The sequence below is a fragment of the Triturus cristatus genome, chromosome 2_1, assembly GCF_964204655.1.
Source record: "Triturus cristatus chromosome 2_1, aTriCri1.1, whole genome shotgun sequence".
Lineage (NCBI taxonomy): Eukaryota > Metazoa > Chordata > Amphibia > Caudata > Salamandridae > Triturus > Triturus cristatus.
In genome coordinates this window covers 998,431,161-998,710,154 of record NC_140581.1, presented here as the reverse complement: position 1 = coordinate 998,710,154, position 278,994 = coordinate 998,431,161, and the positions used below count along the sequence as shown (strand labels likewise).

The window sequence follows — 278,994 nt, the reverse complement described above, 5'->3', positions numbered from 1 at the left end:
CCCCACCCGTGGATACCCCAGTAACAGGATACCTGCACCATGGAAGCTGGGTGCATAGGTGTGAAGTGATGTGGAAACCGCCGTAGACCACAATGGAGGACTGCAGAATGGTTACCACTGGCAAAGAAGGTGAAAGTGTCTGGTGGAACCCAAAGGTGGATTCAAGGTGAAAGGTACCTGCAAGCAGAGGGGACAGATTCTATGCCACTCAGGAGTGACCAGGAGACACGGAAGACGAACGCCCACCGATGACAGGTATGCAGGAGAGTTGATGGTGCCCTTGAAGTTGCAGCTGTACAGACCAGGCGACGCAGAGGAGGACCAGGTGCAATGCACGAGCTGTCCCAGATCAAGATGTCAAGTGCCATGGAGTCAGTGTCCAGCAGGGGCACCAATAAGCCTTGGCAATAGCAATCAATGTAGGTGAAGAGAAAGGTGCATTGTCGGGAGTAGCAAGGTCCAGGGGACTCACCACAAGCAGGTAAGTCAGGGCAGGCCCGAGTAAGTAGGGGAGCCCACTGGAGCCAAAGTAGACCCTTAAGATGACCCACAGGCTGAAGGCACAGGAGTCACAAGAGGACCTCCAGCAGCTTACCAAAGGATGCAGGCCCACGGAGCAAAGGATGCGATGCAGGCGAAGATCTTCGCTGCAGAAGATGCTGGAGGTTGGAGCTTCTTGGAGCACGAAGATCTCTGGAGGATAGAGTCAACAAGCCTAGGCAACGGTATATCGACGCAGTGCTCAGGGGTTCTGTTCCAGCGGTTCCAACAAGAGATACTGGCCTCAAACTCAGTGAGAAGGCAGTGTGGGCCTCGAGGGAGTTGCAGAACAACCACCTGTGTTGCTGAGCCTTTCAGAGTCTGTGGCAGCCCAGGATCAGCAGACCAGTCAGCTGCATTGCAGTGCCTGCAGATGCAGGGGTGTGACTCTCCCACTCCAAGGAAGATTCCTTCGGGTGTCTTGGATGTTCACAGGCCTTGGGAAGAACCTGTATGGAGCACAAGCACAGACGTTGCAGCAGACTTGCAGGATGATAAAACCAGGAGCAGCAGGAGTCTTCCCAGTTGCAGTCTCGGTTCCCAATGCGAAGTCCAGCGAGGCCCAGAGTCCCCAGACAGTTGAAGTGGTAGATGATCTGAATTTAGTCCCACGACAAATCTAGGAACCCACCTATAGGTAAGCCCTTAAGTACCCCAAGGAAAAAGTTGGAACGATTCAGGGGTCCCTCCTAGAGGAGGGGCTGGACAGTGGGGAGGATACTCCCATGTCCTTTGTCCAGTTTCACGCCAGAGCGGGAGCCAACGGCTCCCTGAACTGGTTTGTACTGGAGTATGCAAGGAGGGTACCAAATGTGCCCTCCAAGCAGTCTGAGTGGCTCTGGCAAGTGCCCCCGCCCGTCCCAAAACACTAAGTCCTGTTTTGGAGGTGGTCACACCTCCCTGTGACAGGATTCCTAATGTCCTGCCTTCCTCTGCTCGAGCTTGGCTCAGCAGCAGGAAGGAAGAATCCTGTCTCTGGTCGGCAGCAGAGGGCTGCCCGGAGGAGCTTTACAGTGCATGGAATCATACCTCCCACAGCGTTTCTGGTGTGGGGGAATAATTTCCAACATACTTGATACCAAACACGACAGGGTTTGTTACAGCCAGTTTAGAGATGGTCATCGCGTAATGATGCATGGCCACCCTATGTATCTAAAGGGCTGATGCACTTAAAACCCGGTAGAATAGACTGCAAAGGTTGTAAGGGTGTCCTGCTCATGCAGGGGCACCCTCACACTTAGAACCAAGCACTCTGCTTTCACGATTGAAAGGCCTGCCTTAGAGGTGACTTATAGGTTTTAAGTGCAGCGACCTCAGATATAAGGAAACATATCTGTTGTAAGTGGTGCTAGTACCAGCTTACACAGGCTGCAATGGCAGGCCTGTAGTCACAATTTGAGTGGTCTCCCATGGGTGGCATAATGCATGCCTCAGACCATGAGAGACCTCTGGTGTACCTATGGCCTGGATACCTTAGTAACTTATATAATAGGGACTTATCAGGGTACACCAGTAGCCAATCGGGAGCATACCGAAGTACTCACCAGGTCTGATTTAGGGAAGAAGCACAGAGACTGGGGTCCCGATTAGCAAGATCCAAGTCAGACTAGTCAGTAAAACACAATGACACCAGCAAAAAGTAGGGGGGGGAACCATGAAAGCAGATCCTTCACACTACTTAAAAAAAAAAAAAATCAGAAACCTCTGACAAACGCTGGGTGGCTGTCAATTTGTGGATCGCAACAGATTCCAGAAATTACCAACTCAAAATGTAAATAAACGAGTGATCCTAACCATTTAGGCACCTTCAAGTTTTGCAATGGAAGTCACACCACCCTGAACACTTCTGGTGTTACGTTCTCAAAAAAATGAGGGGTTGGTACTGAACGTTTGAAGTAAAACTACTACTTACACAAGTTGGTTTTGGCACTTCGAGAAGTGCTAACTTCAAAGTGCAAATACTAATCACAGTATCAGAATAATGAAACCAAGACTACTGAAGGTGAGCCATAAAGCCCCAACCACTTAATGGGCCATTCGTACAAGTTACTTACCTTCGGTAACAATGTATCTGGTAGAGACGATCCTAGCCGCAGATTCCTTAACATAGAATTATCCCCAGGCGTGAGACTGGACCCGGAAAACTTCCTTGCCCAGCATCTCTGTGCGCCGGGGGGCGGTACCTCTTGACTCCGCCCCAATGTACTCAGCGGGCATGATGTCAGCAAGGTCACATAAGCCCCACCCCAGCACGCTGATGTCAGTTTGCTTCGGAGAACTTTTCCGCGCCCCAACGTGGAGCCATCGCAACAAAACAGAGGAGAGCGTGGGAACAGTGTGCAAAAAAACCAGAGAAACAAAGAGAGAGAGAGAGACACAAAAGGTGAGGAACAGCACCAGGCGGCACCGAGGCACCAGGAGGCTACAACAGGAAAGCCAAAGCAGGAAGAGAGCAGACCACCTCTGAGGAGCAACTGTGTAAGTCAAGTGGTAGCACCAGGCAGCACAAAAGTACCAGAAGACCACATCAGTAAAGTCACAGTAGGGAGAGCGGAAAGCACCCCTCCGCGGAACCACCGTGCCAACCAGGGCGAGAGCCGGGCTGGAGGCACAAGCAGTGGAAAGCGCTATAAGAGAGAGAGACTGCAACCATAGACCACACAGCAAAGGGCCAGAAGCCCGGAACAGAGGGGCAACAGCAATCCACCCCCAGACTACACAGTCAAGGAGGGCCAGAGCCTCTGAAAAGAGCAGGAGGCCAAGGACAAGCAAAAGAACCCCCAGCATAGAAGACTGCAAGGGGATCAGAAATTGTAACAACAAAGGGAAAAGAGCAAAAGCAGGCCCCTACACTAGAGAAAACCCAGCTGGAGAGAAGTCCGACAGGCAGAAACAAAAAAGGACCCCCACAGAAGACAAGCCACCCAGAGGGAGACTAATGCAGAAAACCAAGCTGAGGGTCCTCGCAGAACGGGGAGGAAGGGTGGGTTGTGAAGGAATCTGCGGCTAGAATTGTATCTACCAGATACATCGTTACCGAAGGTAAGTAACTTGTACATCTGATAGAGACTACTAGCCGCAGATTCCTTAACGTAGAATAGGTACCCTAGCCGTATCCAGACCGGAGGAGGGCCTGCGAGAGAGCCTCCCCACCAAGTGAGACTAGGGCCCCAGCAGGGGACATGGCACAAGAACAAGAAGGAAAGGGCCAGGATATCCAAGCCCAACCAAGTGAAAGAGAGCGCCCAACACCCCGCAGGGGCAGACAGCACCCCAAAGGCCTCAAGGATCTCAAGGGCCACCTCGAACCCAGTGAGAAGAGGTAGAACCAAAGGCAGGGCCCACCATTAGAAACACAGGCATAGAGATAGAAAAGAGCTGAATACACCTTGGCCACAAGCAGCAGGCAAGGCCGGAACGCCGCCACTGCCAACAGCACAGGCGGAAGAAAAGCACCGTTGCGCGAAGCCCTAGCGGAACCAGAGGCAGGGGCCCAAGGAAACACACCAAGAGAACAAGCAGGCCTGCATGGGCATGTGCCACCAATAACGGGCAACACCTCAGAACAGCGCACCCCGGACAAGGCAGACGCCAGCCGAAGGCAGAAACCAGGGAGGGCCAGGACACACACTTACCCACGAAGTAGTGGAGGAACCAGCAGAAAAGAAAAAGTCGAAGGACGGCCTAAGCCTGCCACCAGAACACAGAGGCCAAGGAAAGCCAAACTCTCTGGAGCATCCGACCAAGGACCAAGCCAAAACAAAAGACAAAAATCCAGAACCGCTACAACCCGATGCCGCAGACAGCAGGCCAGACCGGCCAAGCGACAAGGGGAAGGACGGATCTAGCACAAGCTGTACCAATACAATTTGCAAGAAGATCGCACCGGCGACATACCGTGACGCCAGGGAGAGCAAGGAACCCAGAAAGGGCGACCACCCCTTCCCAGCACAGAACAGAGCTATGTAATAGCTACAAGTACCCCACATAGGGTAGGTAACGTCCCAAGAACCATGGGAACATCTCTTAGGAAAACATTTCCGCATCAGAGGACAAAACAGAAAGACCTGCAGAAAAAACCTGCAGACGGCTTACCAAGCAGCCAATTAAGAAGACACAGAAGGCCTAATCTCAGGGCCTACCAGGCTTACCAACAGCCAAAACCACAAGTCAACAAAGGGCCGGACCAGCAGCCAACAGCACCAAGGGCCCAACTAAAGGACCCCCAAGGGCACAGGAACCAGACAGAACACACAACCCTGGCTACCCGTTACAAAGCCCCAGGAAAAACAACGGAGAACACCTCCCAAAACACAGACTAACAGTTTGGTCACGGAGGGGGGGGGGGGGGGGTGGGGGGGGGGAGTGGGGGGAGGAGGAAGAGGAAAAAGCCCCGCAAGAAACCTCTGAATGGCAGAATCCGCAGGGGCGTGGAACAGAGTGCCATCAAAGGGAAGGTCAACCAGCCGTTCCCTAACGTTCTCAGGGAAAACGCTATCCCGTAGCCAGGCATGGCAACGAAGGGCTACCGAAGTAGCCATGGTACAACCAAGTACCTCCGAAACATCCAGAGCAGAGCGAAGAATTAACGCCGCCAGCTCCCGGCCATCCAACACATGGTGCCGCAGATCAACGCAGGCACCCTCCTGAGAAGCAGAAGACATAAGGGACTCCACCGAATCCCACAAGCAAGAAGTGGCCTAGCCAACACAGAGTGTTAAGGGCCCGCAAAGTAGCACTGGTGGAGGCGAAGATGTTGCGCCCCCAGAAATCTAAACACCAGCCCTCCCGAGACGGGGGAAGACAACACCGATGGCAAGAAGGGAAAGGCAGTCTGTAAAAGAGGGCCCCTGGTAGAAGGGTGGAGGGAAAGCCCCTGGTAGAAGGGTGGAGGGAAAGACAGACAGGATCATGCGGAGCAGGACGGTGGCGGTGCAGAAGAGGCTGGGGCACCGGGTCCCCCGTGGCAGGACGCTCCCAGGCCCCCAAAAGAGAATTGTGGAGCGCAGCCTCGAAGGGAAGAAGCAGGTCTCGTCCACCAGAGCCCTGATGGAGAACCTCCAGCAGATGATCCGTTTGGAAATGGGCAGCTGGATCGCCCATGCGCAAGATTCCTGCAGCCGTGAAAAGAGACGGAGCGAAGGCAGCACTCGCTTCCGTAGGGCCCCTCTGTGGAGAAAGCAGTTCCTCTGTGAGCGACGGCTGCAAGCTAAGGCGGCCGTCCCCCAGCCCAACCGGAGGAAGGAAAGGCCAAGCTGGAAAAGGAGGAGGGCGGACCAGCGAAGACTGCGGGCACGGTGACGGCGAAGAGCCGTCCTTAGAGGAAGCCGGGGAAAAGGCCACGACGCGGCGACCTGTCTCTGGAGAAAATGAAACCAACAACCACTGACCCTCTGGAGAAGAGGGGGCATCCGAAGACGAATCAACAACCTGGCGCCGTAGAGTCCGCCACCGGCGTCAGGTCAACGGTGACCGGCACCGAAGGGGACGCTGGAATGACCTCCACCACAACGCGCGGCGCAGGAGACCGAGGCGGGGTCGGAGCCGGAGCGGCTAAGGAACGGCACCGAAAAGGCGTCGACTCGACCTCTGACGAGGCAGCCGTCTTCGTGGAGGGACGAGAGGGGCCCGGGACACGCCCCAACCCCTAGCCGGCCCCTGTGGTGCCACCAGGGCCAGCAGCTGCTGGCACCTGAGCGGCGTCACCTCGGCCAAGGCCGCCGCCTGTCCAGAAGACCGAGGGGGACTAGAGGACACGTCCCGAGCCCCGGCAACCTCCCGCGACACCACAGGGTCCCCCGCGGGGGTTTGCAGCGAGGCAGAGGTGCCGCGGTCCGAAGGAGGGAACCCCGAAGGGCCGCTGTAGGAGAGTAGGGTCTGCTTTCTATGTTCACCCCCACTTTTTGCTTTTGCTTCACTGGTTTTCGACTTAGATGTGGCTGTGGGCCTGCCAATCAGACCCACAGCCCAGCTGTTCTCTCTCTAAATTCATACTATGTACTTTAGGTGCATAACCCAATTGGTAAGGATCACCTTATTGGCCCCTGTATAGTGTACCTTAGATACCCAGGGCATAGGTGTACCCTAGGCCTACCAGGGGCTGCAGCATGTATTATGCCACCCCTGGCTGGCCTTCCATTATGACACAACTGGCTGATCACTCAGCTGGGGCAAGGTCGTGTAATCACCCCTTGCTTAGGTGTAGTATTCCTATGCCTACCTTATATATAGACACATGTGTACCTATCAGCCACTCCTATGGCAGGCCTTAACAATCCTGGAGGCAGAGTGCTTGGTAACATGTGAGATGGTGCTCTAGCATGAGCTGAGCCTGTCTGCAGCTTTCGGAACCATGTCCTTATAGCTGTTCTATGATATAGCCTACCATATACTCTTAAAGTACCTTATAATCTTAAACGGTTATGGTAACTATGGTTTGGCTTTATCAAAACATGTCGTGTAAGGTGTCTAACACTTTGGAATAATACCCCCATACCATTTCTGGCGAGGAGGATATTATTCCTCCCTTCTAGAGGGAGAAGACATGTTGAAACCTACTTACCCGGTTAAAGTTAACCAGAGCCCCAGCATCACAAAATGGATGCTGCTGCCACAGACACAAGTCTGACCTCCTGCTGCTGGGAGTCCTTCCAGCGAGGGAGGCTTGGACAATAGGTTTCCTGCCTTGGGAGGTGCGAGCACCACCCCAGACAGGACTTAGTGTATTGGGGCAGGGAGGGATGAAAGAAACTAGACACTGCCTGGGGCACACAAGGTGTCCCATGCATAGTCCAGTTCAAACCGGCGCTGGGGCACTCCAGCCCCAGCTCTGGCGCGAAACTGGACAAAGGAAAGGGGGTGTAACCACTCCCCTTCCTGGTCCCACCCATAGGAGGGACCTTGCAGGTAGCCCAGCCCACTAGCCCAGTATATCAGTAGGTAGCTGAGCCCTGCAAATTAGATTATCCTGAATCTGCAACTTGAACAGAAACTCTGGACCTTCGACATTCGACCTCAGGAAGAAGACTGAAGAATCTCCCTTGTGGCCAAGGAGTGACCACCCTGGGCAACCAGGCACCATCCAGCAACCGCTGCTTGCTTTGCGACTGATCCTACGAGGGACGACTGCAGAGACTGACCAGCGCCGAGACTTCCAGACACCTCTGAACCAGATCCACATCTACAGCAAAGCTGAGACCCGTGGAGGCGAGGAGGGACGTGGGACCGGCGACTTGGGAAAGGTGGCTAGTAACTGACTAGCGCGACTTCTGAGGCTTCCTCGAGGCTGTGCTTGGGGAATTGAGAAGCCCCCATCCCGAGCACCATCTGCAAAGAAGATCAGCTCCCCACACTTCACGTGTTCTGCGTGGGGCCCTTCTGCACCTGAGTTGCTCGACGTGTTGTCCGGTTGCTGGCCCGTTGGCTAGTGACCTCTGTGACGACAAACCTTTGATTTCATCTTGCTGGTCCGGCTCCTCCAGACTGGCACTCGCTCCTCTGTGAAAGAGAAGCACCCCAGACCTTCCTGGTCTGCACCAGAAGCAAGTCCTCCATTCTGCGTGGGTTCCGCTTGCCAAGGCTTGTTGGGTCCTAACTCGACATCGACGCCGCCGACAGCAAGAGCCCTCGTGGGACAGCTGGTCCTGGTCGTCCTCGACGCCTCCTGGTACCCGTGGCTGCTGCGACAAGCTTCACCTCTTCACCTGCATCTGCACGACATCGCCTGGTTCCTTCCCGGCTCCTGGCTGGTGACCTAGACTCTGTTCCTTCTGCTTGCAGGTATCCTTCCTTCTTGATTCCATCCTTGGGATCCACCGGACACTCTTCACTGACTGCCTGTCAGCAACTTTCCTTCAGGCATCCATAGGAATCAATGACGAAACCCGACGCAAGTTCACACCTATGCACCCGCAGCCCGTGGGCTAGGTAACTTGAGTACTCCGGTGCTCACAAGGGTATTGACTATCCTAGGGTCTAGTTTCCAAGTCTCGAATTCCTAGCCATTCCAGAAGTGTCCTAAAACTGTTAATTTCTAATAACTACTATTTCTATTGACTTTTACGCATTACGCGCGAGTGTTTCCACTCTGCACCTGAATCCCGTGGGCCTCCCACTTCCTAACCTTTGGTAGTATAGTGTAGCCCCAGCGATTCCCTAGGCCTATCCTGTGTTCGTGACAGTGGTTCTTATACCACTTACTTAGTATATGGTTTGCGTGGCCCCAGGGCCTAACTGTATTACTTACCTGTGTGACTTAATGTATGCTTAAATAAGACTGTTGTACTTACCTCGAATCTCATAAAGAGTGCTGAGGGTATTTTGACTAGAATAAATACATTCTATTTTTATTATATATCTGTTGTGGTGTCCTTTCATTTGGTATTCAAGGGATTACAAATGGTATAACAGCTGGCTTCACATGCCATACAGAGTTTAGCCTAAGACTGCTCTTGTCCATGCTACCACTAGGATAGCTGGTCTATAAGGTTGACTTTACAACCAATCACCATAAGGGTTGTTTGGACTGATACAAGGTGTACACTAGAATTAGGGACATCATATATCAGGCCAACTTCTCACAGCCGCACCACATCCTCCGAACCTGGATCAGAACCTGTCGGCGCCGGAGCCGCTGGCGACGTCGCAGGAGTCCCCACACGCGGCAAGGGATCCGTAGACGTCCCAGGAAGAGAAGGAAAAGGAGGAAGAGCCAACAAGGCCTGCAAGGCTGCTGCATAGGCCTCCATCTGGGCTCTGGTCACCCCCGTGCCGGGGAACGGCGGATAGGGTGGCGACGCGCGGGGTCGCACCACCCGCGGAGAATCCACGCCCCAACAGGCTGGGGACCAGGCCTCGGGGACAAACTGCGACACTTACCAACAGGTGAGCGACGCCCTTGCGGCCTGGGAGAAGGATGATGTCGGAGACGGAAGCAGCGGTTCTTGAAGCCGTCCGCGGGGGACAGGCGCGGCGCCGACCTGGACATGCGTGCCGAAAGGAGTTTCATCCGACGCTCCCGCTGGGACTTCGGCTTCATTTGCTGACACGCCTCACAATCTGTGGAGTCGTGGTGTTCCCCCAAACACCACATGCAGATGGGGTGAGGATCCGTCGCCGACATCTGGCGCACGCAAGACGAGCACGTCTTGAAGCCCAAAGGCATTCGCACACTGTTCAAGAAAACGCTCAAAGCGGAAAAAGAAGGCCTGAAACAGGCGAGGAGCAGAATCCGGATCCACGTTGCTCACGGAAAAGAAGAAAACTGACATCAGCGTGCCGGGGTGAGGCTTATGTGACTTTGCCGACGTCACGCCCACGGAGGACGTCAGGGCAGAGTCACGAGGTACCACCCCCCGGCCCGTAGAGATGCTGGGCAAGAAAGTTTTCCGGGTCCAATCTCACGCCTGGGGATAATTCTACGTTAAGGAATCTGTGGCTAGTAGTCTCTATCAGATATGTACAACACACACAACGTTTATACTGCCAGCCATGGGCCCACTCTAACACAGAAGGGCACTCGCATCAAGAGGTCATCACATTCGTATGCCACAGGACAGAATCCCTAATCAAACTACCCCTCTCCCAGTCATCAACCAACTTGCATACAAACACACCACAAGCAAACATCTACACACACATATGGCAAGACATGGTGACAGTGGTGCCTCAACAAGTATTACAAATGGAAAAAAAATGTACCTGTCAAGGATCTGTCTCCATCAACATTCCCAGGGTTACCGAAGTGTGCTCAGTGTACTAACGACTCCAATGAAAGCCACATGAGGCTCAGGAAGATGGGTCTTTCACGCACCATTAGCGTACTCGCTGTGCTTAATCTAACTCCTTCCAATTTATGAATGAGCGCTGGGGTGTCAGAGGGTGCCTAGAGGTTGAATTCCTCAAACTGAGTGAGTATATTTGAAACAAAGATAAACATGCTGGAGAAGACCAACCTAAGTTCCCGAAACAGTAGCTCTAAAAGTACTAAGGACATTAGTTTTTGGCACACAATTAAAATCTGTGACAATGTGGCATATGTCTCATCCACCATTGTATGCAGTGCTAGGACTGTAATGCACTTGTCATAGAGCAAACTGAACATCTACTGTGACTCACAGGAAAGAAACTGTTTAGGGGAAGCATCACTGGAAAGGCTCTCCTTTCCAACAAAGCTTCCTGAAATGTGGGGAGGCCGTTTTTGGCAAAAGCAAATCCCCAAAGGAGATGGTGGAGAATACTCACTTGCTTCTGTCATCTTTAGCCGGTGGGGATTTGTAATGTAAGCACGGCACGCTGTCATATATGCTGGGATCTGGTGGCTCAGTGGACTAATGCCTCCACTGGGGCCTATGTTCGACCTCATGGTCACAGGTTCAAATCCCAGAGGGTCCACTCAGCCTTTCATCCATCTGAGGTCAATAAAAGGAGTGCCATTGAGTTGGGTAACAAGAAACATCTGTTATTCAGCGCCAAGATACCTGAATGGCTCAGATGAAGGAGAGCGTCTGAGGAGGAGTCAGGTGTGACATCCACATGTTGATAAAGAACCAAAGAATGACAGGAGGTTCCCTGTAGTCTAGAGGTAGTTGACTGCCAGGAGCGAGCCTGCCTTCAGCAACCACTCATCAAGGTAGGATAATGCTGGCACCCTTGACCTCTGAAGGTGTTCTATCACCACCGCCATCACTTTCATGAACACTCCAAGGGCGCTGGTGAGACCAAAGAATTACAAATGCTTTTTGTGCACCACGAAACGCAGTTAATGCCGATGGGCCAGCAGGATGGCTACGTAGAAAGACGCGTCCTGCAGGTCCAACACCACCATCCAGTCTCCAGCATCGAGGACAGATCAGACCTGGGACGGGTGAGCATTTTGAATTTCTCCTTCCAGAGGAAGGCATTAGAAGGGCACAGATCTAAAATAAGACGAAGACCTGCGTCCTTTTTGGGCAGCAGAAAGTAGTGGCAATAACAACTATATCCTACTTCTGGCACTCGCTTGACAGCCCCTTGCACTAAAAGGTGTTGCACTTCCTGTCGTAAAATGGAGATGTCCTACTTCAGTAGTTGGTTGGAGAGTGAAAGGTGTGGCTGGAAAGAAAGGGAGGGTCAGGTGTAAACTATGCAGACAATCTTCAGGAACAAACTGTGGATTATGCCTCTCACCGGGTGGCTCTGGCTCTACAAAGGCACACTAAAGAGGTCTGGCAGGTGGGGCTTCAAGGGAAGGGGTGGTGGGGGATGGAGCACACTACTAACCTTTAGCATCGTGGTGGTGGGCACTTCGGTCTCTCCCACAAAACTGCTGGGTTTCCTTGCTGGGCTGGGAAAGGCAGGCCGTAGAGGATGTCTCAATCAAAGCTACAAAAGGAATGGTGGAACTGTTGTGGTTGCTGGTGCTGGGCAGAGAGGTCCAGAGAACTAGCTGTAGCCCTACTCTTCTTGAAGCTTTAAAGAGCAGTCAGCCCTGTCCCCGAACAGGCGAGTCCTATCGAATGGTATGTCCATCAGGGAGGACTGGAAATCACCTGAGAACCCAGTAAATCGCAGCCACGCATTGCGACAAATGACAATGCTGGTGCCTATAGCTCATCTACAGTTTGTGCAACGGAGTCGGTGGTGTCCAAGCCACAATGATTTGTGAACTTGGCTGCATCTTGACCATCTTGAATTGTCTACATAATGACAGGGCAAAGGTCTTCTGGTACACCAGAGACCACTTCTGCCACAGAGTCCCAATGGGCATGCGAGCAACCACCCAACAAACAGAAGGCGTTGATGGATCATATGGCCAAACTGAGTGATGAGAAAAGGCTTTTCTGAAGGTCTCCACTCGAATGGATTCCCAGTCAGTAATAACAAACTTGTTGGGGTTGGTTCAGCTGGTAGAGGCCTGGACCACGAGGCTCTCTGGAGAAAGGTCCTGTAACAAAACGACCAGGTCACCTGGAGCAGAGTGATGGCATTTGGTGATTTGCCTCTTAGAGGGCCAATACGAGGCTACCCCCTAGGAGGGTATCTGTCGGGGCCTTACTGACAGGGAGGAGGGACTCAGAAGTAGTCTGGCACGGGTGTAGGACCTCAGTCACCACATTTGTTTTCACTGGTTTGTTTTCCAGGACTTCAGCTCTCCTATGCATAACCATAGCGTAAGAGGCTGATTCGTCTGTGGCTGGGCGTAGAGGAGAGAAAAGAGCGGTCTCTGGGAGGTATTGAACCCACTAGTCTCCTGCAAGTCCTCATACCAATGTCCTTGGCATAGGCATGAGTGAACTCATCGCCTTGGTCATAGCGGTTGTCAGAGTTAGTGCCAATGGATGCACTGAATGTTGCCTGCTTGTGGAAGTTAGTCTCATCTGGGGGGCTGGGCCTCACTCTGATTCAGGCGTGGTGTCTGTCAAAGTCAGACCGGCGTCGATTTGCCATCAGAGAGGACATTCGAAACCACCAAATTGTCATCGATGTACCCAGATATGACGTAGGATTGGACACTCAGGTGGCGTCGGAACTGGAGCAGAGGACAGAAATGGCTCAGAGGGTCCAGCTGGTGCCGAGTGTGAACCCACCGGCAGTAGTCTAGGTGGAAAGTCTCTCTGCTCCATGTGGTCCAAGGGCACACCAGAAGGATTCACTAGAGATCCGAAGAGTCAGTGCATAGCTGCGTGGAACTCTTCAATCTGGCACAGCATGGCTGAAGGCACAGGAAACGGAGGATGCGCCAGAACCAGCTATGAAATCGCCTACGAACTCTGCCAACCTTGAGAGCGGAAGTGGGACAGTTAGCGCCACCCAGGCACTTCGTCAGGGGAATGGTGCAAAGGAGCGGAACTTCACTTCGACTTCCTGTGTTTTCTGTGCTTACTGGAGGACTTTGAGTGCTACTGGTTTAGAGAGGCTCTGGGATCAAGCCGTGGAGCGGTTCCGGCACTGCATCTTCTTGTGCTCGGCGACAAAGTTTCACCTTGCATTCCTTGATGGCCTTGGGGTTCATCGCTGTGCAGTCTCCAAAAGTCTTGGAGTTGTGGCCTGAACCCAGATACCACAAGCATACATGGTGCAGCTCTGTCACAGTCATCTGCTTAGACCTGCCGTTTTAGGGGGTGACATCCCTTGCCCACTGAAAAAAAAGTATTGTGAGAAGAAAATAAATCTATGTATGGGTCTCTGAGAAGTGAAGAAAAGCAGATGATCAGTGTCTGGAGGCACAAAAAGGAAGGAACCGGTGTCAGCTCACAGGATTAATGCCCAAGTAGACCCCTCACATCACTCCCAGATTAGTTTGACATCAGTGCAGACCCATATGGCGTCTCCTTGCAGTGCACAGAGGTACTATGGAAAGGTGTCCGCATCCAGTCTGACACCTTGGGAATATTCAAATTGTGAGGAATCTGCATCTAGAAATCTTTCAGAATGTATCTTTGTTCTGTTTTATAGGTAAAATGTGATCTAAACGAGAGCAATGCCCTTTATTCCAGCTTTCTCAAATCTTTGGATTAGTGTGTCATGAGCCACTGAGTCAAAGGTCACTGAAAGATCCAACCGCATTCTGGCGTACTGTGTTTTTAAGATCATCCCAGATAGAGATTATGGCTAATTCACTGGTTCTTCCTGGATGGAATCCAGCTTGAAAGCTAGAAGGTATGGAATTGTCTTCTATGATCTGTGACAACTGACCAAAAGCTGCTCTTTCTATAAGTCTGCCTAAGAATGGTCGGTTTGCTATGGTTCTGTAGTCAGGGTCTTGATTGCACAGGTTTTTTTTTAAATTTAAATAACTGGCATATGTATGCTTTATGTTAAATCTTCTTGGACAACTCCTTTTGTTAAGGAGTTGTTGATGAGTACGCTGACTGGGATGGCTGCTGAAGTCGATAGTAGAAGGTCTGTGAAGGTTTGTGGTGGACAAGAGACAGGGGGGCAGCTGGCTGTCTTTTTTTGTTTGTCCACATCACCTTGAGTTTGGTAGCCACTACAGCCCACCACCATACAATGGTAAAGCCATAGCTCATATGGCTGGGCTTCTGGGCTATCATACTGTGCACACCTTAACCATCAACAGCAGAGCGGGGTGTTGTAATCACTGGAACAGTTCAGGCTCGGAACGAAGCCATTCAATCATTGGGAGTCATTACTTTTCTTACTTGTTAAGAGCAAGATATTCTGATTCACAAAAATAAATCTTCTTTACCAGTGCTATTCATTCACTTTGGTCCGGGGGGAGACGATTCGGCCCATTTTTTAAAAATAAATAACATGGTTAATAGGACTAAGTAGAATCTAAGCCTCAGTTTCCCTAAATTATCCCCCTTCAACATCTCTTCTGGTTGTGTGCCACAGATAACAAGAACAGGTGAAACTAAAACAACTTGCCTTACAATTTGAATAAGAGTCACTAACAATTCCAAAAACTCTGCAATCTCGGGCATTCCTCAAACATATAAAATTATCTGCCATTACACTGTTCAACTTCTTACATCCAGTCTTGCTCTCCCCGAAAGGTTAGACAGTATATGTGGAGTCGGATAAACATTGAAAAATGAGCACAAATGATTCCTTTTAAATATAGCTGGTTTCACGATATTATAAAGTATACTAAAGGATGCCTGCTAAGTTTCCTCCAGGTCTACATCAGGCAACCTTCCTTCCCAGACTGCGTAAGGTGGTGTTCTCATATCCTCTGCTTGACAAATAAGATCATACCATTTAGCAATCTCTCTAGCTATCTTATGAGGTAATAAAATAAGCTTGATATGCCGGGTCTCTTCCAGGACGTGTATGTGTGTCTGTGTGTGCTGATAACCCAGGAACTTAATTGGTGGTACTTAAATTCAATTAACTTGTCATCTGGGGTTCTATTTAACTCCTGCCAGGGGTTCAGTGCTTTACCATATAGTAAATCACCCCATCTTTGAATCTCTGCAACCTGAAGCGATGGAACAAAGTCATCCTTTAAACAATTTGGGGCGCTCGGGGAATACCATATTGGAGAAAAAGTGGCATAATATATGTAAACTGCACCACAAATTTTAACATCTTTAGCTGTACTTTCTTGAAGTACCTGGGGTCTCCAAATTTATAAAGAAATAGTTATCAACCCCCTGGGGATCTAACATAACTCTGAAGATCTGTACTTTATCCAATTCTGCTTCACTCCCACCCCCTTTCTGGGAAGTATAACAACAATCTCAGTAACTTGAAATGAAAAGCCATATAGTACAGTTGGACATTAGAGAGTTGCAGACAACCTTTCCTTAATTGACCTCTTAATTTCTTCCAGGATATACTGGCCCCCTTGGAGGCCCATATAAAATTATTACTGTCAACCTGAATTTTATGAATAATATTTTTGTCAAAGTGCAGGGGAATACAATTAAACAAGGAGACACTTTGTAAAATATTTATTCTTACCAAATTGGCGCTGCCATAAATAGTCAGTGCTAGATTCTGCCACCTTTTGAAACAGGTCTTAATCGTACTATACACTTCTTAAAGTTATCATCTGGAATTACCTCCAAATCAGGGTGAATCCTAGCCTCCAAATACCGGATTCATTTTTCTTTACCAAATTACTTAGCAAGACCTGATTCTAAGACATAATTTTTGTGTTGTCCTAATTAATACTATACCCTAAAAAGGCCCCAAAATCTCTCTAATTTATCAAAGCCACAAAGGGATTCATGTGCGTTATTGGTAGACACAATCAAACCATAGGCGTATATCGCCAGTTTTTTCAAAAACCCCTGCACACTAAAAGGTTTAATGTCTGGTTCTTCTCTTATCTCTATTGTCGCTTTGGTATCCCCAGGGACGTTGCTGGGTATGTGTATGCAGAGATTAATAGAGGTGCGACTAACAAATAATATAATGGGTGCATACACGTTATGGATATTTGATTGAGAAGCATTTCTAGACTGCACAGGTTGAAGTTTTTTGTGTAAGTGTTTTAATACGTCAATTGTTTGGCTGTAATATTAGGTTCCACTGGTGATGGGATCGTATAAGGTCTGATGATCACCCTCATGGTGTGAGGGCATGCGGTAGGTGTTGATATCACATTCAGGAAGAATTTAATCAAGAGTGAATATTCATATATAACTAAATGTAGGGTTTCTGCTTAGGCTTGCAGGTAAGTTTCAAATTATTGGGGTCTTGATGTGGCATTCCTGAAGACGTTTCACTCTGAAATGTGGGTTGAGAAGATATAAAATAAACGAATAATAAAGATCGGTTGCTGTCAGAATTATGCGAAGATATACAACATTGGCCATAGCTCCTGGGAAAAATGAGAAAGAATTACTAGTAGATGTCCTTAGAATCATTTTCAAATTATGATCGAAATATCGAAGATAGTTGCAACATGAAAAAAATGATGAGAAATATAACAATATACAAGACCCAGTAGGAGATTAATGTCGGTGAGCTGGAAGCAGTGGAGATTTTAACTACTTCTTCAAATAAGACATATTAACTGACGGGTTATTTCTATACATCTTTATAGAACCTTTCAAAGGCACTCGTTATTTCATCCGGGAGCCTTAGTTTTTCCTCAGCATTATCCCTTGTGCTGCCAAGGATATCATTAAGAATAGCTGGAGGTCTGGCTCTCCATGATAATATTCTACCAGACATCGTTCTGGATTGAAAATGGTCCTATCTGCTTGTTTCCCATATCTCTTGCTGCTTTCCTACTGGTATAGATCTATATTCTTGTCTAATGGCTTGTATTTGTGCATCTATCTGCTCATGCAGGTCAGCCTGTTCAGGGTTGCACAGCATCTTATACAAGTAAGTTATTTTTTTAAGTGAATCCTCCAGTCTTTTTTCTCCTCCCTTCTACAATTCCTTACCCACTTGGAGACTGCCGCTCTTAAATATGCTTTGATGGTTTCCCAAACTATTCTATCTCCAGAACAACCTCGCTTAAAATAAAGGAGCTCCTCTGTAATATTCTTAAGATGCTGTATAAAGTCCAGATGTGGAAAAAAATCTTCTCTCCATCTAAACTGTTGTGAGCTTGTTTCTACTTTGAACATGATTTCTAAGAACACTGGTTTATGGTTTGAAATGGTGGTTCAAATATATTCTACTTGCCTTACCTTGGGGACAAGTTTGTTATCAAAAAACAATCTAATCTACAACTATGCCTGTGATTTCTACAAAATGAAAATACCTTTTGGTCTTCCATCTTTCCTTCCTGACATCTCTTAAACTAAGATACTTCAATATAAACTTGAGGCTACTTGTCATCTAGGGTGAGCTTATTCCTGACCCGGGGATTATTATTCATCAAGATTTTGAAATCCCCACCTCAAATGATTGGATGTTTATATTCCAGTAACTTGTCAAATAACTCCCCAAGCGGGTCCGGATCATCCAGGTTAGAACCATAGTATCACACACGTACCACTTTACTCAAACTCACTCAATTCTGCTATCGCCCATCTTCCTGTTTTTTCTACAAGACTTCAAACCTGCTCTTCATCCACCTTACAATCTCCTGCAGTAATTCCTTCAGATCATCCCTTACAGCCTCCTGCTGTACTAGTAGGACCACTGCAGAGCTCCTCTGGGGGAGGCTATTCAGCACTATCCCCCTCATTTAGACCTGAAACCACAGTTGCCTCAACAGAAACATGCGGTGAAGTATGCCAGTCAATCTTGCTATCATCTGCTGCCGGTTCTTGCAGAGGGGCAAAGCTATTGCATACCCCTATCATTTCAGATTTAGAACCTTGAGATGGTTGTTTACCATTAGTCATTAGGCCCCCTGCCTTGGGAAACAAACAACAAATATAAAAAAATACCCTAATTAGGTTGCAGGCTTTGCGCTCTAATTAGTCTAAGTGACTTTCTGACCTTCAGTGTCTTGTTGGCAGAAACCCTCCCTATACTTTGCTCTAGACACTTATCTGCTGAGAGGTATTGTTAACACTGGTGGCATCCTTGGTGAATTCCCCTCTAACTAGCGCCCCCTGGGGAATACAATCACCTACCTCACCAAATAAAGAGGAGCTTAAGTCTGCAGTACATTTTTGGAGCTTAAACAGCACCTTTTTTGAACACCTTGCGTTTGTCTTAATCCTTGCCACAGCCTTTGCTGTTGCTCGACCATACGTGGCTTGTTTGTATTCATATGACCATCTGAGGTCTCCCCACCACCTTCCTCCACCAATAAGCCCAACTAATGCAGGTTACCTGAATCCAGTAAAAGTAACCCCGTAGTTTCTGACTTAACTGTTGTACGTGGATTCCTTCTCTGTCCAGCTTCAACTTCCCCTTTGACTGAACTCTCGCCTCTCAAAATGTCACCCTCTTCTATGCTGTCAAAATTACTGCACCAGCCTACTCGTACTCCACAAGAGCCTCCTCTCTGACCTAGGAAAGGTATAAGGATAATAGCCAGCCGATGTTACAGGACTGCTGCGGTAGCCAACACCACGTGGAAATAGCCACCCGAGGCATCAGGCATCAGCTATCTACGCTCCCGCGTTTCCCTCAGACCGTGAATTACTTCCTTCAGAGAGGGAGAAGGTACACCTGTGGCTAAGCTTCAGTCCGCTGCCATTTTCTGCTCCCTCTGATCCTCCAGCCAGCTGGTTTGCTCGCTGTGCCAGGATCCAGAAATATGTTTTGTTGCAAACAGGTTGAAATGGTTAGTTTTTGTTGTTGTTTAAACAAGAATCCAACAGGTGTGCTTTAGTCATGTAATGATTTGCCAGTTTGTCACAAAATTCTAGAGAACTTGGATTGGTGCATTCTGGCCAAAAGAATTCTCAGGAAATTTTCTAAAAACGTTTATTAGCGCACTTTCCAAAGTAGATTAGTATGGAGTAGTAGTTTTTTTTTATTGTTGACTTGTACATTCTGTTGAGTCTGTGTAGGCATATCTTGCATTGAGAGTTGTTTTGAGCCGGTCGCGTTGAAACAGGAATTTGTTTTCAATCTTTTTTAATTCTGTATTCATCCAAGGGGTGTTTACTTTTGTTATGCATAGATGTTGTAGAGAAATCAAGAGATCAAAAGCTTTCTGGAGACATCTCTAGAGTTTGTACAGAACTGATTGTGACCAGATCTGTTTGAGGTTTTATAGTTCCTCCAAATTTATCCTGTTTCAAGGTTGATATGTATATGAAGGCAAGATGATTTTAGTGATCGGAAGCAGACTTAGCTAATGTACAGTGTGCACATTGGCAGACTGCAGAGCAAGGGTTATTGGGAGATATTAAAGCAAAGTTAGAGGAATATAATGAGCTGGCTCAGAATGAGGTTACACACCTAGGCAAATATGCCACGGCTAGAGTATATGGTGAGGGGCAGCGCCCTAGCGCCACTCTTGGGCCTATACGGCCTGGTCGTGAAGACAGTGAGGTGCTATACATTTTTGATGATCAGGAGGAATATATGCAAGTGGTTACACAAGTGGCAGAGCGGTTTCACAGCTATTACACTGAACTGTATACCTCATGTGTTACATATGTCGACCGCAATACCGCTGACTATTTCGCACACATCTCCATGAAGTGGCTGTCAGACACACATTGGGAGTGGCTAATGGCGCCGCTGCATTCCACAGAGATTGTAGCAGCATTAAAAGATATGTCCGTGAGCAAGGTGCCAGGCTACGACAGGCTGACAGCCTTTTTTCAAGGCCTACCAGGAAAAACGTATTCCACATCTAGTTAATCTCCATGGAAATGGTAAGGGATGGTACGGTACCATGCCCCCAACAATGCGTGAAGCATTAATGGTCTCCCTGCTCTAACCAGGCAAATCAGCCAATCACTGCTCGTCTTCTCAACCGTTTTCACTCTTATGTACAGATGGGAAACTCTTCGCAAAGGTTTTAGCTAATTGGCTGGCACCTCTGCTTCCTGAATGATAGGGTGGGAACAGTCCGGCTTTATATCCAGTCGCTCCCTTATCTACAACGTTCGAGTCCTCTTCGGAACTATCTTGAGCATTGTTCATGCTGTGGCAATTTTTTTTTTTTTTTTTTTTAGACGCTGAGAAAGCTTTTGATTCCTTAGAATGGGGATTTATGTTATCCGTGCTGCATCGCAAAGGACTGGGGGATATATTTTTAAAGCTAGTCTGTGCTCTTTACACGGAACCGACTGCACGAGTTAGTAATAACTGTTTGGTGTCTGACATACCTATCATAAGGGGCACGTGTCAGGGTTGTCAATAATCGCCACGTTGGCATGCCCTTGTTGCAGAGCCCTTGGTCCATGCACCTCGGGAAGATCATGCCCATGGAGGTATTCAGTTTCCACATTATGACCTCAAATTATCTGCATGCGCTGATGAGACACTCCTGTATGTTAGAGACCCAGAACAGAACCTCTCCCTTGTACTCCGGGAATACTACTTTTTGGTGGCCATTCTGGACTGCGTATTCATTGGGAAAAGTCCCTCATGTTTCCCCTTACCGCTGCTACAACTCCAACACAGGCAGTTCACTCTTACGTGGACTACTGAAACAGTTTATCCACGTGGTTGCATAGCAGTCATGGAGATGGTCCTACTTCCACACTTTTTATTCACAAACAACCAAATATTGTTACCAGGTGCAATGTTTCGGACGCTACGCTCCTTGATGGTACACTTGGTGTGGACTGGCAAGCAGCCTTGTGTGCAATGGAAAAGCTCACTCTTCCTTATAATGCAGGAGGCCTTAATGCACCAAACCTTGAGGCTTACTTGGCCAGCAGATTAAGGCCCATTACCTACTCCTGTCCCAAAAGTGAAAAATCTTGGTGTGGTCTTTGATGACCAGCTTACTTTTAGAGAGCAGATTAACCATACCACCTCCACTTGCTATTCTATCATTAGATTACCAAGAAAAAAAAAAAAAGTGTTCCCTTCCATTCCTCTTGACCTCCAAAAATCCGTTGTGCTTGTGCTTATTCTCCCCAGGATCAACTATTGTAAGGCCTTGTATTTAGGCACTACGAAACGAGCACAGACTGAATTACAATCTCTGCAAACTGCAGCAGCTCGGCTGCTCCTGAAAACACCAAAATGTGCTCAAAGATTAACGAGCCCTTCACAGGTTACCCGTAGTGGACATGATTATATTTAAAGCACTATGTATTCTCCCCAACACCTTGCATGGAAAGGGCGCACACTATCACCGGACCAATTTTCATTGGTATTGTCCACAACGGGCTCTATGGCCCGCATCTGCCCACTTGTTAAAAACTCCAAAGATAAATTAAACTAAATTGGGAGGGGGCGGTTTAGGAGCTTACGCTATCTAGGCGGAAAACTCTGGAATTCTCTTCTTCTGGCTTTATCAGACCAACCTTCCATATTTTAGGAAACAGCTCAAAACACGACTTATTAATCCCTCACGGAGTGCATTTCCTGACCACTGACCAGCTCCCTTGAGGCTCCCACTATCAGCATGAAGATACCCTGGTAATTGCACACCTAATAAAATTGTACTTATTATCAGGTGGCACAAAGCATGTTTGCCATTTACTGGCTGCACGGACCACTATATTTACTGCATCTTTGGCTATAGAGCGATGGTGAAACTTTCCAATCGCTGCCCCTCAAATAGACCACACGTTACCTATTGAAGAAAAGAAAAAAGAAAAAACAAGCATTTGCAATGCAATAGGTCTCGCATTTGCTTGAGTTTGAGCTATTGGCATTATAAATGACAATGCCTTTTACTAATGTATTTTGAAAACCTGCAAGCGTAGCTTAAGCACACACTTTGTACTTCTAGCCATTGCTTATGAGAAGCAAGGCTGGCAGTAACTGCGCCTCTTTTACTGCCAGCCTTGCTTCTCGTAAGCAAGGACTATAAGCCCAAAGAGCGCGTTAACGCACCGCTTGCAGGTTTTCAAAACAAATAAAAGGCATTGTCATTTACAATGCTAATAGCTCAAACTCTTGTAAATGCGAAACCTATTGCATTGCAAATGCTTGTTAATATTGGAGAGGAGCCAGCAACTCCCCCAAACAATGAAGTGTCACAAAAACCATGACAAAAAGAACATTGGCAAGCCAAAAAGGCTGTAAGTCAATGTCAGACGTATGAACTTTGCCATTTATTGTTTCAATTGCTTGGGCACATTAACTCTGACTACCATCATCTAATAGAGTCACGACTCTAAGTTTGCCTGAAGTTTGGTAATGGCTTCACTGTACTGTAAGTAGCTGAAGTCCTTCACTCTATTTTATCGTTTCTCTGGTTTCCCACCCAAATAACTCCAGTGAACTTGGGTTTCATGACCGTATCCTGTTCATGCCAAGCTGCTATGAGCTGTTTTGCCTAAGCCTTGTAAGGTACTGAACTCCAGATTTTTCTTCCTTGGTTATTTTGATTTTCTTTACCCTAGTATCATAACTACGCTGCCAACCTTCTCACTCATACACTTCTGTGAAGCAGATGTGCATCTGCCTATGTATAGCCCTCCAGAACCTTTCTGTTCTTTAGTGAACATTTGAACAGAATGGCAAGTGGTGCTTTCACCATCTTTGAAGTTCCTTCCCATTGTGGATATATGCCACCCAATCTTGGTATATTCAGCGTTAAATGTGTATACTTTCTAGTTCTCACTTATTTTTGGAGTCTACAGTTTTCCTATACAATCATGTTAAGAAATATTGGTTCAATACTTTATTTTTCCTCTGCCAATCTCCTACGTGCACATTTTTTAGGTCGAGCATTCGAGACCTCTTGTATATACTTTAGTATATACTTATATGTGTATGTACTTTGTGGGCTCTGGAGATCAGCCCTAGGACTTGTCTGCTTCCGCTTCTGACCCTAGTGCTTCGATTCCAAGAAAAAGGAATGGTTTACATAGAGTGGAGATACCGAGTAAGAGCAGACCAGTTACAAATGTATATATATTTTTAAATGCTGCACCTTTAATAAGGTCCATATCACAGGGATGCATAGACTCCGCATTTCATCCAGAAGTGAATATCGTTTACTGCTAAGGCAATGGAGAGCCTAGAGCGTGCTGTAGATAATTATTAATACTTTGAAATGCCCTAATCTCCTGAGCTCTTAACGGCGCACGTCTTCTTGTGACCCTATCTGCTTCCTTCGCACTAATGGAGACGCTTACTTAAGTCAGGCACCTTTGCAGGTACGCAGACCGTGGAAGAGGCCTAGTCAGCTTTCCATCCTTCCGAGTTCGGTAAAATGACTACCATTAAATAGGTTAACATTCACCCCTGCAATTTACAGCGATTATAAAATGTGTAAATGCAGCAAGAGGGACAAAATAAAAAAAACTAAATCCAACAGCTTCTTTCTGTATGCCCAGCGTGCCAGAGGTTCACTGAAAAACAAACTCGGCTGTTCCCACCTCTTATCTCTAAGGCCGGGGGAGGGGTCGTCAATAGCACACCGACCACTGAAGGAGCATTGTTATGGCAACGCTCCAGCTCAACATACCCAGCACTGTGTAAACTCAACACAAGACAAAAGTTATGACTGTCGCAACCACCATCACAAAAGCAGAGAACAAGTTTACAGTGTGAAAAAAAAACCGGCTGAAACAAAAAAAAAACAGCTTGTTGAAGAAACGCACATAAAACTAGTAATTATGCTCCTGAAATGATGCAAAGCCCGAGTGCATTAATCATTAAAGGGAAGGGGCCGTATTGACAGAACACATTGTCTGCCCGGAGAACGCTCGTCTTGTGCACAGCAGCTGCCAGGTTGTATTAGCTGGATAAAAAGGCCAACGTAAAAGGCAAACATTTTTTACCCCTTATCACGGCCGCTATTATTTATTGTGTACAAAAAAAAGGTTTTGACGAGCTGCGCAGCCCGTCCCACTATTGGTGGGTGTGAAAGTAAAAGTGCTGATGTCCGCCTTGGAGTTTACACATTATAGGAGCTTGATGTCAGCGCATGGCCATGTGCCAAGAGGTCTCTTGGTGTGGCGCTGTGCACGTCTGTCTGCACTCACTTTCCTGAAGAGTTGTTGCATGTACAGTCTCAGGTATGCTGCGAGTCCGCCCTGCACACCCCACTTCTGAGAAAAATACATATCTTCCAGAATGTCAGTTAGAGATAAGACGAGACAGAAGGAAAGCCGGCAAGTGCACTGCACACTATAGTTTCAATCAACGTACTCAAACCTTGCAGTGCCAGCCACCGGGCGATTCAGAGTTTGTTTACCACTGCCGCCTGACTCCTACAGAGTCCGGGACGCTGCAACTGCACATTCCGCCTCGGGGGCAATTGAATTTGTGTTGGGGGGGGAAGGGGTCACATTGATTGGAACACTGATTTTTAACAGCTGACCCGAACACGGCTGGCGGACGTTGCAAGCACTCAGGCAGCGCTGCGAGCGTCGTGATTGCCACACCACAAACTAGTCAGCTGCCCTCTCACAACAAGCTTCGGCAATGTAGCAGGAAAAAAGTGGTGATCAAAGAGAGAAAGATACTGCATGCGATATAAAGAGAGAAAGTTAGAGAGATCTCGCGCTCAGAGGTGCAACTAGAGGCAAATTTCGGGGTGGGGGGGGGGCTAAGAATCTTTTAAGCCATAGGCAGAGTGGAGCTGCAGGGGCTCTTAGAAGGGGATGAAAAAACAGCGAGGCCTCATTAACATGCAAATGGTCTTTTAAAGACCTGTGAAGTGCTCGGGTGCGGCTGTGTGCGCGCTGGGAATCTGTCTCATCCCGAGCTGCCACAAACGACGGGGGGTGGGGGGGGCTGAAGCCCTGTGAGTCCAATGGGTGTTGCGCGCCTGCTCACGCTATATACAAAACTGCAAAAATAAAACCAGAACGAAAAAGAAAAATGATGGCGCTTGAAAGTAAAATGGTTGGTGCTCATCAAATCAAATCAAATCAAATCATGACTGACAACATGCTTTATATGTCAAAAATGATTTCGGACGGTCAAAAGTTAAATCAACACTCAATGCGATGGTGTAATCCTTGCCTACGTTATAAAACAAAGTCATGCTTCTGGGCTCAAAAACGGAGTGAATAATCAATAGCCACAAGAGCGCTGCAACTTCGATACGTGATTACCGTAGCGTGAACTCGCGTTTATATACATGGTATATAATGTGGTGACAAGGTTACCGGGTATAAGGTAACGAGGTAGCCATGTACTAAGTGATTAATCAAAAGGCACATAAATGCTGCAGCTCCAAGACGTGATTGCAGTAGCAAGAATCCTTACGTCTCTATGTTGTATACAATATGGTGAGAAGGTCACCAAATGTTAGTGAACGCGTGATTAAAAACTCCAGAAAGCTCGACTTACTGGAGTAATTTCTATAACCGTCCGGGCAGCTCGCAAGGAGAACGGTACAGAATCGACGTGTAGCACGAAAATAAAAAGACGTGGCGTTTGTGCGTCTTAAAGTGAAAGCGCTTACTTAGCGGACAATTGAATAAAGTTAATTGCAAAAAATAGCTGGTAGCATTATGCTGCGTAAAAACGATGCGGGCTTCAAGAATAAAAGTTTCATAAATTATGAAAAACGAAAACATAATCAAAGACTCCAAGCACAATTAAATCCGACGTAACATAAACAAGCCCGGCGGAGCGTGGGCGCGAGCGCTTGGGGGCGGGGGAGCGGACCCTTTGAAGTGCTTCAAAGGAGCCAAAGCTATAGAGAAGGGAGGGGGGAGTGGGAGCGGGAGCAGCTGTGCACGTGCATGTGATCGTGCACTCAAGGTTTAGGCCAGCCAAAACAGTGGGTAGCACTTTGAAAATCCCACATATAAAATGTCTCTTCGAGCCTTTGGCTCGCGAGACCTAAAAATCAGTGGAAAAACAGCAGATAACCTTGCTTTACTCCCTGTGGCTTCCTCTCGAGTGGTGCATTTGGTTTGTTGGGATAGGAAGGAGCAGCGGCAGCAGCTTTACCTAAGCTTGCTGTACAGACTATGGGTGACTCGATAAAAACGCCCTGCGACTGTGCCCAGGTTAGTGTATAGAAAGACACACATTATATACTAGTGCAATTGCATTTCTATCGGACGCGTCAAGCAATGAGGAGCTTGCTGGATGACAATCTGGCAGAGCTCAAGGAAGTGCTTGTCCTTACCCATCTCATACAAATGACACCAGCATGTGCAGTAGCAACATTAAACACTTTTTTTTTTGCAGGAGGCCAGGCGACCTGGAGTCCCCCAAGGCTTACTGCGACTGGCAAGACGATCTGGGCTTGGATATCACTGAAAAACAATGGAGTTGCTGCTGTTCTGTATTACGCACTATTTCTTGGCCTGGCCCCCACTGTCTTCTGCATTTTAAATCTTAATCGGATATATTATACTCCCGTCCGATTACTCACATTATGGTCTGAAAGAAGACTCAGGATGACCACGTTGAGGTGCAAATGATGCAGGCTTAGCACATATAGCATGGTACTGCTGTGGTGTACAGCACTTTTGACTGACCTTTAACATTTTGGGAGAAATAACGGGAGGTAATAGCCTGCACGCCGCCGATGGCTCTTCTAGAGATGTTCCGTGGACTAGTCAACGGTTGGTGGCACTGGGCCTCCTGTTGGAGCGGTATAGGATCGCCATTCGTTGGATGAAGGGACCTCTTCTGACAATGGCAGAATGGCATAGTGATAAGACCTATTGCAGTGCACAATCTGATGCCTGTCATGATCTAATGCCCTCCCGCAGTCCGAGATATAGGGAGCATCTGAACCGCCGGCGATATGAAAGCGATGGAGGGACCTGGGAGGAGATGAGTGAGGGCTCCGGGGTGAAGGAAATACCCTGTCACCTATTGGATGTGGGTGGCCCAAGTAGCAGGATACAGGGGGCAATGTCGAGTTTGATTACAGCTCTGTTTCCAGTGTCGAGTGCCCCAGTGTATGCGAATGTTGCCAGAAAACATATTCAGGAGTTAATGTCCAATGTATGCTCATTGAGTGTTAGCTGAGACAACAAAGCCTGTGTTATCTTTTAACATTTCCACTACCACTACGTTAACCTAATGTATCTGGTCTGAACCAGAAGTGTACTTTTTCTGATGCATAATTGCTAAACTATATAAAATGAAAATGTTTTAAATAATAAATTGTGTCCCTTCCTCAAGGCTTACAACCCTTTCCTTAAATGTGGATTTGACCCATACCCGTTTTTAGGTCTCGCCTAGCGAAAGCAGCGCATGCGTTGCTCTCGCTATTGCGAGAACCTTTTGGAATTGATTTTGCCGAGGGCTAGTTGCATGCATGCGTCTGCATGGACAAACATGGCTGCTCTTGCCATTTGTCCATAGCAAACAGTATGCACGTGTCCGTAGTCGGTAGGGACTGTGGACAGCCCCACGCCATTTTGCTGTCCTAGCAACGAAAATGCTGTTTCTGCAGGGCGTGGAAGGGGTCCTAGCAACGAAAATGGTTATTTATTCTTAACCGGCACGTTTCTTAAAAATGGCGCTTATTTTGTTGAAACGCGCGCCGTATAACTTGGTGCACATTTTTGTATGTTTGTTGTTTAAAAGGCTGCTTTCAGTACGCAGCTTGACTGGGTTTGAAGAGTTTGAAAGTACGCAGCTTGCCGCATTTTGGTGTTATAGCAATGGGAATGCCGTTTCCAGTACGGAGCTTGTCGCCGTGTAACTTGGCATTGGCATACTACTCTCTCTACTACTCACTCTCTACCCCACCCCTTTACTACTCTACCCCAACCCTCTACTACCCCCACCCCTCTACCCTACTATCCTACTCCCCAACTACCCCACGACGCCTCAACTACCCCACTGGCCTATACCCCCCTCTACTACCCCACTGGCCTACTCCCCCCCCCCCCTACTACCCCACTGGCCTATACCCCCCTCTACTACCCCACTGGCCTACTCCCCCCCCCCTACTACCCCACTGGCCTACTCCCCCCCCCTACTACCCCACTGGCCTACTCCCCCCCCCCCCCCTACTACCCCACTGGCCTATTCCCCCCTCTACTACCCCACTGGCCTATTCCCCCCTCTACTACCCCACTGGCCTACTCCCCCCCCCCTACTACCCCACTGGCCTACTCCCCCCCCCCCCCCTACTACCCCACTGGCCTACTCCCCCCCCCCTACTACCCCACTGGCCTACTCCCCCCCCTACTACCCCACTGGCCTACTCCCCCCCCCTACTACCCCACTGGCCTACTCCCCCCCCCCCTACTACCCCACTGGCCTACTCCCCCCCCCTACTACCCCACTGGCCTACGCCCCCCTCCTACTACCCCACTGGCCTACTCCCCCCTCCTACTACCCCACTGGCCTACTCCCCCCTCCTACTACCCCACTGGCTTACTCCCCCCTCCTACTACCCCACTGGCCTACTCCCCCCCTCTACTACCCCCCACCCCTCTACCCTACTATCCCACTAACCCTCTGCCCTACTACCCCACTACCTCACTGCCCCACTACCCCTCTACTACCCCACTACCTCACTACCCCTTTACTACCCCACTACCTCACCCCTCTACTACCCCACTACCTCACCCCTCTACTACCCCACTACCTCACCCCTCTACTACCCCACTACCTCACCCCTCTACTACCCCACTACCTCACCCCTCTACTACCTCACCCCTCTACTACCTCACCCCTCTACTACCTCGCCCCTCTACTACCTCGCCCCTCTACCTCACTGCCCCTCTACCTCACTGCCCCTCTACCTCACTGCCCCTCTACCTCACTGCCCCTCTACCTCACTGCCCCTCTACCTCACTGCCCCTCTACCTCACTGCCCCTCTACCTCACTGCCCCACTACTACCCCACAACTACCCCACAACTACCCCACAACTACCCCACTACCCCCACTCTATCCTACTACCCCTCAACTACCCCACTACCCCCACTCTATCCTACTACCCCTCAACTACCCCACTACCCCCACTCTATTCTACTACCCCTCAACTACCCCACTACCACCCCACCCCTCTACCACCCTACTACCCCACCCCTCTACCCTACTACCCCACTACTACCCCACTACTACCCTACTACCCCACTACCCAACCCCTTTACCCAACCCCTCTACCCCACCCCCCCCTCAACTACCCCACCCCCCCTCAACTACCCCACCCCCCCTCAACTACCCCACCCCCCTCAACTACCCCACCCCCTCAACTACCCCACCCCCCCTCAACTACCCCACCCCCCTCAACTACCCCACCCCCCTCAACTACCACTCTACTACCCCTCTACTCCCCCACAACTACCTCTTTACTACCCCTCTACCCTACCCCACCCCACTACCCTACCCCCTACGACCCCACCCCTCTACCCTACTACCCCTCAACTACCCCACCCCCCCTCAACTACCCCACCCCCCCTCAACTACCCCACCCCCCTCAACTACCCCACCCCCTCTCAACTACCCCACCCCCTCTCAACTACCCCACCCCCTCTCAACTACCCCACCCCCTCTCAACTACCCCACCCCCTCTCAACTACCACTCTACTACCCCTCTACTCCCCCACAACTACCTCTTTACTACCCCTCTTTACTACCCCTCTACCCTACCCCACTACCCCCACTCTACCCTGCTACCCCTCTACCCCACTACCTCTCAACTACTGCTCTACCCTACTGCCCCTCTACTACCCCTCTACTACCCCTCTACTACCCCACTACTACCCCACTACTACCCTTCTACCCCACTGCCCCACTGCTACCCCCACCCTATCCTACTACCCCTCTACTACCCCACTACTACCCTTCTACCCCACTGCCCCACTGCTACCCCCACCCTATCCTACTACCCCTCAACTACCCCCACCCTATCCAACTACCCCACTACCCCCACCCTATCCTACTACCCCTCAACTACCCCCACCCTATCCTACTACCCCTCAACTACCTCCACCCTATCCTACTACCCCTCAACTACCCCCACCCTATCCTACTACCCCTCAACTACCCCCACCCTATCCTACTACCCCTCAACTACCCCCACCCTATCCTACTACCCCTCAACTACCCCCACCCTATTCTACTACCCCTCAACTACCTCCACCCTATCCTACTACCCCTCAACTACCTCCACCCTATCCTACTACCCCTCAACTACCTCCACCCTATCCTACTACCCCCACCCTATCCTACTACCCCACCACTACCCCACTACCCCCCCCAACTACCCCACCCCATACCCTACCCTACTACCTCTCAACTACCCCTCTACTAACTCACTACCCCTCTACTACCCCACTACCCAACCCATTTACCCTACTACCCCCCACCCATCAACTACCCCACTACCCAACCCATTTACCCTACTACCCCCCCACCCATCAACTACCCCACTACCCAACCCATTTACCCTACTACCCCCCACCCATCAACTACCCCACTACCCAACCCATTTACCCTACTACCCCCCCACCCAACTACCCCACTACCCAACCCATTTACCCTACTACCCCCCCACCCCTCTACTACCCTACCCCTCTATCCTACTACCCCTCTACTACCCCACTCTCCCTCCTCAACTACCCCACTCTCCCTCCTCAACTACCCCACTCTCCCTCCTCAACTACCCCACTCTCCCTCCTCAACTACCCCACTCTCCCTCCTCAACTACCCCACTCTCCCTCCTCAACTACCCCACTCTCCCTCCTCAACTACCCCACTCTCCCTCCTCAACTACCCCACTCTCCCTCCTCAACTACCCCACCCCCTCTCAACTACCCCACCCCCTCTCAACTACCCCACCCCCTCTCAACTACCACTCTACTACCCCTCTACTCCCCCACAACTACCTCTTTACTACCCCTCTACCCTACCCCTCTACCCTACCCCACTACCCCCACTCTACCCTGCTACCCCTCTACCCCACTACCTCTCAACTACTGCTCTACCCTACTGCCCCTATACTACCCCTCTACTACCCCTCTACTACCCCTCTACTACCCTTCTACCCCACTGCCCCACTGCTACCCCCACCCTATCCTACTACCCCTCTACTACCCCACTACTACCCTTCTACCCCACTGCCCCACTGCTACCCCCACCCTATCCTACTACCCCTCAACTACCCCCACCCTATCCAACTACCCCACTACCCCCACCCTATCCTACTACCCCTCAACTACCCCCACCCTATCCTACTACCCCTCAACTACCCCCACCCTATCCTACTACCCCTCAACTACCCCCACCCTATCCTACTACCCCTCAACTACCCCCACCCTATCCTACTACCCCTCAACTACCTCCACCCTATCCTACTACCCCTCAACTACCTCCACCCTATCCTACTACCCCCACCCTATCCTACTACCCCACCACTACCCCACTCCCCCTCTACTACCCCACTGCCCTACTACCCCACTGCCCTACTACCCCTCTGCCGTACTACCCCACTACTACCCTTCTACCCCACCCTATCCTACTACCCCTCAACTACCCCACTACCACCCCACCCCTCTACCACCCCATTACCCCCCCCCCCAACTACCCCACTCCTATACCCTACTACCTCTCAACTACCCTACTACTCCTCTACTAACTCACTACCCCTCTACTACCCTACTACCCCTCTACTACCCTACTACCCCTCTACTACCCTACTACCCCTCTACTACCCTACTACCCCTCTACTACCCTACTACCACCCTACTACCCCTCTACTACCCTACTACCCCACTACCCAACCCCTTTACCCTACCTCTCTACCCTACAACCCATCAACTACCCCACCCCCCTCAACTACCCCACCCCCCTCAACTACCCCAACCCCTCAACTACCCCACCCCCCTCAACTACCCCACTACCCCCCTACCCAGCTACTACCCCACCCATCTACCCTACTACCCCACCCCTCTACCCTACTACCTCTCAAATACCCCTCTAACTCACTACCCCTCTACAACCCCCACCCCTCTACCCTACTATCCTACTACCCCACACCTCTACCCTACTACCCCACACCTCTACCCTACTACCCCACCCCTCTGCCCTACTATCCTACTACCCCTCAACTACCCTGCTACCCCACTATCCCTCAACTACCCTACTACCCCCCTACTACCCCACCCCTCTACCCTACTATCCTACTACCCCACCCCTCTACCCTACTATCCTACTACCCCACCCCTCTACCCTACTATCCTACTACCCCACCCCTCTACCCTACTATCCTACTACCCCTCCCCTCTACCCTACTATCCTACTACCCCTCCCCTCTACCCTACTATCCTACTACCCCTCCCCTCTACCCTACTATCCTACTACCCCTCCCCTCTACCCTACTATCCTACTACCCCTCCCCTCTACCCTACTATCCTACTACCCCTCCCCTCTACCCTACGATCCTACTACCCCTCAACTACCCTACTACCCCTCAACTACCCTACTACCCCTCAACTAACTCACTACCCCCCTACTAACTCACTACCCCTCTACTACCCCTACTACCCCACCCCTCTACCCTACTATCCTACTACCCCTCAACTACCCCACAACTATCCCTCAACTACCCCACTACCCCCCACCCTACTACCCCTCAACTACCCCACTACCCCTCAACTACCCCACTACCCCTCTACCCTATTATCCTACTACCCCCACCTACCGCACTACCCCCTACTACCCCACCCCTCTACCCCTCTAACTCACTACCCCTCTACTACCCCACTACCTCTCTACCCTACTACCCCTCAACTACCCCCACCCTACTACCCCTCAACTACCCTACTACACCCACTACCCCATCCCTCTACCCTACTACCCCTCAACTACCCCCCACCCTACTACCCCTCAACTACCCTACTACACCCACTACCCCCTACTACTCCATCCCTCTACCCTACTACCCCACTGCCCTACTACCCCTCTACTAACTCACTACCGCTCTACTACCCCCACCCCTCTACCCTATTATCCTACTCCCCCCTCTACTACCCCCACCCCTCTACCCTATTATCCTACTCCCCCCTCTACTACCCCCACCCCTCTACCCTATTATCCTACTCCCCCTCTACTACCCCCACCCTACTATCCTACTACCCCTCAACTACCCTACTACCCCCATACAACCCCCCACCTACCCCACTATCTTACTACCCCTCTACTACCCCACTACCTCACTACCCCTCTACCCAACTACCCCTCTACCCAACTACCCCTCTACCCAACTACCCCTCTACCCAACTACCCCTCTACCCAACTACCCCTCTACCCAACTACCCCTCTACCCAACTACCCCTCTACCCAACTACCCCTCTACCCTACTATCCCTCAACTACCCCCTACCATCCCCCACTACCCCATTACTACCCCACTACCCCTCTACTACCCCACTACCCCTCTACCCTACTAGCCCTCTACTACGCCACTACCCAATTATCCCTCTACTACCCCACTACCCTACTACCCCTCTACTACCCCACTGCCCAACTACCCCTCTACTAGCCCACTACCCCTCTACTACCCCACTACCCTTCTACTACCCCTCTACTACCCCAATACCCCTCTACCCCCTCCTCTAACCGCCCCCATCTACCTCTCTACGTGCACACATTTGCATATATATGCATATGCATTTATATATGTACTAAACAAATATACATCTACATCTACAAATATAAATGCATGCGTACACATACATATATGCACACATATATACATGTTATGTACATGAAAGTTTGAAAAACTAATAAAAGCAAAGCTAACAAGCATTTGCAATGCAATAGGTCTCGCATTAAGTTTGAGCTATTGGCATTGCTAAATATTGCAACACCAATTGCAACAAAAGTCTATAAATTGTAGGCCAAAAAAATGTGTATTTATTTGTTGTAGCGATGATGGCATGCTGCGCTTTAGATGAATATGTTTAAAAGTAAAGTGCGCCATACTGCGATTGCTACAATAGTTAATTGTGGACGCGTTAACAATTGATGTGTGCACTGATGGCTGGTGGTGTGTGTGTGCCTGGTGAAAGCGTGCACGGACGGCTAGTGGTGTGTGCCTGGTGAAAGCATGCACTGACGTCTGGTGTGTGCCCAGTGAAAGCGTGCACTGACGACTAATGGTGCCTGGTGAAAGTGTGCACTGATGGTGTGGTTGTATGTGTGTGGTTGTATGTGTGCGTGGTTGTGTGTGTGTGTGCGTGGTTGTGTGTGTGTGTGCATGGTTGTGTGTGCGCGCGCGGTTGTGTGTGTGTGTGTGCGGTTGTGTGTGTGAGGCAGCCAGCCACCATGCACCAGCTGCTGAAGGCAGCTAGTCACTGCTTCTCTGCACTGGCACGATGCCAGCTGGTGAAGGCAGCCAGTCACCTTGCTTCTCTGCACTGGAATGATGTAGGTTAACAAATGTTATCACTTTATTCCTCCCTGGTGTCCCCTCAAGTCTTTCTTCCATCCCCATCCTCACCATGAGAGACAAAGACTGAGATGAAATGAGTGACTGGTTGAGAAAAGGACAGCCTCTGCTGAAAGGAGGGACAGAATGACGAGGGGAGAGATAGCCCGTGTAGTACAGGATGGCAGTGCCACTAGAAGACAGTGGCAGGAGGAGTCCACTAAGAAGCCGAGAGCTTCTGGTGAAAGGAGGAAAGGAGTGGCTCAGAGAGGGAGAGACAGCCCATGGGGAGGGCAATTAGGAGAGACTAAAGGGGTGAAGTGAATGGAGGAGACCGGTAAGAAGCAGAGACTCTAGGGAAGGAAGGGACAGGGTGACCAGGAGAGCGCAGAGACAGCCTGGAGCGGTGGTGGGGAGTGCCACAAGAATAGACAAAGGCTGAGATGAAATAAGTGACCGGGTTAGAAATAGAGAGCCTCTGGTGAAAGGAGGGGCAGGGTTACAAGGAGACAGGAGAGACAGCCGCAATTAACCGGTGGGCAGCATCCCCAAAGGCCACGCCCCAGCTTCCCAGCCACAGATCATAGATCTATTGCATTGACATTGTGAACCCCCCACTTTAGCAGCTAGAGCGGGGTGGGGCTCTATATGTACCTCTTCTGTCTGCAACTCGGCAGATAAACGGGCAACATTAACGTAATCAAGAAGAAAAAAGATGGGCTAGTAGTAAAAAACGGGGGAAAAGGATGGATGGATGAGCTGGTGAAAGAATGGGTTGATAAAAGGAATCTGGATGAGTGGGGGCATGAAATCATGGATACATTTGTGAGAGGATGGGTGTATGAGTGGGTGAAAAGATGGATGGATGAAAGGATGAACACCGAGTGGCTTAAAGATGAATGGGTGGCTAGAAGGATGCATTTGTGGGTGGGTGAAAGAAGGATGGTTGGGTGGATAGAATAATGAGTGAGAGGATGGTTGAATAAGTGGGTGAAAGGATGGATAAATGGATGAGAGGATGGTGATATGAGTGGGTGAGAGGATGGATAAATGTGTGGGTGAGAGGTGGGTGGGTGGGTGAGAATAGATGAATGGGTGTGTGAGAATAGATGAATGGGTGGGTGAAAGAATGGCAGAGTAAAAGGAAATGAGAGGATGAATTGATGTGTGAAAGGATGACAGTGCATGGAAATCTGGGAGAATAGATAGATAAAATGGACAAAAACACAATCTAACCTTAAAGCTCAGCATGCTACAGTTGCCTGTTTCGAGACAAACAGCAGAGCAAAAGCTGAAACAAAGTTCTCAACCTTGAAGAGTTGTGCGATACGCAACATTTTAACACGAATATGTTGGTTTAGCTGAAACTTTGCCCTGGATGGCCTGAGCGCGCTGTTGGCTCGTCACAGGAAAGTGGTATTCTGTAATCTGACATTCCAGCGATAAGGAAGCCCGACTCTCCTATGACAACTCGCTGAGAGATGCGTTTCACACATTTTCTTTAAAAACAGTAAAAACGCAGAGGAACAGAAATGGTGACAGGAATCATTTGCTTTCAGTTTGACTGACTTGGTATGAAGGCAGGAGGCAATGAATGCTCCGTTTCCGCATCAGTGCTAAAACTCTGGTCCGGCTTCTGGAGGGGGAAGGCAGGAAAGTGGCACGCGCAGCGTGTGCACTGCTTGGGGGTGGGCGGGGGGTGGAGGGGCAGATCAGAAAATCCCATTTTAAAGCCGCTGCTTCAGATAGTACAGCGCAGCGCGGGGTTGTCAGCTGTAACAACGCAGGGCGCAAGCCCTAAAAAGGGAATGCAAAAAGAAACAAGAAGATATACAATGTGAACGGAGGCTCTGGGTTAAAAAAACAAGCAGGAAGTGGGATAAGGGAGGGGGGTAGGGCACGTCGCACGCACTAAGGCGGAGAGAGGCACGCAGGATGGCAAATGGTGTGCACTTTCGGGGCTGCCTTGATGTTCTCTGTGGCCGCACGGCTCACTGAACATCAAAGCGGCCGTGAAAGTGATCACGCAGGCTGACAAATGGTGCGCGCGCCCGGCGCACATGCACTGTACCTGATCCGCCTGCAGCCTTTGGGAGCACTTTCAAAAGCCCCTTACTAAATGTCTCGCAGAGCATCGCTTACGCGATAGCTCAGGCGAGACCAAAAAATCAACCTAATTACAAACAGAATTGCTTTAACTTAAACGAGGGCGAGACCTATTGCATTTTCAATGCTTGTTATTGTAATGGAAAGATGGGTAAACCTTGTCTACTAACAACTTTTTTTAACCTATTTTGGGAATATTGGTTTCCTCAGTTATTTTCTAAATAGAGAGCCAAATACCCAACATACCTGCTCGTCAAATATAAAAAGAAGACTGTCACACAAACAACCTCAAGAAATGTTGACACTACTTGGATCATGATCACATCTTTGACTAATGAAACATACACAATGAAATTGTTTTCTCCATTTGAATGCTCACCTACAGCTTATCTACTAAAAACAGATCACTGCGCTATTTGGAGGAACCTCCGGATAGGATTGGAGGAGCACAATTTTACCTTTGCATAATTAAGCACATTTATTAGGAAAATGTGATTTACATTGTTAATAAGATGTGCATATTAATCATATAATTTGTAGGTGACCGGTTTTAGCCATTATAAGCAGCACCCAAGCTGACATGCTATGAAACTGGTTAGTCACATTCAGATTGCCATTTTGAACGTCTTATTATACAATTTTACGGCTAAGAGGCCTGCACGTTTCCTTTTGGTTTTTCATGTTATAGGTTTTCCCAATGCAGATGCAGTGTAACCTCCCCGCCCGATACCTTTTTAGCTTGTGGATAGTTTACTGTTATGTATTAGACTGGTAGGGAGGTTCTCATCGGAAGATGCCAGATGGGAGTGTGACTAGAGCTGACTGTACTCAACACTCTGTCCAGTATAACAATTCAAGGACAGAGCCATACATGGACCACTGACTTGTTCTGAGAAAGAGGGGAGTTTACCTGCTCCCAGAGTCTAAAGTAATATGATTGGCTATCGAAAATGAGAACAAGCTGTAATGTTGCAAACTAGAGCCTTGTTGAATAATAACTGTGTATTCCTTATACTAGAGAGAAATGCTTGCTGACTTCAAACAGATATTTTCTCACCTCAGCTGCTCTCCACTGCCTTAGTGCAAAGGCTAATATCCTAAACATTCAAATTCTCTCATCAGAAACCTTTAGTTGGTTTTTCTGAAGCAGACACCTTACCTTATTTGCCGTACCAGAGACCCTTTCCGACCAATACTTGCGTAATGTAGATTAGGGGTTTCTTTAATAAAACCCACTTGTTGCACATTATGTATTTTTGTGTAGTTATTGTTAATGTTCAATTTTCTTTATCTTAAAATATTGGCTCACGGATCATTTAAACTTGTAATGATGCTTAAAACTGAACACTTGATGAATTGATTAATTACCTTAATTTATCAAATATTTTTAATAAATCTTTTTAACTCACTAAATTTTCTTGGTGGTTTTCTGTGGAGCCACACTGGTCTCCACTGTTTATGGAAATGTATGTAAATGATTGCTCGTCGGTCTCTCAACATTGACAAAAAAAGTTGATACGAATAGTGGCGGGGTTTGCATAACGATTACCATTTGCCATTTAAGAATCCCCGCTCAATCAGTATGTGTCAGATACCCAGCAAATAAAATTTACAATGATCTGCAAGACTTAAATGTAGTCACATTAAGGCGCAACTCAAATAAGAACATCAAAATGCTAATAAAATATTTTTAATTACAATTTAGTCTGTTAACGTACTGTACAAAACACGTAATTAGCTAAAATCGTTATTGAAATATTTCAATCAAGTGTCCATCTGCTTCATCTGTACAAACAGCTAGGTTTTCATAAAAAGTCATCAGGCTCGTCGTCTGAAACAAACAAGAAAAAAGGTTATGAGGAAAAGTACAAACTGTCATTATACCACTGCTTTAAAAAGCACCCTGATCGCAGAAAAATGTTTGTTCTGTTATCATGCAACTTCATAGTACAAGTACTATTGTTCCTAGAGGTCAGGAAAGGCGATTACAGGATGTGAAGATCAGAGGATATGACACACAAAATGATGTAATTTTCAAGTATTCATTATCTATGGTAGAACCGTGGTAAGCAACATTTAATAAATTGACACCTCAATTTTCGCTGCACCTCATCCCTTTCATTGGGCGTACCAGTCATTTCTGTAGGTTGATGAGAAGTTTGAAGGTTCATCTTGACATTTGGGCAAGATGGATACTGCTTTCTGTTTAGACTGTTTTGGAATGGTACAGTACAGAGCAAGCAGTCCGGCATTTAATGTGGTTCACTAAGACTTCCTGGTTAGGGGACATATGCTCTCTTTATCCAAATCCTTTTATTAGCAGACAATCAGCTTTTAGGTTTTCAACAGCTGGCCTAAAGACTATATGGCCCACGCTGCACTCTGTATTGCCATCAGGTGTCCTGTCCATCCCTCCACATATACACTGCACCATTACATAATGCTAAATTAATCCATAAAGAAGGTTCAAGGCTTCTACAATGAGATTATATCATTACGTACTTAACTAAGTCTCCAATAAAAAAAAAAAACAAATTAAACAATATTACAACTATTTTTTAACTACAAAGTTTGGTTTTTTACTTTGGAATACAGGAAAGTTAAGGTGTGGGATAAGCATCACATTTAGGGTTTTGTAATGCTTATTTTTTAGGTTTTCAGTTCATCAGTAGTATAAAGGAGGATAAAATAGTAGTCGTAGGAGATTACTGAAAACGATTAGGGGAAACTACAGGTTTAAGTTTAGGGAAAGGGGTAGAGGCAAGGAAAACAGTTACAATTGTGGTTAGTGGTGGAGAACAAAAGTGGTGAGAAGGCCATAATCTTAGATGGCAGACAGGTATCCAAGGTAAAATCAGGAAGGAGAAAGAGGAGCAGCCATATCTGTTCAGACATTCCATATGTTTGAATACCTTTAGCAATGGCCTTTTGCTTAAAAATGCACTGGCAAATTCCAGTTTGAAAAAGAGCGTATAAGTTAAGTGCATGGCATCCACATGATAGATCTATTGGCTTTTCCAATGCTTGTAGTGTATTAGGGAGCAAACACACAAAAGCACAACAAAAATTATTTCTTTCCTATAGCATCTATTTTCCAGATGCATTTCTCAGCACTCACTTCCCAATGTTGCTAAGCTGCTCGAAACAGACAAGTAGAAGCAATCCTGTAATAGTAAAACAATACAAGAGTATGCATGTAGAATATCGTTAAAAAAAATTGACAATATGCTTATTAACAGTCATTGAGGGGTATCACAGCACTGGGGGAACGAGCTTGTACAAATAAGTTAGAAAAATGGTCCTACAGAAAAATATATCACTTTTTCCTGTAGCATTCATTTGTAGAACACACAACCCAGTGCTACCAGGCTGCTCAACCACTGATTTGTAACCAGTGTTGTAGCATGGGCAGGGCAACAGGAGTGGTTGCCCCGGGTGCAAAATTCTCAGGGGTGCAATATGTAATTTCCAGAGGTATGGATCGCTGGTGGAATCAACAACTTACTCCAAAGGAGAGATAACTGTAAAAAAGCCACTCATGCTCATCACAAACTTGGTGGTCTAACTTGTCACTGAGGTACAGTGGGTGTGTGAAAGTGCCTCTTTGCATGGCTAGCCCCCCACTTTTTGCCTGGTTTTCATATGGTTTAAAATGTAGTGCACCGGGTCCCTGCCAACCAGGTGTCCTGTGCCAGTGCTTTTTACAATAAACAAACTCCCAATTGGTACTTCTGCCCCCTGTAAGTCCCAAGTAACTGATATCCTGGGTACCTGGGGCCTGAGAGCTGAAGCGGGTCACTTGGAAACCCCTCACGGAGACCATGCCACTGCCCTTGCAGCCTGCATGCCCGTGAGGGAGAAAACGACAAAGTCGACATGGTACCATGTCTGGTTGCCATTCCAGCCAACACTGCCTGACAGCATAGGTAAGTCACCCCTCTAGCAGGCTTCACAGCCCTAAGGCAAGGTGCACTAGTCTACAGGTGAGGGCACCATTTCCCAATATTGTAAGTGCCAGTAAAGCTATAGAGTACATGGGCTGGGAACTAGACAACTCTAGTTTCACAGCACCATGATGGCTTTACTGAATATAGGTGTGTTTGGTACCAAACTACTCCTTTCAATAAGTCTTCACCGACGTCCGGGAGAGATTTATTGTACCATGTACCCAGAGGGCACTTCACAGGTGCCCCCTGATTCCAAACCAACCCTAGTGTGGTCTGACCAGCTGTAGACAGCCAGCCACCACCGGACATGTTTTTGGACCCCTGGGTGGAGAGCCCCTGTTCTCTGGGACCAGGAATAATGAAGATCCTGGGCAGAGGTTTCATGCCTCCTCCCCCAGGATGGGCAAGTGCTTGAAGAGGGAAGCTTCAAAGTTCAGCAGCATTTGTAACGCGACCCCCAGACTCTGCTGCTAACAGCGGACGGCAGGCCTTGGTTTACACCCACACTTTGGGCAGGAAAACCGACAGGAACATTTGAAAAGATAGGCGTGTCCACCTCTGCAAACCCCACCACTAAGGTGGGGGGGAAGCGAGGTGAAGCACTTTTCAGTCCCCACTATCTTGAGGATGAGGGGGACCACTCCAATCAGGGCTAAATCTATGCTCCCTCCCACAGGAGGGTGGCATAATAGAGGGCGTAGTCCTGTCAGGTGCCCATTGGCCCTACCTGCTACTCCCCTAAAACGCCTTCAAAATGTAGTATTTACATGGCTCCCCAGACCTGGACCCCAGATCTGCGATGACCCAAGAAGAAAGAAGACAGAAGACACCCTGCAGCAGAAGCCAGAAGACAATTGCCTTAGCCCCAGCCCTACCGGCCTGTCTCCAGCTTCGATGAAATCTGTGACCGGTCTTGCAGCACAACCTTCGAAACCCCTGGTAGGTCTGTTCCCTTCAATAAAGTCTCCAATCTCCAGAGGACAGCCAGAAGAAACCTCCTCCAAGAACTACGGATCAGAGTCTCCAGCCCACTCTGCACCAGACGCCCACAGCCCGAGTAAGGGTGCTTCACCTGTGCAGTGAAGTCTCCCCAGCAATCCTAACCTCATGTACAGCGTTGGCTGACCTCTCCTGCCCTCCTGACAGCACCTGCAGAGTGAATCCAGGAGCTCCCCCTGAACCAGACCGGCTCCGGAAAGAAGACTGGTAAGAAGACTGACGTCCAAAGGCACCCCTGCACCCAATGCCCCTGGGCCTTGGTGAGCTGAACCAGTGGTGCTCCAAGTACCCGCTTTACCCCAAATGAACTCTATTGTCTCAAATACTCACTGAAAAGAACAGGGTGCCTGACGTTGAAACAGCACCCTACCACCCCTGGAGGTTGTTTGGTGCTGCTTTGTGGCCACCCCGGGCTTGTGCCAACCCCCAAAGCTTGGCCTCTTCAGGCAGAGTGGCTCCAGGCACCCTTTATCTCCTTTGGAAAGCAATGGGTCAAAATCCAACATTGACCTCTGCACCCAGACGCCCCTGTGCTGCTGGTGTTGCTTTTGGTTCCTACCCGACCCTTGCTGACTTGGCTCCGAAGACTGAAATTGTAAGTTCTATACTCACCTGTTTACCCACAATATTGTTTTCCCCGTAGAATAACATTGGACAGTGTGAAAAAGTTTCCAAGGTTCGATTTTTGAAAGTGAAATATATTTGTAATTAAAAACGTACTTAACCTATTATGAAGAGTTGGGTCTTAAAGTTTATTCAATTGATCTGGATCTTCTTGAGTCGTGTCTTTTGCTGATCATGTGTGTGCACTAAATGACTTGCACTCCTCCGTGTTAGGCCTAAGGCTGCTCGCCCACACTACCACTAATTGAGCACTTTGGGTTTGCATCGAGCCCTTTAAACTTTTTTGAAATCCCTGGACTGTGCATGGTATTACCACCTAGTGATCATGTATACAGTCAGCTTCCTACAGTGGGCAATGAGGAGGAGGGGGGCTGAACAGTAGAAAGATTCGACCGTGACACGAGAGCTGACTGAGTGGCTCTAGGCAGAGGATTGTGCCTCAAAACTGATGGGCGGAGTTGAAATCAGTCAGCCTAAGGCCGGTTTACTCGGCAGAGACTCACTGAGAGAAGCAGGCCAAACTCATTGTGTAGAGCGGGGACAACCGCCTTTTGACAGACGGGCAACTTCTTTATTCGGATCGCACATTGCTTGTGCTGATATTGGCCACGCCCCCTGCGTTACTAGCTCAACCAGATGGCTCCTCCCTGTCTGGTAGCAGCATGTTCTGGGACGCTGGCGCACGACAATGCAGTTTGTCTCAGTGACAGGCCGGCCTGCGAGTCCTGCTACCTGCTGGTTGGGGAGGCCCGGTAAGCATGAAGCACCAGCGACCCCACCTCACCCCACACCAGCCGGAACACAATCAACAAGATTTCCTAGGTGAGACAATGGTTGGGTGGCATAGAGAAAGGCAGGTATGGCAAAAGGCATTTCTTGATAAAGAAGTCTTCTTAATAGCAGATATAAACTCAGATAAATTGGCAAATTGGGAGGCGTGGAGTGGGAGGGGACGAGAGAGCAGGGGTTCAGAGTGCCGGTGAAACACATAAGTCATTGGTTACTTTACACTGCTGGCACCTCCCGACTGGCAGCAACCTTATTTAAAATCGCAATCTTTGATGGGCTACTAGATGCAGCTAAATTGCCTTGTATTAATTTTCCGCTCTGTTACGATGTAGTGCAACCCGCCTTTTTATCATATTAGGTGCATCTTCTGCTGTAACATTTGCTACCTCTGTAGACTTTGACAATGTCTTAATGTTTGTTATGGATCAAATAAAATGGCATAAACAATATGTTGTTTCCTTTAGTGCTGTTATGGTGGCACTCAATAGAGGAGCCTAATTCTAAATTTGCATGGGGGAGGGGTTGAGCGATAAAGGCATGACCTGTCAAACATAAGACTGATGATCCTACCTATACCTGCCTTACCCCGGGCGCTGGCAACCCAAGCTACGCCGCTGTTCGTAACATAAAACAGTCCCTCATGTATTCACATGAAGAGGAAGGACAGCCAACAAATGTTAAACTAAAACACCCTGTGAGCTGTTTAAAGGTATGATTAGCTCTGTCTCAGAAATGGTAGTAAACGTATTAAACGGCTGACGGAGCGCAAGCCAATGTCCCTTAAATAAGTGTAGAATACAACAGGTTTGTGATTAGTCGCGCAAGCACCATACGCATCAAACCTAACAAGCACTGGCAATGGCAATAGGTCACACATTTGCATGAAAGTTAGAGCTATTTGTGTTGTAAAAGACAATGTCTTCTAGCCAAGTGTTATGGAGTGGATGTTTGTGGTATGGAGTGGAATTATGTGGGTTGGAGTGAGATTGTTAGTTGTGGAACTGTGTGGATTGGAACTGTGTGGTGTGAAGAGGATGTGTGAAGTGGAATTATGTGGATAGTAATTATGTGGAATGGGATGGTGTTCCTATTTGTTTACGAAAACAGCAAACTAGGCACAGCGTCCCTTGCATTAAAGTTGTAGGGTATAAACATCTGAAAGTTAAAAAGATTATATATGTGCAATGCATTAGGCATATGTATCAACTTACGGTATAGTTAAAAAAAAAAAAAACCTTATAGCGCCTAGGAAGTGCGACACGGAACAATTACCAAGATTACAACCGCGCGGTGTGAAGTGTGCTGATGGGTTCTAGAGCAAATTAAAGGAGAGTCCTAACGCAAACAGGAATCTGCTGCAGCAATATATTTATGCTCGAATTCCTACAAATACCTTACATGGCCCTCTATTCCAGGTCACAACATAAAACGACCCAAATGAACTTTGCACATTGTAAACTTTACAATAGAGAGATGCTTAAAACTTATGAGACGCTGGCTTATAGAACTGGAGGGTGCACCTGTGGATGCAGATTTGCAAATTTTCATACTAACGGGGGCAAAGCTTCTTCCTGCAGAGTATATTCTATACAGAGCCATTTTATTATTATCAAATAAGGGTGTGTGAGAGATTCCTACAAACGTCGCAATTATCACCCGTGTCAAAGTGAAAAAAGTTGCAACCTCCATAAAGTTTTCTTTTGGAAAGCCTGCAAGAAAATAATTGGAACTTTGCACACTTCTGTGAAAGATGGATCGGTGTACCGTAAGCCAAGGTAGTGGAATGTGTTAAAACAATGAGGCAAGAGGTAAGGCTCTAATAGGACAGGTGATTTAAGGGGCAGGAGTGATATTGCTTCATCACATTGTGGAAGTTTGGCAGAGATCACTGTTAGCATAAGCTGAAGCCATTTCGTTTTTGGCAGCCATTTCAGTTGACCATGTGCTCGCCATGAGCTTTCTCCCTCTTCACTGTTGACTGCTCTTGTATTTCACTTGTCAGGAACTATAATTAACTGCTTCAGTATTGAGCCAGAGCACTGCACATGCTCAGAAAGGTCCAGATTCTAGAATGCACCTGTCTTAGTTTGTAAATGTCAGGCTGTTTCAACCAATGTCCGCAACTCATTTCTCCTCCTACTTTGTTGACTGAGCATTTTCTGTATGTCCATGTAAGTGAATAGTTATTCTTGTGTACTTGTACAGCCTCATTTTGAGCGCCTGTGTGGGTATAAAAGACCCACAGTTCTTCTACTCCTTGTACTACCTCATACACTGCCTGAGGGTTTTGTATAGATGTAGTTCCACTCATGAGGTTTAATAAACAGTTTTCTTGATATTCCAGCTTCTGTGCCAATCTCTACTTATTGGTCTGAGGACTAGTGTGCAAAGAAGGGCGAACCCCTAGCACCGGTAAGCCTTGGTGAGGTCTACTTCTACAAATTGGCGCCCGACCTGTGGGGCTCATCGGCGACTCGGATGCCCGACGGAGTGGTCTTGACAGAGGATTGGAATCTTGCTACGGATGATCACTGCTTGAAGAGACCCGTGTCTTGGCAGTCAAGGTGCCCTTTCGATCTTCCTGACATGACCCTCCAGTTGGTGCCGGTCCTCGACCGATTCCTTCTGGTGTTCGCCGTGCAGAGACCATTTGGTCGATTCAGAACTTAGCAGTAGGAGGCTGGAGATTTGTGCTTGGTAAGGTGGTCGACATTTGTTTGTTTGGCCAAAAACGTGATTTATCTGGGTATATATAAATTGCAATTTATATAGGTAGGTAATGAGAAAACTTTGAAAACTTGAACGGCACACTGAGTTAAGTGCTATTTTACGTATAATATTGTATATGCTACAATATTCTTGGCATGCCTGTTACAAGCGCACTTCGTAGAATGTGCTGCTTTCTTGGAGGTACAATGTGAATCTTGAACGAACTCAGCCAGCTCCCCCAGAGGGGACACCAAATAGGGATATGTACATTAAACATGGTATTTCTTCAATAATGTATAGTGCACTATGGAATAAATATACTAGCAAGGATCCAGAGTTGCGCTGGTCTATAAATGGGTCATTCGATCTTAGAAAAATTCAGTATGTGGAACAATGAATGTTTAAGCGCAAAAGTAGACCAGATATGTTTGACTGTGTACGAATGTGGGAGAAAAGTGCGTGAACGAGTGAGAAGAGAACAAGCTTTAGTAGAAAAAGAACAGCGCAAAAATATCTATGCGAAAGCGCTGGAAATGAAACTTAAAGATGCGAAGGAAACAAAAGAGAGGGAAGATAAGGAGCATCGTTAACCGGTTAATGGCCAATACCCTGTTCGGAGTCACCTTTACCCTCTGCTTAATAAACCACAGGACAATTCACTTTTATTAGATCGTTCTACACCTCCTTATACTTTTCCCTCTGCCCCCAAGCTTGATTCCGATGATTATCTCTCTTTCACAGATCAGAATGAATCAGGATTGGCTACTAAACGACAAACTCGCTCTTTTATGATGACTGACCATGCGGTCACTGTTAGATCTTTGGCATAAAAAGTGACCCGTGGTGATATTTCTGCTCTAGACCTTATAGCAAAAGTTCAGCAATGGCCCGAGGTAGAACAGTTATATTTTACAGTAATATTTGCTAGAGAAGTAATTGAAAGGTTTAGAAAACATTCCAAAGAATTGGAGCTTGTTGATATAAAAAATGATCATAAACAGTTAAGTGGCGGTCTTTTTCTCCCTTCCCAGATGGCGGACTTAATTAGACGCTTGGTTAAACAACGAGCTGAGGCATTCCGTTTGCAAAAGGAGAAAAAGGCAGCGGATGCAGCTGAACAAACACTTCAGCCCTCCGCGTTGCAGGATGACAATCCAGGTACAGATAAGGCTATTGTAGTTCATGGGAAACCAATGCGTGAAGCTGTGCCTTTGTAGGTTTCTCCTAAGGGTGCGGGAGCAGATGACGATAAAGATTCAGCTGATGCGAAGGGATATTTTATTTATAATTGGGTCTATACTCCTTGGAGTAGAGCAGATGTCATGGCTCTTAAAACTGCTTTGCCAGACCCACAGAAAAATCCGGCAGCATTTTATGAAGAAGTTGAAGGAGCTATTAGTTCTTGTATTATGACTTTGCCTGATATTGATATGTTTTGTGGGCTTATTCTACCCCCTGACATGTGGAGATGTATTCGTAAAGTAGATGATCATGCAGCTTTTGGAGGTGTCTGGAGGGCATTAGAGAGGATAAAGAGAACCAGCACAGAAACCGCAACAACTGATTTTAGATCTTCCAAAAGCTATAATAGTTACATTGAAAACTCTCATTCCTCCTAAAAAGATAGATTGGACTGTTAGTGTCCTGTAAGCAAAAAGCAGATGAATCGGTCTCGGATTTCTTAACGCGTTTTGAGGAGACATTCAACGACTTTAGTGGCCAGTCATGGACAGATGATACAGGTAGGCATCTGTTTGTGGATACATTTGTCGCAAACATGTTGCCAGGAATAGCTAGTCACCTAAAGGCCAGTGAAAGTTCATGGACTACGTCTTCTCCAGTCTCTTTTGACTATGAATCAGTACTATGAACGACAGGAATTGGAAGCTAAGGGCAGTGAGGTTAAAAAGACTAAGGATTTAAAAAAGAAGGTTATGTTCGCGTGAGTTTATGGTCCATCTTATAGAGGGGGTGGCAGAGGCGGCCGTGCGATGTATCGCCCTGGCGCAACCTCTTTCACCCGAACTACTTTGTCTCCTGATCAGTGCGCTTATTGTAAGGGGATTGGACATTGGGCTGCTGACTGTCTGCAATTGCGTGCTCAGCGATACCAGCGTGGCCGAGGACAAATGAGAAGCCGTCCAGGGAATTTAGGATATAGGGGAGCAATGGATGATCGCACCAGGTTTGAGGCTCTTGAGCATACTCAGAATTCTTCTAATACTTTTGATAGACACAACCAATATCAAATGTCTGATTATCCGATCGCTGATTTGAAGGATTCTGCTTATGCATAGGAATGCCTAGGATGGGGTAAGGAATCAGTTGAAGTCCCAGTAGATCAGAAGTGTTCCCATGTTATTGCACACGTTTTGGGTTCTACTGATCGTTTTTTGGTTGACACAGGAGCTACTCGTAGCGCCCCGTCTAAACAATTGGTTCCAAGGGCTCCCCTGCACATCGATAGGTTTCGATAAAACTCCTTCCCTTAGCCCACTATCACAAACACTTGCATTTCATGTCGATACATTTTCAGCTCCACGTCCATTTTTGCTTTCTCCCAACACGCCGGACAATATTGTGGGTCTTGACATGCTTAAGCATTTCAGGGCTACGATACGCTGTTCTCCAGAAGGTGTGCGTGTTATTTTGAATGACCACTATCCCTTGGTTGAAAAATCTTGTCTTGTTAGAGAAGATATTGCACTAGCTTCACTCCCTAGTTCTTTGTGGGCTACGTCATATACAGATTTAAGACAAATAGTTATCCCACCAGTTCATATTCAAGTGAAGGAAGGTGCTTCATTATCTCGATTGCCTCAATACAAAATTTCTCGAGAAGGTGAAGAGGCACTTATATGTATTGTCCACGATTTGATTGAAGTAGGAGTTGTGGAAGAAGTCCCTTACAATATTTGCAATAGCCCTATCCTTCCTATCTTAAAGAAAGACACTAATACTAAAGTACACAGATTCAGAATTGATTTACGAGAGGTTAATAAGATCGTAGTGCCCCAATACCCCGTAGTCTCCGACATCACGACACTCCTTACTATGGTTCCTCCGACTGCTACTACATTTTCAGTGATCGATCTGAAGAAAGCTTTCTTTTTGATCCCTATTCATCCTGATAGCCGATATTGGTTCGGCTTCACCTTAAATAATCGATCCTTCAGATTTTGTAGAGATCCACAGGGGTATACAGAGAGCCCTAGTATTTACAGCCTAGAGTTAAAAAGACAGCTTGAATCTTTCCCTGTGCCAACAGGGGTGGCTCTTGTACAATATGTCGATGACATCTTGTTGGCAGCTGATACTCCTGAGCAGTGTGAAGAAGGAACACTGTCATTGCTTTAATTTCTTGCATCACACCATCACAAAGTTTCTCGGAAGAAATTTAAGTATTGTAGACAGAAGGTTACCTATTTAGGTCACCTCCTGTCTAAGGAGGGACATGCACTCACACCAGATAGTATTCAAGCTATTTTAGACACACCTGTGCCCTGTACTCAGAAAGATGTTCGTGCATTCATTGGTCTTACTTCTTTTTGCAGGCAATGGATCCCTAGTTTTTCACATATTGTTAAACCTTTGTTGGCCCTCTTGACTAAAGACACTCCTATGCCCCTTCCATGGACTACTGAATGTCAGAATGCTTTCCAACAATTGCGTCAAGCTCTCTGTTCTGCACCAGTATTGGGCACTCCAGACTACACTAAGGCTTTTACACTATGTACACGAGAGGGATGGTTGTGCACTCTCAGTTTTAGTACACATGGTGATAAGCAGCGTCCTTGTGCATATTTTTCAGCTGTCCTTGATCCAGTCGCTAGTGCATTGCCTGGGTGTTTTCACTCTGTTGCAGTGGCAGCTGTGTCCATACGTCAGAGTGAAGGGATAGTCCTGGCACAGATTGCTTGTGCTAGTACCCCATGCAGTTGATGTCCTTTTAAACCAAACTAAAATGCAGCATTTAACTAGTGCTCATTTGACAGGAAATGAACTGACACTTTTGGCCCCTCATATCACTCTGAAAAGATGTTCAACCCTTAACTCGGCTACTCAATCCCAGTCACAAGAGTTTCATGATTGTATATTCCTTACTGAGGAACAGACAAAGGGTTGTGTTGACCTACAAGATACGCCCCTTTCAAATGATGGAGAATTATGGGTTGATGGGTCCTGTTTACGATTACCAGATGGCACGACATCAGCTGCATATGCAATTACATCGCTTCAGACAGTAGTTGAGACAGCTCGTATTTTACAGAAGTCAGCTCAGGCAGCTGAGCTTATAGCACTAACAAGAGCGTGTGAGCTTAGTACTGACTTGTCTGTTAATATCTATACAGATAGCCGCTATGCTTTTGGAGTGGCTCATGACTTTGGGCTACTCTGGAAGGAAAGAGGCTTTCTTACATCACATGGAACGCAAATAGTGCATGGAGAATTAGTGCATAATCTCCTGACTGCCTTGACATATCTGAAGAAGATAGCAATTGTTAAGTGTAGCGCACACAAGAAAGTGACAGATAAAATAGGGCAAGGTAATGCCTTCGCAGACCGCACAGCTCGCGAAACTGCAATGCAGTCAAGCACCACATCAGTGTACGTGGTGAAATCACAGGCTGACCGATGGCATGATGCCAGGCAGGGAGTGCTTGATATGCAGCGAACTGCCTCCACAGAAGAACTTGAGCAATGGTCTAAGGAGGGAACATTGGATGATGAGGGCTGTTGGAGAAATAAAGACATGACTAAGTGGAGACTACCCACAGCCTATTTACATCCTATGATTCATATGGCACATGGGCCAGCACATGTTGGAGCATCCTCAAACACAAAGTTGCTTGCGCAAGTTTGGGATCATTTAGAAATTGCTGGCACAGCTAAAAAGAGTGCAGTCCTGCTTGATTTGTCTCCAGTACAATCCTGGAAAAGGACACAAACTCCAACAGGAGGGTTTGCTACACCGACTGCACCTTTTGAGGTTCTGCAGATGGATTACATCCAGCTTGAATGCTGTAATAACTGAAAGTACGTCCTAGTGATGGTATGTGCCTTCAGTAAGTGGATAGAGGCATACCCTACGAAAGATAATACAGCTCTTACTACAGCAAAAGTGCTTCTAAAAGAATTATTTCCCAGATTTTGTGTTTGAAAACGTTTGTGGAGTGATAACGGACCCCATTTTATTGGGCAAGTTGTTGAGTATGTCTTGAAAGGATTGGGGATTAAGCAGAAGTTTCATGCTGCCTTCCACCCACAATCCGCAGGACTAGTGGAACGATATAATGCTACCCTTAAGCTTAAATTAGCTAAGATTCAGGCTTCCACATCTCTGAAATGGCCAGATGCACTACCCTTGGCATTGCGGTCCATTAGATCAGTACCGCATACACGATCTGGCCTTCACCATATGAGGTGGTATTTGGAAGGCCTATGAATATTTGGGGGATTCCTAAGCCACGCCCCATACATGATGTACCTTGTGTTATGATGAACGATTATCTATCACAGTTGACTGATAGCCTGCTTTCTATTCATCAACAGGTTCGAGAAACCCTTCCCGACAGGTCGGAAGGTGAAGGCCATGGATTGCGACCTGGAGACCATGTAATGGTCAAAGTCTTCCAGAGGTCAAATAGCTTGGAGCCCAGATGGCACGGTCCTGAGCAGGTGCTCTTAGCAACAAGAACTACAGTCCAAGTGACCAATCGGAAGAACTGGGTTCACTCCATACACTGTAAAAAGGTGCCATCTGCCCTGGTGGAACCTGCTGCACTTGCCGAACATCGAGACATCCTGGACACAGAGAGGGGCCAAGCCATATCACCCGAGGAAGTCTTCCCGGACCACACGATCCCTGGTACATCTCAATATCAGCTACGGCCCCGGAGAGAAACTGCACTGCTGAAAGAGACTGGTTGAGCAACCGTCCTGGGTTAGTGAAAAACAGAGCTGCAAAAGGGGGGGATTCTATTAGAGACACCCGTCTCAAACTCAGAGAAAAAACCATCGGCTGTCCAGGACTTTAGAGTTCCATCTGCTTTGTTATTTCAACGACAAGATAAACATGCCCATGAAAGAGACATCGACTGCTGCGAGAATCTGCGAAAAGATTATGTGCATTGTTGGGCTTACTGTCAGTGTGATCATTATGGCAGTAATAACTTGGGTTATAGAGGAAGTGGCTCCTGCTAGACGAGTTTTTACTGCCAATACTCCAGCACCTATTGAGAACCACTACTTTACTCTCCTTTATCATGAGCAGAAGCATCGACAATCCTACCTGAATAACCCATTCATCCAGATGTTACACCATACACAATGCTACGAACATTACAGACTGTTGGGTGTGCGGGATGATGCCTGCTCATCAGAAAAAGGGAGGAACACCTTTCATTCCTCTGCCATTCTCACACAATAGTTCTTGTAGGGCCTGGTTTGCACTACTCTGGGCTGCCCATGTCGCCAATATTACTGATTATGGTGTAGGAAGATTGAACTATCAGCTGAATAAAGTGTGTTATCCTGATGAGGAAGGAGATCCGCAGGCCAAAGCAACTGTATGGGAGATGGACGAGTATCGCAGAGGAAATTCCTCTACACACTGTTTTCCCGAATACTCGAACTGCTAAGGGTAATGGACCATTTGTTATAGCCGTTACTAGAGCTCGTGTGGATATGTGTGAGTACAGTGTTGGCAGAATTCCCGTAGGAAAAAGCGAATGTACTTTGGTTTTAAACATTACTGGAGTAAATAGCAGCTTTACGTCATCGCATAATACATATTTTATATGCGGAAATAAGGGATACTACAATTTACCCATTGGCTGGTCAGGTACCTGCTTTGTGTCCGTTTTGTTACCACCTATGTTTCTGGTACCTGCATCATATCATAAAGACTAAGTTGTTCAATGACATTTCCAAAAACAGATTTAAGAGGACAACAAATTATGATGAGGTGGATCAGACTGATGCTGCACTACAGCACTATATTGATTTTAATTTGGGGCTGTTCTTTGTTGGTGCTGCCTTGTATAGCAGAAAGATCAGGCGTTTGACACGTGTCAGAGGCTGTGCCAACCAGACAGCTATGGCACTTGGGAACATTACAGAGTAACTACAGATTGCAAGGATTGTGGCGCTCCAAAACCGTATGGTCTTGGACGTTGTTCTGGCCGATCGAGGTGGAGCATGTCCCATCATCGGGAGCAGTTGTTGTGTCTACATGCCTGATCATGCCCCTTCAGTTTTAGATGCAATTTCCAAACTACATAAAATAGCTGCTGAAATTCACCCAGATACTGGAACATGGACTTTAGCCGGTTGGCTATGGACACTGTTTACTACCTGGGGCTGGAAACTGTTGACGATATTATATGTATTATTGGAAATCCTGCTGACATGCTACCTATGTATACAATGTGGTCCAATGCTTTGCTCCCTCTGTATCACTGCTTGTACACCTGCCAGACGTGATGTTAAACAAATGAATGCCCAAGAAGTTGATGAAATGATGCAGCTAGATATACATGATGTATACTTGGACTCTTCTAGATTATAGAGGTCTTCAGCTAATGCTAAAAGGGTCGTCTGTGGAAGTTTGGCAGAGATCACTGTTAGCATAAGCTGAAGCCATTTCTTTTTTGGCAGCCATTTTAGTTGACCATGTGCTCGCCATGAGCCTTCTCCCTCTTCACGGTTGACTGCTCTTGTATTTCACTTGAGTCAGGAACTATAATTAACTCCTTCAGTATTGAGCCAGAGCACTGCACATGCTCAGAAAGGCTCAGCTTCTAGAATGCACCTATCCTAGTTTGTAAATGTCAGGCTGTTTCAACCGATGTCAGCAACTCATTTATCCTCCTACTTTGTTGACTGAGCATTTTCTGTATGTCCATGTAAGTGAATAGCTATTCTTGTGTGTACTTGTACAGCCTCCTTTTGAGCTTGTGTGGGCAAAAAAGACCAACAGTTCTTCTACTCCTTGTACTACCTCATACACTGCCTGGGGGTTTTGTATAGATGTAGTTCAACTCATGAGGTTTAATAAACTGTTTTCTTGATATTCCAGCTTCTGTGCCAATCTCTACTTATTGGTCTGAGGACTAGTGTGCAAAGAAGGGCGAACCCCTAGCACCGGTAGGCCATTCTACAAATGATGAAGGTAAAGATACCGGCATACTGAGAGACCCCCCCCCCCCCCCCCCGAGAACTCGATAGATGAGCAAGTCATGGTTTCTGCATGTGCTTTACCCTTACAACGTAGATTTGGATAAAGTCAAATACAGACTAGCACTTGGAGCCTTGCTCTATACCGCTGTGGTACATTCTTCTGTAACCTTCGAGTGACATTCCATCAGAAATTCTAGTGACAAATGGACAGTACTTTATCAAGCAGTTATATATGGGTTCTTGCATCCATGGGCCTACGTAGGACAAGCAGAAAGAACATGTGACTTTGTAATTGCTATCCAAAGAAAAGAATTATGGAACCGTAAACACGACTAGGCAATATCATGAGTTCTAAGAGGCAAATAAAATCAACTGGTATTTCCATCTCACAAGTTATATGTCAAAACCCTTTTATGCGAATATTCAGTCCAGCAGATGCCATGTGTAACTGGTGAGACAGACCTTCCTTTCACAAGCCCTGAAGCTGCATTCAATAGGATACCTCGCTGCTGCTGCCGGGGGTCAGAGCCACATACAGGAGCCGCACCGGACTCCACTTCCCAGGATCCCCCCCTGCCATAGTCCCGCTATTCTGTGCCCGGAGGCACTTAAATTGAAAGGAGGCATCCCGCTGCACAGGACGCGCCGGGCAAAGCCCGCATAAGGCTGGGCTGGGCCTAATCTCTTAGTTCTGATATCTCTTGCCCATCTTCCTCTAAAATTGGATTGTGCAAGACATTGTGGAAAGGAACTATCAAGTAAGCACGTTGGATATTTATGCATTTATTTTTGCAATACTGGGTCTGATTTAAGTTAACTTGTACTATGGCAAAAGTGAGACGCATGGGGGAAATACATACCCAAGCAATACCAACCCCGGTGGTGGGTCTGCGAATTGAGATTACACCAGAAAGTCATTGAACGGCCAAAGAAGCTGTTGCTCCGGACCAGACTGTCAAGGCAATAGTGCTTAGTGAAAGTATGCAACGAGGCCCAAGTGGCCGCCTGACAGATGTCTTGCAGGGGGACACCGCGTCCCAATGCTGTGGTAGCTGCTGTCGCCCTGGTAGAATGGGCAGGCAGCCCAGCCGGAGGTTCCTTTTTAGCCAGAGAGTAACAGGCTTTAATGCACAAGACAACCCATAGGGAGATAGTTCGCTTGTGCACAGCCCGGCCTTTCTTGGCGCCCATGTAGCCAACAAAGAGCTGGTCATCCACCCGGAACTGTTGTGTGCGGTTGAGATAGAACGAGAGCGCACGTTTTGGGTCCAGACGGTGGAGCCCTGCCTCTTCTCTTGAAGGAGGCGAAAAGAAAGTGGGCAGAGTTACAGTTTGCCCGAGTTGAAAGGCAGAGACTACTTTTGGTAGAAAGGAGGGACGCGGTTTAAGCACAACCTTGTCCGGATGAATCGCCAGAAAAGGAGGTTTGCAGGAAAGAGGCTGAAGCTCACTCACCCACCAAGCGGAGGTGATGGCCACCAGGAAGACAGTTTTCCAAGTCAATAACCGCAAAGGACAGTTATGAAGAGGCTCAACTGGAGCGCACATCAAATATGTGAGAACCAGGTTCAAGTCCCATTGAGGCAACACAAAAGAAAAAGGAGGGAAAAGGTGAGTAATGCCTTTGAGAAATGTATTGACACCCAGGGACTTGAAAAGAGAGGGCTGATCAGGCAACCTAAGAAAGGCTGAAAGAGCAGAAAGGTAGCCCTTGATAGTGCCCAAAGCAGAGCCCTGCTGGGCCAAAGAAAGGAGGAACAATAGGACCTCAGTATGAGGGGCAGCAAGAGGATCAACAGATTTTGCTGTGCACCATGCCACAATTTTTTTTTTTTACCGACTACCGTTTTAGTGGAGGGACGCCTGGCTGCCAGAATCACATTACAGACTTCGGGAGGCAAGTCAAATGGAATCAGCTGTCGACGCTCAATCTCCACGCAAGGAGGTGGAGGCTGGACCGGTTCGGATGGAGGACCGTCCCCTGTTGCTGCGACAGGAGATCCTCCCGAAGAGGCAGACGGATGTGGGATCCACACTCATACTGAGTAGCTCGGGATAGACTCTTCGAGCCTAGTCCAGTGCCACAAGAATGACTTGGGCTCGGTCGCGCCTGATCTTCAGCACTCTGGGCAGAAGTGGTATAGGCAGAAAGGCGTACAACAGACCGCAACTGCACTCGCGACGAAAAGCGTCGCCTAGCGAGTGCCACCTTGGAAACTCCAACGCGCAGAACTGCTGACTTTGCACGTTCTCTTCGGTGGCGAATAAATCTAACCAAGGTTCTCCCCACTGCTCAAAGAGACCTTGCACCACCTCCGAGCGAAGTCGCCATTCGTGATCCAACATGCTGAGTTTGTCCGCCCTGGCGTTTAGAGAACCTGCTAAGTGTTGAACCACCAAGGAAATGCCTTGACGTTCCAGCCATGTCCAGAGACGCAGAGCCTCCTGACATAGGGTCCACGACCCCACCCCGCCTTGCTTTTTGCAGTACCACATGGCGGTTGTATAGTCCGTGAACACCTCCACTACTCTCCCCTGGACAGAGGGAAGGATACATTTCAGTGCAAGTAGGATCGCCCTGACCTCCAAAAGATTGAAATGGAGCTTGGACTCTGCTTCAGACCAGAGACCTCTGATCTCTGCCCCTCCCATGTGGCAGCCCCATCCCAGGAGGGACACGTCAGTCACCACTGTGTGCTCCGGTTGAGGAAGGGAGAGGGAGCTGCCGCTGACCCCTCGCTGGTCAGTGAACCACCACTGCAAGTCTTGTGCAGTGCCCTCCGAGATCTGGATGTAGTCGGACAGGTGTACCTGATGCTGCGCCCACTGGAACCTTCAGGTCCCACTGCAGAGCCCGCATATGCCATCTGGCATGATTGATCAGCAGGATGCAGGAGGCAATGAGGCCCTGCAGCCTCAGTGTCTTCCTGACCAAAACCCAGGACAAGGGCTGAAAGATTGGAATCATATCCCAAATGTCTCGGACTCGCTGTTCGAGAGGATAGACCCGAAACTGCGCAATGTCCAGAACCGCACCGATGGAGCTTCTGAGAGTGAACCAGATGCGACCGCGGCACGTCGACGGAGAACCCAAGCAAATGCAGGAGGTCGGCCGTAGTCTGGAGGTGGGAGACGACTGCCTGGGGCTAGCCTGCCTTCAACAACCAGTCGTCGAGATAGGGGGAAGGCAAACCCCTGATGTGCGCAGATGAGCTGCGACCACCGCCATCACTTTTGTGAACACCCGAGGGGCGCTCTTAAGGCCAAAGGGGAGCACGGTAAACTGAAAATGCTAGTGGCCAACCGTGAACCGCAGGGCTGGCAGGACGTGGAAGTAGGCTTCCTGCAAGTGGAACGCTACCCTCCGCCTTTTCGGTGTAGGAAACGATTGACGTTCCGAAGGTCTAAAACCCGCTCGATGGCCCCCTAGGCCAAGGGTGCCGCAACTTCCTGTTTGCAAAGCGTCAAGTGATCCCCCGATAGCGGTGGTACTGATGTGGCATAGCAGGAGTAGTAGTCTCGAAGGGGAGGAGTAGCCTCCTCGGACTGTTTGCAGAACCCACCAGTCCAAAGTGATGGGGCGCCAGTGGGGGAGGTGACAGCGAATCCTGCCGCCCACTGGCGTGTGGTGGACCTGAAACAGTGGCTGATCTGCCCATGGAGTGGGAGAGCACCTTCCCAGCCTCCGCTAGACACTGAGGCAGCACCTGCGCCACCGCGTCCCACACAGAGGTGGAATAGAGGGGCCACAAGGCCCTGGGAGAAGCAGAGCCCTGGACCACCAGACACTCTAGTGGTAGGTGCTGTGCGATGAAACTGGGAATGCCTTGTGTGCACAGGCGACCCTGTGTTACGTTTAAAGTGCGTTATTGAAGGGTAGCAGCGGTTCTGTAGAGGAGGCCGCTGCGAAAGCACTGCAGTGAGGAGATGGCCCTGATAGACACTGTAGGGAATGTGAAGGTAGGAGCCTCCCCTACGCCATACCACATAACATACCCACCACCCCCTTTGCTACGGAGGAGACGGAAAGTGTATCGGGTGAGGAGAGAATTCTAGTTTGCTGGGATTCTTCATATTGTCAATCTAGGTTAGAACATCCTCAAAGCGAGCAGCAAGAAGGTCCTCAGACCCCTCCTAGTACCCCCCTTTGATCAGGAATAGGGATTGAAGGGAGGACAAGGCAGGCTCGATATAAACCAGCCCCGGAGGCAACGAAACCGTGGCGCCGAGGCTGTGATGCAACGGTGTCGCCGATATCGGTACCGCAGGCGGCGCAGAGTCCGATGCCGGATCTGAAGGCGGCGCCGAGTCCGGAGCAGATGCCAGATCCGGAGCCGATGCCGGATCCAAAGGCGGCGCCGAGGACGGAGCCAACTGACGCACCGAGGCCAACGGCCATGTCGCAGCCGGAGCCAACGGTGGCGCCGAGGCCGCAGCCAACAGTGGCGCCGAGGCCAGAGCCAACAGCGGCGCCGAGGCCAACGGCAGTGCCGAGGCTAGAGCCAACAGCGCTGCGGCGACGAGGCCGGAGCCAACGGCGTAACTGGGTCCAAAGGCGGCAGTGCGGTGCAGAACCACCCAAGGGGGCTGCGGGGCCCAAAGGCGCTCCGGAGAGACCCAATGGGACAAAGAAACGGCCCATGTTGCGTACATAAGTACAGGCAACAACGGAGGCCCCGAAGGAGCCGCGGGGGAATGTGACCACCCACCCACTCCACCGAGTCCCGCGACTGGTGAGGGGTAGACGAACAGCGACGCCGCTCCTTCGACCTATTATGGTGCTTGTTTTTTGATTTACCTGTCCCCGATTCCGATGAACGATGGTGTCGGCTGTGCCAGCGATCCCTCGACCTCCCTACGGGAGAGGGATCTTGAGCAACGCGGTACCAAGTGCCAGGCCCCCAACAACTTCCACTTCTGCATCATGGCTCGACAATCAGGGTACGTCTCGGGGAGATGGCGTGCCCCAAGCAGAAGGACACCAAAAGTCGAATTCTTGACCAAAACAAGAGACAGGTCTCATAAACAAGTCAAATTTATTGACTAGGAGTACCGCTCTCTCGAATCTGCGCTTGCTGGCGCGGAAATAGAAAACTGATGTCAGCGCGCGTGGGCGTGTCCAAGTAGCTCTGACGTCATCAACGTACGCGGAGCCGTACGATGACGCCTACCGACGCGCAGGGGTACTGCTGACGAAAACTTTCCGGACCCAGTCTGACGCCTAGGGATATTCTAGGGAATCTATCACAAACGTGTCTCTTTCAGATACATTTAACCATCCACTGGGAAATTCCCAACTTGTTCCTTGCAAGGTTTTGCAAAGGCCATAAATAGTTGATCAGTTTTGTGAAAAGATTTTGTCTCAATGTCATACATGAGAGCATGTTTTACATCAAGAGTATGTAGGACTCTCTCTGCTACAGTGTCTGGGTTGGGGAAAAACAACTGAAAGCTCTACAGTCCAACTGAGTTGGAACAGGGAGACTAACTTGGGCAGGAACTTGGGGGTTGTACTGAGGACTACCCTGTCCTTACGAATCTGTATAAAAGGCTCCTGTATTAAGAAAGTATGTATCGCGCTAATGCGTTGTAAAGAAGTTAATGTCACCAGAAAAGCTACCTTCCAGTTATGGCTGCTAAATAAAAGCTTATAGAGGTATACGCTAAACCAGTCTTTTGTAAACAAAATAAGTAGGTAATGTCCTGAACGGCAGGTATAAAGGGGTCTAGGTTGTTTGAGACGTTTAGTGGACAAAACTGTTTCCACTTGGCAGCCTAAGATACGTGGGATGGGTCTACAAGGCTCTTGCAGGATGTTCTTACATTCTTTTCTTTAAGAACAAGTTATTTACCTTCGCTAACTATATATCTGTAAGAGACATATATAAGTTATAGATTCCTTACCTTAGAATTACCCTCAGGCACCAGATTGGATCTGGAGAATTTTTTCTTAGCAGTACCCTGGCGCATCGGTAGGTGGCGTTGGTCGATTCCGCGTTTGGCGTCGTGATCGCGGGGATGACATCACAGTATCTACTTTGACGCCGCCCCTGCGTGGTGACATCCGTTCTTTTACACGACATTCCACGCCAGGAGCGCAGAGCCATGCAAGACATTGACCACTGGTGCACAAAACTAGGGCCCTGAAAGGGAGTCCCTTACTCTAGAAGTCATTTTGCAGAAAGGAGAGGATAGGCGAGGCCGTAAGTAATCTATAACTAATATATGTCTCTTACAGATATATCGTTACCAAAGGTAAGTAACTTGTTCATCTGAAAGAGGCTATTAGTTATAGATTCCTTACCTTACAATAGATACCCCAGCAATACCAACCCTGGAGGTGTGTTTGCAAACTAAGTTCACACCAGAAAGTCCTGGAGAACTGAACAGCCAAAGAAGCAGTCTCTACGGACTTGACTATCCAGGCAGTAATGCTTAGTGAATGTGTGCAGTGATGCCTACGTGGCTGCCTGGCAGAAGTCACTGGGGGGGGGGGGGGGACGGACTCCACGTCCCAAAGCAGTAGTGGCTGCCGTTCCCCTGGTGGAATGGGTGCGCAGTCCTACCGGAGGCTCCTTTCTCACCAAGGAATAACAGATCTTAATGCATAGGACGACCCATCGAGAGATGGTCAGTTCTTGCACAGCCCAACCTTTCTTGGCGCCCACATAGCAACATAGATTTGATAGTCAACCCGGAATTATTTTGTGCGATCCAGATAAAATGATAATGCACGTTTTGCATTCAGATGGTGGAGTCTTTGGAACGATGCAGGTGGGCAAAGTGATGGTCTGTCCTATGTGGAAAGAGGTATCCACTTGGAGTAGAAAAGAAGGCCTAGTTCAAAGGACAACCTTGCCCGGATGGACAGCCAGGAAAGGCGGTTTAGAAGATAGCGCCTGAAGCTCACTTACCCTGCGAGCAGAGGTGATGGCAACCAGAAAAGCAGTTTTTAAAGTCAAGAGCTTGAGAGAACAATTATGTAGTAGCTCGAAAGGAGCGCACATAAGGCAAGTTGAGACAAGATTCAAGTACTACTGGGCATTACGAAAGGAATAAGGAGGAAAGAGGTGAGAAATTCCCTTAAGAAATCTATTTACAATAGGGGACTTGAAAAGAGCAGGCTGATCAGGAAGGCGAAGGAAGGCCGTAATAGCCGAAAGATAGCTTTTAAGGGTGCCCAGAGCAGAGCCTTGTTAGGCCAAAGAAAGTATGAAGAGGAGAACCTCAAAGAGTGGCAGAAAGGGGATCCACACCCTTTGCTGCGCACCATGCTACAAATTTGTTCCATCTGCAGGCATATACTATTGTGGTAGAGGGACGCCTGGCTACCAAGATGACGTTACAGACTTCGGGAGGAAGGTTGAAAGCTGTCAACTGTCGCCGCTCAATCTCCACGCAAGGAGGTGGAGGCCGGACAGGTTCGGGTGGAGGACCATCCCCTGCTGGTGCAACAGAAGATCCTCCCAAAGAGGCACTCTAATCAGAGGACCGATGGCCATGTTCAAGAGCTCTGGTACCAGACTCTTCGTGCCCAGTCCGGACCCACAAGAAGGACTTTGGCCCAGTCGCGCTTGATCTTCTTCAGTACTCTGAGCAGAAGTGGTATAGGCGGCAAGGCGTATAGAAGACCACAATTCCACTCGCGACGAAAACCGCCACCAATTGAGTACAGCCTTGGAAATTCCAACAGTCACAACTGCTGACATTGTGCTTTCTCTTCGAAGGCGAACAGATCTAACCAAGGCTCTCCTCACTGCTGAAAGAGACCTTGCACCACCTCAGAGTGAAGACGCCATTCATGATCCATCATGCACCAGCGGCTGAGTTCGTCCGCCCTGGCAATCAGGGAACCTGCCAGGTGTTGAACCACCAGGGACTTGCCCCAATGTTACAGCCATGTCCAAAGATGAAGAGCCTCCTGACATAGGGTCCACAATGCCACCCCGCCCCGTTTGTTGCAGTACCACACGGCAGTGATATTGTCAGTGTTCACCTGCACTACTCTTTCTTTGACAGAAGGAAGGAATGCCTTCATTGCAAGACGAATCGCCCAAAGCTCCAGAAGGTTGATGTGGAGCCTGGACTCCGCCGGAGACCAGAGGCCTCTGATCTCCACCTCTCCCATGTGGCCGCCTCATCCCATGAGTGACATCTGTCACCACTGTGAACTCTAGTTGGGGAAGGGAGAGGGATCTGCCATTGACCCAATCCTGGTCTGTTAGCCACCAATGCAATTTGTGTGCAGTGGCCTCCGAGATCTGGATCCAATCGGAAAAATTCCCCTGATACTGCACCCACTGGAACTTCAGGTCCCACTGCAGAGCCCGCATGTGCCAACTGGCATGATACACCAGCAGGATGCAGGAGGCCATGAGGCCCAGCAGCATCAGGGTAATACTCACCGAAATCTGGGATGGAGGCTGAAACATCGATTTCATATCCCAGACTCGCTGCTCGGGAAGATAGGCCCGAAACTGCGCTGTGTCCAGAACGGCGCCGATGAAAAGGAGCTTCTGAGAGGGAGTCAGGTGCGACTTCGGCACGTTGATAGTGAATCTCAGCGAATGCAGAAGGTCTGCCATAGTCTGGAGGTGTGAGACGACAGCCTGGGGCGAGCCCGCCTTCAACAGCCAGTCGTCGAGGTAGGGGAAGACTAGAACCCCTGATCTGCGCAGATGAGCTGTGACCGCCGCCATCACTTTCACGGACACCCGAGGGGTACTGGTAAGGCCAACGGGGAGCACGGTGAACTGAAAATGTTTGTGGCCTACTGTGAACAGCAGGTAGCGCCAGTGGACAGGCAAAACTGGAAGGTGAAAATAAGCGTCCTGCAAATCCAATGCTACCATCAAGTCTCCAGGGTCAGGGGCAGATAGGACCTGAGCCAATGTCAACATTTTGAACTTCTACTTCCGGAGGAAGCAGTTTACGTCCCTGCGATCCAAGATAGGACGCAGGCCTTTGTCCTCCTTTGGTACCAGGAAGTAGTGAGAATAACAACCACAACCTACTTCTGGTACAGGGACTCGCCCGATAGCTCCCTTGGCCAAGAGAGCCATAACTTCCTGACCGACTAGGGACAAGTGATCCTCAGACATGTGATGGAGTGTTGGTGGCATGGAGGGAGGGGCAGTCTAAGGGGAGGGAGTAGCCCCTTCGGACTATCGGCAAAACCCACCTGTCCGGCGTGATGTTGTGACAGATCCTGCTGCGCACTGGCAACTGGTGGCCCTGAAAAGTCAGACTAGGAAGGTTTGGAGGCAGCTGCAAGGATGGACTGACCCGCCCTCTGGTCTCCGGACCCACGACACTGGGACCCACGTCCCTGCCCACGCAGAGGCTAGGTGGCTTGGCTGCCCTGTGTGGAACGTGGTGGGGTACCCCTTCAGTGGCCACAAAAGGAGCGGAAGGCAGACTGCATGGGGCAATAAGTTGCTGCAAGGCCCAAGGACCTGGCCATAGCCCTAGAGTCCTTGAAGCGCTCAAGCGCGTTCTCTGCCTTGTCGCCAAACAGGCGAAAGCCATCAAAGGGCATGTCCAAAAGGGTAGATTGGAAAGGCCCAGAGAAGTCAGGCGTAGCGCCTCAGGACTACTGACGTGGAAATAGTCCTACCCAACGAGTCGGGGGACTACAGCCCACACTGGATGGTGAACTTTGCTGCATCTCAACCCTCAGTAACAGTGCGGGCGAGCACAGCCTGGGCCTCCTCAGAGCACTGTGGCAGCAGTTGCGCAACTGAGTCAAAATGTGTGTAACAGCCCAAGAGACAGGCAGTGCTCACCGACCGCAATCCTAAGCTGGAGGAAGAAAACCTCTTCCCACGATGGTCCAGCTTCTTTGATTCCCTATCTTGAGGAGCTGTAGGGAAGGTGCTTCCTTTCAAGGATGAGGCTTGGACCACCAAGCTCTCAGGGATAGGTTGTTGGGAGAGGAAAAGTGGGTCACCCTGGGCCGGGCAGTGGAATCGGGCAATCATACTATCCACAGGAGCCCCTGTGCTGGGCTTGGACCAGGGGCCCAGAAGAACATCAGTGAGGGCCTCATTGAAAGGCAGCAAGGGCTTCCAAGAAGCTGCTGCCAGCTGAAGCACCTCAGGAGGTTAGTCTTGACTGCCACCGTAGAAAGCTGAAGGCCTCAGCCACCCTACGCGTACACCACAGCATAGGAAGCTCCCTCCTCTGTAGCCACGGTAGGGGAAAAAAGCATACCAAGGTCTTGGGAGGTATACAAACCACTGGCATCACCCAACTCCTCTCTCTAGTCTGGCTCTTCAAGCCGGTCTGCCAGAGGGTCAAAAGACCCCTCTCAGTACTCCTCACCCTCCTCTGGCTGCCACTCGTGGTGATGGGGAACGCCAGGGAAGAACAGCGGTACATAAGTACCCTCCAGCGCCTGTACCGGAGTCAGTCAACGCCGGTCTGTCTCTGTGTCCAAGTCGAGAGGGAGGCTGGGGTCGACGCCAGCCAGAGGTGTAACCAGCATCGGAGGCAGCAGAGCTGTTGTCAGAGGAATGGGAGCCAGAGAAGGTACTGTGAGGTCGACTGGCACCGATCTGGATCCAGGCCTGGATCCTTGGGGGCCCTGCGGCGCTGAGGCCGTAGCCGCAGGCATCAAAGACCTAGAGCACCCAGCCGAGTCTGAAGGGCCCGAAGGCTCGCAGGCAGAGTCGGGCTGCCCAAAGATGGAGTGGAGGGCTTTGTAAAATGCACCAAGCTGGGCAGGGGACGCTCCGGCTCCCGGAAAGGGAATGAAGTGCGGAGCAGTCCCAACAGGCTCTGAGGGCAGAGCCGGAGAAAGACGACCCTCCGAGTCCCATGTCGCATCAGCGGACTGAAGGGGAGAAGGCGAAGAGTGACGATGCTTCTTTACCTTCTTCTTGTGCTTTGACTTACCCGATGACAAAGACTTCGATGATTAATGGTGGTGGTAGTGGCTTCGCAACTGGTCCCTCGACCAGGACCTTGAACGGCACGGAGCCAACTGCCGGGCCTCCAAAAGCTTTTGGGACCGCTCCCGTAAAGACTTAGGGTTCAGGGCCTGGCAGTCGGAGCACAACTTCGGGTTGTGGTCGCACTCCAGGCACCAAAGGCACACAAGGTGTGGATCGGTGACCGACATCAGCTTGTGACAGGAGTCACAAGGCTTGAAACTGGATCGGCTTGACATCCCTCGTGCACCAGGAGTCTTAAGACTTCAAAAACTGTCGGCAAAAAGTCGAGAAATTTTGGTTGAAAAATGATTTAGGGGACTGCTCCCTCAGGGTCTACACTGACTGGCACGGTAAAAGAAAAAAACTGACATCAGCGTGCAGCGGCGGCGTCTAACTAGATACCGCTACGTCATCTCGGCGACTGCAGGACGAAGAGTTGACCGACACCACCAACCGACGTGGAGGGGTACTGCTGAGAAAAAAATACTCCGGATCCAGTATGACGCCTGGGGGTTCTAAGGAAAGTAATCTAAAACCAAGTCTTTCAGATACATCTCTTTATTAAGCGTTTTATCACCACTATAACAAAACTTGAATGACAATTCTCTGCCTTTGTGGTAAAGCCCACATTTTGGAGAAGTGAGTTATTGATCAGCCAGACGTTGCGGTAGAGAAAAACATGAGTTTCCCACCGATCTCCTTAGCTGGGCTGCAACCACCACCAGTAACCTGGTGAAGACCCTAGAGGCAGTGGTGATGCGGAATGGAAATACCTTGAATTGGTAATGATTGCCACTTACCATAAACCAGAGATAGCGTTGGTGGGTAGGATGAATGGGGACGTGGAAGTATGCATCCTTCTTCCCATATGCTGCTATGTAGTCACTTTGGAGTAGAGTTATTACAGTCTGTGGTATTACCATGTGAAAATGTTCTAAGGGGACATTTCTATTGAGAGGTGTGAGGTCCAGGATGGCTTTTGAGTGAGGAGTCTTTTTTCGTTATGAGGAAGTAGAGGGAGTAAACTCCTTTGCCCGGCTGATCGTGGGGTACTGGCTCAAGAGAGCCCTTTTAAAGGAGCACTCAGACCTCTTCCTATAGCAGGCATTGGTGGTCGCTGCTTAGTGTGTCTGCAAGGGAGAATATTTGGTGGTGTTGCAACAAGCTCCAATGAATACCCATGATGGACTATGCCTAGTGCCCTTTGAATGAATCTTATGGCAGAAGCTTGTGCCATTTTGGTGGTGTTTGGAATGATGGCTTAGGTGGATACACATCAGGGTCTGTGTCACCTGGTGGAACAATAGTGTAGTTTTCCTAAGGATCCTCTGCTAACACAGGCTCATATGGCACATCTCGGGATTCGAGGGGGTAGCTAGGGCTTCCTTCCCTGTGTGAAGATTTAGTTGACCTGTCTAGAGTGTGTAGAGGGAGGCCGTGGAAGAGGTGGCCTTGCTGGAGCAAGTAGAGGAGCACATGGAGGAAGTGGGGGTGGACGAGGCGAGTGGTTGGTGCTCCCATCTTTGTATTTTCTCTGCTTTGGGAGGAAGTGGGGGTGGACGAGGCGAGTGGTTGGTGCTCCCATCTTTGTATTTTCTCTGCTTTGGGGTTGGATCCTAAACAATCTCCTCTACAGACAAGAGAATGTAGGATTCTTCTTATACTTGTAACAGTTTAGTGGAAAGAGTCAGTCCTTAAAGAAGGGATACAAACTATTATAGCAGCTGGGGTGGATGTAGAAGGATGTTTGACGAAAGTTGTTGAATGTTCTTATTACTCCACATACCACTACAGATGTTTTATCATTTGAACTTATAAGGAGAAGAGTTCCTAAGTCAATGGTGAGTCCATATTGGATGTAAAAATTCAAGTATTATAAGGATGAATCTGATCACTCGAAATGATGTGTTAAATAAAATATCAGAAAAGATGGTGTCAACGAAAGATTTGGGAAAAAAAAAAACCACACAGATGTGGCATTCTCAGTGGGTGGTTGGGTTTTAATTAAAAAAACATTTAGAGTACAGAAAGGAGAATCAAAACATGTCTCCTGTGAAAATTGTGAGACTTCCAAAACATTCTGTCTTACTCTCAGAAAAAGGAGGGTGGAGCAAGAGAAGTTTGAGAAGGTTAACACATTTACAGGCAAAGAAAAAACTCAAAGTGAAAGAAAGTGACTGGAATAATGATTGGTTTGATTATGAATGTTTACATGTTAACAACACTTCTTCCAACAATGCAATTCAAAGTTCATCCACTGTTTTTTCTCTTCCAGTATCAACTGTAGGTGTTGGATCTGTGGCTGATAATTCAGTTGTTACGGATTCTGAGACTCCTAACAATTTGTTTCGGAATACTAAAGGAAACTAGAATGTTTCTAGCAACGACAGACCAGTCATATTACTTCTGCACCCACAAAAGTTAGTTTTTTTTTTTTAATTCATGCATGCTGCTTTTTTTTGCAGTTACATGTAAACTTTTTTGTGGTGCGTTTTTGTTTTATTTATCAAAGGGAAGGTGTTACAAACATACGTCATAGTTGGAATGTCATGTCACTATGGAACACTACTGCATGAAAGATTCCAAGCTGCCAGTGACTGCTGCTGAGGGAATTTCATGTAGGTCATATTCCTGTGGGCTCCACATTTATACTGAATAAACTTTAATAAACTTACTTTCATGTTCCTGGTATTCATTCATAACTGTACAGTGCCACATTTAGAGCCTGACCTACTTCTGCCCTAGGCGGACACTCACCGAGACAGGCACAGAACTCCAGGGGTAAAGAGCCCTCCTCCTACATAGCTAAGGACGTCTAAAAGTGACCCCCGCCAACCCTTCATCCACCACAGCAACTGGCCCGAGCACTGCACGTGGACCACGATATACAAAGATTTCATATCGGCCTGACCTGGAATTCTTGGTTTCTGTGCTGCCTTTGGGGAACCGGTAAGCCACCGATGACTCCCCTGCATTATCAGAGACGCCATCCAGTCTCCCTGAATAGACTAATGGCTTCTAGATCTGGAGGGTGACCCCACGGCCTTAAGAGAACACAGGTTGATTGAATGTTTCCTGGGGTGTGGCCCGGACTCTTCCGTAGACCAAGCCTTACCAAGCAACCTTGATACACCATCACCACTGCGACGATACCCCACCAGCCTGACTCCCGACGCTGCAGAACCATCTGCGGACCTGCTGACTGCTCATGCTGCCAGTGAACACTGTGCAAGCAGGTCACCTTCGCCCCCTCCAGAAAGACCTATTATAGGAGGTGGCAGCCAAGGGAGGGCCTACCAGAATGGGGCGAGATCATCCAACCCCCTTGCAGACAGACTAAAATGGAGCATTTTACACAATCCTTCTCGGGGGTCACCAAGCTTTGGCCCCACCTGCCAACCCCCACGGAACAGACTCCATCCAGGAATCATGTGCCGCTCTCGATACCGAAGTCAGGATAAACATTGGCCTTCTACACTAGGACTTACAAAATGAAGCTGACAGGTTGACTGAGGACAAGGGGAGAAGCTCCATCTCACTCAGGGTGACAGTGTCCCACCCCTCCTCCTCTGTCAAAATATTAGAGGAGAGTGCAGAGGATGCCAAGAACAGAGCATGATGGCATAGTCTACAGCTTATGGGGTATCCAGAAGGCATAGTGGGCTCCCCCCCAGAGAAATTTCCCAAATCCTGGATCTCTTCTCAGGTTCCAGATGATCAACTCAACCAGTGTTTCATCCTCGAGAGAGTACACTAGGCTCTGGTGAAGAGGCCCGCTCTGGGGACTCGCCTAGAGTCCTTATTGCCAAAATTCTAAACCAGAGAGACAGATGCCATTGTTGGTGGGAGGGGGGTGAGACCAGGGTGAAGGGGTCCTTCCCTTTCAATCATCACATATCCTTATATTCCCAGACTACACCTCGTTGGTCCAGAAACACAGGAAGTCGCTCAACGCCGGTAAACCAAAACTGAAAGCGCATGCTTAGGTTTCCAGCCTGCTTCACAGTGCTACATAATTACCATTCCCTCTTTTTCGATACTTTTGAAAAGGCCTGGGTATGTGCAAAGAAAGACCATGGCTGCAACCCACCCCAACAAGCTCTTCATAGGGTCCCACCCAGACACAATGGGACACAAACATCAGACCCAGAGGAAAGACTCCGGGTAGGTGCAACTCCTGGTGGTGCAGAAACCGAACTGCTGGATGCAAAAATCCTCAGGAGAGGAGGAAAGGGAAAGCTGGCAAGGCAAACACTATTTGGATACCATACTGAAGCCCTGGACCCTAATCCTAGCCCCAAACCACGACGCGAACTAAGAGCCACTGAGTCCCTATGTACTCTGCATGTTACAGTCCACTCTATGAGACAAGTCTCTCAACCTGCAGCTTCCCACCAGCAGCACTATATCTGGTTCACGACGGATGGAGAGACCGGTCACATGTTACCTCATATTGTTGATTCTCACTTTGTGAAACGCAACCTGCTCATGGTTTTACTCCTAAAGGAAAAACAATCTCGGTACACGCTGCCTGGCTCGGGCAGCTATGATAGGGTCTTCCATGTGGGCCACACGAGAAGCTTAAGAGGGACAGCGCTTCTCTTTCACCGCAGCTTTCCCCTCTTGGTAACCTATGCCTCCACAGACTGCTCTGGTCCTCGGGGCATGTGTCTCCTGGAGGAGTAATCCTCAACCTTCCATCAGGTCAGACGATTATAGGAGGGGATTTCAACACAGTACTCAATCCCATGATATATTCCACTGGGGATAGAGCGACAGATAAATGTAGACCCTCCCACCAGCAGAACGGGCCCGCACCCTTGTCCTTTTAAATGTGTGGCGGATGTAGCACCCTCGAGAGTTGGTAACACATCTCGGCAGCTCATGATTGCTTCTCCAGAATAGAATACCTATTCGTGCCAGCTACACACCTGGCAGCTACCATGGGTACGACCATTCTCTTGAGCGGGATATCGGGCTACACTCCGGTCTTGGTGCGCTTGGGTATGGCAAACAAGGGCTTTATACCAATGTGGTGTCTATACGCCTACTGCAAGAACTGACTGAATACTTTCAGTAGAATCAGAGCTCTGTATCAACTCAGGGGACTATCTGGACTGCAGAAAAAGCAGTCTTCGTGCCAAGGCGAAAACTTATTTATGAGGACAAACCAGAGGCAGGCTCCAGAAAATTGCGGACTTGGAGGCAGCTCTACTCAATTAGATAATCAATACTAACGCCAGCCTTATGAACGCACTTAACGCTGCCTCATGGCACATAAGGCTTCCCTATGCCAACTCTGCCTAGACGAGACCAAGAAGTGATGGATCGCTTCACAGGCTACAATCCATTAATGGGGAGCGAAAACCGGGATACTACTCCGCTGGCTGGCGACCCATGGTAGAACCAAGAGAATAATTCCAAGGATCTGTGACCAATACGGAGCTCTGTTAGATGCATCTCACGAGATAGCAGGCGCATTCGCATCCTACTAAAGCAACCTATACATGCAAAGTCATCGCACACTGCACAAAATCACTCAAACACTTAATGATCTCCCCCCTCGCAAGGCCAGACAGACACTCGACCACCCGATAACCTTACATGAAGTGGCAGCTGCTATCGCGGCTATGTATATAAGCAGGACACCTGGGCCAGACAGCTTTCTGGCCTAATATTCCAAGTTTAAAACCCTACTGGCCTTTCACCTACTTAAACTTCAGCCTGAAGCCAAGTGAGATGGCAAGTTCCTCCTAGAACTTTACCTAGCCACCATTACTGTTATTCACAAGACCAAAGAGTTCCCATCGAACTGTGCATCCTACCAAAAGATCTCGTTGATCAACACGGAGTTGAAGATATTTGTCAAAATACCTTTCAATACATTGCTACCAGTGCTCTCTACGCTCATTCAAACAGAACCGTGCGGCTTGATGTCTCACCACAGTATCCAGCACTGCATCTGCAGAGTACATACTTCCATACTGCACTAGCACACCAGCACACACTCACTGATCCAGACGCCCTCCTCCTTTTCGACTTTGGAAAAGCCTTTGATTGCCTAGGCTGGTCGTTCATTTTTCTGGTTCTCGACAGAATGGTGTTTGCGTCATGTTTCCTTTAGTTTGTTAAATTACCCTTGAACCCAAATACAAGTTAATGGCGTCCTATTGGCCACTGAACTAGACCAGGATGCCGCCACCACCACTATTTGTGTTAGCGATTGAACCTAGCTACATGGGCTCATTGTGATGCACAGTTGGGGGTATTGCTATCAAGCTGGCTTCGAAGATCTCATTGCCATATCTGCAGATGATATCCTGATGTTCATGTGTTGGGCCAAATCTTAGGCTCACGCCTTTTTCAGAGACTAAATCACTTTGAAGAAGCTTCGGATCAATTGGTCCAAATCGGTCCCTATTCCTCTTATGGGCAATGCACCAATGGTTGACTGGCAGTCTCGACTCCTGGTATGCAGCCTCCGCTCCCAGTACCTTGCTGCCCACATAATTGCAGTGCCAGAGCTTACTTGGAACCTCTACCTTCGTATGCCACAAACAAAGGCATTGAGAGACAGGACTAAATGGCAAAAATGGACCCCTACTGTCCTAGGGCATATTTCCCCATTTAAAATGATAATCATACCCAGCCTTCTCTATGTACTGCAAAGATTTTCCTCCAACCCCTATGCTTGGCTTAAGCAGCATACAGCCCGGATGTAGAAAAGTACACCTTTTTAACTTATGATTTAATTTCAACTGGAGGTACACAGGGTTCCTGCCAACTAGGTCCTCAGTGCCAGAAAACGTTCCCAAAACTGTACAATTGTTCCCCCAATTGGCAAAACCTTGAGCACGCTCTGCAATTCCCTAGTAAGTAGTACCTAGGGCCTGAATTACTAAAGAGGGTCCCTAAAGGCTACAGCATGAATTGTGCCACCATAAGGGACCCCTCAAACACCTGCAGGGCCGCCATTGCAAGCAGCATGTCTTGATGCAGACAGAAGTGAAAACACGACAAGTCACACAACCCAATGTGTCATGTTACCCACCACTGTAGGTAATATTTCTAAGACGCACCTACAGCAGGTCTACCAGCCTTAAGGCAGGGTGCTGAATATTTCATGTGAAGGCATAACTGCATGAGGAGATATGCCCCTGTGCTGTACCACCCAAGTGGCCAGGGAAGCCACTTTAAAACACACTGGAGAAAAAGAGTTCTCCAGCTACAGGATGGCTTCACTGATTGGGTTTTTGGGATCAAACATCTCGTATTGATAAATCCACACGGATTCCAGTTTTAGATTTACTTATACATGAAGAGGGCACCTTAGAGGTAGGTGTCCCCCCCCCCCCCCCCCCACCCCCCAACCCCCTGAAAACCTATCATCCTGGCACCAGGCATGGATGTCCGACACCCCGGAGATCAGAAACAAAGCCTGCTCGAGCAAGGGTGTTTACAACCCCTCCCCCAGGATAACCTGATTGGCGTTCCAAGGCTGGGAAGCTTCAAAGAAGCTGCAGCCTTTGAAACAAGAGTCTGCCCCCGTTCACAGGAGAAGCCAACCTTCTTTGTCTACAGCCCTTTGGCAACTGGACAGGTGGGAAAATTTGCAAGTCAGGAAGGCGTGCCAATCCCAGGCTAGGAGCCTCCTTAAGGCGGACTAAACTGAGTTGGACACAGCTTTTAATAAGTAGCTATCTTTGTGATGGCATACTTAGAAATTCTGGGACCAGGTTATGCCCACTCATACAGGAAGTGGTCATATAAGGGATGTAGTGACCCCAAGGGTCAATGACCCATTGGCTACTAACCGAAGCTCCCCCCATCACCCCTAAATTGAGCATTTAGGGGAGGCCCTGAAAGATGAAGGATGTGAAAGTCGCATCCTGCAAGAACTGAAGAGACAGCAACTGACCTGGCGCTAACCCGGACAGCCTACCTGCTGATTTCAACAATTGTGCCAAAAGCAGATTTGTCATGCAGCTGCAGAGTTCCCAAATCCCGGGAGACCTGCCAGAACTTCATCCAGGAACGAAGACCTCCCAAGAAGCAGTGGACCTGCTTCCCTGCATCAAACCAAAGACTCCTGTGAGGACTTTGTGACCGCAGAAACCAGACATCTGAAGACACCACTGCACCCTTCGCTTCAAGCCCGAGGTGAATAGGGCCAAAGGAGTCATCGTGGTCTTCCCGCCCTCCCTAGACCGAGTACACCATGGTTTCGTCCCCAGTGAATTCTCAGACGTCGCCTGCAGCCTCTGCACGCAGGCCCCCCCTCTACTGCGATTGCTCCCGGTATGGCAAAACAGACGCCTAAAGACACCTCTGCACCAGTCTTCCCTTGGCTGTGGAGAAAAGAACCAAAGGCGTCCCAGAGCATTGTAAGGCCTGATCCCCTATTGGTTCAGCCCGACTAGCGTCCCAGTCCAACCTTGTAGCCACTTTATGCGAAGACAGATTAACATACAGTAACATTGCACAACCCAACGATGCACCCCACTGCCCTAGTGCCACTGGTGGTTTTCTGCTGGTGCTGCCTTGGAACTTGCCCACCACTCACCTGAACACCAAGAGATTGGTCTCATAAGTCGCTGTACTATACCGGAATACCGCATTGACTTTTCATCCCATAGGATAACATTGCAGCGTCCAGAAATTGCACGGTCGACTTTTTAAACTGAAAAGAAATCCTAATTAAAAAAGTCCTTACCTGAATGATTTTCATCTGATGCCTAAACATATAAAAAGATACTTTCTGTTTTTATAAATTGGTGTGGATTTCCTTCTTGAGTCGGGTCTCATTTATTGACCATTGTGTGCATTTTCAGATGTCTTGCAATCCTCTGTGATAAGCCTAAGGCTGCCCGACCACACAACACCTTAGAAGAGCACCTTGGGACTGCCATTGCAAGCCCCCTGTCCACTCATAAAGGGACTCCTGAACACTTTACAAGATATATTTCATTTTGATATAGCATATAAAGAGCCAGCTTCCTACACCAGAAACAAGGGTTTCTATGGGGGACACAAATCAATTGAGAAATGTGTACAATTCACAAACAACGGTGGGATGGGAACGTGTACTACTGGGCATCTCAGCTTCAAGTGATTAATAATTGGCTATTTGGAGGTCAGGAAGACACTGCCTTCCGTCTTGAAGTGTCCCTGCTTGGCAGCCAAAATAACAGGCAGATATATACGGGGCTCCCGTTCCAAGCTCGCTCCCAGAGGTGATGCAAATCTCATTCCTGTGCTGGCGACCGCCCTTCGGTGGGCCGGATGGGATCGTAGTAAACCCCCCACAGCATGGCACATGGCTTCAGCAAGCTACTCAACTAGAAGGCCTTATCGGATGGAACCTTATAGGCATTTCAAAGTTAGGAAATGTTGGGTCTGATTCACAGATGAAAAGCTTTGCAGAATTACAGGAAGATTCCACAAATCCAAATTTTACAAATACCTTCAACTACGGCATGCGATGACGATCTACCAACAAACGCTAACCAACCTCTCGCAATACAATCCCCTAGAACCACCTTAAGCCCGTGAGGTGGGGGGGAGCCATTTTGACAATTTATAAATCCCTTGTTCTAAATTCCCTCTCAGGGAGCAGTGGGAGGACTGCAAAGGGCCCCTTGGATGAAAGCGATTGGCAGGATGCGAAGATGCATTCAAGAGAGCTGGTTATCTGCTCTTTCCTTTGCCTCAGAGCACTGAAATATCTACACACGGCCTAAACTACCCCCCACACCTTGTAATGATTGTAATGTAATTGCATTTGTAAAGCGCTTACTACCCCTGACGAGGCATCGAAGAGATTCTTTCGGCGAGTAACACGCTACTCCGGGACCCATAGAGGATTAGTGTTGAATTAGTATAGTGAAACATGCAAGTACATTTTAAGTGGTGGATAGGTTAGTCAGTTATTTGGATTCAGAAGGATAGAAGAGGAAAAAAGGTTTGTATTTATATAGCGCATGTTACCCCTAATGGAGTGTTGGAGCACGCTACTCCGGAAACCCATAAAGGATTAGTGGTGAATTAGAATGGTGAAATTAGAAAGTAATTTGAGTGGTGGATATTAGTCAGTTATTTGGAATGAGAAGGATAGCAGAGGGATAGAAAGATTTACTTCATATAGCACCTGTTACCCCTGATGGGTGTTGAAGCGCTTTTCTGGCGAGTAGCACGCTACTCCGGAACCCATAAAGGATTAGTGTTGAAAATTAGTATAGTGAAATATGAAGTAATTTGAGTGGTGGATATGTTATTCAGTTATTTGGATAGAGAAGGGTAGGTGGCGGGATAGAAGAGGGAAAGAGGTTTGTATTTATATACTGCTACCCCCTGATGGGGTTTTGAAGTGCTTTTGTGGCGAGTAGCACGCATGATGGAGTTGCGCAAAATGGACTCTTGTCCCAGATGTGCGAATTAAGACTGTGGCTTCTTCCATATAGTGTGGGACTGACCCATCATCTCAGGATACTGGGCAAACATTTTTCCACACTAAGATAATCTGACTGCTCTCCATTAATTGCCTTACTGAGCATGCTGGATAATGTGGGCAGTCGGGGTTGGGGGCATATTGGTGGGTATTAGGGTCTCCAGGGCAAGGTAGAACATAGCCAAGATTTGGAAATCTACCCAAGCCCAGTCACAAACTGCATGAGGAGCAATGAACTGGTGCACCAAACTGGATGAGCCAGTGTCCTTGGCACTGGAATGCTTGCACAGACATGGGAATATGTGGGTACGATGGTGGGCCTACTACAATATTCTGGTACCTTAGAGGATGGGGGCATTATCCCAGTCGCCCCCTCCTTCTGATGTTTTTAACACATTCTCACCATGGCTAAATAGCTATACATATGTGATGTATGCTTGATTTTCTGCACTCCTTTCTCGGTTGCAAGATAATCAGTCAAATTTGATTCTTTAAGTAATGGAACAGGGTACTGTGGGTGGAGATTTAAAATTACAAAAAAAAGCAAGATGAAGCAGACTATTATTTTACTGGGCAAGACAGCATTATATGAAATTATTTTATTGCCCACAATTCTGTAGTCCAGAATTACTCTTGAAATTCCTACTCAATTTCGTGACCAGATACGTTTAAATACCATTACCTTTCTTTGGGCAAGTAGGACACAACGGTTGCCTTCAGATAAATGCGTTCAACTCTATTAAAGGAATACTAGGAATGGCAGACATGAGTCTGCATTACTGGGCAACGCAATTGATTGTAATACACAACTGGTTCTACGGCGATAGGAAGGACTCAGTATTGTGTAATGAACTGAATCTAATCGAGGAATGAAACTCCTTTGTGGTCCACGGATCCCCAGAACTCATCCCCCAACAGTCCAGGTTGCAATAAGTTGCAGGAGAAAGGCGTTGCTCTGGATGAAAACTTTCCGGATCCAGTCTGACCCAGGGGGTAATTCTAAGGTAAGGAATCTATAACTAACTGTTTCTTTCAGATATTTGTTGGTTTTATCAAGGTGGAACAAATGTTAGCCTACTCGATGACAATGGTATTTAAATGCAACTTTCCATTTTGTTTGTTGGTGGAAAATCAATAATAAAAATAAGTGCCAAGTACCACTGAAAGCAATGCAATTTCAGTGATTTCCTGATGCTCAAAATCATACGCAGGAACAAACCACAATGATCATCATAAAAGCATAAGCAACTCAGACAAGAAATGCTACAAGTTAAGCAACACCATACCTTCTGGTAATGCTTTACAAGCAGACCCATAATGATGGAGCACGCTAAAACACTTGGCTAACAATGTGAAACTCTAAAAATCTTGTTTTCGACTACCCGCATGGTGGATACTACCAAATCAGTTGGGTACCGGAGTAAGATAACATTTAAACAGTATAGTTACCTGTTCGGAAAAAGAATATATTATGAAAAATAACTTGAATAAACTGTATTACAGACCTAGTCAATTTTGAGTTTGTGGCTTTCCAGTTCATAAACAAGTTACAAAAATACTAACCTTGCAGTTCTATCATAGGCAGGTCTTCATGTTCAATTGAAGTAAAGGACTCATCAAATGTTAAAATGGTAGACAGCGGAGGAAATGTGTGTTTTCTTTCACTCAGTGATCTCATTGGAGTTCTTTCTAAGTAATCCAAGTCCAACGTGAGCTTGCTTTCTACAGGACTGAATGTCTCCCTTTTTTGCATACCCTGAAGCGAAGCGCATGATACAGATCTCCGCTTCATACATTTTCTGTCAGGGGATTGGTACAAGTCTTCTACTTCAAGTGAAGTCTTTTTCATGTTCCTTTTCAGTTCCTCCAACCTATTGCGAATCGCCTGTATCTCCATTTTGTTTGTTCGGCCCACCTTATTTGTAAGTGCTATGTTGTCCATAAGGTACTCATCTCTGTTCTGGTTATTTCCTTTTTCTCCTGTCTTTTCAATCTCTAAACTTTTAAAGGTGTTAAGACTCGTGTGTACATGTTCTTCCTGGGGAGTCTTATGAATAATGCCAAACTCTATACCTTCCCTGCTGTCAGAACCATCACCGATTCCCATCCACTGAGAAGAATCCCATGACAAAGTTGAACTTTTGGAGTCATACACTTGGCTGAATGAGAATCGAAGTTTGTCCTTGCCAGCTATCAGAGCATGTGCAACGTCTTCCAAAAATCTTGGCTGGACTTGGTGGTCTTGACGCAACACACTATGTTCCACTGTTTTATTTTCATTAAGACTGTGGGTTAAAAAATAAATGGTTTTATTTGTCTTGCTATTCCAAACACTCCACATCCATCAACTTGTGCAGCTACAGATAACACACATTGTCCAGATTTTAACAGGACAAATGAGAACCAGATAACACAAACAAAAACAAAAAAACAGGTTATGCTCTACTACCTTTGTTTGGTATGTAAGGAGGCAAGTTCGTCAGAAGATTCTTTTGGAACCACCTCTATCTGTAAAGGTTTTTTCTGCAGATCTGAAAGGTCTTCACACTGTATAGCTTCTCGCCATGAGTTTCTGATATCTGAAACTAAGATTGGCATGCAAGTAATTTTAAAAAACAGGTATTCAGTAAGTTTGATAAACCAATGTATAATTAAAATAGATATTAAAAGGCATCCTTCATTTCAATTGCCAAACATTTGTAGATAAGGAATAGGTTGCTAATCTGCACTGATTCAGTGAGTTTAACCATTAAAATTGTAGGAAACTCCTTCAAGTACAGTACCAGAAGGCCCTAAAATTATACTTTCAATTTTGGTTGCTTAAGTAAAGTTTTCCCAAAACAAATTATATTTTGACTTCAGAAACACAAGCCAAGTAGAGGTTAGGAGCACTGTTCAATGGAATTGAATGCAGTACAGATACTAAAGAACAACAATGACACTAAGGAGAATTAAAACCTTAGCCAGAGATGGAAAATGACTTGAACAAACAACAGAAACACAATAGTTATGCCAAAGCCATAATGCCAATAATAGGTAAGAAACAAAATAGTTGGCAAATGTTTTGATTGAAAATTGGTCCACAGGAAAAATGTTTTCTTATAAATTGACAATCTACACAATGAACACCCCCTCATAGATTTCACAGATCTAGGTTTTCTACAGAAGGTATTTGGAACGTAATTTTTTTGGGAGGAGATAAACCTGTCTCACTATTCAGACTCTAATGGAACTTTTTCATCAATGACATAGAATAAACTGCTGAATGAATTGCTTAACTTGGATTAGACAATAGTACTTGAGCCAATATTTTTTTTGGCTTGTGGGCTGGAATTCTGAATCCAAATCTGTCATTTGAATGCCACAAATGCTCAGATTGACTGGCAACACAAATTTCCGTTTGTGAGTTCCCGCGCCTGGCTTGCAAGCAGTGAATGGAAACACTGCTTAAAATGAAGTGTTCATGATTCACTTGCTACCCACTCTCCTGCTATCTAGAGTTAGGCTCTGAATATTACACTGTTCTTCAAAGTCTTGCTGGCTATCAGTTTTAAGAACGACATGACTGATTAATGATCCCCACCCTGAAATCTATCACCAGTATACACATCCAAGTTTACATTCAAAAAGGGAAGATTAAGTATTCCAGGTAAGTAACACTAGTTAACACATGTCTTACTAAATCCAGCAATTGTTTTGCAATGGGGAGGCAGGTAGGGCACATGTGGACAGATAAGTTGAATTTTCAGTCTGCAGTATGTGCAGTTGTAGATCTCAAGCTGTGCCCAGACTGCAAAATAGTATTCCTCCTTTATGAGGGCAGCTTTCGGAAAGTAGCAAAAGCAGAATTGAACAGCTTTTAAAAGGTTGTTTATCCATTTATGTCAACACTATGGTTTTGTAACAATGTTAGTAGAAACATACACTGCTGGTTGGGGACGTCTGCCAATGAGGTATTCTACAAAAAGGCAGTGGAAGCTTCCTCCTTACGAGAGGAGGTTGCTCATGGCATGGCCTGAAATATGCATCTTTCTTGGACCTTTTCCCCTCTGCTGTGTAGCCCCCACACCCCCAAAGAAAACTTTTGCCTTTTTCCATCCCACTTTTTACTAAATTTGTTGTTGTTGGCCATAGGATTTTGTGCACGTTAGCACTGCTAACACTGCTAAGCATGCTTGTGCTCACTCCCCTAAAGATGGTCTGATTGGAATGCACTTATGTGACATGCTTAATTTCCTTATAAATACTTCGTAGAGTGGTATACCATGTACCCAGGGACTGTAAATTAAATGCTACCTCTGCGTCTGCAGGCAGCACTTAGTGACACCCACTTAAGTAGCACCTTAAAACATGTCCCAGGCCTGCCACTACACCCTGAATGCAGCCTAAAACTACCATGTCGACATGGCATTAACACCCCCCAGCCAATCCTTAAACTCCCCTTTTATTACATAAATGCCAGTCCTAAGGTAGGCCCTAGGTAGGCCATAGGACAGGGTGCTGTGCAATTAAAAGGTTAGACATACTTTTCAGTTGCAATGTCCTGGTAGTGAAAAACTCCAAAATTTGTCTTTCACTACTGTGAGGCCAACGCCTCCAATAGGATAACATTGGGGATTGCTAATTACATTTAATAAGCGGCAATGGGCAATTAGGAGCAGGTAGATATATCATGTTCGGTGTCTTTGGAACTGTAGTCAAATACCCTATTTAATGGTAAAGCCAGGTTTATTACAATTATAAAAATGCCACTTTAAGAAAGTTAAAATTGTTCTGCCCTTAGCCCTTTTGCAATGTACTGTAAAACAACGTTCACAAGGAACTCATTTACAAATTTTTTCAATAATGTACAATCTCAATGATTGCCTTGAAATTAATCTCATACCAAGAAGTCAAGAAATGGAAAAACTCAATTATTTCAAAAGAGAACAAATCATTGATCAACACAGTAAGTCTACACAAAACCCTTTTACACTACTGAAATCTACTAAGCCTCAGCCGAGGTCTTTATTTATTAACCACTTTTTTGTATCACAAATAAAAACACATTTTATATATACACAAAATCTCTTATATTTACAGTGAATAGTGAGCCCCAGTGAAACAAACCATAACCTCATACAATGTGACAGAACAAAAAGGATTGGTGAAAGGTTATTGGAAAAAACATATATAAGGACAGTTTATATACAATATACAGTGATTCAGTCTAGGCTGTCTCTTATTTTGTTGTCGACGGCGTTTCGACCCACTTTGAAATACCGGGTCTCATCAGGACTGTAATTCTAGGGGCGGTTTAAAACATACAGTTGTCCATGTAGGATCCAGTATGTATAGAGATGAGATGGATGACAATTGTATCCAAACTTAGGTTCTTTTCTATCCTCCAAAGATAAGAGGCAGTATTACTCCAGATATATTGGGAGATTTAGAGTGTTGGTATGACACTTATATTCAGTGTCAGAGGAACTCATATACTCAATAACGGTTCTTCTGTATAATCAATAAGGCAGTGCTCTCCCATTGATAGCACCACGGTCGATAAGTGTTCTCCACGCAGTGTGCTCAGCTGAGTTAATCGAGCCAGCTCGATTAACTCAGCTGAGCACACTGCGTTATTGAGTATATGAGTTCCTCTGACACAGAATTACAGTCCTGATGAGACCCGGTATTTCAAAGTGGGTCGAAACGCCGTCGACAACAAAATAAGAGACAGCCTAGACTGAATCACTGTATATTGTATATAAACTGTCCTTATATATGTTTTTTCCAATAACCTTTCACCAATCCTTTTTGTTCTGTCACATTGTATGAGGTTATGGTTTGTTTCACTGGGGCTCACTATTCACTGTAAATATAAGAGATTTTGTGTATATATAAAATGTGTTTTTATTTGTGATACAAAAAAGTGGTTAATAAATAAAGACCTCGGCTGAGGCTTAGTAGATTTCAGTAGTGTAAAAGGGTTTTGTGTAGACTTACTGTGTTGATCAATGATTTGTTCTCTTTTGAAATAATTGAGTTTTTCCATTTCTTGACTTCTTGGTATGAGATTAATTTCAAGGCAATCATTGAGATTGTACATTATTGAAAAAATTTGTAAATGAGTTCCTTGTGAACGTTGTTTTACAGTACATTGTACTTACCCGGTTCATAGGGACACAAGGGTCGCTCTTGTAAACTCTAAATAAAAAAAACTTAGCCCTTTTGCGCCTGTAGCCTGGCCAGGGCCACATGACTGGGTTTAACTGACAGACTTTGTGAATTCTGCTCCAACTGTCACAACAGAGGGATTATGTGTGCCTGAATAGGCCATCTGCAGGCAAGATGGGGGGCAGAGCTGAGCACATTTCCACACGCAGCTAAATAGCCAGTGCTCTGCCTTCCCATAAAGGGCCTAACAACCTCTCATTGTCACTGCAGCCAGCTTGGAGTCAGGCAATTCCATGCACTTCAAAGCCACTGTCAAGAAGTTCCTCCCACCACCCCGGAGGAGGGTGCCAGTGTATAACAAGCATTTGCAATGCAATAGGTCTGGTTTATAAAACATAAATAAATGGCATTGTCATTTACAATGACAATAGCTTGAACGTGCGTAAATGCGAGTCCTATTACACTGCAAATGTTATAACGTTGTGCCCCTCCGCCCCCTTCACCCGTGAAAACAAACGGTCAGAGCCCTAGCCAGACCCACCGGGATTTCGCGATTTGCCTTTAAGTATTCCACAGTTGTATTGTGCCTTTATTATGAGTTTCTCCTCAGCTGCTGCGAAGTGGATTCCACAGGTCATAGAATGTGACTGGTTGCATAATTTCAATTTCTTTGGGTAGCTCCTTGTCTCTCCAATCTGGACCCCCAGAGCATACACTAAGGTAGGTTCTAGAATGCCATTTCCTACGGGATGCTACCAGGCCATCTTTGATGGGCTTCTCAGAACCTATACTAAAGCAAATGGAGGATTGCATTTCCAAGGGATAGCAGCCTTCACCTGTGGGCTGCTTTCTCTGTTCCAAATCGCAGGTTGCCTATTCAAAGTGTAATACTCTGCTAAAACAGTTTCCATTGATTTAAGGCTGAAAATGAAGGATTACGAGTAAAATAAAATGCCGTAAAAATGCCGCTAAATTTCCATATTTGTGCCGCTAAATTTCCATATTTGTGCCGCTAAATTTGCTAATCCATGCCGCAATATCCTGGGAGGTCTGTCTAATGGTGGATCCATAGTTAGGATTGGGGGCGAGGCGGAACTGTCAGAATCATGAGTGGTGGAACATGGGGCTATACCCGGAGTTAGTGAGAGACGCCTTTCAGTCAGCTCATTCCCATAGCAACTGCTCCAATTGCCCTTTGTAGTATTTTATCAATTGAAGTTGGTTGTGAGGGAGGTGCAGATTGCAAGGCGGCAGAATTTCTCACTGTGCATGAGCGTTTACCCATGGCTGGTGGTGGCAGTAGCAGTGGCTCGGAATTATTAAAGAAGATTTTGGCCAAAATGATGCTTTCCAGTAGTTCGTATTGAAAGTGTTTGCCCAGGAGTCAGAATATTTTTTGGGGACTATGACAGGCTGGAGGGATAGTAGCCACGGGAAGGAGGATGCTTCCTAGAGCTTCTGGGGTGGCAAACACATCGATTGGTAACAGCACTAACCTTGTGTGAACTGTCAGATGGGGTTAATACCCCTGGTGAATCCGCTATCAGAACCAAAAGGGACGGCCCTATCCAGCCTCCTTCGGGCTCTGATGGGCCTGCCCTTGGCCTGGGAACGTCGCGGGAGCACTCAAGAGCTTTTTAAAGCACCTCCAGGCGCGTGGTTCAGGCGTCGGTGGCGGAGGTGTGCCACAAAGGAGCCTGGGACTTGTGGTCCTATCCCTCTCCCCAGCAGAGAATTAGCAGTGGTGGCAGCAAATTATACTTAATAACATTATTAACCTTCATTTTAAGTCAAATTTTACTTGAAAACATAAAACTCTCAGATACAACCAAAAAAGTGGGATATGACACTACAAAACTTTAAAAACACATGACAAATGTTACTTTTATTACCTTTTATAAGTCTTGCCACCTTGCTGCTGCTCATGGGCCTCCAGAAGAGTGCCTATGACCAGCCATGCTCTTTTCAGGACCATCCCTTGTGGTTGGGAGAGTGTGGGGTACTGTGTGTTGGTCTGGGAAGATACCCGAGCCCAACCGTCTTCAATCTTACACAGCTTCTGATGTCCTCCTATCACTTTTGACACTCCCTGACACACCCTGATCCTCCCATTGTGCACGGCCATGAACGACGGTGCATGGCGATTGCCTGCTAGATCGCAGTCAGTGCTGTATTGCTCAGATGGGTTTCAAGACCCCTTGCGGATCTGCTCATTGATGATCTCTAGTTCCTCCAAGGAGAGACTATGGGCCTTTACTTCTTGATATTCAGCCATTTGGGAAGTAAAAGGAACAGCAGGGTGGTGGTGGATTGTTTGGTGGCCCTTGAATGTATGTCATATCTTGTATGTCGCGATAGTCGGTGAAATTTGCACTGACTGTGAAGATCTCCACCTATGCTATGGAATTCTCCGCCTACATAGTAGAGACCAAAACACTCCCATAAGTAAGCAGATTAAAAAGGTATGACAGAAAAGGAAATGGAAACAGGTCTGTAGATTTGGAATTATCCCTAGTATTTTATAGAAATTAACATAAAAAATATGCTGGAAGTGCATTTAGAAGTACATGCAGGGCTTTAAGTGGGCCGGGTCTCACTGGGTCTGACCACCAGCAGTTTTCTAAAGGGGGCCTCGAAACGGGTCTCTATCGGGCTCTGTTTTGTGCCCTGGCGCAGGGGGTCCATTTTTTTCCTGGACTGCAGTGACAGCAGGCACATGGATGTTGGCGAGCTCACACTGCTCACTTCACAATAGTGGAGAAGTTACGGCATCACCTCATGCCAGGTGAGCATTGTAGGGAAGGGAAATCCTTTAATTTTCTCACTGGATTTCCCTTCTCTTCTTGAAACTCAGGAGCAGCAACATTGTCGTGGCTGTCACCAGGGCTTTAAGTGGAAGCTTTTTCAATATTATATACAAGCCATAGTTGCTGCCTATTTAATTTATGCAACTAACAACCATTGACAAAGCCATTAGTCCTAACTTGTTATAGGTATGATACTTGTTGTATCATATTTCTAGATGCAATGACAAACACCAAAATGCAAGTCAGGGGGCACACTATGCTAAGCACAGATTTTTAGCTTATGTACTTTTAAGCCACGCCCTTAATTACATTGGTCACGCCCCTTTGAGAGACCCTCCAGTTTTTTCATCCCATGTAAAGCCCTGATTACTTGTATGTGAATATGAAGATTACATGTATGTAATTACGTATTACTTCGAATTTTAAATACATACAGAACATGTGGGGTGTTAGGATGTGCGTTCAAAATATTATCATCAAGTGTAACTTATGTATATATAGTCATAACATGTAATCTGTGATTAAAAGAGTGAGTGAGTGATGTGCATTTGGATGCATATTAGATTGATCCTAGCTAGTCTAGATGTGACATAATGGTGTTGCACAAGTGGTGTCATAGTCCAATATTCATCACTGACTTGACACGGTCCACCCACTGTGATGCAGCAACCAAGCTAGCAGCTTGGGTGAAAATGTGGTCACTAGCTGGTCACACAGACCTCTGGTCTATGCCCCACCTTGGGAATATGGATGGGGCCATAGTTCAAGGGTAAGATTACAGGTAAACCTTGTTGCATGGTGCTGTTGAACAAACACGTAATGGAACTTGCACACGTCTGGAGAATATAGGAGTAACTCGCCTATATAAAAAAAGATATCTGCAGTGAATTCAAAGTTGGCTTGCAAATGTATGTGTGCCCTATTGTACCTTTTTTGAGGCTTTGTCATTAGACATTGTAGGGGTTGAGAAGGAGAGAGGGCATACACATCACATGCAACAAAGAAATATAACGTGTTATAACGTGGTGCACAATGGGGTATAATATACAATCTACACATGCATATCTTCAAAATTATTGTTATGGATGTGTGTTGTGATGAGGTGAAGTTATGAGTGACTATGTTACTCCCTTCTCTAAAAAATCATGGCTGCTTCATGTCACTGTAATCTCCAAAAACCAGATTGTGTGTAAGAGATGACTGTCGTAAAACTTTGCTGCCATGTCAGCACCCAGGAAAGGCAACACTCATCAGTGAAGGAGTAACTGTCATTACAGACAGTTTGCACATTGATGGCAAGCACAGAGAAACTTTTATGCTTCCCCCTTTCCGCAAGACCCTTTAAACACACACACAAATACACACGCACACAATCCCCCCGCACCCAAACGCCATCAGGCCAGAGATCTCCCAAACGCACAACTGCGGAGTCTCCGCACATGTAAGTATACATTTTAGTATTAAAGGTGGGAGGGACAGGGAGGCGTAGCTGTAAAATGTGGAATGCTTACTACTAAAGGGGAGGGTAATATGGAGGAGTAAAGACAGTTTAAGTGAGGATTAATGAGAGGTTAATACAGAGGGTCGTGTATCCACCCACAAAAGAGTGGGTCCATTGCTATTCACAAACTGCTCTTCTATTATTACAGCCAAAAAAGGACCCAAAATGGAGTAAATTACTCCAGCTCAGAGCTCAAGTAAGTCCAGCACCACACATGGACAACTACTGGTACTGCAACACACTCCCATAGAAGGTAATGGAGACAGGAACTTAAAATAAAATCCACTAGGAAATAATATTAAATTGAATTAAATGATTTCAAATAGAAAAATCTTTAAATAAATATAACTTAAGGTTAAAAATATTTTTTTTTAACGGTTCATATTTTTGATGTAAATATAGAATATTGTAATAACCTTTGCTACGGTTAATAATGAATGTGACAATAAATGTTATTATATATAATTACATTACTTTTAATTGTGTACATCACTTTTAATAATTATTAATGCACAATAGAAGCACATTTTTTTTTTTATAAGACATCAATCTCAATATCGGTCTGGAATAACAAATCTAGCACTCTCTGGATCTCTAATGCCCATCTTGTCTAGATCCTTATTCAAGTCACCCCCCCCCCCCCCACCCCCCAACCAGTACAAACCCTTTTGTTCCTTGATCTCTAGGCATTCTACCCACTACAAAGGTGTTGGTAGTTTCTGTGTCCACTGCAACCACTGCCTTCTTCTGAGACTCTGGTCCTGAGTCACACAGGGCCTCCCCACTCGTGGCGGAGGCCCCGCAATGAGAATTCCCGTTGCCGAGTTTCCACCCTGAGTGTGGAGACTCTCATACTACTGTTGGTCCTCTGCCACAAGTGTGGAGGCCATTTGTGAATTATGCCCTTTGTGTTTTAGGTAATGCTGTCAATTTTGTGAATATATCAAGCTTGACTGTGTATCCATTTGAGAAGACTATTCTGGACGGGGGAAATAAAACTGTAAAATTTTTAATGAATAATTACTCCTATCCTCTTAAGACACATTTGCTACTGGAGAGTTTCTGAATTGGACCTTTGTGCAGCAGGACTAAGTTGAGAAGTGGCTCCTAGTGACCACAGCTATTAATGTGGTCAACTGGTAGAGACGTTTTTGCATGGCAGGGCTAACTGAATTGCTGATTTTAGTTGTCCTCTGAGTGGGTGACGGGTGCAGCAGTTTGAAGGTGACGAATGCAAGAAATGACCAATCAACGAGTCTTGAGGAACAGGTAGTGCAGGAGCGGTCCATGCAGGTAAAAGCAGTGGGGGTGGGGGAAGGGGGATTCAACAGATGATGCTGAGGGAAAATTAAATGAATAATTAATTTTCCCTCATCGTAGTCTGTCCAACCCCCCACCACGCATCACCGCTCTTACCTGCAAGTGCCGCGCCTGAGGAAGTGAGGTGTTCATGGCATGGCCTATGAAGTCTAGAGTGTTCGCTATAATGTGTGTTGCCAGTGTAAGAGACTGAGTTAACTCACAGGGGCAGATCTACAAGGAAGTGCTGCAGCATGGCAACACAAGCCCTTTGGCTGCGCCACGCTACGACACTTTCAAAGCACAGGAATGCAACATATTTACAATAATATGTCGCATTCCTGTGCTTCCTCCTGCTCTCCTGCCGGCGCAGGCACCCTTGCATCATGGTGCAAGGATGCCTGCATCATGGGGCAGATTGTTTTTGTGCAGGAAGGTGCACCTTCCTACACAAAACAATCACTGTAGAATGCAGCACGCTTTGAAAGAGGAAAAAACGAGGACAAATGAAAACATTTGTCCTCGTTGCGCCTCACTATGCCTCCCCTGGAGAGGCGTAGCAATGACACGCATTACCAGATTTACGATTCCTCGTAAATCTGGAAATGTGTCTCGTTCCAAGGGTGTGGCGTGGGAACACCCACAGCAAGACCCATGGAACACCCCTTCCACACAAGGTGCTGCTTGTGAAGGGGCCATATTTACAAGGAGGGGAAAAGTCACGCAGGTTGGCTTTTCCTCTCTTCTCCTTGTAAATATTGAGAATTGAAATGCGCCTACAATAAGTCACAAAAAGTGACGTATTGGTGGTGCAGGGGACTCGTAAATCTGCCCCAAAGTGTTCAGTAGTCGCAGAAGACCTTCTTCGCAGTCTTGGTCGATGCATAACATGGAGGCTTGAAATAGCAGAACACCACTTTTTTGTCATAGCTAGACATCACCATTGTAATTAGCTCCAACATCCCAGAGTTGAGAGATGTATTGGTCAGTCATGTTATAGTACTCAGACTTGCTGACAGACGCAAGTGGTAGAAGAGGAGCATAAAGAATTTGAAAGACACTTGCAACACTAACACTTCAGTGTTGTGAATGGTAGTTGAGAGAGTCAGGAATCTGTAGTAAAAATACCATCCAAGTTCTATGTACAGAAGAAGTCAGGAAACTGTGTTGCATGCATGACTTGCACGTGAGCACGGAATTGTGTGCATTTGTTATATTTGCCGTGTTTTGTGAGTGCTGGCTCAAGAGACTGCTTTGATTGAATGCACCTGAGTGACGCGAGTGGCTCCACTTTTTTGCATGAGCATGGATTGGCATAAGTAGTGGAAGGTGAGGTGAGTGATCGCTCATGGTGATATGTTGTATTTGGTGAGGTGCAGAGATGCTGCACAGTGTCCCATGCAGTATTCTGGCCCATTGCATTGAACATACCCTAACAGTCCCTAGCAGGGCGTCCCTTTTCTTTGTCCACCCTTAGATGGAGCTGTACCCGGTCTGTTGTCGATGTCAATGGAGGTTGTATGTGGAAGGAGACGAAAAGAGAGTGTCACACTTAAACAGATGGACCCACCCGTCTTGCCTCACAATTATGCAATGGACCATGTGCATGTTGCCTTGATATATTATCCCCAAAGAGCAATCAAAACCAGTGCACCACTGTACAGGCAAACAGATATAGAGCCTCCTGGTTGATTAGCCACACATGTAGCATTTTGGGACAGTCACATCTTCGGGTGTCTCAGCTCCACTATGAAAATGAAATACGCCTCCCATCACCTAACCTAAGCATTAATTTATCCGGATTTGTCTGCACGTGTCCACACGCAACAATATAGTCCCTGCGGTCAGGTTTCTGGAGATCAGTTTCTGGACATCAGTCAACAAAATTCCAGGGGTGGAAAAAGTGATTTTATATATACACTTTGTCTGCTGATATGCCAATGTTGATTGCTTGTGCCAATCTTTGACCCTTTACAACCTTAGATTTGCTGCTGTGGTGTGAAAGCTAAGGTTAGGGGGATGTGGGGTATTTCTTTTTATCTTTGGTGCAGTTAGCTATTATGTTTCCCCACCTGCCTCCTTGCCTTTGTCACTCAATCACTGCTGGAGAGCAAGTGTTAATGGTGTCATTTTCAGTGGTTGTGGCGCTGTGCTTCTCTTGTGCGTACTGTGAGTACTTTGATATCATGTCCATATTGATTGCGGAAAGAAAGTGGCAAAAACGCACGAAGATCACATTTTTATTAGTTTGTTGAAGAAAAGGTATAAAAAGTGGAGGTGTGGAAGTCCTAAATTGTGCACTTCCACTGTATAGTGGAAAAGTGTCAGAATGTTGTATCTTGTAGCTTTAGTTGCATAGGTGTCAGTGGTATTAGATCATTCACCTACATAACTACATGGAGCAAGTGGTAGCTGTTCACTTGGTAATATTCTTTTCAAGTCTGGCTTAGAGACAGCTTTAGGTGAGCTACTAACCTCATGTAATCAAACAATTTGCAGATAAAAATGCATACATATATATACACCTAGAAAGGCTTTCGGCCATCCCTCTTCACTCACTGGTCTATTCACTTATTCATATTTGCCTTCAACTCACCATTACATGCAACATGGGACAAAGGGTCAGCCCACTTTTGCCACGGTCTCTTCTGCACTGGGAATTACTGCATTTAGTCCCATCACATGTGAAAGTTCACCTATAAAGAAGTGCACTTCACTGCCAGGGCCGGTGTGGTAATACTTTACTTTCCAAATGCTTTACTTGTTGCATTATTATCCTATTTCAAAAATAACCATTGAATCGGTTTGCAAAGACCAGACATATTGAATTTGACAATGCTGGTTTATTTTTTAAATGGCTGAAGGAGATTGCAGTCATGTGCTTGAGAATGGTCTCATTCTGTTGGATGGGTGAGTGGTAGATATGTTATTGGCAATATTAATTTAGGTCTGGCCTAGAGACAGCATTCATTTTTTTCACCCAAACTCATGTAATAAAAAAAGTATATATTATTTTATATATATATATATATATATATATATATATATATATATATATATATATATATATATATACACATATACATACACACACACATACACACACACACACACACCAACTCCAATTTCCTCAAGGACGCCGACACAGGGGCTAGATTGCCAATCTGTGATTCGTTTATTGGTTACGCTGTTACACGTTTCGGCCCTTCCTGCCTTGTTGACACATATATGCATATATATATTTTTTTACTTCCACCCAGAACAGCATGGGGTAATGTGTCAGTCCACTTCAGCCATTGGCTCTCTTGTATTTTGAGTGACAGCATGTTCCCTGATTACATGTGCACATCTGAATAAAATGAACGCTTCAGGACACCGTGGTGGGCGAATACTTTTCATTTTCTTTTTTTATTGTTTTTCAGCCATCCTTGTGTGCTTAAATCATTTTTCAGATTACAGCAATTCAAAGATGATAATGCATTTTATTGGTGCCAGTGAGGATCATATTTTGCTATGATATGTGTTAACTTAAAAATTGTTTTGATATCTGATTTAAGTGCACCGTCTGCTAGGAGGTGCCTGCACTGTTCTATTAAAGATATATATATGGGATTGTTAATTTCTTTTTAAATTTTCATTTTATATTACAAATATACATGTGCCACATTTAGACAGTGGCATATTGTTTTTTTTTTTACATATGCTTACTTTTTTTTAAAAATAACTATTGTACCAGCGTGTCTAGACCAGACCTGCAGGTTTACTGAAACTTGCTTATTTATTAAATGTCTGAAGGGGGAGGCAGATATGTGCTCAGTTAAGGCCTTATGTTTCTGTTGAATGGAGTCCTGGCAGATATGTATTTGGTAATGAGATTTCAAGTTTTCTGCATGGCTGAAGGAAGTGGCACAAATGCACTCGCTGATGGAAAGGGACAGGAATGCACAGACTCATGTTAACCTGCAGTTATTGAACTGAGAGGACATGGGTGTCAGCTAGCGTGCTTTGCTTGTAGTAAAAAAGGGGAAGTCACGTGATGTGTTTATGTTACGGTAGTCTATAGCACAACTTCTTCCCTGCACTCTAGCTCTCCTGCATCCGTTTCTGAGACTATCACTCAGTGCCTTAACTCCGAATTTTACATGATATAATTGGATTGGCAAAACTAAAACATTGATTTTTACCCTTACTGGCACGAGGTGGCAACTGCCAAACCATTTTTAAATCAAGCACTGGCAATGGAAAAAAAACATCTGGTGTTAGCCGACAGCTTTTTGGCTTTGCCAATGCTTGTTTTGATATGGTTTTCGGAAAGTATTTTAGATGAGTTGCTGGGCCGTCGCGAATATAAAAAAATTGATAAAAACAAAATTATTTTTGGTCTAAAAAAATATACGTTGCCATGGTAGTCCCTGACACTGAAGTGTGCAAACGTCCTTGTGAACGAGTAGTGAAGTTAGCCAATGCCTGAAATGAGCTGACCTATTGCCCCAATGTATATGCTGTAATTGGTAGAAGAAAATATAAGTTGGACAACAACGCGCCAATGGATGAAGAGAGCTGACTTGAAGCCTTTTAACTAAGTATATTACATATATGGTTTTACTAAAATCAGAAGGCCATGGCTAACGCCTATCATAAAACGTGTTGACGCCAAAGCATTCCTAGATTTTAAAGAAATTATGCATGCTAAAGTAGGTTTTTAAAATGTAACCGACATGCATCTCCTCGCAAAGCTCTGAAAAACAAAGCACGTCATTTCATGCAACAGAGTGTTGTCAAAAGTATAATGCACTATAAAGTGGGATTCTGTCACGAGATCCCAGAACGCATGCATTCCTTGACTGTGCAAAAAAAAATGTCACCCACAAGCTTATACATTTGAATGACACATCCGTTTGTATTCTGGGTTGGTCAGTTGAATAAGCACCAAAATCATGTACGGATAAAAATCCCTTCTCTACGGACTTGTGACTCAGTGAAGGAATGCATCCCCTGCTGAGATACGAGTGACCATCACAGTTTCAGACCAAACACGCCCGCTCAATATTTCATCCTCCACAAAGATCGAGGTGCCATCTCACAGGCAGGGGCTAGAATCCTAGCCGGCGCACTCAGCCCTTCATCATCCGCTACCGAGATAGGTGTGTCATGCACCTGTCAAGGGTTCGAATTCCAGCATTTGCCCCACATCTCATTAACCGACGCAAAGATCTGACGGTCATGGGTTCAGAGCCCAGCAGCTCCACCAGCTTTTCACCAGTCGCGTTAAATCAATACGAACCGTTGGAGACCGGCACCTGTTAAAGAGCTTCGAAACTTGGGCGGGTAGCCGCTATTAACCAAATAGTTGTTCTGACTACTATACAGAAGCAGAGTTCTGTTCTTAGCCTGGGGTAGCAGCGGTAACACTTAAAGTGATACTTTCTATGCTTTTGGTGCTTTACGTTAAAGAATCGTAGCCTGCATTTATTGATATTTTACATGATTGGAAAGCTAGAAATAAAAGTCCTTTTGTTTTTCGAATGGCCGTGACGAAGTAGATTTAAGTCGCTCCCACTACGACGTTGTCAGACTATGTTTTCTTTCACATTCGTTTTGAAGTTCTCGTGTAATTGTAAATATGACAGAACGTACTTTATCATGTGCAGTGCTGGATTCATACATATTTATGCAAATGTGTTAATTGGAATAAATATTTGTTGCCCTAATATATTTTAGGTTCAAAGAACGTGCAGGTGGTAAACCGGATTTACGTGTATTGTCCCAAGGGACACGGACGGGACACCGTGCACATGCCCGCGCTCCCTCCCTGTGTTGTGGGCGGGTAACTTCATGTGCTTCGAAGCGGGTTGGCCTCCGTGTGTCTTTGTGTTCAGATAGTCTGTGTTCCTCGTGGCCTTTGGGAGCACGCCGCCTTATAGTGTCTGGATTTTGCTTTTTTTGCGAGGGGCCCGATGTATACCTCAATTCAGACACATGGACAGATCCCTTGTCACGCCCATAGTGCAAGTGGTCTCTGTGAGGGGAGGAGCGCATATCAAATCTGGTGAAACTCTACACGGACGATATTGATCTATTGAGCCTTTCGTGTGTTCTTGTTAAAAAAAACAAAACAGAAAAACTAACTTCAACTCAGGTTTTAAACTATAACACCATTGCTCAATATTTAAAGCATTTGCGTGCACAAGCCTGCGTTTTGCCTGAAACTACTCCTGGTACGATTATATAAACAAAAATATACCATTTTTATCTTGGAATTCAAAAGTGTAATCTACCCTTAAGTATATTGCATATGAATATTTAAACGCATTAAAGACCAGCATTGGCCGCGCGGCTGTGAAAATGACACGGCCGCGCGGCCCACGAAAGTGATCGCGGACGCGATCAAGCAGGGCGAGACACATAGCGGCTGCGCGCGTGCACGCTCACGCAAGCTTTAGGCCACAGGCAGCACTTGGAAAACACGCATACAAAATGTCTCGGCCAGACCAGCGCATGCGCTGGATCAGGCGAGACCTAAAAAGGGGACCCCAGACACCAACTCTTCATTACACTTCTGGACTTATTGATATTGTGCAGAAAAAATGACTGCTGTGCTGCTGGAAGAACTGCCACACTGCTGGGCTGCTTCTGTGAAGTACTGCTGCTCTCCTGGATTGCTGCCCTGTTGTCCTGCTGCCTGTGCCTGGGTACTACAACTGGCCCAGATCGCCGAACCTCAAAACTTAGGACTTTTAGGACAAACAACTTCTCTGAGAACCAGGAGGAGACCCGGACCAATCTGCTCGCCTAGCCACCCAAGATGCCTCGCCGGTCAGACTGGTTTTGCCGCTTCTCCCTCTATGTTCTTCTCTGCTGCAGCAAATCCTTTCAGCAGTACTTTGCCAAAGGGATATTCAACCTCGTGGAACTGTCTTTGGCTATAGCCTTCTGCCTCGTCCTGCTAGAGAATTGATTTTCATTTAGTAACTAAGTCAGAACTTAACCATCTTCACAGCAGCTTCAAACCAACGCTATCCGGTGACAACGCTCCCTCTTCAGACACCTGCTGCAGCCTTGCCCCGCTGAACTTTACTTTCTCAGGCCATTTTTTTCAAGAATTTTTGATTGGGCAAAAGGTAAGTGCTGACCGGGCCCAATCCACTTCTTGTAGCCGAACTGCGCTCCATCACGGTCTTTCGACTTTAAACCTGTCTCGCATGACTAGATGTACCCGGTTCGCGCTTTGCTCCATTAGGTACTAGTTTTTACTAAAAACATAACAAATTCATAACTCCAGTTCAATTGATTGGATCTTTGTTGTTTTGGTGTCAAATAATTTATTAATATTTATTCTATTGTTCTAAATTAGTTTGGGATTTTTCTTGTGTTGCGTTTTCACATTACTGTTGGTATGCTGCATAAATACTTTACACATCGACTCCAAGTTTAGCCGGACTGCTTTTTCGGCCAAGCTACCCAGGGTTAAGCACAGGTTAAATTAGTGACTTTGTGGTTCACCCTGCAAGGGATTGTGGCTGTTGCTTGACCAGGGCTCACACCTAGTCAACAAACAACCCAGATTCTCACAATCTTGTTTTAGCATAATAAACTTGAAAGCATTTAGCAACCCACCTTGCAATTCCCATCCTTAGTAAGCGTTCCCTACTGTGGTTGTGGAAAAGCTAATATACAGCTGTTTCTGTCTTACAAACGAGAGGAGTGCCCTAATCATTTTATATAAGGGGAGATTATCTTGAGGAAAAATCTACTGAATGCCAATAGCAGATAATATCCAGTGTCTAGTTTTTGATGAATGCCCAAATCTCCCCCCCCTACTAGCACAGATGTTAAATGAGAAAGGTAAACTGAAGAGTCAAGTCAGGTGGGATTGATCTTGGCCTTTCTTATGATGCCTCTTACAAAATTGATTGTGTTTCCTGTATTGACTGTAAGAGTGCCCTTGTTGATAGTAGTCTGGGCTGAATTGGCAAAATAAAGGTCGCTGGTACCACCCTCTCAGTTCTAGATTATTACCTTTTGTATTGATATATTTGTAGTGTTTGAAGAGTATCTGTTTATCACTTGTACAGCTTTACATGTGTGTTTGGCAATAAAGTACCATTCATTAAACTGCATATCCAATATCCTTGACAGCACTTCTGGACTAAATGAAGTGCTACATCAATGGATGCCGCAGATGCAAGTTCACCATCTTTCAAAACCGTTTTCACTAGGGCCCGGCAATCAGGCTGCTTTTCCAGAAAGGGAAAGATCTCATGCCCCAATAGAATAATGTGGCAGAGGGGTGAGCAATTTTGGTTGATGCAGTTGCAAACACCCATACACACTTGCTCACCGTATCCAGAAAACACCCCTTCTTCTCAAGTAGTGTACTACAAGGGGTTAAGAGTTCAGCAAATTATGCTGTGCTTCCACCAACAGAACGGAATACATTTTGATCTGATTCAACTGGCAAGCTGAAGTGCTGCAATTTTTTCTTCATACATTATGTAGATGCTGATACAGCAGGCAAATCTCATGTAGGAAAGCCCTTCTTCCCACAGATCTAATATAGTATAACCCTATAAAACAAAACTTACCTTCTCTATTTGTATGGGTATGTTAAACTTCTGAGCAGCTCATTCGACAAGGCTGTGGCATTTTACATCATTAGGTGGAGATTGGTGTGGGAAAGGACTGGTCAGCACTCAGAAGGAACATAGGCATCCCATTCAGTCATCTGGTCCCAAGGAGGCAGTGGATTCTGCAAGTTATCCTTTTGCCGCCATTAGGGTCATCGCCTTGGTCTTTCATTCAGTCATCATGAGAGTTAAAAAAATGTGTTGCCTGCGTCTTGGGAGCTCTCATATGAGGTACCAGGAAGGACAGACCAAAGATCTGGTGCAGCCAGTTCAGAAGGTTCAATGATTATCAGGTTGTTTAGAAGTGGCAGCAGCGGCTGTGGAGGCAAAACTGGGACTAATATCGACAGCCAGTCAGTGGTTGACGTCGACTTTTACTAGTTGATGGTACACGGCTTGTTGTAGTCCACTGCTAACTTGTCGGATACAGGTGCAGACGGCCAATTATTTGCCAATGATGGCGCCTCTGTGGAAGATTTGAGAGACTTCTTCATGGTAGATACAGGAGACCTGTCACCGGATTTCCTAATCCCAAGTGCATGAGTGGGTTTGACTACTGTGCCATAAATCTGGTACTTGGTCACAGAATCAAAGGATGACTCATCTGAAAATGGCTTTCCTTTTACAGGATACGGGTTTAACAGAATCCAACTTGCTCCTCATTTACTTTGTAGTGTCCTATGGGGGAGCACTCTCGCCTAAGGAAAAAATGTTCGTAAAGCCAAAAGTAGCCAGAACACACTATCCTGAAGGGCTCTGGCACCAAAATACTCCATTTCTTTGTATAATGTCCATCTCTGTGAAGGCACAGTAAACACTGTGTAGAGATCAATGCAAAATCTTTATTGTCCCACTGGTGTCTCAAGGGTTGAGGTTTTTTTCTTCTTTGAAGACTGATTGGGTAAAACGTTAGTCACAGGATCAGCAATGCACAAAAGGAAGTACAAAGATAATCTTCTGCAGCAGGGGGTGAGAGATGAACTAACCAAATACAGGAACAAAACTGAAATTCCATTGAAAAAATATGTCCGAAGAAGAGACGTGCGGTAAAACATCTAGGAAGCAGAGGCTCAAAAATCGTGTGGAGCGCAGCATCTCTCAAGTCATCATATACTCTGGTTTCTCTTCAAATTGAATACATCTTTCGCATTTTATCTCTCAAATCATTATGTAGCTTAATTAAAATATCATGCGAGGTGGTTTCACTGCAGTGTGTGCGTTGCGTGCTGATATGATAACGTGCTGATATGTTAACGTTAATTCAAGCATATGAATCTATGAGAGTCCGTGCTGGAGGATGGAGGGAACCTACACCAACGTAAGAGAATGAGCACACATTTTAGGACCTTAAACCATCTAGCATGATGTGCCAACGCCCTGCCTCACATCATTGTGTTCAATCCTTTACTCTTAAGATCTAAATAGAGGATACATCCCACAAGAGAGAAATCTAATGTTGAGCTATTCAAGATCAACCTGTGTAAAGGTCTAACAGGACTTCCACACAATCAAATGTCAAAGACATTTTTAAATCCTGATATTGCCTCACAAACCATTGGGTTGAATCCACATCTATTTGATGTACCTAGACAACTGGAGTATTTGGGGTGGATGCCTTGACACCTCAAGGAATAATCACAACCCTTGTCAGGGTGAACCATCAAAGTCACTAAATTAACCAGAGTTCAACCCCCTCGTAAGTATAGCACACAGCAGACAGGCAATGTGTACCAAAACAGCGATAAGTCAAAGTGGAAACAATAAAAATATCAAACCAAATACAGGAAAATTTAATGAAATGACAAAGTCAGGAATTCAATATGGGGAACCAGAGAGATCAAGGTTTAAAAAGTTTTAAGAAGCACAAAGTGCCAATGATAGTCAATGGTCACAGTAGAAAGGGATTGGCTGTGATGGAGCGTGGGTCGGATACACTAAGCAGGTTCGTACTAGTCAAAGATTTTGCCTACCTACTTGGTGCTTAAAAGTTGCAATCCACCACAGGAGTATACTTATAAAGTCCCACAGTACCACAGGGGAGACTCACTGGGTGTCAGACAGAGGAAAACAGCAGGGTCCAGTCGCCACTGGTCAGATGTACAATTTCAGAAAAGCTCTCTAAGCTTGTTTTATCTCTGAAGCACGAACAGGAGGGCAAGCCTTATGACCCATAAATGTACTTTTGTCCTGGGGGCAAAAGGGAGCAGGTCCAGTCCTTCAGGGCTCCTCTCAGGTCACAGACAGCAGGTCGACTCCCTCTGTTCATTGCTCAGGACCAGCAGTGTTCTGAAGTAGGGGTGCCACATTTATACCTGGCACAAGCTAGTGGGAAAGATGCGTCCTGATCACACTCTAACCAATGGGGTACAAGTCCATCAGGCCAACTCTATCCACTTTGGCCATTTTCAAGATGGCCAAAGTCTTCAGCCACACAACTTGGAAGCTAGGGGTATGTGTGTAACGTGTACTATTGTAATCTTTAGTATTCTCCCACATCCAACATTAACATTCCACTTTCAAGCAGCCGCTGCACCCACAATAAACTCAGAGACAGAAGTCTGATAGGACAACAACAGGGTTCTTCAGCAAACAGACAGTGGATACACAAGAATCGTTTTGGCACCCGGCTCTCTCCCTTTCAAGTGTTGTATGTGGCTCAGCAGACCTGTCAAGCAGGATCTGACACTGCTCTGAAAAGGAGGCCCAAAACCACACCCAGCATATTCTGTGAGGGTCGGAGGAATCATCTCTGCCCATAGAGGTAAAACCATTGATAGGTCCTGGTAAGCATTTCACACCTAAGCAAATGCTAATCACTGGACGGGAGAATTTGGAGAGCAAATGGAAATTAGCCCCAGGAAATTCAGACCGAGTAACTTTCTACAAGTTATTTACTTAATATTTATCACACATTTGACTTTACCATGCAGTAGGATTTTAAATTACTATAAAAAATAAGTGTTTAATTTGTTTTCTAGATATTTCCATTCCGAGAACACAGAATTAATATTTGAATCTGCCTTCTGGTTTTTTCTATGGGCCACACTGCTTTCCTACGGTAAAATTGCCTTGGGGGGCTTGTCAATGTAATATGTTAATTTAAATGTTTTACATTTCCTCCTTTTACATACCATGCACCCTGCCTTATAAGGCCTAAACATTCCTAACTTAATATTTAAAAAGGGAGGTTTTGACCTGTCAAAAGTTTGATTTTGACAGGTCGAACTGAAGTTTTTACACTGCTAGAGTCAGACTACAATAGTAGACCAGAAGCAATGTTCGCACTGCCACTGTAGTGGACAGCACAATGGTTGCTTCAGTCCACTAAAGACATTTTTCAAGCCCTCTGAACACTTTGAAACATACTATGGACTGATAGGCAACGTAAATATGCCAATTAGGAATATGTAAATTTAACCATATTTATCAAGGAAGCACAGGAACTTGACTAGTAATTAGCAGGGGAAAAGTGCACAGTGTCCTAAAGGAAGGAAAACAAGCGTTTGCAATGCAATAGGTCTAGCATTAACAAGAGGTGCCAGTAAACTAATTAAATAAATAAGCACGGCTGCTAATTTCAGACCGCTCTGCTAAAATAAATAAAAAATGCGGCCGCTTTAGTGAAAGCGGACTGCCATTAGTAAACATTCAAATAACAGCAGGCGGCGTGCTGTGAGGTAGTGAGTGGAATAGGGGACGAGCATTAAATAAAATAGTGCTCACCAACTTATAAAGCAGCTCATGTAACACCACCAGTAAAAGATCCCGTCGTTATGGGAAGAAACAAATGCAGACTAGGCGGTACCAAGGAGGGACTAATAAGCCTAATAATTAATCAGAAGCCAGCATTTACGAAGGACAATGACGCAAGCCAATTACAAATATGGGCGGAGAGTGAGCAGGGCTTCTATTCCGTACTCCACTACTGCATGCCTCAAAGCAGCATGCGCTGCCCAGATTCGACCTAAAAACAAATGGCAAAAAATCAGGGTGACTGCGTAGAAAACGCAGATTTCAAAAGCGCACCAAAATGGCTTTTGGCACATAAAATGGCCTGGAACCTGTTTAATGAAAAGTGGCATCAATTCAGGTAAAGCGTCAACGTAAATGGCTCATAGCACCACAACTCAGATAGCAAAACTTCAAATCTAACTACTAAAATCAAGCCCAATACATTACATGTATCTGTAAGAAACATTAGTTAGTTAGATTCCTCACCTTAGAATATCCCCAGGCGTCAGACTGGATCCGGAAGATTTTTCGTCGGCAATACCCCTTGCGCGTCGCTAGGCGTCGTCTGCGGCTCCGCATCCGTCGGAGTACTTAGACTCCGCACTCACGAGTGGGTCGGTGAGGAATCTAACTAACTAATGTTTCTTACAGATATATCGTTACGGAAGGTAAGTAACTTGTTCATCTGAAAGAAACACGTTAGTTAGATTCCTCACCTTAGAATAGATACCCAAGCAATACCAACCCCGGTGGTGGGTCTGCGAACCAAGATCACACCAGAAAGTCCTGGAGGACAGAACGGCCAAAGAAGCCATCTCTCCGGACTTGGCTGTCTAGGCAATAATGCCTGGCAAACGTGTGCAGCGAAGCCCACGTCGCCGCCTGACAGATGTCCTGCAAAGGGACTCCCCGTCCCAAAGCAGTAGTAGCCGCCGTGGCCCGAGTAGAATGGGCTCGCAGCCCAACAGGAGGGTCCTTTTTTGCCAAGGAATAACAGATTTTTATACACAAAACGACCCACCGGGAGATGGTCCGTTTGTGCACAGCTTTTCCCTTCTTTGCTCCCACGTAGCAAACGAAAAGCTGGTCGTCCACTCGGAACTGTTTTGTGCGGTCCAAATAAAAGGAGAGCGCGCGTTTTGGGTCCAGAAGGTGGAGCCGCTCTTCCTCTTTGAAAGGAGGCGGAAAGAAGGTGGGCATGGTGACAGATTGCCCAAGATGAAAGGGGGTCACCACTTTCGGAAGAAAGGAGGGACGAGGCCGAAGGACAACCTTGTTCGGATGAACAGATAGAAAAGGAGGCTTGGACAATAGAGCCTGGAGCTCACTCACCCGTCTAGCCGAGGTGATGGCTACCAGGAAAGCAGTCTTAAGAGTTAGAAGACGAAGAGGACAATTGTGAAGAGGCTCAAAGGGAGCGCACATCAGGAATGTTAAGACAAGATTCAAGTCCCACTGAGGCATTACGAAAGGGACAGGAGGGAACGTGTGAGTAATGCCTTTAAGAAAGCGTGACACTACAGGGGACTTGAAAAGAGAGGGCTGATCAGGAAGCCGTAAGAAGGCAGAGGGGGCAGCAAGATAACCTTTCAAGGTGCCCAGGGCAGAGCCCTGCCGGGCCAAAGAAAGAAGAAAGAGGAGAACCTCAGAAAGAGGGGCGGAAAGGGGATCCACAGCCTTTGCTGTGCACCATGCCACAAATTTGTTCCACCGGCAGGCGTATACCGTCTTTGTGGAGGGACGCCTGGCTGCCAGAATGATATCACAGACTTCAGGAGGCAAGTTAAAATGGCATCAACTGCCGCCGCTCAATCTCCACACATGGAGGTGGTGGCTGGACAGGTTCGGGTGGAGGACCATCCCCTGCTGCTGCGACAGAAGATCCTCCCGAAGGGGCAGACGTATCGGAGGATCGGTCAACATACTGAGTAGCTCGGGATACCAGTACCTTCGTGCCCAATCCGGAGCCACCAAGATGACTTGGGCCCGGTCGCGCCTGATCTTCAGCACTCTGGGCAGAAGTGGTATAGACGGAAAGGCGTACAACAGACCGCAACTCAACTCGCGAGGAAAAGCGTCGCCGAGCGAGTGCCGCCTTGGAAATTCCAACGCGCAGAACTGCTGACATTGCGCGTTCTCTTCGGTGGCGAATAGATCTAACCAAGGCTCTCCCCACTGCTGAAAGAGACCTTGTGCCACCTCGGAGTTCAGACGCCATTCGTGATCCATCATGCACCGGCGGCTGAGTTAGTCTGCTCTGGCGTTCAGAGAGCCCGCCAGATGTTGAACCACCAGGGTGATGCTCTGGTGTTCCAGCCATGTCCAGAGGCGCAGAGCCTCCTGACAAAGGGTCCACGACCCCACCCCGCCCTGTTTGTTGCAATACCACATGGCGGTGGTGTTGTCCGTGAACAACTGCACGTCACTTGCCCGGACAGAGGGAAGGAAGGCTTTCAGTGCAAGTCGGATCGCTCTCAGCTCCAACAAGTTGATGTGGAGGCGAGACTCCGCCGGAGACCAGAGGCCTCTGATCTCCGCCTCTCCCATATGGCCACCCCATCCCAGGAGGGACGCATCCGTCACTACGACATGCTCCGGTAGGGAGAGGCTCTTGCCCGTGACCCAATCGCGGTCCATGAGCCACCACTGCAACTGCTGTGCAGTGCCCTCCGAGATAAAGACATGGTCGGACAGGTTGCCGTGATGCTGGGCCCACTGTAACTTCAGGTCCCACTGCAGAGCCCGCATGCGCCGCCTGGCGTGATGCACTAGTAGGATGCAGGAGGCCATCAGCCCCAGAAGCCGCAACACTAGCCTGACCGAAACCCAGGATAGAGGCCGAAAGATGGGAATCAGGGCCTGTATATCTCGGACCCGCTGTTCCGGTGGATGAACCCGGAACTGCGCCGAATCCAGAACCGCTCCGATGAAGAGGAGCTTCTGAGAGGGGCTCAGGTGTGACTTCGGCACGTTGATGGAAAACCCTATCAAATGCAGGAGATCCGCCGTAGTCTGGAGGTGGGAGACGACTGTCTGGGGCGAGCCCGCCTTCAACAACCAGTCGTCGAGATAGGGGAAGACTGGAACCCCTGATCTGCGCAGATGAGCTGCGACCACCGCCATCACTTTCGTGAACACCCGAGGGGCACTGGTAAGGCCGAAGGGGAGCACGGTGAACCGAAAGTGCTCCTGACCCACCATGAACCGCAGGTAACGCCGGTGGGCCGGCAGGACGGGGATATGGAAATATGCGTCCTGCAAGTCCAACGCTACCATCCAGTCTCCAGGGTCTAGGGCAGCTAGACCCTGAGCCAAAGTCAACATTTTGAACCATTCCTTCCTGAGGAAGGCATTGACGTTCCTGAGGTCCAAGATAGGGCGTAGGCCTCCTTTGCCCTTCTTGGGAACCAGAAAGTAGTGGGAATAACAACCACGACCTACTTCTGGGCTCGGAACGCGCTCGACGGCCTCCTTGGCCAAGAGGGCCGAAACTTCCTCTTGTAGAAGATTCCAATGATCCCCCGAGATACGGTGGTGCTGCGGTGGCATGGCTGGAGGGGTCGTCTCGAAGGGGAGGGAGTAGCCCCTTCGGACGATTTGCAGCACCCACCTGTCCGAAGTAATGGTACGCCAGTGGAGCAGGTGATGGCGAACCCGGCCTCCCACTGGCGTGGAATGGGCCTGAAAGCTCGGACTAGGAAGGCTTTGAGGTGGATACTGCCGGGGTGGATGTGGACTGACCGCGTCGTCCTCCAGTACCGCCTCGGCGGAAACCACATCCGCGACCGCGTGCAGGCTGGTTGTGCGGCCGGTGGCTAGGCGGACGTGAGGAGGTGCCCCTTCCTTGGCCACGAAACGAGCGAAAAGCGGAAGTTTGTGGCCGCGGGGCCGAGAGGCCCAAGGACGTGGCCGTAGCCCGAGAGTCCTTGAAGCGAGCCAGCGTACTGTCCGCTTTCTCACCAAAAAGGCGAGCGCCATCAAAAGGCATGTCCATGAGTGTGCTCTGGACATCCCCTGAAAAGGACGTGGACCGCAGCCAGGCGTGACGTCGAAGCGCCACCGTGGTAGAAATCGCCCTACCCAGCGAGTCCGTAGTGTCAAGCCCACATAGGATTGCATGGCGCGCTGCATCTCTCCCATCGGCCAGAGCCGAGTAAAGCCACGCCCGGACCTCCTCCGGGCACAGTGGCAGCACGTCCTCCACCGTATCCCACAGAGAGTGGGAATAACGGTCCAAGAGACAGGCGGTGTTCAAAGACCGCAGGCCCAAACTGAGCGAGGAGAACAGCTTCTTACCTAACTGTTCCAGTCTCTTGGAATCCCGGTCCGGAGGAGCGGACGGGAAGGAGGATTGGGAGGTAGAGGCCTGGATAACCAGACTCTCGGGGGTGGGGTGTTGGGACAGAAAACTGGGGTCGTCAGTGAGCGCCTCATTGAATTGCAGCAGAGGCTCAGTGGAGCATGCGGCAGACTGAAGCACCTCAGTGAGGATGTTAGTCCTCACAGCCACGGCAGGCAGCTCAATCCCAAGGGCTGCGGCCGCCTTGCGCAGCACCACAAAAAAAAGCTGCACCCTCCTCCGAAGCCACAGTCGGAGGAGAGATGAATCCAGTGTCCGGTGAGGTATCCAATCCACTGGCCTCCCCCAGTTCATCTGCCCAGTCCTGAGAAAGTTGCCCCTGAAGGGCCATAGGGTCCTCAGACCCCTCCCATTCACCCCCGTCATCCGGTTCCTGGTAAACAGGAGGAATGATCAGAGCCGGTCGTCAGACAATATGTGTCTCTAGCGGCGTCGGATGCGGCGTAGGGCGGCGCCGTATCGGCGTCGGGACCGGACAGGGGCTGAACCGAGGATCGACGTCGACCGGAGTCGGCGTCGGGGGTGGTACCGGCACCGGCGGAGGAGGCGTAACGAGGTCGACCGGCGTCGACGGGGGCCCAGGCTCGGGCCCCTCGGTGACCTGCGGCGTCGGGGCCGGAGCCTCCAACGGCGCCGGGGCCGCCGGCACGCGAGGTCGCCCAGTCGAGTCCGTGGGGCCCGAAGGCGCGCCAGCGGGCGTCGACGGCGAGGCCAGGCTCCTCATGGCCGAGAGGAAGGCACTGACCTCCGCCGGCGTCGCGTCAGTAATAGGGACCGGCGGGTATGGGGACTTGCGCGGCGCCTGCGGCTCCCGCGGAGCCGCGGGTGGTGGAACCACCCGGACCCTCGGCCGAGTCGCGCGACCGGCGAGGGGAGTCCGAAGAGCGGTGTCGCCTCTTGGACTTCTTGGAGTGCTTCGACTTACCCGAAGACTTCGAGCCAGACGAGCGACGATGTCGAGTGCGGCTCCGCGACCGATCCTTGGACCTCCTCCTGGACCGGGATCGAGAGGGGCGCGGAGTCGAGTGGCGAAGCTCGAGAAGCTTGCGGGACCGCTCCCGCCTAGCTTTCGAGGTCAGGGCCATACAATCGGAGCACGACTCCGCGTCGTGGTCAAGGCCCAAGCAGTACAGGCACCGGTGGTGATGATCGGTCACCGACAGCAGTCGGTGACAGCCGTCGCAGGCCTTGAAACCAGGCATCCTACCGGCACCAGAGTCGAGAAGTGACCAAAAAGAGTCGAAAAAGTTAGTCAAAAATTGACTAAAGGGGTAGCTCTCCCGGATCGGCGCTTACTGCCGTGGAAAAAAGAAGAACTGACGTCAGCGCGCGAGGGCGGCGTCTAAGTACTCAGACGACGTCATTCCGGCGCACGACACGGACGACGGACGCGGAGCCGCAGACGACGCCTAGCGACGCGCAAGGGGTATTGCTGACGAAAAATCTTCCGGATCCAGTCTGACGCCTGGGGATATTCTAAGGTGAGGAATCTAACTAATGTGTTTCTTTCAGATACTACAGTTAATATGCTGAGGATATTTATCACTTAAGTGTGTACCTGCAACAGGATTTCTTTTCTATATGTTGCTTACAAGGACATTAAGCTAGCAGCAGTCCTCTTCTAACTGCTTTCAAATTGGCAAGGTCAATGGTAAGGCGGTACTGTAGAGTGAGCGATCATGAATACACTCTGACCACAGATTAAGAGAAGCACTGCCTTCTGATATTGCTGGACGTCTAAACTGTCTTCGACAGTCGACCATCCCACCTTGGAGTCTTAAATGGGATCCACCAGCAATGTTCTTCATTGGTTCTCCTCCTACCTTTCTAACCAACATCAGTTTGTTCACACAGGCACATCTAGCTCATAAAATATCCCTACCACTTGTGGGATCTACCCAGGGCTCCATATGGTCTGTCACGTTCAACCCATACATTGAGGTGCTTGGTGGTCTACTCAGCAGAAAGATTGACCAATATGTCAATGATGCACATGTCTTCTTTAGTCTCCCATGCATAAGGCATCCAATGCCTCAAACACTGCCTGCAGATCATCCAGACCCTGAGATTCAGCACTTACCTGAAGCTCAACCCAACCACAAATAGATTTGCCAAGGATAATAAACAAGACTCCGTGCAAAAATCGCTCACAGACATGGGCCTTGATAGCTTCAAACACCAGATTTCACCAAATGCCAAGTCATTTGGAGTCACCCTGAACAAAGTCAAACAATTTCTTCCAGAAAAATTTCAGAACTGCTGTACAAGCCATCGTATTCTGGAATCTGGATAGCGGTAATGTCCTACTCCACAGCCTCCCAGGAACCACACTGGCAGCACTTATGAGAACCCTACTGCAACACATCTCATCCAGTCAAAGAAAAAACAAGACAATGGGCCTTTCTATCTATGCACCCAGGATCTGGAACAACATCACCATCTCCATTAGGAGTGCACCAAATCGGCTTCAATTCAGGAAAGTTCTCTCGAAAGAACACTATATAATAATGCAATAAACCTCCACAACCCAACTTCCGCCCCTCTTACGGATTGATTTTATGCTACTCTTTGGCCATATACAGTTGTCCGCTGCATTTTGGCTAGGTTTATGCTATGGAGAAACCATATACATGCATATTAAATATTGTTGGGGGGTGGGGGGGTGGGGCATGGGAAGAATTTCATACCTTATGCTTTAGGTTTTGTAAGATTATAAGAGGCAATTTTATCACAATTGTGAGGAAATGCCTCTTTTTGCATTATCACCCTCAGTTTTGGACTGGTGCTCCTGGTTATTAGACTGAGTGCACAGAAGCCTTCTAACCAGACCATTGTGCCAATGATCTGAGCCTTACAAAGTAGGTGTTTGACTGGATCACACCCAATTGACATATGTTAATTTACTAAAAAGGCCTTAGAAATGGTATCAGGGATACCCAGAGACAGCAGCACTTGTTATGCTACTCGGAGTGTGGCAAAGTAAAAGTGTCTCCCAGCTTCCCACTGAAGCCTCGAAGAGCAGATTTAAATTACTAACTCGACATTGCCATTTAAACGAATGACAAAGTCCAAACCTCCCTTTTTAGGTCTCGACTCTAGATGGTGCGATCTGACGAAGGTTGAATACATGCCAATTTGCTTCAGGGTAACATAAAAACATCCAAAATTCAAGATGTACAAGTGCTGGGATAAATCCGTACACAAGGCTCTCCCGCGATCGTGTGGGTATATGAAGGTTAACCGGAGCATTCTTGGTTCCCTTGAAATCTTACAGACCAAAATAAGGCTTGTTGAGACGTTCCGCAGACAAAAAAACGTCTCCTTTTATAAAAAATCCCACCCATCTTGCAAGGTCACTTCTATCCCCCCCCCCTCACCAAAATACACTAATTCTGAAATCTGCCACCGCAGCCAGATTTTTACTGGTCCCCTGGATTGTTGGCCCCATCTCTCCATCTGCCTACTTTAGCCGGTCCAGACATCCGGAATTATTTTGCTTCGCTGCGAAGACAATTTCCCTCATAGTGCTAAAACGTGTGGGCCTACAACATGTACTACGTGTATATAGATTTTTCAACGTTAGATATTTTTTCAGATCCAATTAAAAACCAGGTCACCTCGGTTGAGGAGCCATGCGTCTTGAGGTGCGAGGAGCCCTGTAACTCCAAACATTTGCGTTTAGAGTTCCGTTGTGGTTTTCACAAGACATACAATGCACAATAAAATGGACGCCAATAATGGTTTTCCATTACCTATCTTGGAGTACCAGACGAAGAACGGCCAATAAAATAGAATTAACGACGTAGTGATCGAAAGGTGTGCCAAGTAAGGAATAAATAGTATATAGACACTATAACTCATAAATGGGAGACTGCAAGTCACACAATTCACATAAAGACAAGGGTCGATGGAAGCCTTGCTACGCTATTGCATCGCATATGTCTTACAAATGTGAAACACTCCCACTTTCGCATATGTACTGAAGCTACAGCGTTCGCATATGTGCTGCACACAAATAATTCCAAAGGGGACGCAGATCAGCCCTGCCCCTATCCCAGGAAACGGGCATTCTAACAGATAAAATGGAACATCTTCGACCCACAATAAAGAAGTCAATCAAAAGATTATGCTTGGGTTTCTCTGCAACACCAGCACCATTTTGTCAAGACGTTCAGTGGCCATCTTAAAAGGAGTGGATGTAAATACAATGGAAATAGAAAATCGTCCAGATAGTTTCTAAAGAAGCATACATTTTCAGCTTTTTGTTTACTATAGATCTACTACATGAATTTACTCTGGAACTTGTATGCAACCCATCTGTTAATATTTCATGTAAAAAAAAAATTTCTTCAGATAAGATTAGTAATATATCAAATATATAAAAGGTAGTGATATGCAAACAAGTTAAAATAGCCTTTCTTCCTCCACAACACCACTCCACATAATTCCACTTCAAGGCACAATACCACTCCACATAATTCCAGTACACTTAACACCACAATATTACTTTCCAAATTTCCCACTGCACACCATGCCACATAACTCCACTCAATACCACAACAAACAATTCCATCCAAACGACAAAATTCCACAACACATGGCTAAAAGACATGGTTATTGACAACGCCCATAGCTCTTGGATTGAGTGAGAGACACACACACACACACACAGATATAGGACACCCCCAAGCTAGGCCAATGGAGTCTTAAGGCAGTGTGCTGTATATAAGAAGGGCATGTATATTTATATGTCCTAACGGTAGAGACCCCAAATTGCTGTTTTTACTGCAGAAAAGCTAGTATTCCCATTAGCGAGTACAGGGTTACACAGACAACTCTGCTGCGCTAACGTCTGAATGGGACCACCAAAATGGATGCTTCAAGGTATCAAGTTAATCGCTACACTAAACACATCTTGATTCCCAAGTCAAATTCAATGTAACTTTAGTATACAAAACCTTTAGAGAGTCGTCACTTGCATCCCGTATCCCTTACATAAGTATCATTCAATTGAAGTCAATGGCGGTCCAGCCATAGAGCTTGGAACTAGACTGGACACTGGTCTGGTGGCAAAATAACTGTCCTATATCTCCTTACTGGGCCCCTTGACCTGCTTCCTGTCGGAATTGGTCATTCAAAGCGGGCTGGAATAGCTAAACACAACTGTACCAAAAGTTTACATTTACAAACTTTGCAGTTACCAATGTTTGTCAATTTTTTTTTAGTGATTTGCGTTTTCCTTAAAACCTAAATCTCCAGAACACTCTGGTGGATTTGGTTTGTTTTGGTGCCTACAAATGAAATAAAATAAGTTCTAATGCTTTACACTAGTTCCTTTGTTTAAGCTTTGTTGCTTGAAGCCAAAGTGATCCAGGGTTGAGCCAAAGGTTTTACAAATGAGCCTGATTGGACCCAAGATGGCTTTGAGTGTGTATTGCACGGTGAGGTCTCACAGCCACACCATATAATACAACACTTTCATCACAATAATATTGGGTAATTGTGGATTCAAGGGAGGGGGGGGGGCGAGTGGTGTAAAATATATACAAACACTTTTAGATTTGAAAATGCTGTCATGGATGGTTGTTGATTTTAGACTATTCAGATGTACAAAAATTGAGCATACAACAAGAATCTAATTCAGTTTTGCAAGGGTTAGGCACCCCTCAACAGCCCATAAATACTGGAAGGAAGGCAAATGACTCCCATCCAGCTAAATGAGCTAGACGCGTTTTTTAAAGTATGTTCCAACCTCAACTGACAGTCCTCTCTAAGGGGTTCGCAAATGAGGTTCAGAGACAGTCACCATGCACTGGCCAGTCATGTGTCACATGGCCCAAGTACATCTGAATTAAGACCAGTCAAATGATAACTCCCAAGGTGAGAGAAAGCCTGATAAATTACTGCTAGACTTTCCATAAGCACCGCAAATGTTTCACCTCTCGTAACAGTTACAAGGGTGACAGACAAAGACAGTCCCCTCTATTTCCATTAAAAACTGAAAAATAAAACAGTAAAGTCTGTGATGCAGAACGATTTCTGTAGGAGGGCAAGTTTGTTTGCTGCCTTGATGAAATGTGCACAAAGTTGAGACTTTTTTCAGATAAACCAGCATAGAATATTTGACCCCATAACCCTTAAAGTGTTGCTCTACAGGAGTGGCACTTCCCAGTTCTTTATTACACTACAGTAAGGAAAATCTGCAAAATGTTACAGATCTACAAACACAGTGGCATAATATACTTTTTCTTGGAAACTAACCGATCACTAAGAGTTTGTTTGCTCTGTCTTATTACATTAAACAGGCTTCTTCGAGGATTAACATGTTCATCAAAACTGCCTATCCTTTTGAAATGAGAAATGTGCCACTCACTTAGGTTCTCAGGTGTGCGTGGAATTTGCTTCTTCGTTAAAAATGGATCTGAAGATAATGCACCAATTATGTCCTCCATTGTCATTCCCTTCTCTGATGCAGTGTTGTGTGATTCATCTAAAATTTCAGCTACCACCTGAATCATGAAATGAGATAGAAAAAAAAGACGAATGTCAGAGGTTGTATTTAACCAAGAATAAAAAATACGATATCAGTTAGTTAAGGGAATGCACTGCTCTCCCCGCATGTACTGGCAACTGCTCATATTATTCAAACAGAAATTATATTCGGTCAAATCTGAATACATTCAAAATCCGCTGGAGACACATCATTATAAACCCCATGTTGCCCTTCACTTTAAGATATTTCTTATAAAAGCTGCATTTCAATCTCAGAAAAAACTATTGCTAAATAAATCATCAATGAGCCTGGCAAACACCAAATGTAAGTTCAGTATACACTATTATTACAAGTGAATACTGCTAAATTAATCTTCTATGGGGCAATAATGCACAGATTAGCAGGAACCTTTTTTTTTTTATAAAAAGAAATGGTCTTGTGTCATTCAATCACAAGTACATTTTGTGTCATGCTGTGCACAAGCGGAGTACCACTATTCACATTCTGGGCTCGTGGACTCTTACCGGCTGTTACTGAATACAGGGTTGTGCTAAATATTGAACAAACCTCACATAAGGATATACCTACTAGTGTCCTTGCTCAATCCAGCACGTAATTGTGATGTGAATATTCCCCATCATGGCTCTGTATCTATGGACTACACGTTGCGAGCCATGCTGATTTTTCGTCTTGTGACACCACACCTCACTATAAGAAATGGTACTCCTGGGTGAGTTAATAGTTAACCAATTCTAAATAGTTATTACTATTACGGTTTCTAAACTCAGACATTATTGAGTATTACTTTATCGGGTCCTAATTAGGTACCTCAGACCTGGCAGTAAGCACATAACCTCTTAATTGGTGTCACATTAACATCATAGGTGAGGCTCTCCACATAATTAAGGTAACAAGCATTGGCATAGCCAATAGGTGTTACTTTTGGGACCTTATAAGTAGTTATCGAGCACAATATCCTTGGTGCAACAACAATTGTTGCATGGCTAAATACTTGTAAGGTCCCAAAGGTGAGAACTATTGGCTATGCCAATGCTTGTTTTTTTTGTAGGCACGGGGACATTAAGTTATTTGCCCACAATCACAGTTGAAGTACCCCTTGTGGCAGTGGGTGTGGTGGGGCAGGACAGATAGAGGGCTAAGGTACGCCCGTTGCTGTGGGTGGGATGAAGCACGTCTAGGAGAGGGTTGAGGTACGCCCCTGTGGCGTGTTGCGGTACGCCCCTGTGGTGGTGGGCGTGGTGAGGCACGCACGGAGTAGTGTTTAAGTACGCTTCTGTTCCTGTGGGCCTGGTGAGGCACGCCCAGGAGAGGGTTGAGGTACGCCCCAGTGGCAGTGGGCGTAGTGACGCAGGACCGAGAGGGGGTTGAAGTACGCCTGAGGCCGTGGGGAGGCACGCACGGAGGAGGAGGAGGGTTGAGGTATGCCCCTGTAGCGGTGAGGTATGCCCAGGGGTTGAGGGTTGAACTTGAAGTAGCCCTGTGGCAGTGGGTGTGGTGAGGCACGCAGGAGGAGGGTTGAGGTACATCAATGTAGCGGTGGGCATTGTGAGGCACACACGGAGGAGGGTTGAAGTTTCCTGTGGCAGTGGGAGTGGTGAGACACCCATGGAGGAGTGTTGAGGTATGCCCCTGTAGTGGTGGGCAGGCCGGGGCAGCTGCCCGGGGCGGGCCCAGCACTGACACCCAGGCTCGGCCCGCTCGCTCTTGTATTGCTCGCGGCGCTCTCCGTACTGGAGCTGCTCACACACCCCCTGAAGCGGAACCTGGGAGGCAGGCAGCACTGAGACCATGGCGGACAAGGTCCCCGAGTAGCCCAAGCCCCGCAGGGTGAACGAAGGTGTGGGCCACATTAAGAGTAAGAGGGCGCAGGGGGGCGAGATCTGTAAGAGATCATCGGAGCTGGATGGGTGACTGGGCTTGGTGGTGTGTGCTGGGGACAGAGCAGGGGAAGGTGTGTGTTCTAGAGAGGCGTCTCGACTGGCAGAAGGGTTGTGTGTGGAGCGGGGTTCAGAGGAGAGAGGGATGCATACAAGTGATCGCTTATACATTTTAAGGTTATGATCCCTTGTACAAACGACTTTAGCCTTAAAGTTCAATGCAAATCTGGACTACAAATTCTAGACATTGTGATTCCATATACATGGTCCTTGTATCCTGATGAGACAGACTGGAAAAGAGGTTTAAATGTTGTTGATAATCAACCTCCCACACACGTAGAAATTAAAAATATCTCATTTAATTACGGGCCAATTTACGCCTATGAAATCCAAGAGTGGTGATGTGTGCTTTCTAATCACACAGCATGTATACTTGGCTTACTATCTGTTCATTTCCACCTTCCTGTGTTTTTGTTCCTTTTCACTGCACCTGCTTTCAAACATTTTAAAGAAGCATGACCATAATAGCTTGTCTTGTTAGACAATTACTCAGTGTTGCAAAGTAACAACTTTTTGGGTAGTCGCCGCCAATTTTTCTATTTTTTGGTCATTTACCTGCTGGTAATTCTGAACTCTAATACAGCTATCCAGTACCTGGAGTATGTGTTCTGACCCTATAATATGTCAAATTGGCTTGAAACCTGACTGGCACATTTAACTTTCCTATAAAGCCAGAATATATGGTGCAGAAATACACCCCTGTTATGTAGAGTTAACCACGGAGATCCGAAGCAGCAACAGAGGTGTTCCCACAGGTCCAGGGCATTAAAGTATGCCAGTACCTTTGCCGTAATCTCATGGGGCATTTTTAGCAGATCGCTAGTGAATGCTTTGAGAAGGAACTGCCTTCTTACACATAGGGCACCTTAGCGTGTGCCACACATCACGATCCATACAAAATGCACAGTATAGATAGCACTTTTTCACGTTTCTAGGTCCCGAGTAAAGCCAGTTTTATTTAAAGGCCTGGCTGAAACATGTAGACCACCCACTGGATGCAGGAGTCCCCTTATTACCACTCCACCTACATCCGCTGCCTTGATTATACTGCTGCCAGAGGCCCCAAGATTAAAGTTAATCCCTTCTGGGTAATTGGGACCACTGGACAGCGTTTAAATCTCACTTTCACGTCACCTACACTACACTCAGTAAGTATACCAGCTCCGTTGTAACACAGGCGTTGTAGCACACCAGGGACACACTCTGTCACCAGGTGAACCCGATGTTGAAGCATGCCACCAACTAGGTTGGTGGGCGAGGGCTTCATAAAAAATAAAGAGGAACTTTCTTTCCCCTTTTTTGGTAACAACACACTACTTATAGTTCCTTATCACGTCTTGGCAGACTAGTTCTTATTGAATTAATATATAACCTAGGGGATATGGACTAGCTCTTAAATATCCTCACTCTCCCATTGATACCCTTACATGTAGAGTTAAATGCCACTTGGAATGCAGTACCTATAGTGCCATGCACTATAGAGGCAGAAAAACATGGCTTAAAGTCTACTCTGTAGCTTAACAGCAGCTTGAACTCTGCTGCAGAGACCTGTCAAAAAATCACAGTTTTGACAGGTAGGAAAAGTCGATTTATAATACTAAATAAGCCACCACTAAGTGCACTTTGTTGCCCACAAGGTAGGGTGGATAATTAAGAGTGGAACATGTGTGACCTTAAAAATGGCATGTCCCCGCCAGTGACTGACAAAAACGACAGTGTCACTGATCAGGCTGTAGGTGGTGCATAGGTAAAGTCAAAGCATAAATGTTATCCTTTAATCTAGAACGTTTGACCTGCACCAGTTGCAGGCTCCATTCAAAGTTGTATTTCATAATTAATAAAAATCCAATCTATTGGCAAAGTCAGAATTGTATTAAATATACTGATAATGTAACTTTCAGAAAGTTACCTTTAACCTCCCTTAAGGTTTTTCGAGGCTAAAGTCACTAGCTCTCCAAACACTGCTCAGTCTATACTTGGCCTGAATTAGGTATGAAAGGGGTGAAAACTGCCCCCAGAGAACAGCCAATGACCTAGGAGTGGGTAGGTAAAGACCAGATGGGTAGGTTCAGGAACCTAACTTCAATAGGGTCTGTCTTTTCAAAAGCAAATGTTCAGTGATACTCTGAAAGGCCACAGCTTTAGTCACCCTAGTCAGACTGGCTCCTAACCAAATGGGAGGAAATCTACCCCCCAGAACCAGTCTTGAATGACTAGAGATGGGAACTGCTGATTACCCAGGTCACATCTCTCGGGGGCACACAAGCTCGGCACAAGGGGAGAAGGGTTTCCCCATCTTGTATTTTGAAAGTGAGGGGCACTGGTGGATTGTTTGCAGTAGTGCAAACAGGAACTGCTGCTAAAAAAAAAAAAAGGTAGGGCTACCCCTGGGAACATTTACCCCATTGAGTATTGCGTGTCAAGGAGTTGCCCCCTCCTCCCCTCTCCCCATGAACAGGTGTCAGGCCTATGTCAAGTACTACAAGTCACCCCCAACGAACACTTAGTGGACATGTGGAAGACCTGAAGCAGATTGGACTGTTGAAAAACTACGTAGGACTGAACCTGCTCTCTTGTACCCAGAAAAAAGAAGTTGACTCCAAGTGCTGTTGTATGTCCTGTGTGTCTACAGAACATGACAAGATGCACTAGGCCCGTTTCTAAAAAAACACAATCTCCCATAGAAGAACATTAGTTCAAGCCCTGGTAGTGAGCCAACTAGACTACGGGAACGCTCCACTGGCTGCAGCAAATGAGACGCTCGTAGCTAAATTACAGGTAGTGCAAAATACAGCAGCCAGAATGATTCTTTGTCTTACACCAGGTACCCTGTCGGCCCCTTCACTGAAGGCCCTACATTGGTTGCCAGTAAGACAAACATTGGCATAGCCAATAGGTCTCGCTTTTGGGACCTTATAAGTATTTAGTTATGAGCACAATATCCTTGGTGCAACAACATCACCTGTTGCATGGCTAAACACTTATAAGGTCCCAAAGGCGAGATCCATTGGCTATGCCAATGCTTGCTACTTATGTTTCACAATAACGATTATCAGAACGCAGAGGAGCCCTAAAAATCCAAATGCCCTTCGAGGCCTTGTACATGAGAAGTAGGCACTAGGCAACTGCACATAGCAGAACATGTGCACATATTTCAATAGCAATTCTTGCCACACTTGTATCATTACTACGTAATGTGCATAGGTCTGCATGCATTCATTAGCATTAATATGTTTAGCAGGCTGGGTGTGCGTGCAATTATTTCAGGAATGTGCACATATATTAAAGATGTATGTCGGCAGCAGGATCGTAGACAGCCGTGTGCAGAGTAATGCAGATTGAGTGAGATGTGTTGCCTTTTGTCTGGATGGATATATGATGTCACCTTAAAGGATGGCGCCCTAATAAACACAGGCCGGTGAGTGGTGAAGACATGCAGCCAGAACAAAAATCCCTAACCCAGTCCCAACAGCAACAAAAAAAAAAAAAAAAAAAAACTGACGGGGCAGTCACTGTGGTAACTTTCGTTCAATAATTAACTTCTTCTGTAAAAAAGGGCATGGTTTTACCTTGCTAGGCCAGTTGGTAGCACGCCGTGCTCGATAACTAGGCTTTCACTCAGGAACGCAATGCATTCTGGGGGCGGTTCACGTCACTCAAGGCAACTGATCGGTAGAAACTGATAGGTCAGTTTATTATGACCGGCGGTGACTGCAGTTTTAAAGTGAGTGGTTCCAGATGTTTGCCATGAATATACAGCATATGAGACTGAGCCTGACAGAGGATGCTGGAGAGAGGAAGGGGGGGGGGGGGGGAAGGAGGTAAGAAGGGAGAGGGATAGAGGAGGAGACAAACAGAGAAAAACAGCTAGAGAGAGCAGGAGCAGGGAGAGAGGGGTGAAGAGAAAGAGAAAGTGATGGAGGGAGAAAGACCGGGAGGCATGTAAAGAGAGTAGAGGGCAGTAAAGGGGAAGAGAGAGGGCCGATAGGCAAAGAGCGGGAGAAATGGGACGAGAGATGGAAGAAAAGATGGAGGGGGAAAAAATAGATAGGAACGGCACTCACTTGTGGCCTCCGGCTGTGCCGGGAGCCCCCACACACTGCAACGGCCTACCTTTGGCAATTAAATGCCTTTAGCTGGGTTGTCCGAATGTGGAAATAGATGGACTGAACCCAGCACTCATTTGTTTCAATGGTCCTTCTGAAATGTGTTTAGCAGCCCAAGGATACCGTTACACCAGTCAGTGACTAACCCTTTTCTAAGCCATCTCATGGTATATAATGCGGCACTGCTTTCAATGTCTGAAGCGGGCAGTCACTGACTGTGAGACAGTACTCTCCAGTTTAGAATCGAGAGAAAAAGGGATGCATGGAAATAGTTTCTAGATGAAAATACAACTTGACCATAACAAGAGAGCTGACCACTCAGTGCAATTCATCATGGAAATATAAAATATTTCACCTGAAAAGAACCATACAACCTACGTTATGGGAATTCAAAAGCACAGATCATAATGTTTACGCACAGTTGGAAAGAAAAAAAAAAAAAAACGGTGAAGAAAATTGGGTGCCGCCGTAATTCAACTGGGGCTGGGTATAATGTTTTGGTTGTCCCAGCCGTGGGTTTGCTGCGTCTGACACCGGGATACCCGTGGCACTGCAGGGTAGGATGCAGCGCAGGGAGAGATGCAGGGGAGGCGTGAGGGGTTTGCGCGGATGGCTGGGGAGAGGACCGTCGCCGGGGGGGGGGGGGGGGGGGGGGGGGGAGGCGAGGAGGAATGGTGGCGCGAGGCTGTGGCTCCGACCCGAGGGGGGTGGGGGGGGGGGGGGGGGGTGGGAAGGGGAAAGAGGATTCAGGGAGCCGCTGGTGTCCTTCGATGGAGGTTCGAGGCCCAGTCTTCATGCCCTCAGCCTTTCATCCTTCTGAGGCCATGTTGGATGGGTCAGCCGCGGTGCCTGCGGGTGCTCGGGTGACAGGGGCCGGCAGGGGGGGGGGGGGGGGCGATGCCGAGGGGGGAGGGGTGTCTTTGCGGTGAGAGGTGCAGGGAGGGCTGAGGGTTGTTTGCGCAGGTGGTGCAGAGCAGATGGTCACCTTCCAATGGGGAGGGCAGGAGGCGTTATTGCCATTAATATATAGCATAGGAGACTGAGCCTGACAGAGGATGCTGGAGAGAGGGGGGGGGGGGAGATAAGAAGGGAGAGTGAGAGAGGAGAAATAAGCAGAGAAAAAGAGCTAGAGAGAGAGCAGGAGCTGGGAGAGAGGGGTGAAGAGAAAGTGATGGAGGGAGAAAGACAGGGAAGCAGTAGATATGTAAAGAGAGTAGAGGGCAGTAAAGGGGAAGAGAGGACCGATAGGCGAAGAGCAGGAGAAATGGGGCGAGAGATGGAAGAAAAGATGGATGGGAAAGAAAGACAGGAACGGCACTCACTTGTGGCCTCCGGCTGCGCCGCGAGCCCTCACACACTGCAACGGCCTACCTTTGGGAAGGAAATGCCTTTAGCTGGGTTGTCCGAATGTGGGAATAGATGGGACTGAACCCAGCACTCATTTGTTTCCATGGTCCTTCTGAAATGTGTGTTTTTTAGTAGCCCAATGATACCGTTACACCCGTCAGTGCCTAGCCATTTTCGAAGCCATCTCATGGTAAAGGATGCGGCACTGCTTTCAATGTCTGAAGTGGGAAATCACGGACTGTGAGACAGTGCGCTCCGGTTTAGAATCGAGAGAACAAGGGATGCACGAAATAGTTTCAAGATGAAAATACAACTTGACCATAACAAGAGATCTGACCACTCAGTGCAATTCTTCATGGAAATATAAAATATTTCACCTGAAAAGAACCTTACAACCTACGTTATGGGAATTCAAAAGCACAGATCATAAATTTTACGCACAGTTAGAAAAACAAGCATTGGCCGCGCGCGAGCGGGCGCGAGAAAATTTAAAATAAGTCTGTTTCCGTGAAGTAGGTGGACACTTAGGGTGGCAGTCTTCAGTGGAGACAACAAGGAGAAGACAAGACTATGTAAAAACACGGCAGGTTCACAATTCCAACAAGCATTGGCCGCGCGCATGCGAGCGACCGCGAGACGCGATATGTGGTGGGGGAGGGGGGAGAAGCGGGAGTTGTGCGCGCGCGCGCTAAAAAAAAACAAAAAAGGACGCGAGTGGTGCGCGCGCAATGTCGCCTCCGCTCGTGCATGTGCGCATAACCGCACACTCCATGCCAGCGAAAAGCATGTGGTAGGACTTTTCAAAGCCCACTACTAAATGTCTCGCAAAGCAGCGCATGCGCTGGCTCAGGCGAGACCTAAAAAAAGGAGCATTTTTAAGTCTCGCCTGGCGTGGGCTGCGCACATGAGCAGTCTCGCTGGCGAGATTTAATGATTTGGGGTATTTTCTGTAAAGGACATTAAGCCCCGCCCCTCTTTTCCATTGGCCGGCGTCCCCGTTTATGTTAAACTGTGGCCAGCCATTGGAAAAGAGCTCCTTGCGACGTTTGTTAGACTTTGAGCCGTCCCATTTGAACGGGCTTGTCTGCCTTCCTTGCGTCGCAAAAGGTTTCTCATCTTTATGGGGCCAAACACATGGCCCCATAAAGATAAGAAACCTTTTAGCAGGCGAAGCCATCCAAGTGGGACGGCAGAAAAAGAGAAGTGTATATGTCATGGCGAACACTACATTTAAGGCCGGGCGGCTTGTCCCGTTCTTAGCCCGCCAGCCGCATGCTGTTTGCTGCTGAGGGGTCAGGGGAAGGAAGGGTAGTTGAATGTGGAAACCACTGAAACTAAAGAGGTCGCCAATAGACCCGTTTACTTTAAGAGAGTCTGCTGCTTCCTTCTTCGGCTTAAGATGCAAGGGGTACCGAAGCGGAAAGCCAGGAGCTGCAAGTCAAGGGTAACATTTGGCCCCTGGCTATGGTTAATTGACCCTGTGTTATGAACGTTCCTTTTAGGCTCTCATTCTCGCACTGGGTTTCCGGGAAGCGAGTTATTGATAGCGGCGTGAGTGCCTTTGTGTTTGGGGCACACATCAGTACCCTACTCTCCCGTGCAATTACTGACTCAGCTGCCATCCTCACAGAGAAACCTCAATCCGAACTCTATTTATGAATTCCAAATATGGCGCTATTTCCGGCTAGTGGCGTCGCAGCACTGCACAGTCCGAGTGCAACAAGCCACAGAGCCTGGTCTTCGGAAGGCAGGTAGAACTTACCTCTGTACAGAGCTGCCACGGTGAACATCCCGTACCCTAAAGTTATGGTTACAGCTTTACAGACGCTGATAAATACTATAACGTACGCATGGGGTTTCATTCCAAGGAATTCTTAAAATGTAGCGATATGGTTATTTTTCATACACAATTTATGTATAAAGTTTGTAGAGAGTATCAGAGCGCTTTACATCATAGGGTAGGTAGGACACAGTTGTAAGAATAGACACTCGTTCCATATATAAACAGTGCTACCAACTAAAGATGACACGGCACTGCGCTGTTCCTTTTTAAGGAAAACCATTGGACACTTGTGTGAATCAATGAGCCAAGCGCGCTGCTAAGTGCGCGGCAGGTTCTTCTCTAGAGCATTCTCTCCTAAGCTTTCTTCTGCTGGAAGACGCGCAGCCGCCAAAATTTCCGCTTTATACGCAATCTACAAAAGGGCACGCGCTTGTTACTCGCCGGTTGTATAACGCAGAAGTCATGAGATTGGCGGAGAAGCGCCTGCGCGTTCAACAGAGCTCTATGAATAGTGCGTGCAGTGCAAACAAACCTAGTGCTTTATACATGGCTCTGGTGGCGCGCCGCGTTACAGCAGATTGCTTCTCCTCTGTGATGTGGCACAATACCGGAGAAGCTATGTAAGACTGAGCTAAAGCTTAGATGTATTAGGAGTCCGTCATAACATACTCTACGCTCTGAACGGAACTCGGCAGCCACACCACAGAACATGCAAAGCTTCTGCCATATACTTTAAAACACGTGTGTCACTAACAACCTGCACAGGTGCACAACACTACACAGAGTACAGATGCACGTCACTCTAGATAGTGGACACTTCTCTACAACCAGTGTGGGTACATAGCGGTGCCAGTACACTATACAGTCAGTACAACTGCTCAATGGTGTACAAGAGTGCAGTGAGTACAGGTGCTCAGCACAATAGGTCACATAGGTATACATACTTTTAAGGTACATTTTGCTGCAGAGACAGCACAAAGAGTTGCCTTAGTAGCCCCAGGGCCGCCCCCGCCAATCTGTTTTCTTGAAATTCTGAAGCAACATGCTGGATCCTAAACCCTGCATGATCCAGGCTTAAAGGCAAGCCAGGGTAAGGTAGTCCGTACTAAATTACAACTCCTGTCCACGCTGAAGTTGCCACGTACTTTAGCCAAGCCTTATGCATCCCATTTCCAGAGATTCATCCAGACGCCCACGTGTCATGAGAGAATGCAGAAAGGGTGCGAAGAGGAGTACGATAGTACCTACGGCACACTGAAGGTCTGACGCTTTCACAGATCTGTGTAAAAGGCTTCAATTTGGAAAATATGACATTGTGAATTAAACATCACAGACTAATAACTATTCACAACGAGCTCATTGTTATTCATTTATCTGGTACAGCTAACAAGAACTGACAAAGCAAATAGGTCTGGCTTGTGTTGTATATATGCATTTGTTGTGTGAGAGGTCTAGATGCAATAACAAAACTCACAGAGGTACCTACCTACTGTTTAGGCGGCAGAATATGTAAAGCACAGGATTTTAGTTTATTATATTGCAACATTTGTATAGTTCTTACTTCTCTTATGTGGGCACTGCTCGTATGTCTACATGAGCTCCATGCTACCCCACATAGGGTGGGCGGTTGAAAGGATTCAGTTTGTCTTTTGATCCAGTTTGGGATGTGTTTCCATATACAATTTTTATGACCACAGATTGCATGTTTCAAGCCACTCCCTTAATTGCAGAGGCCAAGCCTCTTGGAAATGATTAAGAGTTACTCTTTGCCACGCCCCTTTCAAAGACCCTCCCACATTTTTCAGAGACCCGCCCACATTTTACATCCCATTTAAAGCATTGCTCAAAGGTAAATTTAGCTATTGGGGAGGGAACACATGCCAAATTGGTCTGTGGATAGTGCAGAGAGGGGAGGCAATCTGTCCCCTTTCCAGGAAATCCATCTGGGCTGCTCTTGTATTGCGGAAGCTGCATAACATTCTTTGTAAGTGTGCTTGACATGGATTCCTCTCATGGTCCCCCCCCCCCACCTCCTTTAACACTTGGTCCCTCCAGCCCTCTGCTGCGCACTCTCCCACTAGCTCTCCTGCTTCCTACCTGCTAGCTGGACACCAACAGTATGCAACCCACAATGTAGTACCGCTGTGCTCATAGCCAATAGGTCTCGCCTTTGGGACCTTGTAAGTAAAAAAACAAAAAAAAACAAAAAAAAAAAAAATTAAGTACAAGACTTCACGTTTACATTTAATTTGTATTTAGGATGCAGTAAATGTAAACGTGAAGTCTTACACTTCAGTTGTTTTTTTTTTTACTTACAAGGTCCCAAAGGCAAGACCTATTGGCTATGCCAATGCTTGTTAAGATCTGCTGCCTCACATATAAGGCCTTAAGGGGCAATGGACCCAGTTATCCTCAACAGACCGTATGTACCCACAAGAAGTTTAAGATCTATGGATAAAGCCCTGCTGTGCGAGTCCCCTGCATCCGCCTGGCTAGATGTGCTGGGAGATCCATTTCTTACATGAATTCTGTTTATTAGAAAAGACTCCTTGTGCATATCTGTCCGAATGATTTGCAATTTAGGAACCTGCTGAAAGCCTCCCTTTTCCAATAGTGACCACCTCTTGAAGATGCTTGCCTGCAACCATTGCAGCGCCGAGATGCCCACGGGTAATTTGAGCGTTCCTATTAAATTTAATAACCATAACATGGTTAACTTTCCCACTCTGCCCCCTTTTCATTCTTTTTTACTTTTTTTGTGGGACTCTGCTTCAAGCAGAGTCTCACGTTGGCTACCAACACTTCATGGTTGAAGTATTGACAGCCCATCAGATTTTAGTAGTATCCACGAGTTCACTGCAAGGACTCTCATTCCAAGATAGCTATATTTTTAAAACTTTAATATCTGTGAAACTACTGAACGGATTTACACAAATCACAAAAAGCAAGCTTTCCGGACCAACGTCTAGCTTTGACAAATTTAGTGTATTCCGTTCAGGGAGTCCGGTCTGTAGTCGCGTAAAAAAAAAAAAAAGATTACCCAAAGACATAACATGGGGGAAACACGTTTTGGGACACCCCCCCCCCCCTTTTTTCCTCATCCGCGCTTGACGTATCACCCTGAAACTTTCAACACAGCAGCTAAACCAAAAAGAAGGAGTTTTAGGAAAATTTCGTGAAGATTTGTCAAGCGGCACCAAAGTTATTGGGAAAACAATAAAATACCTTTCCTATGGAAACTTTGGTTCCAACTATAAACACTTACTGTAGACCACCAGTAGGTAATTATCTAAATCTGTTATTGAAATCTGGGAGGAGAGTGGTGTTAGCACATAAAACCTATTGTTGATGTAATTTTTCTCAAAAAGATAATTGCTGTATTTTGGCTAATTTCTGGTTTTCCTCCAAGGAGATAAACTGAGTGCGTTTAGACATCAACATGTGGGGATTTAACCTAGATACCATTAGTGAAAACTGAGCTATGAAAACAAACGCCAACTGCCTCAATCATTAAAAAATAAATAAAAAACTGTTCAGACCTTGGAATGGAAAACCCTTTCAGCCTCAGTTTTGCCTTCTCCTCCAGCTGGCTCTTTTCACACACATTCACTCATGCAGACTTAACAATTCCAGGAGAACACATATACTTAAAGTTCTTAAACATAAATGTAGCGCCTGATAAAGGGAGTAGTAGAAGGACATCGAAATGTGTCCATGCTCCAGGAGACCGGGCAAACAAGAGCAAGCAGTGCCCACACAGCTAATGAAGAACCAAGCAAGCAAATGTGGGACAATGAAGTCAATAACTGGTAAGCAATGGGCGGGCTCTAAGCCTAGTGTAAGATAGCAATACCTCGCAACAGACAGTGCACGTGACGTCTGAGGCAAGACCCCCAAAAAAACTGAGAAAAGAAGGGGCTGTAGAACAGGAAGCAATAGCTGAAGGAGGAATATTAACACTGTTTGCTGTAGCATCAAAGGCAAGATGTAGGGCTGATAAAGCCTTCATTGACCTGGACTGTGGAGAAGAACTCTGAAAACAGGAAGAACTAGAGACTGGATAACTAACCACGACTCACTGGGATGAGAATAACGACCAAGGTCTGGAGAACTGTGACAATTGGAAGAAAGAATTCCAATTGTTGGCCGAGTACACTCATAGGGAGTGGGAGTGTGCGCAGAGGGGTGTTTGTTTGAAACCTTTGAAAACAACAAAATCTTTTTTTTTTTCTTTCAGAAAGTGGCTCAAAGATCATCAACCAACCACTCTAAGTCAACAGAAGTCTGAAATGTTGTGAACGGATTGCAGCTGCAAACTCACCACTGCCTAAAAACAGCTGCACTTAATGGAAAAAAAAAAAGCTTAAAACCATTAAGCATTGTTTGTGTTTGTGAAGAACAGATTGGCTCACTTAAATGAAGCAAGAGCCAGAAGGCAGATCTGTTATAACGCTCATCTGTAGACTGGAAAGAAAGTGGCAGCTGATAAAGCTCAGGAACTATAACATGACACCAAAGAAAATCAAGCAACCTCACTTGAAGCTAACATAAGCCTGTAATTAGGTGATCGGGACTACAATTGCAAAATCAAGGAAACAAAGTGTTGCCAAAAAAATCTACAGTTAAAGAAAACTCCTAGGGAAGGGCCACCAGGAAATATTCTAAGAGGGGCAGAGATGTAAGGGGGGGGGGGGGGGGAATTGGTACACAAGGGGTATACTTAAACAAGCATTGGCATAGCCAATAGGTATCGCCTTTGGGACCTTATAAGTGTTTAGCCATGCAACAGTTGTATAACTAAATACTTATAAAGTCCCAAAAGCGAGACCTATTGGCTATGCCAATGCTTGTTCATTACGGGGCTGAGAAGTAGTTATTGCATGCACGGGAAGAGGGCTCAAATACCGGTCTGAAACACAATCCAGACCCACTACGCCCCTGCCTCCTGGACTGTCTATCTCTAATAAGACCCCAAGTGGCTAACAATCATGCAAGTTCGTAGACGCAATTTAACTGAACCTTGCAGACAATTGTCTTATGAACGTGCATAAGCTGAAGAATTTAAATACGCTTTTGTAGCTTAAACTCTTGAGTTAATGGTTTAGGAGCTTCTAAAACAAGGAGGAAAGAAAGGGTTAATCACATGCACATGCCGCCACTGGTGGAGTAAACAGAGGCAGGCAGGAGGGAGTGCTGGAGGGGGGTTTCGCAGTGCAAGGTCTCTCAACCATGAGAAGCCTACAGCTATGTGTGTGTGCTTGGAGGGTGGGGGAGGGCTCCAAGCGTGAGGAGGGAGGGGGAAGCCGTTAACAGGCAGACAGAAGGGATTATCAATGCCTTTGTGAACACCAGCGAAGGAAAAGGAACATGAGGAAAGAAATGAGAGTGCAAATGGATAACGCAGTTTGCAGCTTTTTAAGCAGCAGGCGTTCCAAAAAGAATAGAAATGGGGTGAAAGCCATCCATCCAAGACAGATTTTTTTTTTTCCATCAACAAATATCTTTATTTAAAAAACTTTGAGATATACAAACATAGGTCCGGGAACTGCAAGCAGCAGGACTTGATAGCGTGGGTGGGCATGATCATGAAGCAGGTAAGCACGTGTTTGAGGGAAGGGTGAGTAGCTGCTGTGATGGTGTACCCAATGCCAACAAAAACAAGAATAGGAAATTCTTATGGGAAAATAAAAAGAGTAATTCAAACTGAAAGAAAATAGAAGCAAAAAAGACTAAAGAAATAATTTCTGATGGAGCCAGAGAGAATGAAATACCGAAAAGAACTGGTAAAAGAAAACAAGTGCGAGCCGCGAACCATGTTCTGAAAAGGGAGGAGGGAGATGCGAGCAGAGCATATGGTGTGCACTTTCGCGGCGGCTTTGATGTTCTCAGTGGCCGCGCTCACTGAGAACATCAAAGCGGCCGCGAAAGTGATCACCAGGCAAACAAATGGGGCGCGCGCCCGGCGCACATGCACTGTAGCTAGAGGCCTGAAAAGCCACTAGTTTGCACTGCCAAATCCTGTTTACTAAAACTCTCGCCAGAGCAGCGCTAAAGCGCTGGCTCAGGCGAGACCTAAAAACAGTTTCTTTAAAGAGGGCAGTAGTAGAATCCAAGTCAAACTAATAAATACAATGGTAAAGAGGGTATGCCTCAGGGGAGGGACAAACACAAGAGGAAGGAACGTCTGTGAATAAGAAACAAGCAATGGGGAGTGACAAGAAAGTCAACCACTAGTAAGCAATGGGCTGGCAAAAAGCTCACGGTTTAAGTTTGCTGTATGGTCTACAAGAGGGGTTTCCTACACAGGCAGCTAAAACCTGTATGTAGGCAAGACCCTAAAATAGTTTTATTTTTACTGAGGTGACAATTGTGATATATTTTTTTTTTTTTTTTTAAAACAAGTGACCGTATCATGCTTACTCAAATGGTCTTGGGGTTTAATATTGGAGCAGAAGAATGTGTATTACCTAGCGATCTTCAAAAAAACAAAAGTTACTTCTCTGGGGCTACAGTTCACCAGCACTGGGATTGTTAATGTATTACACACTTCACACATTTCCATTTCTAAAGGCGGGAATCACAACATTAAATATGGGCGTTTGATAAGACTAATAAAATATCAGCCCATCCAGGTTATTCAAACCTTCATGAGGCAAGCCGGCAGGACCCAAGATCCATGATGCACTTTTATTGTCCTAGTCTATTTTGTATTCAATATTTTGTGAAGCTATATCATAATCTTTGCTGCACCCTCAACCAGGGTTCTTGCTTTGCTGGGCCTGTGAATTTAATATTTTCACATTTTTAAAGGTTTGTAGGATGTAGAATGCAAGCCCGACTCATCCTCCCGGTCATCCTGTTGAGATTCATTAACAGGTGATAGGTGTACTTTTCTTCCCAATAAAACCACTTGCCGACAAGGTTTTCATTCTGAACGGCCCCAATTACTCCGAGTTTCCAGTTCTGTTAATTTGTCAAGTGCAGCATTTTGAGAAAGCAAAAGGATTTTCCTCTCCCTGCAAACGCTACATGAGATAAAATGAAACCATCCTCAGTTCAAAGGGTGATCTCTACCAGTTTCCTGTGGGAAGAGCTGCTTCAGATTAGCAAGTCAATATTGCAATCAGTGTAATCATCATATAACAAGTGCAACATCACAAGTAAAAGGCACATTAAATTTACTTGGCCAGCAAGTTGCTGTCTGACTTGTTCACGAATGTCTTCACATCTCTTTGCACTTGGTTTAGGTTTTGGTGTTCCTCCACGGCTACCCTGCAAAATAACAACAAAGTGGTTTAACCGGTGTTAACCAGTCCTGTAAAAGCTTTCTGATGGATACTTCTAGCCACATATTCCTCACTTTCAGAATATTCTCCAGGCACCAAACAGGATATGGAAACACTTCAAAGTAATACTCGCACCTGCTTTTAAGTGGCACTTCAAGGCTTCATGTTGGCTTTTTTCCGTCCTGAAGAAACGGACCAGAGTAGCATAAAAGCGCCAAACCTATGTCCCATTTGATCCTTTCTTTCTGTGCCTTTGAACATGGATCCAGACCTCCTCTCCCAGTTTCAATTGGTACAGAAAAATTTTCAAATTTAAATCCAATGTTTAAGGGAACAAGGCCTCCACCTAAAACTACAGGATTCAAACCATGCCGGGACGGTGGCAAACAGATGTCGGTAAAAAGCCAGTAAGGGTTGTGCCCTTGGTGTTTGAAATCGGGGTACGACTCAAAGTTGTGCAATGAGTGTCCCCCCTATCCACCCTAAGGGTTACCAAAGGCAGGTTACTTGCTTATTAAACTCAAAGCTTATTAAAGTGCTTTGATCAGACATACCATTCCACACAAAAACATTTCCTTAGCTTGCACAGCAATTTACAACAAGAATTTGAATAAGACCCCCATTAGATGTCATCTCCACAGTTGGCACATCCCTAAAAACCCCAAGCTACTTAGGCATTTTTGTACAGATCTGTTTTAACAACTTAAAGGATATCACTTTTACCTTGCATTACATCGCCAATCAATGTATTCAACGATTAACTTGTGGATCTCTGCATTGCTTTTATTTACCTATTATGCTGTTTACCTCTACACTTAAACAAAAAAACACAAACACTGTTTTCATTAAACTTTACATTTAATATATTTTAATTTAGTTCAATAGCTTAACCTATTAATTACTTTTGTAATTACTGCAATCTAACCTAAACCTACCATTTAGAAATTAATTCACCATACTATTTCTTAGCCTTTAAAATACCCATTTTATAAATATCAAATCTAGAATGTAATAATTATTGAATTGATTCAATAATCGGTCCTCAATCACCGCTTAATTCTATAATTAACCTGAACCTTACACCTTTGAACATTCTTAATTTTAATTTAATTTCATTTTAGCATTAACTTATTTAAGTACATGTTTATTACCTGAGCACCCTCACTCTCTCTAGAGGCCACAATAGCTTAGATATCCAGGACAAGAGAAAAAGTGATGAAATACTTCTACTGATAGATTCACATGCTTGAATTAGAATAGTAAGCAGGGAATAGTATATTAGAAAGAAAGAAGGAGGCTTGCCTTAACCAAAGAGATTGTGCAGAACCTCTTATCCCACCAAATAATCTGCTAGTTCATCTGTAGACCGGTAGTAGTGCCTGTTCTTTCTGACAGAAGTGTCTGATAACAGAGACCCACCTCAACAGTCTTTGCTTAGAGGTGGGAAACCGACCCTTCAAGGGTCACAGAAGGACAAAATGTTGGTCAGTTTGTCATAGGTCTTTAGATATGTCATGGCAGAATTTAGGGCACCTACACACATGAAGACTAAGTATTTGAGGTAGGGTTTGGAAAGCGAGAATTTAGAATCACTGACTCATGGAGTGATGGAAGTGGGACTGTAGATTTGGAGTGAATTTTTGATGTAGACACATTACCACCTTATGCTCCAAGACCAGCAAAAACTATTTTTTGACAGCTAGTGTGTGCGATTTACTCACTCTTTCCGTGGAGGTCAAGCAAATAAGAAAAGCAGTTTTTCAGGACAGGATCTTCAACTCTGCTTTGGAAAGTCTAAGAGACCAAACTCCAGGTCATCAGACACAGTTCAAGGATTTCAGATAGTGGTGGGAATTTTCTGCCCACTGCCCTTACAGGAGCTCGTAGTTGAACAGTAGTGATGCAGGAAGACCAGAGACTTAGAATCACTATGTTACAATACTGTCAGTTATCGAGGGGTGACTGGTACCATTTTGTAAGGTTTCTTTGCCTGGCAGAGAGCCCACTCAACCAGGGGAAACAGAGGAAAAGCATATGCACAGTTGTAGATCATTAAAAATACTTTGTCCAAAGTTCTCTTTTATAGCGTAATAAAGGGACAGCATTTCTTGTTGTCCTTTGATGCCAACTGATCTGTCTGAGGATGACCCCAGTGTTTTAACAATTGCTATAACTGGTCATGATGTAGCGTTTTGAAAGAGACCTGTTGACAGCATCTACTTGGATGTTTTTACGGCCTGGTAAATATTCAGCTTTAAGCTCAATGCTGGCTATTGACCAGTCCCACAGCTGCGTGGCCTCTTCTTACAGCAGCAGAGATCTCATTTTGCCTTGTTTCACTATAGAATTAATTTAAAATGTAAGGCTTGTGTACTGCATTCATTGATCTCACTCTACAAACCCTAAATAAGCCACATCCAGCAATGGTGCTTTACGAAGTGAAGAGTGAACCAGCCATTTGGCTGGCCTCCAGCCGCAGCCCCAGTGGGTACACACAAGTCCAGATCCTCACTGCTTCAATGGCGATGGGGAAAAACCCCTCTGCCCTGTCGATGTACCACATCACGCTTGGGCCGCGGTCAAGATCGGGACAAGATATCAGCGAAGGGACTGAGAGAAAGTACTGAGAATAAAATGGTCTAATTGGAACACAACTGGCACACACTTTTGCATACCTGCAGGTCCCTAGTAAGGGTACCCCTCGTACCTAGGACGTGGGTACCAAAGAGGGTCCCTAAGGGCTGCAGCACATATTATGCAACCCTAAGGGACCCCCATACAAATTGCATTCACCCTGCCATTGCAGACTGCATGTCATGGTGCAAACCATGAATGAAAAACATGGCACCATCACTGTCCGCCCTGCCAAAGTCACTGCACAGAATATATGTACGTCACCCCTACAGCAGGCCTTGTAGCCCCAAGGGAGGGTGCATTATATTGCATGTGAGGGCATATCTGTATGGGCAGATGAACTGTTGCCAGTTTAAGATTTATTATGACATGCACCCAGAAAAACCTACCACTGTCTAGTGTACTGGCTGACGAGTCTCACCCAGCCGACCACCACAGACTGGTTTCTGACTCCCTGCAGGTAAGAGCCCTTGCTCTCTGAGGGCAAAAACAACACCTGCTCCAGAGGAAGGTGTTCACATCTGCTCCAGCAGGATGGCTAATGATTCAGCATATCAAGGCCAGCCTCTTCAAAGCCTTTGATATGCGATCATGGTTTTTCCCACAGCTGGGAGATGCCACCCTCTGCCCATCTGACACCAGGTCAGGTGGGAAATAAGCAATGTAGTAGGCTTGTTGCACAACCAGGCTAGCCACAACCCTAAGGCGGGCTACATGATGGGCTCCACAAAAGGAGGATTCCACGAATTAGGAACTCTGGGGAAGGGTTATGCTCACTTGCCACAGGAAGTGGTCATGTAAGGGGTATAGTGACCCCAAGGGGGGGAGTAGCCCATTGGTTACTACCCTTCACACCTAAAGTCAGGATTAAGTGCGCAGTGAGGTGTTTAAGAAAATCCTCGGGACCTTTCATGTAATAGTGATTGATGGCACCCTAGTAAGTTTCCATCTCACACTAAAATTATTAGCCCTCCAGGAAGACCCGCTATCTTATTAGCAAACAAATCTGCTAATGAATGTCGGATGAGCCTTACTGGCTTATATTGTTTAATTGGATGTTACGCCTACGTTTGTATGTACAATTTTTTTTTATATCTGCATTTGCTGCATTGTTTATTAGTCTTTTCAGATAATACTACTACTTTGTTATTTAGGTTCCGTACGGTACCAGTATTAGATAATCTGTAATGTACATTTGCTTGGTACAAAGCATCTCTTTTTTCAGAAATATGCATGCTGTTTTTAAATATAGGTTTTTAATACTTTGTATTATGGGCGGGTGCACGAAATAAACTAATTTGATTGACAAAAAAAGAGCCGAAGAATGCAAAAACTGTGGACTTGGCGTCAAACCCTGTCAGCTTGCTCCTGTCTTGACAATTGCAGAGACCCAACTCTACATGCAGTTGGACATCCTCCAACAGCTTCTGAGGCCTGCCAGCACTCCCCCAATCAGCCAGCATCTCCCTTGAAATGAAGGAGCCACTTGCCTGCAGCCACCGACCGAACAGTCAGATTCATCGATCTGCTGACCACAGGGGTCCACAGACACCAGCCTAGGAGGAAGTCACCAAGTGTCCAGGGGGGTCAGCCCAGTCGGACCATCCAGACTTCGAGACTGTGATCCACCCCAGAGGCTCCCTGCACCAATACCCAGGTTACTGGAGCCTGTTGCAAGCACCAAGGTTTGTGTTCTGCCCGAACACTATCAATGTAAAAAAAGACCATGCATGACGAGGGACTCCAACAGAGGAAAGCTCCACGCCATAAATCATACTGCTGTGTTTCTTCTCCCTCTTTTGCAGGTGCACCGAGAACCGCGAGATCCTAAAACTCACCGACCCACCAGACAAAACACGTATGCACCCGAGTACCAACAGATGAGCATACTGAGCTGGGCAACTGAGCATCCCTTCCAACTTAGGGCGAACAAAGCAAACACAAGGAGATGGACAGAGCATTGAAACTTTTCAGACACTCACCCCCAGTAGCTATTAGATCTGGGTTGAATCCATCATCGTTCTTTAGCTCACTCCGCTATGTTCGCCCTAAGTTGTCAGGGTATGCCCAAATGTGGGTCCCTTGCTTACTTTGCCACTGGATTCAAGCTAGCCTGGCTGATGCGGGGTGAAACCCCGAAACCGGTCCCAGGATGTCGTTTCCGGTCCAGGGATGACCTGGCCGGGCAATTCGGGCTGGACAGTTCCCATGATTTGCATATGGCTGGGTCCAACCTAAGGTGGTTTAGTGAGCAGAAGAATGATGATAGATAAAACCCAAATCTGTGACTGAGGGTGAATGTCTGAAAACTTTCAATCCTCCGTCCATCATCTTATTGTGTCCACAATATAAAAAGCCAGCTTCCTACATCCATCAAACATATGGCAGGATATAAAGCCAAACTTCTTTGGTGCCAGACATATCCCTGGCACTGCACCATTCATTTGGCGAGCAAAATTTCTTCACTTCAGATTTATGGAGAGGAGCTTCAAACCCACATTAAAAGGTGCACATAAACTATGGAACTAACATCAGGGTGCTGGGTTTGGTACTATATGGCTTCAGTGACATCACCACAACCAGTTTACAGCATAGAGTCAGAGCCAGTACCACCTCCTTGCTCACACCCGAGAGCTACATTATAAGTTTCCAGATGCAGACTTGTGTCTTGGATATTCAAAGATGAACCATTTGTATGCAGAAGAATCCATCAGAATCAAGTTGTTACAAAAACACCTTCTCAAACCAGTTAAAACTCGATAATTAAATAAAAAGAAATATGAGACATGCTTGAGATGCCAAACAAAACTCGTTAACATAAAAACAAAATACGAGGTCCAGTGCAAAATAAATAACTTACCGTTTCAAGAGGTCTTCGAGGACTTTTACCAGGTGTCAGCTGCGCAACTGAAAAAATCCTTAAATTAAAAAAAATTAAATACATTAATTAATGAACTCAAAACAAAATTAGCCCCTCTTTTTGAACCATTAAAATTCAGCATATGTGAGCTTCGTATCTGTCCGTTGCGATTTCTCTCAGTTCGCCCCGGTCATCAGAAAGCACCATTATTCTAGGGAGGTATTGTGACAAGTGAAGCAGTCTCAGCTACATCTGTGTATCAACCTCCCGTGCATTATCAAAGCATGCACATTAATGCAAGACAAGACGACATTTATGAACCTCTAAAAGACCTCTAAAAAGTGTAACCTCAGTAGAGTCATGAGGTGTAGGAAATACTCTTTGAAGATCACACCGAAACACCTTACAAAAACAAATATTTTACAATATTGGTGTATTATGGCTAGGCTGAGGGCTCCATGGTTATTTCTACCTGCACCCCAACCACAATATCCACCCAAATGTACCATGAAGTTTCCCTTACTGATGCATCACCTTTAAGGTTCACTTTCTTGGCCCCAGGCAGGAGAAGACTGAAAAATGTAAAATCCAAACCAAAGAAATCCTAGGATTAAGATCCCAGGGAAAAATCCGAAGTCACTTCCTTTGAAATAATTTTTGTCAATTACTTTGGAGAACATCCCACAGGAAACCTACATTTTAAATGAAGGACATTTTTGGGAAATGTCCACTTGTGGCAAGAAAGGTCAATCTACAGTGACAAGGTTCTTCGCACTGGTTAGGTCTAATTCAGAAACAATTTCACTACAAAATTCCAAGCAATGTAGTGAGTGACTTCCTGCACACTGGTATAAAGTAATTAGGTACTAATTACCCAAGTCCACCAGTCCAGACTCTTACAGGGGACAAAGTCTTGTGACCAGATACTTTCACCAGCCTCTGGTTACACTCAATTCCAGATTTCCAGTGATGGAAGGGGATCCTAGAGCAGAGTAAGTCTTGCTGCCTAACCAGCAGAAATCCTACTCAGTTTCAGCGAGTACTATGTGCACCTCAACATTTTCTTTGTCAAACTCCCAAATCCCCCAATAAGAATAGAGCATCTTATTCTAAATGCAAGTAGGGAGGTTTCAGTGTGACCCTGCAATGATGGCAGCACATAAATTGCAGATGTGGTGCATGCAGGATATGTGGGTCAGCTGCTGCAAATGGTTGAGGGCACTCAATGTGGCTTGAACGTGGAGCGATGCATCAATATATAACATAGCTGAAGGAAGAAGAGTTAGGAGGGGGGACTAGCAAGAAACGGTCTAAACAGACAAGAGTTAGGAATTCACTCCGTGGAAGAAAGCCGGTTGTGATCCACAACACTCGGGGGGCATGGGAGGAGTGACTGACAAGAGTACACTCGGGCAGGCATGGGCCACGTATGATGCACATTTAGTCTCAGAGCTGATAATAAAACTTCTGCTGTAGCAGTTACCAAAATAGTTTCTGGACTGTGCTAGGTGACTGGCTACCTATAGATCGAGAATAATAAAGCGCCATGGGCAGGAGTATTACTGTGTAAAGCAGGGGCGTCCAACTAGGTTCAGGAGAGCTAAATCCATGCCAGAGTTTGAGCATACCCACAAATGATAAAACAGCATACAATAAATCCCATGGAGCATGCAGTGACTGGGCTCATACTATTTTATGAAAGCTGAAAGGGCAATCTGGATTTTAAGCACATACTTACAAACTGTTAAATAAACTGAGCAACTACAGAGATTAAGTTTACATTAAGCAACATTAAGCAACAGTTCAGGACGAAGAACATTTTTTGAAGAGTTTGAACAAATAATGAATGGCATTTTGGAGACAGTACCTCCTTGAGGGGGTTATTGCACTAGGTTCAGGTCTACTTTTCAGTGACGTCCGGACATCCAAATCTGTTAAAATAAAAATACATTTGTTATTAACCAAATGATCTCAATATTGTCACAGTATTTTATTGGAGTATTGTAGGAAACGGGATTATGTGGGGGTGGTTGTGGGACCTCACCAGGTATAAATGTTACAATCTCTATCAGGTTAAATTAGTGTCTTTACCAAAAGCTTTAGCTCAGTTCTGGGTAGCTGAGGCATTGAGCAGTCAGGCTTAATCAAGGGAACAAGTGTAAAGCATTTAGAAGTACCAAAACAGTTCATAAGTAAGAGACAATACAAATGCGATACTAATTTGTAAAAATTATGTGCATTTTTATCTTAAATTACACAACGGCAAAAATCTACAGAGAAGACCCGGAGATAGGATTTTCGAAAGTTAAGTAAAATACTTAAATTTTAGTCTATTGAATGCAATAAATTGTTGCAAGCGGTTAGTAACCAACAGGCTAACATGCCGGTTAGAAGCCTCTTGGACTAGCTACAACGGGATGAAGCCAATAAAGGGACCACTCCGGTCGAGGGGGACATTTTACTAGTTGTAGTCAGCAGTATTAGGGTCCTCCGTGTAGTTTTCTCCTTTAAAGCAGTTCAGCCAAGAAGTGGTCCTGATTTGAGGGTGAAGGGTGCTCAAGATGCTAGGCAGAGAAGACTGAAGACTACTACCGTCCTGGCCCCAGGCCTCCCAGCCTGTCTCCTGCTTATGCAACCTGTCCAGCAGCGAGCGACCTCTGAAAATCCCTGGGAGCACTGCCGCCTTAATAAAAAAAAAAAAAAAAATCTACTCTCCTGTGGAGAGCGGACTTATCCAGAAGAAATCTCCTCAAGGACTATGGATTCAGGCAGATTTGCATCTCCTGCCCACTCTGCACCAGACGTCCACAGTCCGAGTGGCTCACCTGTGCACTGAAGTCTCCCAGCGATTGACCTTGTGTCCAGCTTTGGCTGACCACTCCTGACCTCCACAATGGCACCTGCAGTGTGAATATAGAGGCTCCCCTAGACTGCGACCGACTCGGGTAAGAAGATTCAAACATCAAAAGGCACCCCTGCACCCGATGGCCTTGGTGAGCTGAACCAACAGTCCCCCCTACAACCCCCTAAATCTCTATCTACCTCTGCTGTCGTTGGTCTCCCTCCTGCAACCTCCGGTGCCACGACTGCAGTCTTAGCCGAAAGAAGAATCCTCACAGAAAAGCATTTGGCCTGACGGCGAAATTGCACCCGGCTGCCCTTGTGCAGCTGGTGGTGTACGTTTGGTGCTGCTTTGTGCCCTCCCCAGTGTTTAACCTAACCCCCAGAGCTTGCCCCTTGCAACAGAGTTACTTACCTGCAAGCAGTGTGCCTCCAGCCCCGTCTTAATTGGAAAGCATTGGCCCAAACTCACTTTTTGACCTCTGCACCCAGCCGCCCCTGTGCTGCTGGTGGTGTAGTAGTTTTGGTACCCACCTGACCCCTGGCCCTTGCTGACTTGACTTCGAAGACTGGGATTATAAGTGCAGTACTTACCTGTTTAACCGCAATATTGTTTTCCCCATAGGATAACATTGGACTGATGAAAAGTTTGCATTTATTTCTAGAAATGAAAAGTATTTTTAGTTAAAAACGTACTTACCTTATTAGGAAGATCCTGGGCTTAGAAACCATTTTTGGTTTGTCACCCCAACCATCAGTTGTATTGCTTACCCTGATCTTGACCCAGTGGTCTGCCTTCTGTCCCAACTCTTGAAGTGAAAGTGGACCTAGGTCTACAATGTATTGATGTAATTGTACAGCTACACAGTTATTCAATAGATGCTCCTTCATAGTAAGATTGTAAAGCCCAACACCTAGTTACCTTTTAACCAACCAACTAGTGCTTTCAGAGTCTCCTTGAACCCAATACTGTATTCATCAGTGGTGATTTGAAAACCCTCAATATGGGTATCCTTCATGAGGTCATAAGACTCAGCATTTGTCTCATTCGGTGTCAGCCTATTTCTACCTACACTTTCCTGAGAACAGCTCCCTGAGAAGACAGCTCCAATACTTCTGGCTGAGTTTCCTCATTCTACAGGCCATCTCAAAGGCTGTAAACCATTTGGTGATAATATCACCCTGTACATATTTGGCGACTTTCCCTTTAGAGATTTTAAGGGTCAAAATCTTCATCTTTCTCCCTTGTTATAATTTTGCTGCCACCAGAGATGGGTCCTGGGCCCATCTAAACTCTTTCCTTTACTATCCCCTAATTCTATCCTCTTGGCTAGTTTCTGAAAACCTGCATCTTCACTGTCTACTTCTGGGGTACTCCAGTACTGCCATCAGTGGGACTGCTGCTGAAATCATCATCTGTGTCTTCCACTTCAGCATCCACTTCCCCCCTTCTCCACTAGGGACTTCTCCTTCTGCCAGGGATCTAGCATTTTCTGCAAGCAACGTTTGCAGATGTGCCTTAGTAGGTCTAGATCCCATGGTGAGGGAGGTTCCATGCTTGGCAGAGAGACTTAAGTTTGCCCAATCTAAGTTTCCTGTAGGGCCCCAGGTTGAGCTCTAGGGAGGAATCTCCTACTTCAGTCATGGTTATAAAGTACCTTTTTCAGATTGTAACAAACCTCCTAATGAAGCTTTTCTAAAGGGGCTCACTAACTAAAATGCTTTTAAAATTCGAAACAGTTTCACTGTCTGACTAAACACAAGGTCCTAAACAGCTAGGTTAAAATACTTTAGAAAAAAATTTGAAATAAATATTTTTAACTAGTGACAATTTTGGACTCCTTAGTGGAAAAACATATTAACCATATGGTACAGCAGATGACAAGTCTTGTATGCCACCACTGCACCACCAACATAGGAAGCTGGCTCTTTTTATGATATACCAAAGAGTTGTACCATGCAAAGACTCCAGGTGTTCCCCTATGAGTGGGCAGGGGGTTGCTCTAGCAATTCCAAGGTGCTCTTTCTAGAGGGTGGCTTATCAGAAAGGAGTGTTAGACATCTGCAAAATACATACACAGTCAATAAATGATTCACACGACTCAAGAAGGTGATCAACACCAATTTATAAAAATACATATCTTTATATATGTTAAGCACCAGAGTCAATACGATCAGGTAAGTACACTTCAGGAAAGAAATACATTAGATTTTCAAAAGTCAACAGTGCATTTTTCAGAGACTGCAATGTTATCCTTATGGGAGGAATAACAAATACAGCATACAGGTAAAGTACAGCGACTTACCCAATCTCCTGGACTTAAGGGCAAGGTCCAGGGCAGCACCAGCAGGTCATCTCCAACAGCACTAGGGCGGCCAGGTGCAGTGGTGCAATACAGTGTTGGGTGTCCAATGTTAGTCTACGGGGATCAGTCTTAGTGAAAAGTTGCTTCATGTTTGGACTGGGATGCCAGTCTGGCTAAATCAACAAGGGGTGGGGGTGGAGAGAATCAGGCCTCACGGTGCAAGGGGACACCTTTGATCCTCTTCTCCATGGCCCGGGGCCGAGGGGCAGGGGTGTCCTGAGGCATTTTATTTTTGTTGCGGCGAGCGGCTGAGGAGGCTTGCAAACAAGAGGGTGCAGGAAGGGCCGATAGATCTACAGTGGAAAAACCCAAGGAGGGCTTTGAGTCTGCATGGTCTGGGGACCCTGTTGGCACCATTAGACCAATTCAGCTCGGGTTTGGTGGCTCGGGTGCAGTGGTGCTTTCTGGCGTCTGATTTTAATGGTCTTGGAGCCTCACAGTTCTTTCTTGGTATCTACATAGTGCAGGAGAGCAGCTCCACTGTAGTTCCTGGAGCTTGGGCATAATGCTGGCAGTTCTCCCAAGCTTTTGAGACACAGCAGCTGCAGGACAAACCGTCTTTTGGCGCAATTCTCAAAGTCAGCAGGCAGGCAGGGTTGGCTACAAGTCAGGTGCTGGTTCTTCTCTTCAGATACAACTTCTTTCAGTTCGGCAGGTTCTTACTTCCTGGTGCCAGGGGCTCCCCTAAATACTAGATTTAGGGTAGTTAGGGAAGTGTAGAGCAGTAGTCAATGGACTACTTCCTCCTGGGTTGGGTCACTACGCCTCCTATATGACCCACTTTAAGTTGGGCATGGCAAAGTTTGTAAGACTCTGAAATGTCGTATCCACTTCAGGTGGCCCACCTTAGGGGTGGTACTAGCCTGTGGGTGGGCACGCCTATCTGACTACCAATTTTCCCACCTTGCACAGGCATTAAACAGGCCCTGGTCAGGGGGAGTCTGCATGCTCTCCTGTGAGCATACGCATACCAAAGGCAGTAGGCTCTTTAAAGCTCCCTGCCTTGGAATGCTAAATTTGCAGGTCATCTTGTAGGAGGGGGTTTAAACTGTGCCCAAGCAGACTTTGTTTCTGACCTCCTGTGAGCAAAGGCCCTCAACCCTTGGGGGTCAGAAACTCATCATTGGCAGCAGGCTGGCTAAAACCAGTCAATCTGCACACTAGTAGTCTGTTGATTTTTGGGGACACCTCTATGGTGCCCTCTAGGTGCATGTATAAATTAAATCAATCACTGGAATCAGTGTGGGTTTATGGATACCAAAAATACTTATTTTCAGTGAAGTCATTGTGTAGCTGGGGAACTCGTTTTTACCAGCGTCCAGCACATGTTCTAAAAATGGCTTCCCTGGTCACTTCTACTGGCAGTAATGAAACTGACTAGCACAGGGGCATATCTGCTCATGCGGTTATGACCCCACATGTGGTACAGTGCACCCTGCCTTAGGCCTGCTGGAGGGGTGACTTATCTATACTGCATGCTGTGTCTGCAGGCATGGCACACAGGCTGTGTCTGCAGGCATGGCACACAGGCTGTGTGCCATGTTGTGTTTTCACTTTTTTCTTCACCAAGACACACACCCTGCAGTGGCAGTCTGTATGTGTTTGGTGAGGGGTCCCTTAGGGTGGCATAATATATGGTGCAGCCCTTAGAGACCCTCTTTAGCCTCCTTGCCCTACGTACCACTTGCTAGGGACTTGCAGGAAGAGCTAAACTTATTGCCAATTGGGGTACAATTGCAGTTTTGGGAAAGAGATCTGGCACTGGGGACCTGGTTAGCAGGAACCAAATGCACTTCCAGTCAAAATTACATCAAATACCAGGCAAAAGGTGGGGGATGACCAGGTCAAAAAGGGGCACTTTCCTGCAGGCGGTTCATGAAACGTCCTCATCAGAATCCTTGCCAATACATTAGGATTAATATTAGATTTATTCCACGTCCAGATAGGGAAGAAAGAAAACAGTTTGCTTATTCCAAGACAACGTCACATCTTTTCCATAGAGAAGAAACTGGTTCTCAGATAGCTGTCAAAATAAACTAAAAAATATTTAAAAAAACAAAAAAAACAGCAGAACTAAAGAGGCACTCTTGGTTTCCACTCGGACCATTACATAGGAGAATAAATCATTGATGTGGTTGCTTCCTTAGAGCCGATCCAAGACGACAGTTACACAAGAAGCACCAGATCAGTTTTGGCCCATTTAGGCCTCATCAGCAAGGTATAGACTGAGTCCTGTGACATAAAAAGCACAGGACCCATGCAGTCCTAAGTGTTTACCAGTGGCTGAGACTAATTCAATTTTAAATTTTCCATTCCCCTAAGAGTGATGGGTATGCACAGAAGAGGGCCTTGTATCAAACTGTGCCACAAGAACCAAGCCATTCCTCACAGATGAGGGTACACTGAGAACAAGTCATGGAAAAAAGAAATATCCAAAGACGGGGACAAGAATCTCTTGGTATTAAATCAAAGTGAAAATATTTTACATGTAAATATTCAATCATATGGCCTACCTGAAAATGATGGTGGATACTGGCAAAAGACACTACTTTTCAGGGCATCTTTTTCAGCTGGTTCAAATAGTAAATGTGCAACAGAGGTTTCAAAGCCAAGCTCCTATGATAAAAAGCACAACTGTTAGCAAGGAAAAACACTTTCGCCATAAAACCCCTACCCACAGTTACTTTATATCCTAGTGAAAGTTGATGAGCACAGTGATCCAACTAAAAACCTATTTAAAAAATAAGTATCCATGAAAAAAGCCTCTACATAAGTAGGATTTTCTGCAAAAAGTATTCCTCACTTTCCCCAAGCTACTCCCAGAAAAATAGAAAAGGTTTTGACATTACTTTGCTCCAAGTTACCATTTAAATTTGAAGAAATGGCCTTTAAATTGCAAGACAGTCATACAGTATCTCGATTCATATAATGGCAACTTTAACTTTACCTAGTGCTTGTGAATTTCTATAGCCCAGTTACTGAAATAAGGCACAAAAGTTCTGCTTTGGATAAAAAGAATATGTATACAATTGTAAAAACAATGTTAGTTTCTATAAATGCCACTAACAAAGTTCAGCAATACAAAATGTGCAACCTCTATAAAAAAAAAAAAAATTTTTTTTTAAAAAACACGTGTTGTATATTTGATTACATTTATTGCATCTGGCCATTTGTATGCTCGTCTCTATAACATTATGACCAAGTAAAACAACTGTTGAAATTTGATCAATTCAGACGAAATCGAAAGAACCAGTGAAACTCCTCCAAGTGCTATCTGCTTTTTCACGGAGTGAATTTTATATAGTGGCAGCATAAAGGAACATGGGCTCTAATCATTCACCAAACTCACCTTTCTGAAGTGTGCATGCAAACATTCATGGTGTAACAATCAACTTTGGTTGAACTTGCTGCCATTCGTTTGAATATTCAACATACTTTACAAAAAGTATTTGCTATTTTTAAGCACTCAATTTTGGCAGTGGAGAGAACGAGTGTAGAAAGGTAAAGTGATTTAAACTACTAAGCTTGGAAACCAGGATCCGTGACTAACTGAGTCCACCTTCCTAATTCAAGCTGGCTTGCCTATATACAGTTTTCCCAATTGACCGGTACCACTAAGCCTGAAATGTCTTTGGTCAGAAACCACTGCCTGACAGGACACTGCATTTCAACCGTACTAGTCTTTTCATCCAGTGCAATCAGATGGTCTACAGTAATACAACCTTTAACAATTAAAGTAAAATACTGCTAAACCTGTAACTTGTTTTTGTAATACATTATAGCTTTATAAAGCACATTCACATTGTTAAGATAGCTCAGTGAGTTAAATAACTTATGCAGCCTGTTGTCGCCGGTATAACCCCCCAACAAATTGCTCTCAGCCCCTTTATCGTTCAGAGTATGCTGCAACATGTCAGTAGTAAAAATTACTTTTAGCGCTAAGAAATTGCAAAAGTCCAGTAGCCAGTGCAAATGCGGAGGTTTCAACATAAAGTAGTTGTATTGGTTTTGCAAACTAAAATATATAGAGTAAGAAGAACTGTTGTCTCCTTAGCCAAAAGCGCACAATTGCCATTTATGAGAATCTATGTCTAAGCCAGCTCTTGAAGCAGACCTAGGAGGAAAAACTGCTTTGATCGAAACAATAGCTTTCAGTTTTCATTCCTACTCCAGTATCAAACTTTCTATCAGCCCTGCTCATCTACCCACAGTTTCTGTGGTAATTAAACTGCAGCAAGGTGCTTGCTGTGCAGCCCTTTCCAAGTCTGAGATTTTGTCAAGAACAATAAAAATTGTCCGAGAGGAGAGTTAGATCAGCCCTACTTCAGATATTGCTTGCAGAAAGTCATCCGGGTTTGGATTATCGTCAGTCGATTGAATTGACGCATCCACATAGGAAACCAAGAAAGTGCCCGATTTTGTACGAAATACAAAAGTAATTGCGTTTATATAGTGCTTACTACCCCGGACGAGGCATGGTCACACTTTTTCGGCGAGTAGTACGCTACTCCGGAACACAAAGCATTAGTATAGTGAAATATGAAAGTAATTTGAGCGGTGGATATGTTAGTCAGTTATTTGGATTGAGACGGGCAGCTGAGGGATAGAAGTGGGGCAGGCAGACCGAGACAAAAGAGGGGCAGAGGGGCAGGCAGGCAGACAGACCAAAGAGGGGCAGAGGGGCAGGCAGGCAGACAGACCAAAGAGGGGCAGAGGGGCAGGCAGACAGACCAAAGAGGGGCAGAGGGGCAGGCAGGCAGGCAGACAGACCAAAGAGGGGCAGAGGGGCAGGCAGACAGACCAAAGAGGGGCAGAGGGGCAGGCAGACAGACCAAAGAGGGGCAGAGGGGCAGGCAGACAGACCAAAGAGGGGCAGAGGGGCAGGCAGGCAGACAGACCAAAGAGGGGCAGAGGGGCAGGCAGGCAGACAGACCAAAGAGGGGCAGAGGGGCAGGCAGGCAGACAGACCAAAGAGGGGCAGAGGGGCAGGCAGGCAGACAGACCAAAGAGGGGCAGAGGGGCAGGCAGGCAGACAGACCAAAGAGGGGCAGAGGGGCAGGCAGGCAGACAGACCAAAGAGGGGCAGAGGGGCAGGCAGGCAGACAGACCAAAGAGGGGCAGAGGGGCAGGCAGGCAGGCAGACAGACCAAAGAGGGGCAGAGGGGCAGGCAGGCAGGCAGACAGACCGCAGAGGGGCAGAGGGGCAGGCAGACCGACCAAAGAGGGGCAGAGGGGCAGAGGGGCAGGCAGACCGACCAAAGAGGGGCAGAGGGGCAGGCAGGCACACAGACCAAAGAGGGGCAGGGGGGCAGGCAGGCAGACAGACCAAAGAGGGGCAGGGGGGCAGGCAGGAAGACAGACCAAAGAGGGGCAGGGGGGCAGGCAGGAAGACAGACCAAAGAGGGGCAGGGGGGCAGGCAGGCAGACAGACCAAAGAGGGGCAGGGGGGCAGGCAGGCAGACAGACCAAAGAGGGGCAGGGGGGCAGGCAGGCAGACAGACCAAAGAGGGGCAGGCAGGCAGAGACCAAAGAGGGGCAGGCAGGCAGAGACCAAAGAGGGGCAGGCAGGCAGAGACCAAAGAGGGGCAGGCAGGCAGAGACCAAAGAGGGGCAGGCAGGCAGAGACCAAAGAGGGGCAGGCAGGCAGAGACCAAAGAGGGGCAGGCAGGCAGAGACCAAAGAGGGGCAGGCAGGCAGAGACCAAAGAGGGGCAGGCAGGCAGAGACCAAAGAGGGGCAGGCAGGCAGAGACCAAAGAGGGGCAGGCAGGCAGAGACCAAAGAGGGGCAGGCAGGCAGAGACCAAAGAGGGGCAGGCAGACAGAGACCAAAGAGGGGCAGGCAGGCAGAGACCAAAGAGGGGCAGGCAGGCAGAGACCAAAGAGGGGCAGGCAGACAGAGACCAAAGAGGGGCAGGCAGACAGAGACAAAAGAACGGTGTAGGAGAGTAGGATCTGCACCTTATGCTGCCCCCACTTTTCCCCCCGATGTTTACACTGGTTTCTGGCTATAGTCTGGCTGAGACCCTGCTAATCAGGGCCCCAGCCTCTCTGTTCTCTCTAAACAACTTGAGTGCATATTATATGCACTAGTGATTGGATACTGTGGTACCTTATGAGCTCCTAGTATATGGTACCTTAGGTACCAAGGGCATAGGTACTTCACAGGCCTACCAGGGGCTGAAGCATGTATTATGCCACCCCTGGGCAGCAGACTAAATCTGACACCACAGGCCTGCTACTGCAGCCTGGGTGAGGTAGTGTTAACACTCCTCACTGAGATATAGGTACACTAAGTCTCTACCTACACACACATATATATATAAACCTATCAGTCACCCCTAAGGCAGGCCCTATCAATCCTGAGGGCAGGGTGTTTGGTTTCCATGTGAGGGGGTGCCTCTTCCTGAGCAGGGCTCCTCTGCAGCTCTCAGAGTCCATTCTCTGTGGCTGTTTGTGGATGCGGTTAAACCATATACTCTAAGTGCATTAGGACCTCACGGTAAATGCTAACTCTGGGATGGTTGCATTAAAACATGGTCGTATTTAGTGTCAAACGCTTTAGAATCATACCTCCACACCAGTAACTGGCGTGGTAGTAAGATCCCACCCTTCTAGAGGGATAGACATGTACCCACTGTGGAAACACGGTAGAATCCTGAAGAGCCCTGGCATCACAAAATGGATGCCACCAGTCACAGACACTGGGCTGCCCTCCTGCTGCTGACCGATACTCGCAGTGGAGGAGGCCCTACAATAGGCATCCTGTCACAGGGATGAGTAACCACCTCCCAGACAGGGTTTAGTGTATTGGGGCTGGGTGGGTGCACTCCTAGAGTGCTTTGAAGTCCTGCACTGGGGAAGCAATAGGCTCCTCTGTGCATATGACAGCTCAAACCGGTTCAGGGGCTACCTGCCCTTGCTCTGGCGTGAAACTGGACAAAGGGAAGTGGGTGTAGCCACCCACTCCCCTGACCCTCCCATAGGAGGGGTCATAGAGCTGGTCCCTCCCTTCCTTGTAGTACAAGTTAGGGAACCCTGGCCATGGCACACTAGATTACCCTGGACGACGCTCTGAAGAAGAATCCTGGACCTTCGACGTTCCACTACCTCTGGAAGACGGAAGAATCTCCCTTGGAGTCAAGGAGTGCCTCCCCTGCTTGGCAGGCACCAAAACTTTGAATCTACGGTCGCAAACTTTCCCGCTACCGCCAGAGTCCGAAGTCCCTGCAGCCCCGGAAGTGGATTTCCTGACTTCTCCAAGGCCACCGTGAGTCCCCAGCGAAGCGGAGGCAAGTGGACCCCACGAGTGACGAGGAATCGCAATCCCTGGGTACCGTGCACAATTTTTGAGTGCAACCCCTTCACGACGTTCTACGAACTTGTGCATTGGACCACGTGTGGTCCAAGCCTCCATCAGGATTTCCTCCGAAGATCAGAGGCCTACCTCGTCCCGAGTGACCATGGGCTCCTGGTGAGTGAATCCTCCCGAGGCGTCTTTGTGATCCCTTGCCGGCTGGCTTGTGGGTCCCCAGAAGACTTTTCTACAATTCCAAAGGGCTCCCCTGGTTGCTCCAGGCCTGCCCTGACTTACCCTCGCTGGGTGAGTCCCTTAGACCTTGCATGTCTGCACCGCTGACTTTTTACACTTTTCACAAGACTTGCTGTTACCAAGGCTTTGTTGGCTCCAATCTGGTCACCGACACTGCAGTAAGCTGCAAACTTCGTGGGACACGCCGAATCCAGCTACTGGTTGTCGACGCCTCGTGGCTGAAGAGTCAAGACACCCGTGATCACCTGAAATCATCCGACGACTGTGGGCATCCAGCTTCCTTGACCCGGGTCACTGCCAAGTGACTTTGAACACTGTCCCTTCTGCTTTCAGGTCTTCTTTCTTCTGAATCCAGCCTTGGATTCCACCGGACACTTTTTCTGTCTTCACAAGCAGCAAGTCTTCTTTGGCTCCCATTAAAAACGACGCTGCGACCAGACACCAAAAGACACCTATGCACCCGGCTTCCCTGGGTGAGGTAACTCCAGCACTACGGTGCTCCTGTGTGTGTTGGCTCTAGAACTACTTACCCTGTAAGTGACTTGCTTGTAGACTCTACCGAAGTATCCTAAAACTTTAAAATTCCAACCGCGACTTACTCCATTTAAGTCTATTGGGATCCGCGGCTGTGTTCTCACACTGCAGGAGTCTCCTGTGGGCCCATTACTTACCTGCCTTGGGTGGATTAGTGGGGCCCCAGCTCTTCTGAAGGCCCTAGGCCTTGTCCCCTCGCAAGTCGATATTCCTAAGTCTCTTTTTTAGTATATGTTCTGTTATGCCCCTAGGGCCCCAGCCATATTTGTGCTTAATTTATTGTGAAACGTTGATTTGTGCATATGTTTCTGACTTCTAATCTCAAAGAGATTAGTAGAGTGTCTAGTAATAAATACATATATTTTTGATATATATACCTGTGTGGTGTCCTTTCATTTAGTCATTCAAGAGATTAGAAGGTAAAACAAGCTGCTTTACATTCCTCTAAAGACTTAGCCTGAAGGCACCTCTCCACAGCTACCACTAGGATAGCTTTCTTTAAAAGGTTATCTTAAACCTATCTACCATAAGAGTTGAATTGTACTGGTGCAAGGTGGCCACTTTAAGTAGTGACCAGCATATACTAGGCCAACTTCTCTCAACCGGACAGACAGACAGACGAAGAGGGAGGGACAGAGACAGACGAAGAGGGAGGGACAGAGACAGAAGAAGAGGGAGGGACAGAGACAGAAGAAGAGGGAGGGACAGAGACAGAAGAAGAGGGAGGGACAGAGACAGAAGAAGAGGGAGGGACAGAGACAGAAGAAGAGGAAGGGACAGAGACAGAAGAAGAGGGAGGGACAGAGACAGAAGAAGAGGGAGGGACAGAGACAGAAGAAGAGGGAGGGACAGAGACAGAAGAAGAGGGAGGGACAGAGACAGAAGGGGAGGGACAGAGACAGAAGAAGAGGGAGGGACAGAGACAGAAGAAGGAGGGACAGAGACAGAAGAGGGAGGGACAGAGACAGAAGAGGGAGGGACAGAGACAGAAGAGGGAGGGACAGAGACAGAAGAGGGAGGGACAGAGACAGAAGAGGGAGGGACAGAGACAGAAGAGGGAGGGACAGAGACAGAAGAGGGAGGGACAGAGACAGAAGAGGGAGGGACAGAGACAGAAGAGGGAGGGACAGAGACAGAAGAGGGAGGGACAGAGACAGAAGAGGGAGGGACAGAGACAGAAGAGGGAGGGACAGAGACAGAAGAGGGAGGGACAGAGACAGAAGAGGGAGGGACAGAGACAGAAGAGGGAGGGACAGAGACAGAAGAGGGAGGGACAGAGACAGAAGAGGAGGGACAGACAGACGGGCGCTTTTACCCCTGGTGGGGGTTGAAGCGCTTTTTCGGTGAGTAGCACGCTACTTCGGAACCCATAAAGGATTAGTGGTGAATTAGTACAGTGAAATATTAAAGTAATTTGAATGGTGGATATTAGTCAGTTATTTGGATTGAGAAGGATAGTGTAGGGATATTAGAAAAGTAGCTGAGGCCATCTTCTAGAAATGCAAAAATCAAGACAGATGTTCTCAAAATTCAAATTTTGATGCAAAACAAAAAATGAAAATTCTGTAGTAGGTCTAGGTATTCCTTCATTAAAGAGAAAAAATACCTGCCTAAATGACGCAGCAGAGAATCTGGATAACGAGAACTAGAATGCATAAAAAAGAGCAGGGTCTGAATTTCTGTTTCTGATTTACTGAGCCATTTTGGCTATGTGCTTAATAGGAGTGGTTTGGGGAAACTTTTTCCTGACCAAATTTTACAGAAATGCTTTTCCTACAAAAACATTTTTGAAAAGGTTGAATTGAGCTGGGTAGGATCCCGCCAGGGTTGCCCACTTTCACCCTTGCTCTTTTCCCTGGCAATAGAGCCCCTCACGGAATGGATCAGAAAATATACATTGCAGAGTGGCGTCAAATGGTAGTAGGGTGGGAAGACGGCATGTCCCTGTACGCAGATGATTTCCTACTTTGTCCAGCCAAACTGGTTTGTTCCATCCCTAGGGTGTTGGAGATCCTTGAGACATTCGGATCCTATTACGGGCTCCGTATCAACTAGTGCAAGACAGTTGCGTTCCCACACAGGTTTCTGGGAGGGTATGGCAGTACCCACTTAAGTGGGATCCTAGTGGTTTCAGGTACCTAGGAATCTTCATTACAAAGGACCAGTATTGTCTTCTGAGGGAAAACCTAATCAGGATCCTTGATGCGTACCAGGTCACTGTGCGACACTGGAGAGGCCTGCGCTCTCCCTGATGGGTAGACAAGCCCTCAACAAAATTATCTTCCTCCCGAAATTTCTTTACGCACTGTAAAGCACACTTTCTGATCCCGGAGAGTTTTTCACTCCATACATGAGGTAACGAGAGCTGCTGTGGCAGGGAGTATCGAGAATAGCCAGCCATGATTACCCTGACTTGGAAGCCCCTTGAGGGACGTGCCCTCCGGGACTTGTAGAAAGAGAGTGCCCTCCGGGACTTGTAGAAAGAGAGTGCCCTCCGGGACTTGTAGAAAGAGAGTGCCCTCCGGGACTTGCAGCTCTACCACTGAGTAACAACTGCAAGTGAGCCTTCTTGGGGCAGCAAGAATCCTCCCTGCTGGCTGACACACTAGCAATGGACCCCAAGGGCTATGTCAGACGCCTTTACAAAAGGGGGCTACCGTAGCTGCCAGCCTCGAAGGCAACTTTGATCGATGCATGGCTTCGGGCGACTCAAGACTGGTCGGGCTGGGTGGTTGAACTTACACTTTGGGAGTTGCGCATCCTGAAAGGGCTATGGGAAATAGAGGGCCACAAAAATGGGACCAGCTGGGCATCTCTATATGAAACTGGCTATATATGGTGCACCAAAAAAGGTACACCGTGTGAAGAGTCCAGGCAAACCCCAAAGGAATTACAGTGACACAAATGACACCACAAATGCATTTTTTTATGGTAGTGTCGGTGAACAGTTATGCATATCAGAGGGTAGTGCTAAGCATTCAATAGAGACACAAAGGCAGTACATACGACCATGCTCAAAGAAGTCCAACACCAATTTATGAAAGTAACACAAACATTTATATCAATTTAGATACCACAATCATCAGAATCGGGTAAGTACTTTGAGTTATGAATTTTAACAGTTTTCAGAAATGGACACTTTTCTGCATCGGCAACGTTATTCTATGGAGTAAAAAAAACATGTATGGCATTCTGGCACTTAGCAACGACTTACAGGAATGTTCTTCAGGACTTAAGGTGAGTAGGGGGCAAGGTCCAAGGTCACACCAACACGTCACCTCGGCAGGCTCTAGGGCGTTTGTGTACAGAGGTGTACCACAGCATAGGGTGCCCCATGGACTTCAATGGGAGAACGGTCCGGTTACAAAGAGGCTCCAAGCTGGAACGGAGGACCAGTCTTGGGGAACCCACAGATGGAGGGGCTCAACCCTTGAGATCCTCAGGCACACAAGGACAAACTTGGTCCACTTCTCCTTGGGCTGTGGGGCTCGGGTGCAGTGGTGTCTTTTGGGATTCCGGTGCAGGTGTATCTTGTGGCTGGAGGGGTCCCGAAGAAAGAGGCTGCAGGCGGCGACTGGAAGTCCAGTCTGGGCAATCCCAAGCGTGGGCTTGGCTCTTGCGGGTCTGGGGACCCCGTTGGTACAGTCCCCTCCTTTGGACTCTGGCGCATAGGTGCTTTGAAGCATCGGGTGGTAGCGGTAAGATTCACGTCTTGGTTTAGCAGAAGACGGGCACACAGGACAGCTGAGCCACTCACGAAGTGGTTCTCACTGTTCCCCGAAGTTCCTCGACGTGCAGGTCGTTCTTCCTCTGCGTTGGTGTCCAGACTTGGCAAAACAAGCCTTGGCTACTGCAAGGGGTCTGGTACCCGTGTATTGGTCCTGTACCATTCCGGTTGGCCCTGGTGTCCACCCAATCGGTGGAGAGACAGATCAGACCTTCAGGAACATAGGGGTCTCTTCTTAAGGAGCTGCTGCATCCGATTGGCTGGGAATCGGCAAATCTGTGGACTGCATCTTGCATCTTTGGTGGCTTTAGGGGAGTAGCTCCGCTTCTCCAAGGGAGTTTCTTCAGGCATTTGGCAAAGCACTGGCAGCCCTCTGGGTTTCTTGAACACTGCACAGCGGCAGGGTGAGTCTGCTTCTTCCACGATTGTTGGGGCAGTAGTCAGGCTTGGCGCCAAGTCAGTTGTTGCTTCTCGTGACTGGACTCTTCTTTGTCTACTCCTCCTCTTGATCTGTTGGAATCTGAAGTCTTGGTATCCGGGGATCACCTGAATGGTCAATTTAGGGACGTTAAGGGGAGTGAGGTGTAGTACCCCTGAGGTCACTACACCCCCCCCCCCCCCCCCCAGATGACCACTTACTGTGGGGAGTGGGCATCAACTTTTTCCAGAATTACTAATTTCACCACCCACAATATGGTGGAACTTCTAAAGACGTGTTCACGTCAGATTAAGCCACCCTAGGGGTGTGCCTAGCCTGGCAGTATAACACACCTTCTGCATAGCTATTTTTCCACATGTCCTGGCACCAGATGGCTTCAGAGGGTATTAATACGCGATGTTGGATACCAAACACTATATGTTTCAGTGCAGTCATTATGTAGCTGGGGAACACGTTTTGACCAGTGCCCAGTACATACCTTAAGATGGCTTCCCTGCTCACTTGCAATATCTAGCAATAGAACTAGATATGCAGAACTCCTGCAGATACGTCCTCACATAAAATAGAACGTACCCTGCTCTCTTTTTAGTACCTCTGTCCTAGGTACCTGGAGTATCATTTACGAGGAACTTGCAGCAGTGCTAAAGTCAGTCCTAAGCCAACTGTAGCACAAACTTGTTTTTAGGGAAGGAGCACTGGCACTGAGGTCTGGTTAGTAGGCCTCAGTGCACTGTCAGACAAAAATCAGCATCTAAAAGCTAAAAAGGGGGGCAAGCTAAAAAGGGGGGCAAACTGGGGGATGTGTAGAGGGACAATACTATTATCCAGTGTACTCAACTGCAAAGGGAATACGAACTAAGGGAGCGTCAGTATCTTAGATACCGACAACTAACAATTGCTGTGTTAGCACTTTGCCCTCTTCAGAGAGATCCCGAATGAGTCACCATTTGAATGTCAGGTGCTGGGATCCCCCACTGACCCATTGCGCACTGTCCCAAATATACTTAACACTTCTGTACAACACTCTCCCCTCGCTTGACCACCTCATGGACAGGTGGGAAAGAGACCTGGGTCGATGGAGGATGAGGACTGGGGCAGCGTGCCAGTACCCCCAGAAAGTGGCTATATGGATGCGTTTGCAGCTCATTCCGTTCAAATGACTCCACAGGGCATTCATCACTAGGACCAAGCTTTATTCTATGGGGCAATCTGACGACTACCTCGGACAGAGGCTTGAGGCAGAGGGGTACCCTACTTCACATGCTCTGGGCCTGCCCCAGGACTTCTGAAGTGCAGTGGGCGGCCGGATGCCAGAGGTCTTCACCTTCATCCTGGAGAACACACCACAGCTGGTCACTATGGGAGTTTGGGGATAGCAGACATTCGACCGGTACACGCCTTTGTTCTGTAATGAGTGACTGATGATGGCCCGCCTGAATGAGATCAGCCACGGGGGTGGGCAGGATCAGACGGTGATATCCTGGGAAGCAAACTTAGATTGGTGCAAAAGGGCGGCTCAGGAGAGCCACACGGCCCGCACTTTTGGATCAGAGGAAGTCCTTGTGATGCAGTCATCTCTCTCCGGTGTGCCTTACTCTCCTGGCTGCAGGGGACGGTTGTTCAGTAATTGTTTGTTTGTACTGAAACTTCATAAACAAAGGGCAATTTTTTGTTTTTCACAAACACTTTTAAAAGGACAGTTTTCAAATGCAGGATGTGTTCTGAGATCCAACACAAGTGGGGACTTTTAATCCTTTATGAAAATTATAGACACTATCATGTCAGGGACTCGTCTCCATATTCACGGACACAATGGCAGTGCTAGAAGGCAGTATCGCTAAAACTTTAAGTGCACTTCTCTGCACTTCAAGATTTAGACTGAAATCAATTCCTGCACCCTCCCCTACTATAGTGCTCGAGGGACTCTAATGGTCCGACACCACGTGTTGACCTTTGACTAACATCATTTTAATTGACTTTGGTGTTTTACTTTACCCTAGCATGAATGCGCAACATCATGCATATGCCCGGCTTCTCTTGAAGATTTCTTTTCGTGGTTTTGAAGTGGGAACTGTCACAGTAGAACATCCTTGCCAAGAACAGAACGTATGGGGTGAGTGAGTGAGTGGTGTGGAATGTACTTTTTGGTCTCGAAGTGCAGTGTTATGAGCAGTGGTGCACAAACGTGCATTGTGTTGTACATTGGGAAGTATTATGAAGTTCTTACTATTGGCTTCGAGATGGCCTCATGTCATCCTGAATTCTGACTCTGCCTTGCTTGAGCTTTTTTTTTTTTTAAACTCTTTATTGATACAGTCAAACAAGACTGTCATTGCATACAAGAAGTTATTGCTTATTTGAATGTTACATATTCAGACTCGTACAGAGAGGTCATAATTTCTGATGTTATACAGTTCAAGATGGACACATTTTGTATCGGTCAGGGCGTTCGTGGTACGTCAAGGGTGCTTGAGCTTTTCTGCACGCACAGACAGGCCCCCAGAGTGTTTGCAAGTTGTTTGGGTTAATCACGTTCAAGGTTGTTTTGTGAGAGATTGTTTAGTGTACCCTGGAAGGCTTTCGTAAGCTTTAAGATAAAGACTGAAACAGGTGATAATGTAGAGGGAACGTGGGAACTCCTTTTGCCCTGGAATGCTTGCACGGAAGGTGACCAATTCCAGTAGGTTTCCTAGGCGCAGAGGGAAAGACTCTCGAACCTTCTGGTGTGTTTTTGAGACTAGAACGCCGGAAAATCTTGGCACGGAGCTTAGGAGCTCATTTGTGGGACAGACGTGTAGTCATAAAAGAATGGAACCTGAGTCCCAGTCGAGAGTCCATTGCCTGGCTGTTAACGGGCTCCTACAGCTTAAGTTGGCAAGGACGTGAAGTAAACAATCAGGCTAGGTGATTTGTTTCTGACTAGTGCCATTGTGATGCGTGGTTCCAGTGGCTGTGGTCATTTGAGGTGTTTTCTTTGTGATGTGTGAGTCAGAGTGCACATCCAAAGTAATCATTTGATGTATTTAGTGAATATATCTTTCTGATTTCCTGCAGGACGTCCAGTATTATTTGCTGCTTGTTTATTCATTATTATTCATGCATTTAACGGTTACATTTGCCAAGTGTGTCATTATTGCATAATCTATCGAAAAAATAATTTCAGGCATAGAGTGACGAATAAATTATGCAAAAAAGCAGAGACCTCTGGGTAGTTCTTAAGTTTAGGTGGAAAGCAGCTCCTATATAGAGCACTCTCAACACCAGCAACACTCTAGATCTGCTCACCTCAAATGTCTGCTTTTCTATCAAAGTCTTTAAGCATAGGATTAGCACAGTGCCATCCACGGCGAGATAGAAATGGACAAAGTCTTTTGCCATGTCTACAGCAAAGTCTTTAAGCCTTTGACTAGCACAGTGCTTTTTGCATACATATACACATATATACATATACACATATATATATATATATATACACACATGCATACATATACATATATACATATATACATACATATATACATACATACATACATATACACACATACATATATATACATATACACACACACACACATTTGAACGTTATTCATTCGACATCTTGGAAAGCCTTACTGTTAGAGAGCATTGCATAAATAAAACCCCAAGCCTTGTTCTAAAAAGAGTCTTTGCATTTTGTAAAGTGAAACCCCTTTCTAGGTGTTGTGTTTTATGTCTCCTGCTTCGTGGTGTTTGGGCCATCGTGCGGGAGTGGCATTTTGAGGGCGAGGCACAGCCACAGATAACCCCTCAAGAGGACTCTTACAGGGTTTCCAAAACATTATAGCCACTATACAACTTATTAATGCACCAAAAGTAAATATATAACAGTAAAGCTGGTGGAGAAGTCTTAACAGAGCAACTAGTTTGGCTTCTTTCTTCCAGCAAACTCAGATTGCACTGAAATTGGGGGCATGCTATTAATGGACATAGACAACACACAATCCATACACACAATAGTTCATTAAAGCCCAATTGTTATGTTCATCAATCACAAAAGCTAATGAGGGTAATCAAGAGCACAGCATGCTATTTCCAAGACAATTAAGTACACGTTACTTACCGAACGTTTAATGGCATGAAAAGGTGACTTCCCAAGTTCTTTCTTCCATTTTATTTCCCATGCTTGTTGTTGGTCATGTATCGATTTGTTTAAAGACATCAGATGGTTATGCCTAATTTTGTACCTGCAAGATGTCAAGCACATTGGAAACCGATACAATGACAAAAAATACATCATGTAACCAAATATTTGCAGAAAGAACAACCGTTTTTCACTCATTTCTTTGTAGGAAATTGCCAAAAGGAGGAAGGCTATTTTAAGCAGATGCATAATGAAGACAGACTGGGCACCCACAAAGGTGTCAGAAAAGAAAATTCTTTGAACTTTGTGCTGTTTTGCAGTTTCTAAATATGTACTGGTGCAAGGCCCATTTCAAATTCTAATATTTGCTTACTTGCCTGTACGCAGTAATTCTCATGTATTGATCTCTTTCATAGAATCAAATGCTTGATTCTTCCCAGTCATAGAGGTCTCTCCGTAATTATAATAATTAGAAGAAAGCAAAGCATCATACCCTTAAAGGTCGAAGGAGTGACACTCAACCAAATCACATTTTAGAAAGAAGCCAACATCAGCCAACCAGAAAGCAGTTCTTGAATCTTCCAGGATCATCACACCTCAGATTTATAAGCACAAGTGTACAGGATAAATTCGATTTCAAATGTGGTGAGCACTGCAAACGGGGGTGGGAGGGTCACATGGAAATCTATGAAAGATATCAATACTGGTGAACCAGTGTGTAGGTAACTTGTTTTTTTCTCCAGTATTAAATCTTTCATAAAATCACATGCTTGAATAAGTTGCAGGGATTCTGCCCAGGAAAAGAGCTATGATTGGGACCATAAATCGTTAGCAGATGGGGACTGAGTCACCATACCACCTCAGTGACATGAGCCAGTCAGTCTAGCTATAATGTCTCACTTGCCCTCTTACTCATAACCAGATGCAAGTGAATTGACACCCCAGAACACTACACTCCCAACCCTCTCGGGGACTGCGGTAACTGGATAAACCTTTTCGCTCTCACACACTTACTCGATGACAATACGATACGACAGAAACACGAAGGAAGTTTGAAATTTTTATTTAAACTACCATGCTCTACAATTTAGTATATGTGCAACAATCAGAAAACAACTACCTAGCAAAAATACCATCAGCATAGTCAGTAAAGCATATATTATGAAAAGCCCTGTCATATTATATAAGACAGATTAACCTATCCCCCTTCCCATTCTACAGAAGCAAACTGATTATACAGCAAAGATCTCTGGGATTAGTAGCAGACCCCGTACCATAGCACAAAAATGGATGTTCTACATCTCAGATGCAGATGTGATCCTCTCAGAAAATATATCTGTGTTACATTGCTGTGCATATCTATACGACAAGGTTTACATGTTCATAAACAGCTACATTTCTGTGTTGTGTCTATGTGCGAAAGCCTGACCAGGCAAAATAACATGGGACAGTGTTTGACCTGCTCTGCCGTGTTCAGACTAAATCCCAGGAATGAACAGAACGAGAAAACCATTGCAGGTTCTGTGTTAAAATATGTGGCACAGAAACAAATGTGTTTATACATTAATGTGTGCAAAACTAGTGCGGCCTGTGTCATGCAGTTAGGCTAACATAGGTAAACCACAATGGGCCATGTAGGGAACACGTGACATATTTGAATAGTAAGCAGTTAACTTACCTGACAAAATATGAAGAACATGGGGAAGTGGCAAAACATACAAAGTACAAAATGTAAACTTTCTATAATAGAATAATAAAGCTGGCTAACCTCATTAGATTAAGTTGTGAAGTACTGCTTGGCCCACAGCCGCATACTGGGTGTGGTAGCATCTAGATAATAGTGTCTAGTGAACAAATGTCGATTTGTCCATGTGGGTACTCTGCAAATATCGGGTAACGAAACTCCATCAAATAGTGCAGTAGGTGTTGCCACACTTCTTGTCAAATGAGGTCAAACTTAGTACTCCATGGTCTTCCTGCTTTTTCATGACAAAAGCCAATTGCTGCCAATAACCATCTGGTTATACTAGTTCTTGACAAGGTTTGTCTTTATCTTGGAGGTGCTAAAACATCAAGAAGTTAGTTAGACTTGAGATTTATTGAGGCACATTTTAACGCTCAAAGTGAAGCACCCATTCGGCTTCATTCGAAGTATTCTGGAAATGTGCTTTTGAGACCACAAGTTTGTTTAGGTGAAAGTCTGTTGGAGCCGTACGAATAAGTGAAGGCTAATTCTGTCAAATGCCCCATGGGGACATTGTTGTCTTCTCTAACTTAGCATGAGCACGCTGCAGACTGTCCGCTGCTTTGCACACGTTACTAGACAAGTTTATTTTGCAAATGCCTCTTTTGCCATTTTCACGTGAGAACCTACCGCTGGGTTCATACTCTGCAGGTTCCTGGGATTTAGTCTGAACATCTTGAGCAAGGTCGATCAACAATGTCCCTTGTTATTCTGGCCAGGCCCTAGCATCTAGACAAAACATACTGATGCAGCTGTTTGGGAAAACATACTCTTGTCTTGTTGGCATACACGAATAGGTAGCACACACTTGGAGAGGGACCTTTCCAGGGAGAAGAGCAAGAACGCACCTATGAGGTAGATCTACCATAAACAGACTAAGGTACAGGGTCTGCAGATAACGCCCAAAGATCTTCTAACATCTAATCACTCTGCTTCTATACAAGAGGGAGGGAGGTTAGGTTATACTGTCTTTTCATAATGACAACTCCTTTCATGATTTATGGACTAATTGCTATGCTGACCATATGCGTGTTATGCATTTTCTTACTTATTGTGGCATGTATACTGCATATTACAGCACGTTAGTTAAAATAAATATTTTAAACTGGTTTGTGTCTGTCAGATCTTGTGGAAAAGTACAAGAGTGTGAGCGAAAGGGTGTGTCTTCCAACCACGATTCCTAAGAGAGTCGGGAGTGTTATGTTGTCTAATCACTTGTTTCTCTGCAAGTGAGTAGGAGAGCAAGTGAGACACTATAACTTGTTGGTCCTGGGCTCATGGGTACTAAGGTGGTAGGATGACTCAGTCCCTATGCATTAGGTCTCATAACCCTACCCATAGTTGTGTTTGTGCAGAATCCCTGCAACAGTTCTTAAAATAATCTTATTTTAAATTGCATGTATGGTTGTTTCGTTGTAAAAGCCTGTATTTCACAAATCTTCCTCACTAAGAGAAGGGCCATTCTCTATGAAAGGTACTATATATAAGCCTTGTGAATAGACATGAAAGGTCCTTGCATTTATTGAGCCAATACTGTATTTAGCTGCCATGGAATCAGCAGTTCTAAACAGGCCTCGTAAAAATGTCTTCATTAGTCTGATAGACCAAAAGGACCTCTGGTTCCAGAACCTTCTAAATCTAGATATCTCTGCAAGGTGAACTTTAACTGAGTTATGAGAGAAGCAAGACTGAGCTAAACGGAGTAAATATGGTAACACTTGTGCTTAAGTTGAAGAAAGAGGATGGCAATTGTTGGAGGAGCACCAATTGCAGAACCATAGCCATTTCACCCAATACGATCTATTTGTAGAGTTAGCCATTGCTTTAGCAAGGATATGTCTGCACTGTGGTAGTATATTTAACTTATGGAATTCATTGTGTCCAGGAGTCAGGAAGTCGAGTGATAATGGATTTCGATGAATCACTTGGCCATTGTTCATGTAAAGCCTTCCTGGGACTGGTCTGAGTGGAATACGTAGGAAACTGGCTCTCACTGTGCAGAGTCGAGGTGACTCTCACTGGTTCACAGGGGTTATTATAATAATCCCAAATTCTCTCTTTTGTAGTAGAGTGGGAGAGATGTGTAGGCTATCAGAGGATAGTGTTAAGCATTTACTGCACACAGAGTTAAGGAGGAAAGACACTCAAAGTAATCGGACAACAATTTATAAAAAAAAAAAAAGATTTTTATAGGAATTTAGAAACAGATCATCATAATCAGGTAATTACTTTGAGATAGTGATTTTTCAAGAGATGGAAAATGCACTGTATTTGTATCTTTAAAGTGGTAATGTTATTTTATGGAGAAAAACATCTACTGCATATGGTCACTTGTCAAAGACTTACGGGACTGTTATCCTAGACTTAAGGTAAGTAGGGGGCAAGGCCTAAGTCAGCACCAACAGGTCACATCAGTCTGCTCTGGGGCGGCAGGTTGCAGAGGTGCTTTTCGGCATTGGGTGCCCCGTTAATTTCAATAGGAAACTGTCCTGTTGAAAAGAGTCTGCAAGCAAGGGGGGGGGGGGGGGGGGGGGGGGAAGAGGCAGCCTGAATGAACCGACAGGGGGGCTCAGGCCTGGAGTGTCTTGGGCACACAGGGCCACCATGAGTATGCTCAAACATGGGATGGGGGGCTCGTGTGCAGAGGTACTTTGTCTGGCGGGGTAGCACTGTTGAAGACTTTGGCGGTTCTCGGTCCCTGCAGAAAGAGGCTGAACGTGGCGACTGGGGGAGCAATCTGGCCAAACCAAAGGATGGGCTCAACTCCTGAGTCTCAGGATCAAGTTGGCACGGTCACATCCCCCAGACTGGGGCTATGGAGCATGGGTGAAGGTGTGCTTCAAGGTGCCAGGTAAGGGTCGGTCAGAGGCTCACTCTGGGTCTTGGTGACCTGGGGAAGAGGGCAGCAGGGCAAATCTTGGGGCTGGTGCATCCTGATGTCCTACATAGCTGTGTGTGCTTTGTACTATTGGAGTCAGGAATGGACTGCCAACAAGCCTTGGTGCTGTACTGCTCCAATACCCAGGGTATTGGTGCTGGCCGGCTCCTAGGGGTCCCGGTGTCTCCAAACTTGGCAAGGAGACTGATCTGACCTCCTGGAGCACAAGGCCTTTCTCCTGTCACACTGCTCCTTCGTGAGCCTGATGGCTAGCAACACGGTGGACCGGCAGATGCTTTGTGGTGCCTGCAAATGCAGGGGAGCAGTTCCTCTACTCCAAGGGAGATCTTTCCCAGTTGTTAAGGTGCTGGGCAGTCCTCCAAGGGTTTTGGTGAGAATGTCCAGCTCTTGGCCAAGTCGGTCCCAGCCATAGTCTAAGTGCAAGCAACCTGGCAGGGTTTTCGCCAATCCTTGGTGCAGGTCCAGGGTTCCGAATTTCACCCCACACAAGATGGTGAAATGCTTTCTTTTGTGTGCACTTCAGGCTGTCCACCTTATATGTGTGAATAGCCTGAAGGTGAAATACCACCTTGCATAGCTAATTTCCAGCCTGTCCTGGTGCCACATGGGCTCAGGGCAGGGGGTGGCGTCTTCGAGGTCTGGGGTAAGCCAGGCTCACATATCAAGCTAGAGAGCTCTTTGAAGCTCCCTGCCTTGACATGCAAATTTACAGACTTCGCATACCATTGAGATCGATCTAGGTATAGGCAAACCCTGGCGACAAACCAAGCACACAAATTGTAATAGTGAGAAGGTGATTTACCTCATTACATGTCCCTGTAAGAAGAGGTATGTGGGCATGACGACCAGGAAGGTCAAGCTCAGAATAATGGAGCATAAAAGCACCATCAGGTGCAAAAAGCAATCGACCCGCTTGACCAATCACTTTGTTGCACTCAGGCACAAACCGGACGAGATCAACTGGACAATACTTGAACAACCCTTCATTCCATCGCATGTCACCGACATCTCAACTTTTCTCTTTAAACGAGAACAGTGGTGGGTTTATAAGATACACAGTGACACAGTGGGGTTGAATGAGGCCATTCCTTGGACTTCCCTCCGTTGACATTTGCAATAATAACCTCCAGGGTTGTGCTTAGTTCAGAGATTATGGTTATACCTGGCCTCGTGGATTATTGTTGGCCTTATGGCATAAGCCGGTGCGGGTGGTGAGCTTCTCATTTCTGCCCCCCCAACCAATGATGTCCGCTTAAGTGTCCTTTTTGTATCCCTTATATTAACATTCATTATATGGGTAAGCGCAGTTGGTTTTACTGTTTGGTGTTTTGCTTTGGTCTCTGGGCCCCTTGATCAATATCATGGCTCACGGTTCATTGCCAGCCTCGCATAATTATGCTCACTGGTATCTGTGCATTTTACACTTGACTTACTGTTGGGCATTGTCCTGGCGTTCCGCAATTAATATCTTGTTCAGGGACAAGCCCGAATTCAAATCTGACAGTTTCTATATACCCGTGTTCTTTTAAATGCTCTCCTGATTACTAGGATTGCGGTCCAGCGCTACCCATGGTTGCCATATCCACTGTAGTTTATCAGGATCTGTGCCATTAGCTTCGTACTAATTAGTTCAATGTGGGACTCCAACTACATATCCCAGAAGGCGTGAGGAATGGACGCAGTCCCGTGTTCCCGAGAGCTCGAGAAACCACGGTCACATGTTTTGGTTCCTCCCTTTGCCCCGCCCCGTAGGATAGCTTCCGGGTGCTTGCCGGCTATATGATGATGCGGTATACACGGCCCCAGTACCGTTCGGTACAACTAGGAAGACCGCCTGGGGTAGCAACGGCCAGGTAGGCCACAGTCTATGTGTATTATCAGCCAAGAGTTCGCTTCCAGTATGCTCTCCAATTTTTACGTGTTTGTCAACTTTTGCGCGTTTGAGTTAATTGTCGAGACATCCAGTGGCATCATGCTCAGTTTTTAGCTAGTCTCTGTTCGGAGAATATTATGCTCAGTTTTGAGTTCGTCTCTTGTTGGAGACTACTACTCACTTGCTCCACTCGGATTTAGCATCTACACGAGTGTTTAGAGCGCCACCCCGCTAGGTATATACTGTGTGGACAATATCTACTAATATACTTTTTGTAATTATTGTTTACACCACCAGAGGTGGCGGCCCGAATCCGAGCACTTTGACCATCCGATCCTTCACTGTTAATCGAGTGATGGGATCATATTACAACGTTCTAATATTGTCGAGCCAGGCAGTGGGCTGGTTGCACCTCTGGTTCATTTATTGGCCCCTACTTGTACAATAGTTCTGTTGTGGTGCATGTGAACTTCCCACACTCCAGCTTTATCTTTATTGTTGAAGGATTTGTAGACATACATGGTAATCAGCCAAGTTTTTGTTGTTTGTTTAAAAGATCATAGCACTATCAATGAGATCTTTTTTCTATACTAGTTTGTCTTTGTCTGTTTTAACAGAGCGCTGCCTCACGCCCGGAGTTGTTACCAGGAGTGGGGGCGACCATCCCCGATTTATTATGGGTAAGCAGGCATGTTGTAGACCTGACGGCATCAACTGTGTAAGTCACTACATGCTATGCCTCCAATCTCCTTGCTGTATTGATATGTGTTCCTTGTGTTTTTCCTTTTTTATCTTGCACAGGTGACTCATGAGAACCCCTGCAGTTCCACTTACTACTAGATGAGTAGGTATTTCTGTCGGTGGTATCGTTCCAATTTAGTCTAGGTTGAGATTTTTCTCATCCTTTTGTCATTTTTGTTGCAGTAGTAACATTTGGTCCTGAAGAAAGCCACGATCACAGGATTTGATCTCTAATGGCTGAAACATGTTGACCATGTTTTTATTTTTTGTCATCTAAGGATACTGAATAAACATATTTTTCTTTAAATAGTCAATTTTAACACACTATTCACTCACACTGCACTTTCCACACTGTTCCACCACACGTCAGGCAGTTTCAGTCTCTGTTCAGATAGGTCCATCTAGGGTGTTAAGTCAAAGAAAAGATCCGCAAGCTCCTCCTTTTACATTCATGCAGGAGTTGTAGCTCCTTAACCACACCAGGTGTGGTTAAGAGGAGGCCCCAGATGATGAAGCATGCCACTCCGGTGGGTGATGGGACTTCGTCCTCTTTATGAGGACTCTTGTTTTCTTACAGCATTCAGACTTGCGGGTATTAGCATTTAGCATGGTCTCTTTAGACCCACGGATTCCTTGTTTTTTTGATGCAAATTTACTAGCCATACTGCTGGAAGAGGTGTAAACAGCTCCTGCTAGAGCAGGCATGTTTCCAACCTCTGAGAGTAGGGTTCTCACCGCTTAGGGGGTCAGAAACTAGTCTGTGGTAGCAGGTTGGACAGGACCAGTCAGCACATGAGGACTAGTAGGGGGCACCTCTAAGGTGCCCTCTGGGTGCATGTATTAATAAATCCATCACTGAAATCAGTGAGGGTTCATTAATACAAGTTTGATACCAAACATGTGTTTCAGTGAAGCCATTATGTAGCTGGGAAACTCTTGTTGACCAGTGTTCAGTATATACCTTAAGATGGCTTCCCTGTTCACTTGCAATATCCAGCAATGGAACTGGACATTACAGGGGCACATCTGCTCATGCAGATATGTTCTCACACGTGCTATAATGCTTTAGGGCTCCAAGGCCTGCTGTAGAAGTGACTTACATCTAGCCCATGCAGTCTTTGACATGGCACTCAGGAGTAGGTCATGATGTCTAACATGGTTTGACCATTGCAGGCAGCCTGTGTGGAATTTGTATGTGGGTCCCTTAGGGTGGCAAAAAATATGCTGCAGCCCTTTAGAACCCTCTTTAGTACTCATGCTCTAGGTACCAGGGGTACCATTCACTTTGGACTTATAGGGGTAATAAAGTCCTTTGCCAATTGTGTACAATTAGACATCACCTTGTTTTAAAGAAAGGGCATGCAGGTCTGGTTAGCATGCTTCATTGCACTACGAGTCAAAGGGAGCAAAAAAGTGGGGGGACAACTGCAACAAAAATAAAGTTTCCTTCACAATGGATTTCTGTTTCGACAAAAGGATAAGTTCTGCCCACCAAAATTGTCTTGGCCATGCTGGGTCTATTAGAATGATTCAACACCGACCAAAAGGGAGAGGTTGGGGAACCAAAGGGAGAGGTGCAAAGGCTTATGCAATTATTCCCGTCCAAGCAATCTGAAATGCGTTTCCCCCACAAGAGAGAAGTAGCAGACAGGCCTACAGATGGGTTCCCCAGTTGCAGAATTTGACAGCTGCATGAGGGACAGTTCCAACTCGTGGCATTCTTTTATAGATCTGCTCAGATAATCTGCCAACTGATTTGTACCCTGCACATGAACTACCTTTAAGCAAATTTTTACAATGCAAGATGCAACTCCAAATATCCTGCATTTTCTTCGATAGGAGGTACGGTTTTGTTCCTCCTTGTTTAGGTAAAAATTGTGGTCGTATTGTCTGTGCAAACCAGTACAGTAGATCCTTTTATTCTTGGAAGAAAAGCATGCAGTACCAAGAATACTGCCCTGGATTCCAAAAAATTTAGGTCTCCTGTTCTAACTGCGTGACTAATTCCCACTCATTTTGAGGTCTTGGAGATAAACTCACCATCCCTCCATAGACGCACCTGTTATTACAAAGTGTGGCGATTTGTAGCGGAATGTTAACCCCCTGGAAGTATTTTCTTTCATCACCCACCATCAATTAGCTGTTTTCATTTCTGGTGTTACCCTAATGACATCTTTGAATGTTCCAGATACGGAAGTGGTTGTAGGAGAGTAGGATCTGCTTCACATGGGTACCCCCACTTTTTGCTGGTGTTTCACGGTTTTTCGACTTTAGTCTGGCTGTGGCCCTGTTAATCAGGACCACAGCCTAGCTGCTTCCTCTCTAAAATGGTTTGCATGTACATTAGGTACATATCGAATTGGATTCTGGAGTACCTTATAAGCCCTGGGTAAGGGTGTGCTTGCACCCCTTACAGTGGTATAGGCTACACATATATACACACACACACACACACACACACACACATATAAACCTATCAGTCACTCCTATGGCAGGCCTTGACAATCCTGAAGGCAGAGTGCTTGGTTTTGTGTGAGAGGGTGCCCAAGCATGAGCTGAGCCCCTCTGCAGCTTTCGGAAATCCTTCCTTATGGCTGTTCTGTGATACAGCCATACCATACACTCTCAAGTGCATTATAACCTCGCGGTAAATGCTAACTTTGGAATGGCTGCATCAAAACATGTTGTGTTTGGTGTCAAATGCTTCGGAATACTACCCCCTGCCAGTTCTGGCGGCAGAGTTAGCATTCCACCCTTCTAGAGGGAGAGACATGTTCACACTGGTCTAACCCGGTAGGACTTTCCTGAGCCCTGGCATCACAAAATGGATGCCTCTGCCACAGACACGGGTCTGGCCTCCTGCTGCTGACCAAAACTCCGGCAGGTGAGGCCTGGACAATAGGTTTCCTGTCAGAGAGGTGTAACCACCTCCCCAGACAGGCAGATGTGTATTGGGACTGGGCGGGAGCACTCTCTGGTGATTTGAAGTCCTGCACTGGGGGCACACTTGGTGTCCCTGTGCATAGTCCAGTTCAAACCGGTTGCAGGGGCTACCTGCCTCTGCTTTGGCATGAAACTGGACAAAGGAAATTTGTGTAACCACCCCTCTTTCCTAACCCTCCCATAGGTGGGTCCCTAGAGTATGTCCAAACCCAAACTTAGTACAAGTATGGGAACCCAGTCCTTGCGACTTTAGATTACCCTGGACGAAACTCTGCAACATATATCTTGGACCTTCGATGTTCTACTTTAACTAGAAGACTGAAGAAATCTCCTGTGGGGTCAAGGAGTGACTCCCCTGCTTGGCAGGCACCAAAGAAGCAACTGACCGGTCTGCATCGCTAAAGCTTCCGCCGGACGCCAAAGTCTATGCATCACCAGAGGTGGATTTCCAGACTTCCGCGAGGCTACCCTGAGTCCACAGCAAAGCTGAGGCCCGTGGCTATCGTAGGTGACGTGGAACCGTGACCCCTGGACACCGTGAACTTTTGCAGCAACACTGTCTTCCTGGTCCTCCTCCAAGTTGTGCTTTGGGCTCAGAGTAGCCCCAGCCTTGAGCACCTCCTGCACCGAAGATTGCTGGCCTCCACTCCACGAGTGACCCGTGGGCCTGTTTCAAGTGTGACCGCTCGAGGCTCCTTCGCGATCACTAACCCGTTGGCTAGCAGGTCCCCACGAAGGTAACTCCTCTTCTACTTGGGTTTTCCTGGTTGCTCCAGACGTGCCCTGACTTACCCTCGCTGGGTGAGTCCCTCAGACCTTGCTGGACTGCACCCCTGTCCTTTCTCTGAATTCCAGTGACTTGCCGTTGCAAAGGCTTGTTGGGTCCATTCTGGTCGCCGACACCGCAGCACTCGACAGACTTCATGGGACAGCTCGAATCCGGCTCGTGGACTTAGTCAATGCCTCCTGGACCTCGTGGCTGAGGAGTCAAGACACCCATCAACTCACCTGAAGCACCCGACATCTGTGGGCATTGGTCCATCTTGCCCAAGGTCACTGGCTAGTGACCCAGACTCTGTCCCCTCTACTTTCAGGTTCCTTCCATCCTAGATCCAGGTTTGGATCTCTTCGGACACTTCTCTTCACGGCAGCAGCACTTCTTTGCAGGCTTCCATTGCAATCGACGACGCGACCAGAGACCAAAAGACACCTATGCACCCAGCATCCCTGGGTGAGGTAACTAGAGTACTGCGGTGCTCCCGTGGGTGCTATCCCCAGAACTTCTTAAGTCCAAAAGGGTTTGGCCCTGACTCGATTCTAAGTGTCCCTAATCTTTAAATTTCCAACCGCGACATTGCCCATAGAATCTAACGGGAACCCGCGGTTGTGTTTACACACTGCATATAGTCCCCGTGGGTCCCCTGTGTCACTACCTTGGGTGGTTCCTTGGGGTCGCAGTGATTCTACAGGCTCTAGGCCTCGTGTCTATCCCAGTCGTGGTTCTTATACCACTTTTTTGGTATATGGTTTGGTACGTCCCTAGGGCCCAAACGTGCATGTGCCCTATTACGGATAATTGCTAACTTGTAAACAAAGTACTTCGAACTCCAGTCTCATAAAGAGACTAGAGGGGTGTGTTTTAACCTAAATACATATATTTTGAATATATACCTGGTGTGGTTGTCCTTTCATTTGATCACTCAAGAGATTATAGACTGGTAAAACAAGCTGCTTTACATTCCTTCAAGAATTAGCCTGAAGGCTGCTCTCCATAGCTACCACGAGGATAGCTTTCAATAAAGGTTGTCTTCAACCTATCACCATAAGGGGTAGTATGGACTGATACAAGGTGTCCACAAGGACTAGTGGACAGCATATATCAGGCAACCTTCTCACAGTGGTCTTATGAACATGCAACAATATTCCCAGGAACGCTTTGTATTGTCTAATTGAAATGGTTTCTTGAAAGCACAGAAGTCGTTGTTACGATTTTATAATTCTCTCCTTGGTAGAAAAAGCCTTCCATACTTTTGCATCAAGGATTGCCCCTAGGAATGTCACTTTTGCACTTGGAACAAGGCAGGATTTTTCTTTGTTTAATTGGAGACCTAACTTCTTGAAGATTTGGAGAAAGACTTTTTGAACGGACTGCTCCCTATTACGATGATGCTTTTGTCAGCCAGTCGCCCAAATATGCGAAATATCTGGTGTCCTTTTCTTCTTAAGCGTGATGCTATAGTAGCAATGCATTTGGTAAATATTTTTGGGGCAGATTTTAATCCAAAACGAAGGACTTTGAACTGGTAGTGACAACCGCCACCTCGAACCTGAGATACCAACTGTGTTGGACATGGATGGGGATAACAAAGTAGGCATCTAAAAGAACTAGTGATGCCCAAAAAACTTCTTTGCCAAAAAATCCCCTGGCTGCAGGAGTTGCTGTATGTCCTGTAGCGTAACCTTTCCCAGTGACTGCTTTAGAGGCATTTGTTGAGCTGTCGCAGATCCTACACCTGCTGCCACTTTCCAGTTCCTTTCTTTAAAAGAAAAAGGTTAGCTTACTAACCTGTGTTTCGGTGCACATATGAAAGCTCTTCTACTGCTCCCTTGAACATAAACAACTTTATCTCTTACTTTAACAGACAAAGGTGTTGGTATGACCTACGGTGAGGTGGATTTCAGGGAAGGTTCTGAATAAATTCCCATGTGTGACCGTGTTGAATGATGTCCATCATCCACCTAATACCTGGCTGGTATTTGACACCAAAGAATCTTTCAACAAAAAACTTCAAGTCTCATGAGGTCATCATCTCAAAAGGTTTATATATCAACCAGGCACGGACAAAGTTAAAATACCATAATGTAGAAAAAAGCACTTAAATGGAAGAAACAAAGTAACTGGGCTTGTTAAATGCCTCATGATAGGTGTACCGACAATGCAAAAGCATGCTTTAGGCATGTTCCGAGATGAGTGAGTTACCCAACTACTAGAGATAGATAACACTTGAATCGAAAGAGTGAGGGGGAAGGAATAAAAAAACAGCCCTTCAAACCCACTATCAAGCAGTTTCCTAGGACAGTGACCCCTCATACATCAAAGAAGTGAATTGGTCATATACTAAAGGGAATCCTAAGGGTGGATGGCCCCTGGACTACCAAAATGAAGCTGAAGACTTCCTGGAAAACTTCCCACTCAAATGGAAAGTAAGGACACCTGCACAGGGAATTCAATCTGATGTGATTCTCAATAAGGGAGATTAGCACGAAATGGCTTTGCTGTAAGGTCAATTTCTAAAGGGAGCAAGATGTGATGAGTGGCTGACCCCTTGGCGGATCTTCATAACAGACAGAAAAGTTGTTAATGTCAGAAAGAGACAAACGTGTTTCTCTCTAAAATGCGGATAGGAAGAGGCAATTATGTACTGGCCTAAAAGAGTTACTCTTAAAATGCCCCCTCCACGTTACTGTGCTAGCATTGCACTGCAGGAGGACTTCATCTATCAAGGAATTTATCAGATTCTTCACACCAAGGGGGTGATTAATACCTTTCTCCTGTGCCTCAGAATTAAAAACTAAGGGCTTAAGGTACAACTGCAAGCACAAAGAAATAGTGCAGTATATGATCCTAGTGACAGTATGGGTAAAAGAGCAAGTTACAATTACAAGTTTTTTGTTTTTTTTAAATTTGGCAGGTTCATTGCTCGAGTCAACATGCTCAGACACTCTCCCATAGCTTGGTTTGACAGTAATGCAGCACCTGTGAAACTCATGCAGTCCAAACCTCTCCACAAAGGCACTAGCATTAGTGATTCAAAATGAGACCCACAAGCAAGAAAATTCTCCTTGCAGCTCTTGGTCTCCTTGTCCATTGTAGGACGATGTCACCTTATCCTTCAAGGAAGGTTCCATCACCACATTACACTGAGCTGGTGAGGTTCCCCATAGCAAATACTCAACTGTCTTGGGGATCCAGATACTTTCTGAACAAAGATTTTGAAATGAATCACTCAGATAAAGTTTCCTCCAAATCTCTTGAGCTTCAGTGAGAACTGGCAGGATCGCTTTGGTGAAGGAATGGTTGCAGTCGTCAGTGCAGATATGCACACATTCTCCAGTGCATTGCCACGTATTTTCAATCATTTAGAGGTATTTGTAATACTTATAACCTGCCACGTAGCAGGGTCAAACAAAATAGTTTGTGATCACTAACTGGTCGGGTTATGAGCTTATTCATGTTGTGAAAATCTTATGGTTCAAGTTTGTATAGCTAACATTTAGGTTTTCAATCTTGTTAACATTACTTTCATTAAAATGTAAAAATGCTGTTTGGTTCATAAAAGGGCGTGAGTCCATATAAAAGGGAAGTACCTATAAAATCTCTAAGCCACCCCATAACCAAAAGAAGCAATCATCACAGGGCTGAAAAGACTGCTTAGAGCACGAGCCTTTAAGAAGAAAGGTTCTATAAATTCAGTATGTGGCTATAAAAACTGTTTTGGAATTACCAAGAACCGCTGGACGCAAAGTCCTGTTAACACTGCTTACAAACAGAGGGTCATAGATGAAAACAACAATATGCAAAAGATAAGCACATTTGTACAGACATGGGTAAAGAGACAGAACAGAAATAAAACAGATTACTGTTTACAGCCTGTAAACTGATCTTTGCAGATACTGCAGCAAGTAAGACCAGTCTTTTTCAACAAAGTGAGAGGACAGAAAGTGGAAGTAAAACTAGTCTAATCGAGAAAGCTTCCTTTATATTAAATACAAAAGAAAAGGTTGGTGTCAAAGCTTCCTTAGAAGGCTTTTAGCTCTAGTTAAAGTCATACCAGAAAGAGAGGGAGTACAGGCATGTGGTACAGACAAATTTATAAGCTTGCTTAGTGGAGAGACAAGTTACAGTACTACCTATCACAGGAGTATGAACAAAAGAGACTGAGATTCTATTGTTTTGTAGGCACATAAATGTTGCAAGGCTCATATACAAAGTTACTGGGTGAATAAAACCATGTATTCAAAGGACAAACCCCCATCTACCCGTTCAGAAGACCTGGGGTACATGGTCAGCATTTGTCTGATCCGTATCTGTCCGTTACGATTTCTCTCAGTTCGCACCGGTCATCAGAAATCAGTATTTATTTGGGGAGATTTTGTCACAATTGAAGCAGGATTAGCCTCATCTGTGTATCAATCTCCCAGGAATGGCACACCATTCTTTTTCCAAAACCATTTTAACTAACGTAACAAGAATCACACCCAAAGTGAATAAAAGAGGTTATGATTGTTGAAATAAAACAAATTTGGGAAGAGCCATGTGGCCAGAGCTCTCACCCTGGGTACTGGTGAACCACGTTGACATTTCAGCATCAACGAAATATTCAGCAATTCTGGGTAAATCACTTCATCTCGCCATGCCCAAATAAGTATGTATTAAAAACAAGGGTGACCCCAATATTTTAGAGAACCTGGGGTAATGTAGTGTATTGGGAAAAACAAAGATTCACTTGGAAATTAGTACCAGTAAAAACAAATATAAAAAAATAAGCAATCTTCAATAATTTTAAGACCGAACAATAACAATTGTCTGAAGCAAAGAATAAGCAGGCAGGTGATGGATACTGTATGACAATATATTATTTCATGGCATGCTTTTACCATTCTTTTGCCAGGATCAACACCAGTTGGAATTCTGCTTTCCGTCATTCGCTGGCTCTATGCCTCATTAGGACAAGCGACCAAGAGATTGACACAGCACCATAGTTCTTCACGATTCGGTCTGTGTATTGGCTGCGTTCCCGAATATCTCCTCCTTCAGGACCGTGCTGGTTAGGCCAGCTGGCCACATGCCTACTTTTATTAAGTAATTGATGCCCCCATTTACTGGCATTGTCATGGAGTGCTTCACCTATCCGGTACTCCAGGACCTCTAGGTTGGTCCCTTCGGCACAAGCCCCTATTCGCTCCAGGCTTCCTATGCCATGCAACCCTATACTATAATTAGAGCTGGCTTAGATGCCCTTTCCTTCAATTTCCGGAAGGTATCACCCACGTGCTGAACCTCCAAGATAGAGTGCTCACACACCGTCCTGATGACGACCTCACATTACCAGAGGTTGACTTGCCGTTGACCTATATAGACTACTATATATTGCAGAAAGTAATTATGGAGTATCATGCTTTTTATTTGTGATTAATGTTCTCTCTTGCTCCTGCACCCCTCTTCACTAAAGTGTGAGCACTGAATATTTATTAAAAACACCAAAAGAATGATAAAAGTATGCAATGAAATAATAAATTGTCATATGATATTCATCACCTGCCTGCTTATTCTTTACCTTGGACAATTGTTATTGTTCTATCGTCAATTATTGAAGATAGCTTGTTTGTTGCTACTGGTACTGATGCCCAGGTGAACCATTGTTTTTCTCCAATATAATAACACGTTCAACACCTGGTTATCTTGTGAAGCACTGATGCCCTTGGGCCGAGATAATGCTATAAAAAAATTGGAAGAACCCCCCCCCCCCCCAATAACCAGGTCTAGGGGGAAAGAAAAAAAACCAAGACAAACCTCATCTTTCTCTGCTTTGACATAACCTCCTTTTCAAACTTCGTTTTCACCTCCAGGTACTGTAAATCTAATTGAAGGCCAATTTTGTCAACTTGACGACGTTCTTGTATCAATAGCTTCAGAGATTGATTCAAGAGCTGAACAAGAGATACAAGGTTCAGCTTTCCAGCTTCATAAATATTCTCTATTTGCAGCTGAAAACAGAAAATGCCAAAAATGGTTAGGAAATAAATGTATGCGTTAAGTGCCACAAACATTCCACTAGTATACATTATAGAGAAGCTGTGAATGTGTACTTAACCAGATGTTACCTACATACGACATTTTGACAACAAAAATAAAATAGAACTTTCACATGATAATACAGCACAAGAAAAGAGGATCCAGACATGCAGTAAAATTCTCCACAAACGATAAATCATGATTTTTAAAGCTTAACATTTACATGTTGGAGCATTTCATAAAACAAAAAAAAAGAGCCCCATACGAATTCCAATTTCTCACTTTGAATGTGACAATCTACTAAATAGTGCACGGGGGGGGGGGGGTCAGGCAGGGGTGTGTGTTAGCCCCCTTCCTGTTCTCCCTGTATACAAATGGCGTTGAAACAGCAGTGGATCAATCCACAGTGGCTGTACCCATGATTAATAGAAAACGGGTCTCCATACTGCTTTATGCAGACGACGCAGTTTTAAATGCAAGAACGGGTCTAGCTCTGCAAAAGCTCTTAAATAACTATGCATCTTACATGGCTTCTTTGCAGTTAAAAGTAAATGAATCAAAAACTTTCATTTGGATAGCAGGAAAGCAACCAAAAAATTGCAGGACGGAAAGAAGAGATTACCATGTCCTTTCTATATTTGGGTGTACTTTTTAACAGGGGGACCTGGACAAACATAATTTTACGTGAAAGAAGAAATTTCTCTTTGGACCTATGTATTTATAATTGAAATTAAATATTCACACATCCCCAACCATGCATACTTGTGTTGTATAAACAAAGACATCCGAGAAGGGACAAAGATTTTTGTTTATACCACACAGGTATGCATGGTTGGGGATATGTGAATATTTAATTTATAAATACATAGGTCCAAGAGGAATTTCTTCTTTCACGTTTACCAGTGGTACCCTGTCTCTTGGTCAGTGGGGTGACTCCTGGTTTTATTGTTATTTCAGTACAAACATAATATTAAACAGATGTAATGCTTTGGAAAAATGTATGGTGGCGATGTTCACCTTTATAAAAAAAAAAAAAAAATTGGGAAGTAACCCACTAGAGCCAAGAAAATATATTCTGCTAAGGCAGTTTCTTCTGCGACATATGGAGCGGATATCTGGGGAATTTCAAAGGTTGATCATCTCCAACGTCTAGAAGATCGCTTTAAAATAACATTATTGTCTTTACCTATTAGCTGTTCAAGTTTTACAATGCACCAGGAATTGAATGTAGCATATATTTCAGATGTCATATCACTTGCCCCAGTCTTTTGGCTTTCAATTTGGAAGAGGGATACACTGGGCCTAACCCAAAGTATCATTAAGGATTGCTTGGCATCCGAAAAGGCCCAGAAGGTACCTTGGCACAAATATACAAAAGAAACATTAGGAAGCCTGGGCTTACAAACTCTTTATAATGAACCTTTAAATTGCCAATCAATCCCTAAAGTTGAAATCAAAACCTGCTTTCAAACTCTAAGGGACAGTAATAGATATGCATCTAATTGTAACAAACCTACGGCAGCACTATACCTGGGACTGCGTTCTGCGTCTGAAGGGTTAAACGCCTGACTGTGGTGACTAATATGCGTCATCGATATGTGCTAGTTAGCTTTAGACTAAACCTCATTCCTTGTATGCTGGGATTTCCCGCAGGAGTACACAATAAATGAACTGCCAGCTTGTCTGTGTGATTGTATTTCCCCTCAGTCCAACCTCCATTTTTTATTTTTTTGTAAATTTTATACCCAGAGCGTAAAAGTACATCTGTCCCAATTTCCAGAAATATAAGCTTGTTCAATGCCGCTCAGCCCTGTACTTTCTTCAAATGTTACCTCACCCTTTTGTTTGTTTTTACCTTTCATCTTTTTAGGTCTCGCCTGGCTTTGCAGCACACATGCGCTCCTCTCCTGCGAGAAATATAGTAAACCAGATTTAGAAAGTGACTTGAATCCCTGCCCCTCTTTCCGATTAGCTTGCGTCATCCGTTATGGTAAATGGTGGCGCGTGATTGGATATCGGGCTTTGTTGTTACCGCCCTTTCACCTTTTGGCCCACGGCGACTGGCCCACGCCATCTTTGTTTCGGTAGCTTTTTTTTTTTTTTAATCACAAGGTGCTTTCTTATTTATTTTGTTCTGGGTTGCGTGGAGAAGGAAAGCTTGGAATGCTATTGTCTGTCCCTCGCAACGCAATCATTCAGCAGGCAGGATTGCAGACAGCAGTTCTCGCGGCACGGAAAGAGCTTAGTCACAAACGCTAGGCGGAGAAGGGCCCGTGAAGCAGCGATGTCATAAAATGGCCTTGCATGTGATAAAAGGAGCCCTGGCATGAAAGAAGGGGCAGAGACAAACACACGCTTCCCTTGGCGATGGCGCTTTCCGGGCCACTCTCTTCGAAAGGCTGGTGTAGTGCACGGCGCTGATGTCTATACCCAGCATCACCTTTGCAATATGATGCACTGGTTGTCGAGTGTGTTCATTGAAGTCCTAAAAGGGACTATACCCCCTCCCCTCAGTCTTCTGCTCCTGCACCTTCACCTCCCCTTCTCCACTATAGCCCTTTCCGCAGTATCAGTGCAGACAGTACAGCCTGCAACACACTCGAAGCCACCCCTTTCCAACCACCCGGATTATACCTAATAATGCACATGCAAGCAGTTGGACAATACCCTCCTTTATTGCTAATATTATTACTAATAATAATGGTAATAATTGGAACAGCAACAATGGGGGCCTTTGAAAAAGCCCCATTGGGGAAGTATTGACAGGGAGAAAAGTATTAATTTGATAAACCTTTCAGTACCTGACCGGTGCCAGTCTTGAGAGAATAGCGCTTAATTGACAGATTTGTTTTCTAGCACATTATTTACATGTGCAGACTTACCAACGCACCAGCACATGGAATAATCCAGACACAAACTGGAGTCCAGGAACATGGACCCACGCACAGCCAGCACCGCTCATAAAAATGCGTTTCCGCATTGAGACTGTTGATTTTTGTCAGTCATGTGAGTTATTACAAAACAAAACCGCTCTGCTCGTGACAAATTGTTATTGGGTCATAGAATGGAATGTTGAGTGGACCAGCAAGTATCACCCCAGTTACCATGCACCCCCTACGCCTCTAGACGGCCCAGGGTACTCTTCTCCTGTTGCCTGTAATTCAGATGGTGAACGCCTATCTGAGTTTGTATGTTTAATTAGCCATTCTCGCCTGCAATTGGTATGTGTGTGTGCGCGAGGTCACCTCCAATGCACATATGGGGCCATATGTCTGTGCATGCGCCTTCTCCTATTTCACAGAGTATGTGCATACGTGCCTCCGTGCTGACAGGCTGTAATGCACCTATCGAAGTATACATTTTTGCTTCTGTACAGTAGGCTTGGTATCTTTTTCCACAACATATTTATGTATGATACACCATCAATGCTGAATTTACAATATGTGTTGGTGTTGCATTTGTTGACACTCGTGAGCACATTTGTATTTACTTTTGAAAAACACGAGGGGATTTGCACGCCTGTTGTACAGGGTATGCCTATGTTAGGGACCATTTTTGGTTGATATGTGTCTCTCACCGAGATATGACATAGTGTTCCTCAGGGCTGTTATTTCAGATTTATGTATTCACACATTTCTCTCTCTCTCTCACGCACGTGTGCAAGTGCGCCCAGCCCCTCCCGTCTCAGACTGTTTATGATAATTGAATCTCCGAACAGACTTGCTCCTATAAGCGAGAGACAGACAGGCGTATCTCAAGCCACGTGTGTTTTTATTTACACTTATTACACAAATACATACGTCGCTAGTATGTAGCACATTATTAAATTGTAATATTGCAGACCGCTGGAGGGTTCCCACTGTGGCGCCTTCGCAGGCTGCACACAGAACATACTTTGCCACGCCTGGACATGTACGGATGCACCTGGAAGACACACTATAATTATATTTCTAACCAATCGTCTTTTCAGTAACCAATAACGCGCAGTAATTGATGACAATGGATCTCGGGAAATGGCAACGAGGAACGCATGGACGGAGTGCAAACTGTGCCTCGGGTTACATACCGTTACCTGATTTAGGCTCCTTAATCAACTGAGCCAGGGTCGGACTGATGTGTAGGGTAACCAGGCATGGAGGGCCCCAGGGCTGGTCTGGCAAGGCAGCGTATGAGCTGTTTTTTCTGGCTGTTTGTTGGCCTCTTATTGTCCGCTAGGCCAGGATTTTCTGTTGATTTTCCCAATATTAAAACAAACATTGCCTGCAGCAAGGCAATATCCATGAAGACTTCCATGCAGTGAGCCAAACAACCGAATTTGAAAACATGGGCCACTTTGAGCCTAATTCACTAACGAGGGGCACTTTTATCTTGTGCCCAGGCCTATCTTCTGTCCCAGTTTGACCCTGAAGCACAAGTTACTACTTGTGTAACGATATATCTGTAAGATACATTAGTTAGTGATAGATTCCTTACCTTAGAATATCCCCAGGCGTCAGACTGGATCCTGAAAGTTTCGCTTAGCAGTACCCCTGCGCGTCAGTAGGTAGCGTTGTGCGGCTCCGTGTCAGTCACTGGCGTCGTAAGCGCCGAGATGACGCCACGGAGAGTACTTAGGCGCCAACCTCAGCCAATTCTCAGACATTTTAAGTGCAGTACTGCCATTAAAAGCATACGGTGCTGGGAGTTTGTCATTGCGAAGTCCACAGCACCATAATGGCTTTACTGAAAACTGGGAAGTTTGGTATATAACTTCTCACCACATTAAACCCACACTGATGGCAGTGTGGGATTTATTGAAAAATGCACTCAGAGGGGACCCCCTGTAAAACAATCAGCCTCTGGTGGGGTCCCTGACTGGTACACACCGGCCTGCCACCACAAGACATGTTTCTGGACCCCTGGGGTGGGAGCCTTCCCTCCCTGAGCCCAGAAACAAAGCTTTTCCTGGGTGGAGGTGTTCACACCTCCCCCAGGCCGGGAAGAGCCAACTGTGGCAGTGGAGCATCAAAGGTCTTGCCGCCTTTGTAAAGCGACCCCCAGCCTCTCCTACTATCAGGAGCAGACTGCCTTCCCGTCTCCCCTCCTTTTCAGTGGGGAAAATTAGCCAGCCCGAAGGTGTGCCCACCTCTGCCAACCCCACCCCTCAGCTGGGGGAGGAGAGGTGAAGCCCACTCTTCAGTGAGCACCATCTTGCAGATGGCAGGCACTCCACCAATCAGGTTAAGAAAACGATGGAGGGTAGTGCCTTCTTAATTGGTCCACGTCAGTGGATAATCAATATCAGAGACATTGCTCGAATGAAGATCATTTGTGTTATTTTTATTTATCTTTTTATCAAAGGAGCGCAAAAATTTCAAATTGTGAAGAGAAAAACAAAAGCCGACACGTGTTTCGCCCTAGTGGCCCATTGGCCGTGGGCTTTTTCAAGGCGGTGAATATTAATCAACACAGTCTTCCTGTGAGAGTAGAAAAGACGTCTCTGCGGTCCTCGGGAAAGTCCACCAATCAGGCTTAGAGATAGTGCCCACTCCCCTACGTGTGGTGAGCTCATCAAGGGTGTAGTCACCCTAGGGTCAGTAGCCCATTGGCTACTGACCTTGTTACCCCTAAAACACCCCCTAAATACAGTATTTAGGGGGCAACCATGAACCCGGAAGACAGATTCCAGCTACCTACGAAGGACGACAAAAGAAGACTCCCAGCAGAGCAGACTGCAGAGAAGAACTGACTTGGCCCCAGCCCAACCGGCCCGTCTGCTGTTTCCAAGGATCATGCACCAAAAGTCGCCTTGTCCTGCAGCCAGCGACCTCCAGAACCCTGGGTGGGCTGACTGCCTTCACTAAAGACCAGATCACCAGTGAACAGCAGCTCTGTTCAAAAGAAACTCCCAAAACAGACAGCCTGCTGAGGACAAGAAACCCAACGCCTGGAACCACCACTGCACCAGTCGCCTACAGCCCGAATTACAGTGGCTCACCGGTACCAGTGAGGTCCCCCAGCGCTCCAGAGTCCAAGTCCACTGTGGGTTGACCCCTCCAGGTCTCCCAGACGTCACCTGCAGCCTCTGCACGGAGACCACCAACCGCGGGTTGATTCCATATTGCTAGACGGTAGTGCACTCAACACAATTAGTTCAACGGTCCTGACGAAGTGCCATTGACCCCTTAGGGGCATTTCGGGCACGAAACATGTTGACAACTTACACCACACAAGCCCTTTAGGAACATTACTCCCAAATAAGGGCTCACACAAAACTTTTAATCTAGGCTAGAGCTACCTAAATAATAAATACTTTACCTAAGTAGGACTGCTCCATACCTATTTTAACCCACCTTACACCTTGTGCACTACCCAGCCCCCACATCCGCACACACCTTACGGCTTCTTCAAAAGATCTCCAACAAAGAGCCCCGGCTTCGGGAGCCCATCAGGCATTGCAGCGCCGGCCTGACGGGGGGCAAATGCCCAAATGATGAAGCATGACATCACTTGGGGTGTGTGAGGGCATTACGAAGAAAGACCTGTCTTTCCCCCACTTACCTCAATTCGACGAGGAACTGCTCATCCTTCTTTCCCTAATTTCATTAAAAAATGCACCACACAGAATCTATGATTTTGTTGCACAAGTTCATTAGAAAATGGCACACATTGTCAGTAGATATGCTCTCTATAGTTAAAATGGAAAAACTCACATTGTCAATTTCATTTGCAATGGTGTTAACCAACAGCCTTGGAATATTCACAGAAGCATCAGTGCCATCAAGTGTATACTGATCAACGTGGCCTGTAATCACCAAATCCACAATTTCTTTTTCCTTTTTCAGAGAGGTCATGATTTCCATTATTGAGGCCCACATGGATCGTACCTTAAAAAGAGTAAAAACAAAAAACTATGGGAATGTCAAAAAACATACGCGTAATTAGTTATTTAAACTATGTATGGCAAAGTGCAATCATTAGTGGAGACGATGTGGCCTAGCGGCTAGAGCGGTCGACCTCGAAGATGGGGGAACAGGGTTCGAGTCTCGGTAGGGACACTCAACCTGTGATTCTGGGCAATGACAATCTCCCCATGCCTAACAAAAAATTAATGAGTTAGTCTGCAACACATTTGGTGCTCATGTAAGGCTCTTTGATACCTTCGGGTCAAGTTCGCACTATATACAACAACAAAAATATTTTAAATATCCCTATTGAGTCATACCACTTACCATATAGCAGCAGTCATACAAGACAAACCACAAATTCCATGCCAAATGCCCAAGAGCTTTAATCTCCAATTTAAGTTTGGGAAAATCAGATAAAATCCTTTGCTTTCAGCCAAGATGTACAAACTGCTTAGCTGATCTGTGAATGCTTCAGTGATCACAGCCCTCACCAACTTTGGAAATATGGTCACATAGACCAAAGAAAGGCATTATTCCGTAATCATGAAAGATTGTCTCGATCCCACCTATCCCCCCCATTCCAAAACTCTGAGAGGGGAGTTCTGTGCAATTGTATTGCTGCTTGTGTCACCAACTTGCAAGGCAAAAATAGATTAGGTGTCAATAGATGACTGGACAAGCAGCCAGACACCGAGTGGAAGTGATATAGATTTTGACTCTAAGACTGGCATCAGGGTTTTTCTCACCCTCCCCAAATCTGGCCCATTATCACTCCATACTTAGGGGGTCATTAGGATGGCGAGCGAACTAACCTAGCGGTAAAGGGACAGACCGCCCGCCTGCATGCATGCCAGCGGTCCCGCCACCCCAATTATGATGCGACCACCACCGCAGAGAATCCGCCTCCAAAAGGCAGGCGGAGAGGCCCATTGTAATCACGACGGCGGTGCTTGCACGGCACCGCCGCAATAACTGCTTAGTTCCGGGTTCCGCAAGGCGAGCGGAAAAGGTCCGCCTTGCGGAACCGTGGCAGTCGGTCTTTTCGACCGCCGCAGAGTAGTGATTCCCACCGCCATCCTAATATGGCAGTGGGTAAATCACCTTTTGATGGCAATCCGCCAGCTATCGTAATCAGCCCCTTAGTTCTTTCCCACCAGGCAAAAGGGAAAACATTCTGTTGTACTGTTTATGAATATCAAAGATATTGAATTCATGAATAACGCTCCAGGCACCCCCATTACACCAAAGGCATAGTTAAGGCTGCTAATGTGGACTCTTACTACGACTTTCAGGTCAAAACAAATAGTGGTTACTAACATTGCAGGCAATGGAGCATTTAATTTAATGTGACACTCACTTCAGCAAAATAATGTTCACAAAGCAATGACAGCATACGACTGCGAAACATGTCATATAGCCTCTGATCAGAAAGCTGTACACATGCACAATTACGCAAACAAAGTAGCATAAGTTGGTCAATTTTACATTGCTTTAATGGCACATTGTTTGCATATGTAGTAGAATTAATGACTATTTTGTCAACAAAAACCTAAGATCTAGGTCTTTACTTTTTCCTTGGACAATTTACCCTCAACAGTCCCTAAGGGCCTGCAAGATACTTATGCTTGCATTCCATGAACGTATGAAGGTGCCTCATATGCCCTGCAGAAATAAAAGCCTCCGTGGACTCAAAGTTAATTATAAGTGTCCAAGGGACTAGATTATGGTAATTACTGCCAAATCATTTTGGTGGCATTAGACGTGCTTTGTAAAAATTAAACATACTATAAGTAGCATCCTTAATAATAGAGCAACAAAACTATGAAATAGATGCACAAGCACATCCTTAATCAAGACTAGGCAGCTACAGAAGTTTAAGTTGTAAAGAGGAGGAATGGGACTGAATGGAATACAAGCAGACACCTACCCTCTGAATGCTCTCATTTGGATTTTGACATCCGTCATGCTTTTCTTCCATCCTAATACAAAATAAAAACATACTCCAACATAAGGAAAAGATAAAATCTGGCACTATGCCGCAAAAAATTAATATGATTTTGCTTTTAAGGATACATACTTTAGAAGCTGGCTCTGCAGAGAGGCGCTTTCAGACCTCAAATCTCGGATATGTTTTGTGAGGAGCCTGCAAGAAAAAAAGAAGCAAAAGTACACAGAACACAATTAGCTGTTTTTTTTTTTTTTTTTTTTAGAGGTCCAACCACTGATGGGTTATATTGATTTTAAGAAAGGGCTTTGCGACTGCAACAGTTTTGGGAGAGGAGGCCAATTTAAAATAACAGTCTCAGGGAGTGCGCTCCCTCAACTCCCTGGTCAATGCTCAGATGCACGAGGCTTAGCCAACAAGGCAAGAATGAAGCAGGCATTTTCTCTAAACTGGAGACCAGTGACTGCTGGAGGAAATTGGTATGTTATGTAAAACTACTTGTTGCAAGACTTCATGACAGGCAGTGCAAAAGCAAATTGAGGAAAGCAGGGATCGGCATCATTAAAGATGGTCATCTGAACTAACTAGGAGTGCAACATCAGTGTGCATTTTACAACTCTGATTAAGTGCTTACATCAAAATACTAGCCAGTGTTACTAGTCTCAGAAAAGCAGTAGTGATCCAACACAGGGAAAAAAGAACACTAAATGTCCTTACTGGTGGCAGTGCTCCAATAACACTAACTCAAGATCACTAACTTTAGGCTCAGGTCTAGGTTTGCACTGTATTAGATTTAACAAGAAAACTATTTCCACTATCCTCCTGTGTACTGCTTGCTCACCATGTACTGCAAATGTTTGAGATTTATTTACTTGGCGACATGTTTGCTCAAATAGCAATCACTCAAATGTTTTAATATTTTTTTTTCTTATTTTTTTATTTATTTTTTACTCACAGCACCTGCTAAGCCCCATCTGAACTTCAAATTATTGCATGAAACAGATCATATAATAGTTCCCCACAAACAGTAAAACATTTTTTTTACGGTTTGTGCATTTCCAAGTTGTAGGCACTAATGAAAAAGGATCCAGAAGAATAATGCCAGGACTACAATCAGTGCACCATTTAGCCAAACTCTGGAGCAAAAGCAAAGATTTCATGTATGTAATGGAATGGACTATTACTCTGACAATACCGACCTCATCCAACAGATGGGGGAAAATGATAAATGATGTTTTCTGTCCAAGAAAACATAGATGAATCCTAATGACCACACATGGAACAAATAAACAAGCAATGTCCTAAAATTGTGAAAAGACCCATAAGCACAGCTGGGACCCAACCTTCCATCCACCCAATCCCTGAAAATTCAAAAACAAATACCTCACCAAGACTGGAATAGTTTACCAAAACATGGACTACAAAAGAAAATACTAGGTCAGTCAAGTTCCTCAACTCATTCCTTTAATGGGCAATGTTTAGGGCTAAAATGCTCATTTGTAGCAAGCAGCACACCCAACTAAAAGGGCTGCACAACAAAACATGAAAATTGTCATGGTCCAACAGTGCCCCAAAATCATCTGCCGAAATTGGGGGAGGTGAGGTGGGAATCTGGACTATTTGCGTTCATAATAGAAAACATTTTTCTTTCACCCACTGCAACAATATAACTTACTGTGCTTTTCTCTTGTATTCTTGAAGAACAGCATCTTCTTTTTGCACGATCTGGAAAAATTGGATTTGCGCTACTTTGTTTCTTGCAACTGCAGTATAAATATCTTTAGGCTTTGTATTCAATGAAGCAAAAAGAAAGTCCTCTGCGGATAAAATGGAATTCTATGTTAACCAGAGTTGGAACAGGGGTGACTAGCATACTTCAAAGGTCCTGAAACATCTAACTGCCTCTGAACCTACAGGTCTAGTAACTCAAGTTGCTAGACCCACCAGTCTTTTATATAGACACTTGATTATTTATCACGATTACTGCATTAAACAGGGGTGCTGGCTATTGCAACTAATGCAGGGATGCATGTTTACCCCATAGTCGCAGTATCAAATTCCATCAGGACCACTCAACTTTCATCTTCTGAGGCTGCTAAAGCTGTACAATCTAGGCACTCATTAGGACTGGCCCGGATGGAGATGCAATAATCCGATACCCAGAGGCCTGGAATTTAGACGTTGTAATCATCACCTACTACAAGTGCACCTTTTAAAATGGGGCACGAGGGGATTTTGGTACTTTGTGCACCAAAATTTCCTTGAGCTGGTACTAACCTGCCATTTCACCATAGTAAATTGTTGGCAGGTCTCCACTACCAAAATGTACCTGGGGAAAAATGTGAGATGCTGTATTCACCTCAATACTCCGGATTCTGTCACCAAGAGTCATTATATTCACATGCTAGCAGGGATTGACCATAGGTGGTGGTCAGAGAATTAAGTAAGTAGACCATACCATAGCAGTGCAGCGATCAGCCATCTACACAGAAATAACAGCTTCAAGTTCTCCCAGTGTGTCCCCAATTAAATTACGCCGGACAGGCGAGACACGCCCCTTGCAGATTTTCACTTTAGATTTGGGCTTAATAAACCATGACTTCATGTCTCTGCTTTTGGTAGAGTAACATGGTTTTGGCATATTTCTTCATTCCATGAAAGCATGTATGCTCAAGCTGCTTTTATTATGCTTGGATAGTTTAATGTACTATTGTAGATGCTTATTAAGTAATAATGAGTATGGGCCATATGGGGAAATATGTCATATTGCTTGTATGACAAGGTCAACGCTGGCCATGTCAGAGCTTTTTTATGGTCTTTAATTCAGTTATGACTTAGTTCAACTTGCTTAGTTGAAGTGAAATTTATTTATATTTGCTTGAAAGCTGTAGAAAGCAGTTTTCCGTAAGGTGCAATTGAAACCTGGTCACATAAAATGTTTGCACTTTTGTATTGTGGAACATAGAGTAAAAATGTTCTACCTTCTTTTTGATACTTCAATATCTGATGCCTCCAAAGCGGTATATTTTACCTAATTGCTTTATAGTGTTATCATAAACGTCATTCAGGGATGTCACAGTAAATAAAAATGTTAAAAGGAAATGATGTGGCCTTTTTTCATTTTAAACCATTAGTTTATCGCACTATTTTACTTGCACAATTTGGCGCAACAAGTGGGGAGCACAGTTTGATAACAGATAGATAGCGGTTCATGTGTAATCTAGGGGCCACCCACATCCTCTCATTTCCTCTTCCCCTGCCAAAAAGACATTACCCCGCTCATAATACATAATTTAGAATAGTCAAACAATTATAAATTTTAAATTAATTAAATGTTCAGAAGTCTTCAGAGAGGAGACAAAGGAAGGCATTTACCATTTTTGTTGGGGGGGGGGGAGGGGGGGGAGAAAGCATGAGAGCGCGCGCAGGTTTGTTTGGAGGAGGTGGTCCTATCCTTCCAAGTTTAATTGTACGCAGACACTCTGGCATTACTGGATTTTAGAGAAATGCATCCGGAGTCTTCATATGTTCTACATTATTAGTCTAGATAAACTGGTATGTAGTGCATTCTAACAACTGTGAGGGATAGAATCACTATTTCTCGGTTCTACGTTTTATTTGAGCCAAACAACTAATAATGGTCACCACAGATCACGCAGAAAGTAACAGCAGTTTGACATTTATTCCTAAATAACCTTCCTTTGGCGGTCATGCATAAAGCAAAAAAAGAGGCGGCGCCCAATCACAAGAAAGGAAACTAGAATGATGTGCAAGCCAACTAATGGTAAGTAATGGGTAAGTAATGGGCATGTTCTTAGCCTCTCATTTTTGTTTATAAAAGATTTTGCAAGAACAGTGCAAGCGAAAACGTAAAAACGCCAGCAGTTTAACATGAAAGATCTCTGAGCAACATGTGCTCTGTCAGCCAACTGTGTATTTTAGATGAATATTAATGCTTAATACACCCACGAAAAATTATCCATCCATTTGAAATGTACACATTTCTAAATGGGTGACAGCATATACTGGAATAAGACCTGAAAACTGAACTTGTACAATGTTTCCATAGGTTAAAATAAAAAACTTAATAAAACCGATTTTTCTTGGGAAGCCCCATTTTCAAAGTCCTTATCTGCCATTTGTGTACTACTTCCCTAACCACAATAAAGTAGCAAACAGTTGGAGAATTTAGTGTAAATTGGGTACTGTCATCTCGCAGGATGAACTGGTCCCATTAGCTAAAGACACATCTTGCATATAGTACAGCATGTACATTTCAGAATCCATTTAACTACTACTAACTCCCCCCCCAAAAAAAATCTTAATATCTAAATATTAACTGGGTTTCACTGCAGTCCAAGGCTTGGTGCTACTCTTCAGGATTAACGCAATCACAGTGCTCCCAATGATCGCATCTAGTATGTACCTAGCGTTTCAGCATGACAATATTATTTATAAAACGTGTACAATTACGTCCACACATCCCTCCATTTCAAGCACAAGGGTAAAACACAATGCGCAGTACCATCATAAACAACTTACCATCTGCAACCTTTTTTATCTGTTGTAGTACAACGTATTTTGCAAAGTTGAACATTAGAAAAATAAATTTAGGGCCACCGGGGGAAAGAAATAATGATGCCACAACTTGTGGAAAGTCACTGCCACACTCATCCTGTGGAAAAGAAGAATGTCGATATTGTTACAAGGCAGAATGACACTTTGCGCTTAGAGAGCATAGACCACATTTTTTATACGATACATAATTTCCCAACTAAAAGGACCCATTATACATTTGTTATTTTCACTCAATGAGACTTGTTAAATTTCTAGCAAAACAAAAATGTTGGCAGAAACAGGCTTAATTAACCTTTTACCAACCACAATGGAAAGATCAAATGAGGTAAAGGGGAAAGTCACATTGCAGACGTGCTCTGTTCGGATCTTAAGAAATCAAGCAAACAAGGTGGCAGCAAAAACTGCAACAAGGCCACAGTGCAAGTGCTGAAGGATTTAGGATTGCATGGGGAAATGCATCCTCAGGGATGTTTTAACAAGAGCAAACAAAAATCCACAATGCACACACATTATGTAATTTGAACTCAATTATTGAAAATTAGTAATTTTATTCTGTTGTATAGATTAATAATTTTCCATTTTGTGATCAAGGGAAATCAATTCCTTAGACAAAAACCAGTTTTCATATTGTACTTTTAACCTCCCATCTGAAGCTTTAACCCACAGTAAATACAAATATTGTGTCAGCTCAAAATACTCCCGCTAATGCCATGTTAAGTACTAAAAGCAATGCTACACCCATTTTCAAATTATCGCTTTTCAAACGTGTAAAAGAAACCAGGAATCGGCGCTAAAATGCCTTTTCTTTTTTTTTTTTTTTTTAAACTAAAAGGTTTATGGTTTTTTTGGTAAGGGAGATCCCTGGTTATATAGATTTGAGAAGTCAAACTTCAGCACAAAACCATTATGCTGTCAACTCAATACGGCTCTTTAAAATACCATTTGAAACATAAGCCCATCTCAAATTCTAATCCTAAATAATGGTATACGCATCTCATAATCTAGGTACACAAAACATTTCTTCTCCAAACATAGCTACAGAACCACTGTGTATCAGGATACATGTCAAAATAATCCCCAAACTTCAGCAACAGCAAATTTCTGCGTTTTATGTTTTCCTCCTTCCTAATGCCCTTCGAAGCAACCCTCAACACTTTAAATGTATTGTACCTCTGAGCTCACAAAATACATCATAAGGACTCAATTTGGACACAAAAAACACTTTATTCTACAGCTCTGTACAGGAGATCACATGGTGGCACCTAATCTCAAGGAAGCCAATTTTTGCATCCGAATTTTTCTGGCACAGTATTGCTACCTCAGATTTGTGGTAGGTGGACAACATTATCAGTTCAAAAGTCCGCCATTCGGAGTGCCAGTGGCAAGGCTCTCTACAAAGTGCTTAGCAGCAGTCACAGTAACATTCATATTTCCATATCTAGATGATTGGCTGACAAAGAGCACCAGCTGCCAGCAATTCCCAGAACAAGCTAAAGCAACCATCTTGCTTTTGTACAGGTTAGGATTTACAAACAACACCATATCTCTGCCCTCAGGAGATTCAGCCCTCCTTGGGAGAAGTTTTGAACTGCCACGGCAAAACACATACCAGTCAAAAGAAGGTGATGGTAATTCAACGGATGTGCCTTTTCAGACAGGACATCCCTCAACAATGAGCAGGATTATGAAACGATTGCATTGCCACAGTGCCGCATGCACAGCTCCACATGCACCCATTACTAGTGCGTGTCAAGGCAACGGTCACAAGCGATGGGCCAATGGGATAATCTTGTATTAGTAGACTTCAAACTTCTGCACAGTCTCAAATGGTGTACCGATAAGAACTTGTTGTTTGGCAGACCGTTTCTGGACCCTCAGCTGCCTGCAAGTGTTTTTTGTCTTACTTAAATTACCATAGATGTTTCACTGAAGGGGTGAGAGCACATCTAAAGGACATGACTGTTCTGAGTATCTGGAAGCAAATCAAAAATACTACTTAGCGAGGGGCACATGCTACTGTTATTAAATTCCTTTGCCTTGTGTGTTTGTTGTTTTTCGTTTCTTAAAAATATGAAACCTTTGTTTGTTCATGGACTGCGACTGCGGCCGACGGCAAGGATTTACTCTCCAGTGACCCCTTTTTATGGCTTCATCGACGTGAATGTTCAGCTGTACCTAGGGTCACACTGCATTTTAGCGGCCGGCCTATTGGTTGTAGGCCCATACTTGTATTTCTCTGAAATTGTAATAAAGGTTTTTCAAAAAAAAAAAAATACTACTTAGAGAAAGGGTCTGAGAGAAGAATATTTAAAGACCTGCCCACATTCTAATCCCCATAACTAGACTATACACACACAAGAGAATTGGGGGTCTAATAACAGACAGCACAAAAGACAACGAAGAAGGAAATAGGTGTATAAAGCCAATCAGGCCCGAACGTCCTTAGAGCAGAGCTTGGATTACCATCAACCTTCCTCATTCACTGGGGTAGATAGTGAGAGCAGAAATACTCTCTTGATCGTATCTATCATCTGGTATCCAACTTCGGCAGAGGTATGTCTCTTGATCATAGAGACTGCCTCGCTAGTTAGAAGCTCTATTGCTCACTCGGGCTGACGAGTATAAAACAAACAAGACACGTGAAAAACTGTGGCATCCAAACAAAAGTAAAAGTGCAGTGCAAGAAGGACAGTGAAATCTAAAAAAGGTTGTGTAGAGAGTACGATGTAATTCAATTCACTCCACACACCTAGATTAAAAAAAAGTGTATCAAAGTTATAAGCAGTACCAACTAGTTGCTGCTAAATATGGGTCGACATGTTTCAGCCAACAGGGAATATTGCCCACGGCTTTCTTCAGGACCTTAGTTCTTCGAAATGATGCTACTGCATTAGGTTAGTACACTTCCAATAGTGAAACGTGCCCACACATATAAGAAAGATGTGAAAGTAAACAAATAAACAAGGTTGTAATGAATACGACCTCAAGGTGTCCTAATCCTCTGAGTCACAGGGTGCAAGCATCACCTATGGAGATAGGACAATTAACACACAGAATCCATCTCAAACATCAACAGTGCAGTCTTAAAGCAGGCCCTTTATGTGGGTCTGCCTATTCATTGCTGTAAAGGAATCTACACAATGCTTACCCCACGTGACCTGGGATTGCACCTCACCCACCCTGGAACCTGGCTCAGGTAAAGGAGGCCCGCTCTAAATCGTGGGTGACAAAAAAGAAGAACATATTCTTAAAAATGAGAAAGCCTAAAGTCAATCTCAGTGGCTATCCTGCGTGAAATTGAACGCAGAATGCTTGCGCACTTTAGTGTGCCCTCCCCCTCAGTTGGCTGCCCATGCCATAACACCAACTCTTCAGTGGCCCCTATTTGTTTATTAAAATAGCAAAAACCATAGCGTGGCGGTTTTAAAACCACGAAGCTAGCGTCTAAATCAGGGTCAAATAACTCTACTTGCACAAGCTATCCCCACCATCTCTGATACTCCGAGATTAAGCGGGTCACTTATAAGGCTAACTGATGTTAGTCCCCACTGTTACTAAAACTACGAGTGCGAGAAATAGGCAAATCACTGTGAGGACGCCCCAAAGCTACCCTGCATAGATCTGTCCGTCGTTGCCCCAGGAAGTACCGAGCAGGGTGGGAGGCAACGATCGGGACCAGGAAGTTTGCTTCAATAGCGAAAATACGCGCATTTGGAATCAATCATCAAAAGACGCGCCTAGCGCTACGTAAACTCGCCGTTCCTTGAACGCGAAAAATGGTTACTAAACTACAGTATGATGTCATGCCTCATGGGAAATGTAGTACTGCTTATGGCTTGATACAGACCAACGCGTTCGCGAAATACACACGTGGTGAAAACACGTACAGTATAATGTTCAACACATACCCAGGCAGAAGGTAGCTGCATCAATCGAAACACTGGTATCAGCAGGACTGATTTCAACTCGATGCGAGATACCAAAAGTAAATCGAATTATAAAATAATGTAATAGGGGATCAAGTTATGGTTTGATGGTCTCCTTCAACCGTTGCGATTAGTTTGCATAGCATTTAGTATCTGGAAGCAAAAACAACAATGGTGACATCAACTTTCTAGAGCTGACAGCAACTAAGTTTGCACTCAAAGAATTTTAGGTCTAATTTAAAAGAAAACAGCCCTAGCGAGAGCAAAAAAAATGAATGTCATATATAACATACAGAAACCCGGGGATGCTCACTCGTGCCAGCTGTCAGCATTAGCCCAATTACTTTGGCCCAAGGCTGCTTTTCTTCAGATTCAGCTCTAACGGAACATGTCTCAACGGTGGACAAACAAGAGGGAGATGAATTCAAAGAGAAGGGAGAAACCCACAATCTATCTGTATGTCGTTGCAGAAAAAACACAAATGCTTAAACTCCAAGCACTCACACCCACAGTCCATGGGCAATGCCCTTGGCCACTTACGACGTTATATCAAACATGCCCCAAGTGGCCATGAGTAGGCCGAGATGTGGGTCTCTTGCTCACTGTGCTAATGGAACCAATCTGCATCGGACTGAAGAGGCCGAAATAGGCTGATACCAGTCTTGGGCTGCATGTGTTTCGGTTCAGAGCTCCTTGGCAGTCTCAGCCGAATTGCTCCTATTAGACCAGAACCAAGGCTGATGTGCATATAGCTCGGTCTAATCTTTGGTGGCACGGGTTCAAAAAGACAATGAGATAGAATGCTACTAGACAGATTGCCAAGTGGCCAGACTATACAGATTGCCAAGTGGCCAGACTATTTGTAAGCATAACTATTGTCACTTTTTGTGTTTGCCGATAGCCATAGGTACACTGCAATTATACTGTTTTGCATGACCATAATTACCATGAACTGAGATTATCTAGGTCAGCAGCCAGTACAATCAGATGTAGGTTCAAATTGTGGCTTGCACAGTCTAAGGGCCAGGGACTATTAGGACAAGGAGATATTAAAGCAACAGCAATTTATATTATTTTCAAACATGGCAGCAACTGTGTCTGGGTTGTATCCAAGACCGCGGTCAAGATGGGTTATATGCGTCACCAGAACTGCGCAAACAAACAGGAGTTTGTAAAAAACCTCAATAAAAAGTTAACACAATGAAGCACCAGCATTATCTTTGAAAATACAGTACTTACAGAGATGCTCCTCAGCCACTCGCAGCACAGCTTTCTAAACTCTGCATCCCTCTTTTTGTCCATAGGAGGCCAACAATACCTGTTAATTTACACACACAAAAGGAAACAAGTCACTGCATGAAAGTGTCTGCAAAGCTGAGAAACACAGCTAAAAGGTGCAGTTACTATATCTCAATCATGTGTGTGCACAGACTGTATGAGAAAAGATTGCAAGGCTTGTGAACTAACGAACAGTTGTATTATAAACTGGCAACTTACCACAAACAGCACAAATATTAGTAAGGGGAAAGAAAGCATCGCAGTCACTTCAACATTCATAAACTCCACAGACAGAGCCAGAAGAGACTTCGCCAAAATGTTCTGTATTACAGTAACACACGTGTTTAATCACCTTGTTCATAAAACTCCAAGAATATAAAGATTGCCTAATAAATAAGACAGGTCATCTTCCCATCATATACAGGTCACAGAAACCTATAACTGATACTGAAAACCAGTCCCCTATTTGACATTTGGTAACATGAGGATTACATTCCCACTACCTCTGAAGACTTCTTGGTTTCTGCCTCATGAAACAACAGAAACAAAACAGAACTTAAAAAGAGAATTCAAATAAGAGAAATGAGCCATACCTCACTTCAGGCAGATCTTCCAAAAAGATTACGCAAATTAAGTCTCTAACCCTAATTGTATCACCAGTAAAAAGAACATGTAAAAATTACAAAACTTATAAAAACACAGAGTTTGCCCTAGGGCATATTGGCGCTCAATAGACTAAGAACAGGTCACAGACAACAACCAGCAATACCCTTCAACGAAATTAACAATGTAGGAAGGTTCAAAAGCACATGTTAAGACTCCGTGGCTTTGATCTGAAGTAGACGGTTGTTTCATAACCATGGCCCGAGATATGAAAGAGCTTGAACACCTGCCCTTCCTTGCCCTACTTTGGGTAAAACTGAGATCTCTGTGGGATATATAGCATTTGAATCAGATTGCCAGAGGATTTTTGGGGGATCCTAGAATACCCTAAGCATGAGGGTTTTAAACAGGATTTTCTGTCTGAAAGGAGCCAATGCTGTTCCCTTCTTACTTGAGAAAAAGATTCTAGACGACCTAGACACGGTTCTTCGTTCTTTGCCAGATTCAGATCTATGGTGGCCGTCAGAAATGGGTCCATCACCACCATCCCCTGCCACACGTATCCGAAATTTAGGGGTAAGATGGGAGACGGACCTCTCTTTTTCAGCCCAAATACAGCAGGTCTCTGCAACTTGCTTTAGTAAACTAAAAAACTCCGGAACGTTTTACATTTCCTACCGGAAGATTGCAGCCAATCAGTAATACATGCCACAGTTACATCTAGGCTACGCGAATGGCTTATATCTTGGCCTCCCCAAATACGCCATTTGTTGCCTTCAGATGATACAGAATGCGGCTGCCAGACTGGTTCGTCGTATACCGTTTCGACACCATGTCTCTCCGCATCTACAGGAGCTCCACTGGCTTCCAGTGGAGAAAAGAATTAAATTCAAGGGCATGACGTTGGCCTATCGGGCCCTTAACGGAAAATGACCTGGCTATCTGAAGGAAAGACTGTGTCCCTACAAACAAAATTGTGCGTTGAGATCAAATTCTCTTAACTTGCTGTGCACCCCACGCTTTGCCAAAACACGCCTGGGTGGCAGAGCTTTCAGTCAGAACGGCTTCTTTGTGGAATGCCCTACCAGGGTTCCTGCGGCTGGCTAATTCAGAAACCTGTATCAGAAAGGCCTTGAAGACGTGGCTCTTTAGTGCAGATTAATATGGGCGGTTAACACCGGAGCTCTCTCTGGACGCAATAACCTGCTGCTTCAGCTCCGGGACACCCCTGTTTGGGGTAGCTGTCGCGCTTTATAAGCTCCAGAATTATTATTATTTTGTGATAGTGAATTCTGGATACAATACACACCGATAAGGCTTGTGTAAATGTCGTATTATAGGCAAGATTTTTTCATAACTTTCAATGAACAAAAACATGATGGGCATTGATTTGATGACTCCATAGACAAATTTTCGTCTACATGGGCACAGAGTGATTTTACTGCGCACATTGAGGAAGGAGCTAACCCCATGGCACGAGGCCATAGGTAGTCTTCACCTGGTCAAACTTTTTTCCACCAACAGCGGTTCTATTTTGTTGGCGTCAAAATGCAGAAAGCTATATGGTCATCCAGGATTATACTGCCACAAGGCATATTAGATTATCTGCAGATGTTGGGGAATTTTGATCCAGTCTTGTCTTATTATCCATGGCATTTCCTTCGCATAGGACACTACTATACAGCAAAAGGAGTTAATGGGTGGTAGGTGATAAAGGCAACCTCAGGTGTAGTCTGCATGATGCTCCCTGCTAAGTCGCGTGGTATGCAGTTATCACTATGTAAGATTGATTCTCAAAAAGACAGATACACCAACTTAGTACATCCCTCTCTATTCCTATACTCCAGAGGCGCTTGTGGGAGCGGAACCTGTACAGACTAAATGCTATGAACGCTCAAAATTGCAGTGTTATACAGAATAGTCAAAAAACAAAGTCTCCAATTAGCAACAAAATAATTAGAGTCGGACAGCATCCCTATTAGCATCTAGGAAAGCTCAAAAATCTTCTGTTAGATTTCCAAGGAAAACGGACAGCATCTCTAGTGGAAAAGGAAAAGGGCCCGGAAAATGTGACTTTAAAAACAAGGGTTTCTCATACACATTTCTTACATATCTAATTAGCTAAATGCACAGATTCAGCACGGCATGACTAAAAGTAACCATTATTGAACAAATCCGAGCTTTCAACATCACATTAATGACACAAGCACTAACTCATTTCTAATTCACTTTCAGCAGCCTCGGCAACATGTCGTAATAGGAAGTTCAGTTTAAAATGTAACACTACTAAACAACGAGTTATATACCAGTACAAAAGTGGTAAACCAGCAGATTTCCTTGGGAAATTTGCAACATTGAGAACACCAGAAAATTCACAATCCGTGCACATTTTGGAAAAGTACTAGATGATATTCTGCTTCTTGTTCTTGTTCTTTTTCAAGAATATCACTTTAAAAGCACCTGCTGCCCCGTTCCAGGCCTCCAGCAATGTTCAGTCATGAATTAAAATGTCAAGATAAATCCAGTGATTAATCGTCTTCCTGGAAAGAGACCGGAGGTTTGTCTAGTGGAAGTTTTGACTAAGGTAGCACAGAGGGTTAAATGCCCGTGCTAAGAACTTGTACCATGCAGATAACAAAGTTCATATAACGTAAATAGGTCAGTGGATTACTGCTTCTGTAAGAGAGCTCCTGTAATTACGTGTTGTTTATAAGTCAAATTTCTAATATAGAACATTGAGCTATTCACTGCCATCAAAGAGCTACATGCAAACTGCAAGGTCTAATTTAGAGCTATCTGTATTTTCGCCTAGTCATTAATTTTCCTAATCTTGCCATAAGGGTTCATTTGGGTAGAAAACAATTGTTATTATTAAAGAGAACCCATAACCATGATATTACGTTCCTAAACTAGATTGCTTACAGGTATTGCTGACATGTCACTGCTACACTATACCTTGTAGTCCTGTCTGGTGTAACATTTTATATACACTGATCAACACCCATATGACTGTCTCTGTGCAATGTGTGTGTAAAGTGCTCTGACACCTTACACTGGTATGAGTGGTGCTACAAAACTAAATGAACCTGAGAAACTGTGGTTATGGAGATTTGAGGTGCAGTGTTATGAGGAATCCGTGGCAGAGGTGGTCATGGGAGGGTCACACCACAGACCAAACCTTTTGGCCCCCGATGAAAATGTTTGCAAGTACCCATGTGCTATCTAATACTAAAAAACTGCTTGAAAATTTGACCCGGCCCTGGTGTTGTAAGACCGATGTGGAAAGAGAAAGGCTCAAACCCTCAAGCAATCACTGCTTCCACTGTCCAATTCTTTTTACGCTGTTAGGTGACCCCGCGTCATTTTGAAGGGACCAGACAGACCGTGCCCAGGTGAAATCATAGGAATATTCTCTATCTGTTCCGCCATGCGACCAAGGGTGCCCAGACTTTTCCGTAACATTTATACAATACATATAGAGTATATATGTCCCCAAAAAAGTTAACAAAGAATACAGGCCTATATCATCAATGCCGAAGATGTAAATTACCTGCGGCAGAGGACTTCCACATGTTTATAGATTGTCCCGAAATAGCAGGCTATTGGGTAAAGGTGCAAGCTTTTTTATCTGAGGTATTAGATAAACAGATTGAAATTACGCCAAGATTGATCATGTTTGGACTACATACAGATTATCATCTTAATGAACCGGTATCTAAACTTTTATTCTATGTGATCATCCTTGCAAGACGAGAGATATGTAGGGCCTGGAAGAATACAAATGCCCCAACTTTTATGGAGTGTCTGAAATATATAATTTATACCAGTGAATCAGATATGGCATGTGACAGTAATAGTTACGGAAAATTTGACCTTGACTTTTTAACTTTGGGTTCAGTCCTCTCTTCCTTTCCCCAAAGTGACTCGTTTCATCTACTGCGTGCCACCTCTTTCTGAGTGTGGCTTTCCCTTTGTTGCATGCTTATCTGCGTCAATCTCTATTATTGTGTTTCTGAAAATGACAAACACCTTATTTCATAAGGTGTCTCATAAAACCCTATCTCTGCAACCTAACAATACCTATTCTCCATCAGTCTATTCATCTCAACAACTATTTGCTTGAACCCACATAGCCCCCACTAACTAACACCTACCTCCTATTAATTTAACGAATCACAAAGAAACAGGTGTAAATGCATAGCATGGTTTCATGAGAGCACATGACTAATCCCATAACCAACAATAACCACTTAATTAACCACCAATCTCGCCGTAATGTGCTTCACTTCAATGAATTGTCACGGATAGTAAGCGCTATATAAATTCAATTAAAATTCAGTTACAATTGCTAACCTCCATCTTTGTGAGGTAGCTCGAAGATGAATCCACAGTTTAACAACTTATTTGGGAAACTGAACATGAATAAAATACTTTTCCACTAGCTTTCTGGACCAGCCCGTCAGGATGTGAATGCTTAGACTTTTCAGAGTAGGACATAGGTCGTTTTCCTAACATCCCTGGTGCAGTCCTGGGTTTGCTAACATTCCTCAAAGGAATTACACCGAATTTAAAATGAATATTTACAATACTTCCCAATTTACTAGTATACGTTAAGATAAAATAATTGTCTGTGCAGACCTCAATCCTGATTAAAAACCCACTATATTTAGTATTGGGAAAGTTCAAAGCATGTATGAAATCATGTTAGTTAATGTTCCGAGGTCTGTTCTAGGAATGTAGTTAAAGTATTTAGCGTTCATGGGTGCACAGCCAGCAGCATTTTTTAAATAAAACCTTGACACAAATAGCTAGCATCCAAACAGTGAAAGGTTTAAGAGCCAGCCTTCCCACCACTAAAGTTGAGGTTTTTAAATCTACCATTCAAAACAGAGTATGCTGTCAAACCAACATGTTTTTTTCCCGGTATGTAGGGTTTTTATAGAGTGATCACCAAATGATTCTCTCTTTACGGTTCAGTTGATAGTAAATGGCATGTTAGTTTTGATGACGTTTTTATTACATTTCTTGGTGCTAGAGTGTGAAATTTCAGACTGATGGTCTTGCATCAAGAAAGGACTTCCTATTGCATGTATGTGTTGGATCTCTGGACAACTTGGTGTCAAAAGTGAAGAGTAGTTTGTAGGTAGTCAGACACTGTTCAGGTTGCAGGTCCTGGGTGGGTGGATCATTTTAAGGCGGCACTTTACCCAAGCGGTGGCGATATTTTAAATCCTGCCAACTGATGGAGGGGGGAAGGAATGCACATCTGCAAGTTTCCCTCTTTATTTTAATTTGAGGCAAGGCAGATTGATATGTTCAAGTTTATAATATGTTTTTAGAGTATATGTAAAGTAATGTATATCACTGCAGTTGCCTGTTCTTCCGATTATTTTTTTTGTCTGGGTTGTAACTGAGCGTGACTTGTAGTTGGCGGATGCAAATTTTGAAAAGGGAATTAAACTGGCAGCATACTCTTGCTAATGGTAGTGTTAAAAGTTCTAATGCTGTATTAGTCTTTGACATTGACCCACTGAGCATTCCAGTGATTTTCAATTTATTTATCTACTTAAAGACAAACATTTGCCCAATTATTGAACGCATGTACCACTGTTTACTACTCTATTAAGCTGCTAAAAACAGCCATTTTGCAATGAGATTTTTAATGTGAGAATTGTTTGTGAGGTTCTACTGTGTCCTTTTTGGGTTCACTGCAATTACTATTTTATTTCAAGTGTGTTACATTTGTGCTTATGCTAATCTTTTGGAATTAATAGGACATGATCAAGGTTCCTAATGGGTATCCCTTAACACAACTCTTGGGCCTGCTGGGACTTCTGGCGATTGGGCAGAAATAGCATTTCTTAAACTGCGCATCAGCGGAGCCCATTTTAGAGTCTTCGCTTTCCAGCCTTCTCAGATGTCTCTGCACATTTGCAGGGCTACCGAGACTTATAAAATGGTGTGCTGCGCGAAGGGCAAGCCTGTCTGTCCCCCCTGCTGCATTAAGACTGCATAGAGTGCTTCCTCTTACAATGTATACTCCTTAAATGGTGAGAAAGCTCTTACAATGTATTCTCATCAAGTGGTGAGAGCCTACTCGTGAGACCTTTTATTGCGCTTTGTACAGAAAAAAAATTGAATTTCATGAGAATATCAAACACTATTAGGGAGTTTGGCTTGCATTTAGATTATACTGCATCCTTCGTTAGGTGTCCACCACAGGAGCAGATCTTGTGGCCAGAACATGTGAAGCAGGAATTTAAATGTTTTTTTTCTAAAAATATGTCTACATCACTTTTGATCTCTCCTTGCCCATGCAGTACGACTTTGGAAATGAATTTTGGCTTTTTATTCCAAATAGAAACTAGGTTATTGGAGTATCTGGCCCAGATTGGCTCAAAAAATAACACAATGAGTTAAAAATTACCCAAATAACTGCATTGTAAGATGTAGAGGGGGTGGTGATGATTATTCAGAGGGCTGGTTGGAACTGTTCTCTCATGGAAGAACGGGCAAATGGGAATTTTGAAGCTATGGCATGCAGGTGCTGGTTATCTGCAGAATGGGACTTAAATGTTTTGCTAATGTATTGCCTGCCTAAGTTAGATAGGGAGTCGTGGAAAGAGGTGTACAACATGATTAACACATCAGTAGTAAGCATGCGGAAATTGATTGTTTTAGCAGATTTTAATCTACATTCCGATGATCTGAGTAATGCCAAAGCCCAGCAGTTTATGGGACAGAATTGGGACCCGAGGTCTCTTCCAGTATATTTTAACAGCTACACATATCCCTTGGAGCGTCACCCCTTCGATCAAAGCTGGGTCTAATTAAGAAAGAATCTAGTCTGATCCTTCCCATCATCATTAACTTACATTTTTTCTAATATGTAATGTGAAAAAATTCCCTTTGCCACGCACCTGCAATCCAATTGACACAGCCTTCGAAGAAGCTTGATGCAGAGCATGTCTCGGTAAGAATAGCTCCGGCATTAAAGAAAGTACTGAACTGTCAGTCTGTCACTCGCTCTTGCGATTGTCTTCACACTTGGGATATACTTAATAACGAGCTTCAAACAATACTAGATGAAGTGCCCGTGCAGGCCTGTTTGAATTAATAGACTCAGCACTCAAATAGGTGGTATTCAGATGTCTGCAAGTAAAGAGCGGACTGGCAAAGATAGATAGTACACTTCGAGCTATATTGAACGCAAATTGAATTATTTGGCTGCTTACATGTTAATTTCCCAAAAATATAGCTAGTGAATTGTTTAGTACAGTAAAGTCTTTCATGCAGTCCAATTGCGTCTTGTGTACTTTAATACCTTCCCAGAAGTTATGTAATAAACTGACAACACTCTTCTCTGTAAATTTTCAGATGATGTATGATCAAATTGGATAGCAAAACTCGAACCACTTCATTGAAGGACTGAACATGGCCTCTTTCCAAGAGTTCGGAGAAGGGGAGATAGGGAAATCATGCTGGAAATGAAGTCAGGGTCACAAGATGGCACAGTTTCCATTTCCCTCTTACATAAATGTTTCCTTCCCCTACCCATGCCTAACAAAAAAACGAAAGTGTGTCCTCATGTAACGTAACTGGTGCTATGTAAAGCGCTCTGATACCGGATTGGATTCAGGTCGAGTTTGCGCTATATAAAACTCTGCAAAAAAAAAAAAACCTGCCTTTAAGTACAGCCACACTTTCATTTGATTGGAAGAAAGGAATGACAAGACCTTTGTTAAAGAAATTTAACTTCGTTCTAGGAGAGAAGACTTCAGACCCATCATCTTGTTAGCAGATTTGAGTAAAATTACAGAAAGAGCAAACAGTTGTCAAAGCAGCTGGAAGAAGGTGGTTGCTCCTTGAAATTGCTGCATATAAAAGAGCTTTGGAATACGTCCATCTCTCACAAAATATTTATATAAACAGCGACGAGAAAGCTATTCCTTCAGGACAAAGCAACCATGTCCAAACAATCTCCCGCATTGATGCTCTTGAATAACTGTAGCAACTTGAAAATGCGATTCATGTTTAAAAACTGTAATTTAAAAAAGGAAACTTCAGAAAGCACTGCTCTAACATGATCTACTAAGGTGAAACGGTTTTGCAGGTTAATGAAATACACTTTTTAGGTCGAGGACTACCGGTCTGCCGAAGGCAGAACCGGAAGTCGAGATTTAATGTTTCCTAGAGTGGCTCCTTAGCCCGCCTCTTTTTTGCCTCTCCTCCATTGGCTGGCTTCCTAAACGGAGGCCCGCCATTGGAGGAGAGAGCCGTCCCTCCAAATAGGCTCCGTCTTTTTCAGATTCGGGGGCGTGTTCCTTGCTGTTCTTTCCACTTTTTAGCCACGCCCTTTTAGAACAGCAGGAACACGCCCCCGAATCCGAAAAAGTTTCGGAGCTTCCATCCGCCATTTTTTCCCTATCGTCTGGCCGTGAGGATCCATCCGTCCGGCGCCGTGTTCATGCCCCATGCAAGCAAGTGTGGGATGATGCTCACTGCCGGGAGATGGCGAAGGCTGCTTCTGTGCAAGTCCCAGGATCTAGTGCCCGGGCCGTTGGAGACCTGACTCCAGCCCTGGTCACAGCAGGTACGACAGTCCTCCTTCAGACCAAAGACGCTCGAAACCGCCCCTGGTGCCGGCTCCTCGCCTCGTGCCTTGGACATCTTTCGCGCACAGCCCGCATTTTCGGCAAGGACAGAGGCGCCGAGACGCTCGCGAGCAACCTTAGCCCGGACTGAACCACACGGATCAGAAACGTGAGGTGAAATTATTTTGTGAAAACAGGCAACTGCAGCCTTTGTAGTCACTGCACAGAAACGGCCCTTGAGACGATATTCCCGCAGAACCGAGCGGAGACAAATGTGTTTTGCTGCGTCAGTAGATAAATCTTACGCTCCGATTTGCACCAAAAGTGGAGTGATTTGACATGAGGAAACTTTACAAGTAATCCGTCCGATACCGGGGTGCTCGGGCTGATTCGGGCCAGAGAGACAGCTGAGAGTGTGGCGTCCGCTGTTGAAATGTGCGGGACATACGGGTGGGTTCTCTCTTGGAGACGACAGGAGAGTGAGTGTTTAGTTGTGTGAGAGGAACTCCTGCTGTTAGACCTCGGGCAAGGTCTTTTTTCCTACTATACTTTCTCAGACTTTTTATATAATGCGTGATAGGCGTTAGCATATGCCACGAACATGGGTAACTGTTCTACGATATCCAAAACACATCTATAGCTTCAGTTTATATAAATTTGCATTAACGTAATCATTTTTTTTTTTTTTAAGATCTCTCTCCTCGCTTGCGTAGTTAAATGGGAGTTCAAGTTCTTAATTGTGCCTTCTCTTTTTTGTTACTATGGTCATAGTCGCCGCTAAGGACTCCAGCAGGCCTTTTTTTCTTTTTAAGTCACTGAATTATTGAGTAGTAATGAGTAGCTCAAACCGCATGAGCCATCTCACTCACCAAAAAACACTCGATGTGAGGAATCGGATGTATACGTTTTTAAATACGGCTGAAAGTAAGCACCGACGTTTCAGTGCAGGCTCTCGGCCCTGGCACTGGCATTTACACGGGAGGTAACTCATCCCGCGGCCAGCAGGAAGCTCATTATCGACTGACAGTCACAGAGACAGAAGCCCTTCTCTGCGAGCGTCACGGCAATAATTTCCTGTGTGAAAGGCCCGCTTGCTATGGCCGCATTCCGCAGGGTACATTTCTTCTCAGAGGATGTTACTCTTCCGCAGGAAGAGAGGAAGGAACCAGTTGTTGCTGGACGTGTGGGGTGATAGCTGCCGGGCATTTTTCACATGCCTCGATATCAGCTGTGGGAACAGTGGATACGGCTCAGCCCTGGCAGGGCCTGATGTAGAAACAAGGTCACGGTTTACAAGGGCTGTACTCGCAGGAAGCCGGGAGACAGAAATACTACCTGGGGCGCCCAAGTCTCGGATTGCCAGGAAATTTCTCGTTTAAACGGGGGACTGCGAAAGGGAATACATCAACTTGACATCAGCAAACAAGCTTCAGCGTTTCGCTTCTAGATCCTTGAAGTCAGGTTTCCATTGTAACCTGAACAAACATAATAAATGCGCGCGCAGCTTTACAGCCTTTTCGAGGAGAAAATAGGGCCACTAAAAATGCCAATCAAACCAATAGATACGCTCGTTAAGTCTTACCGCGGTTAATGTTCAAATTATGCAGATTTGAAGGCAAACACAATGTCTCCCAGCAGCATTCTCTGGGTCTGAAGCCGACGTTTAGGGCGAGTGATAATGGGATAGGAACGAAGCACCTGTTCTGGCTTTATGACCAATTCAGTGTCCCCGCTGGATACATTTCACTGCCCTTCTCTCTCTCCCCTCCTTTCACTCCTGATTGATGGCAGAGCTGCTGGCCGTTTATTCTTAGGTAAACGGGAAGTGCCCCATGACCCACCAGGCCAGGAAGAAGCGTATCTATCTCTGAGGGCAGCGATGTCTAGGTCTGGCGTAGCTCTGCAGTTCTTTATAGTGCTTTATTCTTAAAACGTGCTGAGCAAGCAACATTTCGGAAAGTGCTAACCTTCAGTTGGCACCTCCATGTTACTGATCAACAGCAGTGACTAGAAGGGGCCTTCGCTAGAGCAAGACAGATTCATGCCCACACATGCATTGCCTAGTGCTTCCCATCTGCGATCGAGTGTTTGGTGGGAGGTGCTTTCCTGTTCCCGTCCTGCGGTACTCAGTGGCTGACTTCCACCACTGTTAATATTGCACTAAAAGTACAGCTGATGCATTAAAACAAATTGAACCTAATATTAGTATGCATATTAGCCTCTCACAGCCAAAAATGTCAAAAACTCCCCTTTTTAGGTCGAGGACTACCGGTCTGCCGAAGGCAGAACCGGAAGTCGGAAGATTTAATGTTTTCTAGAGTGGCTATTTAGCCCGCCTCTCTTTTTGCTTCTCCTCCATTGGCTGGCTTCCTAAACGGAGGCCAGCCATTGGAGGAGAGAGCCGTCCCTCCAAATAGGCTCCGTCTTTTTCAGATTCGGGGGCGTGTTTCTTGCTGTTCTTTCCACTTTTTAGCCACGCCCTTTTAGAACAGCAGGAACACGCCCCCGAATCCGAAAAGGTTTCGGAGCTTCCATCCGCCATTTTTTCCCTATCGTCTGGCCGTGAGGATCCATCCGTCCGGCGCCGTGTTCATGCCCCATGCAAGCAAGTGTGGGATGATGCTCACTGCCGGGAGATGGCGAAGGCTGCTTCTGTGCAAGTCCCAGGATCTAGTGCCCGGGCCGTTGGAGACCTGACTCCAGCCCTGGTCACAGCAGGTACGACAGTCCTCCTTCAGACCAAAGACGCTCGAAACCGCCCCTGGTGCCGGCTCCTCGCCTCGTGCCTTGGACATCTTTCGCGCACAGCCCGCATTTTCGGCAAGGACAGAGGCTCCGAGACGCTCGCGAGCAACCTTAGCCCGGACTGAACCACACGGATCAGAAACGTGAGGTGAAATTATTTGGAGAAAACAGGCAACTGCAGCCTTTGTAGTCACTGCACAGAAACGGCCCTTGAGACGATATTCCCGCAGAACCGAGCGGAGACAAATGTGTTTTGCTGCGTCAGTAGATAAATCTTACGCTCCGATTTGCACCAAAAGTGGAGTGATTTGACATGAGGAAACTTTACAAGTAATCCGTCCGATACCGGGGTGCTCGGGGTGATTCGGGCCAGAGAGACAGCTGAGAGTGTGGCGTCCGCTGTTGAAATGTGCGGGACATACGGGTGGGTTCTCTCTTGGAGACGACAGGAGAGTGAGTGTTTAGTTGTGTGAGAGGAACTCCTGCTGTTGGTAGACCTCGGGCAAGGTATCGCCATTGTTTATCTTCAAACTAGCCTTAATCTAACCAAGTAAACATGTTAGCCAGCAACAGAGAGGCGGCGACATTTGTATTGTGACTTTAATTTTACCAAGAGAGGTACATATTGCTTTTAGAGAGCAGCTGGTGCGGGGGTGGGTTACATGTTGCATAACAGTGGCTGACGGATCAGGTGTCAACGCGCTGCTGCCCAGGTTCAACATAACAAAGGTTACAAGGCGATGGGGGCAGGGTCACTCTGATCGCGCGCTACAGAAGATTGACAGCCAGCCCCGTACTTGGGAGATCGACGGGGCAGCCATGCGGGGAAGTAATGCCATCGTTGAAAGTCCTGCTTTTGGGCAGGGGGGATGGCGTCCACCCGGTAAAATAAGTGGGGGGACGCCGTCCACCGGCGTGGTACCCCGACTCGAGCCCTGGGGAAAAGGGAAACCAAACGTGCTTGCTACACGGATCAGTCATCTCAGAACACATAGGACGAAGGATGCCAATGCTTAGAAGGAATTAAGAGCATGTTTTCAGGATATAAATTATGGAAACAAATGAAGGTCCCAGGGTGATGGCGTGAGCAGTGAAGCGGCATCGGGGCACTGACAGCTTAGTGGCATGTTTTCTTTTTTTTTTTTTTTTCTATTTCGTAGTGAGACCACATCAGGTTGTTAACCGCTCGTCCCTCAGTCCCACTTTCAGTGGAGGGCTTTTAATAGCATTCTGTACCGTACCCTTGTCTTTTGACCTACCTTCTGGATTCTCTTTACTGGTCTCCCTGAATGTCAGACCAACAGCACCACTTGGGTCATCATACGCAACACCAAACTCTTCCCACACAGGTGACACTACAGTGTCAGAAACACAAAGTATCCAAGAATCATGCCTGCTGCCTTAAACTGCTCCAGCGTGAATGTGCAAACTTACCTTGCACAAACACTGCACACGAAAACAAGCAAAAGTTATACTCCCACCGGAGCCAAGTTCAGCAGCGTGTGTGCTCCTCATCACGGGATCAGAACTCTGCAACATCTCACTAACTCACTTTCACTGTCTCTTTCACTACCTCTCTCTATCTCACTACATCACTACATCACAACACCACTCTGCTTACATCTCACTACATCCCTCTCCCTCACTACATCACTGTTTCATTACCTCACTCTTTCTCACTACATAACTCTCTCTACCTCACTACTCCACTCTATCTCACTACCTCACAACTTCTCTCTCTCAAAACATCACTACCTCACTCTCTAGCTCACAACCTCACAACTTCACTCTCTCTCACTCACTACCTCAATCACTCTCTATCTCACTACCTCACTCTTTCTATCTCACTAACTCACTTTCACTCTCTTTGACTACCTCTCTATCTCACTACATCACAACATCACTCTATGCTTATATATCACTACCTCACAACATCCCTCTCCCTCACTACCTCACTCTTTCACTACCTCACTACCTCACTCTATCTCACTCTCTATCTCACTACCTCACTCTCTATCTACCTCACTCTCTCTCACTACCTCACTCTCTATTTCAATACCTCACTCTCTCTCTCTATCTCACTAACTCACTCTCTCTCTGCTAATGCAATAGGTATCATATATGCAAAAAAAAGCTACTGCCAATAGAAATGACAATGCCATTTATTTAGGGATACAAAAATAATAAAATAATGAGCAATACCAATAGCTCTACCTATAATATTGCCGAGACCATTGCATTGTAAATGCTTGTTAAATTTTGAAGTGTGTCATTTTTAAACCTTGGCTGGCTTTAACAAGCATTTACAATGCAATGATCTCGGCATTGTTAAAGTTAGAGCTATTGGCATTGCTTATGACATTATTTTTGTTTATGTTTTTGTTTTAAAACATTTAAAGAAACGGCATGGTTATTTACAATGTCAATAGCTTAATCACTCTCAAACGCGAGACCTATTGCATTTGCACCCACACACAGAGCCACCCACACAAAGCCACCCACACACAAATAGAGCCACCTACAGGACTTTTGCATACTTATGGTGACACTCAACAATGTTAAGGGTTCCACCATCATCCAGAGGTCTGTCCCAGCGAGCACACGGATAGCAGTCAGTCATTTAAGTATGGAAATAGAGGAACTTCCAAACTCCAAAGATTGGCAACAACCACTGCCATCACTCTTGTGAACACTCAACAGGTGAAGGTATGGCCCAAGGACAGCAAGGCAAACTGAAAGTGTTTCTGGCTCACAATATAGAGAAAGCTTCTAAGGAGACTTTATTTAAAAACCTTGAGAGGCTACGATGTGCTTTGCACTGCTTATGAAATGTACTGCACAACTTTCAGCTCAACAATGTGGATAAAGCAAGAAGGGTAATATGATAGATGCATTGCTGGATATTGTCTGTCGGTATTTGCACTACTTTGCAAGTTGCATGTCTTTCAAAGGCCTTTAGTGCTAAGAACACAGTTTTCAGTAAGAGTGCAACAGCTTCTTCCTGTATCCTACACCCAATGATTAATAGAAATTTTCCAAATGTGCACGCCCTCCCTAGAGTGATACACCTGTTGCAATGGTCACAGTGGAGACTGGGTGTTTGAAATTTCTGCTCTTAATCATGTGGCGTACTATTCGCCATTCCAGGTCTCGCTACCTTGTTTGTGACGACCACTAGGAGTTTCACGACACTTTCGACCTCTTATTTAGGAGTGATTCCTTTATGGATCTTGCATATTATGTCGTGAAAGTGTAATTCTTCAGTTAATACTGCACTAGTATTTGCTCCTTGAAAAAGAACCGCGGCTAACAGGCTTCTGCCAGACCAACAACAAGAGGATCTGTTGGTTTCCTTGAAGGAGAAGAGCGCATTTTCAGCTTTTCTTTACATTCGGACCATCAAACTACCAGTCTTCCTCTGTTCAGCCTTGCACAGTTGACCATTAAATTATTCATTGCTCTGGCGAGAGTGGATTATGCCGCTGCGCTGTTTTAGGAATACAATCATAAATTGGGGGAAAACGAAGGCTAGGGTGCATAGGTTATACAGGGTGTCATTGCATATGGGAATGCCAGAATTCATCTTTTTATAAAATGTACTTCACATACTAATGTGTGGCCTGGAAGTGTTCCATAGATATTATGTCTGTTACTATCAATGAATATCCTATGACGCAGAACGTTACCAGTGGACAGACTATGGTGCAAGATATAACAATGTTGTACAAATTATGATACGCGTAGAAATGATTTGCGTAACCGCTAGATAAAATCATAAACAAGGGAAGAAAAATCTTAAACTGTTAAGAAAAAAAACACAGGTAGTAGAAACCGCGATCCATCCGAAAGGTCAAGATAGGCTAAAGCCGTTCGAGTTGCGAAAGCTCTGCACTCCAGTGACACCAAACACAATGCTCATCGTGCTCCTCAGGGGGAACAAGTTGGCTCGTGTGTTTAGAGTGGAACCGGAAGTGTCACATTGAAGGAAATGTTCCAAATCACTGCGATCTGGGAAGAAGAAAGGATTATGCGCCGTTCAAATTTTCAGGGCTGTGGGTTAGTTCAATCAAGAAGCCACCAGGGTGCGCTGCAGGATTTCCTTCTGCGTTTTCAGGCGTTAAAGCCAAAGGTGAGCACGAGTAGAGAAGCATGCGTGCTTCTCGGGGCCCCTAGCATTTCGCGATTCTTTTAACTATTGTACTGTGGCACCGGTTTTATATTCATTAATCTGCAGGTGTAAACCAGAAGAATATTTAGAGGACGAACTAATCAAAATTGACTGAAGTAAATAGCTTTGCGCGTGACTCGATTGTCATACTTACCGTGTCACTTTTGGAAAGATGGACTCGCACGCTTAACAGATCATAAGTAAACCCTTGGTTTAGAGAGTATTCATGCCCACGCCTGACTGATGAGGAAGTGCATTAGTTGCAGCATAAAGACAATCCTAACTAATGTAAATGTAATTCAAGCAGGGTGGGGAGAATGCTTCTTTGGCATAAGGAGGTTTCGGTGACAACTGAAGCAAATGTATGGTGCACGACAGACTTGTTAACGTAGCAGACGTTTCGAACTAGCAATCCGAATACAACAAAGCTGACATTTGACTTCTCTAGAAACCTTGCTCCAGGAAACGCCAAGATCAGCCTTGCAGCAAGGAAGAGGCGACCCCACATCCCGCTCCGACCGCGCACAAAATGGCCGAACCGTCCGATGGTTAAAAAAAAAAAAAAACACGCCCACCACGCGTAAAAGGGGCAGGGAGTAAAAAAAGAGAAAGACTAAAACACACGCCCCCGAATCCGAAAAAGACGAGGCTTGTTTGGAGAGAAAGCTCTTGTCCAATGGCTGACCAGCATTTAAGAGGCCAGCCAATGGAGAAGAGGGGAAGGTTCAAGCCCCTCTTCTGAAAAACATTACATCTCGGAGCTAGACTGCGCAAGCGCAGCCTTCGCAGCCGAGACCTAAAAAGGAGGGTGCTCCAAAAGTTAAGGGATGCAGTATACCCCAGTTACTTCTTTCTTTAACTGCAATTACCTTGCAAAATCTTTAGCACCCACAGGAAGTCCCCAGTAAATGGTACCATGGTACCTAGGGCCTGAGATACTAAAGAGGGTCCAGAAGGGCGGCAGTACGAATTGGGCCACCTAAGGGACCCCTCACCAAGCACATGCAAGACTGCCATTGAAGGCTGCGTGTCTTGTTGCAGACAAAAGAGAAAACATAACATGTCACAAATCTGTGTGCCATTTCCCCAAAACTACATGCCAATCCTACATTAGGCCCGACAGCCCTATGGCAGGGTGCTCAAAATTACATGTGAGGGCATACCTGCTTGAGCAGCTAGGCCCCTGTGCTGGTCAGTCCCATCACTGGCAGTGCAAGTGATTGGAGAAGCCATTTTAAAACATGTGCTGGACACTAGTGAAAACGAGTTCCACAGCCACATGAAGATAGAGCATCAAACATCTCTTATTGGCAAACTCACACTAATGCCAGTGTTTGATTTACTAACACATGCACCAAGAGGGCACATTAAAAGTGCCCACTGAAAACCTACCAGCCTCTGGTGTCCTTGCTGACTGGATTCTGCCAGCCTACCACCGGAGACTCTGACCTCCTAGGGTGAGAGCTTTCACTCTCAGGAGGAACACAGGCATAACCGGCAAGAGGGTGCAACACCCTCTCCCACAGGAGGGCCTGCTGATTAGCCTCCTTGGGCTGGCAAGCTTCAAAGAAGCGGCTACCATTGGAATGTTAATCTGGTTCCCCTCACAGGAGAGGAAGCCACCCCCCCTGCCCAGAGCCCCCTTGGCACCTGGGCAGGTGGGAAAATTAGCTACTCAGCTATACATGCCACCTCAAGGCTAGTACCACCTTTAAGGTGGGCTACTGTGAGGTGAACACGATTTGTCAAAAGTAGCCATCTTTGTGATGGCATACTTACGAATTCTGGGACAGGGAGACTAAAGAGAGCCCCTGATTTGGCCTCAGTCCCACTGCTCTGTTGGCAACCTTCGTCAAAAACTGCACCAAAGTTGACTCGACCTGCAGCTGCTGAGTCCAGAAACTTGGAACGACTGCCTGCCTTCAAAAAAAGACTCAAGACCTCCAGTGAACAGCAGACCTGTTATGAAGAAACCCCAAAAGGGAAGGCTCCTAGGCCTCCGGAACAACCAAAACCTGACACCTGAATCAACCACTGCACCGGTGCCAACAAGGTACCCAAGCCCTCTAAAGTTAGAGTCCATCGTGGTTTCACCCCTCCTGGGCTCCCTACGTCACCTGCAGCCACTGCACGCAGGCCCCCCCTCTACTGTGACTGGTACGGTAAGGAAAAACCTGTCGCCTAACAACACCTCTGCACCCGTCATCCCTGGGCCTTAGAGAAGAGCAACAAAAAGGTATCCCAGTGCATTGAAAGGCCTAAAACCACTTGCTGGTTCAGACCAACTGCCCTCAGTCTGCAGCCTCTTTTCGCAGTGACCGGTTGAAATACATTGGGCTCCCAATGCTGTTTAGCACCCTGCCGCCCTCGTGACATTGGTGGTGTTGTGTTGGTTGTGCCTTTGCCCACCACTCACCCCAACTCCTCGAAATGGGTCAGGTTAGTCACTGTACTATACCCGTTTGCAGAACTTGTTCTTCCTTACGTGGGATAAAATTGTAGAGTTGCAGTGTCCACTTTTTAAAGTGATAAGAATTTACATTTAAAAACGTATTACCAAAACGATTTTTCTCTGATGCCTAAACATATATAAAGGTACTTGGTATTTTATAAATTGTTGTGCATCTCCTTATTGAGTTGTGTGTGTCATTTTAATTATTGTGTGTATTTACAAATGTTTTGCACTCCTCTGTGTTAAGGCGAAGGCTGCTCAACCCCCCCCCCCCCCTTAATAGAGCACTTTGGGACTGCATAGCAAGCCCATATCCACTAATAAGGGAACCCTTGGACTCTTTAGACAGTATATCAGATTATTAATAAAGAGCCTGTTTCCTACACTGGAGTAGCCCAAGTTAGGCACAGGGTCTGTGTACTGCACTAATACAGGTGATGCAGACTCCTCCTTGACAAAGTCTAATTTAATGATCTTTCCTCACTGTACATCACTTTACTAAAAGGTTGTTTTACTCCATGAAAGTAGTTATTTGCCACTGGCTGAGGCCATATCGCCAACCTGCAGTTAGATTTATAGTTCATGCTACTTTATCACATTCTAAGTTGTTTTTAATAGAGGACCCGCAGATACAAAACGTCCTAATGCAAAACCATCCAAGTGTATGTTGTGTATGTGGCCTGTGAGACACATGCATTGTGTGTCTGAGCGACCAAAATAAATGGGAGGCCTGTGGGTTCCATGTGGAAGCTCCTGGCCTGCTCCTGTGCACAAGTATTAAAGTCGAACACATAGAATATTTACATTTTCATCGGAGGTTTTAAATGGATATTGGTACCAAAGCAGATGCAAAGCAGGCAGCCAGTTTCACAGACTAGTAAGCTAATGTGTTAGCTTCGGCATCCTGTTTTTGTGGATATTGACCCTGGAGCGAGTGTCTGGTGTGTGAAAGAAGTTAGGCTGAAGTCACCAGCAGGCCAATTTGGTTTGCCCCAGTGCAAACTACAAATATCTTCTGGTCCACCCTACCACTAAATGATAGTCTTCCATTAGGAGGAAAAGTGTACTTTCCATGGCCCCAACAAAAAGAGCTAAACACATGGCAATGTATAAAAGGCACAAATGCGCTGGGGTAAAGGGGCCCAACTAATTTCAAGTATGTGTGTATATATATATATATATATATATATATATATATATATATATATATATATATATACTGGCGGTCGCCAGTAGATAGTTATAGTTAGGACCGTGTTTCCATAGGAAATCTGAAAATTCTATTTTGAATAACTTTGGCGCCGAATCCTCGCGAATTTTTCAAAACTAATGGGGCGCTCCGCTCCGCTCCTACACTGAAAGTCTCGGGGTGATTAGTCAAGCGTGGGCCGAGAAAAAAGGGGGGTCCCAAAACGCGTTTTCCCCATGCATTTTTCCATAGGACCTTTAGTCGAAGGTACAGCCCGAACGGCTGAACAGAATTACGTGAAATTTGGCAGAGAGGTAGCCATAAGGTCAAGGAAGTGCCTTTTGAAGGTCTCGTGTAAATCTGTTCAGTATTTCCTGAGAAAATAGCATTTAAAACCATATCAATATCTATACGCGCGCACCGTGCGCGCACTGTGCGCGCACCCTGCCGTGCGCGAGCGCAATTCTGATTGGTTGATAGATGTCAGTAAACATTCGAATCGGTCGAAATCTGGAAGTGGCGGCCGCCATTTTGTCTCTCGCAGTCTGAGGCAGTGAAAAGCAAAGGTCGAGAACGTGAAAAGGGGGCAGGGTGGACAGTTCCTGACCCCCTAGCCTTTGTCAGGGGGTCACTGAAGGACCCCCAAGGGTGAAAAATACATTTATTTTTTTGTCGAAAATGCGCGGGGTGCGCGCACGGCACGCACAACGCTTCGTGGGCGCTCAGTGCGCAAAGCGCACCGAGTGCCCACAGCGCGCGCACGGTGAAAAACCTGAAAAAAAAAAAATATTCATAAATACATAACTTAGCATTTAAAAAACCTTGCAAATTCCCTTAAAAAACCATAGGTTTCACACATGTTATAGTTAGCTGGACATTTCCCTCGTAAAAAAACAATGAAATTCCCCCGTTATAGTTAGTGCAGGCAACTATAACTCACGAGACCGCAATCCTCTGCTGATGACGTCAGATATTACATCACTGATTACATATGTGTCTTTCTGAAAAATAAATATTTGCAATATGTATAGCTAAAGATTAATGGAAGAAGACATGGGTAAATAGGTGTCTAAATACAGTGATGTAATATCTGACGTCATCAGCAGAGGATTGCGGTCGCGCGAGTTAGAGTTGCCTGCACTAACTATAACGGGGGAATTTCATTGGTTTTTTACGAGGGAAATGTCCAGCTAACTATAACATGTGTGAAACCTATGGTTTTTTAAGTGTATATATATATCTCATCCTTAAAAAATACCATAAAGATTCATTCTGATGGAGGAGATTGCAATGCTTGGCATTCCATTTAGATGTATTGTTTTTTTCATGTATTTATCCAACAGTCGTGGGTCTTTCAAATGTTTTCCCAGTTTACAGACATTCTGTACATTTATTTCTTGTGAAAACCCACACATATATATGAAACTGTTGGTTGAAATGGGTTGAGGAAAGAGAATTTACCAAATGCAATAAAAACGTTTGCAATAAGGGATGATACATACACTAATATTCATAAATAAAAGAATACCAACAAGCATGTTATCTGAAGAAAGTCCAACATACACCCACACCAAAATGGTATCAACACCATATCCTAATTGCCCAAAGATATACTGTTAGTTTTCCAAATCCAACAACTATCTGAGGGTCACCATGAGCATAAAATGCTGCATGATCCTCTCTCCACCCCCCCCCCCCCACCCCCCCAGGAACTCTAAAAAACATCTGTCCGTCTGATCTTCGAAACAGAAAGCAACATGGGACTTATACTAGAGCGGGGATCTCAAACCTTCTCCATATTAAGAGCTATTTAGGTTCAATAATCAGCTTGGGCTACTAACACAAAATATCAGAGTTACAATAGTAACCACTTCATACAAGATTCCATTAGAGGCCATTGCATGCAGGATTATTGGCAGAGGCTTCCTTACTGCATCAGGCATGGTCACCCGCAATGTTCAGAAATACAGAAACGGTCCAGAGGTCCTGGTGCTGGATGGAAATACCTACTTTTGTTAGTACACAGAGGAGGAGCTTTGCTCGAGGCACTGGACCTTTCCAGCCTCATGTTTATAGATATGTAATAGGGGTTTGAGCATTTGCTCCTCCTTAAAAAGTATGGATGATTTCAGTCGTAGAAGTAATTCCTTGTTCGGTTAGAATACATAGTGAGACAATTGTTTTGTGTTGTTTTGAATGGAGTTAATTTATTACCATCAACTTCTTTACAATTCCAGAGGTCATGTTTTTACTCCTCTGGGAATGAAACAGCCGACCCGTGTTTCGCCCTTGGTGGTCAATAGGACCAGGGCTTTCTCAAGGCTAGTACATTAATCCACAATTCATAGAACAGTGACTTCAATTACAGTCCGTCGGTCTTCAAATAGGATTAATTAAAGGCTGACATTTACAGCAGCATTTCGTTCCGGGGTAGTCCCTCTTATCAGTCGTCACCCGCAATAATGTTAAAAAAGCTTCATGAGCTTTAAATGCAGAATTACCACTTATGTCTTAAAATAAACACATTTTTAATGCAAATATCAGCTTATCAGTTCTGAAAATTGACTGTCTAATTGAACAAAGCAAAAGCTATTCATTTACCAGGTGGGGATACATATAGAGAAGATTCTCATGGGTAGCCAGAGAGCTAGTCAGTAGCTCCCGAGCTATTTTTGGAGAAAACACTGAACTAAAGCTATACCCCTTTCCACTACAATTGTCTCTACTGGTGTACTAAACAAAAGGTTTTAGCTGCATGCATTGCTTTGCCCTGTAGAATGCCAATCACCAACGTACACTTGTCACACCAGAACAGAGAATTAAAAGAACATTAGCCAGGTCTACTTTGGTCAATAGGAGTACTGTTAAATCACCATAAAAAACATTCTTTGTAAAGCTTTCATGGATTCTTTTCTCTCCTTTTTTTGCCGAAGTGCACCATTTATTCTAAACGCAGGTACCAATTAAAGTCAGAAGAAAGCCGAAGATCAAAGCCAGCAAAATATTTACAACGTTGTGCACGAGTTTATCAAGCTAAACTCTAGTTCCTGGTAGCACACAGGAATACAAGACTTTGGAAGAGCTTTAACACTAGTTCAATAGAAACAGTTACTTGTGTATGTATGAAAATGTGTACATGTGTAATTTAATGTCCCGAAGGCAAGATCAAGTTTAAACAAGCATTTGTAATGCAATAGGTCTCATTAAGTTTGACTCATTAGGTTTGCACATACTAATGCAACACTAATAGCTCAAACTTTCAGTAATGCGAGATCTATTGCATTGCAAATGCTTATAAAGTTGATCTTACCTCTGGTAACTATATTATTTTTTATATTTGTGAATTCATTAAAATGTCATCGTGTGTGTATTTGTTAATGAATGCTTGTCTGTATTATTGTGCATTGTTTTACAGTTTAAATCATCAAAAATGCTTAGGCCGGGATCACCAGTTTCCAGTAATGATGCAGTGGGGGGTCCCCACATTCCAATAATGATTCAGTGGGGGGTTCCAGTAATGATTAGGTGAAGGGCTACAGAAGTCAAATATTAAGAACCACTTATTTAGATTATTGCCAACCGATTTTATCTTAAGCTACCAGGCCTCATAAGGCTTATATTGGGTTCATTGTCATTCAAGACTAAAGATGTGCAATACATTTAAATAAACACCAAAACGCACCCATAAACTGTGTGCAGCAATACGGAGCCATCAAAAGCATCAATACCTGAAAGTCTCTTTGCATCGTGGTGGATCCAGACGTGAGAATAAAAAGTAGACAACCATGTAAAATGCATCCCTGTTTGGCTTGTCAAACATATGCCTGTAAAAGAAAAAAAAAGTTAATTTTCTGGAGCGTCTGCATGAATGCCCAACTCCAAGTGAACAGTGATTGGTAGTTTGAGACCAAACATACAACACATTAAGTCCTAACTAAAAGTTTGGTTGCCCTTGTGCCAACAGAATTAGTCACCTCAAACATTCTGTAGGAACTATACTCAAGAGTTTAGTTTAAACTACACAAGCAAATCCACACCTGTGGGTAGTAATGCACTTTGTGATATCTGTCTTATTAATCCAAACAAACGAACTAAGACTTAGCCAAATTAAGACGAAAATATGTATTGGAGTCAGTGAGTGAGACAAACTTTTCCAAACCTTTAGACATTTTATGTCCAAAATAAATTGCGATGGTGGATTCCAACATTTATTGTGAACAAATATATTATTTAAGGCATCAAGGCATTTAAAGAAAACTCAACCAGGAATAGATGTTATTTCACCAGATCCCAGTATGGGCAATAGAAACGTCTACTGAAAGAGAATCTCAGATCTTAGTCCTGCCACTGTAGAGGGCACGGGACACCACTGCTGGCCCTGAGCAGGAGGGTATAGATGACCCAAAAGACTACAGGGTTAAGGTACAGAGTACTGGACATTATCACAGCCGCTTGTATTAGTCGTCGGCTCCGCCTCGAACGAACCGGGCAACGGACGTTTGCATCTTTGACGTAGTTACACATCTGCGATTTGTCTGTATTTGAAAACTTATTCTGTGCCTAGGAGGCCTCTCATATCTCAAAGTATCCATGGCCTTTATTCGGACACCGTGGCTTATTACTTCCTGAATCTTGGCTGTTTTTTAAATAGTGAATACCCAGCTGCCCATCCATCTATTAGGGCCCCGTTTTTTAGCCTATTTTCCATTTGCCTTGCTGCTCATCATAATTTTGGCTTCTACTGGACATCTGACCCCAGGCGCATCTTATCTTTGGTTTTGCACCCAACCAGCTCGCCCTGAAGGTGTGACCCACTCCTGGGTTAGACACCGAAACGCGCGTCGCCGCTGGATATATATGTGGTCTTGGTTCTTTTTATCTCATCCCCTGAGAAGATACCAGACTATGAACTGTATTACTGTCTGAGGAAGTGATTCCCTGATATATTTGGCTATATAACCCACCTGCCTTGTATTATTTAAATCATATGTGTTTTCTCCCTAATTGTAGGAATATTTGATACCATCCAATAATGTATATTGATATTTAATTAACTGTGATGTCTGTTGGGATGTATGAGTCTATGTGGATATGTGATTTGTTGGTTTGAAAGTGTGTATTACAATGTTGATAAACAAATAAATGTGATATCTTGCATCATACAATGTACTTTGCATAAATGGGAAGGCCAGTTTTTTAGGGCTTTGAGCACTTTAAAAAAAAAAAAAAAAAAAAAAAGGTTTTCAGGCACAGGGTTTGTTTGTTTTGATTTTCTACTGGACAATGTTTACTTTGACTATAACCATCATATACTACTGATTTAAGTAATTAGAGACATCTTGCTATAAATCTGGACTGGGGATGTTAGTAGTAGGGCACTAAAGAACTTTGGTTCCCCAAGCACTTTCTCCTTTCCTTCAGCTTAGCATGGAATCTGGAATACACTGCTTTACTGTTCAAAAAACACATTGCTTCTGCGACAAGGGCTAGTCAAAGGAAGTGGTGTGATGCACCCAAATCAGGCAATATGTCTGAATGTTAAAGCCTGGAAATGACATGAAAAACTGACATTTGTTAACACTGAAGAAAAGGTGTCTGACATTAGAAAATGTGTTACTTTGTCATACCATAGAAAAAAAATTCTTTAAAATGTAAAAAAAAAAAGCATGCATCTTTAAACCGCCGGAGAAGATGATTTCTTGAACGTGTAAAACAAACCTGCAGCTTAAACAAAGTAGAGGGCCTGAAAACTTCTTTCGATTTCTATTTGACATTCAAATACAATGCCTTTTAGAAACTGCTGACCTAATCATCTGACTGCAATATCGTTCTTCACTTTAAAATGTACTACTCTAAGAGAAATGGGTTTCTTTCTTACACCATATGATTTCCTTATTTCTCTAAACAATGTACTTCGCTATATTTTATAATTAATAGAGTATTGGCAATGTTAAGCTTACTAAAAATATTGTTTTGCATAGCCTAATCAAGACGTTACTGATAGAAATGTTACGTTGCTTTAGATTAGTCCTTTGTCCACGCAATGGGATACCAACAACAGCTGACAGAATAGGCCTGCAAAGGTTCTCATGAGAACTTTCCCTTGTGCAAGTAGTGCAAGACATTTAGAGACTTTTAGATAACTGCTTACTGTGGGAAATGGAAGGAGAGATGACAGACCATCAGAAGACCCTTTTCCATTGGACAAGGATAACAACTGTGCTGAATGCTGAAATAATGTTTTATGTTTTCATATATATGTATGTGTTCCTAGTTAGAGAGAATCCATAACATAATCTCTCTTGATGCCATCTTACCCTCGATGCCTTATGCATTGTTTTCCCTTATTCTTGCGCGTATTGCTGTATGCTACTGCTGGCCGTGATTTCCTTTTATTCTGACCTTTTGTGGGGAAACTTTCTCCTCATGTTGGTCATAGCTACTGCTGTGATTAATTTGATTTCTTACAAGTTGCTACTGCAATTTGTAGCGGAACTCGGCTGAGTTTTACAATACTGCTCTTTATGAGGAGTGTATCCTTTTCACTAACTAAAAGCTCCAGAATCTTGCTCTTTTCCAAAAGAACTCTTAATGGATTCTTATTTAGGTTAGTACTCCGATTAAGAGATGACCTATTTCCTTTATGGAACACGCGGTCTATTTTATGCTAACAAAACGTCTCTCAATATTTCTGTAATTTTACTGAATAAAAACTACAAAAACAATTCCTAATCCCTTAATGAGAAATAAAGCTTTGAAATGATTTCAAACCTCTCACTATTGACTGATCATTAAGATACCAAAAGTTGATCATTTTATTTGATTATAGCTCCATTCTAGCAAGGTGGCAAAGATCCATTTGCCTGGAGACGAAGTGACGCCCAAAAATAGGAGGCGTTGTTGTAAGTGCTTTGGGTTTACACTGGCCATCAATTGACACCCAAATTTTGGGCACTGACACTACCAAGGAACTGATGTGATTGTCAAGCGACAAAAAACCAAATAACTTCAGAAATAAAGGACTTTATACCTCAGTACCAATGGGAGTATGTTATAGATGAATTACGAACAAACGTACATAATTATTGCAATCTGCAAGTGCCACACAGTACCAGAATTTGAACAAGCATTTGCAGTGCAATAGGTCTCGCATTATTAAAGTTTGAGCTATTGGTGTTGCATTATTTAGCAATGCCAATAGCTCAAACTTAATACGAGACCTATTGCATTGCAAATGCTTGTTGATTTTTATAATGAAAGCAATACAGTGAGAATGAGGAGGGAGAAGAAAAGATTAATTTCCCGTACTTTTACTGGTTTTTACCTCTGCAATACATAAATAATGAAAGGCGCCTTTTCCCAATATGTAGTTACAAACCACCCGAGTTTCAGGATTTAATACCGGTTTCTTGAGGGATGCGCAAATGACCACAGGTACTTAGGCGAGCGCTCTCCAAAACTCAGCGGTTATCTAGGAAAGCAGGATTGGATAAGTCAGTTCGGCAGGCGCGACCGACCCGCCCTTTCCGTTGTAACTGAAAGTAAACTTACCCTTTCCTGCTTACATGTGAGAGCGCTGAGATTTGCAGGAAGAGCTGGCCAGGTATGTGAGCTGGTGCGAACAGACTAACCAGGCACCGGGTCGGCTCCAGAGAGCAGAGGGACCCGAGAATCCGGACGCGGGCATCTGGACTCCGGAAGCCAGCAGCGGACTGCGCCGCAACCGTACCTGAGGTAGCAAGCTGTCTCCGTGGAGCCGACGGGGGGGGGGGGGGGGGGGGGCGGGAGAGAAAGTGCATGAGGCTGCTGAGGACGGAGGGGGGACAGGAGATGTGCGGGAGTGAAAGTGCATGAGGCTGCTGAGGACGGAAGGGGGACAGGAGATGTGCGGGAGTGAAAGTGCATGAGGCTGCTGAGGACGGAAGGGGGACAGGAGATGTGCACGTTACATGCAAGCGCGTCTTCACAAGCGCGTACACAGGCTCCAATCCGCCAAAAGCCTGCGCGTGCCCATCCCATGTCCCACTTCCGAGGCAAGTCAGCAACAGTAGATCTCGCTGGCGACAGCAGCGCTTCGCGCTTGCCAGGCGAGACCTAAAGACAACTCATTTTTGCAGAAGATCTCAACCATCGTTAAAAATGTGTGGGTATTGTGTGAAACTGAAAAATTATTCGGGAGGGTAGGAAATGTATTCTATACTTTTTTCCACCAAATGAGACGCCAACCTGACCAAAGAGTTGTCATTTCAACTCAAGACCACGGTAGAATTGTCTGAATCTCTAGGAATTCTTCACCACAGACATGAAAATGGGCAGTAGGAGGGAATGTAGGAACGGGTACTTGTGATCCTCCAGAAAGCAGTCTGTTCAGTGGCTCAATTTCTGAACACAGATTTTGTAAATGTCAAGCCCTTATTAGCGTTCTAGATTTGCTCTTATTCTCATGCCTGAACCTCTGCTAAAAAGTGAAATGTGTGACTGAAAAGAGTTTGTCCTAAGAAGCGCAATTAAGAACATTAAAAAAAAAAGCGTGCCCTATGTCATTAAGGCTGTGGTCTCATATGCTTGACAAGCTCACTAAAAGTCTTAGTTCATAAGGAATAACCAAAGTCGCCACGCAATTAGATATTTAATTGGAGTGTCATTATCTCGGACAATAAGCAAAGCACTAGACAGTGTGGAGTGAAAAGTATGTGGCACAACGCCAACCATTAACATTTGTTGTAAGCAACAAAAACACAACAGCGTTTCACTGTGACAGAAGCCCTCATGGTTCTCCAAATTGACCAAACTGTTTAATATTGATAATCTTAGGTTCTGTCAAAGTTCAAAAAAGGGTCAATACGGAAAATTACTTCCACTGTGTTTCACGTAATATGGTGCCTATTCGCAGTTGCTAAATTCATGTGTGATTTTGCATGCAAAACAGTAAGGATTTGAAACAGCCTAGACCACTTAGTAAAATGAAAATTGCAAAAGAAAAAGGATTGGATTTTTTTTTCCTTGGATGCAATGAAACGAACAGTCAAGGAGTGCGAGAACGCAGACTGCATTTTCAGTGAAGATAATCGCATCCAGGTGCTTGCAAGTTCATTTAAATACGATTCACATCAAACAGACACCCGAGGAAGTGACAAGAATAAGCTCCTAAAATACTCTAGTAAAAATAATTGTTTAAGTCTCGATTACGCAAACTTTTCTTTATTTGGACCTGTACGGCTATTATCATTTTCAACACAAGTAGAGCAGCTACGATTTTCAATGTCATACTGGGCAACAGACATGCCAATGTAGCTTCCGTACGGCTTCGGGCCTTGCACTTATCGAACCAAATCGCATAACCCTGGCGGTGATTGTCGAGAATCCATTGCCACAAAGCAGTGTCAGTAGATCCAACACCCTTCAACGCAGATCTCTAAACTATTCAAAAGTCCAATGCATTCTCACAATTTGATTTACCCGTGATGCCACTGTGAGCAGAGGTGAGGGGACCTTTTTGCGCAGTACCACAGACTTTAGACTCTCTCCCTTTTTTAGGTCTCGCCTAGCGTTGCAGCACATGCGCTGCTCGCTTGGCGAGACCTAAAGTGAGAGAGGAGGTTTCACAAGGGGACTTGAAGCCCCCCCATTGTTTTCATTGGATTGCGTCAGCGTTTATGCTAAACGCTGGGTTACCATTGAAAAGGATACTTTTGGGCCGCTGCCCTTTCTCTCTTTTGGATGGTCCATCCGGACTGGGTCGTCTGCTTCACGGCTGTAGTGAAGCAATTCCTTATCTTTATAGGGGGCCGTCTGTTTCCAATTAGTGCTTTCTTCTGCTATGAGCAGCCTTGAAACAAAAGAAGGCTTTTTTTCACCGTGGCTTTGGTGCCCATCATGTACTCATGGTCTCTCCTGCATCATTATCCCAAAAAATTATGGACGACGATTTTGGACATTAGAATAATTTAATTTCACTAAACCAGCAGAATATTCACTCAGCCAAAGCATGACAAAAGGACTCGCACAGAGTTATTTCTACTGAGCAGACCACAAGCACTTAGACTCCACATAAACCCTGCTAAAAGCATCAGAAAGATTGGACTTATTCAAAAGTAGATTGGGCTGATGACAGTAGAATTGATTTTTTGTGGAGTACTCGGTAACCGGAGAGGTGTACACGTTAACGATTTTCTATTTTTAAATGCGTTATATATTCAATAAAAATTGGTGATCGCATTATTCTTCTCAACAATACATGTTTTATTATCAACAACCGCAACAGATCAATAGTTCATCGACCTTATGCTTGTCACCAGATACATGTACCTACCGTTCCATGCTAACACCAATTGTTTGGAGTTTATACGCATGTTTCACATTGCTCATACCAGCATGCCAGTAGCGAGCACAGATATGAATATGGGTACGCCACAGGCGGGTGCGCCAATCAACATCTAGCCTGAGTGCGACGCACATTCACCCCATCTCTCTCTTCCTTCGCCCTTCCTCTGCCCTGTCTTCGAGTCTCCTTTTCTCGCAGCCGTGCGCGCATTAGCCATTGGGCGTCACCCCCCGCTTCCCCGCACACATGCAGCCGAGGGCAGCTCCCACGGACAGGATTCTGCAGCGTGATGTAATGCTCTTGGCAAAGAAGCTACCCACCCCCTCTTAACCCGCCAGCCCCCCCGTGTGGCTGTGCAGCTGGGACAGGGGCCCCCAGCAGAGTAATTCACAGTGGTGGGGGTTGTCCTTGAAGTGGGAGGAAAGGGGGACAGCACTGAAGGAGCAGTCAAGGGCTGGTGAGCATCTATGCACTCCACCCCCCCCACCCCCACAACTCCCGAGGTTCACACGAGTTTCAACTCACAGGGGACACCACAGGGGACACCCCCTCTCACCCGGCAGTGGAGCCCTCCATGTACTCCCCGCTTCCGCTTGACCCCCACCCCGAGGAGCGGAGGCGACTCCTCCCTGTATGGACCGCCCTGCAGCAAAGCACGCGTTTCTAAGAAAAGGTGACATTGAATTTCAACCTGATGTCCTAAAAATAATATCAGAAAATACAAGTGTGCTCCCATGGAGACCTGCAGGGGTGTGTGTGAGGGGGGCTGGGAGGAGAGGGGAAAACCGAGAGTGAGATTACCTGGCAAAAGGAGGCATGGGACGTCGAGGGAGAAGGAATGAAAAGTACCGAGAGGAGAGATGAAGAGAAAAGTCAAAAGGGGAGAGCGGATGAGAAGACTGTAGTGAAGGGAGGAGAGAGAAGAGAAAGACAGGAGGAGAAAGTAAGAGAAAACAAGCATTTGCAATGCAATAGGTCTCGCATTTACGTGAGTTTAAGCTATTGGCATTGTAAATGCAAATCCCTTTTATTTAGGTTTTAAAAACCAAAACCTAAATAAAAGGCATTGTCATTTACAATGCCAATAGCTCAAATTCGCTTAAATGCGAGACCTAGTGCATTGCAAATGCTTGTTTCCTCGTTTCGTGCTATATTTTACTGTAAAGCAGCTCAAGGATTTGCAATTTTCTTCTATTTAATCCTACTCCCCTTTTGAAGTCGGACAGTACAAGAAAACTTTACTGAGTAGCCAAGTTCTCAGCAAAACTTCCAGTTAAAGCAACATAAACGCGTAATAAAAGTAAAACTTTAGACCCGTGCACGGGGTCCTAAAAAAAAAAAAAAAAGCTATATTTAGGTGCTAACCAGACGTGGGGTTAGGCGATCATATTCGTTTACCACATCCGCAAGTTTCGCCTGAACAAGATTAAATCACAGGTTCCACTGTGCATGTCTAGATAATCCCACAAAAACCCACTGACACGCAGCGGAGCCGGAGAATTCAAGAGTAGTCTGGAGTGGCGAGTGTAGAGCCAGGAGCCGGACCCGTGGGGCTCAACTGTCCAATAACTTTCTTTACCAGCATTGGTGTGGGTTGATGTATGCGCTTTCACAAAAGGGCGGCGTAGTAAGCAGTTGGTGTGTAAGGATTTTGGGCAGGTTTTAGTCTAGGCGGGGGGAAAAGCAGTAGAGTTAGAGAGGTGGCCATGACAAAGATGCGTAGGGTGACCAGATCGTGAGAACCAAAAACCGGGACATTTTGGAAAAATAGAAGGACTACAGTTTTTAATCCACGGAATGGCGCAAAATGGCAGCTCTCATCAACATAAGATCACAGAAGATGCATTAAGAAAATAAATAAAATGTAATTTCTACAAACAACATCATACCTATTATTTAAACTGCTTACTTATAACAGCTGCTAACAAGCACAGGTTCGGAACACCCAAAAAAGGGCCTGGCGCTGTTTTCAGTCGACCCACTCTAAAAACCGGGACATGAGCCAAAATTGCCGAAATGTCGGGGCTGCTGGTGGAAAACCGGGACTGTCCAGGAAAACCGGGACTGTCCAGGCAAACCCGGAACGTCTGGTCACCCTAGTGTGTGGGATTATTATTTCATAGGAGCTTCCAAAACCGGACTGTGGGGTGGTGGGATTCACAACACGTAATACACGAGACTCTCGTATGCAAAATATGAAAATAAGTATACTAAGGAGAGATGGAGTTGCAATAAAAGCAGGAGTTTTAGAAAGGGAGAGTTCATCTAGAGGAAAAACAGATGCGAGCAAAAGGCAAGTGCGGCGGAAAATCAGTGACGCAGTGCCCCCCTCTACACCCCTACTTCTTAAACTGCTTCAAACTCTTTACCATACATTACCCTAAAACCATGCCAACCTGTATTTCCCACTTACACTCCCAGGGTCGCGGGGTTCAGCGTCTTGCCGGTGGGCGGAGGCGCATCTTGAAAGCCCAGAGCTTGAAGCTGCAGCCACAGGTACCGGCTGTGCCATGGCTGAGCTCCGCTCCAACTCATCCTGAGTTCTGGGGTCAGAGCCCAGGCGGAGCTCCGGGTCCAGTGCAGCGTAGGCCCATCACGGGGAAGGCAACAAGGGAGTCAGAGGGGAGGTTAGTGGTAGGAACAAGCACTACTACCAACTGGGAATCAAAGTCCCGCCTTGCGGATCATGCAGGCTCAGTGTTAATCGGGCGACGCCGTCTTTGTTCCGCCGGATTTTTGCTGTCACTCCACGGCAACAACTCCAAGCTGCAGCCGCCCCTCCTCTCGCTTTTCCTCAACTTCCGAAAGGGCCGCCATTGGCATTCAAACCGCCCAAATATCGAGGCCAATAGCAGCGCTCCAAAGTAAGTGACGTCAAAATAAAGCGCACGCAAAAGGCTTCTCCCCACCAATCTGAAGGTGTCGTCCAAAGGTGGCCGGACCAATCCTGGACTTCTAGACCTGTCGCCGTATACGGTCAATGGGTTCGGTACAAAGGCGCTAGAATGCTAATTTGCTACATTAAAAGGCGGATAAGTGATTCAGCCATGAAGGCCGTATTAATCCCCGATAGGGATCGGAGTTTGCAATTTTATGATAAAACCGAAGGTTTCTGTCGGTTTAGTTTTATACAGCACCAATAACAAAGTCTAGGGGAGAGGATGTGGCCTTATGGCTAGACTGCCGACTTTGAAACTGGGAAACAAAGGTTCGATCCTCGAGATCGACTCCGAAGCATGAGATTCTGGGCAAAAATCACTTAATCTCCCCGTGCCTACCAAAAACCTGAATGTGTCATTGTGTAACGTAACTGGTGGTCTTGCAAAGCGCTCCAATACCTTCGGGTCGAGTTCGCGCTATATAAACCTGTAAAAAAAAATCCAAAAAAGGCAAACTACCTTTGTCAAAGCCAAAGGTCACCGTTGTGCGAACTAATCTCTATGTCAATGTTTTAGGCATGTTGCACGGTATGGCTACTGTGCACCATAGATTATTTTTAGGTCTCGCCTGACCCAGTGCATGCGCTGGTCTGGCGAGACTTTTAGTGAGGGCTTAAAAAAATGCTACCATGGCCGGCCTAGAGCTTGCGTGCATGTGCCCGGGCGTGCGCTTACGAACAGAGGCGCCATATGGCTTTCCTCTCGCTCTGCCTCTGTCTTGCTCGCCAGTGATCCGTGCCTTCAAACGCCAAATAGGAAAGAGCTGTTGAGCCACTGAACTAGAAAACATTAAAGATGTGAAGGTACAGATCCAAAAATAGTGATACATCTACTGCAATTATACATCTGAACTTTGGACGCCCCAGTTTCTAATCGTAAAGGTTGTGACCTCCAGCGCCCATTTCAAGCCATCCGTTACTGTCAGTGGCTCGTGTTTCCTTGTGGAAAGTTGGGTTATACTGATTTCAATGAGAACTCACATCATCAACTCACATTCCTTTTTCTCCATCCCATATTCCTGTACTGTTACATGTGTATTATTCACCCTCTCTCTGTAAATCACCTACAAGCCCAAAGATTCCATGAGGGAATTTTCCAGAAAATGTACTTCTGCTTATTGTGGCAATCCTGCCACCGGTGCTTTCACTCTGAACTTCGATGGTCTAATTACCATGCCCGTATTAACTCTCCTGTTCCCAACACCATTGTCCCTTTTCCATGACACCTAGGTACACACCATCTCCTCTTCGAAAAGTTTGAGATGTACTATCGATTTTTGTCCCCCCTTCTTTAACTTTTCTAGGGAATATAGAGAGAAAAAAAGACTATGACGCAGCAGCGTGGTAGGTCTCTGTCTGCGCGTTCTGAAGCAGCTTTTCGAGCACAGGGCGTAAGAGTGCTTGGCAGATATTTCAAAGTGCTTTTGTGTGATCCGTGATTTGAGTTTAATTGGTTTTTTTTGCTAGCAAACTGACGAAGGCATTGTTGTTTTTAATCTCGCGTGCACTCTGCTATTTGTCGGCGCCAGTAATGTTATTTTGTGCCTATTGTTAGGAAAACTGTCCTGCTCCCTTTATCATTAATATTGGTAACATATTTTGATTTTATTCCTAGGATGTTCCACTTCCATTATAGGCAAAAGAACACGTGGATGGGGGCGGAGCTTGCCCGGCTCACAGATGGCCGCGCTCTTGTAGAGCTCCGCTGACCGCCGCTAATATCCGTTCATTATCTGGTCATTTCCCTGCTGTGCACGTCTGCCCCTGACGATCCCACCTGCTGCACTAACTGGCAGCCCTGCAACAGCAGTTTGCTCCACGCTTTTCTGCCCGCCGCGCGGCTGGGCCCTCAGCCTGCGGCCTCGATTTCCGGACCTGCCGACCTCCTTGACGCCGCGGCCAGCTCCCCTCGGGAGTGCCCGTCTGCCTGCACTGCCCGCTCTTCCCGGAGCATGGCCGCTGGCTACCACGCTTGAGGGGGCGTCTCGGGGGCTATCCGGTGATTGTTGGGAGGCCTGCTGGACTCGCCTGGCTTGGCGCTGGTCCCCCCCGAGGCCTTCCTACTGCTGTGAAGTGGCGCAGCGTCTGGGCCTGCGCCGCTTTTTCCTGAGGTGCTGTCTTGCGGCGGTGGCAGCGGCCCCGCCGCCCTCTGCGTCCTGAACAGCGCGGTGTGCGTGGACACGGAGACGCGGCTTTGCCTGAAACATTGGCCCACACTTGGACTTTCATCGGATCTCCGGCTGCCCGGACCGGCCCGGCTCCTATACGGTGAGCTGCCATGCTTTCTGACGCTGCTGCCTGCCGCCCCTCCCACATCGGTGCACCGGGCCTCCGCGTTGGGCGGCTTGAGTGGATCTGCTGCAACGCCCTGTCTCCACACCGGTGCGTCCTGATTCTCCCTGCTTCTACGGTAGGACCTGTCCGTTCAATACTGACTGTCTTCCCCTTCGAGAGAGCTGTTCTCTCTGGTGATTCTGAAGGAGGGCGATGGGGTGTTTGCCTCCCCGGACTGACTGCGGGGGCTCCCTTCTCACTCTTCTGGCTCCTCCGCCGACCAGATCTGCTGCATTGCGGGGGGTGCTCTCCCTCATCTCCTCCTGCAATGCTTGCCTGCTGTTGGGGGCCCCTCCTTCCGGACGCTGACCTGAGGCTGTCCCTCGTGCCAGGTCCCCTGTAGCCTGGTGCCCCTAGTCCGGTGATTCGCCCGGCCTGCGGGTATGTGCTTTGGTAGTGATCGCTCGAACTCTTGCTCCTCTCGCTCCGCTCTCCCCCTCGCCCAGCGCCTCCCTACATAATGGGCAAACCTGATAAGACACAGCCCAAGCTACACTTCGAACAGCGCAAGACCCGGCGCAATGAGGAGGGGGCTGACGGGTCCCCCCCTGCGGCTGATGCACCTGCCGATGACCTAGTGGGGGATATTAAGCAAATCATCACTTCTATGCAAAAGGGACTCACTGCCATAGGCTCCAAAATAGATACACTGGCATATAGGATGGACAGAATCGCGGAGCGTGTCGACAAGCATGCCGAGCGCCTGGATGTGGCGGAGCCCGCATCGCCGAGGTTGAAGAAGCCCAAACTGATGCCAGCGATACACGTTAACAGATGGAGCATGCTCTGGCGATTCTGCGCGACAAGGCCGAGGACCTGGAGGCCCGTTCGCGCAGATGCAACCTCCCATCACTGGCTTGGCGAAGTCCATGGCAACGGGCAATATGGAACAGTTTATCGAGCGCCTTTTGACATCCCTATTGGGCACGGACATTTTCTCTCATCTCTTTGTGGTGGAGAGGGCGCACCGTTCACTTGGACCCCGACCGCAGGCCGATGCCCCTCCTCGCCCGATCATCTCCAAACTTAAATTATCAGGACAGGGACGCTGCGCTGCGCAAAGCACGAGAATTAGGCCCATTACGATACGAAGGATCGGACATCTCCCTGTTTCCCGACTTCACCCTCAAAGTCCAGGAGGCACGGCGGCAATTCAATCCCTTGAAGCGCAAGCTGCGTGATCAACACATTGAATATGCTACGCTATACCCGGCACGCCTTAAGGTCCTCTTTGATGGGAAGCCGAAAATCTACTCTGACCCACAGTCTCTTCAGAAGGCCTTCCAAGAGTGGGAAAAGAGTGGCAAGCGTTTGACTAGTCAGCAAGCTTCTCCCCTGCAGGACGGTGCAGCGGGGTCCCTTGATGATAATGACTGAGTTGACTGTGTTTCTCTCTGCGCATGTTTGTTTTTGGTCTCTCGCTGTCATTAATACTGTATATGGTGACATGTTGACCTGTTCTTGTTGGGCCCGTGCTATACGCTGGATTGGGTGGTGCGCTGTGGTTATGGTTCTCCTGCGTTGATCCGCTCTTCCCCCTCCTAGCGCTCATTGCCTCCCTCATCTTTGCTGTTCCCCAGCTTGCTCTATCACACAGTTTGCCTACCCCGCTGCCGCTTACTCTTGCTTCACGTTGCGGCTTCCCGGTGGAGTGGGCTAATTCAAGTCCCCCTCCTAGATTTCCTTACCTGTTCACAGCAGGGATGCACCGCTGACCAGTGCGGCGTAGTGTTAGCCTAGCTCAGTTTGTGTAGCTGGGCAACATCTGCCCCTTTGTCTTACCCGCCCCATTGCTTTTTGTTGTTGGGGTCACTTACAAGGTGATGGGTGGGTGTGCGTCACGATGTTTTTTTCCCCCCTTTTTCTTTGACGCATGGGTGGGTTGTGTATCGTCCTTGCACAGTTGGGGTTCGCAAGGCGTGGGTGGTGGGTGGGTTGCTTATGAGAATCGTTTATTGTCTTTTTTTGTTTTTTGTTTTTGGATCGTGATGATCAAGCTCCTCTCTGTGTTTAGAGGAGCGGGTGGGAAATTCGTGAGGGTTAGCCTCCTCCAGTTTCACATTGCTCGCTATGCCGGACCCTCCTTCTAGGGCTCAAGCGCCCCAACAGCTGAAGCTCCTCACTTGGAATGTTCGTGGATTAAACGACCATCGCAAAGTGCGCAAAATTCTAGCCTACCTGAAGCGCAAGGCGATTGATGTTGCTCTAATACAGGAGACACACCTGCAACCGGGCAGCGTGCTCCACACTGGTAACAGGCTCTCTGGCACAACTCATGCAGCCTGCTTTACATCCCATTCTAGAGGTGTCCTAACGTGGCTGAATCCCCACTCCGGCCTTAAATTGGAACCCTTAGTGACCGACCCCGCAGGCAGATACACCCTTACACGCTGCTACAACCCTGCATGGGAATTCTTGGTACTCAACTCATATGGCCCCAATTATGACCACCCGGACTTCTATATGGCCCTTCTCTCTCTCCTGCGGGACCGCACGGACCTCCCGATTTTTTGGGGCGGTGATTTTAATTGTATACTAGACCCCACTCTAGACCGCTCTAAGGGCCCCCCTCGCTCCCTTTCTGCTGCGGCTCGGATGGTCTCGGACGCTGCTCTCCAGCTGCAACTGGTGGATGTGTGGCGATCGCGCTCGCCCAGCCAAGGAGGATACACACACTATTCTGCTCCACACGAAGTCCATACTCGTATTGATTATTGGTTTCTTTCCCGCACCTTGCTCCCTCAGGTTCTTGACTGCTCGGTTCATCCTCGCTCTTTTTCAGACCATTCCCCGGTGGAGATAACTGTTGCTGCACCTACCCGCACCTCTCCCCCCTTCCTGTGGCGATTCCCTCCCTACTCGCTGTTAGACCCTATCTTCCACACGGACCTGAAGGAGGCTATCTCCGTTTTTTTACGATTAATGTGGGTTCCGTCTCCTCGTTCACTACAGTGTGGGAGACATTCAAGGTTTTTATCCGGGGTGTGGCCATTAGTAAACATGCCGGGATGCTCGGTGCTATCTGTAATCGCTTAGATCATTTAGAGAATCGTCTCCATGACTTGGAGGCACGTCAGCTTAATGCTGACGACCCAGAGACTCGTGAGCAGATCCGCGCTTCGTTGGCTGAATTCCAAGAGGAGGCTGACCGGGAAGTCCAGCATATGGGCAAGTATGCCTCTGCTAGAGCCTATGGTGAATCCAATCGTCCGGGCGCTGTTCTGGCTGCATTGGCTCACCACCGCTTGGGTTCGGTTGGTCCCGAGGAGCTGGAAGGAGAGGATGGGACGCCTCTCTCGGACACTGTAATGATCGCTTTCGCTCCTATTACCAGCACCTATATAGCTTCAAACTTTCCCCCAACGATGAAGACATCAATAACTATTTGGAATACATCAAGCTCCCTTGGCTCCAGAACTGGCACCGGGAGTTCCTGATGCACCCCATTGAGGCGGCAGAGGTCCGCCTTGCTCTACGCTCCATGCGTGAGGGCAGCGCCCCTGGCATGGACGGGCTCACTGTCACGTTCTACAAGAGCTTTGGAGATATTCTTGTTCCGCACCTAATCACCCTATTTCACGAGATCGCGGCTGAGGGCCTGATGCCCCCCGCCATGCGGGAGGCACTGATTATCACGTTATTGAAACCTAACAAAGATCCACGTCAATGCTCATCCTATCGGCCGCTCTCACTCCTCAACGTCGACACTAAGCTTTATGCAAAAATTCTGGCGAACCGTTTGTCGCTTCTGCTTCCGCAGCTGATTGGCCCTGAGCAGGCCGGATTCATCCCCGGCCGCACACTTTCTTATAACCTCCGCACAGTTTTTGGTGCCCTACAATATGTGCGTCCTGAGGTCAAGGATGCTGCGGTCTTTCTCAACACAGAAAAGGCCTTCAATTCGATCGAATGGACATTCATGAAGGCAGTGCTCGCTCGGATGGGAGTCGGTGAAGTCTATCTCCAACTGCTCTCAGTGCTGTATAATACACCTACGGGCCGGGTGCAATCGGGAGACGTGGTCTCGGCCCCGTTCCCCATCACACGGGGCACCCGACAGGGATGCCCGTTGTCCCCGTTGCTTTATGCGGTGGCCGCCAAGCCCCTACTGCGAGCTCTGTGCGAATATCATGGCCATAGGGGGCTTTGCTTTCCTAACTATAACCTCATCCCCTCCGCGTGTGCGGATGATGCTCTCCTTTATGTCCGTGATCCGGAGGTCCATCTCGCTCACATGATTTGGACAAATCTCTCATCTTTCCTCTTGACGCCCTCGACAGAGCGATTCCAATCTGATTTCCCCCTGCAATGGACTACTGACCCCGTACGCTATCTGGGCATTCAGGTCCACTCTGACGCGGATGCTATAATACGGGCCAACTACGGTACAGCCATTGACAAGCTCACTGACGACATTGATCGTTGGATACGACTCCCCCTCTCTTTGACTGGCCGTGTCGCCTTGATGAAGATGGTGGTCCTCCCTCGACTCCTCTTTCTATTTGTTAATATCCCCATAGTACTCCCACAATCCCTGTTCCTCGAACTTCGCTCACTGATGTCGAGACTGGCGTGGGCCGGGAAGACTCCCAGGGTAGCGCTGGGCACACTTATGCTCCCCTATGCTGAAGGAGGGCTGAATGCCCCAAATCTCAAACTTTACTATAGAGCTGCGCAAGCCACTCATGCCTATGGTTGGGTCCATGGTCACCCTGAGCTGCCCCATCTACGCATAGAGAGCGCTGCCTCTTCCCCTCACCCTTTGCCCCGCTCTATCACACAGCCTCCTTTGCGACGGTGCGGCATTTTGGACTCGATAAACTCGGTGATACACGCTTGGGACAAACTTCTTCGACTATATAATGGTGCGCAGCTATACTCACCTCGCCTGCGAGTGGAGTGGTGTTCTTGGTTCTCACTGAGTACAGACAGAGGGGCTCTCACCTCGTTGCGGCGGTTGCGCATTCACTCCATGGGCGACCTTTTCCGCGATGGACGAGTATGCTCTTGGGAGGAGGCGGCCGCAGAGGGCGACGAGCAAACGGCACTGACGAAATTCCATTTCTTCAGGACCCGCCATGCTTTGCGCACCGTATTTGGTGATGAGCTCCAGGAGCCTCTTGCCATCCCCCCTCTGACGTCTCTGTTGGCCGCACAGACCCCGAGTAAACTAACCTCGCGGCTATATACTTCTGCTATTGCCACTAAATCCCCCCCACATAATAAGGCCCGCCAAGCTTGGCAGCTTGACATTGGGACCCCAATCACGGATGAGATATGGCTTTATTGCTGCACTGCTACCCGTCAGATCTCCCTCAATGGACAACACAGGCTCTCCTATTTTAAATACCTGAACAGGGTATACCACTCCCCCCTGCGCCTTTTCAAATTTGGCCTGCACGACTCCGACGAGTGCGAACGGTGTCATGCGGCTTAAGCTGATTTTTTTCACTTAGCCTGGGACTGCCCCCCGGTGGAGCGTTATTGGGTTGCAATATTCCGCAAGATGAGTGACATCCTGGGTACTGACCTTGCTCCTGACCCTCTGCTAGCTTTACTAGGCTATACTAAGCTGTTGCGGAAACCCGTGCGTAAGTTGGTCGCTTTCGGCCTCCTGTTAGCCAAGCACAGGCTGGCAATGCGCTGGATGAGGGAGCCGTTGCCTACCGTTGAGGAGTGGGAACGAGATATGGTCTGTTGTAACACCCAGTCCGATGTTTATAATCAGGATGCTCCCTCCCTCCGCCCGCCCGAAGTGTTTCTGGGGCCTCTTTGTTCAGTATCGTGCAGCTATGCTGACTGAAGGGCCCACTCCCGAAGACTCCCATGGGACTCTGGCAAGCGCGAATCCGTGAGCACGCTGTCCCTGCCTGCTTCTTCTACCCCCCCCCCCCCCACGCCTACTTCTATCTGTAGCGGTATATATTGTGTACAGTATTCACCCCCTTCTACTGTTGCCCTGCACGTTCCCAACTTCTTCCATATATGATTCCTATTAGGCTTAACTTTCTTGTTTCCCTCCCAAGATTATGAGAATTGTATAGTTTTTGCATCCTCTATTATTTGTTTAGATCTTAGCGATCCATGTCCTATGTTATTTTATGTATGGTCACTTTTGTTTTGTTGCTTGAACCTCATGTTTATTTCGTTTCCCATGATTGTTTTTGCAATGTTTGTTTATGGAAATGTAATAAAATACAATAAAAAAAATTAAAAAAAGAACACTTGGATAATGCCACACCAACCATAAATGCTTATTAGGTCAGGCATCTGCATTAACCACATTTTAAGGTTCTGTATAATGTTAAGGAGGCAAAGGCAAACCAGTGTATATAGAAAGACAGTCGTATGGCGCAAATACAGTGAGAGCCACAGCCGTTAGATTAGCTCTTGTATTCTTGACAGGATTGACCAAACTCTGAGAATTGTGTCGAACTAAATTGTCTTCTAGTCTTTCACGTCAGTCTGCTCTATATTTCAGAAGGAGGAACGATGGTTTGATTGTTACGTGTTCGAAATTATCTATGTATATTTTAGGGTTTCATACTTTAGGCCATATTTTTAAAATATTTGTTTAGGCTAAGCTTTTCATAATATATGAATATGTTTGAATAAATGTTTTCCAGCAAAGCGCATTATCCCTGCAGTCTGGCTGCCTTCTATTCATGCAGTTCGAAAAAAATAGCCTCTTCAATGAGCGAGAAGCTACTGGAAACCAGGAAAATGGGAGAAATGTAGGTCAGGCCTGTCACACATGAGCTAGCGTTGCATGAAGTGATAGGCTGTCGTACTGTCCTGGCCTCGGAATAGGCGTCCCTCAACCGTCCATTAGAACCTGCTGTAAATGTATATACATGTTAATGGCGGTCGTCAATAATGCTTTGCCCGTGGGGAAACCACTCCTCGCACTCCACAGTTACATACTCACCCCTCTACTGCCGTGTAGTCGCCATTTCTTTTCAACATGTCATATAAAAGCCGCCTTATTTCTCTGTAGTCTGTTGATTTGTCCTTTTCCATTGTCCACTGGTAAGCCCTCTATATTACCATCTTGCAGCCACCGTTTCTTTCTATTAAATGGACAGATGCACTTAAAGAAAGAAATACTTAGTATGATAACAGTGCCATTCTTTCTTTGTTTTTAGAGAGGGGTGGGAATGAAACATTTCTGCTTGGAGAAAGTGCTTTTTAGTTGAATATTTTTTTCACAGAAACTTAAAATGATTGTGTGAAATTCTATTTTTCTTAGAATTGTTAATGAGATCCTTTGACCCTGCAACAGTGTGATTTATTATTTTTTTGGGGGGTGTTTACATTTACCCCATAATTGGAGGAAGGATTCTGACATCGTCAAACATGTTACATTTATCTTTGCTTTAGGATTCTGCTGTATGCGGTAGGTTATACATCTTCATGTATGAAGACTTTGAGTGTGTGTGTCCACTGGAGGGTTTTTACTTATTACAGCGCCAGACTTATGCCTCAACAAGCACAGTCTTCAGGCTGTGAGAACATGCGGCAATCCTTAGCTATGCACTACTCTCAGCCCCTGTGGCCACAGAAGCTGCTTCACTTTGTTTTGGCCACACACAGCAGGTTTAAGGCCATTTCATGGCTGGGCCATGTACCCCTGCCCTCCGCACTCCTTTCAGCACCGAGAGTTGGCTGTCTTTTTGAATTCACTTTATTTGTGTTTATCTGAAGAGAGTACCATAGATGCAAGATTGACCTCTCCAAGGTTTCTTGGCACTGTCTTAGTGCTACTGGATCCGTGGGTCCTCAGTTTGAGTCCATAGTTGCTTTGTTACTCTTTTTTTTTTTTTTTTTTTTGCATTGATCTGGCCTTCTGCTTTTCCCAGCACATATTATCTGAGTCTAGGGATGGTCCCTTAGCCACTTTATGTTTCACCCCACAATTTGTTTCGCACGGCCGCCAGCTTTCAGCGCCCAATCAGGCGCCATCTGGAGCACGATCACTTTCACTTTTGACGCTGCTGCACGCGCACCACTCGCGTGCTTTTTTAAACAAGCATTTACAATGCAACGGTCTCGGCATTGTTAAAGTTAGAGCTATTGGCATTGCTCATGACAATGCCGTTTCTTTAAATGTTTTAAAAACAAAAACATAAACAAAAATAATGTCATGAGCAATGCCAATAGCTCTAACTTTACCAATGCCGAGACCATTGCATTGTAAAATGCTTGGACTTTCACCTGACAACCAAAGGCATCCGAGGTGATGTAACCTTTGCTTCCATTTACTAATTAGGGTAATCTAACCTGATTTCAATGGCCTTTGGGTGAAAATTCCAAATCATGAAACTATCAGAGGCGCCATTGAGTGAGGTTACCGCCTTAAACACAAAAAATGTATGCAGCCCCGGGCTGAGTCTGCTGCATTCATGGGCAGGACGGCCGAGTGAAGCCTTCAGTGGCATCCGGTTGTGCAGTACATAATTCTAGACCGGCCATGTGGGGGGGTTGGGGGAGGAGGGGGGGCTGCCTCTTACAATAGTTTTGCAGCTTGAGTTTATGCTAGATTCATGCACACACCCACGTCCACTAAATATGAATAAGGGAAAGCAGGCCCCAACGCCTTGTCAAAAAGCACTGGACATACATAAAGAGGTACAAGCAGACAAACTTCAATGGGAAACTTTAAAATGTATAATGATTCTCTAATAGAGGATGAGGTGCGTGAAGGTATATGCGCAGGCGAGGCAGCGAGTCGGGGCTGGGAGGCCTGTCAGGCCACTCAGCCTGTCCGGGAGCTCGGATTGCCTCTGCCACGGCTGCATAGAAATCTGATCGGCAGCTGTGCCGTCCCCATGACCCCCCCCCCCAGCTCTGATTTCAAAGGACATTCACGACAGCTTCCCAGGGGCCGTGTGGCATGTCTTGTCTGCCTACTCTTACACCCGCCCCCACCCACACAGTGCATAAGGGTCACGACTTGGTGCCAGCCTTGTCCATGGGGGGGGGGGGGGGGGGAGGGGAGGGGGGGAGCGTTGCTCTGCCCTATGCCCACTGTGAAGGGGTCTCCGGCCGCCTCCACAGCACCACAGTTGCGTGTGCCCTGTGTATGCCAATTGTTGTGTGACACGTAGGAGACATTGGAATAAGAATGGGCGAGGATGCGGTCCGTCTGCTAAACTGCCGACTTTGGTGCTGGAAACCAGAGTTCGAGCCTCGAGGTCACGTCCAAATCCTGTGATACTGGGCAAATCACTTAATCTCCCCGTGCCTGAATGTGTAAAGTAAATATGGTGCTCATGTAAAGCGCTCCAATACCTTCGGGTCAAGTTTGCGCTATATAAATATGCAAAAAAAAAAAAAAGATATGTAGCGTGTTTCTAACTTGTCCTTTGTTGTTCCGTCTTCGCTCTCCAATCGCTTTGTCTTCCGGTGTAAGGGGCCCTTTGTATCTAGTTCCTGTTGCAACTCGAATTCACCCTCAACACCCGTTAAAATCCTTAACAACGGAATGTAAAATATTCAGGTTGCAGAGTTAACAGTACTCACGACTTTGTTGTAGCCCAACATGATTGTGGGCACGTTATTAACCAGATGAAACTATTACTTGCGTTATCGACCTCGGAAGGATGAGAGGGCCATTATAAGTCAAATCTTTCTCTGCAGGTCATAGATCGCATCATTAAGGCCTTCCGAGCTCTTTCAAATCGTCGACTTTCACGCGGTAGGTACCAGGGGCGCCTTAATTCTGCCAAAGTTCAGTCAGCTAGTCACCCTTTGTAACCCTGTCTCCCATAAACACCTAGTGGCGCTGACGAACTGTATTGTACGAGTTTACAATCTTTTTATGGAAACAGTGGCCGGCCTTTCACAAGTGTAGTATTTTGCACAGTAGACGTTAACTTGTTTATTTTTGTCTTATGGTAGAGGGAGAGTTGCTATCTGTGTAAACTGTGACCCAGGCGGGACGACTTTAGAAATAACAAAGAGCCACCCACCCAGGGCGCTGGTCCTGCTAGCTAGAGGTCACTTGTACAGCGCATCGCAGCACTCCCTGGACACTAACGGTGTATGCAGGCGCTATAATGGTTACGTCTGTGATATCTTGCGCTCCACGCTGTCCGACACTGCTTTCTGTTGCGGGGGGTGAAGGGGGAGGGGGGGGGGCTTGTTTTCCGCGTGGCCTCCGCTTCTTTCTGCATAAGGCCCCGAGACCACGTCACAGAAAACATGCGAGAGGAGGACGAATGAACAAAATGGAGGCAGGGTGGCACCGTTCACAATACCACCAATACAGCCGGGATTCACCAAACTCTGTACGCCAATGTGAGTTTGCGCTGAGGCATGACGATGTCCTCACACCAGGCTCCTCTGCGGGCTGACGGGCTCCGAGGCGGAGAGGGCGGCCAGGAGGCAGAGACCGGCCAGGGACGGAAGCAGCGAGGAGAGGGGATGCCTGTTTGAAGAAATCAGTCCCAGCGCCGCCGCCTTTCTCCGAGGCGAAGCAGAAATGCCTCGGAGAAAGGCAGCAGCGTTTCCGGATTCGGGGGCGTGTTTTGCTTTTCTCTCCTCTTGCCATTGGCTGGAGGAGATAATTAGAAAATTTGAAAAAAACACGCCCCCGAATCCGAAAAGGACGGGGCCTGTTCGGAGTGACGGACCTCTTCTCCAATGGCTGGCCAGCATTCAAGAGGCCAGCCAATGGAGAAGAGGGGAGGGTGCAAGCCCCTCTTCTCCAAAACATTAATTCTCCGACTTCCGGTTCTGCCTTCGGCAGACCGGATGGTCCTCGACCTAAAAATTACTTTTTGCACGTGCGCACACAATTCGCTCACCACTCGCGTTTTTTTTTAAATTCATTTTTGCGCGCGCACAACTCCCGGGCTTGTTTTTGCTTCAAATGAAGTAACCGGGGTGTTCACGAGGGAACTTTCTACTAAAAACGCGGTATAATAATGAGATGATTAAAATAAAAGGATAGGGGAGTTCGTGTGAGTTTCATCCTTCTTGAGACCCATTTTGCATTGCGCACGGACCCTGTTTTACAGGCTGCATCTGCCTCCTTGGTGCTATTTCGGTTCTGTGGTCACTTGCCCTTGTCTGTGGTTAGTGTTTTTAAGCCTGTTCTTCATGACACATAACTTCATAATTAGAAGCAAAGTGACGTAGGCCTTTTCCCTCGAGGGCTTCTGGCGGGGGGCTGAACAAGGCTCTCGCCAGGGAAAGCAAAACAACATATTATTGTCGGGTATGGGCAGGAAATCTCTTGGCGTCATTGTTGGCTGAAAGAACCCCTCAATGCTTGCTGTGGGTTCCTTGAGAGCACAGGACAGAAGTTGCCTGCGGGCAGTGATTATCTAGCCACGCTGAGCTTTACTGTTTACAAAAGTATGAAGCAAGGAGCGCCCAGGCTGCCTCGGAGTGCAAGACTGGCAGCCCCAGGTCCTTAAACCCGGGCCATCCGCCTTGCACATTCTCCGCTAGAGGAGGGAGACGCACCGTCGCCACTTAAACCTAGCCTGACAGTAATGCTCTATTTTTGTAAGATTTATTTAAAAAACGTATGTCAGCTCTTTAATTTGTTGTCTTTTGCTGAACGATGCTGCCTTGCAAGTACCTGTGTATGTGTTTGAGTATGCACGTTTATGTGTTTGTATATAGGTTTCGGACACTGATGGCCACTTAGGGCCTTACCACAGTCTTCAGCATCTGCCGTTCCACTGACTTCATGAACATTGGTCCATGGAAAACAGAACAACTTCTAAGGATTTCGGTATAACATACAATTATATAACACCAAAACCATCCATTTGCTTTGTTTTATGAATGAAAAAGAGGGCTGTGAGAAGCTACATTTTTATCTTTGGCCCAGAGATAGCTTTATTTGTCTCCCCAGCCTAATGTTTTAAAACAGATCAGGATAAAATGCATACAAAGAGGGGCTTTCGGTCAGTCCTCTTAACTCAATACTCTGTTCTAGCATGATTCACATTGCTTCCACCCACCACAGCAGACAGCATGGGGCCATGGGTCTGCCCACTTCATCCATTGGCTTTCTTGGACAGCATGTTTCTTGATCAGAAGAACATGGCTGCCTTAGTAGGAGTGCACATTTTAGGCGTCACCTTAGACAGTGCATTCACTTTTGAGATGGTTTGTTCCTAAAAATTAACAAGCATTGCCATAGCCTTTGGGACCTTATAAGTGTTCAGCCATGCAACAGTTGATGTTGTTGCACCAAGGATATTGTGCTGCATAACTAAATACTTATAATGTTCCAAAAGCGAGACCTATTGGCTATGCCAATGCTTGTTTATTATTATTATTTTGAATTTGAAAAGCGTGGCGGTTACCCAAAGGGCATCTTGGCACTGGTAGATTATCGAAGAGAAGAGGAGTCAAGCATTTATTAGGAATGAGTTGTCTTTTCTTGCACCTAACTATTTCTAGGGGTAGAGCCAGAGGCGCAACTAGAGCCAAATTTCGGGGGGGGGCTAAGAAAAAATTTCGGGGGGGGGGGCTGAGTCTTTTAAGCCATAGGCAGAGTGGAGCTGCAGGGGCTCTTAGAAGGGGTGAAACAACAGCGAGGCCTCATTAACATGCAAATGGTCTTTTAAAGACCTGTGAAGTGCTCGGGTGCGGCTGTGTGTGCACCGGGAAACTGTCTCATCCCGGGCTGCCACACGCGACGGGGGGGGGGCTGAAGCCCTGTGAGTCCAATGGGTGGTGCGCGCCTGGGTAGAGCCAAGTTTTCAGGTCCTTCCTGAAACTCAGCAGATTTGTGTTGGTTCTAAGGGAGAAAGGAAGTTTATTTCAGAGACGTGCACGTTGTACCTGGAAGGTTCTACCTCCTACTCTTGTTATCTTAAATGGGAGGGCTACCCAGAAGGGCAGTCTGTGGAGATCTTAAAGTTATTGAAGAGCTATGACACATCTTGAGCTATTTTATTTAAATTGCGGAGTTGGGGTGTATCTCGGAGGGAGGAATGGTGTGCAACACAAGGGTGTAGCTGCCTTCTGCCCTTTCATCCATTAAAAAAAACGCTAGGCGCAGCCTGCATCATAGCAAATAAAAAAAATCATCTATTCTATACAGCAGCCACGCTGCTGTGCAACATGGCTAAAACATTGACAAAGCTAATGGGTCATGTAGGTGAGACCTATTGGCTTTGTCAATGGGTTTTTTGTGATGGGAGGGGAGGGTGGAAGCAATGATGGGGATTCTTTATCAGGAACGGAGGACTCAGATTATGCTTCTATTTCTTTACTAAAGCATCACAACAGCTAATTAAAACTTTAAACTACTTAACTTAGGAGGCTTTGCCACCCCTTCTCTCCACCAATCACAGGTCGCCCATTGGGTATATATCCCAGTGACACCAAAATCCATCCTCTTTCTTTGCTGCTGCAGCAGTGAGTTAAGTGTACTTGTTTTTTACGATTTATTTACTGTGCATGAGTTACTTGTATGCGCTTAGGCTCTTCGCTTGTCAGCATTTTCCATACGGGTGCAGAGCTTACACGTGGAAACTAGATTGGTTGACGCTCATACATATCTGTGGAGTGGGAGCAGGACAGACGCGCATCACACTTTTAGCAGAAGTCCTATTTTTAGTTCTACCAGGTTCGCCCATCCGTGGGCAGCTGATCGGACCTAATTACAGTCCGATCGGCTCCTCGCGCTGAGATATACTGAACAGGCTATTCCCCAGTCCCTGGAATGCCCCATGGGGTGAATAAACAGTCAAGGGCACTGCCCTTGAAGAGTTTGTGTGGCTCCCTTCACACTCAGTATTGCTCATACCTTTATGAGTCTGTGTACAGTTCTGCACTTTATTTTACCTGGCTTGAAGCATTAGGCCTGTGACAGTCCAGGACCACATCACCCCTGGGCACACTCTCCCACCAAACCTCTTCTACCCTTCCATTACCACAATGGCATACTTTGCAGAAGAGGGAGATGACTGAATATGAAGAGGTGCATTACAATCAACATATGGAAGAGCAGCTTTTGGAAGCTCTAGATTCACACATACAGGACTCTGTGCATAGGGCATTGATCAAGGCCTTGCAGCCTTTTACCCAAACCTTAAAGAATTATGGGAGCAGTGTTTTGGGAAGTCTTTTAGGGGAATCCTCAGTCACAGAAGTGAAGGTGGGCGATCAGGGTTTTGCCAGAGAAATGCCCTCCAGAAAGTCCTCCACAGAAGTACTGTAAAAAATGGCATCTTCAATCCTTAGAGACCATGGGTATGGAAGTTCTTTTGTACAGAGTTCTTTGGGTACCTCCTCGATTTCCATACCAGGGGTTGCTGATATGTCTTCTCCCTCCTTTCCTGATACTTCGGATTTCTAGAAAGGCACAGGAGAAACTGCGTCCAGCAACTAAGAGCAAGCGAAAGACACATTTTTGGGATCAGACATTCCGACAAAAAAGAACCTTCTATTTGACCCCAAAAATATTGTCCGCTTGAGATCTACAGAATGGGTGCCCTGTGTAGAGGTCACACACTACGTGCAGGAGAATATGAGGCAGGGTTTTGAGCCATCAGAATCAGAACACCATTCTGAAATCAGAATGCCATGGTCCTACCCTTCTGGGCAAAGTAAGAGAGACTTGATCCATAACAAAGAAGGGACGAGAGATTAAGCCTTTCCTTGTTCTCCCAACAACTTATACTACTCACTCAACAAGAAGGATGTGTACTAAAGGGTAATTCATTTAGGAGTATGTTACCCACTAGGAAGTGGGCCTCAAAGCCCCACACTGGTTAAAAAGTAACAGGAAAGAGGAAAGCACAATCAATCACCAAACCTTAAGAAGGAGGCAATACATTATTGTGTCAGAGTTACCTCTGGGGTTAAAGAATGAATTTGGGAATCCCAAAGGCTGTAAATACTGCCCCACCCACTCAAAATAACAGAGACCCCAAACCTGGACCCCAACATGAGTGCATTTAAAAAAAAAGTTTGCTAAGGACAAGAAGAAAGGGCTTGACAGAGCTTAGAGTGGATACCAAGACAAGCTTCTGGATGTGTAGGGACCCCCTCAACAAGCTTTTAGACCTGGCAATCTGGGGTAAAGATTCCAACTCCCCTCTTGACCCGACTGAACTCCTCGAATGGGCACAAAGAGCCCTGTACGTTTTAGGGAATGTGAACTGTGCCTTGTCTACAGAGCCACGTAAACCTTTTCTTATGAGGATCGATCCTCAATTGGCAGGATTGGCCCCTACAGAGGCGGGCTCCCTAGCCAAAAGTCTTTCGTTTGGCAACACATTTGTTAAGGTCCTGGGAAAATATGTATCCACTTTTCCTGCCCTGGACAAGGCCCAAAGTTCACTCGAAAAAGTTTTTCATAGTAGCCTTTTTGCCAGGCCAGGAAGCTTTAGGGGTCGTATGCTTGGCCATGGATTCTATTTGGCCTCAAGAGGATATTTGCCCAGAGGACGTGTTGGAGCTCCCGTTCCAATTTCTATCCCACCCGTAATCGAGGTGGTAGAGGTAGACAAAACCGTGAAGAAAATAAGGGAGGAAATATCTCCGGTGACGTCTCATATTAAGTTAAAGATTGTTCCATCTTCAGAAGTTTTGGTGGGAGGAAGGATATGTTTGTTTCACTACAATTTGGAGATGCTAACTCAAAATCCATTGGTACTTCAGACGGTTCAGGGTTTTCACCTGGAATTCTACTCCTCCCTGTCCCAAGGACAGAGGCCGAGTCCTCTCCATTTTTCCCTAACAGAGAGCATTTTCATTGACAACGAGTTTTCGTTGCGGTTGCAGAAAGGGGCGATAATCAAATCAAGTCCACACCCTCACGGGTTCACCAGCACAATTTTTCTGGTTTAAAAAAAAGGACCAAGAGTTCAGTCTTGTTTTAAATCTCAAGGAATTCAACTCGTGGATTGTGTGTCGCCACTTCAAGATGGAGGGCATATACTTGTTGAGAGATCTGTTATTCATGAGAGACTGAATGGTTCATCTTGACCTCAAGGACGCTTATTTGTCAGTTTCTCTTTTCCCGCCTCGTCTGAGGTTTCCAAAATTTCAATGGCACCATCGATGGTTCGAGTTTATCACAGTATCCATAGGCCTTTCCTCCACTCCTTGGTGCTTCACAAAGTTGTTCAGACGGTTTGTACAGTATCTCCGCGAAAGGGTAGTTTGTCTGATTATTTATTTAGACGATATTCTAGTCATGGCACAGAGCGTAAAGGTGGTCTTACTCCATCTGTCTTGGATGACTCAGTTCCTTCAGGATCTGAGGTTCGTCATCCATTCGAACAAGTATGTCATGATTCCCTCCCAAATGATGGCTTTTTTTTGGTTCCAAGTGCACTAAATTTTGACTCAACTGTTGCTTCCATTAAAAAAGTGGATTTCGATCAAGAAATAGTTGAGGAGAGCACTCGCCTCTTCGACTATATTCTAGAGGATTCTGGCTCGCCTTGTGGGTCTTTTGGCCTCTTTGATTCAGGCGATATTCCTGGGCACTCTACATTATCGGGCCCTGCAACAGCTGAAGATATTACTTCTTCGCAGGGGTTTAGCCTATTCGGAACAGAGTGTTTTGTCAATGGAAGCCAGGACAGAAATGTCCTGGTGGCTAGATCACATGGATGCATGGAATGGCAAAGTCATTTTTGCATCAGTCCTGGAGGTAGTGATAGAATCATATGGCAGTTGATGGGTCTGGGGAGCACGTTGCGGCTCAGTAGAGTCATGGGGCAGATGGTCCATGGACGAAAGTTTGACTAAAAGTGTCCCTTCCCCCGTCTGGGCTCATGAGGTAAAAGTTTGGCTTACTACATTTCTAAAAGAAACATTACAATTGGGTATTGTATATGTTTTTATTCATTGACAAAACTAACAACCACTCACATCAGAATCGATTCATAATAAGAGTGGCAAAAGGGATCCTCCGATGTCAAAATGTTAAGAACCACTGATTTAGGGTATTGCTAACTGATTTCATCTTTAAGCCACCAGGTCTCATAAAGGCTTATACTGGGTTCATTGTCATTCAAGGCTGAATTTGTGTAATACAATTAACTAAACAACAGACCACACCACTAAACTGTGTGCAGCAATACAAAACTGTCATTAAAAGCATTTATACCTGACAGTCTCTTTGCATCGTGGTGGATCCAGGTGTGAGAATAAAAAGTAGGCAGCCATGTAAAACACATCCCTGTGTGGCTTGTCAAACATACGCCTATAAAAGAAAAAAGTTATTTTCTGGAGCATCTGCATGAAAACCCAACTCCAAGTGAACAGTGACTGGTAGTTCAAGAGACCAAACGTACACAACATTAACTCCTAACTGAAAGGTTGGTTGCCCTTATGCTAACAGAATTTAGCAGCACATGAGAATTAGGAGTCACCACAAAAATTCAGCAGCAACTATACTCAAGAGTTGAGTTTTAATTAAGCAAGCAAACAAACAAACCAACCAAGACTTAGCCGAAAATACATATTTGAGTCAGTGAGTGAGACAGAATTTTCCAATGCATTTGACATTTTATGTCAAAATTAATTGCGATGGCTGATTCTAACATTTATTGTGCAACAATTAAAAGGTTTAAGGCATCAAAGCATTTAAAGAAAACTCAAACAGGAATAGATGGTATTTTACCAGATCCCAGTAAGGGCAATAAAAAAGTCTACTGAAAGAGAATTTCAGATCTTAGACTTCATGCAGTAGAGGGCACAGGACACCACTGCTTGCCTGGATTGGAAGGGTATAGTTGACCCAAAAGACCACAGGGTTACGGGACTGAGTATTGAACAATGATTCCTCTGACTACAATGATTATATACTACTGATTTGAGTAATTAGGGATATCTTGCTATACATCTGGAATAGGGATGTTAGTAGTAGATGTAGGAAGCTGGCTCTGTATATACTATACAAAAGTAAGTGTGCACAAAGTCCAGTGGATCCCCAGAGGTATAGCAGAGGCTAAAGTAGATAATACCTTACTCTCTTTTGTGGCAGTGTGGTTGAACAATCAGGCTTATCAGGAGTGTAGTGTTAGGCATTTCTTGTACAAACTCAGACAAGCCAATCGGGCTAGGGAGCACCTTGGTTGGGGGCTGCTCACGGGCAGGCCACTCAGTCTCAGGAGCCAAGCTCCTAGGGTTAAGATCAGGGCCAAGGGGGTCCCAGGTTAGCACCAAGTGCACAACACCAGCGGCACAGGGACGGCCAGGTGCAGGGTGCTTAGGAGGTGTTGGGAGCCCAACGCAATTCAACGGAGGGAGTAGGTCAAGGAAACAGACTGCAGGGTGGAGCCAGAACACTGGATGAAGGGAACCAACGACTGGAGGATGAAGATGAAGAGTTGCTGGACACCAGGACATCATTGGTCGGGCACCTGAGGACTCAGCAGCTGCGGGTGCAGGGATGTCTTTTAGTGTCAGATTCTTCTCACCGGTTCTCGTCGCATTTGGGGGGGACCCTTCAATATGAGGCTGCAGGCGTCGAGGAGAAGGTCGTGGAGGTCATCCAATGCTAGCACTCAGATCAGGATTGCCGGGGGGGACCTAGCTGGGTTGTTGGGCCACTTGGTCCGTGGGCATCGTATGCAGAGTGGTGAGGACTTGTGGATTCTGCCGGATCTGGAGTACTGGCTTGGGTTGGTGTTGGACAAATCTAGTGTCCATGGGAAATAGGAGTTCTTTGTGAAGGCAGGGCAGGTCCCTGGGGTTCTTGGAGGCTGCTGGCTCTGTAGGACACGCCGGGTTCAGTTTCCAGGGGATCAGAGCAGGAGACAGGCCAAAGCAGTTGTTGTCATCCTCTTCTGTGGCACGGCTCTTCGGTCCTAATTCTTCTTTTTCACATCGAATCTGTAGAGACAAGGTTCAGTGGTGCTCCTAAATACTAGATTTAGGGTGTTACAGGGATGTGCAGGCTGAGACCAATGGGTCCCTTCCTTGGGGTGTCTACTCCCCATAGTATGCCACCCTCCAGTGAGAGGGGGCATAAGCCTCTTCCTGATTGGAGTGGTCTTCCCCATCTACAAGATGGCGGGTACTGAGATGTGTGCTATTTTACTGTCTGAAAGTCAAACTGATGTTTTATCTTTGGAGTTAACAATCTGCCCAACTAAAAGATTTGATTACACTGAGAGCAGGATTGACTTGTTTTATTTTACGAGAAAATTGAAACTTAAAAAATGGTATGAGAGTAGACAAAAGTAAATAATGTTATCTGCTCCAAATGTTGAGTCCAATCTCACTATTGAGGACATAGATACCCTGCATACCCTAAGAGAATAAGAGGGAGTGGAAGATTCAAACCCAAATCATGGTTTTTACCTCAAATATATAACAATGCTAATGAGGTGTTTGAGAAGGAAGTTAAAAATGAGTTAAAAAAACTGGTGAAATGTAAAGTCCACTCACACAGCAATCTCACCCACGAACAACAAAAATCTGTTAAAGAATTGCAAGATAATAAGGCTATAGTTATAAAAAAATCCGACAAGGGTGGGAACATAGTTGTCTGGCCAACAAAGATGTATAGAGAAGAAGGGAGAAGACAACTTATTGATGCGAATAGCTATGTAAAAACTGACAGAAAGAGCTATGAGGCTAGCAATGAACGATACAAAGTTAATCTTGTGAAGTGGAAGAATGACAATTTGTTAACTAACGATGAGTTAAAATTTCTATATTGTGAATTTCCTAAATTATCTGCAATGTATTTATTGCCTAAAATTCACAAGAATAACCAAAACCCTCCAGGAAGGCCAATTGTTTCTTCCATGGGACGTTTGTACGAAAACACTTCTAAATATATTGATTATTTTTTAAGACTGTACGTACAAGCTTTACCATCATATGTGCAAGACAAGGGGGACTTTTTACGATTAATTGAGAATGTCAGTTGGGAACAAGACATGTTACTGTTAACATTAGATGTTAACAGTCTGTACACTTGTATACCTCACAATTTTGGCATGGAAGCATGTAATTATTTTCTGAAGAGTCGTGCGATATCTTATCTTATGCATACTGAGATGTCATTGAACATGATGCATATTTGTTTGACAAACAATTTTTTCATCTTTGATCACTTGATCTACTGCCAAACCCAGGGGACACAATGGGGACCTGCTTCGCCCCCAGCTATGCTGGTCTATACTTAGGCTAGTGGGAGGAGCAGGTGGCAAGTAACATCGAAGCCTTTAACAACCATGTTGTCCTCTTCGGGGCCAGGTACATTAACGATGTATTCTGTGTTTGGAAAGGGAATGAGAACGAAACTATCAGCTTTGTCGATTCCTTGAATGACAACAATTTGAATTTAAAGTTTACATGTTCAATGGACAGGAGTGTTATTGAACTCCTGGATGTAGAAGTGAAAGTGAATGGTAGCCGGTTGGAAAGCAGATTGTTTCACAATAAAACAGCTGGCAACAGCTTGTAACACACTGAGAGTTGTCACCCCATTAATCTTATAAATAGCATACCTTATGCGGAGCTATTAAGGGCGAGGAGAAATTGTAGCTCCGATCTAGCTCTCCAAGAAGAAATTATAACAATGAAAGCTAGATTTGCGGAGAGGGGTCATTCTCAGGAACCAATTAAACAAGCATGTAAAAAATTGTATCAAACGGGAAGAATAGTGGAAACTCAAATGTGAAGCTAGTGACAAGAAGGAATCAATAAGATTTATGATGTCATTTAGCAATCAAGCTTGGGAAGTGAAAAAATGCCTGCGGAAATTCTGGGAGGTATTGGGCACGGATGATACATTAGCTAAATTTGTAGGTGAGAAACCTAAGATTACATTTCGGACATGTACAGCTCTAAAAGATATGTTATGCAGGAGTACATTACCAACAGCTACAAAGCTACAACGGACAACACAAGGTTTCTTTACATGCAGCTCATGCAAAGCATGGCAGAACAGTACCAATTGTAAGCAGATAGAGCTATCTAAATCCCAGAAACCATTTGTGATCTCAAAACACCTAACATGTAAATCCGATTTCTGTGTGTACGCTTTAATCTGTCCATGCCCATTGGTGTATATTGGTAGCACCATCCATCAAGTTAAAAAACACATCTTGGAGCATATGAGGGCAATCACAAACGAAGACAAACAATATTCCATGGCTCAGCACTTTAAGGAGTTTCACAATAAAAATGCAAAGTTGTTGAAATATTGTGCCCTACATAGAATTCCTGTATCCGAAAGAGGGGGAAACAGGGTTCGTGAATTGAGGCGTTTGGAGTCTAGAATGATCATAAGATATGAAACCATGTATCCAGTTGGCATGAACAAAGATGAGGAGTTATCTGTACATTTAGGCTAAAGAATAACAAGGTTTGATCATTTAATGAAAAAATAGACATCATCAATGGCTAGTAACAGGGAATCTCGCGTGTTAGCCTCTTCAGTATAATGTTTGTATTTTGAGAGTTATAGAAGGATCATTATTGATCAGTGCACTTGTTGTTTTTTATCTTACAGGAGACATAGTCAATACCTTGTTATAAAGAGAAATGCAAAAGAGCAACTATATGGGGTGTAAAGAATGAATATGAAGCATTATATGTTTATGCATAGGGTTTGCCCACTTGGGCTGGATTGTAATATGTGATCTACTTGGGTAGTCAGATGTAGGGTGGCTTTTATTAATTAGTACATGCCCACTGGGGCAAAATTGTAACATTCCTGTCAACTATCAAGAAAGCGATAGTATGAACATTAATATGTTGAGTTACGCCCACTTGGGCTGAAGTTACAAAGACCATCATGAGTGCTATGACAGAGAAATGACATTAATTAAATATGAGTTTATTCATGTGTTATCAGTATATGTTGGTCACCAGACTTATATTCCATGCTTAACATGTTGATATATTGCATGAAATTACCCCTTCAATGGATGCCATTTTTGCACAATATTTGAGGTGACAAAGTAGTCCTTTCTTATTGTTTACACTTTGATTGCACTATATGTCTATGGTAGAAACAAATGTTTACTGACCTGTGAGAAAGGAGTGGCTACTCCGAAACGCGTCGGGCGTTGTTTGCCAGATGAAATAATAAACCACGTTTGAAAAACGAATTTGGGCACGGCGCAATCTGTGGATTTTCACAAGGATTAGTGTGTATGTTGAGAGGCTCGCAACCTCACCGGAAGCCCGCCGCCGCGGAATGGGCAGAGGTGCACGCGAACTTTGCTGGATATTATATATATATATTCACTGAAAAAAACCATAGGTTTCAGGGACGTTATAGTTAGTTGGACATTTCACTCTAACAAAACCATAGAAATTCCGCCGTTATAGTTAGTTCAGCTAACTATAACTCGCGCCCCCGCAATGCACTGCTGATAACATCACATATTACATCATTAATGACATGGTCAGTGACATCACTGATGACATCACTGATTACATCTCAAATGACATCACAGATGACATCACTGATGAAATCATCCATGTGATAATCTGATGCACCTCCTCACACCCTAATATAACCTTTGATACACCCACTCTAAAATACAGACTACCATTTTTGAAACCATAGATACACCAATACCAGTTACTACTTACATACTCACTGATTCCTAGGTCTACACACACATCTACTCATTCACACATACAGTCACTCATACATACAACACTATCATATGCACTCATACACCTATGCAGACACTCACACACTGCCACTCATCCAGAGTTACTCACACACATAGTCAGTCATGCAAAGAATCAATCACACTTCTATTTACTCACCTATACAGTTATACACACATCACTTATTCATACAGATACTAACGCATACTTACTCTCTTATACAATCTCTGATACAAGTACACACTCAACCATACAGCTACTCTCACAAACACTCACTCTCACATATAGTCATTTATATACTCCAACTCTCAACCACACTGCCTTTTACATATGTAGTTACTTGGAGATGTACCACTGAGACATCCATTCACTCACCAACACACCCATACACACACTCACCCACCCATACAGCTGTTTCCACATGCACTCTTTAACCCATATACACAGTGAATCAACCACTCACACATCTATGCACAGAATCACACACCTCCCACCCACCCACACACTAGGCACCCATACAAATACTCAGGCACCCAATCAATAACCCATATAGACATTCATGTAGCTATTTACCAACCCATGCAGCAGCTTACACAACAACAGACACACTGATACAGACATTCACACAGTTTAGTCAAGTCAAGTCAAATAACTTTATTTCGAATCCAAAAAGGAATCATAAAAGTATACACATATAATAAAAACAGTACACACATATTAAAAGAGATACCCAAAAAATCCAAAATACAATAAGGATTTTTTAGCAGTGCATTAAAAATAACATTTGACAGGTAAATCCATTATAAAATATTATCACTCGCTGACTTCAGTAACGGTTTCTAATGGCAAGGGCCGATCTAATAAAGCTCAATACAGCATTACAAATACTTGGGGTGGACAAGGATAATAAATGTTCATAGGCCTCTCTGTAAAAACTGGAACCAAAAGATACCAAGACTGGTTTAAGAAATCTATTTCTTGGAGCTTTATACAGTGTACAGAATAAAATACAATGGATGGTGCTTTGCGAAACTCTGTTATTACAAGGGCACAGAGGCAAACTCTTGAACCACCCCCCTTGCTTTGGGAATGCAAGTAGAAAATGTAAGGTGCTAATGCGAAACCTTGTCAAATAGAACCGCCACTGCGATTGAGTAATATAAAATAAATAAAATGAGCAAGACAGCTTACCCCTCAGGTACAATTGATACTGGCTAGAATGTAAGGTACCAAGGTTATGACGATAGGCATTTTTTATCAGGGGCTTAAAGTCCTTACCAATCTGGTCTGGGCTTTCAAATATATTATTTAACCCAATCTTATAAAAAGTATCCCTAACATACAAGAGCCAAGGGATCTTCATACAATGGTCAAGTTTAAGACAGTCCTGCAAAATTTCCTGTGATAGTTTTAAATCTTCAGACTGCCAAACTTTAGCCCATAACAATAGGGGAGACACATGTATGATGTCGCTGAGATACTCAATGCCCACCTCCCCATGACAGAAATTATTCGAGGTTCCCGATGGAACGGCTAGGAGACGCTTAATAAAAGTATTCTCCATAACCTGTAACTTTCCAATATTATGAGAACCCCACACTCCAGCACCGTAGGCTGCAACCGAGACACACTTGGCTTTATATAGGGATATTAGGGTAGGTACTGGTTTTTGTCGTAATTTGTTGGCAAATCGAAAAAGGGCTTCAGAAGATTGTGAAAATGTTTGGGCCCGAGCTATTATCAAAGTATCCCAATTCAATTTCTTATTAAATAAGTTGCCCAAATAATTAAAATTGTCAACCTTCAATATAATAGAGTCCCTCACCCTGTATCTACGTGTTTTGACACTTTTCAAACCACAGGTCATGGCGAAGGATTTAGTAAAGTTGACTTTCAGGTCTAAACTCCCCATAAACTTCTCAAAGGCATCCAAGCAGAGCTGCATGCCATTAGCAGTCAGTGTCATTAAAACCGTGTCATCTGCATATGACAGCATTGGTAACCTTTTACCATTGGCCTGTGGAAAATCAGCACCAGACTCCAGCAAAAAACTTTCCAGCCCGTTAGTGTAGACCAGGAATAAAAAGAAAGCCAAGATACATCCCTGGCGCACACCCTCGGTCGATGGAATGGGTTTAGTTTTTTCCCCACCCGGGCCATAACGAATACTAACTGTAGTAGCAGCGTGTAGTCTACGGAGCAGAGACACCAATGCCTCTTCAAATCCCATAGTCTCCATCATCTGCCACAGCTTGGCCCTACATACCATGTCAAAGGCGCTAGAAAAATCCATGAATGCCAAGTGGATGGAACTATGCTTGGCACCCATGTACTTGCCCATGATTAGCGCCAAGTTTAGGCACTGTTCGGTGGTTCCCTTGTGCCTTCTAAACCCATATTGGGAGTCTACAATGAGACCAGCTGTATCCGCCCAGGTTTCAAGACGTGCCAATATCACCCTGCCCATTAATATACAGGTCGTATCTATTAGTGAAATCGGCCTGTAACAGCACGGGTCCGATTTATTGCCCTTTTTAAAAATCGGAACCACTAGAGCATCTTTCCAAGAGGCTGGGATAAATACAACCACTATTGCTCTAAATACATTTAGTATGAGTGGCACCCATACATCCAAATTATATTTAATGAAGTCCAAGGGCACTGCATCTGGCCCTGGGGCCTTTAAAGATGAACCCTTGCATAGAGCACTCCTTACCTCATCAAGAGTCAGTGAGGCACTAAGCTCTTTGGCTGTCTCCTTATTAAAATTACCAACATCCACCATATCAGATAATTTTACCTCCCTTGGATTAAAAATTTTGCTATAATGTACTACCCAGGAGTCTTCAGTTATTTGCACTTGTATTACCTCCTTATCATCAGATTTTAAAAAAGGTCGGTTTATAACCTTCCAAAAAAGGCTAGTATCCCTCAACTCCACAGCTCTAATAAGATCCTCCCAAGCCTTGGTCTTTAATTCGTTTTTCCGCTTCTTGATTGCAACTTTATATTTCATCCTGGCCGCTCTAACCAGGTCTCTATCAAGCGGCACTTGTTGTAAGGCCTTAGTTAAGCTTGTTTGGGCAGCAGAGCATTCTGCATCAAACCATTTGAGGCCCCTTTTTTGGCCCCCGCCTATTGTTTTTATCAGGTGAGAAGCAATGTTACCCAAAAGAGCCTTAAAATTATCAATAATGAGGAAAGGATCAGACATGGGCGTTAAACATATTTCAATCCCTATTTTATTTTCCTTAAAAATATCTGCCTCCAATTGCCCCACATTTACCTTATCCCACCTAACCGTAACCCCCCGATTTTTATTATATTTTATCACATGTTCTGCGGGATGAGTTTTCCGAATGGGGGAGCAAAAGTTCACAATTAAAGGATTATGGTCACTGACAGGGTTTGCAACGATACTAAAATCCTTTACAAAATGGGCATAACCCATGGGTAGTATAACAAAATCTATTGTACTTACTCGACCCCCTGAGCCATGGAAAGTAGGGATGGCCAACTGATCAGAAAAACTCAACATCTCCATAATACATAGGTCATTGTTAATAATAATGCTATTCAAGGCATCCCCCTGCTTTGAATGGGTAAAGTGGGCCATGGGCTGGTCGTTACTATCCACCAAGCCACAAGCTTTAGTACCACTAAATTTGCACAATAAACAATTAAAATCGCCCATCCATACTATAAAAAGGGGAAAAACCTTATTTGTTATCTCAACAATTTCCTCCTGTAATTTTTCTATAACCAAAATTTTATGTTGGTCAAATATGTTATAATACCAGTTTATCAAAAGTAAGGGAACAGAAAACAAGCCCCTAATCATAAGTAACTGGTACCAAACAGATTCAACCAGCCCAACCATCTGAATTTGGTTACATTTTACAGAGATAGCTGTGAGAAGCCCCCCCTTTGCTCTCCCTGCTTGTGAGGGTTCTGCATGAACATTCCACATTTGAAAACCATCCAGAGTTGGATCTCCAGTACTCCAGGTCTCCTGGAGGCATACCATATCAAAAGTTTTAATATATTGCAGCCAAACTGGATCATCCAATCTCCGGGAAAGACCAGCTACATTCCAGGATATCATGCGAAAATTATCTTCCATCGCCAGGATCCACCCTCCACCCTGTTGCCCTTTTCCAGACAGTTTGATTACATCAGACTCACTCGTTATTGTCTCCTTTACAAGGCTAGTTTCTTCAATGCAGGATACCACAATGCCTTTGCAATTAGTTGGGTTTTCCCCTCCTGGTGGATCTAAAGTAAAGTTGAGGTTTAACTTGCCAACAAACCCCTTATTAGGTTGGTCACCGTCAGGCAACTATTCACTGTTGGATAGTAATTTAGCAATTAACCCATTTAAAGGCATAATTACATTTCTATCCGACATTTCCCAAGGGGTCACAACATTCACCAGATCAAACCTATCCAAACTTAATAAATTAACATTAACATTGTCTATATGATCATCCTCCATCCCCCTAGGAGTGGAAATCATCATAGGAAGTCAATCCACCCCCTCTAAGCCCGTGAGTGGCTCAAACCGGTTCATTAACGGGAAGAAATGTGGGAAATGTGCAGCATGAGGTACCCCCCCTGGTCTATATGACCCAAACGCTGGTCCCCAGGCTGGGGTCTTTCGCCCATAGGGATGGTCATTATTCGAATGAGGATAAAAATAGTGTAGATCAATAGACTGGATATCCCCCAGGCGGCCAAATCTGGGTTTCCTGCATATATAATTAACAGCCCAAGTATCTCTGAGGTTAACAATTACACAATCACCCTCGAGATCCTTGGTGCTATGCCCTATCCAATGTACTCTCCTTACACCTATAATCTCCGTATTTGTCCCTTGGGGTAGCCTTCTATTTCTCCTGAGCCAGTATAAAACCTTTTTTTAAATCCCCATCAGATTCTTTAGCATTTGGACCAAGTTCAGGAACCCCTGTTAAAATAACCACAAAAGGAATTGAATCTGGAGGGAGGTTTACACATAATGACTTCTTCTTAATGTGCTGAGTACCCATTGGGGCGGCAGTATGAGTTGTGGTCAACCCTTGTTTTAAGATAGGAGATTTTTCTACGGGGACCAACCGAGTTGCGTTCGGTACAACAGTTAACCCCTGAGCCGTGCCATTAGATTTTAAAGCTGGCAAGGCATTCGGCATAGCAGTAAGTACTGGGGTTACCGCTTTGGAGATATTAGGAGCTTGTTTCACAGTCCCAACTATACCCTTATTTTGCTTCCCACTTTTAATCAATCAATCTATTTTCAACATATTCCCTTTAGCGATGTCCTCTAATTTATCTAACTTTCCCATGATTAGCTTCAATCGGTTAACCACAGGCATTAATAGGGATTTAACTAATATTTCCATTTTTGGAAGAATGCCCTCAGTTACGGGTTCTTGAGTCTGGGAAACTATTGTATTATCCACTAAGTTAGTCTGATTTCCATCCTCAGTTGGTGGCTCTAAAAGAGCCCGAGACATATGCTATTTTCCCCGTCTATTTGCCCTCATTCTCATAGCATTCCCGCCCTTTCTTTGACCTCCCCTTCTCTTCTTTCTCACCTGTTTAGGGCTTACTGAACTACTTTCATTCTGCTCTACCAGATCTAGCTCTGAATCTTCTTGTAATTGAGAAGCATGTTTGGGGGTTGAGGATAGATTAGGTGATTGGGTTACAAAACTTACTAAATCCAAAGACGGACTAGAAGCAATTAAATTTGGTGCATTGTCCGCCAGAGGGTCATCCACCACTGCGTCTAGCGCACAGGGAATCGGGCTTGCGATTATTAAGGGGGCCAACTCAATACGTTCAGCTAGGGTTACAGCAGCTCTAATTGTCCCTAAAGAAGATCACTTCCCCGTAACAATATCTAGTGATAGGCGCTTTTCTTTCTCTATGATTTTTGTGGTTCGTGTGAAAAAGTCATCAATGGTGCCCGTCACTACCCCAGCATTTGTTTTAATGGCAACTACTCTAGTTTTTTGTTTACCACAAGAAGCCGCTCCTAGTGTGATAACCCAAACGAGTTACAAGAACGTCGTAGGTGTGGGCATCTCACAAAAAATTACGGACTGGTCTCACACCCCACCTGGTGTCATGCTTCATCATTGACCAGTCCTCGCCCTCTAAAACCTTTGTTTGATAGAGGGCGGGCATACACTTGACGACAAGGATGCACTTTCTAATTGGCTGAGTGGGGGCCCGTGAAACTGTGAGTGAGGTTAAAAATCATTATAGTGGTCAAAAAGTGATTTTAAATGTGATTGACAAGTATATGATATTAAAAATTATGTGTGACGGTGCATGGGGTAGTTAGTGTCCCCTAACCGTCTTATGTGTGGTCAACATGTTTCTGCCGGAATGGCCCTGTTGGGTCCGTGGCATTCATCAGGACCAAATTATGAATGAGGGCTCGGTTCTAACCAATTGTTGGTAAGACGCTACCACTGTGTGAGTGTAGCATAGGCCACACTTCACTTCCTATGGTGCTTCCAAAGGTGAAGCCTATGAGAAAAAGTGAGAAACAAGATTTATTTAGAACTTGTTGAATTAGACGTACCTGTAAACGAAAGGGAGAGAGAAGAAATACAATGCATGCATTGAACTCTAAGAGTGAATAAAGTGTTTGTGACTTTGTGACACTCTATTTGTGTACACTTTTGTGAACAATTTCAGCCTGGGAGCAGTAAATACTGCTGCCAAACTTACCCTAATTGGTTGGACAACTTGTCCCAAGGGGGGAGGAGGGACGGGGGTAATCCACCGTTTTGTCACTTCTGTTGGAAGAAAAACACTGAGCCTAGGTCTTCATCCAAAACTTCAGATAAAATGCCGCACAGACAGAGAGAAGGGTCTCTACAAAAGATCTATTGAAGGTTTTAGAGGGCGAGGGCTGGTCAATGATGAAGCATGACACCAGGTGGTGTGTGAGACCAGTCCGTAATTTTTTGTGAGATGCCCACACCTACGACGTTCTTGTAACTCGTTTGGGTTATCACACTAGGAGAGGCTTCTTGTGGTAAACAGTTATAGTGGAGGCTGCCAGCTCCTAGTACCCCTACGCCTCTAGTTCCCTCCTCCACAGATCCAGTGGAGACTTTTTGTGTGTTAACTACTCTAGTTTTCCCTGAGCGTAGGGCCATCGTAACATACACAGCCTACTCTTTTCGGCTAATTAACAAATATAATACCTTCCCTATTCAATACCACCCACAAAATCTACAATAATGTCTTACGACTATTTTACCAATATTTTGCCAAATAGAATGGCCCCAGGCGGCCACAGACGGCCACAGACGGTCCCGTCCTTGGCCTGGGATCCTCCCGTGCGCTCAATGTGCACAGGGGGCGGCGCAAGCAGGGAGAGCCAAGTTGGCCAAGCAGGGACTCCTGGGAAATGGAGTCGCTGCAACAGCGCTCGCAGCCCTGCTACTAGCAGTCCTCCAGTCCGATGCTCCCACCAAACTTCCCTGGCAGCATCTACTATAGAAGGAACATTAAGTAGAAACTATGTCTACCAGAATGCACAGCGTGCTCGAGCCCAGAGGGGCGAGTATTTAATATGGCGCAGGTGCGCCTTGAACTGTTGCTGCTAATCACTCAAGCAGACGCCAGTGATCAAGGGCGAATCTATGCCCGAAACACGTTTGGAACAACTGAGGCTTGCTGAAGAAATGCTTTTAAAGGACACTGTCTGCGAACCTTTTTGTCTGTCAATAAATGGATAAAACTTACAAGACGTGTGTGGCCCTCAATGCGGAGCAGGTTTATATATGTATATATATATATATATATATATATATATATATATATATATATATATATATATATATATATATATATATATATATATATATCTATATATATATATATCTCGGTCTCTCAAACCGGTTCGTATATGCTGCAAAATTCCTTAATAAGTGTTTATTGGGGCACATGTATTGCTTTAATTTCAATATGTCTACACTGGTCCATGCATATAGAGTGGCACCGACAGAATGTTGTACTTCTGCATTTGTTTCAGCTGCATTAGCTCTCATGTTACATTGGTGGTATTCTAGACTTATATTTGTTGTTCATTGACTACGCTCTGTTACAAGATGTCTGCCATAATGAATCTTTTCAGTCCACCTTTCTATGTTTACCATCTTGCCTGCGAACAACACGATTTCTATAAGTTCGGTTGTCATTTGTTGTTCAATATTCACGTGATCAAGCTCCCTGGTGAGCGAAACGCGTTGTGAATAAACAGCGATTTCTATTGTTGCACGGAGTTGATGTTTTCTGAGAGCGCACTTATTAAGGAATTTTTATATATATATATATATATATATATATATATATATATATATATAATCTACTGGCAGTCGCCAGTAGATAGTTATAGTTAGGACCGTGTTTCCATAGGAAATCCGCAACATTCTATTTGGGATAACTTTGGCGCCGGTTGACGAATCCTCGCGAAATATTCAAAATAGGTGGGGCGCTCCGCTCCGCTCCTACCCTGAAAGTCTCGGGGGGATTCGTCAAGCGGGGCTGAGAAAAAAGGGGGGTCCCAAAACGCGTTTTCCCCATTCAATTTTCCATAGGGACCTTTAGTCCAAGGTACAGTCCGAACAGCTGAACAGAATTACTTGAAATTTGGCAGAGAGGTAGTCCTCAGCTCAGGGAAGTGCCTTTTGCAGGTCTGGTGTCAATCTGTTCAGTAGTTCCTGAGAAAATCAAAAGTAAAATCATATATATATGTGGGCAGAGCCTAACCACACATCTCATCCTGAGATCTGATTGGCTGTCAGCACTTCATCCAAGAAGTGTTGGCAGCCATCTTGGGACCAATATACATGATAGCACCTCATTAAAAAGCATTGCAGTTAATAGAAGGTTTTAAGACTTTAGTTACATTATAAATCATTTGTTGATGGTACCATACTCATTTTAGGAATTGTGGTATGTTCTAAGGTGATTTCACCATGTGAAAAAGCCTTCTGCTGGGATATCATGATTGAGAGAAAAATATTTTCTCATGCTTTTCCCACAGAGGTTTGGAAGGTGATCTATAAGCTAAACTGAGAGCTTATATTCTGTAAATTCCCATTATCTTTCTCAGTCATGTGAGAATGAAGTCTGACATTCTCAGTAAAACATGTACATCCAAAAAGGCCAGAGACTGTCAGTTGATTCCTTTGTGTTCTACTGCAGCTTCCCAGAGTGTTCCAAAGAACAACTAGAGCGCTAACAGTCCTACTTATGATAAACGTATGGCACACCTGAAGCCATCTTGCTTGGATTAAAGTGGTAACTCTTAAAACATTTAATTTAAAAAGGAACAACATGAGGGGGTTCATTTTTCCATAAAAAGTATGATTAGTGCTGCAGAAAGAAAAATTAGGGCACATTTTAAGTGACTTCTCAAATCCTCTTCTATTTCATAAAAAAATTCTGACATGCAGACTGAAACATGCACTTTCAATACCAGCAGCAGTTTTCCCTGGTGAGCAGTAGCTTTACTACAGTGATCTAATGAGCAAAAAGAGTGCTAACTTTCTGAATTTATGGCAAATGTGTGACACATCTGAATGCCTTCTTGATGGAATCAAAGTAAAAAACTGAAAGTATTTCCTACTGAGTAGACTGCAGTAAATGAGGAAATTAGGAAACTTCATAACAAATAAGTCTCCCAAGACGGCCACCAGAGACAAAAGAGCCCAAATGTAGCCTAAATATCACCCAGATGTAGCCCAAGTATAGCCCAATGACAGAATGTCCCAGAATGTTCTTAAAAACAACTAGAGCGCTTACTGTCTTCATTATGACAAAAGTATGGCACACCTGAAGCCATCTTGATTGGAATAAACTGGTAACACTTAAAACATTTAATTTAAAAAGGAACACAATGAGGGGGTTCATTTTGCCATAGAAATTATGATTAATGCTGAAGAAAGAAAATGATGGCACATTTTGAGTGACTTCTCAAATCCTCTTCTATTTCATGAAAAAATTCTGACATGCAGACTGAAACATGCACTTTTAATACCAGGAGCAGACTTCCATGGTGAACAGTAGTTTTACTACAGTGATCTAATGAGCAACTAGAGTGCTAACTTTCAGAATTTATGGCAAATGTGTGACATATCTGAATACCTTCATGATGGAATCAAAGTAAAAAACAGAAAGCATTTCCTACTAAGGAGACTGCAGTACATGAGGAAATTAGGAAACTTCATAACAAATAAATCTCCCAAGATGGCCACCGGAGACTAAAGAGCCCAAATGTAGCCCAAAATCGCCCAGATGTAGCCCAAATATAGCCCAAATATAGCCCAATGACAGAAGTGTGCAAAACACCTATTATTTTGTGTTTTTGCAGTGTTTTATAGTGCAGACTTGTCAGGTATTGGAGTGCTTTACATGAGCATTGGTTACATCACACAAGAACAAATTAATTTTGGTTGCAGACATGGGGAGACTAAGTGATTTGACCAGAATCACAGAATGTCGAGCTGAAGCAGAAACTCCAACCTGGTTCCCCAGTTGCAAAGTCTGCAGTTCTGGAAGTAACACCACATCCTCTCCCCTAAGTGCAACATTTAATCAAGTGGTCAACTGGATAAAAAAACATAAAGGTAACAAATAATTTAAAAGTGCTTTCTCGCTATTTGAAAACTCAGAAAATATGTCCTTATTTTAGTCTTTTAGAGCACTAACCATAATTTTGATGCCAATAAGACCCTCTCATATATGTAATTTCTAAAGGAAATGCTCTAGGTATTACAGTTTTGATTACATCAAGATGACGTCAGGCGTCACACTTTTGTAATAAATATAGAATGTTAGCAATCTAGTTGTTCATTAGGATACTGTTGAGAGGCAGAGGCCAGGGGCACGGACTCTGAAAATTGAAGGCAGGTAGGAGGGTGCAAAGGCAACAATTTAACCACACTGAGCAGGCAGGAAGGGCCGTGGCAGCACAACAGACTATGGAGGGCAGTGGAAAGGGGGGCAGGGGCAACAAACCAACAATACAGGACTTGCAATAGAGGCTGTGGCAATGTAATAGACCATTGTGGGCAGAAGGAAGAGGCAATGGTAGTACAACCATACATAGCAACAGACCCGATTCAGCCAGGAAACGTCCAATGTTTTTAAGCTCAAATGGGCTTTATTTGATCTGTCTCCTGTCTACAATCTCCTCTTTTTCAATGTAACTCAAAGGGGAAAATCAATACCCCAGTTGTTTTTCAAAATCTCCCTCTTACCAAGCTCAAAATGTTCGCAAGTATGGTACATTGGATCATGGAAGGAAATGGGGTAGGGACATGGACTTGGATAACAGAGGACAGGAGGGACATGGAGAGGTGCACCAAACTGACCCTGCAGGGCAGGCATCAGGGTTTGCAGCAGCACAATACACCACACAGGGCATGCGGGACGGGAGTGCAGCACAACAATCCATAGAAAGCAAGAGGGAGGGGACAGGACCATGCACATGGACAACAGAGTACAGAGGGGCAAGAGGCAATGGTAGCTAGCTGACCATAATGGACAGACAGGAGAGAAAGCTGCAGCATAACAGACCATAAAGGGCAGGAGGGACGGATCAGGGGCATTACAATGGAACAGACAAGCCAGGAGGGAGGGAGTAGGGGTCTGCACATGTAAACAGAGGGCTGGGGGCAAGGGGGCAGGGCAGGAGCAGCAAGATAGCCATGGAGGTCAGGCAGGATGGGCACTAGAAGCAAGACACACCATGAAGAGCAACAGTGAGACTGTGATGGCATACACACAGACCATGGAGGGAAGGTGGGAGGGGGTCAGGGGCAGCTAACTGACCACACAGGGAAGGTGGGAGGGGCCATGGCAGCACAGAAGACCATGTATGGCAAGTGGGAGGGTTAGTGGCAGCACAATGGCTATGATGGGCAAGAAGGAGGGTGCAGGGGCATGCACATAGGACAATGGAGGATAGAAGGGAGGGTCAGGACCTGTGCACAGACAAGAAAGTTCAGGGGAAGGGGCCTCACAACAGACCGCACGGGGCAGGCAGGAGGAGCAGTTGCAGCACAACAGACCAGGGAGGGCAGAAGGGTGTGGCAGTACAATGGACCATGTAGGACAGGAGGAAGAGGATAGGGGCATGGCATGTAGACAGGCAGGGTGGAGGTGGCAGGGACAGGTTACAGTCATCTGACAATGCTAGGCAGGTGGGAGGGGAGTGGCAGCTCAACAGAACACTCAGGGTAGATAGGAGTGGCAGGTCCATGGAACATGGTGGGCAAAAAGGATGGAGCAGGGGCATGCACAAAGACATCGGAGGGCAGGAGGAAGGAGAATAGGGGCAGCAAGCTAAGCACAGAGTTTAAGCAGGAGGTCAATGATGGGGCATAGAGTTGGGCAATGGAGGGCAGGAGGAGTGGACTGGTACATCATACTAAATTGAGGGCAGTGGCAGCACATCAGACCATGCATGGCAGGAGGGAGGAGGCTAGTCCATGGATTCACACAACAGAGGATAGGGAGGAGGGGGATGGGGCAGCAAGCTAACTGTTCAGAGAAGGCGGGTATTAGGAACTTTATTGTTTTTAAAACGTGTGTCTGTGCGAACTACTTAAAATATGAACAAGTATGCAGCATAATCTCACTTTTATTCAGGAAGAAGAGGACGTTTGTGACTGTGACTCCGGGCTCACTTGGCAGAAACACCCCCTGACCCTCCACCCCCTATCACAAAATGTAATGCCCGTGAAAAGGGTAGGTGAACACAGTGTTATATAGAACATAGTCCTGAGAGCACGATTGAAAATGAAAACTAGATATAGTGTATGGTATAAACTATGCACCAAAAAGTGTGATATAAGATGAACCGGGCGTGAAATATAATATGCAATACATTGTGCCCAATGACAGATTCATTGGAGAGCGCGAGATAGCACAGGCACTAGTGCGTGCTATGCGATATGCGCCTTGGAGTGGAATATGCACAGGGCAGTGTTGTGTAACCTAACTAGTCTCTAAAGTTGTAATATAAAATATGTGCTGGGGAGTGTAACGTTGCATATGCACTGTGACAAAGATATGGATCCCAGATTGTAATATGTATGACATAGCACTGTGCGTTATAACATAGGCATCGAGGAAGGCACGTTAGATGGGGCAATATAACCCGTGCGAAGACAAGTGTGGCATGACATATTCACGGGGTGGTGTTACAGTGCACATGGGCTAGAGAGTGTCATAGCATATGCACTAGCTGGTGGAATACAACACAGAGGTGTGTGGCACTCGGCAGGCAATGGTGGGTGTAACACAGCATTGGGCTCTGCCAGGAGCGCGCTGTGACTCTCAAGTGATGTTCGTCCCCTTTCCAGAGAGTAAAATAAAAAGTATTACACATCCGGCAGTGGATGTGTGTTTTATTAACCGTGAGGGGGGTTTCTTGCATAGTTTTGGTCGAATTTTTGTCGAATCCCCTTTGAATGGCTTGGTGTGCATGTGTATTAAATGTGCCCGTCAATAGCTACCTATGTTTGTATAAATAAACGACAAGGGTGTCTACCGGGATTAGGCACGGTAGGGCATCAGACATGTCAGAGCTTCACTCGTGGTGTAAATACATTCCACGTGGATTCATTATATGCATAGTCGCCTTTTAATGAATATCACGCAAATCGTCATGGTGATAGGTACGTACGGTTTGTCCAGCATGTCCTAGGTGTGTCTATAAATATATATTTTTTAAAAATAATAAAAAACAGTGGCCGGCCCTGGGGATTGGGGTCAAAAAAATATAATTAGGAGACAGGCCCTGGGGGATGGGGTCATGCTATAACCTATTGTTGTTGTTGGTGCATCTTCCTTATTACTGTTCTGTCCCTTGCTGCTCAGCCATGAATGATGTCACTTGGAATGTTGAGGGTGTGGGACTTGAGGAGATGGCAGTTGGAAGAGATGGGCTGAGCAGCAGGGAGGCTGCTCCTGGTGGGGCTTTATATGAGCATTACATGGACTTTGTGACTTAACTAATAAACCTACAACTTTTTCTATGTGACCTGTCTACGAGACATCATTCATCTTTACAGGTCATCAGGGCCAATAAATTAGAATAAGAAGGGGAACCACACAGCCCCCCTTCTTAAAAAATTAAAATAAATAAAAGACTGGCATCATGCCGGAGGCCACGCCCCCTCCTTGCAGCACTCTGCAAACGCGCCCCCTGGCGAGTTGTAAGTTGGGGAATTAATTCCTCTTCAATACTGAGGGTCCCTGAGGGCCAACTAGCCCAACAGGCATCTCCAGTATGCGCCAGGGAGCTGCGCTGCAGACAGGTGTTCTGAGGCCAAGCCCCTTTTTACACCTCTCTGCAACGCAGCTCTGTGGCGCTTACTGGAGGTACCTAGTGGTCTAGTTTGACCCTAGGGACCCTTAGGATTCAAGGGGACTTAATCTCTCAACTTAGAACAGCCACAGGGCGCGTTTACACAGTGGTGAAGGGAGGTGACGGGGCCTGAGGTGACGTGTGCAAACACGCACTATGGCACGTTTTAAATTGGGGATATAATTTCCCTTCAATACTGAGGGCCCCTGGGGGCTAACTAGCCCACCAAGTGCTTCCAGTAAGCGCCATTGAGCTGCATTGCAGAGAGGTGGTCCAGGCCGTGCCACTTTTTACACCTCTCTGCAACGCAGCTCTGTGGCACTTACTGGAGGTACCTAGTGGGCTAGTTGGACCCTAGGGACCCTCAGGATTCAAATGAACTTAATCTCCCAACTAAAAACGGACACAGGGCGTGTTTACACAGTGGTGAAGGGAGGGGACGGGGCCTGAGTTAACGTGTGCAAAAACGCCCTGTGGCCTGTTGTAAGAGGTAGTTTTAACCCCCCAGCCCTATTATATACTAGGGGCTTACAGAGGAGGTCATGCTAATCACAAGGGGACCCCAACGCATATTGTTCCCTAGTGTATGTAGGTGTTTTCACTGTATTCTAAGTGTCTTTTAACATAGCACTGGCTGGGGGGCGTGGCTTGACGCGAGGCAAGATGGCCGCACGGTAGTGTAGCTCCGCCAGCCACCGCCAATATCCTGCACTATCCTGCTCCCTAACTGCCTGCCCACGAGCGCCAGAGTGAGAGATCGAGCCCCCCCGGAACGGGTGCTCGCTGGGGCTGTGATTCTGGTGCGGCTCTGTGCTCTGTAGCTGTGCCTTTGGTGCGGCGCCGAACGGAGCCGCCATCTTGTGACGCCTGAGGGGCTCGGGGTGGGCGAGGCGGCGAGGAGCGACATCGCGCTGCAGCCCTCCCGAGCCGCTTGCCTGGAGCCTGTGTAGCGGAGGTCTGGAGGGCGGAGTGGTGAACGCGAGGCCGACCCTGGAGCTGCCCGTCGCTGCACGCGCCAGCTGAGGAGAAGTGTGGTGGATCGGCGGGCGCGGGCGAGGAGCGAGCGGTGCGGTGCCCACGCAAGCCGCCGGCTTCGGACGGGTGAGTGGGCCCTGTGGCCGGTTGGCGCGCTCCCCCTCCCTGTGTCTGATCGGACTGCCCTGCGCTGGACTGCGGGTACCTGGACGCTCACGCTTGCTGCAGATCACCGCGGGCTCCGGGGGCCTGTCGAGGGAGGGGCGGCTTGAGGACTAGCTGCCTGGACTGTGCCGTGAGATTGCCGGGCTGTCGACTCGGCGGTGGCTCCCCTCCCCCCCCCCCTGCTGGGTGCCTCTTCGACTGCCTGGCGTCTGGATGCCAAGATCTGGGCGACTGGACACACACGCACGTGGTGCGGACTTCTGCTGGGAAGACTGCGTGGTGGAGAGCGGTGCGGGATCGTCGTGGGACCTCCGGCGGTGTGGTTGCTGGTGGTGGGGGGACCCGCGGTGCTATTCCTGTGAACTGGTGAGGTGCGGATCTGCTGGCGTTGTGTGGGGTGTGCCGTGTGGGCCCCCCCCTGCCTGGAGTGATCACTATCGGCGGACGCTGCTCCCCTCCCCCCCCCCGATTGGATCCTTTAGCCACCTGGTGTTCTGCTCCTTCCTGGCCTGGGGGGCGCCTCCTTCACCTGGTAGCCCTCCATAGTGCCCGGGCCGGTGAGGGCTGGAGGGACGATCATGGGCAAGCCGGACAAGGCTCAGGCGCGCCTCACGTTCGAGACGCGCAAGGGAGGCAAATCGTCGCACTCGCTGGCTTCGGACTCGGAGTTGGAGTCTGCCGCGCCGCCCCCCACTGCCTTAGAGAAAACACTATCGGCAATTCAGGCCAGCCTGCAGTCCATAGATGGCAAGATAGAGGCTCTCAGTGGTCGCATGGACTCCATTTCCGCCAAGTTGGACAGGCAGGGGGTGCGCTTGGGCGAGGCGGAGCAGCGCATTTCGGATAACGAAGATGGCCTCAGGCAGGTTTCCGACAAGACCACGGACATGGCGAAGCTGCTGGCAGTGATACAGGCCAAGAACGAGGACATTGAGGCGCGTTCTCGGCGCAACAACGTACGGATTTTGGGTCTGCCGGAATCCACAAATGTGGGCAGGTTTGAGGACTACATAGAAACCATGATTCGGGACATCTGCGAGCCCACGAATCTGTCAGCCATGTTTGCCGTTAAACGCGCTCACAGATCCCTCAATGCGCGTCCGCCGCCGGGCGCTCCACCGCGCCCTATCATAGCTAGATTGCTGAATTTCAGGGACAGAGACACACTGCTCCGTATCACTCGCCAGAAAGGCACGATCAACTACCAAGGCAATGTCCTTTCCTTTTTCCCTGACTTCACTGCCGCAGTCCAGTCGGCCCGTAAAGAATTCTTAGGGGTTAAAAAACTGCTCATGAAAGACCACGTCCCCTATGCGATGCTGTATCCGGCGCGCCTCCGTATAGGCACTGATGAAGCCTCTAAAATATTCACCAGCCCAAAGTCAGCTATGGACTATGCTAAATCATTGCGGAAAACGCACCAACATTCTGCTCCTACCTCCGAGATTGATGATTGACCTAGGTTTCCCCTTTTCGCTGCCGGAACTGTGCCGAGACCAACTCGACTTGCACGCTTTGTGGAGGCCTTGGACCGCATGTCTGCGGACTTCTATCTACTGTTTGCTATGCTGCCATGTGGCGATTACACTACCTCTCCTGTGACTCCCTGCTAGCTAATGCATGTACTGTTGCTGAGACGGGGGTGTGCGGCTGATCCGGGGGTTTGCTGGTTGTCCTCTGCATGTACTTTCAGCCTTTGGCTGTCATGGTGCGGGGTGCGCTGCTGGGTCTCCTGGTTTGCCGCACCCGTGGAGATACTGATGTACGGCGACCTGGGAATATGGCCGCACGATGGGCAGACACATGGCGCACCGGGTGGTGGGCTAATCACCGGGAGCACTAGACACGACACGGTGGCCCCCTCCCCAAAAGACTGGGAGGTGTTTGCGGTCGCTACGTTCCCCCAATGGGTGCTCCCCACTTTTCTATTTCACCATTGTGCATTGGGATTGTTTTTGGTTTTGTTTTCATGTTGTGTTGTGTAGGGGCAGGGATCATCTTTGGCAAAGTTGGGCTGCTGAAGTGGGTGGGGGGCGGGGGTCTGCTACAGTTCCGGATACAAGAGGAGTGCGAACCTGGAGCATGTGCTTGGATGACGGCGCGCTGTGCGAATGGTAGTGCGATGGGGGAGATGGTCGCTGAGATTGCAGTGGGGCCCCTATTTGGTGACAATGGGTGAAGACTACAGATGTTTAACCTGGAATGTCCGCGGCCTTAACACCCCCAAGAAAATCAGGCAAGTTCTACACTACATAGACAGGCACAATGTTCAGGTGGCGTTGCTGCAAGAGACACACCTCACCAAACACACAGAGGCCGCGGTGGCATGTAGGTGGGCGGGGTTTCGGCTCGCTTCCTCATACTCAGCTTATGCGCGCGGGGTAATCATACTGATTAAAAAAGGTGTTCCTTTCCAACCCGTACATACGTCTACTGACTCAGAGGGGCGCTGGGCGGCGGTACAGGGCAAACTCGGCATGACCTACGTTACGATTCTTAATATGTATGGCCCTGTGGTGGATGACCCCTCCCCCTTTGCGCAGATGCTCGCTGCGGTGCGCTCCTGGCCGGATGCTGCGATACTCTGGGGGGGGAGACCTCAACACACATCTCAATCCACAGGTTGATAAATCAAACCCGGCGGGTGCTCGCACGCTTAGAGTTGCTCAATGTGTTCGTGAGGCCATGGGGGAGTGGGGACTGGTAGATGTCTGGCGGTTGAGGAATGAGCGGACTTGTCTAGGCACGCACATCACACCGGCCCACAATAGTTGGTCCCGACTGGATTATTGGTTATTGGGAGAGGAAACTAACAGATGGGTGCTCGACGTCCGCAACTTACCACACACACTGTCAGATCACAACCCCGTTTATCTGCACCTGCGGATTCCGGCGTGCCCCCATCGCCCCTTCACATGGCGCTTTCGCGCTGAGGCACTGCGGGACCCACTCTACGTAGACACTATCAGGGAGGCCATTGTCAATTATTTTGCTGAAAACACGGGCTCCGTGGCTAGTCAGGCGTCTCTCTGGAAGGCGTTCAAAGTGACGATCCGGGGGGTATGCATTGGCACCACCGCTGGCATTCTGAAGGACATACGGGGGCAGCTTGCTAAAATTGAGACTGCTCTCGTTGAGTTGGAAAGGGCCTATGCCGCGGCGCCGTCTGCTGCCGCGCTGGCGCGTATACATAAGCTGCTGGTGGAATATGACAAATGGGCGGACACAGAAGTCAAATACAGGGGGAAGCGACATGTGGCCAGGGCATACGGAGAGGGTGGGCGACCTGGCAGGAATCTGGCCGCTAAATTACAATTTCGGGCGCATCATCAACACATAGATAAAATTGTGGATGCTGCAGGTTTAGAACACTTCACACCGCAGGCCATTGTAGACCAATTTAAGGATTGTTATCAGTCACTTTACACGACGCGGGGGGAGGTGGACGGATCGGCCCTGGCGGACTACCTGTCGGACATAGAGTGTGCGTGGCTCTGTGAATCCCACCGCGAATATCTATCACTCCCAATAGATGTGCAGGATGTCCGAGACGCTATTCATTCTCTTCCCAACAAAAAGGCTCCCGGGCCTGACGGCCTGTCGGCCGAATTCTACAAGACTTATGCCTACCTACTTGCCCCGCATCTACTAGAACTGTACGCTGAGGCGCATGAGGCTGGCGTACTGCCTCCAACTCTGCGCCAGGCCATGATTATCACCCTCCTTAAAAAGGATAAGCCGCCCTCCAGCTGCGACTCCTATCGCCCCCTATCGCTGATTAATCTGGACGCGAAAATATTGGCTAAAATTTTGGCCACAAAACTACAGCCGCTTATGACCCGACTGGTGCTCCCCGATCAATCTGGGTTCATACCGGAACGATCCACCTCTCACAATCTGCGGACTATTTTCTCCATGTTCCATATTCTTAATCCTGAGCTACCAGCGGCTGCTGTCATGCTGGACGCGGCTAAAGCCTTTGACTCCGTTGAATGGCACTATATGTTTTACATACTGCGTAAGATGGGCTTCCCGGAAGTCATGCTGCAGTGGATTCGGCTTTTATACACGGACATAATTGTGGTATGTTCTAAGGTGATTTCACCATGTGAAAAAGCCTTCTGCTGGGATATCATGATTGAGAGAAAAATATTTTCTCATGCTTTTCCCACAGAGGTTTGGAAGGTGATCTATAAGCTAAACTGAGAGCTTATATTCTGTAAATTCCCATTATCTTTCTCAGTCATGTGAGAATGAAGTCTGACATTCTCAGTAAAACATGTACATCCAAAAAGGCCAGAGACTGTCAGTTGATTCCTTTGTGTTCTACTGCAGCTTCCCAGAGTGTTCCAAAGAACAACTAGAGCGCTAACAGTCCTACTTATGATAAACGTATGGCACACCTGAAGCCATCTTGCTTGGATTAAAGTGGTAACTCTTAAAACATTTAATTTAAAAAGGAACAAAATGAGGGGGTTCATTTTTCCATAAAAAGTATGATTAGTGCTGCAGAAAGAAAAATTAGGGCACATTTTAAGTGACTTCTCAAATCCTCTTCTATTTCATAAAAAAATTCTGACATGCAGACTGAAACATGCACTTTCAATACCAGCAGCAGTTTTCCCTGGTGAGCAGTAGCTTTACTACAGTGATCTAATGAGCAAAAAGAGTGCTAACTTTCTGAATTTATGGCAAATGTGTGACACATCTGAATGCCTTCTTGATGGAATCAAAGTAAAAAACTGAAAGTATTTCCTACTGAGTAGACTGCAGTAAATGAGGAAATTAGGAAACTTCATAACAAATAAGTCTCCCAAGACGGCCACCAGAGACAAAAGAGCCCAAATGTAGCCTAAATATCACCCAGATGTAGCCCAAGTATAGCCCAATGACAGAATGTCCCAGAATGTTCTTAAAAACAACTAGAGCGCTTACTGTCTTCATTATGACAAAAGTATGGCACACCTGAAGCCATCTTGATTGGAATAAACTGGTAACACTTAAAACATTTAATTTAAAAAGGAACACAATGAGGGGGTTCATTTTGCCATAGAAATTATGATTAATGCTGAAGAAAGAAAATGATGGCACATTTTGAGTGACTTCTCAAATCCTCTTCTATTTCATGAAAAAATTCTGACATGCAGACTGAAACATGCACTTTTAATACCAGGAGCAGACTTCCATGGTGAACAGTAGTTTTACTACAGTGATCTAATGAGCAACTAGAGTGCTAACTTTCAGAATTTATGGCAAATGTGTGACATATCTGAATACCTTCATGATGGAATCAAAGTAAAAAACAGAAAGCATTTCCTACTAAGGAGACTGCAGTACATGAGGAAATTAGGAAACTTCATAACAAATAAATCTCCCAAGATGGCCACCGGAGACTAAAGAGCCCAAATGTAGCCCAAAATCGCCCAGATGTAGCCCAAATATAGCCCAAATATAGCCCAATGACAGAAGTGTGCAAAACACCTATTATTTTGTGTTTTTGCAGTGTTTTATAGTGCAGACTTGTCAGGTATTGGAGTGCTTTACATGAGCATTGGTTACATCACACAAGAACAAATTAATTTTGGTTGCAGACATGGGGAGACTAAGTGATTTGACCAGAATCACAGAATGTCGAGCTGAAGCAGAAACTCCAACCTGGTTCCCCAGTTGCAAAGTCTGCAGTTCTGGAAGTAACACCACATCCTCTCCCCTAAGTGCAACATTTAATCAAGTGGTCAACTGGATAAAAAAACATAAAGGTAACAAATAATTTAAAAGTGCTTTCTCGCTATTTGAAAACTCAGAAAATATGTCCTTATTTTAGTCTTTTAGAGCACTAACCATAATTTTGATGCCAATAAGACCCTCTCATATATGTAATTTCTAAAGGAAATGCTCTAGGTATTACAGTTTTGATTACATCAAGATGACGTCAGGCGTCACACTTTTGTAATAAATATAGAATGTTAGCAATCTAGTTGTTCATTAGGATACTGTTGAGAGGCAGAGGCCAGGGGCACGGACTCTGAAAATTGAAGGCAGGTAGGAGGGTGCAAAGGCAACAATTTAACCACACTGAGCAGGCAGGAAGGGCCGTGGCAGCACAACAGACTATGGAGGGCAGTGGAAAGGGGGGCAGGGGCAACAAACCAACAATACAGGACTTGCAATAGAGGCTGTGGCAATGTAATAGACCATTGTGGGCAGAAGGAAGAGGCAATGGTAGTACAACCATACATAGCAACAGACCCGATTCAGCCAGGAAACGTCCAATGTTTTTAAGCTCAAATGGGCTTTATTTGATCTGTCTCCTGTCTACAATCTCCTCTTTTTCAATGTAACTCAAAGGGGAAAATCAATACCCCAGTTGTTTTTCAAAATCTCCCTCTTACCAAGCTCAAAATGTTCGCAAGTATGGTACATTGGATCATGGAAGGAAATGGGGTAGGGACATGGACTTGGATAACAGAGGACAGGAGGGACATGGAGAGGTGCACCAAACTGACCCTGCAGGGCAGGCATCAGGGTTTGCAGCAGCACAATACACCACACAGGGCATGCGGGACGGGAGTGCAGCACAACAATCCATAGAAAGCAAGAGGGAGGGGACAGGACCATGCACATGGACAACAGAGTACAGAGGGGCAAGAGGCAATGGTAGCTAGCTGACCATAATGGACAGACAGGAGAGAAAGCTGCAGCATAACAGACCATAAAGGGCAGGAGGGACGGATCAGGGGCATTACAATGGAACAGACAAGCCAGGAGGGAGGGAGTAGGGGTCTGCACATGTAAACAGAGGGCTGGGGGCAAGGGGGCAGGGCAGGAGCAGCAAGATAGCCATGGAGGTCAGGCAGGATGGGCACTAGAAGCAAGACACACCATGAAGAGCAACAGTGAGACTGTGATGGCATACACACAGACCATGGAGGGAAGGTGGGAGGGGGTCAGGGGCAGCTAACTGACCACACAGGGAAGGTGGGAGGGGCCATGGCAGCACAGAAGACCATGTATGGCAAGTGGGAGGGTTAGTGGCAGCACAATGGCTATGATGGGCAAGAAGGAGGGTGCAGGGGCATGCACATAGGACAATGGAGGATAGAAGGGAGGGTCAGGACCTGTGCACAGACAAGAAAGTTCAGGGGAAGGGGCCTCACAACAGACCGCACGGGGCAGGCAGGAGGAGCAGTTGCAGCACAACAGACCAGGGAGGGCAGAAGGGTGTGGCAGTACAATGGACCATGTAGGACAGGAGGAAGAGGATAGGGGCATGGCATGTAGACAGGCAGGGTGGAGGTGGCAGGGACAGGTTACAGTCATCTGACAATGCTAGGCAGGTGGGAGGGGAGTGGCAGCTCAACAGAACACTCAGGGTAGATAGGAGTGGCAGGTCCATGGAACATGGTGGGCAAAAAGGATGGAGCAGGGGCATGCACAAAGACATCGGAGGGCAGGAGGAAGGAGAATAGGGGCAGCAAGCTAAGCACAGAGTTTAAGCAGGAGGTCAATGATGGGGCATAGAGTTGGGCAATGGAGGGCAGGAGGAGTGGACTGGTACATCATACTAAATTGAGGGCAGTGGCAGCACATCAGACCATGCATGGCAGGAGGGAGGAGGCTAGTCCATGGATTCACACAACAGAGGATAGGGAGGAGGGGGATGGGGCAGCAAGCTAACTGTTCAGAGAAGGCGGGTATTAGGAACTTTATTGTTTTTAAAACGTGTGTCTGTGCGAACTACTTAAAATATGAACAAGTATGCAGCATAATCTCACTTTTATTCAGGAAGAAGAGGACGTTTGTGACTGTGACTCCGGGCTCACTTGGCAGAAACACCCCCTGACCCTCCACCCCCTATCACAAAATGTAATGCCCGTGAAAAGGGTAGGTGAACACAGTGTTATATAGAACATAGTCCTGAGAGCACGATTGAAAATGAAAACTAGATATAGTGTATGGTATAAACTATGCACCAAAAAGTGTGATATAAGATGAACCGGGCGTGAAATATAATATGCAATACATTGTGCCCAATGACAGATTCATTGGAGAGCGCGAGATAGCACAGGCACTAGTGCGTGCTATGCGATATGCGCCTTGGAGTGGAATATGCACAGGGCAGTGTTGTGTAACCTAACTAGTCTCTAAAGTTGTAATATAAAATATGTGCTGGGGAGTGTAACGTTGCATATGCACTGTGACAAAGATATGGATCCCAGATTGTAATATGTATGACATAGCACTGTGCGTTATAACATAGGCATCGAGGAAGGCACGTTAGATGGGGCAATATAACCCGTGCGAAGACAAGTGTGGCATGACATATTCACGGGGTGGTGTTACAGTGCACATGGGCTAGAGAGTGTCATAGCATATGCACTAGCTGGTGGAATACAACACAGAGGTGTGTGGCACTCGGCAGGCAATGGTGGGTGTAACACAGCATTGGGCTCTGCCAGGAGCGCGCTGTGACTCTCAAGTGATGTTCGTCCCCTTTCCAGAGAGTAAAATAAAAAGTATTACACATCCGGCAGTGGATGTGTGTTTTATTAACCGTGAGGGGGGTTTCTTGCATAGTTTTGGTCGAATTTTTGTCGAATCCCCTTTGAATGGCTTGGTGTGCATGTGTATTAAATGTGCCCGTCAATAGCTACCTATGTTTGTATAAATAAACGACAAGGGTGTCTACCGGGATTAGGCACGGTAGGGCATCAGACATGTCAGAGCTTCACTCGTGGTGTAAATACATTCCACGTGGATTCATTATATGCATAGTCGCCTTTTAATGAATATCACGCAAATCGTCATGGTGATAGGTACGTACGGTTTGTCCAGCATGTCCTAGGTGTGTCTATAAATATATATTTTTTAAAAATAATAAAAAACAGTGGCCGGCCCTGGGGATTGGGGTCAAAAAAATATAATTAGGAGACAGGCCCTGGGGGATGGGGTCATGCTATAACCTATTGTTGTTGTTGGTGCATCTTCCTTATTACTGTTCTGTCCCTTGCTGCTCAGCCATGAATGATGTCACTTGGAATGTTGAGGGTGTGGGACTTGAGGAGATGGCAGTTGGAAGAGATGGGCTGAGCAGCAGGGAGGCTGCTCCTGGTGGGGCTTTATATGAGCATTACATGGACTTTGTGACTTAACTAATAAACCTACAACTTTTTCTATGTGACCTGTCTACGAGACATCATTCATCTTTACAGGTCATCAGGGCCAATAAATTAGAATAAGAAGGGGAACCACACAGCCCCCCTTCTTAAAAAATTAAAATAAATAAAAGACTGGCATCATGCCGGAGGCCACGCCCCCTCCTTGCAGCACTCTGCAAACGCGCCCCCTGGCGAGTTGTAAGTTGGGGAATTAATTCCTCTTCAATACTGAGGGTCCCTGAGGGCCAACTAGCCCAACAGGCATCTCCAGTATGCGCCAGGGAGCTGCGCTGCAGACAGGTGTTCTGAGGCCAAGCCCCTTTTTACACCTCTCTGCAACGCAGCTCTGTGGCGCTTACTGGAGGTACCTAGTGGTCTAGTTTGACCCTAGGGACCCTTAGGATTCAAGGGGACTTAATCTCTCAACTTAGAACAGCCACAGGGCGCGTTTACACAGTGGTGAAGGGAGGTGACGGGGCCTGAGGTGACGTGTGCAAACACGCACTATGGCACGTTTTAAATTGGGGATATAATTTCCCTTCAATACTGAGGGCCCCTGGGGGCTAACTAGCCCACCAAGTGCTTCCAGTAAGCGCCATTGAGCTGCATTGCAGAGAGGTGGTCCAGGCCGTGCCACTTTTTACACCTCTCTGCAACGCAGCTCTGTGGCACTTACTGGAGGTACCTAGTGGGCTAGTTGGACCCTAGGGACCCTCAGGATTCAAATGAACTTAATCTCCCAACTAAAAACGGACACAGGGCGTGTTTACACAGTGGTGAAGGGAGGGGACGGGGCCTGAGTTAACGTGTGCAAAAACGCCCTGTGGCCTGTTGTAAGAGGTAGTTTTAACCCCCCAGCCCTATTATATACTAGGGGCTTACAGAGGAGGTCATGCTAATCACAAGGGGACCCCAACGCATATTGTTCCCTAGTGTATGTAGGTGTTTTCACTGTATTCTAAGTGTCTTTTAACATAGCACTGGCTGGGGGGCGTGGCTTGACGCGAGGCAAGATGGCCGCACGGTAGTGTAGCTCCGCCGGCCACCGCCAATATCCTGCACTATCCTGCTCCCTAACTGCCTGCCCACGAGCGCCAGAGTGAGAGATCGAGCCCCCCCGGAACGGGTGCTCGCTGGGGCTGTGATTCTGGTGCGGCTCTGTGCTCTGTAGCTGTGCCTTTGGTGCGGCGCCGAACGGAGCCGCCATCTTGTGACGCCTGAGGGGCTCGGGGTGGGCGAGGCGGCGAGGAGCGACATCGCGCTGCAGCCCTCCCGAGCCGCTTGCCTGGAGCCTGTGTAGCGGAGGTCTGGAGGGCGGAGTGGTGAACGCGAGGCCGACCCTGGAGCTGCCCGTCGCTGCACGCGCCAGCTGAGGAGAAGTGTGGTGGATCGGCGGGCGCGGGCGAGGAGCGAGCGGTGCGGTGCCCACGCAAGCCGCCGGCTTCGGACGGGTGAGTGGGCCCTGTGGCCGGTTGGCGCGCTCCCCCTCCCTGTGTCTGATCGGACTGCCCTGCGCTGGACTGCGGGTACCTGGACGCTCACGCTTGCTGCAGATCACCGCGGGCTCCGGGGGCCTGTCGAGGGAGGGGCGGCTTGAGGACTAGCTGCCTGGACTGTGCCGTGAGATTGCCGGGCTGTCGACTCGGCGGTGGCTCCCCTCCCCCCCCCCCTGCTGGGTGCCTCTTCGACTGCCTGGCGTCTGGATGCCAAGATCTGGGCGACTGGACACACACGCACGTGGTGCGGACTTCTGCTGGGAAGACTGCGTGGTGGAGAGCGGTGCGGGATCGTCGTGGGACCTCCGGCGGTGTGGTTGCTGGTGGTGGGGGGACCCGCGGTGCTATTCCTGTGAACTGGTGAGGTGCGGATCTGCTGGCGTTGTGTGGGGTGTGCCGTGTGGGCCCCCCCCTGCCTGGAGTGATCACTATCGGCGGACGCTGCTCCCCTCCCCCCCCCCGATTGGATCCTTTAGCCACCTGGTGTTCTGCTCCTTCCTGGCCTGGGGGGCGCCTCCTTCACCTGGTAGCCCTCCATAGTGCCCGGGCCGGTGAGGGCTGGAGGGACGATCATGGGCAAGCCGGACAAGGCTCAGGCGCGCCTCACGTTCGAGACGCGCAAGGGAGGCAAATCGTCGCACTCGCTGGCTTCGGACTCGGAGTTGGAGTCTGCCGCGCCGCCCCCCACTGCCTTAGAGAAAACACTATCGGCAATTCAGGCCAGCCTGCAGTCCATAGATGGCAAGATAGAGGCTCTCAGTGGTCGCATGGACTCCATTTCCGCCAAGTTGGACAGGCAGGGGGTGCGCTTGGGCGAGGCGGAGCAGCGCATTTCGGATAACGAAGATGGCCTCAGGCAGGTTTCCGACAAGACCACGGACATGGCGAAGCTGCTGGCAGTGATACAGGCCAAGAACGAGGACATTGAGGCGCGTTCTCGGCGCAACAACGTACGGATTTTGGGTCTGCCGGAATCCACAAATGTGGGCAGGTTTGAGGACTACATAGAAACCATGATTCGGGACATCTGCGAGCCCACGAATCTGTCAGCCATGTTTGCCGTTAAACGCGCTCACAGATCCCTCAATGCGCGTCCGCCGCCGGGCGCTCCACCGCGCCCTATCATAGCTAGATTGCTGAATTTCAGGGACAGAGACACACTGCTCCGTATCACTCGCCAGAAAGGCACGATCAACTACCAAGGCAATGTCCTTTCCTTTTTCCCTGACTTCACTGCCGCAGTCCAGTCGGCCCGTAAAGAATTCTTAGGGGTTAAAAAACTGCTCATGAAAGACCACGTCCCCTATGCGATGCTGTATCCGGCGCGCCTCCGTATAGGCACTGATGAAGCCTCTAAAATATTCACCAGCCCAAAGTCAGCTATGGACTATGCTAAATCATTGCGGAAAACGCACCAACATTCTGCTCCTACCTCCGAGATTGATGATTGACCTAGGTTTCCCCTTTTCGCTGCCGGAACTGTGCCGAGACCAACTCGACTTGCACGCTTTGTGGAGGCCTTGGACCGCATGTCTGCGGACTTCTATCTACTGTTTGCTATGCTGCCATGTGGCGATTACACTACCTCTCCTGTGACTCCCTGCTAGCTAATGCATGTACTGTTGCTGAGACGGGGGTGTGCGGCTGATCCGGGGGTTTGCTGGTTGTCCTCTGCATGTACTTTCAGCCTTTGGCTGTCATGGTGCGGGGTGCGCTGCTGGGTCTCCTGGTTTGCCGCACCCGTGGAGATACTGATGTACGGCGACCTGGGAATATGGCCGCACGATGGGCAGACACATGGCGCACCGGGTGGTGGGCTAATCACCGGGAGCACTAGACACGACACGGTGGCCCCCTCCCCAAAAGACTGGGAGGTGTTTGCGGTCGCTACGTTCCCCCAATGGGTGCTCCCCACTTTTCTATTTCACCATTGTGCATTGGGATTGTTTTTGGTTTTGTTTTCATGTTGTGTTGTGTAGGGGCAGGGATCATCTTTGGCAAAGTTGGGCTGCTGAAGTGGGTGGGGGGCGGGGGTCTGCTACAGTTCCGGATACAAGAGGAGTGCGAACCTGGAGCATGTGCTTGGATGACGGCGCGCTGTGCGAATGGTAGTGCGATGGGGGAGATGGTCGCTGAGATTGCAGTGGGGCCCCTATTTGGTGACAATGGGTGAAGACTACAGATGTTTAACCTGGAATGTCCGCGGCCTTAACACCCCCAAGAAAATCAGGCAAGTTCTACACTACATAGACAGGCACAATGTTCAGGTGGCGTTGCTGCAAGAGACACACCTCACCAAACACACAGAGGCCGCGGTGGCATGTAGGTGGGCGGGGTTTCGGCTCGCTTCCTCATACTCAGCTTATGCGCGCGGGGTAATCATACTGATTAAAAAAGGTGTTCCTTTCCAACCCGTACATACGTCTACTGACTCAGAGGGGCGCTGGGCGGCGGTACAGGGCAAACTCGGCATGACCTACGTTACGATTCTTAATATGTATGGCCCTGTGGTGGATGACCCCTCCCCCTTTGCGCAGATGCTCGCTGCGGTGCGCTCCTGGCCGGATGCTGCGATACTCTGGGGGGGGAGACCTCAACACACATCTCAATCCACAGGTTGATAAATCAAACCCGGCGGGTGCTCGCACGCTTAGAGTTGCTCAATGTGTTCGTGAGGCCATGGGGGAGTGGGGACTGGTAGATGTCTGGCGGTTGAGGAATGAGCGGACTTGTCTAGGCACGCACATCACACCGGCCCACAATAGTTGGTCCCGACTGGATTATTGGTTATTGGGAGAGGAAACTAACAGATGGGTGCTCGACGTCCGCAACTTACCACACACACTGTCAGATCACAACCCCGTTTATCTGCACCTGCGGATTCCGGCGTGCCCCCATCGCCCCTTCACATGGCGCTTTCGCGCTGAGGCACTGCGGGACCCACTCTACGTAGACACTATCAGGGAGGCCATTGTCAATTATTTTGCTGAAAACACGGGCTCCGTGGCTAGTCAGGCGTCTCTCTGGAAGGCGTTCAAAGTGACGATCCGGGGGGTATGCATTGGCACCACCGCTGGCATTCTGAAGGACATACGGGGGCAGCTTGCTAAAATTGAGACTGCTCTCGTTGAGTTGGAAAGGGCCTATGCCGCGGCGCCGTCTGCTGCCGCGCTGGCGCGTATACATAAGCTGCTGGTGGAATATGACAAATGGGCGGACACAGAAGTCAAATACAGGGGGAAGCGACATGTGGCCAGGGCATACGGAGAGGGTGGGCGACCTGGCAGGAATCTGGCCGCTAAATTACAATTTCGGGCGCATCATCAACACATAGATAAAATTGTGGATGCTGCAGGTTTAGAACACTTCACACCGCAGGCCATTGTAGACCAATTTAAGGATTGTTATCAGTCACTTTACACGACGCGGGGGGAGGTGGACGGATCGGCCCTGGCGGACTACCTGTCGGACATAGAGTGTGCGTGGCTCTGTGAATCCCACCGCGAATATCTATCACTCCCAATAGATGTGCAGGATGTCCGAGACGCTATTCATTCTCTTCCCAACAAAAAGGCTCCCGGGCCTGACGGCCTGTCGGCCGAATTCTACAAGACTTATGCCTACCTACTTGCCCCGCATCTACTAGAACTGTACGCTGAGGCGCATGAGGCTGGCGTACTGCCTCCAACTCTGCGCCAGGCCATGATTATCACCCTCCTTAAAAAGGATAAGCCGCCCTCCAGCTGCGACTCCTATCGCCCCCTATCGCTGATTAATCTGGACGCGAAAATATTGGCTAAAATTTTGGCCACAAAACTACAGCCGCTTATGACCCGACTGGTGCTCCCCGATCAATCTGGGTTCATACCGGAACGATCCACCTCTCACAATCTGCGGACTATTTTCTCCATGTTCCATATTCTTAATCCTGAGCTACCAGCGGCTGCTGTCATGCTGGACGCGGCTAAAGCCTTTGACTCCGTTGAATGGCACTATATGTTTTACATACTGCGTAAGATGGGCTTCCCGGAAGTCATGCTGCAGTGGATTCGGCTTTTATACACGGACATATCGGCGGTGGTGCGCGTGGGTAACCACACGTCTGGGCCGTTCCGCATTGCGAGGGGTACGAGGCAGGGGTGCCCGCTGTCCCCTCTACTGTTCGCTCTCGTTCTTGAGCCGCTGGCTTGTAAGATTCGACAACGTCACAGGGAGTCTGCCCTCAACTTTAACCATCGGCCAGTTGGAATATCGCTATATGCGGAAGATATGGTCTTGTTCATCAGGCACCCACAAACGCATTTATCCCCGGTCCTCCGAGAATACATTAAATTTGGCCTGTACTCGGGGCTCACGATAAACTGGGACAAGTCGGTCGTGATTCCACTCACGACGATTACGTCCCGGCCTCAACTGGAATACCCTCTGATCTGGACGTCCGACCCAGTAAAATATCTTGGAGTGTGGGTTCATCGTGATCCCGAGGTAGTGATCAGGGAAAATTACGGTAGGGCTTATGACGCGCTGGTGCAGCAGGTGGACGGTTGGCTGCGTCTCCCCTTGTCCCTGGCAGACCGCATCGCTGTGATAAAAATGGTCGTCCTTCCGCGCTTTCTATACCTATATTGCAATATACCGATAAAACTAACTCAGCAATTTTTCACGCTGCTGCGTGCCCAACTCCTGCGCTTAATTTGGGGGGGACGACACCCTAGAATTAGCTGGAAAACACTGACCTTGTCGTACGAAAGAGGGGGATTCGCGGCGCCAGACTTCTACGTGTATTATCTCTGCGCACAGGCGCAATACGCATACTATTGGTACGGACCACATAACTTCATTCCACATGTGGCGGTGGAAGATGGGGACGCCCATCCCACCCCGCTACGAGGTATGCTCACGCACACTGCCCGACATACGCCACGCGCTGAGATTAACACGCTGGACATGACAATTGCGGCCTGGCAGGCAATAGGCCGTAGGACGCAAAGGCTACCGCTGTATGCGCCGGCCCTGCCATTGGCACACCACGCCGCTCTGTCGGTCACACGCGAGGCGGGTCCTCTAATATCGCTCAAAGAAGCTGGTATCACTCATATGCAAGACTTGTACCCGCAGGGACATTATCTAGAGCAGACTGATCTGGCCTACATACAAAACCCCACGCCACTATTTGTGTACACATGTCACCGTCTCAAACA

The 278,994-nt window shown here is 46.1% G+C and overlaps 1 protein-coding gene and 2 non-coding genes across 4 annotated transcripts; all 3 read right to left on the bottom strand.

The window, feature by feature from the left end:
* Positions 1–38,585: 38,585 nt before the first annotated feature.
* HAUS6 (HAUS augmin like complex subunit 6) lies at positions 38,586–222,614 on the bottom strand. Of its 2 annotated transcripts, none has more exons than XM_085634713.1 (18): positions 222,162–222,614; positions 213,153–213,248; positions 189,635–189,713; positions 184,434–184,566; positions 181,567–181,708; positions 180,024–180,089; positions 179,874–179,925; positions 177,752–177,925; positions 170,838–171,031; positions 154,043–154,166; positions 140,208–140,310; positions 134,355–134,418; positions 132,488–132,545; positions 126,890–126,979; positions 110,394–110,529; positions 77,991–78,126; positions 77,105–77,826; positions 38,586–38,742 (listed from the first exon to the last, which is right to left on the bottom strand). In XM_085634713.1, exons 1-18 carry the CDS (start codon positions 222,281–222,283, stop codon positions 38,717–38,719), a joined length of 2,517 nt encoding a protein of 838 aa, XP_085490839.1. In that variant the 5' UTR covers positions 222,284–222,614; the 3' UTR covers positions 38,586–38,716. The 2 variants fall into 2 exon arrangements, with proteins under 2 accessions (XP_085490839.1, XP_085490847.1); XM_085634721.1 differs by having other exon boundaries at positions 222,145–222,582.
* LOC146866220 (small Cajal body-specific RNA 8) lies at positions 132,628–132,757 on the bottom strand. Its single transcript, XR_014977646.1, has one exon.
* Positions 169,335–169,464, bottom strand: LOC146866219 (small Cajal body-specific RNA 8). Its single transcript, XR_014977647.1, has one exon.
* Positions 222,615–278,994: the final 56,380 nt, after the last annotated feature.

Excerpts from the sequence above, each read along its gene's own strand:
- HAUS6 (XM_085634713.1), bottom strand. The coding sequence starts at position 222,283 with ATGAGTTGGAGCGGAGCTCAGCCATGGCACAGCCGGTACCTGTGGCTG. Across the intron at positions 189,714-213,152 it reads CGATGCAAAGAGACTTTCAG|GTATTGTTGGCCTCCTATGG; the intron begins GTATTGATGCTT and ends GTAAATTAACAG. Across the intron at positions 134,419-140,207 it reads GTATCCACCATCATTTTCAG|ATTTGGATGTCCGGACGTCA; the intron begins GTAGGCCATATG and ends TTATTTTAACAG.